This window comes from Gavia stellata, chromosome 8 (genome assembly GCF_030936135.1).
Source record: "Gavia stellata isolate bGavSte3 chromosome 8, bGavSte3.hap2, whole genome shotgun sequence".
NCBI classification, from domain to species: domain Eukaryota; kingdom Metazoa; phylum Chordata; class Aves; order Gaviiformes; family Gaviidae; genus Gavia; species Gavia stellata.
In genome coordinates, this window is record NC_082601.1 from 33,087,755 (window position 1) to 33,376,112 (window position 288,358).

The following is a 288,358-nucleotide window of genomic DNA, read 5'->3' on the forward strand; positions in this document are numbered from 1 at the left end:
TTGTAATCAATGAAATTACGCAATGCGGCACCAACTGTAGCAAGCAGTTACCTGTTCAACATCTGGAAGCCAGCAGCGGTTAGGATAGCACTGTTTTCGCCTACAGCAGGCAGGAGACAGCCGTCTGCTACCTCTGTCACACCGTTAGCAGCACCTTGCAGGGTGACACAGGAGAGCCTTCTTTCAATCCAAAATAAAATCCAATTTAACACACAGTTCTGCTGACCAGAAGCAAACCTTTTCCCCCATTCCCTGCCTGCTGTTTTTCCTTAGTATTCATCAAAGAATTGCCTTTTTTGCTTTTAATCTCATTTTTCATTACCTTTGTTGTGAACCTACCATAAAAAGGTGTTAATATGACTTAGAGAGTATCTAGGGTGAAATCCATCTGTGTACACAGGCCTGCTGGGCACCACATACACTCCACATTGAAGCGGTTAACCTCGGGTCATGTACGGTGAATGTATGTAATCTTTGGGGAAACTGAAAATTTAGGCAGCTGCATGCTGGCAGGACATCAGACAAAGTTTCTGGCACGAGTTAAACTGGCAGAGCACTGGACTGGTAGTTTGCTCAGTTTAAAATTATAGGAAATAAGAGTTTTGTGGTTTCTTATGTATTTTTAATCCTTTTAAAAGTAAAACAAAAAAGCTTCCTTCTGAAGCATTCGTAATGGTATCATTTGGTTGCTAAATGTAATCTCAGCGGTATTAATTGCAGATGTTTACTGAATTTCTGCAGTGGTAGCTGCAGAGGTTTATGGAGATGCTTGCAAGCACACTGTCTCTGGACTGTGAGAACTCCTCTTCACAAAAGGGGAATCTGCAGCAGCTTGTGTTTGAATAGCCTGTATAAACTCATTTCCCATAGCATAAAGCAAGTTAATTCTTTTCAGCAAATGAAAATTAGTTGTATTAGATTATACTAATAGTTATGTTTTTCTTGTTATTGTTTTTATATGGAGGGGTAATTTATTCATGTTAGCACTAATGGGAATTGAGTAGTAAGTTTGGTCTCCAGTCGCAAGATTACAGGCTTAGCTTTAATGCTAACCTTACAGTATTAATACTCAACCACCACTGCTGTTTCCCCTTCTTTCCTTCCTTTCCTCCCTGGGCAAGCAAATTGAACTCCAAGCAAAATTTCAGAATAGTTACTCAAACCTGGCTTCTTAAACTTTTTGCATTTTGGCTCAATTATGCGGTACAAAACAGAACTGCAGAAATGTTATGGGTTGACTAGCTCATCAGTTGCAAGTAAAAATCCTTTACAATTTTATTAACGTAACCACAGTGGCTGCTGTTGGACTAGTCTAACATTTTTGCCTAAGTATTTTACAATAAAAGAAGAGTTTAGGGGGTTGAATTTGAATTTGCTTGTTTGCTGGAAAAATAAATATCCATTAGGTAAATAGTAGGGGAAAAGAAGACTTGATTGCAAAGCCAGTAAGGCTAAAAGCCTTTTTACAACCCACTTTTTGTTAGCAGTATGCAAAATTATAAAGCTGACCCTATAAAACACACGGTTTTCACAGTATGTGTTGGTTTATGTTTTGCATCTCTCTCAAATAGACCACGAGCTTCATAGTGCTTCTGTTCAGTTTCAGATTGACTAGTTTCAGCACTAGACTACTACTATTTTAAATGTTCATTGCTATGAAAAGTTTTTTATTTAAAACATTTTTCTAAAATTATTCTACTGTAAAGAAAGGTATTGTTCAGGTTGAAACTTCATTTAGGGCTCTACTTCATAGGCTTTGCTCAGAGCTGTGTTATGCCATAGGTATTTTAAGGTAAACGCATGATTAATTTGAGAGTTCTATTTAATATCAGTGACACTATAATGTCCTCTTGGTCACTGCTTAGAAAGGCTCCTTCTGACTGTAGGTAGAAGGATGACAGTCAAGGACTCCTGGAATGGTTACAGTCCATTTTAGTATCTTTATGTATTCAAAATGCAATTAAAATATCTCCTCAGGACTATGTGAAATAATTACTTATACTCATTGATTAGCCCCCTTCTAAGTCAATAATTGGAATTTTGAACTTGTTTCTTTTATGTACCAAATGCAGTCAGATTACATTGCAGAACAATAATAATAAAAATTTAACTACAGCTGTATTCTTACACATCTCTTAAAGTTATGGTGAATGCAAAAGGGAGCTGAGCTATGTTTCTTTCAATCCTTCCTCCCTTTAAAAACTTCTGAATAATGAAAATTGTATTTTGTTTTGCAGTTGTTTCCTTTTTAGAACTTTCAGAAACTTCTAACTCAGCCCCTACTAGAAGAAACCTTGTCTACTTAGATGGCTTTTGCTAAGCACTCAGGAGGTACATTGTTCCACTAATTTAACGTAGTTTTGTGCTGACATCAATGTAATCAGCTTTTAAATGTATAGACCTACAAAACGCCACAGGTCTCTGGTCACCCTTATTCTGGGCTGCCTTCCAAAGGCCAGCCATCCTCTCCCTTTTAATTGCACTTAAGCCTACAATCACCCAGAGACAATTGCTGACCACCTACGCTGACGGTAGCTATAGCATCAGAGTGGGTTTGTTTATTTTTTCATCAAGAATTAAACTGGTCTCCTTTGCAACAAAAGCAGCTCCCTTCAGTCCAGAGAGTTGATAGGATCATAGTTACTCTGACATCTAGATTGTGAGTGGTTTAAGAAAAACAGTCATAGATGTTTTTTGGAAAACAGTTGATTAGGTATTGTTTCATTTTGGTTTGCAAAATTAATAACGAGGCAGGGGATTTTTCTTGCAGTGTTTTCTATGGCCAGAGTTTCTCAGCCCCCATGGGCTGCTTCAGGCTGTTGGCTGGAAGGGTGAGTGGCTCTTGCAGTGAGGCAGGTGAGTGCTGATTCAGAAATCACGGCAGCAGGCGATTTATTACCTTAGTGAGGACTGTGCCTTCCACAGATGGAGGTTTTGTCATACAGCGATTGAACTGGTTTCTTCCAGAAGCTCGTTCATATCTGCGTTGCATGTTAACTGCAATACAAGCAGCTCCTGACATACTCCATTGACTATTTGGCACCTCTCATTTTAAATGAGAATTACCATTTTTGTAGTTAGAAATACTCATCTAACAGTATAAATGAGGTCAATAACAGAAGATTTTGCTGAGACATCATCGTATTTGATTGCCATGCAGTCAGACGTTGGAGCTGAGTAATTTTAAAATGGATTACTGTATGAATAAGCAAATGAATTTCTGAAACCTCATAAATAGTGCTAAGGAAGGAATGTAATTGTAGGTGCTGTAATGGTAAGATATGGCAGTTCCACACAGCAGATAGAGCATATGAAATGCAATGATGGAATAGTGCTAGAGAGGAGACAAGACTGAAAGTGTAGGGACAGAAGGAGGACTACACTTTGCAAATAGCTATCAGGACAGTTAGATGTGCTGACCACTGGCTATACAAAAAGGGATACTTTTTGGTTGAGAATTAGACTATGATAATGTACCCAGGAAAAATGTCTATTCGTCCTGAAATACATTAGTGTTACTGCCACTGCAAGACATATTTTACCTAATTATTAAATTCTGAAAATCTAAAGTACACAATCAGAAAACTTACTTCTGTGTTGGTTTTTCTTGTTTCATTGGTCTTGGGTTTTTTTTTTTTTTTAATGTGGACTACTCTCAGGAGAATGAAGGCTTCTAAATAAAATAAGGGTGGTGTCTGGAAGTCCTCTTTACTCTTATTGTTTGCATAAACGATTACTGTGTTTATTACTAGCTGCATTTGGGAAGAGAAATAGTATCTGATAAGAAGTTAAATCACCACTACCGAAGGTGACTTTCATTTTAAATGTGATGGGCCAAATCCCTAACATTTAGGTATGTGAAAATGTAGATGTTTATTTTAGATGGTTGGGGTTTGTGTTAGGGTTGCATAAGAACCATGACTTTCCACAAAGAGTGTTTTGTCATTCTGGGATTGATAGGACATTTCTAACGCTTATTTAAGGTAATAAAAATAGTGCCAGTGATCTAGTTAGCTTTGGCCAAGCTGATGCGAGTCTTGACACCATTCACACTCTAATGACATGATCAGAAAAAATACTGTGTAAGAGGGTAGGAAGATTTCAGGATCTGGTTCTCTACCTAAAAGCTGACCTGGTTCTTTACCTAAAAGCCAAGACTATTGGATAAGTCAGTATAAGAGTCAAAAGAAGAATTCCTTGCAAGTTTTCTTCTTCAACATGGTAACTGAAGCGATAAGAGTTTTCTATAAACTTTAAGTCCTAAACTAGAAGACAACTAATATGTTGGACCGTAATGGTTCAGTAGTTCCATATAGCAGGACATTTTACTGCAATGAGTCTGCAACACTCAGGAGACTGATGTTTATTATCAGCATTGCAGGGAGGAAGAAGAATCATAATAATATTAAGCACGTAAATCATTTTAGGAGGATGCTTTTTCTTTGTACTCTGTTTTTCCTTGGAATGACATGGCCTTGAAGGCATCCATGAATCCTGATGAGCAAGGCTGCTTTTTGTATGAGTGACTGAACATTTGTACTTATAAGGGCTGGTACAGTATGGCAGGGGAAAACTTTAGAGAAGAACGAGGTAATGAGGGATGTGATGTGGAATACTGGTACCCCCAAGTCAGTCGATATTCTTGCCCTTGACAGGCTACAGTTTGGGTTATCCAGCATGTCTGAAAGCGCATATAGTTTTACAAGTTTTTGTAGTGGGGATGCAGGCATCCAGAATCTAACAGGTGTATAGGCGCATCTCCCTCATTTTTGACAATTACTTGATATAATTTTATACCAAGTTCTTTGTTTTTAAAGAATTTCAGGCACTGAGAATACAGAGTGCGTATTTATTTCTAAGCTTTAAGTAGAACACCTGGTGTATTTTTTAATCCTTTCCATACTTTTCAGTTAAGTGCTCACAAGACTGTATATCAAATACAATACCAAGTTTTTCTATCTTTCTACAAGCCAATTTAAGTTTCATCTGAATTTAGTATATGTCTTTCACAAAATCCTAAATGGGGAATATGTGCTTCAAGCATTAAGATGGTGTATGTCCTTTTCTCCATTTACATTGCATTACATTTCACTTTTTTTCTTTGAGGCAGGAAGAGCAGATATGAAATGTGTTGAGTGTGTTACAGGGGCACACAATGTGTTTCATTGTTGCCTGGCTTCAAGGAATGTACTATAATGTTTGACTGCTCACAGATTTGCATAATTATCTACTCAGTTGAATACAGGACTCTTGTATTGTATTTCCTGTTATTCAAAAACATTTGGGGAAAAGATTTTTCTGTGTATAATTTTATTTTCATACTGATCTCTATTTTGTTTAAGACCATGTTTCATCATGAAATCACTTAATTAAAATAAATCTTCTTACAAAATCCACTTTGGAAATCAACTCTTTTACTGTGCCTCTGAATATATTGTAACATCATTTTTTAAATTAGTAGCTCTTATCTCTAGATCATTCTGTGTCCTTTGCAGCATTTTAAAACCTTTAGAGAAACAAGATACTCTTTCTTTACATCACCTTTTCTAAGTGACTTCTGGTGGCCTATGGAGTCTGTTGTGTTACAAATCATAATTTTGGAAGCAGAGAAAGTAAGGATTCTGCAGCCATACACAACATAATTTGAACAAGAACTATGTATGAAACAAAGGCTATCACAAATGAAGCGAACAAAGCACCAGATAACTACAGTCAACACGTTGGAGAGGCCCAGGCTTCATGAAAGAGTCTCTGCTTTTGAATGGAGCATCAGAACTGGCAGTGACAGTGGCTATAACACAGAAAAGCACTGTATTTCTGCAGGGAAATATCTTCAGGGAAATATGTATTTTTCTGTCCTTAATAAAAGTTGGTGGCCCCCACAAAAGATTTCCTCCTACTTTTGTAACAGATTATACTAGTTCCAGTAAGAGATACCGGTCTTTATTTGCACTTAGGTGAGGGTCCTCCCCGCTGAGACACAGTCCAAGGAGACCTTTGCTCTACAATGGTTAAACGGCAAGTTGTCACTTCTCCTGTGCGTTACATAAACTCTCTGTAGAATCTAATATTGAAGTAATATTTCTATTATTACAAAAAATTTTCTAGAAAGTAATTTTGCATTATCTTGCTACTAGCAAAGATGGGATGCAAGCTAACCTAAAGCATTGAAGGGGAGCTGCTGTGGGAAGAAGAGGCTTTGAGACTCGAGCCCTTTCAGACTTGGTTCTCTGTCATAGTTCTCAATGTTAGACTCGTAAGACAGTTTGACCCAGATCACTGCTAAGTGATGCCATGTATTGAGCAATTGCTCCTTTTTCCCTCAGTATAAAGACTGGAGTTTGTATAAAGTTTGTGCCAGGTGACGCTGAGGCAATTCTGCTAAGCAGTGACTGGGTGAAATACAGAGACTATTTGCCCATTGCATTGAGAATTGCCTTTTGTTACTCACTTCCTTTGCACAAATGTGGTGGGGTTCTTGCCGAGATTTTGGCATGGGCAAAAAAAGTCAGATTTTTTTAAACCACCTGTATTAAATAAAAACACGGTCATTCTTTTTGGATGAGGTGGATATCTGTATTCAATGATCAGGTCATTTCCAAAACTGGCGGTTGCAGGTATGGCAGGAGATGGCATGCTGATTCTGACGGACCTACGGCAAAACGTAATTCTGTGCTTTGAGTATTTCATGGTTTAGGTTGGCATTTGGTATCAGAGAGGTTGCTTCAGCTAACAGTGCTCTTGTAGATGTTTGGGGCATGGGTAATCTCTAGAGGGCGGTGGGGTGCTGAGGTTTTTTTTGCTTATTTTATACCCACAGAGTGAGAGAAACAACAATCAGTGTCAGTAAGTACAGGAGCATCACTCCTAAGACAGGCAGCTTTACGCTATAATCTGAGATGCACTGAATCAGCACATTTTTCAGCTAGCCTACTCTGTGTGGTGTTCTGGCGTGCCAACTCCGTGCTCCTCTGCCAAGCAAACAGCTGTGGGTACTTTGCACAACAAGGATCGTCCACTTTGCAGGCGGATTTGCTCTTGCTTCTTGAAGGCTGCAGTAGCAGAGGCAACGTGTAGAAGGTGCGGATCTTTCCCCATGACTTTTGAACTGCAGGACACTGAAGATGCTCTGGTAAGGCTTCGTTTTGCATGCGTTGTCAGGTTACTTAAGCATGTACTGCCCTGTGGAATGGTGATGCAACAAAGAGACTTAACAGCTTGGTGGAATTACTCATTTGCCTTATGTTTCTTGAGGCGCTTTTTTGGTGCTACAGATCAGGGTCTTGCTTTGTTAATGTCTTGTCAAAGAAGTTACCACAAATGAGTTGGAGAAGAAGGCTCAGACATTCTCAGCTTCCATCTATGTGGCTCTTAATGTTGACTACTTGTCCCCCACTCTAGTGACGCAGTTATCTGCTGAGAAGGGTAGGTTGCTGTCTGTTCAGTCCAAACTACATCAACCCCGTGACAGGTTTGAGTTGAAATCAGCACTTCTTGAGGGAATTGAGCTTTTTCCACAAGGTTACCTTCCTAAAACACCTATGGGTCTGATCAATGTGAGCTGTACATCACAGCTTTGCCAAATGGATAACTGATCAAGAAAAAATAGTTCTTTTCATGAAAGCCTGTAAAGACTGTAAAAAGCCAGCTTTGTAATGGATAGATAATTAAGGAAAACAAGAGAAGAAATTATTGTTAAGAATGGGAATTATGAAGCTAACACCTTTGGGACAATTAAAAAATAGCAATTAATGACCAGGTGCATGCATTAGTAATAAGCATAGTTCCTGATCCTGTACTGTCGTGACCTTCAGCCTACCATTCCCCCTTCTCCACCCTTTGTTTGTCGTTCTCTGTGGTGGTGTATCTAAGTTCATTCCAAAGTCCTCAGGGTGGAGTCCTACCAATTATACCCTTCTCCAAGTGCCATACATGTTTCTATGGCATTATATAAACAGATAACCAAGACTACAATGTCATGAAGCATTTTTAGTATGTAGTTGGTTTTCAGAACTTAAAGGGAGAGCAGAGCAAATCCTGGCCTTGAAAAGGATCAGTGAAGACACACAAGCAGCTAAGGAGACAAACATAAGCACTGTCATTCACTTTTTGGCACCACGTGCTATAATAACCTAAAACATCTTAATTGCAGTTATCATTTAATTTTACCCCTGTGGATCACTCGGTATGTTCAGAATGCTGCTTGCTTTTCATACTGCACAAAGAACGCTTCTCAACAAAACCAATCTTTTCTACATGTTGTATTTTTATTTGGCAGATGTATTTGAAGTCATGTTATAATGAAGAAAGGGTAAGGTCTGGAACTCTGCAGAGATGGTGGAACTCTGGGGGACAGAGTAAAGATTTTGGACTTCTTTTTGTCAAAAATATCCACAGGTCAAAAAGCTGAAAATCTAGATGGAAGATCAAGTGAGCAGGAGTTAACACTTGAAAAGCAGCTCTTGTTCTTAGTAGATGTATCTTATTGAGCCAGCTGAATTGTATAACATATTCTGAAGTCTTCAAGAATACTTTCAGTTTTCGCAAACTGCGTATCTCATCTTCATTTATACTACTTTAACTAATCTTAATGTAAGCATTGCTGTGACAGCATGACTTAGGTACTGTACTTGCCACGCACATAGCAATTACCCATTTTACTGGCAGTGCCATGGCATAAACAAAATTAACCCAGTAACTAATGATGCACTGCTGAAATTTAAATTTGTAACTCTCAAATTCTTATGCTCCATTACTATTACTGCCTTTATGGCAAATCTATTATAAAACGGCTGTTTGCAAATTTCCAGGGCAGCTGGTTGGATTGCTTCACAGAGGAAATCAATTTGGCAAACAAATTGCAGCTATTTTAGAACTCTAATTTCAACTTATTTCTAGAGCATGCTTTAGGCTGTTTTACATCCTCAAAAAGGGTCTTTGAAACCACAAGTTATAGTCTTTCAACTTTTTTTTTTTTTTTTTCCTTTGGACTCATTAAAGCAAGATGCTCCGAAGACCCAGTTGCCACTTACATGCATGAAAAAAGGGATTGTCAAACAGGCTCTGTGAGAGATGTGTACTTGTATAAAAGTAATAGAAAGTAGGTTCTGTTCCCGTTTGAACATGCATATGCAAATGTCAGTCAGAGCTGGTATACCAATGTCCGTTTTTAACTGGACCTAGCCAGTAATATGGTCGCCTGAGACTTGGCAAGCTGTGTCATAAACGTAACATAAAAAGCCTAACTGTGCGCAGTCACTGCTGGTAAGCGCGCACAAGTTTTGTTATTGTGGTTGTGGATTTCTTTGTCAGATCCCCAGCTACGCTAGACCAGAAAAGAAAGAAGACGCTGCAGACTTGGCAGGTCTCCCCCGGCCTCCCCGGCACCAGCGGTGGGCGCGGATGGCTCTGGGCAGCACCCCGTGCACCCTGCGCTACCCCCGTGCCTTAACCTTTCCCCTTTCTTCTAGTACTCCTGGATGCAGCGTACACACCGATGAGCTTCATGACAGTGTTTAGGTTAAATACAGCCCTTTGACGAGGAGATCCTATCGGTGCACCTCGCCCAAAACGGCGGCTCTCCTCGCCCTGCACTCCGTGAGGCGGCCGAAACAAAATGACTCTCCCGCAGCTCCCCCGGACGCGTCCCCCACCGGCTCCCCACCAACCGGCCGGCCCTGCCCCGCCGGGCCCAGCACCCCGGGCGGGAGGGAGGCGGCCGGTCCGCCTCAGCGGGGCCGGGCAAGGCCGCGGCTCCCAGCACGGCGGGAGGAGGAGGAGGAGGAGGAGGAAGGGCAGGAGCGCGTCCCGGCCGCCTCGGCGGCGCCCCTTCGGCTCGCACGAAGGAGCCGGGCGAGGCGGCGGCTCGGGCAGCCGGCACCTGCCGCTCCCGCCCGCCTCAGCCGCCGCCGGCAGCGGCCCCGCGCCGCCCCCGCCCCACCCCGGCTGCCTTCGAGGGGCGAGGGCAGCCGGGCGGGGGCGCTCCCCGGTCGGAGGGCGCCCCAACCAATCGCTGGGCAGACGGCTCGCCCCGTTGGGCGCGGATTGGCTCCCTGCGGCCGAAGTGGGCGGGCCGGGCGGGCGCCGCCGGGGCAGCCACATCTGCCGGGCTGCGCTTTTCAAACGCCGGCTGTGCGGGCGCGGCGGTTGGCGGGTGCGCGGGCTGGCCTGCAGCGCGTGCGGGCCGTTGCGGCGACCGTTGGCCTGTGAGGGACTTCCTGGGAGTCCCGCGGAGAGAGGTGAGGGTGCCCGAGCTGGGGTTGCAGCTCCCGGCCTCAGCTGCCGCGGGTGAGGGCGGGCCGATCCGGTGGCGCGCTAGGTGGGCGGTGGGAGCGTCGTCCTGCCTCCCCTACCCGCTGTGGGAGCTCGCCGGTGCGAGTCTCCCGGCCCCGGACGGCGCTGGCGGCAGCACCCCGAGGCGCGGGGGTACCTGTGAGGAGAGGTGGGGCGTACCGCCCTGACGCCGGCGGCCCGTCTCGACCGAGTTTCAGCGCCCTCGGGAGCGGGCAGCCCCCGCGGGGCTCTCGTTGCGGTCGCACAGGGAGCAGGGCAGGGCGGAGGTGAAGGGAGAGCTTCGTTATCTTTCAGGCCTCTCCGGAGGGGAGCGCGGCCGCGGGGGGAAGGCCGGCCCGGGTATGGAGCGGGGGGATGAGAGCGCGGGATGCGGATGCGCTGGTGCCCCTCCTCGTTCGCTCGGGAAGGGGAGCCGGGGCTGACGGTGACTGCTCTTCTCCGCCTCGCAGTCGCTCGTGTGCCTCTAACGTTGCCTGAGCGTTGGCTGCGGAGTGGGTCAGGTCATGGCCGAAGGGCTGATGCTCGGCTGAGGGGAGGAGGTGTGCGGGGACAGCCGGCTTTTCCGCGAGGACGGCTCCCGGGGCTGGCGCTGAGCGGAGGGGGACGCTGCCGGCCGCGCAGGTCGCCGCGGGGCTCGCCGCTCCGCCGGCTCCGGCAGGGCGCTGGGTGCCTGCCGCCCGTCGCCACCGAGGGGGGTGCGGGCCCTGCAGCGTCGCGCAGTGTCCTGGTGCCGCTCGTCCGTGGTCCTTCTCTGCTGAAGCTGAACGTCTTCTTAGCCCGGAGCAGGGACTTGACTTTTCTTGGAAACAGTTAAATTAAGTGACTTTTTGCTCAGTTAAAGACGGTTTAGTGGGAAGTTTTCTCTTTAATGGGAAGCCTGCAAATTTCTGAGGTGCGTACTTCTAACGTCCGTTACTCGGGGCTTTTGGTGCAGCGTGTAACAACACAGGTATCGCTTTTAATTTTGGAAATAGTTCATGTATTAGAATTTGTGCCTTTTTCCATAGCTAATTGGATTTGAAATTGGATCTCATTGTCCTGAATAGATTATGTGCCTGTTTGTGGGTTTCCATCTGCTATGAATACATGGTTTTCTCTATTCTTGATGATGCCAAGCTAAAAAGAGATGTGGTTTCTTACCAGAGAAACAGTTAATCCAATATAAGACAGAAGTTCTCCTTAATAATAACAGCTCTGTAAGAATAATGATATAAAATGAAAGCTTACATAATAAATTTGGTAATAGTAAGCTCTTAATCAATTAGGTCAATTGTCTAATATAAATAAATCTTTTTGTGCTGAAGTACTGCAGTGACAAGATAACTTTAATTGTTAAACTGTATTTGGTGAGTACAGCTCTGAGGAGAGTCCTGTAAAATTTCAGACATCTGAATCAGTCTCTTAAACGATAAGCTATCATATAATTGAGGAAAAAGGAATGCATGTTTGTTACAAAGTGATTCGAAGACTTGTATGTAGATTGTATTGTGACACCTTGATAATTTTTAAAGAAGTTATTTCATGCTTATCAAATGCTACTTTGAAGATATTCTTAAACTGTGTAGTTGTGTGGGGTTTTTTTCCTGCTAAAGCATGAATCATTATTTAAATCTGAAATAGTTCCAATATGTATATCCATGTTCCCAGAACTGGTAATCTGAACAATGTTTGATGGGTACTGGATTATATTTGAATCATAACTAGTTTGACTGCTCCCCCAGAAGTTTCTGATAGTACACTTCTGTCATTCGAAAACTGAAAGTGTATTTTTGTAAGTTTGTTAACTGTATCTGAACTGTAATTTGCCTTGTGTGTTTGGTTTTTTTCCTTCACTAATAAAGGTAAGTCTACTCTTTAACTTAAAATAAACCATCAATTAAGACTTCTGTTATCCTTCGGTAACCTTTTTTCTGCTTTGCTTTTGCACTTCACGTGAAGAGATGCTTCAGGCCTATAAATGTGAATGCCAAATCCCAGTATTTTTACTGTTTTTTTTTTTTTTTTCAAACAGTAGTAGAAATAATGTGGGTGGGTGTATCTTAATAAACCAGTAGAACGACACATTATGAAGGTAATTTAATCAGGATTACTACATCATTTGGTTCTAAATGATCTAAACTTGCAAAGAGGATCTTGTCAGAAAGCAGCATGAACGGACAATTAATCTACCATTAAAATGAAACTTAGATGAGCTATGAGTGAGTTTAATAAGAAAGAAATGTGAATCTTCCCACTGGAAAAAGGCTTCCCCCCCCGCCCCGTGGTTAGCTATTCCTGCTGAGTTGCAGACAACAAACAGGAAGGAGTTTTGGTTAAGTCCCCCAGGGGTAAATTTAAGGGAATTGCTGGAACTTACCCAGAATCCAAAGAAGAGTTAAAGCTTATTTTCAAGAAAGCTAAAAAAAAAAAAAGTGCACATCATTAATAGTTAAGTAGTTATTAGCATTTTTACTAGAACTGAAGCTTATTCCTAATATTTTATGGATATGCTCCAGGGAGAAAAAAGACCCTTATCTCAAATGTTAAAATTATTAAAAAAAAAAAAAAAGTATTTCAATTAATTTTCTTAGCATGTCTTGATTAGTATTCCTTTCAGGTTTTATTTTTACAGTGCTTAAATGTGTTGTTTTCAGGTCACTACTGAACAAACAATGCTATTCTAGTGTGATAGACCTAAACTCTAATATTTGTATACTTTCCTGCACTGTAATTATAGGATTTCCAAAACTCTTAATTATTCTGCTTTAACAGGTGACTGGTAGCAGAGAGAGACGTGTTCCTGACTATGTCGAGGAGAAAGTTGGAGAATAAAAGCCTTTCTGGCTTGTTAGCCACATCTCTGCAGACACAAATCAAGACAGACAATTTCCACAGTTTTTATATGCTTGAATCGAAAGAGCTAGGAAGGTAAGGTTATTTCTGTTTGTTTTATTTTAGTAAGAGGAATTTTTGCTGCAACAGATTTCTTTATGCAATGATAGACCTTTTCTGGCAAACTTTTATGGTAGTAGATGGGGAATGAAGTATGCCTCTCCGCTTCCCCACTCCCTTCTTTGCAGTATCCAACGGGTTCTCTAGTGACCAGGAAAAGGTACAGTGAGGCAGAAGTTGCCAGCCTTTTCCATGTCAGAGAGATTTAGCCTGTTTTCATAGGCATGTAGATCTGGGATTATGTTCCTTTTCTTCCATTTCCCCTGTCTAGTCACACATCGCATTCCAGGTACATAAACTAAAGAAGAGATGACATAGGGTAATACTGCAAGACAAAGAATGGGGATTTTGAGTTGGTTGTTCCGGTTGTTTGGTTGAGTTTTTTGAAGTCCAGAAAACAAAGATCTTTTTCTCTCCCCCTCCCACCCTCAAGCAGTTAGTCTAAGTTTCTAACAACCTGCTGTTTCAGAGTAGTTTTGCAGCTCACTTCCTTTGTTCGTGTTTGCAACAGTAAAATAGGAAATAAAACAAAAGAAAAAAAAAAACCCTTGGTATTTATGATACTGTTTCAGACATCTGAGTTAATCCTTTTTTGAAATCACTGGGTTAATGCATACCTTGAAAATATTCAGGGAATTGGGTGTAAAGCCATGCAAACATAATGCCATGGTCATGTTTCCAAGCTCCTTGAATAGAAGTGGCATGGGTCAGTTTTACAGTTGTTGTGCCTTGCTGTGCTACATAGTGACCCTTTGCACCTGTAACTTGTTTTGTCAGCAAATATGCTCTTCTACATGTGATTTTGTAAGCTCTTTAGCCTTCATTGTTCTTTTGGGGTTGGTTTTTCTTCCTTGCGTGTGCTTAATCTGGTACACTTCTATAAAAAGTGCACCTTGCAGCCCATAACTTTCTTCTTTTCTTACCCGTTTGTCAGCTCTAGTTTTGAATTCTAGGCTCTACAGAAGCAGTTTATATGCACCATCCTCTATAACTCCAGTATTCTTAAAAAGCTGGATTTTCAGATTATACATACCTGTGAGATGATGTCTAAAGCAAACAAAAGTATAGATTTGCGTCGATTCTGAAATACAGTCTTTAATACTTTCTATACATACAAAACCAGGCATACCAAAGTAAGTGTCAAAATGCAAAGAAATAGAAGCCGGGTAGTATGTTTTCCAAACATATTTTTTACTTTTCTTGGCCTAACAGTGTGTGTATGCATTTTTTAAATGTTTTAAGTGTTTACAACACTTCGTAAGTGATGAAAAATCCACCTTTCTTCGTCGCTTCTCTAGAAGATTTAATATCCTTTACTTTTCACTTGCCATTTTCTTCTTCCTCTTCAGGTTACTTAGTAAATGGCTCTTTTGTTCTTCTGTGCTTGAGCTTCCCAAGACCCATTTCTTCCTCCCACACCCTTATCTTTTAGGTCCTTTGGTATTTAAGACACTGACTCACTAAACAGGCAGGTTCTGTTTAGTGGATTAAGTAGTTTTGTCCCCAGTGTGTGGATGGCTTGGCTTCTTTTGAAGTAGTTGAATTTCTGTGGTTTATAACTTGGGATATGAAAACTACTTGAAATCGGTTTTTATCCCGTAAAACGGGGCTGTAAAGTATGATGGTTAAGCAGTTGCTTTGCAGGCAACAAGGAGCAGGAACCACTTTGCTTGCTTCAGTGCAATACTTCAGATTTGACTTTTTTGTATTTCTGGGGAGATTCCACTGCTCTAAAACAATTTTGTGTCCTAATAATTTTGTCTTAATTGGCACACTACCAATACAGTATAAACAAGTGGAAATTCTTACGTCATATATCTGGAGATACTGCTGACCCTCAAAGCCATTATACCCTCAGCAACTAGAAGGAAGATGTGCAAAAACTATCAGGGAAGATCTTGCTGTTCTCATGAAACTCAACCAGTTCCCCTTTTTTAATTTTAGAGAAACTTTTGTGGTTGACACAGTGATGTGATGTTAAAACGAGAATGCAGGCTGTGGGGGAGTATCTTAAGCTTTGGTATATTACGAAATTCAGCTCAATAACTTCAAATGCTCTGCAATTTGGTTTAACAATTGGGAAAGGACTTGGCCATTTCAGGCTTACAAATAGTTGCTAAAATGAAGAGTGTGCATGTATTAGACTGTAAATAACTTTCACCTCTTAATTTAACTTCTGAGTTTTCTACTCTTACCTTTTTAAATGCAGTACTTTAAAAAAAAGGATAAAGAAATCCTGCAATTAATCGATGTTGAAGTAAATGATGACAGAGAAGTAGTTTTGTTGAATTTATTTCTAAATAAGTGATAGCAGTATGATTAAAGGTCAACTTCACATGTTTAATAATTTAGTCAGATTTGTACAAACTATTTAACATATGGTTATTTTCAAATGGAAATCTGATTTTTCATGAGATGCTTATACCTTTTTTTGATTAAATACTGGTCTAGATTTTTTCAAAAAGCCTCAGACATGCCTTTTTTTCTTCTTCTTTTTTTTTTTTTTTTTTAAAAGAGATGTTCCTTTTAGGCATTGGGTTTTTTGTACCAGAAGAAAGGTGAAGACTTCAGGGCAACATAGGCTTTTCTACTAAAGAAGCTAATTTAATTGAAAAAGTGCAGGTCAGCTCGCACTGAGCTTCTCTATCAAGTTTGTTCTTACTGTGCTGTGGTAACAAAAAACGTGCATGGAAGGGCATTGGATTTTGAAGACATAAGTGTAGATCTTGTTCTTTGTACATAGTTCTATAACTGGTTTTAAAACCTCACAGAATTTATTTTAGCCCTTCAAGTTGTTTTTTTTTAAATAACGTTTCTTGTTTTCATTTGAAAACATTTTGCAAGTATGCAACTAGGCATGTCTGGGAACGCAAAACTTGTGGTTATAAAACTTTGTTTTTTCAGGAGTTTATAACTTGGCTTAAAAAACTGCATTTTTCCCCTAATTTTTTAAAAGGTCAGCTTGGTGTTTTAACTACAGTATGTGGTTTTCTTTTAAAAACATTTCTTTGCCAAAATACATTTTTGTTTCCATACCTAAACAGTTGGCTAGGAAATAAAGCAGCACACTTCTGTCTAACTGTAGTTGAGAAAGAGAATGCTAAGTAGTGGGTGTCTTTCTGTTAAGAGGTTTTTAATCATTTTGCAGGTACCTGGGCATTTTCTCAGCAGCACTACAGGATTTCTGGAGGGAAATTCTCTTTATGACACTAAAATTTTCTGCACTGAACACCTTCCCTCCCCCCCGCCCCCCCCCCCCCCAGCATAAAAATATGCTTTATTTTCTGTGTTCGTTCTCTGCATTTCACAGGGATTTGCTTTGTTTATTGCTGTATCCTGTAAGTGCTATAATGTGGTTGAGTTTTTTTAATATAATATTGCCAACCTGATCAAAGACCTGAGCAGCCTGGTAGGATCTCATAGCTGGCCCTGCTTTAAGCAGGAGGTTTTGCTAGAGACCTCCAGAAGTCCCTTCCTACCCAAGTTATTCTATGATTCTGTGATCCTACAGTGAGAACGTCCATGTAACCTGATACTCTGATTTAATACTCAGCTAGTCTGTATAAAGGGAGTTGTACTGGGTCTCGCCAAAGCTTCATCTAGCTAGTATCCTTTCTCCTACAGTGGCTGAAAGTGAATGTTCAGGGAATAGTGTAAGAACAGGCCAAACTGGGCATTCCCCTGATAATTTTTTTTTTTTGTTTCCAGTTATTTGCATGCCTTTTTATTTCTAATGGCAATTTACATACTTTTTATGTCTTAGGTCTTAATGTTTTCCCTTTTATTTTTTAGAGGAAGATGTGCTGTAGTTAGAAAATGTATAGCTAAATCCACAGGCCAAGAGTATGCAGCTAAATTCTTAAAGAAAAGAAGAAGAGGTCAAGACTGCAAAGCAGAGATTCTTCATGAAATTGCTGTGCTTGAATTAATGAAATCTAATCCTCGCATAGTTAATCTCCATGAAGTCTATGAAACAGCAAATGAAATCATCTTAGTGTTGGAATAGTAAGTATGTCTTCATCAGATGTTCCATGTTTGTAGTTACAAATCTGTCAATATACTCGTTTTTTGCATGAGTTGCCTGAACACCCAGGAGAATTACAACAGTACACTATATACATTATGCTACTATTTCATTATGATATACTTTATAAGCTTCTAAGGACTTTTTTGGTATGATTTATTTTCATGTAAATGCAAGACTTGAATTAACTGCTGTTAATTTGAATCTTTGATTTTGTACATGTGGGGTTTTTTTACATCCACAGCTAATGAGTTATGCCAAACAATATGGAATAAGGCATAAAACAAAACACACGGAAACATATAGTAGTTCTGTACTCAAATTTGAAAAAAAAAAATGGACTGAAAGATTTTTTTGACAAAAAGCTATCAAAAAGAAAAAGATATTCTTCTTTCTTCTCACTGCATAACTCAGTTTTGTAGACAATTTCACTCAATTTCAAATTGAGATTATTTTTTGTGCCTTTGAATACTATCTCAGGAGGGTAATTTTGATTAAAACTTGCCTGTTTAATTTGAGTAGATTATTTCTTCTGCTAGTTGGATTTTTGTAAAAAAAGCTCTGATCAGTTTTCAGGTCAGGCTAACCTAATATAAAACCTAAATACAAACTCTAGGGTGTAATTTTTATTTTTTGTTTTCCTTAAAGAATCTTTAACGCAAGCTGACTGGAAAGAATATCCTTGAATCCCATAGAAAGTGCATGGTGCTTTAATGCATCTTAAATCATACAAAAAAAAAAAGTAGCCACTGATAGCAAGCACACAGATTTCAGAGAAGCTGAGCATGTCTGTGTTCTATGAACTTCAGTCACTGCTTGACATGCTTTGGTGAATGAAAACTTGCAATTCGTTTGCGAGTTCTGGGCTTCTAAATTTAGTGATTTTGTTGTTTTGAAACTGGCTTTTGGAGCTGTTTCCTCAAAAATTCCCATATCTTTTTAGATGCCCTTGTGGCTTCTCATAAGCTCTGAAAACAAGTTTAATTTGCAAGTTTAATTTTAATTATCTGTCATATTTGCTGTATGTGTAAATGTTTGTTTGGAATGTAAGGAACAAAAATGCAGTTTGTGAAATTAATTCAGAAAGTCTCGCTAGGTAGGATTTAAGTTTCATGTACAAAGTATTTGAAGAGCTGTTAATGGTGGTCTGCACACACCATGATAAATTCCTTCAGATTTTCCAAGGAATGTAGCTAGATGATGATAAAAAATGCTCTTTTTCCTGGAACTAGATGATCCCTAACATATTATTTGTTGTTCTGAGAAGGCTAAACTAATAAATAATGTAAAGACAAAGTCCAGATGGCAAGTTTTGAACTTCTTATCAAGAACAAACGCAAGTTCACGTAAAAGCCAGACAGATTTTTCCTGCTTCTGTTTCAGCTCAGCCAACTCTGTCTTGCTTATTAAAGCTCTGTAATGAAACAACTTCCTTATACTACATCGGTGTTAATGGTCTACTTTGTAGTAGCATTCAGAAGTTTTGCAGCAAGTGTTCTTAGTTCTGTTGGGATAAGCGGAGGGCTGATTACGCTTCTAAATTATGTCCTTCTGTAGCAGAATACACAGATTATTTTTTTTGTTTGTTTCTCATTATCAGAAGACTGAAGCAGTACTTTAAAGAATTGCAAGAGATGAGTCTCTTACTCATAAAATAGTTTATAAGCATTTCCCATTTAGCTGTATTTTTCCTCCTGCATGTGGTCCTCGCTGTTGGATTTCATTGGTGGAGTTCTTTGGAAGATGTAGTAGTAAGACTCAGTTTGTGTAAGCGCACATTTTCTAAATAAAGGAGAGAAATGGATGCTCGCTCTCTGCAAGGACTCCCAAATCCTTTTCAGTGGCGCTGGTCAGCTCTTTACTCATCTGGTTGTCCACCCATCCAGACCATAATGTAGTAACTTGGATACAAAGATACTGTGGGAGACAGTGTTGAAAACCTTGCTAAAGTTAAAGTAAATGATATCCACTGCTCTTCCCCTCATCTACGTTTTGTCGTAAAGGCAACTAGGGGAGGCATTAGTGATACTTCACTGATAGCTCCAGCAGGTTAGTGACAGTGTTCATCTATGTTGTCCGTTATCTAACTTTTTATATAGACTACTATTTTGCTAATGATGAAATTCAGGCTTACTGATCTGTAGTTTTGAGGTAGCCCTTTATCCTTAAGAGAGAGACACTTCAGGCAGTTAGAACAGGCTGAATAATGATTTCAAACCCAGCATGAAAGGAAACAGCTGACACTGTGGTAAAGTGTAGCAGTGTAACTAATAAACCACATACAACATGGTTATTTCCATGCTTCCTTTATGCTGTACCAATAGTAGGGTTTTCCGTAAGTAAACAACAGCCTTTTTTGAGGAAGACATATTTGAGACACTGTGTGAAAACTTGAAGCTTGTCAATCTCATCTTTGTTGTTAGTGTGGAAATGGTAGATTTCAAAGTGGCAGAGCTGAGTCCTTGTATTTCTGAATATTCTGTGTCTACTAGAGTTCTGGAAGATACTGCTCACTAACTGATTAGGCAACTGTATATTTAATCAGCAGCAACATCGCAGATTTTCTTCCTGATACCTCTCAGAGAAACATCTGATTTTTAGTCTTCCATCAGAATGGCAGGACCTAGGATGGCAAGTATGCAGTTTCCTCCCACTCCAGAAATAGTCTTCAGCAACTCTAGCTGTTCATCACATTGTAGTTCTTACATTTACACCACAGCCGCATCATGTAAAAAATGATGATTTTTGCACCCGATTCAGAGAATAGGAATACTGCTGGGTTTTCTTGCTTTGAATTATTTATGGAACTGGTCTAATGGAAGAAATTCTAGATTTGACTTGAGGAGAAATGCTGCTTCTGTTAAGGAATGATGATAGAACTCATCTCCTGAAGGCATCTTCACACTCGCTTACAGGAAAGCATGCTTGAGGGTACCAAAGCATTATGAGATTTTCGGCTACAAAGAGGCAGTTGGTGGCTGTGAGGAAAGAAAAAGCATCATCAGACTTTTTCTTCCTTTTCTAAGTGCTTATATGATGTGTCTTGGCATAAGTGTGTGTGTGGGGAAAAAAAAAAATAATAACAACAATATTCCCAGCCTCTCTGAGAATATGAATATATATTATTTAAATAGGTACTACATATAAAATTTTTCCTCACTTAAGGTTGAAAATTCAAACATAAAATGTAAGTGTTCTTGAATGTGTTGCAGTGCTGCTGGAGGAGAAATATTTGACTTGTGTGTCCCAGATCTGGATGACAGAATTGGTGAAAGGGATATTGTAAGACTTATAAGACAAATACTTGAAGGACTTCGCTACTTGCATGAAAACAATATTGTTCATCTTGATTTAAAGGTGAGGCTGCAGCAGTCTTTTTATTTTAGTACTTTGATTATCATAATATTAAACTGAAGATAAAGTCATTTGTTAAATACATAACAAAGATGAGGAGAAAAAGCAGTGTATGAGATTAAATAATTTTTAAAAATAAAATTTAGCAATAATTATTGCATAATAGAAACTGACACGTCATATAGTGCATTGGGTTTTTTTGCAGCTTGTATTTTATTAATTGAGAATTAAATCTTTTCTATTCTAGCCTCAAAATATTTTGCTGAGCAGCGTCAATCCTCTTGGTGATGTAAAAATTGTAGACTTTGGTATGTCTCGGAAGCTTGAGAATTCTAGTGAGCTGCGGCAGATCATGGGAACAACAGAGTATCTAGGTATGGAGGAGTTCCTTCACAATTTCTGATGTGTGGTTTTGAGAAAACAGAAACAGTTCAAGTAATGTGCTTATCAACTTATCAGTCATTACTGGAGGAAGAATGACAGGCCAAGGCAACATGTTTTGAGCTGTTCTTTTTTTTTTTTAGAGTAGGCAGCAAATATTTGCACCAAAAAAATCCGAAATGGTATCAATAAGTGCACCTCTAATTTCATGCTGTACCATTTGCTGTGACGCAGACTGTTAAATCAAGAAGAAATTTTGGCTGTTAAATTCTTCTGATTAGAGTTGAAATACAATATTAGCATGCACAAAGAAATATTCTTTGAATTAGGAATGCTGTTTAGTATGATGATTTAATGAGATTGAAATATTCCTCAGAAAGGGAAAGATTGCCATTAACACTTAACCCTCTGAGGGGCAGGTTTCCTTAATGATCTGACTACACTCAATTTTAAGAGCATTTCAATCTGTAGTGAATAACTTGTTATCTAGCATACGCTAACAGCCACCGATCCTAAAATTGGCTTGGTCATCTGGCTTTGCAGTGTTAACATGCCAAAGGCTTTATCCATTCCCCTTAAAAAGCTATATACTTGAAAACCTCTTAGAAGAATCTTTTATGTGCATGCATCTGATTAGAAAGTATCTTGGAACTTGGACAGAGTAGACTTTAGGCCATATAGTGCCATTTTAGTGTGGACCAGTTAAGCATTGGTGTGTCTAATCAAATGGAAATAACTTTTTCCCACCCTTGTGGCTTGAAAATAATAAACTTGATTGTTGAAATTGCATGGCTAGTCCCGTAATAATGGTTCGCAAAAAACTGCCAGAAATTTATTGTATGATTCAAGGCCACTTGAATAATATATCTATTAAAGTGTTTTTCTTCTCCCCATCTCTTTCTCTAGCTCCAGAAATCTTAAACTATGATCCTATTACCACAGCTACAGATATGTGGTAGGTTGTATACATTGACTCATTTTATTGAGGTAGGCATGACCACTTAACAATCTAGGGGCCAGATCCAGACTCTGATGCAGTTTTATCTGGCTTCCAAGGATACCATTCTGTTGGTGTGCTGACCAAAAGAGGGAGAGTTGGGAGGGGAAGGGGCCCTCAGGATATAATTTGGGGCTTACAGGAATTACTGTATATGGGTCTGTTGCACACCTAGTAGGGAATGCAGGTGGCTTCTGAGCATGTGGAGTATAGGTATTTGTTCTAAGGGAACAATAACAATGACTGGATAGCATACTTTAGGTATTAGCTACTCTTGGATGACACGCTTCAGGTATTAACTACTCTTGGACACTCTTCCCTCCCCACTGTTGTATCATTAAATAATTTTATTAGCTTTCTACTTTTTATCTTTAGAGCAATATCTGCAGAATGAGTCATAGAAAATGAGACATGTATCTTAAACTAATCCACAACTTTTAAGTATGCCTTTGTAGCCTATTAATTTCATCAGCTATGTTAATATAAAGGCTAGCTTTGGGATGTTTCCTTAAAAACATAAAATATTAATATGCTGTTCTTAAGCATCTAAGTAATTAAAATTCAGTTTTAGAAGTTGCTATGATCTAATTGCTCCTTTGAAATTCTCAACTCATAATAGTAATTAAATCTGTTCGTGGATTTTTTTTTTTAACCACTCTTATTTGCCTGCTTTTGTGGGAAGACATAAAAACAAACTATTGGCAGTCTACTCAGAATGACAAACACAGCAGCTGCCTGTTTCTGCACTGTAGTGAGTACGAAGGTTTGATCTATCGGATCACAAAACCATTTTTATTATGCATCAAGAAACTATCTAAGGCTTATAATAAATCACATGATGTGTGGTACTCACGTGCGTATTCTTAGGGAAAAACATCTCAGCAAGAGGATATCATAACACAAATGTCACTTGTACAGAAAGGTTGACTAAGTCTGCCTTTGATATTTCATCCGGAATTGTAGTGAAAGATGTTTTTTATTCACATGCAAATTAGAAAGTCTATCTTTTTGCAATTCTGTCATCCTGAATTACCATATGTTGAAGAATGGGCTATGTAAAAGTGATATATTTCCTTTTCCTAACAATCTCAATGGGAAGAAAGGGTATATTGGCAGTAAGCAATTACCGAAAATCCCTTCATTGAGATATATACATAGTTTTCCTTGTGTGTGCGTGTGCATACATGCTTGAATCACATAAAAGTGAGATGTCACATGATGTTTCTAATCCTTGAGTGTGGCATGCATCAGGAAGTTTGATCTGCAGCACAATAAGTATGGGGGGTATATTGTTTAGCTATCCTAGTAGGATTATACATTGTGTTCTTATCTTAGGAACATAGGTGTAATTTCATACATGCTGCTGACACAAGAATCTCCATTTGTGGGAGCGGATAATCAAGAAACTTACCTTAATATATCTCAAGTTAACGTGGATTATTCAGAAGAAACATTTTCATCAGTTTCACAGCCTGCCAAAGACTTCATTCAAAAACTTCTCATAAAAAATCCAGAGTAAGTAACAAACTCCTTATCTTTTATGTTTGTGGAGCACCTAGAAAAACTGAATGTTAATTTGGGAGCTTAATACCACTGATCTGATCAATCAGACATTTCACAATGCATTGCTATTATCAGCTAGATATTTAGAAGTGTAGATCTATGCTTTTCCATAATATATGAAAAGAATCTTTGGTTCACTGTCTGACTATTATTGTAGTCAGGCTTGTGCTTTGAGTTTTGTATTTTAAGTTTCTTTATATTTTTATTCAGAGGACAGATTATTAATAAATCTGATTAAATATATTCTAGAAAGGTCACATTCTTGTCTATAATTTAACCTTTTTTTGCACAATTTGGAGAAACAAAATGCAATCTTTTTGATGCAGTGCTTTCTTGTTTCCTTACTTTTATGTATCTTTCTGCTATAATAATTTTACATAACAACTTGGCAGTCTCGTGGCTGAGCATATATTCTTTGGAAATACATAGTGTTTTGCCATGGTCAGTCTCTTAAGATGTTCTCAATCAAAAGTACAAACTTCTTTTTGTTTGTAATGCACATTTCCATAACTTTGCATTCTTTGGGAGTTTAGACTCTAATCAAGGCCTTTCAAAGTAGCTGAACTTTGAGGAGTTAGTATTTGGGAGTGGGAGAATTACAGACATTAATTCTGTCTGCACTTGCTGTATAGCGTTAAATTTTTTTAAGTATCGCAGCAGCGAATGCAGGGGGGGAAAAAAAACAAACCCCCAAAAATAAACACCCTAAAAGGTATATATGCAGGAATATTAGTAAAGTCAGTTAGTCATGTTCTACTAGGCATGGTTGGGTATTATCAATTATAGTGCTACGTATTGTCATTTGTGGCGAGACAGCAGTCCCTGTTTTCAGAGAGCATGCAGCAAGCAGGAGTGACCCTGTTGTTTGGTTGTGAAAGAGGTTCTTTGCTAGGAGGGGACGATAGGAGATGATATCCATGAAGTGCCTACTTTGACAAAATAAAGACTCCATATAAACTCATGTCTGGACAGGGTCAAGGATGAACAGTCCTTTCTATTTTGGCATCTCATACAGATGGTTTGTCAATATCTGGAGTAACTCACAAAACCCATAGTATCACGAGGGGAGCAATTATGAAGAGCCTGCTTTGATAAATGTCAGCATGGACCTGTGGGATGTTTGACATTCTGTCACAGTTACTACTCTACTTGCTTTCTTGCTTCTGGGCATCTCAGAGTCTTCATTATGTCCTCAATAACCTTTTTTTTTTTTTTTCCCCCTCCTATTCCAATTCTTGATGACTATACCCTCTTGATTCTTCAGAGGAAAGATCTGTCCTCAGATAGTCAACTCTGTAAAGTTAGAGTTCTCCGACCAAAAAATATTCACATGTTCTGGTAGAGTTAAGGACAAGTAGTGGGCTCTATTGCATTTCCAGCAAGTTCTGTGGAACTTAACAATGGAGAACATGATGAAAACTGTAGTGGCACTATACTAGGTTATCCAAAGGAGCAGTTTTGTAAGTCTGTATTTTGCTTAGTAGTAACTACATTTTGGAATTTTTTACACTAGTTCATGACGAATTGCAAGAGTAAAACACTGCAAAATGTCAGATAAAGTTGATGACATGTTATTTGGCCCTCCTTGAAAACCTAATGACTCAATATTCATTAGCCTCCTTATTTACAATGGTCTGTATAAAATATAGGACTTCAAAAGCGTAAGCACGTGCGCATATATATACACACAATGTTGAAAATATTCGAAGGGACTGTGAATACTGTCTGAGCAATATATGTTTCTTGTTCTGATGAAAAGGTTACCAGTTCTGACTCTTGGCAGCCAGGGAAACTGTCAACTATAATTTAGATACATGTTGCCAATACTTAACTATTATAGGGTCTAATGTGTTTTTTAGCAGCAGTGGTAGTGGTGGGAAAAACAGCAATATTAACTCTTTAGTGTCAGTTCTGCTTAAGATTTCTTAGCATGTGTCAGCTATTTTAATTACATTTTTAGAATTTCTGAAATTAATTTAAGCAACTTTACCCTTTTTCTCTTTCAAAGGGAAAGACCCACAGCAGAGGCCTGTCTTTCTCATTTGTGGTTGCAGCAAGGGGAGTTCATACTCTTGTGTAGCCCTGAAGAAACTTGTTGCTCTTCTCTGATGCCAGGACATACAACAAAATGCTCAGAAGAGCGGAATATGAAATCCAGTTGTAACGGTACAGGTAGCAACAAGGAAGACAAAGAAAACATTCCAGAGGACAGCAGTACAGTCTCCAAACGTTTCCGTTTTGATGATTCATTGCAGTATCCCCAAGACTTCATGACGGACTTCATATGTTAATGTGTAATATAGACTTTTATAAAATTAATTTAGCATAATCTATTCCAGTGGTGAATATAAGATTGTGGCTTGCCAATTTATGCAGCATTGGCATACTGGAAATGCACTTTGATTCTTTTATGCTGGTGCTTCCTTTTCTATCCATTGCTGGCAATGGATTTAACTCCTGAGAAATTGGGGTTATTGCACCAATAAAATGAATTATTTTTTTAAGAAGATATAATTAAATATTTTTGCACTTTTCAAGTTTTAGTCCAAAAATGATGCCAGAGGAACAAACTAAAACCTGAAAATGAGTTTGTTTAAACTCAAGTGTTGCCAAACAGTGGTTGAATACTTGCATGCTTTTATGGCTAGCCCTAATAAGAAATTGATCTAGCAGGGAAGCTGAATCTAGCTGTCTTACTGGGCTTATTTGTGAACATTCTCATCGCTTTAAATGGAAGCTAAAGTTGGTATGTTTTGGGAATATGATACATCTGTTGGAGCCATCTGGAATACTGCTTTCTCTGTAGGATCATTAGTAGTTAAGGAAATGTTTCTGTCTTATAGATCTGGTCCACTTGGGGATTATAATGCATACTCAGTGTTTTTCCTGTGTTGGATCTCTGGACTGCTTGAATAGAAAACAGGTAGATTGTCAGTCCTTGTGCTAGTGGTCCTTTGCTTCTTATCAGTAAGTTATATTTGAAGAGGATAAGGGTCCCATGCTGATGTGAATATTTGATACACTTGTTAGTTTGCTTTCATAAAACCTCTGAAATAGTATTGTCTACCTGTATTGACCTATTCCTCATCTTAAAAAAAAAAAAAAAAAAAAATCCAACAAAACCCAAAACAAAAAAAACCCAAAACAGAAAGCCTCTTTTAGAGTTAAAAGTAGTAACTGAATAAACTGAAAATAACCATTTTTGCCAGTGAAGCTGCAATTAAAAGGTTTTCATTATGCCCCTCTAATGTAGAAGTGTAGTGCATCTTTCTGTCAATTATTGTTACCCATTAATAACTTAGCTTCATGCCCGCTCTGAGAAATGGACTGCAGTGTGTTAGTATTTAAAGACAAACTACCTAATAATTGTTCTAAGCCTTTAAATTTAGTTTGTATAGTGGGTTTGTTATTTTTTTAAGTTATATCCCTTCCATTTTCTGTTTCTAGGCTCTGAGGAAATAATGCCTGTGTCAAGTTTTGACTTAGAGCAAATACCAGTCATGCCTTAACAGCCTGAAACTAACACTGACAAGATAAAATCCTAATCGTAACACTGAGGCTGGAAGTCTTTTTGTGTAGGGAATGTATTAAAACTTCTATAAATATTTTGAAAGTAAATGGCACTTTAAAATACTTCTGGGATTTTCCAATCCTCAGAGCTTAGACTTAATCGTCTTTGATTTTGATTTGGTTTGTTTTGTATAATAAAATACCACAATCTGATAATCTTTTTCAAGCGTGCCTGTGGACTTGTCAATAGTTAAGCAGATTGAGGTTTTGGAACAAAATATGATTGAGAGGTGAACATAGTGGTAAAAGGTTGTATTTTATCTTTCTTGGCACAAGGAAGGAACAGGTTTTTTTACAAATAGATTTCAATATAAGGTATCACCATAATGCATGGGGGAATTCAGGACTGTTGTCTTATTTTGGGTGACACTCATGTTGACAAGTGAAAAGTCGACTGAGGTGTAAGGCATGTAAGACTACCTTTCAGCTTATGTTTGTCAGAAGTTTTCTGAGACTTAATCTCATGTGAAATGAAGTAACGGATATATATATTCAGCATGGATGAAGCTCAGATGCCTAGGTGTAAATGAACCACACTGAGTGTCTTCTATGTAATAATTTTCATGTAGCTTTTTTCAGTGATACTGATAATATATATAATTACAAAATGACTTTGCTGGAGGCAGTTGTTGGATTGTGTTCAGGTACCTTACACCCTTACTTTTCAAAGTTCTTGGCTTTTCCCAGTTGGAGTCTTATCTAACCTTTTGTTTTTTCCACCAGCATGGAGTCTAATTTGAACTGGATAAATTTAAAAATACAAACTATTTTATACATATTCAGAAGTTAAAATTCACTTAAGATAAAGAAGAAAATGTCAAAAAGCTGTAACGGATAAAGGTAGAAAAGAATGTTTATAAAATCGTTAAATTTTAAAATTCTGCAAAAATATTACTGAACTGAAATTGTAGCTGGGAAGCTTGTGGAAGTCTTCATACATTAGTATTCTGGTTTTAACATCTGGAAAATAAAGCTGAAAGCATATGCCAGCACTTTATGACAAAGTTGTTATTCCTTAAGATTTTTATCATGGTATCTGATGTTTACATTTCTTACTACTTTCGGAGCTAACTTATCTTTAAATTTAAATAAATGAAAATTGGCCTTATCCTAGGAACTTAAGTTTTGAAGACTTTATTTGTACTTTATGTAAACTTAAAATATACCTTGAATCAGATTTTGTTTGGATCAGTGTGTTTGATTTATTTAAAAATATTACTGTGCATGCATAACTTCAACTGAATGTAAATACATACATTGTAGACAACTGTTAGCCCGTCTTGCTTCCTGCCATATTACTGGGAATTACCAGGTGTAAATGAGTGATGAGTAACACTTTCAGATGACTGAAGTCATATTTCTATGCAGTTCATGACCTTTTTATATTTAAATAAATAAACTTTGCCTTTTTTCAAAACCTCTGTGTCTTCATTTCTTCACAGAATCAGAGAATGGTTGAGGTTGGAAGGGACCTCTGGAAGTCATGTTGTCCAACACCACTGCTCAGGCAGGGCTACCTAGACCTGGTTGGTCAGGACCATGTCCAGATGGCTTTTGGGTATCTCCAAGGAAGGAGACTCCACCTCTCCAGGCAACCTCTTCCAGTGCTCAATCATCCTCACAGTAAAATAAGTACTTCCTTATGTTCAGGCTGAACCTCCTGCATTTCAGTTTGTGCCCATTTCCTCTTGTCCTATCACTGGGTGGCACTGACAAGAGCCTGACTCTACCTTCTTTGCCCCCTCCCTTCAGATGTTTATATATGTTGATAAGATTCCCCCCTGAGCCTTTTCTTCTCTAGGCTGAACAGTCCCAGCTACCTCAGCTTTTCCTCACAGAGGAGGTGCTCCAGTCCATTCATCATCTTTGTGGCCCTTTGTTGGACTCGCAGGTATGTCTAAGTCTCTTATGTACGGAGAAGCACGGAATGGGACACAGTACTTCTGTGCTTAGTAGAAGGGAAGGATCACCTCCATCAGCCTGCTGGTGATACTTTGCCTAATGCAGCCCATGATACCATTAGCCGCCTTTATGGCAAGGGCACACTGCTGGCTCGTGTTCAACTTGATGTTCACCAGGACCCCAGCTCCTTTTCTGCAAAGGTGTTTTCCAGGCCCCAGCATATATCAGTGTATGGGACTGTTCCTCCACAGGTGCAGAGCTTTGCGTTTCTCCTTGTTGAACTTCATGCATGAGGTTCCTGTCAGCCCATTTCTCCAGCCTGCAAAGGTCCCTATGGATGGCAGTGTGACCCTCTGGTGTATCAGCCGCTCTGCCCAGTTTTGTATCATCTGCAGCCTTGCTGAGCCCCATCATCCAGATCATTAATGATGTTAAACAGGATTGGACCCAGTATTGACCCCTGGGGTACGCTGCTTATTACTGACCTCTAACTAGACTTTGTTCCACTGATCACCACCCCCTGGGCCTGGCCATTCAGTCTACCTCACTGTCTGCTTATCCAGCCCATACATCAACAGCTTGTCTATGAGGACCTTGTGGGAGACGGTGACAAAGGGTTTGCCTGAAGTCTACGTAGGCAATGTCCACTGCTCTCCCCTCATCTACCGGCCAGTCATTTCACCACAGAAGTTTATCAAGTTGCTCAAGCATGACTTCCCCTTGGTGAATCCATGCTGACTACTCCTGATGAATTGTGAACATACCAGCTAACTTACTGGAACTCTTTTATATGTGCTTCGTTTTTATACATAAAGAGTTTATATTCCTATATGTAATGGTCTAGTTATGTCTTGCAGTATTTACTGATGTGATAACCTTTTATGTTAAATTCTAATGGCAGTTGCTGAATGACCATGTAAGGAAACTTAAATAGAATGTTTTTTACACATACTAGCCTCCTAGAGCACTAATTGTACATTTGTTTCATTTTTCAAGTAGATGACTGAATTTTTAAAAAGTAACAATTTTTCTTTAGAAAAGGAATTGCACTCAAAAGAGATGATAACCCGTTGTGGCCTGGACAGTGTTTCCTACAAAGGCGCATTTCATTGAGGAAATGAAAGCTTTCTCATTGTTAGAAATGCACAAATGAGCTTTCTTTTTAGTGAAAGAAATAGTGTATTGATGTGCTTCGTTTGGTGTTGCTTGCAGCACTAAGTTCAGAAATTATCTGAATATTTAAATTTCCTGCATTGAAGTTTCTTACCAGGAATGCTGCCTTTTTTTTTCTTTTAAAATCTTTTTTAAGACATCTAGAAAACAAACTATTCTATTTAACACTAGTAGTACTTTGAGACAGCTTGAAATATGTCTTCTCAAAAGGCCTTCTAAGGAAGGAGGCATGTTAGAAAAATACATCGTTTAGATAATAGCTGACCACCTTACCAGGAGAGTTGTGCTTGTACTCTTGCCATGTAAGGTAAGTTATGCTTGGAAAAATATACTGTAAAACTGGGGCAAGATAAAAGCATGCAGTTGATGTGTGTTTGTTTCATCCTGTGCCTTAAGAACCTGGCATCTGACAGACTTGCTTGGCCCACTCTGCATTGGAGAAGTAAGCAAGATACAGAATGAGTCAGTGTGTAGAAAGTCTACCAAATTAACGGTAACATTACAAAGCTGGATTGCCGAGTCACCTACCAATGCATGAGAGTATAAGGAAATTTCTTAATTAAAAGCACGTACATGAATTATGTCAAAAAAATTCTTAGCTGGTTAGCCTGTGTAGCGTTAGCCCTAATACATAAGGGCTAGACTATTACATAAAGAATTCAAAGAATCAGTCATTTCATGTGACAGTGCTAGTTTTTGTAGCTTTACAACAAAACAGGAAGATAAAGGGTGACTTTTGACCCAGTAACAACTGTGACAAAACTGTTGCCTTGCAGTGAAATGAAGACTTCACCTTTGAGAAGAGCGTGAAGAGAGGCTTCCTGTGACACACATTTGCATCCAGAGTCAGTAAGTCAGCATACCTACACCAACCACACAGTATCCGTATTTCCTTTAGTGTTATGATATTCTTGATAGTAAAGAGAGACTCCTTTTTCTTTTTTAAACTGGCACTCTCATAGGTGCTCAAGCTCATTCCAGTGTTCTTTCGGAGTGGCTGTAAAGAAGAAATAGGCATACAAGTTCTGTCCTATAACTTGTTCAACAGATGAACCCAGATCTCTTTACTGTCTTTAGAAATCTTTTCTGTGTTCTGGTAGCTGTAGGATTGTGTTGTACATCTGTGCTCTTACTATGGGGGCTGTTCTAAAACAACTTGCAAAGCGATCTTTCCTTGATGGTCAGTAGTTCCATTGTGATCAGAGCAGAAGACTCATCTGTCTAAACACATGCTTCTTATAGCACAGCATGTTTCTGAGAATGATTTTACAAACTACGTAAATAACTATCACTCTTCTTTTAGGGAAAAAAATACTGTTTTAGTCCTGTCTTCAATTTGATTTTTCTGTATTAATTATTCCATACTCAAGAGATCTGTATAACAAGACCCAACTTAATAAAGATCAAAAAGTTTAAGAAAAAAAAAAAAATTTCAAATGGGGGAAATTTTCTAGTATTTCATAGGAATTACTTCTTACTTACAAAACCACTACTTATATTTGTGCTTCCATATGTCAGTCTACGTATGGCAAAAATAAGGTATACAAGAAAAACATATAGACCTGGTTTTGTCTTTAAAAAAATTTCTGAATTGAAAAATATATGCTTTTTTCCCCCACTGAAAGCTTGCCTAAAGTGTAATGTCTCACCATTCATGGTGAGTTGAAGTGTTAAATTCATTATCTTTTTGAAATAATTATCGTTGTCTAATTGCATTTTAAGTGCTGTTCAAAATTCAAGTCCTGCCTATGAACATAATAGAGTTTAAGTACCAACTCTTGATTAAAAACCATTAAACTTAAATTTTGATGACTAAAACTTTACAGAAATCATGATCAATTATCAATCGCTACCAATTTCCCCAGTATTAGAAGCCTCTATAAGAAAGCTTTGCTTGCTTCATTAAAGGTCTTAACAATGTAAGATCGATCACTTGTTTTATATACAACTATACTGAGTCTGTGAAGGGTAAATGTGAGAGAACTTAAAAATATATATACGCATATGTTTTTAATAAAAAAAATAAAGACAAAAGAGATTTTAGGCACAGTGGAGTACAAGAAAAGGTATTATGTGGGAATAAGTTTCAGTATGTACTCTTAGTGTTCAGTTGAGATTGCCGTAACTGCTGGAGTGATTTACGAATACAACTTTGAGGGATGAGTTGTAAGCATTTAAGAAGCTGTGATTTCATTGCATTCAAACATCTTGTTCCATTTTCATGCTAGTTAATATTTTTCACTCTGTCATCTGAAATCTCTGGGGAAATAAAAGCCCCTTCCTGAAATTATTTTTAAAGCAATATCCAAATCTGAGAATTTTGATTTTTGTACCCACGGGAGTTACTACATTTGTTGTACTTTCAGACATTATTTATTTGCTCTGATCAAAACATATGAAGCACACCAGTAAGTACTTTGGTTAAAAATTAAAGGATCACTTTTTTCACATTAAAACCAAAGTATCTGGTCATGGTACATAGTATTTTGGCTTAAGTTTTGTTACTTCCACAGAGTAAACCACATTATCTGCTGTTTAATACTTTTGCCTCTGTTTGAAGAGAGAAGGAAATGTATTTTTGATTACTGGCACTCCAGAATTTAACTAAGGCATCAAGGTGGAATAAAAACCCCATTGAATCTTTCAGAAAACGAAGACTTAGTGATAAAAATGTTACCTATGGCCTTTTCTCCTTCCTGTATTTAATTTTAATGCGTCACTGATCCTTTTTTTGTTGCACTGATACGCCAATCTTTGCTAAACTTCTTATTACATAACAATATATGAACTGTATGATACTGTATGCCTACGTTCTGTTGACTTTGGCTGGTAGTGATGGATTTTTTTTTTTAATAGTCTGCTCCATTTTTTTTAAATGTTTTTAGTACAGTTCTAAAGCAGATGCTGAGGAGTACTCACTTTATATTTGTGTGTACTCCCTTCTTCTCTTCATCCTTTCGCCATTTTATTCTTTTAATCTTATTTTTACCTCCGAAGTCAGATTTAGATTGTTTTGTTAGGTATGACTATGGGATTTCAGATGAAAGCGATATGTTAACCAAACACAAGAAAGCAAAAAACTGAGTTGTAAACCATTTTTTCTGCTGTGTCCTCCTGTGGCCTTGGAAAAGCTGATTAAAATCAGCTGGTATTGTGTTTATGTAAATAAATTGTGTTTAACTGGTCACTGCAGGAGAAGAATGAAATGTGGGGGAAAAGGGAAAAAGGATAAACAGCAACATAGAATAAACAGCAACATAGAAGTTCTTAGTTCTCTGTAAGAAGAAAGTTCTTCTGATAATACTATATACACAAGAATTGATTTTCTCTATAATGTTCCTAGTATTAGCAACCTAACTGTGTCTTTCCTCCTTTGAAGAGTACAAGCAGGTATGCTATGTCCAGATCCCTGATCAGATAATGAAAAAACAAAATGTCACTTTCTAGCAAAAGTCATCACAACACCCAACAGCGCTTGGCGATGTGCGCTGAACATGCTATAGCCTTCTGTAGATACAGTTTCTAACAGCTGAATGACTCAATATTAAAGAGAAATAGCAAGTATTTCCCTTTGCGTGTTTTCCAGCTAGACTGTTACATATTATTGCCAGTACCGCGTACAGCTTGTTTGAATCTCCCTAAGATATGTTGAGTATGAGGGTATTTCTCTTTTCAAAATCAAAACCAGGCTTTGGTACTGTTTTAGAAAATACACTGGGAATTCCAAGTGATGTTGAATTTTCTACAGCTGGCCAAAGCAAAAATACCCTACTGGTTCTTTGCCCGTGGTATTTTAACAAAGGGGCTTTTATATTTAAAACTGTATATATAGACTCTTATAATGCTTGATGTACAGTTCACAAGGTTGGCTACAGGCCTGAATCAGAGCTCATTTATAGGGATTTTCCAGCAGGCTAACTCCACTATAAACTGTAGTGCTACCTTTTATGTGTTGCTACTGTGAAAACATAACAAAACCTCGCATTTAAAATTTACAGACTACCTAACATGGCAACAGCTGTTTCAGATCCCATTGAAATCCAAACCTGGTCACAGCAAAGTGTTAGAAGTCATACCAACCATACCAGTATTTTATTTAGATTGGTCAATGTGTCAGATTCATAATGCAGGGAACACCCATTGACTACCAATGAAATGGAACGAGTTTTTTATTTTCTTGTATTCTTTAATTTACTGACTTGGGGGTGGGGGTGGCGGGTTGTTTAAATACTATGTCTATTGTGCACAAGATGGGCTGATGCATGATGTAGCACCTGAAAAATCTTTGGTTGCTGTTGTGGTTTAGACACCCCAGTTCAGCCGTTAGAGCTTATTAGGAATGATTTTGCAAGCACAGCGGAGTTCTTTTGCACCTTTAGTTGGAGCACACATGTCTTGCTGCTTTGCCTAAAGACAAGCAGCTGCATTCACTTATTGATAGACCTCAGTTAATTTAGAAAGTAAGAAGGAATGCCTGCCCAAACAGCAGTGCACAGTACATGCTACTCAAAGCAATTTTAACGATCCTCGTTTTCCTGAAATTGGCAGGCCTCAGAAGGGTATCGAGCATTTTCTGCTGCAAGACAATCTCGGTGAAATCACAGCAAAGCGAAAATTCGGCTTGCGGTAGCTGCAGAGATATTGCAATAGCTTAAGGACAACCCTCACAGGTGTAATCCATTCTCTGTTGTTTATCAGTGAGTAAATTGCAGGTCTTCAATCAGCAACACCCGAGCAGGTAGCCTTGCTGAAACTTCAGGGTACTGGGCCGAGCGCAGCCGAGGCTTTGTCCGCTGACTCGATGGCAGACGGCAGGCTCTTCCTTGGCTTCAAGTTCTGGACGTTTCTCCCTGCTCCTCCCCTGCCGCAGGTTCTGGGTTAGGCTTCCGCAAGACGGCAGGTTTTCTGCTGCTTGGATAACGCGTTACAAGTCGGAAGAATAACGACGCAGCCCTAATTAGCTAGACTATGTTTTGCTGTGGAAGGCCAGCAGCGTGCGGCGGGCGCTGCCCGCGCTCTCCCCCGGCCGAGCCGCCCTACGCGCCGCTCGCGCCTGGCCGTTGGGGTTCGCTGTGCGCGCGGCCGCGGCCAACGGTCGCGCTCGGCGCTGCTAGGTGACGGCGGCGTCCCAACACAGCGGCGCCGCCTCGCCCGCGCAGTTATGGGCACCGAGCAGGTACCGGGGGCTGAGGGGGCACAGCGGGAGCCGGCAGCCCCGGGGCCGAGCTCTGCCCGGCCGCCCTGCCTCCTTCAGCCCGGAGCCGACGGCATCTGCCTCGGCTCTGGCAGGCGGGGGCTGGGGGTTCCGTGGCGGCCCTCGCCTTGTCGGGGGCTGTGGGGCAGGACTGGGTGCGGGGGAGCAGCGGGCGGGCTGAGGAGAAGTGCGCGGGCAGCGCTGGCTGTTCTCGGGGCGGAGAGCAGAATGTTCGGGTGCACCTGGCTAGCGGAGGGGGGCTTGCTCTCATCTGAAAAGTGTTGTTTTTCTTTTAAACCTTAAATAACAAGCTTGAATTAAGCTTCTGAAGTTACGCTTTTTATCCCTGACGCTTAGTTAAATGCTTGCTCTCTGTAAGAGGAGACCTGGTGGGGCAGCCGTGTTTGTAGAGAAAGGCTTCAGCACACTGTCCCATTAGGTGCAGGCTGGTTGTGACTGAAAAATTAAACCGTGGTGTCTGTGCTGTGAACTCCTTAAATCAGGTTTTTAGAAGCAACGTAGTCCTTCTTGCAGCTGCCCAGATTTCCTTTAATTACTTTAGCAGTGCAAATTTAAACAGATGTTTTTGGTTTGGGCTGCTTGCCTGTAGTGCTTTCGGAGAGAGTAGCTCTCTTCTAAAGGTATCCCATTATAAACCACAGAAATGAATTTCAGTCTTTAGCTTGGTACAGAATGTTATGTCATAAGTCCTCTCCCCATGTTTGTTTGTTGTTATTTTTTTGTTGTTGTTTTTCAAACATAAAGCATGAAGACATTTTGATTAATTTAGCTTATTTCCAGAATTGCAGGAAGCTTAAATGCTGAGGACAAATGCTAATAGAAGCTTTTAGCTGTGAATGTGGTTTTAAATCACTGAGCATTAACCAATACTAATTTGTATTATTTCTCTGGTGGCTTGATTGGGTTGTAGTTGGTTAATGTAATTATAAGGAAGAGTCTGCCCTCTTCAATTGTGGTGTTCTCCTGTTAGTAAGTCAATCCTGTTCTTTTAGTCTCTTTTGGTTTTGATGTCCTCGTTCAGATTTGTTTTCCTCTAATGAGATGTGTGAGATATTTTAAGTGAAATCATTCAGTAACGTCCTTCAGTGAATGAAAAGATCACCAATTGTTCTTCGATTGTGTTTATTCTTGAGGGGCATATTAGAGGGTGTGAGTTGGCTGCTCATAACTATCTGCGATAGTCCTCGCTGTCCAGGACTCTCTTTTTAATAGATCTTATTGCCAGGAGTAAGTTTGCGGTATAATATTTTAAAATATTGGCACTGTCTTCAGTAGAACTAATTTCAGTGCTGAGTTTATCAGTACCAGCAGTTCAGAGGTATAAGTTGTGGTGCTGAATTCTATGTTTTTCAACAAAAGACAATCTAAACAAAACTGTGTAATGTTGTATATAAAAACAAGGTATAGTTTTAGTAATTTATGTAGCCCTATTACTTGTAAAAATACCCAGGTTTCTGTTATTTGTTCCTAACTGGGAATCTAAGAATTAAGACTGTGGACGTTGTCACTGAGAGAAATAGGTAATACTCTTCCAGGAATTCAAAACCATTTTCTCCTATACAAAAGACACTTTTTTCCCCATCCATTCCCTTCAGAGGGTAGTAGATAGCATTCACCATCTGCTTTAGAATCTGGACTAGAGAAACAATGAGCTTTATACTTCAGTCTCATTGCTCAAGACACGGAGAACAACAAGCATGTGTATACTCAAAGTTCAGAATCACCTAAGGTGACTTTGCCTGAGCCAGCTCCGGTGCAGCAGCTGTAAAGCTGTTGACAAACCAGAGTCCATCAGATCACTGTTGAGATGGTTAGGGGGCTGGAGCACTTGGTGTATGAGGAAGGTCTGAGGGAACTGTGTGTGTTTGGCTTGGAGAAGAGAAGGTGGCGGAGGTATGTAGTTACTGTCTTCCAGTGCCTGAACCATAGAGAGAAAGGTGTCAGATTCCTCTTGGTGCTGTGTGGCAGCAGGAGGAGAGGCAACACTCTCAAGTTGCAGGGAGGGAAATTCTGACTAGGCATAAGGATGACATTCTTCATGGTGAGATGATTAAGCAGGGGAGAAGGTTGCCTGGAGAGGCAGTGGCTTTAGAGAACTTCAGATCTCAAGTGGACAAGGCCCTGTGCAATCTGACCTAACTTTTTGTAGTTAGTACTGCTTTGAGAAGGAGAGCGGTTAATCAGAGGCCCTTTTCAGCCTAATTTTTTCTATGATTCTATCATAGTGTGTTCATATAGACCTGTGTCCAAACCAGTCCAAACTCTGTCCATAGGCTACACTGGATCCTATAGGCTTATTGGCTTGGTAAGCAGTAGTTTTATGATGCAGTGCAGATATGCTATTAGGAGATGTATTCATGCTAGCATCAGAAAAGACGGGTAGCTGTTACGCAGTCTGTGGTAAGAATCTTTTTGCAGCTGAATATGTTAGACTACAGAGAAATAAATGGCTTCATATTTTCCCAGTAGAGTTACAACTGCTCCAATCACCACGCAAAAAACAGGCTTGTCATGTAAATCTTTCTGTATTGGTTATAATACTGCTTTTTCCCTCATTTATGCTGAAATAAGTTCATCATCTGTGTCACTGCAGACTATGAAACTGGTATGGGTGTTAGAATTTCGAGGTGTGAAAAATCTTGCACGTGGACCATGCCTAACTGGAAGATAGACTGGCAAGAGCATTAAATGAGGGACTGAAAGAGATACGGGGTTATTGTGGCAAAGTCTTCAGTCACCTTTTCTGTGATTGCCAAAAAGCTGGATTAAAAATACCAAAATTGGCCTGCTTGGTGTTTAGAGTACTTTAAGTCACCAGGCATTTTGATCTCTGTTCAAGGGGAAACCAGATGTGTTTAGTCTCGTTTGGGGAGAGAGAGGGGAAGGATGGAACTTTTGTTCATTAAATGAGTAGTGCTGCTGATTTTGAAAGAAGATACTTAAAACGTTTTGTTGTATGACTCCCTCTTGCATCTAGTGGTAGTCAAGGAGTTTCTCCCCATCATGTTCAGGGGAACAACTTAAGAGAGCTGGGATGAGTTTGCTGTCCTTTCACGAGTTGGACCACGGATTAGTTTATGAAGAGATTGCTAACAACTGTTAATGTATGTCCATACATATTTTATCACTGTCTGTGCTGGTTTTGGCTGGGATAGAGTTAATTTTCTTCATAGTAGCTAGTAGGGGGCTGTGTTTTGGATTTGTGCTGGAAACAGTGTTGGTAATTCAGGGATGTTTTTGTTATTGCTGAGCAGTGTTTACACAGAGTCAAGGCCTTTTCTGCTTCTCACACCACCCTACCCCGCCTGCGAGTAGGCTGGGGGTGCACAAGAAGTTGGGAGGGGACACAGCCGGGACAGCTGACCCTGACTGACCAAAGGTATATTCCATACCGTATGATGTCATGCTCAGAGTATAAACTAGGGGGAAAGCTGGCTGGGGGACCACTGCTTGGGGACAGGCTGGGCATCGGTTGGAGGCTGGGCATCGGTTGGAGGGTGGTGAGCAATTGTTTTCATTTGCATCACTTGTCTGTCTTGGGTTTTATTTATCTCTTTTTTTTGTTATTTTCCCTTTAATTACAATTTCTTATTATTATTTAATTTCATTTCATTTATTAAACTGTTCTTATCTCAATCCATGTGACTTATCTCTTCCCAAGTGACTAGTGACAGGACTAGAGGAGATGGCCTCAAGTTGCGCCAGGGGAGGTTCAGGCTAGATATTAGGAAAAAGTTCTTTACTGAGAGAGTAGTGAAACATTGGAATAGGCTGCCCAGGGAGGTGGTAGAGTCACCCTCCCTGGAGGTATTCAAGGAGCGTGTGGATGTGGCATTGTGGGATGTAGCTTGATGGACATGGTGCTGTGTGGTGTTGGGTGGGTTGGTTTTTGGTGTGTTGTGCCTTGTTGTTGTTGTGTGGTGGTTGGCTTGCGTGGGTTGTTTGGTTTTTTTTTTTGGGTTTTTTTTTGTTTTTTTTTTTTTTTCAGGTTGGACTTGATGATCTTACAGGTCTTTTCCAACCGTAGTGATTCTGTGATTCTGTGATTCATGAGCTTTCTGACTTTTACTTTTCTGATTCTCTTCCCCATCCCACTGGGGGAGGGGGAGTGAGCGAGTGGCTGCGTGGTGCTTAGTTGCTGGCTGGGGTTAAACCATGACACTGTCAAATTCCTGTATTTTAAAGGAGGTTTTCTTTGGAGCCTGATTTGATTTTTGGCTCACTTGGGAATTGCTGGAGTTTATCCTTTGCTGCAAAATTAATTTAAATAGTTAAGTGCCTAAAACTTGCGTGAGTTCTACACCACAGCAACTGTATTGCAAATGATAGCCAACCCGACTTGTTTAAGGGTAGTTCGGGTATGTCTACACAAACTTTCTGTGCTTTGTGTCTTTCCTCCATTACAGCCTTTGCATAAGACACAAAGCAGAAGGAGGATGGCTGTAGCATAGATACGCAGTATTGCTGCAAGTGCAGCTGCATGGAAAGAGGTGGTGTGGGCAGTGCCGGGGTATTGGTGGTGGTGTGAAACAAGGAGAAATAGAAGAATAGCCAAAGGTAGTTGTGTTATAGCCAATTTTAAATAATTTTACAACTACATTGTCTTGTTTGTTTATAGGAAGGTGTTGTACCTTGCTAAAATGTGTTAGCTGGAGTCCTGGGCATAGTCAGAGAGTGCTTTTGGACAGACAGCTTTGATGTCTGATGCTAAGGGATCAGCGTTATGAAAAAGCAGAGAATACTGGACTTTCGTAAATGAAAGTTTATGGATTAGAAAAAAAGGACCATTTTGTGTTTTAAAAAATGTTGACTGAAGAATAAGAATCAAAATTGAATGATAGAATGATAAAATTGAATGATAGAATGAAATGATAGAATTCTCAATTCTTGGCGAAGTAAGGAGGGGGATCAGCAATACCACTACCATGGACTTCTGGAGGGCAGACTTCAGCCTGTTCAGGACACTGGTTGAGAGGGTCCCTTGGGAGATGGTCCTGAAGGGCAAAGGGGTCCAGGAAGGCTGGACGTTCTTCAAGAAGGAAATCTTAAAGGCGCAGGAGCAGGCAGTCCCCATGTGCTGTAAGAAGAGCCGGCGGGGAAGACGACTGGCCTGGCTGAACAAGGAGCTTTTGCTGAGACTCAGGAAATAAAGGAAAGTTTATCACCTTTGGAAGAAGGGGCAGGCAACTGAAGAAGAATACAGGGACCTCGTTAGGTCATGCAGAGAGGAAATTAGAAAGGCAAAAGCCATCTAGAGCTCAATCTGGCCACAGTCGTAAGGGATAACAAAAAATGCTTCTATAAATACATTAACAACCGAAAAAGAGCCAAGGAGAATCTCCATCCTTTACTGGATGCGGGGGGGGAACATTGTCACCAAGGATGAGGAGAAGGCTGAGGTACTTAATGCCTTCTTTGCCTCAGTCTTTAACAACCACACCAGGTATCCTCAGAGTATTCAACTCCCTGAGCTGGAAGACAAGGATGGAGAGCAAAATAAACTCCCTGTGATCAGGGAGGAAGCAGTTAACGACCTGCTATGCCACCTGGACACACACAAATCTATGGGGCCTGATGAAATCCATCCAAGGGTGCTGAGGGAGCTGGCGGAGGAGCTTGCCAAGCCACTCTCCATCATTTATCAACAGTCCCAGTTAACAGGGGAGATCCCGAACGACTGGAGGCTTGCCAGCGTGACGCCCATCTACAGGAAGGGCCGGAAGGAGGATCCGGGGAACTACAGGCCTATCAGCCTGACCTCCTGATTATGGAGAGGTTCATCCTGAGCGCGCTCACAGGGCATGTGCAGGACAACCAAGGGATCAGGCCCAGCCAGCACAGGTTCCTGAAAGGCAGGTCCTGCTTGACTAACCTGATCTCCTTCTATGACCAGGTGACCCGCCTAGCGGATGAGGGAAAGGCTGTCGACGTTGTCTACCTGGACTTCAGTAAAGCCTTCGACATTGTCTCCCATAGTATTCTCCTGGAGAAGCTGGCGAATCATGGCTTAGACAGACATACTCTTCACTGGGTAAAGAACTGGCTGGACGGCCGAGCCCAGAGAGTTTTGGTGAATGGAGCGAAATCCAGTTGGTGGCCGGTCCCAAGTGGAGTCCCCCAGGGCTCAATTTTGAGACCGGTCTTGTTTAATATCTTTATTGATGATCTGGATGAGGGGATCGCGTGCACCCTCAGCAAGGTTGCAGATGACACCAAGTTGGGTGGGAGTGTTGATCTCCTTGAGGGTCGGAAGGCTCTGCAGAGGGATCTGGACAGGCTGGATCGATGGGCCCAGGCCAATCGTTTGAGGTTGAACAAGGCCAAGTGCCAGGTTCTGCACTTTGGCCACAACAACCCCAGGCAATTCTGCAGGCTTGGAGATGAGTGGCTGGAAAGCTCCCCCACAGAAAAGGACCTGGGGATGTTGGTTGACAGCCAGCTGAATATGAGCCAGCAGTGTGCCCAGGTGGCCAAGAAGGCCAACAGCATCCTGGCCTGTATCAGAAATGGTGTGGCCAGCAGGAGTAGGGAGGTGATCGTGCCCCTGTACTCTGCGCTGGTGAGGTCTCACCTCGAATACTGTGTTCACTTTTAGGCCCCTCACTACAAGAAGGACATTGAGGTCCTGGAGCGTGTCCAGAGAAGGGCGATGAAGCTGGTGAGGGGTCTGGAGTGCAAGTCTTCTGAGGAGGGGCTGAGGGAACTGGGGTTGTTCAGTCTGGAGGAGAGGAGACTGAGGGGAGATCTTACCGCTCTTTACAGTTACCTGAAAGGGGTTTGCAGAGAGGTGGCTGTTGGCCTCTTCTCCCAAGTGACGAGTGACAGGACAAGAAGAAATGGCCTCAAGTTGCACCAGGGGAGGTTTAGGCTGGATATTAGGAAAAATTTCTTTACTGAGAGAGTGGTGAGACACTGGAATAAGCTGCCCAGGGAAGTGGTGGAGTCACCATCCCTGGAGGTGTTCAAGGAACACGTAGACGAGGCATTGTGGGACATGGTTTAGTGGGCGTGGTGGTGTTGGGTTGATGGTTGGACTTGATGATCTTACAGGTCTTTTCCAACCTTTGTGATTCTGTTGAAAAAATTGTTTATTTGCATTATTTCATGGTATCTTGTAATGCTTTAATGTATATCTTGGCAAAAAGGTAACATAAATGCTTCCCAGCCTAAAATTAATTTTTCAGAGCTGTGATGTTTCAAAGGCATTTGAGAAAGTTGAATACTACATGGAAACACTCTAGGAAGAATAGGGGAAGTGATATGAAATTGTATGTGTGAAAATTATTATATAAGAGATAAAAATGGAATTATAACTAGATTACAAGTTTAAGTATTCCTGGAACTCTAATATTGGTAGTAATATAAATGTCTAGTTGTGACTTTCCTGTTGTTTTTGTTTTTTTTTCAAGCCCAGTCCAAGTGGCAAAGGGAAGTTGGCAAAGAGAACAGTGAACTTACTACCAGAGTTGTCCCAGGTAGTTTTGTTGGCTTGTTTTAGTAAGGTTTCATTTTCAAATGTGTGTCACAGCATGGTTATGTAAAGACCATGGTTCTCATTCAAATACATGCTGAGGTGTATATTCTCTTGCTCTGCACTATGTATGTATATTATATCTGTATGTGGAGCATTTTTTATATTTCAATATTTGGAAAACATTGAAAGCGGAGTATTTGAACAAGTTTGAAAATATTTAAGTAAGGTATAAAAGTAGAGAGTTTACAAATATGACTTATAAATTTAACATGTTTATCTCTAATGGTCTGGATATTTAGAATTTGAGGGCAACATATAAGCAGTAGTTTTTTTGTATGACTTTTATGCTGCCTTATTCCTGCTGTATATTAGGCTACAATTTCTTTGATTTCCTATATGTAAGAAGTCTTGAAGTGTGTGTTAGTAGCACCTACAAGAAGTATAAAACTAAAATACAAAGTATTTATTCCAGGCAAGGTCTAAACCACTGTGGCAGCAGACTTGTCCTTCATTCCATCTAAGCAAAGAACAGAAAGATGATGAGTCAGATGAGTTTACTGTAAAAAATGAGTATTCACCTGGTAAGTTTAACATTTTTAGTACTACTAAAGGAAATCTCTCAGAAACATACACGAGTGATACATTTGAATTTTTTTTTTAATTTAATTTCAAAATGTGTTTTCTGCAAGGAGACTATTTGAAGGTGAGATGCAAGAGACACAAGGTACAGGATTCTAGAGATAGTGAAGCAGGTGCTGGACCATCAACTTCTACATTGCAGAGCAGCAGTCATCTGAAAAAAAGACATGAAGGTTTCAGAAGTACTCTTGTTGACATTATATTGTGAGTTTCCTTATCTTTGAATAATGTGTTTTTCCTTTTTGATAGATGAACCAAATTTTTAAATTAAATTATTTTAGAATTTTTAAGATGGCAAGTTGAAAGTATGTATATGAGCATGAACTATATCACCAATTTTAGAAGCTGAACCTTAGCAAGTAAAATACAAACTTGGTCACATGCTTCAGCATTCTTTTTGAAGCAGAACGTCTTGCACTCATTGTAAAGTTTTGCCAGTTCCCTTTTTTTGTTTTGTTTGTTCAAAACCCACGTGTAGGATGGCTATATATTACTTATTCCAGTAAAATATATCTGAAGAATGTGATGCATACTCTTAATTTGGTTTGTTTTTTTGTCTCAGACAGCAAGACCTTACTGAAGAACAGCTTTCAACCCTTGATGGAACCCAGCCTCCAAGAGCAGATTCTTCTACACCAATAGAGAAAGACATTTTGGTAGCTAAAGAGTGTTTTCTAGAATATTAAATGAAATACAATGCCAGTCATTTATTGTAAATATTGACAAGATGATTGACACAGTGAGAGGTGACTGACAGTGACATACTCTTCCTCTATTAGTTTTGCACAATATATTATTTATAGTGTTACTCTTGAGAATAGAGCATTAGGAAAGTATGGATGATTCAAAGAATTGCAGAGTGGAATAGTAACTGGAGGATAACCAATGTGAGGAAGTAATAAATGAATCTTTTCTACATTTGCTGAAGGTGAGAATAACTTGCAAGGAAGGGTGCACTGCTTTGTCTGAGCAGATAGAATCCATAAGACAGTTCTCTTTGGGTTACCCTCACCTAAGGGCTAGGATGTTCTTCATTCACATTCTCATTTAAGATACCTTGTATGACACAATTGTATACATAATTTTGTGATTTATCTATATTTAAAATAGATTAAGTTCATTTTGGGTTAAATTGATTGAAATAGATTCATGTGTTACTTCCTGATGTTAGTAATCTTCCAGTTGATACTCTATTCTGCATTTCTTTGAATATGGGCTGATATGTTTCTTCATCTTTGTTTCCTTTAATGCTCTGAGGTTTTGTTAATCAGATTTCACATGCCTGTATAAATGCTGGCATAGAAGCAGATGTACTTATTTGTGGTTATACATTCATATTCTGAGCAATGCATTGGCTGTATGTTGCATATCCACACAAAACTCTGCGGAATGCATGGCTTGCTTTTTGAATATATGGTCCAGCCCCAGGGCTAATGGATAATAATGTCAGCACTGCAATGATGGGATAGATGAGTATATGTATTGAAAATTTATTTAAGGAAAAGGTTGGTACTGGGACAGTGCAAAGGAGAGGCATCTCAGCGGAATTGTAGAATTGTAAAAGCAAAATAAAAGCCGGATTTTTATGACTTATGTCCATTCCTCAATGAAATTTTTGTTATCTAGCTCTTAACAGAGAAATGGAATGAGGCTTACACTGCTATACTCTGTTTTTCTATCTCAACAGCTTTTTATTGTTATTCTACCCACTAGTGTTTGGCAGGCTGATGAAAGTATTAACATCAGTTTTGGTGATGTATATGTAATTTACAACATAAATCAGTACTTAGTACTAATTACATTTATTTTTATTAAATAAGCCCATATGTCTAGCAAAACCTGTAGTAGCAATGACTATCTAGTACTGGACTTAACTGATACGTCTTATTCTTTTATCCTGCAGAAATACTACTATTACATTCGCCATGGAATTGATGCTGCAAATGTGGCCCCAATGGATGAGTCATGGCTAGACCACATCTTAGCTTTAATTCCACAACATCTGAAAGTACTTGATGAAAGTATACATACACTGACTGACGAAATAAAAGAAGTCTATCTTCTGAGTGTAAAAAAGGCTATAGGTAGATTTCTAGGAGTTTACTTGCATTTTCTCCTAAGTTGCTAATATTCGGAAGCATTCATTGTTGAGTGCTATTCACTGCTGAGAGCTACCATTGTGGAAGAGTTATATAAAAGTGCTCTCCTGCATGTTAGAGGTAGATTTTAATAAAAAGAATGCTCAGGTTTTCTTATCCTTGTAATGACCAAAGATAATATTATTCATTATTTTTGATCTTTCAACACTTTTAAAAAACATTACTTTATTTTATAAATCCCTATTTAGTAGTATAGCTTTCTCCTAAATCCCTTTTCATGTATATCTAGATAAAACACTTCATTGAAATGAGTTGTGCATTTGGATGTTTTGGTTGAGACATTGAGGTGCTGGAGCATGTCCAAAGAAGAGCAACAAAGCTGGTGAAGGGTCTGGAGCACAAGTCTTATGAGGAGCGGCTGAGGGAACTGGGGTTGTTTAGCCCGGAGAAGTGGAGGCTCAGGGGAAACCTTACCACTCTCTACAACTACCTGAAAGGAGGTTGTAGCGAGGTGGGTGTCTGTTTGTTTTCCCAAGTGACAAGTGATAGGATGAGAGGAAACAACCTCAGATTACACCAGGGGAGGTTTAGATTGGATATTAGAAAAAATTTCTTCACCGAAAGGTTTATCAAGGGTTGGAACAGGCTGCCCTGGAAAGTGGTTGAGTCACCATCCCTGGAGGTATTTAAAAGATGTGTAAATGTGGCGCTTAGGGACATGGTTTAGCAGTGGACTTGGTATTGTTAGATTTATGGTTGGACTTGATGATCTTAAGGGTCTTTTCCAACCTGAATGATTCAATGATTCTATTCCTTCAGTAAGCTTATTTTGGCTTTTGTTTTCTTTCTTTTTTTTTTTTCTATACTTTTTTCAGTTGACTTTGTTCTAAGAGACACCAGGGAAAAAGATGAAGACAAGAGGAAAGACTTTGTTCTACCTCATCGAGCAGAGTAAGAAAATACATTTATTCAAAAACACTGACTAGAGTGGGATAGAATAGCATGTATAAGAAACAGTCTTAATACTGGTAGTCAATGTCAGCCATAAATTAGACTTAGTTATTAGTTATGTAAATTCAAATAATGATTGTACAGCATCTTTGGAAAAACCTTGGAAAATATGTGTCTACCTTGAAATGTTGTTTGGAATTAGTTTTGTTTAGCTGTGCTTAACTGGTAAGAAGTCTCACAATTAGTCCCACAGCATTTGATATAGCAGGCCAAATGCTTATGTATAAACTGCATTGCAATCAATGGAACAATGTCACGTTCTGCACAGATTTCACTGAAGCTCTGTCTTATTTACAGATTGTGACAGTTTGGCTCAATACATACAGGTTTAAGAATGTCATAAATACAGACTGTTTTGTTTCTCAGAACAATTCAGCAACATGTAGTATAAACAGCGATAGATACCTAGCTTTTCTGGCTGAGTTTTCCAGTATGCAGCAACCTCCGTACTGGAGTGGATGGATGTGGCCTTTGTTCAGAGTAATGGACTATCTCTGTTCCATTCACACTTGCCTTAAAAAGTCTGCAGTCTACGGAAAGCAAGTGTAGTGCTGCTATCAGGATCATACATCTGGCCAGTGTGGATCAGCCTACCTAGTATCAAATTTCCCAGAATATACTTTAATTCTTCCTGAGATGTGAAAGTGAAGAGGTACCTCCTTCATAGTTACAGCCAAAAACTGATAAAATAAACTGCCTTGTAGAGGAATGAAATCTTACAAATGCTGCAGAAACAGAACATTTCCACTGGTATCAACCAGGCGCTGTATTGGGGGTAGCGTTACTGAGTGATTTTAAAAACAGAAAAGGTTTTGTTATGAATAATTTCTGGCCTGTGGTTTGAGGTAGCTGCTTTTAAATATCAAATGTAGGCATTAGAATATAGTAGAAGGGCGTGGCTGTGACAGATGCTACTTAAGCAATTTGCGTCTTAAAAAGAGAGACAATATGGGATGAATTTATTGTTATTATTGTATCCCCTGGGTAAGAGGCCACCCTACATCTGATTCTTTGTAGATCTTCTATATCTGTTAGGAACTGTGTAGGACCTCACAGTAGTTTGTATATAAGCTTATGTCACACGCTTACATGCAAATCCAAAAGTACAAAATTCTCCTAGTAGAAAAATCATTGGTAAAACAGTTTTATTCCATTAATGGTATTTGAAATACGAAACTTTCTTCTAAAGAAGAATGTAAGATAGATGTGGAAAAACTTGAAGCTTTTTAACTTCCTGTAGCTACTTTTTCTGTTTCCTATAGAATACAGATTCACTGAGAAATTGAGAAAAGTTTTATTTTATATCAGAAATCTTTTTTTTTGATAGGTGTTCATTATGAAAATGGGAACAAAAATATTACAAATATATGACAAATTTGTCAGGAGTGTTTTTGCTTTTCCCTTGCAACCTAAAAGTTGCAGTTTATACTTCTGAAGTTGCAATGCTTAATATTTTAATAGTAAAATTAGATTGCCTGTAGAAAATAATAATTTTTAAAGCAAAAAAGGCTATGAGTATGTTAAACCCCCCACTAAAATAGCTTAATGTTTTTAAAAATTTGAAAGCAGACAACTGAGTTTACAAAAAGGTTCTAAATTTGAGTTTTTACAGATTTGATGTGATGAGCATAAACACAGATACTATATATTGTAGCAAATTGCACATTAATTGACTTAAATACATTATATACGTATAATAATTTTATTACATGCTAAATATAAGGAACCACGAATAGGTTACAGATCTCTTAAGGTTTGGCCAATGTTTCTCTCATATTATTTCTTTTTTTTTGTACAGTGGTGAATATTGGAAGGCTTTTTTTCATATCTGAATAACGAGCAGAAATCTAGATTTATTTCCTGAATTCTGTGCTTTCTGGGATGCAAACAATTATCTTAAAGCAAACATATAAATATTTCAGTTCTTAGCACAGCTACATTCATCCTACTGTTTCTTGTTGGTTTTGTGGTTTTTTTTTTTTTTTTTTAGAATAGAAATAGTGCCAAAACCTTGGAACAAGTCTTTCTTGTCAGCATGCAGTTACCTGAAGGAAAATTTGCATGCAATAAATCCTTCAATGCTTGCTGTTCTGAACTTATGGGAGACCTCATTTAAGTAAGTGTTATCTATATCTCTTAGATTTCAGCAGCTCAATGATTTCAGAATCTATATAGGGAAATAATGGATGGTGAGATCTTCAGATTTCCAAGTTGCCCTATTGAATTTGGGACTGCTACAGTATGTACATCTGAACGCTGATCATGGATACGATGGCTTTGTTCAAAAGCCATTATCCCAAATATATTTGTCTGTGTTTGCTCTAACTTTATGCTTTGAAGAGTTTCTGCCAACTTTGCTTCTACAGAGGTCAAACTTTCTTATCTGTACTTCCCCAGAAATCACATGGAACGCTTTGCCATCTTCATTTCCTTTGGTATCTAGGCAGTTGTACGCAAGAAGCTACACGTGAAAGTTGAATAGTTTAGCCATTTTGTACTTGGTTTTCTTTAGAGCTTGGGTGAAATGCCATCTGGACCTGGCAATTTGTGATTTTGGTTTTTGGTTTGTTCTTTTTCTACAGCCTGTTCCACTGACACTTTGATTTGAGACACCATATTGCTTGTACAGAAAGGCTCCAGAATGGAGCTGCTATGATCTTCTCTAAGCCCTCTTTTTTTTTTTTTTTCCCCCTCTTCATTACCTTACAGACTGTGGCAAGCTTCCTGCCTCTGACATGTTTGAAAAATAATTTATTTTTGGATATGACTTCCCATTTTTAAATAGTCTTTCTTGGTTTTAGTATAGTTCCTTAATCTCTGTTTAAATTTTACACTTTTTTTTGGTCTTTCTCAGATCACGAATATTCAAAACAGTCTGTCTCCAAGAAGAGAAGGGTTGCTGTCTTGCCTAGCAGTGCATTTATGTTTTTTCCTCTTATCTGATTAACAAGGGAAAAAGGCATTAGATGGGTTATTTTCTGCTTCCCAGAGTAGACCAAACTGCTTGCTTATTTCTTGACTGGTGATACAAAAGAGAATGAACTGACTTGTCCAGACCAGGTGCAAGGAGTGGTGTTTTTTCTTAATTTTTGTTATCTCTGCTAAGTAGCAGACAAAATTCAGACAATGTCTTTTAGTTATATAAAAACTGAAAATTATTTTGAAGCTAGGTTTAGATGGTTATTTATTTATTTTTACATTGGTTTTAGAATATTTGTAAAAATCCATCCAGCCCTAGAAAAGAATGCTATTTAACGCATTCAGAATTTTTAATGTTTGATCCTATATAATGAGTAACATATACACAAACTGTGATTCAAAAATAGTTAATACGCTCAAATGTAGTAATTACTACTTCAATTTAAGACCATGCATACAGACAGTACTGCAGTGCTTGTATTTGGTTGTTCTTAAACAATAGAAGCTAATTTTTGAAATTAACATGATTTTTAAGTGTTTAGAATACATTCAAAAACCGTTTGTTTGAAACGTGAAATATGAAAAAAGTTGGAAACAAAAGAATAAAAACCAAGATACAGTGAATACGCATCTAAAATATTAATGTTATATTCTGTTTCAGAAATTTACGCCTTATTGATACAGAAATATTTCACGATAAACAAGAATCTGAGGAACTCTCATTTTTCCAGAATAAAGTCATGAAGGAAATTGGAAAATCCAAAGTGATTCTATCTAAGAAGTATGATCCAGTGTATCCATATGTTTTAAGTTACATGGGAATCTTTAACTTTTTGTTCAGCTGTTTTTGAAAATCTGAACTTTCTGGAGGCAGAAGGAATGATCCATTTTAATAATACATATTAAAGAAAGAGATGCAGTGTTATGAAATGCTTTGAGGCCTATGAATGAAAACTGCTGTGTAAATATTGAGCATGTTATCATGATTTGTGCGGTTTTCTTATTCTGAATTTTGGTGTGACATTTTGCTCACTTCTTAGAGTGATACTAACAATATACGTGTTTTGGTCAGTTATGACAAAAGCTTTTATTTTGTGGACACATTTGTGCTGGACAAATGAGAAAACAAAACGTTACTACTATCAATAATTTATTATATTTTAGAATATAAACTGTGTTATAAGTTATAGAATAAGACTTGCCCCATCCCTACTTCATACAAAGTAAATGTCTCATTGATAGGAAGATTAACCTAGTTTCACATCAGTAACAGGATCTCTGTAGCATATCTATTGATGGTTTTGGAATTTCAGTTTGTATATTCTCAGTTTTGTAGCTGTTTCTGAGAGCAGAGTCATCTGAAAAATGTTATATTAATGAGATTCGTTGACTTTAGAGATTATGACTAAGATTTTCAAAAGGAAAGTGTTTGTATACCATAATGTTTGTATATTCAGTCTGAGATATTTTAAAAGAAGAAAGGCAGTTTTCTTGGTAGTGCACTCAGTATGCTGCAGTTAAGTTTTCAAATAAAACATCAAAATTGCTAGGTCTTTTTTAGATATTTGTGGCCAAATTGTATTGTTTGTATGCATCTGATCTTTCTTTAACGAATAATGCTTGATTCCTGCAGTTATGTATTACTGCATTTTCACTATTTCAGGTTTTAATTAAATAAAACAACTGTCGAGACTACTATAGTCTCAAATACTTGGTTTTTCATGCTATTAACCTTGAAGTTTTTTATTTCCATACTTGTCTATGATTCTGCTATGTATTGCCTTTACCATTTTCAGATGTATTTCTTCCTGACCCTGAAGATACCTTTCTGCTCTTAACTGAAGGCTGCCCACTTTTGTACTTTCTTCCTTCCTATTTCCCAGCAACGCCAGAGCCAATTTCATTTTGGTTAAGGGCAACTGGGCAGAATTCCCTTTGGATTGCTTTCACATTTTAACATCTACTGAGGTTACAAGGATACACAACCTCTGGGACTGAAGTATGCTGCCTGTGAAGCCTTTCTGGCCTGAGAAATAGGAGACCAAAGCAAGATAGCAAAGTTGTCTGTCATAGTATCTTATATTTTAAATATGCTTCCACAAGAATAGATAACATTTTCAGAGACATGATTCCTTAGAATTTCAAGATACTACCATATGACCTACATAAGTTAAACTATAGTTTCCCAAGTATACTGCAGCATCTTTTGACTACATGTGATATAAGCATTTATAGCAATTAACTTAAAACCACAGGTGTTTTAATGCTAATCACTTGAAAAACTTAAAAATATTATATTCTTTTAAGGTGGTTTCCAGAAGTGCAGAAAATCTTTTACCAAGGTAATAAACGAAAACAAGTACCCAGCAATGCCAGCATCACTAAATTAGAGTCTTTCTTCGGCTGTGCTGCCACTTTAATGACTTGTCAACTGCAGCAGTTACTTTTACATTCAATTCAAGAGTTTACAGATTTAATTGTTCAACCTGCAGTAAGTAGACTTTCATGCGCACACTAGCAGCATTGTTTATCCATGTACATGCAATTTGTTTCCTGTTTATTTTGCTTCTTTTGAAAAAAATAATAGGAAAAAAAGTAAGAACTCTGATGGCAGGTGCTTTCTGGAACAAAAGGAATAATATTTTAGGAATGCATTATTTATTAAGTAGATTTAAAATAACTTTTGTAGTGTAAGAAGGGAAATATCAACATGTTTTAAATCTGGTATCTTCAAGAACACACTGCAGTCAGTTAGACATGCAGTAGAAAATCATTAATATAAAGCCTGTTTGCATCTTGCACTAGTGCTTTCTCTCCATAATACCCATCTGTGAAGGAGTCTTATCTTCTCTCTGCTATTAGTAGGTGTCTGCTACATGCCTTGGCAGAATAGCTCTTGGGGGGGGAAAAAAAAGTATGTAAAGAAAGAGTTTCTCTTTTGCACTCACATAATGTTTATTGTAGAGGTAAATATTTCCCCCGATATTTGGTGTCTTGGAGTGCAACTGGATCTTTGTTCAGCTTTTTGTTACTACAGCCTTGCCATCAAATATCCACAGAACTCTGGCTCCAGATAATATTGATGAAAAAACATGCAGAGGATGTAAGGAATCATGTTGTGGAAGCAGAGTATACATTTTCATTCCTACTCCCCTGTAATTGCTTTGTATACTTCTGAGTTAAGTGAATTTTGATGTCTACAGTACTGTTTTCTGTTATTATTAGTAATAGGTATGTATTTTCTAATCTTATCCTTCCTAATGGTGATCCTGTGCTACCTAGGAGTGATAAAATGCTTCCTCATGTTTCCTGATTAAATTTTAGCATAGTTAGAATATGTTAGCAGATGTGGGAAAGTTAAGAGATGTCTGATCCAGATTAAAGATATGATGAAAAATCAAATTATGCCACCAAGGACAAAAGGATATACAAATTTTCATACTGGAATACATGGGAATCCATACTGCAAATATAACTGTCATAACTCAGTTTAGTTTTTGTGGATCAGATTATTTTTAGCAAATGAAATTGGATGTAACACTTTTTTTTTAAGGTTAGTAGATTCATAGTGACTGCTCGAGATGATGAACACATGTACTGCTGTACACATAATAATTCATATATTGCTATACTTGTGAGGGCTACTACTGTAAAGCTACTCTGCCTCAGTCTGCGCTAACAACTTTGTAAGTTGGCTGCTGTATAGAGGATGCCTCTTGTGCCTGCTAAAAATAAGATTGTATTTCATCTTAATGAACATCAGTTTATATTAATTTTATCAGAGACATACTTCCTATTTGCACAAGTATTTTTGTTAGTATTATGGCATGTCATTTGCAATTGAAGTCCTGACAATTTAAAATCCATATGCTGGTGTAATTCTTAATGATCCTTTGACTTTTCTTGCGTGAGTTAGGTTAACTAATATTTTACTTTCCTTTTTTTTTTTTTTCTTGTGTTAGAAATCAGTCCAAGCCTGCAAACACCCAGGTTTCATCCTGCGGCTGATCCTTGAGAATGACAGTATTAAATTTGAACCTGACTTTAGTGACTATGAGGATATATTACTGAATGTTTATACTGTTATGATTCAAGCTGTCAGTGATATACCAAGAGTTGAGACCAAATTATTTTCCAAATGGGTAAGAAATTACAATCCTCATGGGTTTTGTTTTATCATTATATTGTTGCTACAATTAGTTCCTAGGTATTTTAATGAATAGCCCTATTGTCAGAACTCACATAGTAATATTCTAATACTCTTTCAGAATATTTGGAACACTTTGAAATCATCTTAATTTTATTAACAGAAGGCCCAATCGCTGTTCTCTAAACAAATAAAAAGCCAAGAATCGCCTAGTTTCCTCTGAGTTATTTTCTGCAGCTGTATATGTAAAATTAGGTTTGTAATCAGACTTCAATTAGAAAGATTTTAAAGTAACATTTAGTTGATTTTTCTATGCTGTTTATCTTCCATGACGTAACTGAGCTACAGACATAACTGTAATTTGAAAATGTGTTTGGTTTTTTGTGTGGTTTTTTCAAAGCCAAAAGGTGAGTCCTCATCAACTGTCTTGAAGCCTGTTATCTTAGATGAGATCTTGGATGAACATAAGAAAAGGATCAGAGAAGAAATTATCAAAGAAAGTGCTGCACCTGTGGAACATCTCAAGCTGTATAATAACTACAGCTTCCTGATAAAAAAACAAGCTGAACAAGATATTGATCAATTCCTGACAGAGGAACATACCTTTGAAGAAATGAAAAGGGAAATTATAAAGTACCAGAAACTTGCTAAGGAAATAAAATATACTTCTAGGAAGGTAAATTATAATAATATTCATAAAGAGATATGGATATCATTTTAATGATAATTTTGTACTAAGAATGTTGTCAGTCAAAGGTGATGATAATTAGCTGTGAGATAATTAAAGTGAAATAATTTTTTTTTTTTTTTCCGGAAAAAGAGAGAGCTTTTCAGGAGTTAGAATTTCTGGGGTGTAGTTGCCATACTTAAGTGAGACTTAGTTATTTTTGCTAGAAATTGTTTTGGGACTTCTGAAGGCATTCAGAGTATGCTCCTCTTAAATGTGAAGGCATAAGAGAAAGTGTGGGTCCAGCTACTTCCAAATTCTTTCCAAGCATCAAAGGCAGAGAGAGGATCCTTAACATGAACCACTTTTTTGTCCCTGTAAGGATATTCTGTGGTAAGAATCCTTTGTCCGTCCATTCTGAAAAAGAACTCAGAAGGCTAAAGTGGTTCTTCTTAAATTGTTTCTCTCCTAGCATTTGGTGCAAACCTCAGTTCTGCAGAAACTAGTACTTACAGGCCTGTCAGAGGGCTTCTGTGTGTGGAAGTCAAGCTCGCTTGCCCACTAGTCAATGAAAGCATTGGATTTGGAGACTCACTGGGAGGCAGAGACCCTTTTTAATCCTGAAGAATGTCACCTGTCTCTAACAGTAAAGCAAGATTACCACATTTCAGATGTATCTCAAACTCTGCAATTTCACCAGACAACATTCACTGCTACAGACAGTAGATACCCTTCCTTTTTGAGGAAGTAGGTTATTATTTGCCAAGGTGAAAAGCAATAGAAGTAAGATTTATACGAAGTTCAACGTGCAGATACAGAAGAACAGTTATTTGCGTCTATAGCTTTTTGTTTCCCTTCTTTGCTTGAAAGTTTTAAAAGCTTTTTATGATTTAACTAAATTCCTAGGTGAGATCCCTGACATTCTGCTTAAGACAGGTAGAGAAAATAGGTAAATCTATTCAATGTTCTGACAACTGTTATATTTGTATTGCAGTATCTCCATCTAGGGATGTTTGAATTACATTGTGATGAATTAATAAGTGCTTTGGTAAAGCGAGCAGATAATATTTGTGAAAAAGTTATTTCCAAATTGTTCAAAGATCATCAAGACATAAATGCGAGGTAACTCTCAAACTGAAAATGTGTATTGAAATGTACTTAATTTTGTTTCTGCTGTTGAATTTTTTTAATCCTTAAAGGATAAGTTGAATTAATTTTTCCTGTTATAAATATATGTGATTTGTCCAAGGATGATTAAAACAAACCACACATGACAAACTGGTTATTTTATGTATTTTTCAGACTATGTGATGGGTTTGAGAGAATATCAGAAAAAGCCCTTACTACTCCGTCTAATACAGGAACTAATGGAAATTAAGGTACTCTCTTCTTTTTTATGAGTCCAAGCAAGAAGTAGCTACCAATACTATTGCTCTGGCCTTAAGCAGTAGCATATGCAAGTTACTCTCTTTACAGGTATGATTCTGGCCTTGTTAAAGTCACTGGTGCTATATCTGTATTACAAAATAGAAAAGGACAGGTCTTCTTTGGCCATGAGGCTAAATGTCACAGCCTGGCTCTTACACATACAGCTAAACTCTTTTCCCCACCAAAACGTCATGGTTGCAACCAGATTGCTTATTTGGAACAGTCCTTTGTCTCTGCTGTCACTTGCCCTATACAGTGGTATTATTGGTGAGAATGCCAGTTGGCATGGACCAAAACCCTGCAGGGCAGCTGTCTCCAAAGTGGGCGCTGTGCAGCCCAGGGGGTGCACAAGATGATCCATTGGAGTACGTGAAGGAAACAGTATTTATTTTTTATCTAAAAAAAAGTTAGAAAGAAATTAAGCTTTACCAATATTTAATATACAGATTGACACTGATGCCCTCACTCAGTCTGTATGTCCAAGGGTCCTGGGTCGCATATGTACATGAGGCGTCCTGAAGAAAGAGTGGGTGTTCCACAGTGTGGAGGGATTCACAGTGACACCCTCACTTGTTCGCTTGCTTTCAGCGTATTACTATGTATTGCAGTTTGTGTGCCCAGTTAAGTAGATTTATGGATTATGTCACCTAGTTTTAACTAACCTAGCCCTCACAAAACGGGTAAGTGGCTTAAAAAGATTCCCTCAAAGGAACTGCAGATTGAAGATAATACTTACAATGAGAGCACAAGTGATCAACAAGAAAATGGCAGAGATGACAATTGTAATCCTAGTATGAGCTCTTCATTGTCCACATTATGAGGTAAAAATAATGATGGTCTAATGAGATTTGACAAGTTGGCCAAAAAAATTCAAGATTATCAGGAATACTATTAGAAATACGAATTTACATCCACTATCCTTAATGATGAACCTTGCCTGAAAATGTCTATTGTGCCTTGAGATACTAGTTAATGATAGTATGAAACCACCACACTTAACAAGACATGTGAAAACTAATAATCCAGATCATGAAGAGAAACCTCTACAGTTTTTTAGTGAAGTTTCAAGTCATGTGATGCTTAATCCAGTACTCTACAAAATGTAATGATCCATGCTTAGAAGACTCGGAAACCTCCTCTTCTTTAATAGTGAAAGAGAAAAAGCTACATACTACTGGGGAAACACTTGTTCTTCCTGCTATGGTAAAAATGGCTAAAATAATACATGAAAAACAGTATCGTGACAAACTAAAATGCATTTCCTTGTCAGCAAATACTGTTGGAAGGTGCATGGAAAACATTGTTGAAGATTTATAGAAAGACGTATTAGAACAAATTATGCAGTGTGGGAGATTTGCTATACAGCTGGAGGAAAGTACAGGTGTTTAACATATTTCAGTTTATGGTATTTGCTAGATTCTGTTTCAATAATGAAATAAATGAAGAACTACCTTTTTCTGAGCCACTGAAGAAAAGATGCATTAGGAAAAATACATTCTCAACAGTAAATTACTTTTTTAATAAAACCAACGCTGTGTGGAAAAACTGTTAAAGTGTAACCACTGATGGAGTGGCTTCTTTGACCAGAATAAAAAAGGGTTCTGGAGTAAGGTTACAGAGATCGCACCACACATGAAATTCATTCACTGCATCATTAGTAAACATGCTACGGCAGCAAAGACGTTGGAGCCAGAAGTGCATAAAGTTCTACAGGGTGTTATCAATGTGGTTAATTTTATAAAACAAGATCTTTAAATAGTAGAATCTTCATAATAGTTTGCATTGAGATGGGGTGTGACCATGAAAATCTTTTGTACTGTGCAGAGGTTTGCTGGTTATCTTGTGGCAAATTCCTTTAAAAGAGCTGTCAGACTTAAAGGTTATGCATTTTTCTTTTAACAAAAAGACAAGTGTTCCTAATTTTGCTGACCTTTTCTGTGATGACAAGTGGCTGTTAGTAGTATGCTACCTAGCAAATATTTTTGGTAAAATAATGACACTTAATCTGTCCTTCAAGGTAAAGTTGCCATCTTTAAGAATGAGTGAGAAATTAACTGCTTTTCAGAAGACAATCATGCTAAGGAGAGAGCATTTTGAAAACAGACATTTGGAAATGTTTCCATTGTTATATGATCTTGTTGCTGAAAACTGTGTGTGTCCCCCCTATAAAAGCTCTTGTATCTGTACACTTCAAAAACTTGGAAACAGAATTTTCGAACCTGTTTAAAAATCTTACAAAATATTTCAGTGGGTTTTTAAGGCATTTTGTTAAAAATGCAAAAATGCAAGACCTTCCAGTTAGTTTGCAAGAACAACTGAGTGACATCAGGGAAGATGGAAATTTACTAGATGAATTTCAACAAAAACCTTTGCAGAATCGGTGGATGGGATCATGATTTATTAAGTGCAGCCAATGATACAATTCTTCCATTTGCATCTATGTATCTTTGAGGGGTTCTTTTAAGCTATGACAGCCATTAAAATGAAGTATTGAAATAAACTGAACTTATAACCAGACCTCTGAATCTCAAAGTATTAAACCAAGATTAATGAAGCATATTCAATCACACTGCTCTTAATAAAAATATTAATAGTAATAATATTAGTGAAAGCAAAAAGGTTTCTGTAAAATTAATAAATAAAAATTATTTAAAATACTGTTTTTCATCTTCATGTAATCCTTTTTTAATTTCTTTTTTGTGCATGTTTTATTGTGTACATAATATGTTAGTGTAGTAGTATGTATGTATAATCTGTAAATAAATATATTGGGGGTGCATGCTCAAAAATTTCATACTAATATGGATGTGTGATCAAGAAAGTTTAGAGACCACTGCTGTAGGGGACCATGCTAGGAAGTAGTGTGGCTGGCTGGAACACTGGTTGAGCCTTTTATAGTAATATAGGTATTTAGTTAGTAATACAGGTATTATCTGGAAGTTTTGTCACTGATTTTCACGAAGCAAAGCATTTGTATATAATGGCTTGGAATACGTGCATGGTTTTATTTCTATCCCTATCTAGCTAGTGTAAGCAGATAACAAATAATTTCTGTAGTATGGGCAACATGCCAGAATTAAATTTAGACTGCGTGTCATGGCTTCTGAACAGATAGCATAGTCAAACAGTGAATACCTCTTGGCTCTACTGAATTAAATTCAAGCAATCAAATTAGATGTAGAAGACTCAATATCCATTCCCAATATCCTAAACTAATCAAAGAGTTGAAACCTGAGATGTAGGGAATTTTAATATGTATTTAATTCTTCACAAGAAAACTTTAAGAAGCACTCATTGGAAAGTTGTACGAGGTAATTTTGCCTTTATATCATTTGTTGAATGATAATTTAAAATTTAGCAGATGTAGTGTTTGCAGTTCAGTAACTGTAAAATCCCATCTCCTCACTTAAAATACCACTTCTGTAATCAAAACCCTGCTGTTGCTTTGATGTATTCAGGCTCCAGTTCAGCAAAACACTTACATTCATGCTTGAAATGTAAAGTATCTTAGTTTCTGGCTGTTCAGTAAAGTTCTGATGTATGTGCACAATATTAAATGTGTGGAATATAGGGGTGTGCTTAAAATAAATGGGTGCCTGAGTGGTTGGATGAATTTGGATCTGAGTGATATGAACTTTTGCTACAGTGAAGTTTAACATAGGCTATAACTAGAGTAATTTTTTCAAGTAACAAGTAAAATGTTTAGAAGTTGAACTATGTGCTGAGAATATGGTACCTTTAAAATGCATAGATGTTATGCTATAATTTTGTGTTGGAGAATAAACAAATTGCATGTTATTATGTGTAGCACATGATATTATACTAGCATCAAACCCCTTTTAATAGTTCTTCCATCTCATTGCTGAAAAGATGTATCGGTCTTTGTTTGGGGTATTCTTTTGATAGTCAAATATTCTCTAGATCCATAGCAATGAGTATATTCTGAAACATAGAAACTGCTGTTAAAAGAGCAGAAGCATAGATTTACTGGACAATTTATCCCTACCTAAAAATGTTTCCAGTGGTATCACATTGTATCATCATATTAAATTTTTCTGTTCTTCAACTGATGAATATCAAGTAATATTTACATATACTGGTATACTATTGATCTGTCCAACTGGCCAACATTCATTTTTACTAATACAGCTCTTTTCTAGTTAAGAGACTTTCAGAGTACTTTGTTATGGAGTATTGTTTAAACTGGGTCGTGTTGCTGTTCTGTTAGGAGTACCATACAGAAAGCTACATGTATCAAGGCAGTTTACTGCTAACTCTTGAAAACTGAAAGAACAATGTAATTTTTATTTTAATTACAATGAGTAGTACAGTGGCTGTCTATGTTCCTTATAGTCTTACCGCTAGAGAAGACCTAATCTTGCACTGGGCCATCCAGTGCTTCCCTTTCTGAAGTGTGTCCTTCTTTTCTCGTGTAGTTATTTTACTAATTTTTCCTTGGTAGCACCACGCTTTTTTTCCCAAACCTGCAACTCCTAAAACAGGCTGTCTGGATTGGCTTCCATCAGTCCAAACCTTTGTGCATACAGCTTCACCCACTCTTTTGAGATTTATTCAATAAAGTAGCTAGTAAGGCAGCTGTGTTAACAAGTTATATGCTGTAAAAATGGCTAATACCATGATATTCCAGATAAACACCTTTTCAGATCATGTATTTCTAATTTTATTTCATTTTCTTTGTAAAAAATAAGCTTTTAAACATAACTATTAACTACTTTATTCATTATTTTGGCATTAAATTATATAAAAAATGTCTTCCCTTTTAATTTCTATTCCCCAGGCCTGTATGCAGAAAGTGGAAATATGTGACATGTTTGAATTGGAGCAGAAATTAGTGGATGTTGTAAATCGTGTTGCTTTCCTGATAGAATGTGTCAGCTTTTCACCAGCAGACATTCAACTGAACAGTGATGTTTTTCAGTGGTATGCACGAATGCCAGGTATCTTTGAAGAGCACAGAAAGATAATTAAAGAAAAAACAGATCAATTTCAAGATGGTCTTAAGGTTGGTAATGACAATATTTTAAAAATCCTTGAGTTACTAATTTTGAATGGCATATAGGATATGAAATAATGGATGGAATAACCTCTTTTATTTTCCCATATACTTTAAAAAGAAGTTTGAAGTAGATGTTTTTATATTATTATTGATATTAACTAATTTTTGCCTGCTTTCCACTCATTTGCTTTTCACGCAAGGCACATCTCACATTTTGCACTCTGAAAGCTCTTTGGTTACAGAACTTCCAGTGATGTTGATGAAAGTTGTCTGCATGTGAAATAGTAAAATTCAGATCGATCCTTTAAAGACATGGATATGGCTTGATTTATGCACATGAGCAGTCCCTTTGGTGTCAATGGCAGTATATGAAATTTCTATGATAGCTCAAAAAAAATTTCTGCTTTAATTTTAAGTGTGATTTTGCTGTTAGAATAATGTCAAATGAGGTAGCTTTAGAACAAAAGTGCATCTTGATTCATGTTTGTTTTATTTGTTTTTATTTTTTTAATCTCATACTTTACATGTATTTTATCTCTGTTAGAATTTTTCATTATATTTACTAGGCTTTTACAGTATATTTTGTTATGTTATCTAAGTGATGGGGTCTCTCCACAAGGATTGCTAATTACTAGGCTGCTGATCTATTACAATTACTGCCTGTATAGCTGTCTGCTTTGTTTTTCTTGTGCTCCTTAGTCTCATCATCATTTTGTCTTAGATCATATATATTTTGAGATAGTGAGCTTCTATGTTTATGCAGTACATTTAAAGAAGTAGCTGGTAAGTGTTATTGTGTTATAAATAAATGTGCAGCATAGACTCTGTTATCTTGAAACGTGATTGCTTTGTGTAGCTTGACGCTTGGTTTCAGACATTGACCGCTATTGATACTCAGTGTGAAATATGTGTTGCGGAGTCGTATCTATGAGGACAAAGCTATCCTTAAACTGTGTGGCTTTAAGACAAGAGACAGCTCTGTCTTGTGAAACTGTTTAGCTTTTTTTGTCATTTGATTAATCCTATTATTCTATTTTATTTTGAAATATACTAAGAATTTGAATTTAGCTTTCTATTATTAGCCTGCTGACTATGTCCATCACAGAAAGCAGAAATTTCTATGTCCAACTATATCTTATGATATAGAACCCAAAGTCACATCTGTCAGTTAGCCCAATAAGTCACTGCAGGTAACGGTAAGATTCAGGGCAAATTCTGCAATTTCGGTGGAATAGATACTCATGTGCAAATATGTTGGATATCTTGGTTTTTCTGCAAGTATAAAGTGTCCTACTATAGCAAATCAGAATAGTTATTCTTTATAGTTTTCTTTTTTATATTTCTTTTTACAGGAATTTATTGTGATTTTTTTTTTTCAATTATTATATGCCTGCTTGATGTTTAATTAGATACGCTGTGAGCAATTTGTTGAGGAACTGAAAAGCTACTCAAAGCAGGTTGAAGAACTTCGCACATTTGGAGATATTCGGGAAGTCAACAGGTATTTGAAGAAAGCTCAAGCGTTAAATACGAAATTGGATCTTGCTGCTGCTAAGGTACAAATTATAGTCTAAACTAGTCTGATAGTATAAATTGTAAATCTTAATATTTGTGTTATCAGAATCAACGGTTTGCTTAGTAATGCAGTTACTGAGATGTGACAAAATAATTCTTAATTCAGCTATGAAATATTTTTACATTATTTGCAATTTAAACTGCAAATTTACTGAGCGCAGTAATTTGTTACTCTGTGGTCTTGAGTTAATATGGTAGCACTTTGCATAATGAAAGAGTGGATTAAGTTTATGTAGGTTTGCATAGAAATTATGCTTTTATGTTTTTGGAAGTGCAATCCCTGATGCTTATTATTCCCTCCTATCTGTAAAGACTCCACGGTAGTGCAAGTTACAGAGGAATGCCCAGGTACCGTTTTAAACCTCTAACTGTATTCCTCTATTGACTAGCATGAATGCTGAGCTGTTGCTGTTAAAAGATTGCTTTAACTGCAGCCGATGGCAGCAATTACATAGTAGACCAGTTTAGTAACTCAAAACTTAATTTGAAGCTTGTTGAAGATACCTGAAAACCTCCCTAATCCCTGTGGTAAGGACCTGGTATCACGGACAGCTTTGTTTGTATTTCAGACCTCTTTTATGTCTCAACAGATTGATCAGTTTAACTCAGAAGAAGAGTCCTTTGGATGGCCAGTATCTCAGTACCCTCAGCATAAAAACATCCAGAATACTCTTGCTCCGTATCTTCGTCTGTATGATATGACTGTTGAATTCAACAGAAAACACAAAGACTGGACAGAGGGATCATTTGCAGAAGTGAATCCAGACAAAGTAGAGGTAGATGTAGGAAACTACTGGCATGGACTGTATAAACTAGAAAAAGCCTTCCACAATTCTCCAAATGCATTAGCAATAACAAGACAGGTTAAATCAAAAGTAGAGGAATTCAGATGCCACGTTCCTCTAATCCAGGTGATTTGCAATCCTGGTTTGCAAGAAAGGCACTGGGAAGAGATGTCAAAAATTGCTGGTTTACTACTGTCTCCTTCTGAAGACTCAAATGTCTTGTCATATATTAATTTGCATCTTGAACCATTCCTAGAAAAGTTTGAGACCATCAGTGAAACAGCGAGCAAAGAACATTCACTTGAGAAAGCTTTATCGAAAATGATTTCTGAATGGGATCAAATGGAGTTCACTCTTCTTGCCTATAGAGAAACAGGAACCCATATTTTGTCATCTGTAGATGATATTCAGATGTTATTGGATGACCACATTGTCAAAACTCAGACTATGAGAGGATCTCCATTCATTAAGCATTATGAAAAGAGAATAAGGTAATTTTTTTTCTAATAGAAAGTCACCAAGTAATGTTACCAAGTAAGAAATCTTTTCTGCTTAATCAAAAGCATAGGGACTTCAAATGCTTTTGTTTATCCTCCTTAAGCGGTGAATTAATGTTATGTTAAAGGGCTAAAGCTTTTGTCCCATGTCAGCTACACGCTATTTAATCCTGTAAAGCTGATTTTTACTTTTAATTAACGATGTGGGAAGTGCTAATGCACTGGAAATGTTTCTAAACATTTTTAATGCTCTCTGGTACTTAAGGTACCAGATACATCATAACATTACCTTTGTTTCACTAGATAAAAGATATCTGAGGTATAGATGGAAAGGTTGTAGACTAAGAGAATATAGTCTAAACTTTCCACCTAAATTATGAAGCTACTTAATCTTTCAGCTCTTCAACAATTAAAAATACTAGGTTTTATGTAAGGGAGATGAAGAAAATGAAAACAAGACAAATTTCAGGGAAGTGATGAAAGATTATTTTTTATTTTTTTAAATTCCAAAACTTAGCATTGCATGTTAAAAATTCTGTACTTCCATCTTTGAGCATAGATTTTCATCTGATTTTGTCTCTTTCCTCAATAAATACTTTACTTGCTTCTTAAATACCCCAAACATAGACATATTGTGGAAAACCAAAAATAATTCATCTGAAGTTTGGCTATAATTATCTAGCTATATAGGTACCTCCGAACTCCCATTAATCTGCAAAAATGCTATTTCAGATTTCAGTGCATACTCAATAAATATGAATACATATACATACATGCATGTTCCAATAAGTACTAATTCTCTAATTACTACTGTACTATAGTATAAGAGTTCCTTCCTTATTAATGTAAAATGGGGGGTTTTGCCTATTTAAAAAGAGTAAGCACACCATGGTAACTTCATCAGAGTTTTTTGGTGACTGACAGCATTTGTAATAATACAAGGTATTACTATTACTTCAGTCTTTGAGATCTAGGCGATTACACAATGGTTACTTTCTCAGTAACCCAACAAAGCATGTAGAATTCTGGATTGCTGCCAGAGATTATTCCAAATTCCTCATCTTAATTTTTGTGTATTTTTGGTGAAAGCAAATTAACTGACCTGCCTAACTTTCCTCTTGGAAAGCTGCATTTTTCTCTACCTCTTGGTAGAAGCAAAATCACCAGAGATGAAGTACCAATACCTAAAAGATGAAAGAGGGACATTGGGTAGAGAAGATACACACAAGCAAAGCTGTCTGTTTAAAATCTGTGGCAGGTAAACAAGGATGGAAGACGTTAAGTATACTTTCACATGTATCATTTTACAGAACTCAGTGCAGCCCATGCACAAGTGTCCTGTTGAGAAAATTATTGCCATGGTTCATTAATACAATATATATTTTAACAGCATGCACTTTTTATAATAATTCTATCTGTACTGTCTAGTGGTGTGAGAGTTGTAAAAGATGATACTCACTGTTTTTATACAGGAAAGAAGAATATATGTACTTGTTATAGGATTGCAAATTGTTGGGTTTTTTTTCAAATTACTTATGTCAATGAATTAGGAATACCAATGACATTAGAGAACTTATAATATCACATCTGTCTGATATTGGTGAGATAGTAAGAAGTGTCAAATGGTGGTCTTAATTTTAAAACGATGCAGAAAAATTGAGGAGGCTTAGAAAAAATGATAGACTAAAGGATCTTGAAGTTTTGGCTATCAAAAGGAAAGTCTGCATAGCTATTGAATTATAATATTGAGTACCCATAGTGGTGTGCAGTAATATTGAAAGACTATCAGACAAATGTGTTCAACATCCACATTTGGAATTTGAAGTCAGAAGTAGAATGTGACTTAAACATTGGACTATTTACTACTTGAAGTCTTTTAATTAAGACCACATGTCTTTTTAGAACAATGTCTACATATTTTTGGTTTAGTAGTTTAGGTTACTTTCATGTCTGTCTTTTGCCATCTCAGCCTGTCTATCCTACCAAACAGTAAGAAATAGTAGTCTGGGTTTTGGTGTATGCTAGAAGCCAGATTACATACTCAGTTGAAGTGAATTTGTCCACAGATACTATCACATGCTAAAGTGTGTGCTACATTTATTCACTGATACTGTTAGTCTATTTATTGGATTAACCTAGTTCATTAAATCCTACAATCAACTTTACAGATGATCCAGTTGCAGAAATTAATGTGGACTCTGTTATGCAGGAAATCAGGCTAGGTGAATATGATATTCTGCTGAAATCTTAAAACTTATACCTGTTGCACTTGGTGCTGAATATGCAAATTGCCAAAACGATCTTAGTACTCTGCTGGAAATGTTTACTGAAAGCATCAATTAATGCATTTGAACTAATGCTGTTTTATAGGGAATGGGAAGGAAAGCTATTGTTGGTACAGGAGATCCTGGATGAATGGCTGAAGGTTCAGGCTACTTGGCTTTATTTGGAGCCAATTTTCAGTTCTGACATCATGGCTCAGATGCCTGAGGAAAGTAGGCGATTCAGTACTGTGGTTAAGACATGGAAAGACTTAATGAAATCAGTTTTTCAGGTAAGTACTGCTGTCTTATGAATACAGAGTGAATTTGTAGTATGTCCCCTCCAAAAAATTGCTTCTGGTAACACTGTTGCCAGTAATCTCTTTTCTGTTGTATCTTAGCCCCCTTTCTTAGATTCTTTTAAAAATTATTTTTCAGAACTGTTTCACATAAAATCATAGAAGCATTGATTGGGAAGGGGCCACTAGAGTTCAGTTAGTCTAACTTCTTTCTAAAAGCAGAACTTTTGCCATCACTACATCAGGTCAGCAATAGCTTTGTTTAGCCAAATTTCAGAAATCACCAAGGACTGAGATTTCTTGCAGATTACCTCCAGAGACTTCAGTGCTCTGGTACCTTCCTAATGAATATTTTTTTCCTAATTTCCAAGCTGAACCTCCCAAGCAAAGTTTTATACTTGTTGCCCAGCTGTCACTGCTGAGAAGTCAGCTCTGCTTTTTTCCAATTGCCCTTCATGTAGTTCCTTGCTACAGTTAAATTCTACTTTAATTTCTGCTTCACCAAGTGGAACAAGTCCAGCTCTCCCAACCTCTTCTCATAGCCTATGTGCCATTCTGGTGAGTAAAATTAAGCAGCATAAAAGACAAAGTAACATAGCAGTGATGATCATGGCACTGTAGGTCAATTGATGTGAATCAACGAAATATGACACCGATTATTCCTTTTGAAAAATGCTCTTTACTTGCATATTGAATGGTAGAGATGCCTCTGTAACTTTAAACTGTTTAGATATTTAACTTGCTTCAGAAGTAGTATTCTGATCTACTATAAATCAGTACATAAGGCAGTTGTCAGACACCATCACTGCACACGTCTGGCCGTTCAAAATGTTACAGTCTTGCCAATCTGCTTCTTATTTGACCCTTTCCGGAAGTTAGCACTGTTATTAGGAACAACTGATGAGATTATATGAATGCTCTTTGCTTCAGTAGTTAGATGTTCTCAGCCTTGGATCGGGTTAGATTGGCTACATTTGCCAGCCTAACGGGATGAAGAACACTCCTACAGTCTCTTCTGCTGACTCTGCTGAGAGGGCAATAGCTTCTAGCAAAGAGGCAGTACTAGTAAGGGAAGAGATGACATCTGAAACTGGCACAGCTGATTCTTCAGCAGTTACATGATCAATGTCTGAATGCATGCTCTACAAATTCTGTTCCTCAGGGAATAACCAGTTACCTAGTAATTCTGGTAATCCTATTATGTAATTCTGATGATTCTCATAATGATTAGAGAAAAGTGCATTCACTCTGAAAAAGTTCCCTAATATCAAGGACGTTTCGAATATGATGTTGCATTTTTAATATTTTTTTAACTGGGCTTACTAAACTGTTCAACAGACTTGAGAAGATTTATGATGTCCACTGTTTTCCAGGGTAGGGACATTAGGTTGTCATCTGAAGGAAAAAATTAGAAGCTTTGTTTTCATCTGTTGTATGCCTTTGCAGAACTTTCAGAGATCCATTATGTCATTAGGACAAATGCTAAAATCTTCACTCAGTCTAAAAGCTTTTTATCTGAGCTTTTTTCAGATTGCAGATATGGTCTTGATAAAATACACAAAATGCGTAGTATACAAAAAGAAGCATTTGCTTAATTTCCTGGCAGTTCAGCTTGATCATTTAAAAATAAAGTTACTTTTCATTTTTTTTATTACCTTTTTATTCTTTCTCCTTCCTTTTCTCTCCCTTCCTTTCTCCCTCTCTCTTTTTCTCCTTCTGTCTTACACTCCCCCTGCCTTCTTTCTCTGTTTTTCTTTCTTCCGATTTAGAAGAAAATCAGGAATTTATCCCATAGAGCTGTGAAATCAATAGTATTCATTTGGGGGAAGAAATTGGGTAAAAATAAAAAAGGGTAAGAATGTCAGAATTTTGCTGAGTATTGTATTTCTGAACATTGTGTGCTGAATTGTCTGTTTTGATAAAGTCTTCTAATTCAGATATCCAGTACTAATCAAATACAAAGTATTTTTTGATATATGTTATCACTGGAAGAAAAAAGAATCATCTTTTGTTTGTACAGGAGAGTGTAAATGCCAGATGAAGTTTAACAATTTAAAGTTGATTTTGGCTAAGCAAGTAGGCATTATTTTCCAGAAGATGGCACTCTGTTTCTGCAAATGCAATGTTTGAGTTTCATGGCTTAAAAGGATGCTCTTTCCCAGTCTAAATGAATGGTTTTTCTTAAAGCATAAAGCTAACTTGAGTCTGTTCATGCTTTTTTACGTTTATGTGCCATTATATTATAAAATTGCTGTGTATTATAAAATTCCTTTATTTGCTTAGCTTTTCATCACAAATTTGAATAATCATATATTATTCCTTCATTTTAAGTGTCTAATTTAAGCAATGCACATCAATGAGGGTTAAATTACTTAGTGGTTTAATTTTCATTTCCCATAACTTTTTTAAAAATCTAGGATTTGGAAGCTTTCCTGTCTTTGTGGGGAAGAAAGCAAAAAAAAAAAAGGCAAGAAAAAAAAATCCTAGGCTTCAACATGTGATATATGAAAAATTATATTTAGAAAATAGAGTTAGTGATGATCTTTTAACAAGATACACAAACTATTTTTATACACTTGATTTATAGTATTTTCTTGATACAGTTTTTTCCCCTAATTGACACTGAAAGTGTAACCGACAAAATAAGTTACACTGATGTTTTGAATGACTGAGAATAATGGCATTCCCTTTTTTCTTCATGTCTTAGCAGAACTGTAAGTAGGAAATTTATGTTGAAACATAAATTATTTTTTTCCTGACTTTTTCTCATATGAAAGAAAAAACAAGCAGGAAGAATCTTATTTATAAAACTGGCAACACAGCTTTGATTTGCTTTACCAGTTGCACTTACTCTATTTGCTGATGATAAATATGCTAAGAAAGGGAACAAAACCTCTTTCTGTTGACAACGTATAGTTATACAGTTGTTTGTGCATTAAAAACTGTTTTATAAAACCAATTATGAACTATGTTTGTATGCTGACAGCTTAATTGTCTGTGTATAGATGAAAAATATACGTAGTTACTGAGTTTGTTCTGGTTTGGTATGATACAAGAGGCAAGTAACAGGAGAAAAATGTATTTCACGTACAAAGGAACGCTATGATTATTGTATTAGGGAGGTGCACCCTCATGAAGATCAATTAGATAAATGTATGATTCTGGGGTCTTTTTCAGTAGATTGGAAGTATATGTGTAACATAAGCAGGGAATTGAATGAACGCTGAATGAACATTACAAATAATTTCAAAATGTTATGAGTTTTTTAACTGAAACGGAACTTGGAATTCATTATTAAATTCTCCAAACTGAAGCTGAACAGCAGTCAGGTTACTGGGTCAAATCTGCATTGTCATCCTGTGAGGGGTTCGTTTCTTACAGATACCTTTTGCACCTTCTGGGCTTTGCACAGCAGTCTAGCCTGTCTCTCCTCATCTGTCCCTTGCAACACGAGTCATCCATGCTTCTGCTCTGTGAGACTGTGTTGTTCTGCAAACCCCATCAGTGACTTTTCTGAGTGGGACATTCTGTATTTGTAATGCGCTCTGGTAAAACTGTTCCTAGTGGAAATAGTCTGGGTACATCTTTGATTTCTGCTATCCATTGTTGGAGTATTCTTTGTTGTTACTCTCAGCAGTTCTTACAAGACCTTAGCAGATTGACCGGTTTGAAATTCCCCCTACCAATCTCTTTGGTGTTTTTTACAGTTGGATATACCTGTGTCTTTTTTTTTTTTTTTATTTTAATCCTGAATATCTGTTCTATGCTGTGTGCTTACAAGTACAGACTCACTGGCCAGAGCAGAGGGTACCTAAGGGTTGACTAACATTTCTAGTTAGCTCTGTTTCCATCTCACCTGTGGTCATTCTGGCCCCATTCAAATTCTGGGGAAATACAGTCTGATTTAGGTGGCAAAGGAGAAGCTATGGCAGAAGCTGTGTTCACAGACTGGGAAATGGAGCAGGAGATTGGGATTTATCACTCTCCATTTCCTTGCCAGGACTTTGTCGTTATAGAGCATTATGTATTGCAACATGAGTGGGTTTGAATCAGTTCACGGTTAACAAGTCAGTCAATGTACTGGCACGGGACTGAACTAAAATAAATTCAGTCACAGATGAACCCAAGCCTATACTGGAACTGAGTAGAAACATTTGACTGGTTTGACTTCCTTAGTCATAAATCTGTATGATTTCCTACTTTGCAGTGTGTGTCTCATTTTGCTCCCCAAACCCCATACTTGGTGAGCAACAAGGAAAGATAATTTTTTTGCATTGAACTCCAATAGATGATTGCCACTTAAAATGTGTGACTGCATTGTTGTCATAAAAGTACACTTCTAAAAATCCATCAAAATATTTTAATTGTTCATGTTGCTTAATTACATAATCCAGTTGAATAGCCAGTGTAAATTGATGTTGCCCCAACAGAATGATGGGAGTTGTGCTGTTTGATGAATTGATCCTGTTTTGAAAATTATTTTAAAAATAATAGTCATGTTTTGAAAAATTTACGTTAATACCAACTGCCTGACTACTTTTCCAGTGAGCCCTGGCAATGAAGGTTAGTAAATTGTAACCCTGACAATGGTTTGAGTAAAGCAGAATTTGAAATAAAGATTCCTGCAGTGCTGTGTGGTGATTTACTTGAGAAGACATTAACATTTTTGTCTGGAATTAATTTCTTTTCCAGGACAAACATGTGCTGACAGTAGTAGTAATAGACAAAATGTTGGAAAAACTGAGGAAGTGCAATGAATTTCTGGAGCTAATTCTCAAGGGACTAAATGAATACCTAGAGAAGAAGCGCTTGTTTTTCCCCAGATTCTTTTTTTTATCTAATGATGAACTCCTTGAGATTCTTTCAGAGACCAAAGATCCTACTCGGTATGGTAATATTTAGTAGACATATTTGTGACTCACAGTGCACGCAGATAGTCTTGTCATATTGTTTCTCTAAGCCCAGAACTCTCTTTTTTCTCACTGACAGTTATGGCATTAAGTATCTACTTGGTTAGATTTAATGATAGGTGAATGCAGAGTGATACTTAATACGGGTAATTAAATTCAGTTCTGTTTTCTAAACTAGTAACCCTTCCATACACTGGTTTTCAGAAGAATCAGAAGTCCATATAGTAATTCATGGTGAAATTAACATACCTGATTTTTCCCAGTAGAAAATTGAATATCAGATGAAACCTGTATACTGCTGACTTGAGTTTTACCTTTTTAGGGGCAGCCCTAATTAAAGTATTTCAGAAGTTCTTTGCGGTGTTTTAACTCTCTCTGGGTTTTCTACTCCCCAACCTCATTCAGGATTAAACTGCAAAAAGTGTAACTGAGTATAAGTCCTTCTTAGAGTGAGTTAAATTGACTCTACGAAGATTCCTACAGAAGCGATATTGTTAAACAATATAGTCTTTGCTATAAGCAAAGAAACTGGGGTTTGATTCCCAATATGCAGATTTGATAGCGTGCAGTGAATGCAGTGCAAGGTCATGCAAAAATAAGAATGAAAATAAATAATAAAATGCCATCTCAGTCACAGAGAAATATTCTTAACAGTGCAGTGAACAGGGCAAGAGGTCTTTTGAGGAAAAAAATCTTAAAGGTTTGGGTTTTTTTTCATTTATTACAAGCTATTGTGTTAAGGTTTTAGTTGGTTGCTTTACTCAAATTCCTTAATGTTTACTATAGTTTGGTGGGAAGGTATAAATAATGGAATTTTATGTACTGTAGGTGGATTAGCAGTTAAAGAAAGAATACTCTTTCATCCTGACTAGTTTATATATTACAGAGACTATAAGTAATATTTTACATATTTAAACTGATTTTCCAAAAATACTATGGTAGGCATCTTGTAGGGGGTAGTATGCAAGAATTATTGTTGAGGATAAACTTTTTTAACAAACTTGAAAAGATCATTTAAGTAAATTGTTCAGAAATATTTTTTTTAAAAAAACTAGATCTTTGGTGGTATTGGCAAGAAAAAAATTGTCAGAAGCTGTTTAATACCAGTGTTGTTTTCTAGAGTACAACCTCACTTGAAAAAGTGTTTTGAAGGAATTGCAAGAGTGGAATTCACTGATGTATTAGATATTACACACATGAAAAGTAGTCAAGGAGAGACTGTGGAACTCATAGAGACAATCTCGACTTCAGAAGCTAGAGGTCAAGTTGAAAAATGGCTGGCTGAACTGGAGGCAGCTATGCTGAAGTCTGTCCATAAGGTAACAAGTCCTAACCTCGTATTTCCTAGGCTAATGTCATTCAGCATTGATTTCTTCAGTAAACATTAACATATACTGGAATCACTTTTTATTCTTTGCACCTAGCATGAATATTAAAACAATTAATTCAGTCTTTAAAGGTTATGTCTTTTTTTTAATTAGTTCTGGTGTCAATTTCTGCTTATAAAATTCTCTAAAATTCTTTAAAATTAAATAGTAGTCAAAAATGTTTGTGCCAAGGATTCTTTTGGCAGAGATTGTTCTACACAGATGTCATATTAAGGGACAAGATTAAACTGAAAGATTGCCATGGTGTTTTTTAATATTCCTCTTAATTATGACTACCTTAATCAAGACCCTTAACTCTTCTTTTCACATTGTATCATTCTAGTCTTTACAGTGTCTCATCATTGTGTTGTATATTTAACCATCTCCGTCATCTTCTTTTTTGTGCTCCTTTTCAATGTCAAGTGAGGTATTTAAATGTGCACACACTTTCCCTGACACTGTTTTACAGTACAACAGTTTAATTATTGTAGTGGCATATTAGTACGGAAGAAAGTGAATAACCTGATCTATTTGGTGCATATCGGACACGGACAAAAAGAGTTGCATGAATAAGAAATGGTTAAGCACCATTTGTCTGTTATTTAGCTTTGACTACAGAACTTTAATGATCTAAAACAGATAACACTTACATAGTTTTAATGTCAATACAGACACATTTTTCCCTCATAGGTGTATTTTTTTGAATTGATGCTATTGTGTGTATAGATTGTTAAAAGCAAAGAGCCTTGGAATTGCAAAACAGATGGAAGATTTTCACTCAGGTAGTTTACCCTGTTTGTCTGAGGAGCCATCTAAACTTACTGAGGAGTTTGTTGATAGTAAGACTTTATTCTTGCTTGGGTTTTGTTAATGGCAAGAAAATAAGCTGTTGATATAGACTGGAAGTTTTTTTCCAGTGCAAGTTTTGATGTCATTGGAATTATCCTTGAGTGGTGCTAGAACCAGGTTAATCATTCTATTATTAGAAAATACACTTGAATTTAGATATAAGTTTAAGTAATATGATCTGCAAAATTAAAAGCTCTGGATTTTTACTAGAATGAATAGATGAAAAAACTTTCAGTTTGGGATATTACTTCTAACTAAATTGTATTTGTACTCGTTTTCTAGTTTCATTATAGAGGAGGCTAGAAAATTTTAAGTATCAGATGGCAAGAATAATTTTAGAATGTGTTGTGAAATCAGTTCTCAGAAATTTTGTGTGATCACTTCGTTCATATCATGACATTTTGGGTTTTTTTGAGTTTTGTTCAGGGATTTGCTTGCAAGATATCAGCATTACAGAGTTGAATTTGAGGCTGAATCTAGACCATGATTTATTTTTTACTCTCAGTGATACAACCTACCCTAAATTAATTGTAAATCTGAACATTACCTGTTTTCACATGGAGCTATACTGTGCTTTTTCCTGTCTAGGTCATTGGGGATGCACTTGAAGCTTATCCAAAAACTCCACGTGTTGATTGGGTAAGAGAGTGGCCTGGACAAACAGTTCTTTGTGTATCCCAGACTTTCTGGACAATGCAAGTACAGATGTCTATTAGAAATGGCCAAATGGTAAGAATATTTTTAAATTTAAATTTATGTCAAATTGATATAATGCAGTAGTAAATCAGACCTTTGGTAATAACGTTTTTGGATGAATAGGCGTTCAATGTAGTAGTTAATCTTTTGAGTATCTACTTTAAAGGTCTTCCTGAAATGTGATCCTTGAAGACTTTGAAGTTAATATTTCCTTTTGGCTATAGGCACCAATGCTTCTGCACTATGTCAGAATGCATTCTATTTAGCTCAACAAGTAGATTACATGTTTCTGTGAAAGCAGCCCAGTGGTGTATTCAGGTGGTATAGACTAGCATAGCTTTTCTGTTTGTCTCTGGTTCAGAAGTCTAACTTACCTTCGTTAATGTTTAGTGCTCTTTATGAAGATGGGCTTGGACTAGCATTAGAAGTTATATACCATCCTCACCCTTGTCAAATAATGAATATATATGCCTGACTGGTACAGAATTTGTAATCTATTAGCTAATGCTAATGGGAATAAAGGTACTTAAGTAATTCAATTAAGATTCAGGATCTGCATTTTGTAGAACCTTTCTTCTGTTTATCACTAAGGCTTAATGCTCTCACCTGTTGTATTTGGAAGTGTTCCAGAATTGCCACCATCAGATGAGGCAACTAGATTTTCATTCTCTGGTGTTTGGACAGAAAGAAACATTAAGTTTTTTACAGTTACAAATGAAGTTACAACTTTGTGACATGACATTATACTCTCTTCATTCCTATTTTTTTGCAATGCCATGGTATCGATTGAAAGAACTTCTACAGTATAGTATTTTTGGATTCTCCCAGTCATATATAGCTGAGATGTACCACAAACACAAAGTTAAATCTACTCTTGAATCCATATGTGGAGCAGTATTTTAAGGTGGTATAACACTTTTTGCTTATTCACAAGTTGAAGCAATGGTTCCTGGTAATAATGACATTTTTGAGCAGCTGCACTTCTGACATGCAAGGAAAAGAAGCTTCTGAGTGTCTTGGAAGAGGGAATTAAAGGAAGAAGAGTACATTATCTGCTAATACAAGGTGTAAATCTTGCAACAGATCAGAAGATTTGAAAAAGATTTGAAAATATTTTCTTTTCCCAGTAATAAAGGAGATCCTCAGTTTCCTGGGGCAAGAAATAAGGCTACTACATACTCTGCACCATTTTTCCTCGACTGGTGAAAGACTTTCAGGAAGGAGAGACAGGAATTCTAATCTTAGAGATTTTAAATTAAAAAAAAAAAGCCAACCTCACCTTAATGAGTCTGTAGTTAATGTTGTTAGGGAATAAAAGAGGAAGTTAAGCAAGGGTTAAATTAATTTGCTTTTGAGAATGTTTGTTACAGAATTCTGAGCCTAGACAAAACCTCTTGTGCTGGTCTATATCAAGCCTTTTCTGTACGTGGGCATGCAGGGAAACCTGTCCTTCCTGTAGCTTTCATTCACATTCTGTTGTAGTAGGAATTCTGCTCATCTGGCTTCAGCCCAAGAATCTTCATTCTGCTGTGGAAAGGAGCTTGTATGTAGTGAAGCGGTGGAGAGACATTTGCATCTCCTGACAATCTGTCACCAATCTGGCAGCGAAAGTCTTACAGCCTTCAATATTCTTTCTCTTTTCCATTCCTATGTTGTATACTAAAGCATAAGAAACATGACAGACAATCAGTGACCACATGAGAGGCCGAAAGTACTGCATTCTGCCTGAAGCACTTCAGGGTTTTCTGCGACAGGATGCCAATATCATTTAAGTCACTCATTAATATTAAATATGTGTTCACACATACATGCGCATGCATACACACACATGCTCCCTTTCAAACATTTTTGAATTAATTGTTTCCAACAAATAACTGTTGTACATAAATCGAATTTCTTATTAAAACCAAATAAGGAACTAAGATGCTGTATAAACAAAGGCGTTTCATAAATTTTGAGAACATTGTCTTTTGGGCCATGTGCATTCTCAGTGAAATACAGTCATATTGTCAGAAGGGTAGCACCAAGGAATGTTACTGATATGGGAGTTGAGGACATATTCTGTGCCTCAACTGATGTCTCATGTTTGCTTGAGGAAAGCTTGGGAATAAGCAAGTGGGTTATTATCCCTGACTTGAGTGAGATATTTCAGATTATGTCCTGGTCAGAACTTCTATTGCAACACTGTAGGAATTGAATTGCTTTTGAACTCTGTATTTACTGCTTTATTCTCATAAAAAAAATAAGTCATACTAAGTAGGTGATTATCCAAACTTAATGTTTGGAAAATAAGTAGGTGAGAATGAGAGACCTCAAAGTCATCATAATCTGTTGAGGGTTACCAATGCCAGTGTGTTTTGGAGATGAAGAGCAGGCTAGCAGGGAGAAAAATCTAAAACAGGCCAAGATAAGTTTTTCTCCAGACAAATGGAAGCCATTCCTCTATAGAAACATGCTTTGGTATGAATGTATTACTAAGGTTTAATTCCCACTTTTGTATTTCAATTCAGTAAGGCACTTCATCACATCTAAGTACTGTCATGATACAAGTGCTTTCCTTAATTGGGCCTTTCCTGTTTACCAGCAACTTATTAGCATGAAAGAAACTATCAATTACTGTGTAAAAGAAATGATTAAGCTAACTGAACACAGACTATAACCAAAAGTCAATAAACTGAAAAATTGCAGAAAAATGCATTTTCTTGTTAACTTTTTTGAATTATAGATGTGTTATTGTTTCTAACTGTTGTAGGTGTTTTTCTAGTGTGATAGTGTCCTTTAACCATAGAAAGTGTATCGTATACGTATAAGTAGATCTTTAAAACCCGTGTGGCATTTTCGTTTTCTTAATGTGAAATATATAAAAAAATAAGGACTGTTTCCTGTCTTCCAGGAAGAAAGTAGTGTATGCTGTTTTGTTTCCAGATATGTATCATTGATGTTTCACGTATGGTCCTGTAAAAGCAGAAAAAAAAGAGCCCAAAACAAAACTGTATTGAACTACCATTGAATGAGGGACATTGTACTACTATTATAGTGAAAAAGAACTTTTTAATATGGAGGAAAAAAAAGTAATATAAGAAAAAATAATCGTGCCTTAGACTAGACATGCAACTTCTTAACTTTTAAAAATTTTTGCAGGCGCTAGAGGATTTCCTGGAACAGAATAATAGACAGATTGAGGACATTGTCACCTTGGTGCGAGGAAAGCTGTCTAAGCAGAATCGAGTGACTCTAGGAGCACTTGTTGTGCTTGATGTTCATGCTAGGGATGTTCTTGCATCTCTAGTAAGCAAGAAAGTCAAAGATGAGAGTGACTTTGAATGGTTAAGTCAGCTTAGGTACTACTGGGAGGTAAGTGATACCTCTCAATCCTATTAGAAGTTAATTTCTGTTCACAGCTTTTCAATTTCTCCTTGCTTGCTGACACAGAGAATGGTTACACTATTATGAGAATTTCTGCTGATAAGAGAATACCTATAACCAATCATTTTATGGATTGCTAACTAGAATGGCCAGTAGCCAGATGCAAACAGTTTTTAATTAAAATTACTTTTTTGATCACTGCTGAGTCTTAGTACATTTGCTGAATTTGTGGGGGGGTTACAGGCAAAATTTGCTCACTCAAAGACTGTATTTTGGTTTTCTGATTCTGCAGAGTAGAGAATGCTATAGGGATGACAATTTTCAGTTAGAGGTTTTAATCTGACTTACTGTCAATATTATTTTATTTGTGCATTACATTTGTTGTCAAAACAACAATGTTTATACTGGATAGTGGTAGAATACAATATTTTACATTCATCAGGACAAGACTTCCTGTAATACAGAAGACATTGCATGTGAAATTTAAAAAATTGTCTATGTAGGGATCATACATTGCTGTATCGGAGTCATCAGATTGACCATAACTACAGCTATTGTTCATGATTACTTTTGTTTACCTTTTAGAAAGTCTGTTTCTAAATAGCTACACAAGACAGTTTTCCTCTGCAATACGGTTAGTAGGATCTTTTTTAGATAACAATGTAAAAAATGATATTTTTGTGTCAATACTTTTAGTACCTATTAGTTGGCAATTTTTTTTTTTTGTTTGAGTCACATTGAAACTAGTGTCTCAGAGCAATCCGTAATCTACCATGTAATTGTTTCTAACAGCATCAGGCCTGTTTAGGAACTTGAGAAATAGTGTTGAGTTGTGTGTGTGTGGTTTTTAAACATTATTTATTTAATCTATAAAATTAATGCCTTATTTCTAAGGAAGGGCATCTACAAACAAAGATGATCAATGCCGGACTGAGGTATGGATATGAATATCTTGGCAATACCCCTAGGCTGGTTATTACTCCACTTACAGACAGATGCTACAGGTAAAACTGCAAGTTACTAAATGTACTGTATTAGCAAGAATTTATTTAGTTGAGATATTTTAATTAGTCCTGTGACTAGATGACTCCAGAATTGTATTTTTTATGTTCTAATAGGCATAATTAGAATAGGAATTAGTGGAATAGAATTGACCCTGTATTAATATTTTAATTTAAATTTGTGATAAAATTAATCTTTTGTGACACTATAATTAGTGATAAATTACAAGAGGATTTAGATTTAGAAAGTATAAAGTAAGCTATTCTCTACTGTGAACCTCTAGTAAACTTCATATATTACTACACATCTGTAAACTACAGCTGGCCAGAAGCAAGTAAGCTGTACCATCATAGGAAAATGCAGACATGAAACAAATTTTTTAAAGTTTCTGGTAAAAGTTAGAGCAACTGGAAAAGTAGCATAAAAAATCATGCAATTTATTTTTTTCTTTTTTTTTATTTTCAGAACCCTGTTTGGTGCACTGCAGCTACATCTTGGAGGTGCCCCTGAAGGTCCTGCTGGAACTGGAAAAACAGAAACTACAAAAGATTTAGCAAAGGCTGTAGCTAAACAATGTGTGGTTTTCAATTGTTCTGATGGATTGGATTACCTTGCATTAGGAAAATTTTTTAAGGTTTGGATAAATCTTGAGGATTATATTCCTAATTATATTAAAGCCCTTTAATTATTTTGGCACTTGAAGTAGTCTTAAGGTATTGTATACGTATCTTTCTCCGCTTCCAGGCCACTATATAATGCTAGTATTGTGCAGATAGGTCTTACTGTACGTAAGAATCCAACCGAGATACAAAATTTTTTTCTGTGCTTTGTAAATGAAATATACCATAATTATTTTATTTGCTTTAAATAGACAACATAAATGCCATTTCAATGAATAGATTTTTAATAGCTGATTGCAAATTTTAGGGGACTTAAGGTTTAATCTAAACTCTAAATAAGCTGGTAAGAGTCATCATATTATACAAATCAAGCATATAGTAATTTCAATTTTAGCCTGAGTAGACAGCTCTGTACTATGAAAATCTATCCTGAATGGACATCAGTGTCTTATATATAGCCCAGTGTCCTGGTTTGTACTGGAATGATAGAAAAATAGAGCAAGTATGCTTTCCACCCTGGCATTATTCTTACCTTCTGAGTCAGAGGTGGCATTGGAACAATGCAATTTGTCTTCAAAATTCAGCATGGTGGAAGTTCACCAAAATAAGCTAAATTAAGAGTTTTTATTTAGAATGCTGAAAGCAAACTTCAGAAGAATTAGGATTTTGGATTAGTTTGTACAGGTTTTTTGTCTTAAATTTTTTTTTTTTTTTAACAAGGAAACTTAGTTTTTAAATTTCTGTAATTGTTTTTGAAACAAATTCTGTCTGGAGTGATTTTGTTTAGAAGTTAGTGCTCTGGATCATGAATAGGAGTCCTTGCTTTGCATATTAAAACCTTTTCTTATTGCAGAATTGTTTTGATCAGTATGTCCAAAATAAGTAGTTACCTATTAATTAGTCATATGTCTGTCTCTTCTAGGGTTTGTTGTCTTGTGGGGCATGGGCTTGCTTTGATGAATTCAACAGGATTGATTTGGAAGTACTCTCTGTGGTTGCTCAGCAGATTTTTACTATCCAAAGAGGTAACCTGATATTTTAATTATATCTTTCACTTACAGATGACAAAGAATAAAGATGCAACAAAACCTGCCCAGCAATGACATTAGTTTTTATTTCTCCATAGGCATTAATTCAGGATCTGATTTAATAGTATTTGAAGGAACTGAACTGAAACTGAACCCTACATGTGCTGTCTTCATTACCATGAATCCTGGTTATGCTGGGCGTTCAGAGCTTCCTGATAATCTTAAGGTATTTAACACTTGTCATTTTATTACTTTTAATAGCTAATAGAGAAAGTAAATAAAGAAATCACTTTTCGTCAAATATAGAAATTGTTCAGAATATTTAATATTGGTTACCTTCAGTTTTTTATTACACTAGTGTAAAAATAATCTCTCAGAAGAAAAAGAAATTAAAAAGGATAATTAGACTGAAAAATAGGAATAAACTAGATTTTAAAACGTCAGGAAGTCGTTGTTTGATTCAAGCTCTGACTGTCAGGATAGAAAAAAGAAAGTTTAAAAAAAAGCCCTTCACATGTTTCTTGGCTAAGCACCTGAAAGTTCAGAAATTAAAAGGAACACTTTATAGTGTACAAGCAGTGAAGCATATCTTAATGTTGAATAAAGACGTGGGTTTTTTATTAATTTCTGTTTTTTCTGAAAAATTATTTGGTTTGATTTTGAAGGGACTTCTGGTGTTTTTAATGTAAGAGATTTCTATTCTGTTTAAGTTTATTATTGAGTAGTTGAGGTTGTTACAAGAGTGCTGCATCCTTTCTTACCCTTTAAATACATTTGTCCTGTGTCCATAGAAAGAAAAGGAAGTCTGAGTAAATATATTGATAAATTAATAAAAACACAGAAAAGTACAGTCTTTGTAAATATTTCCCAGAACTGTCTGGGAAGTTTACTCACTAACACATAGTATGAATACAAGATTCAAAAATACTACTTGTATAGATGAAAGAGGATAGTTTAAAAAGCTTTCTGGTAAAATATGAAAAGTAGTGAAAGTTTTGTCTGTTTGAAAGTATTCTGATGCTTGTTTGGTAGGACAGTGGTAAAATTGAAGCATAGGCTACGGCTAAACAATGCTAGTAGGAGTCTGACAGCATCAACTTATGCGTGGTAGTTGTACTGCACTCCCCTATTCCTTCTAGAGCCTGTGGTGTTTTATGTGGTTTTGCTCTTAATCTTGAATGAAGACCTACAGCCATGAATTGTCGCAATGGAAAATAAAGTATTTCTAAGTGTTTATGGAAAGCCATTAAGTATATCGTCGTCATAATCATGATAGTTAAATTTAATTGGCTGTCATTATATTAATGAAATAATGAAAAAATAGTATTTTATGTAATAATAGAAAAAAGTTGTGTATAATAATGGGGTATAATTTTTTTATGATGTGATTTTTCATATATATGTTTAATAGGCTCTCTTCAGAACAGTAGCTATGATGGTTCCTGATTATGCCATGATTGCAGAGATTGTTCTGTATTCTTGTGGTTTTGTTACTGCTCGACCTCTGTCTGTAAAGATTGTAGCTACCTATCGTCTGTGTTCAGAGCAGTTGTCTTCTCAGCACCATTATGATTATGGAATGAGAGCTGTGAAGTCAGTACTCACTGCTGCTGGCAACCTGAAGGTAAATGATTTTTTGAATTTTCTTTATCATCCAATAACTTAGTAATGTGTCTCTTTTGTAACAGAAGGTACACTATTCTGCCTAATGCCAAGTAGCTGTTTAAAATGTCATCCTGTGATACCTATGAAAATGAAAAGTGTATGTATTAGGGCATAAGCTGAGGAAAGTCAAGAAGGGATAAAGCTACTGGGCTATTCACCAAACCATTTGTCACTGAATGACATGCTTATTAAGTGTGCTGATTATCTTTCAAGAATTCTAGTTTAAACGCAAATTTACTGAGTTGTTTGGCATGTTGGCCACTGCTTTGCTCTGCTTTTCTTATCAGGTTCAGATGCCTTTGCCATAGTATGTGAACGCTTTCCAGTAACACACTGGCTAATATCTGCCACATGTGACTTCAATCACTCTTTTATCTTTAAGAAAAATGGTGTAGGATGTAGTACTTTGTTTTGGCTTGAGTTGTGGATGAATGAATACATTTTACTAAGAAACTAAGCTGTTGTTTTATTAATTCAGTTATTTTTCTTTAGGTAGACTAGTAAAATTTGTAGTTCTCTTCCATTCCAATTTTTTTTCAACCTATAATCCTACTATGACAAAAAAACCCTACAAAACCCCAAATCAATAACTAAGCTATGTATTGTGGCAAAAGAGGCACATACGTTTTTTAAAAAAAATTTTTATAACCTGGGAGAGAGATCTATATGCAAGCTTTTAGAATTTCAACTTTGCTGAAGGCAGAAGTTTTATGTCGAAGTATGGAAAATTATCCTTCTTAGGAAGAAAAGGAATACATCTTAGAAAGCAAAAAATCAATGGTTTAGGAAAAAATGTCGTATCAAATTTACAGTAACACCCGTAACTGGGCATAAACTAAAGTGAAAGAAAGTGTAGAAACCTGCTGCAAACATCTTGATATGAATGTGTAAACATACATCCAGAACATAGATGTTATCAGTGGACCTGAACCTACCAAAATAATGACATAGATGCACAACAGGAACTGTTTAGTAAACCAGGCATATTTAACATCTGTTTTTTAAAAATATAAAAATTAACTATCATTATTTTTCATATTTTCTAGCTGAAATACCCATTGGAAGATGAAGAAATTTTGCTCCTTAGATCCATTACAGATGTGAACCTGCCTAAATTCTTGTCTCATGACTTACCACTTTTTGAGGTAGAAAACATACAGATTTTTAATAATGTAAACAGCTCACTAAAAATACTAGTTTTTTAAAAAAAATATATAACAGGTTTATCAGAGATATGGACCAAAGACTTTTTTTAATCTAGCGTGTAATTATTTTAAAACTTAGTTTTAACTGTTCCTTCCTAGCAAATATAGTGAGCATTTGGGGTTTGATAGTTTAGACCAGTGAAAGTTTCTGCCAAATCTACCACTTGAAATGGTAACATACTATTTTTATATATCATGTATTCAAGATTTCAGACTACCTTATAAGTATTCTTGTGAAATAGGTAGGTACTACTTGTCTCCTTTATATAAAAGAAATTTGGATTTTCATTTAAAGCATGTGCAAAACAGTAAGTAGACTAAGCAGTCCACATTTGTTCTTGTCCTGAGTTGATCTCAGCATGGAACTGAGCTGGAGAAAATGCTCTGTGACGTGCTCCCCTGATTTACAGGATACACTAACACAGTCAGTCTGTGTCCTAATATGTGCCATTTGGATTGGACTTCTAATCTGTTACTGCAGGATACGCATGTTTAATATACATCTGATTGAACCAGACATGCCCAACACAAATGTGAGCTGTCAACTTCATTAGGAAAAGTTTGCAATCTTGTTTGGTAGCTGTGAGCTTTCTGTGTCCTGTTAGAAAAAGAAAGGATCTGGACTGGTGTATATAGATGTTTGGAAACTGTGAAAACATTTTCCTTCATGTGTACATTTTTAAACATTAGTAGAAAGATCTTACATGGAAAAAAATTATTTCTTCATATACAGCCATGGGAATTTGTGTGCAATTTAATCTCACAACATCAAAAACTCTCACAAGTTGTTTTGGATAGTAATAGGTATATTTTAGCAGTCATATTAGTTGCAATTATATTTTCAGTATGTAATACTTATTTTTGTGTGATTTTATAATGCAATAAAATGAGGTAATTACTATAAGAAAACATCCATGAAGGAATGCAAGTAATACAGAAGCTCTTTCCTTTAAGAATTCTAAGAAAAAGCCTTAGAAATCTGAAGCACAGAAAGGGTAATGACCTTGCCCGAAGTTACATGAAAACAATGAATTAGAAACTGAACATATGTCTCTGGACACTGTTACTCTAATCTAATTAAAATTCTGCCTAAATTACACACTTGTTCCTGAAAACAGGTCATGAGCATGAAGGACGATTTCATGATTTCATAAGTTGTGAAGTAGTGGAGATAAATCTAGAGAAGTTGTCTGGGAAAATTGAAGCATCTTCACTAGCTGTTTCTCGAAGTTTCAGTCTTTAAGAATGAGAATAGCAATGTTAACAATTTAGTGTACAGAAATTAACTCTAAGTATATTTATGAAGTAATAGTATACATTTTTCACTTTCATAGAATAACAAATATATGTTGCTTTAGAGATGAAATAGCCTTGCACATACTGGTATTTTCCTTGTTAGCATATCCCAAAACCAGGAAAAATTTTATAAGTTGAAGCTAGGAATTATCACAAACTTGTAACAGCAAAAGAAGGCTAAGGAACATAAGGCTAATAAATAGAATTAAAGTAGATTATTATGTCAGTACAGAACAGATGCATGTTAAAGGAAAAAACACTGACAAATGAACATGCTGCCACAATGTCATCTTAATTAGTTATCTATTGTGCGACAGATTTAAGAGTGAACAGTAAGTTAGGCCTAGAGTATGTGGGAATTGTAATAGCCTAATTCTGTTAGCTCTGGAATAAAGTAGCTTTGTTTGAAATTCTTATCAGATACAGAAAGAATTATAAAAAGATTTAAGTTCAGCAGTACTAATGTAATTTAAAATTTTAAATATGGTTTTAAGAATTATTTCCATTTTTATTATGAGAAATACTAATTTCTTCCCTCAATTTATAGATCATGCTTGAGAGAAATGGGGAAATGCCCATGTCCTCCCACATTAATTTTCATTTTGCTGGTTTTGCCTTGCTTGTTCAGGTCTCCAGTGTAGTCAGGTACATCTGGCTTGAGATACACAGTAACTCTTCTGTGTTTATGTAGGAGCGTGCAAATGATACGCGCTTTCTCTATTTTGTTTTGCTCAGAACTCTGATTCACTTTGTTTTAAATTATTTATAGTCTGTCCAGATTTTTGAATCTTGTTTTTTCATACTTAAAGATTTTCCTTTAATACTGTCCTGTAGTATATTGCATTGGGCCTATCATTAAAGTCTTTGGGCCCTACTAATGGGTTTGTTTATAAAATAGATCCTGCTCTGTTGTGGAGAAGACACTTTTGCCCAGCAGTACAACTTATGCTGTGATACTAAATGGTTTCTTTTAATATGGTATTCCTGCATGTCCCCATATTTATGTCATCCATTTCGTAAGAAGGAAATGATTACTAGATTATTTTTTTTCTCTCATTATCTAAGTTATAAAATCTAGTAGGCATAGAAAGACCATACTCTAGCACAGGTGTATAAATCTTTAATTCTTTAACAGAGAACATGGAGGAAAAAGTGCAGGAGATGAATGATCAATGGACATTTTACATCAAATGTGTTTCAGACAAGAAAAGCTGCTCACCTTGAACACAGCTTGATATTTCTACTTGGGAAAGATTATTATTTTCATTGGAAAAGCCCTGGTTTTGTCATAGTCAATTGTAAAACATGCCCCTGGTAGCACAGAATGTTAAACATATATTTTAATACACGTTAATAAAACAAACACTTTAAGGTCATGATGTGATATGCTCATTAACTTGTTAACAGTGGAAACTAACAGTGCTAAAAGAAAACCAAGGCACACAGTAGAAGGAAATCAACATACATAGTAACACAAAAAAATGTCAAAATAATGCGATTATAAGTTCACCAATAATTGCTGTCATTGTAATTTCTAAAGAGTATGTTTTATTTTGAATGTTTTTTCAGTAATCTTTGCTTTCCAAGTTGATACTGCAGTTCTGTCTAATTGAAATGATAGCCCAGAGATTCTTTTTCTCATTTGTTATGTCTTGAGTTTATTCTGTATCTTTCTTGTTTTCTTGTAAGCAAAACTGCAGGATCTTTGTTTTTAAATTTAGATTTCAGTTAACTATTTTTCAGTTATTAAGGAAAAAAGGAAAACGCTTTCTCTGCTTTCTAACCACAAGTTTTATAAACTAGTTTAATATAAGCTAATGTTTATCAGGAAAGAATATGCTTAAATAGTTAATCCCTTCTCTATTTGCACAGGTAAACATGAAAAAGATACATGAAATAAATATCAATAATAAATTACAAAGTCAGAATTTTGGCTCAGGCAAGGGTGACGTGAAATTCGTAATTATTTTATTTTAATCAAAATAGATATTAGTCTACCTAGTGTCAATAGAGGGTTGTGTGCATGAGTTTCAAACCAAATTACTGTGAAAATAAGTGTTCTTTCCAATTAATTGTTTGGATAGGGTATTACTTCTGATTTGTTTCCTGGTGTGAAGCTACCAAAACCAGACTACAATGACCTATTGGAAGCCATTAAAACAAACTGTGATGCTATGAATTTGCAAATGACCGATGTATTTACTATGAAGATCCTGCAGATATATGAGATGATGATTGTGCGTCATGGCTTTATGATAGTTGGAGAGCCTTTTGGGGGAAAAACATGTGCATATCGAGTTCTGGCAGGAGCATTGGGAGACATATGTGAGAAGGTATCTAAACTTTTTTATAAATCTTTCTGGTGAAAACTATTTTCAAACAAATTTTATAAACATATTTTTGTATTTATAGTGAATACAGAATTTACTTTAAGGAACTTAAAAGTATAAGGAAAAGCTCAAGAATTTGATTGAGAAGCTGTACTTCCAAACTTACATAAGATAGGATGACCCAGTTTTAAATATACATATTTCATACATTTTGTGCATTTCTACACATGGTGTTTTCTTTAAATTCTTTCATTGGATTGGACAAGGAATGAATTAGGTACTTGAAATTTTATGACAAACTGTTCCTTGTGAAAGCTTTCCAGATTTCCAACTTATTCCTGAGAGTACTGAACTCTTCTTTTAACAGAGATTATTCCATTTAGAGCTACACCAAACAATGGATCTGCTTCATAAACTTATACAAAGTTTTGAAGATTTTTCTGATAATAATATAATAAACCCATGCAAACCCAGAAACTAAATAGTCTCAAATTTTGATTATTTTTGAAACCAGAGTATTCAAACTTTTCAGACCTGTTCTGCTAAATAACTTCTTACCTGACATAGGTACAGTAGGTAATAATTGTTATCTGTGGAACATTTAAGTGGTTCAGTAGTATAGCTATACCAAATCTTGCTCCAATTCAAGCCATCAAAATATTATGTTTCATATGGGATCTCTGGAATTCTGCCACTTGGGCTGTGGAGGCTTTTGCAGAATAATCTAATCATAATTATTGTCTTTAGTATTCTGTGCTCTAAGCACCTCTAGATTCAGTCTAGTTTGATCTGCTAGGATGGAATGTAAACCCAGTACAAGGCACTTTTGTAGCTGTTTCTGAAATGAAGTGTTCAGGATTTGAGACTTGAGAGGTGACTGACCCACTCAATGAACTCCAGGCACCTCCAGAGAAAAATAATAATAGCCATGAAGCGTAAGTGATCTTCAGGACACTGAATTTCTTCAGGCTGGCTGACTGGAAACATGCAACCAACCACCTTAGCAAAGTTGTTGCTCCCCCCACCCCCCGCCAAAGAACTGGTATCAAAGTAATCCACACAATTTCATTTTGATTATGATAACAATTGCTCTTTTGGAAGATTTTTACCATCTTGAAGAAAATCTTCTCATTGTTCTGAACTGATTAGTGTTTAGTTCTAGGAACTCTAGCAGCTGTATTGGGACCATACCCAAATTTTATAACTGGGAGGCATTGTGATGAGTAAGATGAGAAGGACAGATTTGTGATGAATGAGGTGCTTTTTTTATAAACGTACTTGTTTCTCCTTTGAAATAGTATAATAAAAGTTCCTGCATTTTATATTTCACGAAGGGAATCAAAGAAAGATTACATGTATCTGTGGGAGGAAGGCAGGCAGAACAGGCATTAAATGATGCCAAACTCCTGATTTCTCAGTTCAAGTTCATAAACAATAGGTCTGCTTTTGGAAGGAAAGAGTTTTTTTTCTTAAATCAGGGTTACATGTTTCGTATATTCTAAGGCTATAGTAAGTAGGTGTTCAAATAGTGTTTGCAGTTTGTCACTTTTGCTTGTAATTTATTCCTGTAGAACAGTGTTTTTCAGCCACCTGATCTCTGATGTGTGCAGTATTAAATATCATATTTATTCACAAGGAGAGAGGAATCAGTCACAGTTTAATGAAAAAATAAAATCAGATATCTTTACATGGTTTAGGTAAAAAAACCCAAACAAACAAAAAAAACCCCAAGCCAACTTTGTAACATCATTTTGACATCAATCTCAGAAATTTACCAAGGCAGTCATACTTACTCCTTAAACATAGGAGAAATGGGATATAGAGATAGAGACGTGCCCTGTTGTAATCCCTGTAAGTGTAATAATAGCACTTGGGTCGCTTGATTGACTGCCTAATTTCCAGTTCACTAACATTAAAAAAAAAAGTCGTCCGTTTTCATTTATCGAGCTACTGTTCAGTAGTAAAATTAGACTTCTAACTACATATGATAAAGTTGGCATAATTGTCTTTAGACGCTTGTGAACCATCTTTCAAATGTAGTATGTGTAATGTCTTTCCTGCTGTAAACTGATGAAATTTTTATGAAGATTTAATAATATCTAACTCCAAAATTCAAAATAAAACAAATGGCATAATAAATTGCATGCTTGGTGTTAACAGATTTTATTAATTCTGTGTCTTCAGGGGTTGATGGAAGAAAACAAAGTTCAGATCACTGTTTTAAATCCCAAATCCATAACAATGGGTCAGCTATATGGACAATTTGATCCAGTGTCACATGAATGGTCAGATGGCATCCTAGCAGTGAGCTTCAGAGCATTTGCTTCATCCCCAGTAAGTGCTTAACAGGCTTAGAGCATTTTGGGAAATGACTTTCCAATTTATACATTTTAGATTTTAATTCCATGTTATTTGCACAACCATTGTAGCATTCATATGCTTAATCATTTGAATGCAGAAACTGCAGTTTGGCTTGACTGTAGTGTGCTCTATGCAAAGTACTTTTTCGATGCTGGTGAATTAAGATTTATGTTTCAGAAGTCCTTATGTGAAGATAAAAGTTTTTTTAGTTTGTTTGTGTACGTTATAAATAAATGAATATTTAATCTTTCTATCTTATTGTCATTTCTTCTTTTGTCTGATTATGGCCCATATCTGTACTGTTTATGTATATGGGCATTTTCATGTTTATTTTGGAAGAAACTGCTGTCTGAGTGTGGCTTATGGCTGACCTTCTTTTAAAGTCACTTGAAATATTTTCACTGAGTATCATAAAACATGTATCTACCTGACAGACGCTTTGCTTTTTGCTAGTGATTGCAGTATTGGACTCTTTGCCCCTATAAACTTAAATAAACAAATAGTATATTGAAGTTCATCAGTGTGAAGTTCACCATCTCCAATAATATTTGCAGAACTGCTTTGTATTTTCCTATAAGAAATATGATTAATACTTATGAGTATTTGCTTATATTGTAATAAAACAGACATATTACATTTAGATGTTACCATATTCCTTAAATTAGTCCTATTGACTTCCATGGTAAGTGTGCAGCAGGTATTACTGATGAGTAGTAACTTCTTGTATTAACAGTCTTACTCTGTCATAAGTCAAAGTATTTGAATATGTTGCAGTTTGACAGAAGCAATGTACTGCATTGCAAGTATAACTGAAAGAAACCAGTCAAAGATACTAACCTTTTATAGTTAACTGCAGTATACACTTTAAAGTTATAAAACTAAATTGTGAATATAGATTGTGATTTCAGAAACTCCAAGTATTTTCAATTATTTTTTGTGGAAAATAACTTTAGATCTAAAATATTTATTTTATAGTAAATGTAATAAAATAAATCGCAAATATTTGATTAAAAATATTTTCTGCAAACCAGACTCCAGATAGGAAATGGCTGGTCTTTGATGGACCAGTGGACGCAGTATGGATTGAAAATATGAATACTGTGCTTGACGATAATAAAAAGTTGTGCCTTATGAGTGGAGAGATCATCAAAATGTCACAGCAAATGAGCCTTATTTTTGAACCAATGGATTTAGAAGTTGCTTCTCCTGCTACTGTAAGTACCTGTCTTTGAAAGACTGATTACAAATGTCTTTCATTATTGTGATATGTATTCTAATTTTTAAAAAATAGACTTAACTGAGAATAGTAATTATAAGTTTGATATTACTTTGATATATGTTTAAAGAACATTGTAGCTTTGTTTTCTTGTTTAAATTTTTTATAATCTTACAATTTGATGTGAAAAATTACATATTTACATATGTAATGTAAATTACATATACAGAAGATCCTGTAACTGTTCAGAGTCTGGCCCTTGCAAGTGCCTGACAAGAAAAATAAAATCATTCATGTGCAAATCTTTCATTTCCCAGACAGATCCTGGTAAAACCAACAATCACTGCATTTCTGGCATCCGTCTATATCTATCACACCTATTTTTTCTAATGGCACCTCATGGAATGCAAAAATTTCCTCTTGAATATGAATAGAGGTTCAGATAATAATATAAACAGAACAAAATATCTGCATAGTCATACTGGGAAGGAATTTTTACTTACAAATTATAGAAAACTTAATTAAAAATTAAGTGTTAGGCACTCTAATAGTTAGTCAGTTTATTGTCTTTTGTGACCTTAATGTTGGGAACTAATTCTATTTAAGAAGACAATCTGTCTTTGACATTAGGTCTCCTGTTGGCTGAAGAAATTAAAGCAAGGTTTGAAACTTGTCTGTCTCAGGACTCACAGAACCCCACTGTACACTTTATACCAGCTTCTAATAATCGCAGAAGCTGTATGTCGTAACACTGAATGTTATTTTAGGTTCTTGTAGATAGGAAAAAAAACTTTGATGATCGCATTAGATAACATGCACCTGTTTTTTTTCTTCATTTTTAGGTTTCAAGGTGTGGCATGGTCTATATGGAGCCCCATATGTTAGGCTGGAGACCATTGATGATGTCTTGGCTAAATACAATGCATTCAGGAATTGGGTCTATGCATAAAGAATTTATAATAGGCCTGTTTGACAGAATGGTTCCGCTCTGCCTTGAGTTTATTAGGAAATACACAAAGGTAGGGTAAAGAACTTTCCTGAGAAACTAAGAGTGTATGAATTATTTTCACTTCCAAGTGCCAAAGGAATAGATTGTTTTATTTAGACCATATTAATTCATATTTATGATTTTTTAAAAATAACTGTTAAGATGAAGGCTGTGAGTGAGGTTTCTCTGTGTATTGTTCAACTTGCTTCTGAATGTATTTTAGACACTTTTATCCTACAGTATTTTTTAATCTTCACAGTCAGGAAAAAAACCCCCACCATCTAGCAGTCTTTTTTCAGTGAGTAAAACACACCTGTAACTGAAAGTATTTCTTCTTTCTTTTCAGGAACTTTCTCCTACTTCAGATACAAACTTAATTCAATCACTAATGAATCTGATGGACTGCATGATGGATGAATTTGCTGATGAAGCCAAAGTTAAAGCTATGAACGACCATAACATTTTCTCTTGGCTTGAGGTAGGCAGTTTGTTTAACATACAGAATAGCGAATTCCAAACCAGGCTTTAGTGAAAAGGACTTCACAAGCAATAAAACCTATATTTTGTCGTTAGAATACATAGTGTGTAATGTCCATTGAGGAAAATACTATTACCTTCTTTGTAACTGATACATAGTTGAGTCTGATGTGTTTGATCTCTTGATATAAATTTAATAAATGTTATAGTAACCAGCCAAAATTGTATATGATTCTCCAGTTTCTGGTATATCAGTTTATTACTAGTTAGATCAATGCAACCTGAAGATTACAATTCAAGGAAAGCCCTCTTAACAGACATAGCCATCACTTGTATGAGATAAGCCTTTGAATAATAGAAAGATAATCTAAATTGTTCTGGAATAAAAAGCAGTCTATGCTTGAACTTTCTCAAAATAACGGCTCTGCACTGAGCAGACCAGGCGTTTTGCTGCACAACAAAGGTGATCAGATGCTGATAGTTAACATAAATGGCGTTCTATTTTACTAGTAGCATGGTTCCATACTATATGTATAAAAACAAGTTGGTCCAGTGTAATTCTGTTGTGATTTGTGGCAAAGATTTCTTTGACTTCAATGAATAAGAACTTTGTAATACGCAGGTACTGAAGTTACATTTTGTTTTTCTCCAACTCTAGGGTATTTTTTTGTTTTCACTGATATGGTCTGTAGGAGCTAGCTGTAAGGAAGATGATCGACTGAAATTTGACAAAGTTATGCGAGAAATGCTTAATGGACCAATTAGTGAGGAGACAAAAGAACGATATAAATTGTTGAGCAGTACTGATCAACAGCCTTCAAGAGCTTTCATAGTCCCATTTCCAGCAGAAGGAACAATTTATGATTATCGGTTTGTCAAAAAGGTAAGGATTGCAAAATAAGATGTGGACTTCAATTTTGAAGTAATCTTTTATGAATGCTACAAGGTGTGTAATTGTTATCATGAATTTGTTTGTGCTTCCTGCTTCTTTTATCACTGAATAGGCCAAACATCCATCCTTGCAAGCTAGTGATGGTCTAGTGCTCTGGCTGGGACTTGCAGTACCAAAGCCTGTCTTTTGGCTACCAGAATAATTACCTCTTGTGGCAGAACAAGTTTGCAGAAAATCTCAACCAGTTATTTTTTTCTGTTATTTTTTTGTTCTTGATTTCTTGCAAGATTATTTTATTTTGGGTTTCAGCCCTTTTCATAGCTTGAGGAGGCACTTGATATACTTTGGCCATAGCTCTTTCATTACTGTAGTAGGCTACTTTCCATGCCTCCTCTTCTCTGGCTCTTCTTCCTGGGATTAAGATGTGAATTCATGATGCATCTGTCCAGGTGGAGAAAAAAAACTTCACACACTGGATCTAGTATGCTCCAGAGACTCCAAGATAAAATAAACGTACCTTTTTTTTTTTGTTTGTCATTCCTGCAAAGTCCTGTTGCAGTACAATGAGAATTACTTTTGTCTAGATTTCAGCTCATGCATGATTCTTGCGTCTTGCCAAGGAAAGTGGCTGAGATTTCAATCAGCAGTAAAGGCTTTATGTCTTCTGATTATAATCCATAAAAACATGTTCTTCCAGTAAAGGGGGTTTTGTGTTCAGAGGTGGAAATATGCCCCTTTAAGAAAGACTGAAGGAGAGAGCAATCTTTAGGAATTTCATATGACTTTTATCTCAAGATAGAAATTTTTTGGGATAGGATGGAACACAGAGTTGTTTCAATTTTTTACAATCTCCTTATATTAATTTACTGATGGAGAGTTTTGACATCTTTTAAGACTTCTCTACTTGGCTGATCTAAAAGAGAAAGCTTTGCTGTGGAGCTTCAGCACTAAAATTAGTCTGCCCTCAAATTCCATAGTTTGGAAGTATTTATCATGAATGAGAGTCTGTGAAAAGGCTGACCATGCTTTTTTAGTTTTAGTGATTAAATTTATACAGTAATTTCCTATTTTATTGCATATTTATATACTTTATATGATGTATATATAAATATATGTATTTTTTCATTACGTATATATAATATGTGTACAGATATAAAAGGTAGGATAAAATCCTTGCCTTTTAGTAGTTGCCTGCTTCAGGCACAGGTGTTGTATTTCTTTTTAAGTACTCTCAATTGAAAGCACTGCATTCTGAAACAAACCTATTAAATTATTTTTTAATCCTGTTAAAAATTGCTTGATAACCCCATCTGTTAAGTCATAGAACTTTGATATTTCCATTTCCATTGGTTCTATGCTGTTTTTTCTTATTTATTATAAACATATGACTTTCATATAAATTAAAATAGGGAGCAGGAATTTGGGAACCCTGGGTGGAAACACTCAAATCAGCTCCTCCAATACCTCAAGATATGATGTTTAATGAAATAATTGTACCAACTCTGGATACTGTTCGATACATGGCATTGATGGAAATGTTGACGGTGCATCAAAAACCTTCTATATTTGTGGGACCAACAGGAACTGGAAAAAGTACCTATATTACTGTAAGTACTTTTAATGCTGACATTAGACATAGTTATAAAAGGGGTAAGATGAGGAATAATATGATAACTTTTTTTTTTAAAAGGAAAATGAGACATGAATTGTTGGATATTATGAAATGAAATTATGGGCAACTAAAAATGCAGTTGCATAGCAAAAGGTGGTGGGTTTGGGGTTTTGGTTTTTTGATTCTCTTCACTTCCAGACTAAATTCTTAAGAAGCACCCAGATATCCACTGGAATAAGCTGCTAACAGAACACAAACAGAACTATTCAGTTTGGTTCCTGTGTTGATTTACTTTGCATTGTGATTATAGATATACTTCGGATAGTCCACACAGACACTGATGCACAAAAGACTAAACCGTTTAATAAGACATCCAGTCAAGGGTTGCTCAAAACAGCAAGAAAAGAAATGCATATGTCCTAGAGTTAGAAGCAGTAAAAATGTGTGCTGCTGTTATTGTGGAAAACTTTAGTAGATAACCTTTTCTAGTCAGATGCTACAAGGGAGAACAAGAATTTTGTCACTGAAAAAAATATGCAGGCAAAAAATTAATAGCAGTATTACCAAATAATTCTTTATAGAAAAAGACTATAGTGGGAAGGAGAATTGGCTAGTCAAGGTCTTCCCAGGCAGTTTTCTTCAGATATCCAGTTAGCTATATCTGGTCATTACAATGAAAAGCAGCTGCCCATTTCAAGACAAATAAATTTTAAATCAAGACAGTTGTGTGTCCTGTTTTATAGAATGCCAAATATTCTTTACCCGTCTTATCCTTGTCTTTAAGAGAAAATGAAAAAGCATAAATAATAATGATAATCTAATTTTACTTTAGCTTTTGGCAGTACACAATTTCTGTTATTTCTGAAACAAAATCTTGGCAAAATACTGATACTTGATCTAGTTTTAGGATTTTTAAGCTTGATATAATCTTCCTATAGAAAGGAAAAAAAGGATGTTTTTTTAAGTATATAAAGTTAATTGTTTCCTCGTGAGTCTTTAATTTTCTAAGAAGTAGCAATGTCAACAACTTTAATATTTAAAGAAGTTCTGTTATACATTGGTATCTCAAATCAGCCATCTTATCTAGACTAATATTATATTGAGTATTTCTGTATTAGACATACACAATACATTAAAAAGACTATTAAGGTAGTAAAATAGAGAGTTCAGAAGCTAATAAATTCTATCTTATACAATAATTTGACATCTCTTGTGCATTCATCATGATAAACTCTTGAATTGCTTGATCATACACTTTTTCCCCTCCTGTAGGATTCCAGTCTTACCACTATGGGTATTAGTCTATTTACTTTTTTTTTTTTTAAAGAAAAAAGACCATTTTATGTAGAACCTCTGCTCTACCTGCAGAGCTTCAAAAACTTGCAGTAAATTCAGGAAAACAGCAGCTTTGGGGATGGATTCTGTCCCTGTCAGTGACAGAAGTCCTCTATAACAGTAGACAAGTCACCTAAGTCAAACTTTTCACAGGCAATTATTGTGTTCCTCATTTTCTGGAGGGATGATTTGAATCCATGGGTTCTGATTTGCAGAAGTGCTGTTCTTAAAAAATCAAGTTTTTGTTATCTGAAGTTAGATATCTAACTGAATAATATTTTGCCCATTACCTTTCCATATCTTTGTACTAGTGTGTGCCATAGAAAAGCTTGTTAGAAAATTATCAATTTTGTCTGAATATTATTTGAATTCTGTTCAATAAATAAGATGAGCACTGAAGAGAAAACAAATCATTGACAGCTGTTTTAAGTTACCAGTATGCATTTTTATACTGAAAGAGGCAAGATATACTTCGTTCTGAGTGTGCCTAATGATAATCAAAACACAGGATAGTAAGTAATAAAAACATTAAATGTACGTAATGAAATAGTACAGCCAGATGCAATATATTTCTCGGAGCTTATGAAATTCTAATCAAAGGGAATAACAATCTTATAAAAAGCATTGTAACTTCAGGTATTAGAATAAGAGATCAAGATCAATGGTTTGGGGTTTTTTTATGTCTACAAATATTATTTTTTCTGTCTAAAGGGATAAGTCAGACTTTATAATTGAAAGCAGACTTTATTATCTTTTTGAAATAATTGAGTCATTGTTATTTTGGGGTAGGGTATTTACTTTTTTTCATCCTCAGTAACCAAGTGATGCTTTGTTCATTTTAATTTTGTCATGTGGTTATTAAAATAACAATATGGGTAATATAGAAAATTATTCTAATGGTCTAAATTAAAAATTTTAGATAAATTTTAATTCTTCAGACAGGTCTGACAGATACTATGGGTTAAATCCTGATACCATCAATCTTTTTGGGAGATTATTAAAGCCTGACAGGCAATGGAACTGTGCCAATAGAATATTCATGCTGTTGAGGTTCACTTACAGAAATTTCCAAATTCGGGATTTTTCACTGGGTTCCATCTAGATCTGTGGGAAAGTATACTTTTGAGGCAAAAAGGGCCTATGTGAGTGTGGAGAATATGGCAAAGCCATTATTGCACTTTTAGCTAATGAGATTCTCTAAGTAAATCAGAGAAGGAAGAAGCCGTTCCTCTGAGCAGCACAAAGTTGGTTTTATTTGTTCATTTTTCCTCCAGAGCATGTCTTCGGTAGCGAATTTTTCTTCTGTTGATTGCTCCAGTGCAATCAGCATGAAGCCTGTGTACACTCAATTGTTTTGCAGAGGGAGCAAAACTTGAAAGTTATGTAAGCAGATAAAATAAATTTGGCATCATGGTCTTGAATCTGTCATCTTTCCTTCCTTTTGTGTGATAAAAATTAACTGTGAAGTTACTGACTAAGGATTATTTCATTTAGCTTTGTTTTTAAGTTACTTTTCTGAAATAATTTTGAAGAAAATAAATATTGAGAAAATAAATATTAAGGCTGGAAGGAGATCTGTTCATACAAGATTGTTCCTGGATTATTCATGTCAGAAATATAATAAAGCATAAACAAAGCATTTATTTATAATGAAGACTATGACTAGTTTTTACTGCTCAGTTCATTTCTGGAGTGATAGTTAAGAATGTGATATTTCTTGGGAGTTCAGAACTGATCAAAAGGAATAAAATATGGCCATTGGGTCACATTGCTCTATAGTTTCCATGAGTTGTCATTGTTATATTTTTGTGCAGCAGCTCAGATTTTTTCTTTAAGGATAGAGATTAAACATTCTTTCTGCTGAAAAGACTGTATGGTCTGGAAAATCCCAACAGCTGTTGGCAGAGATTAGACTGGTCATTAGAGACATTACTTTATATGCAATAATGCTCTGTAGCAACTGCTGGAAGGATGGAAGGGTATCTTTCCACTGTGGTTTTACTCACATGTGGGTAAGAAATGAGTCCCATTCAGTCTTACTTGAAATGCTGACTTTGATCCAGATTTCCCCCAGAGGTTAAAATGCAGCTAATGTAAGGGACTTTGGAAGATAGTGAGCATTATAAAATACTATGAATCTTGGTGGTAAAGCTTATCTTTAGATATTCTTGCTATGCCCTTCAAAGGAAATATTCCTGGAAACTCTTCAAAACTAGGCATAAATATTTGGGCCTGTGTATACTTTTGCAAATTTGGGTGTGGATTAGTACAGGCAATATATATCAACTCTAATTAGTACTATGAAGTATTTTGTGTGCAAAATATTAACATGCTGAATTTAGATAATTAGATTTTTTTGAGAAAACATTAAAGTGTCTATATTGGAGGTAGAAATATTTCTCTTGACAAATTAAGTTTGTTTTGAATTATTCAAGAATATTGGTTTATCTGATGAGAGATTATTATTAGAGTTCTCTGATAGATAAATTACTACTTTATAATTTTAAACAAAATAAAAATGGTATAAAAATGTCTATCTGTTTGCTTGCTATTTGCTATAAAAATTGTTTATCTATGTATATAGTTTAACTTTCTCCTCTTCACAATCCTTCCAGAATTTTCTTTTAAATAATTTGAATAAAGAAGTCTACAAGCCACTGCTCATTAACTTTTCAGCACAAACTACAGCAGCTCAGACTCAGAATATTATAATGTCCAAGCTGGACAAAAGGAGAAGAGGAATTTTTGGACCTCCTCTTAGGAAAAGAATGGTAACTGATACATTTCTATATGTAAATAAGTGTTTAAATGCAAACAAATATGTAAATGCCTTATTTTCTCAACTGATTACAGCTGATATCAAGAAAGGATGCTCAACTTGAAATACAACTGTCAGAGTTCTAATTCTTCTAATTTAGATCCTCATGTTTCTCTTAATCTTTCTCCCTTCTCCCAGTAACATGCATCCTGTTTTAATCAACAGAAGAAAATGTGATATATGAATAACTGTGAACAGCACTGTCATACTTCCCCCTCCATATTTTGTGATACTATCCTTGAGATAAGAGCTCTGTATGGGTAAGCTTGTTGCTGACAGCATAGCTTTTTCTTGACAGTATTGTGGTTTCAGAGTTTTCTAGAAATCTCAGAGTGAGATCATGTGGGATTTGTCACTTGTTTCAAGGCCTGGATCTCGTATGTTGTGGAGAAATTACAGAAGCTTGTTCAGCTCTCAGATTATTACCTCTTGTTGCTCATCTACATGGGCATCAATGAAGTGGGAAGAGAGATGTGGAATATATCAAAAGGGATTACAGACCTCTGGGGGCAAAGGAAAAGGATATAGGAACCAAGGTGGTATTCTCCTTGATACTTTGGATAAAGGGAAAATACAAGGTAGGAGTGGATGTACACTGCCAGCCCAAGGGAAGTGATTACTCCTTTTTACTCAGTGCTTATTAAAATGGAATACTGTGTTAAGTTTTGGACCCTCCACTACAGGAAGAATTTTGATAATTCAAGCAGATTAAGTCACTAGTGGTGTACCCCAGGGGCTGAAACTGGGGCCAATACTGTTTAACCACTTCATTAAGGATGTGTATGCTGGGACAAAGTGCACACTCAGCAAGTTTGCAGATGATACAAAACTGGAAGGAGTGGCTGATAAACCAGATGGTTGGGCTGGAGGCAATACTTCTCTTCTACTCAGCACTGGTGAAGCCATATCTTGAGTGCTTTGGACAGTTCTGGGCTCCCCACTACAAGAAAGACATGGACTTACTGCAGTGAGTCCAGTGCAGGGCCACAAAGATGATTAAGGGACTGGAGCATCTTTCATATGAGGAGAGGCTGAGAGAGCTGGGACTGTTCAGCCTGGAGAAGATAAAGTGGCTCAGCAGGGATCTTATCAATGTGTATAAATACCTGATAAGAGAGGATGAAGAAAAAGGAGCAGACTGTTCTCTGTTGTGCCTACTGATAGGTCGAGAGGCAGTGGGCACAAATTGAAACACATGAGATTCCATTTGAACACAGGAAAACACTTTTTTATTGTGAAGTTGGTCAAACAATGGAACAAGTTGCCCACAGACATAGAGTCTCCATCCATGGAGATAATCAAAACCTGACTGAACATGGTCTTGGTCAGCCTGCTGTAGCTGACCTTGCTTAGGTAGGAGGGTTGGACTAGATGAATCTCAAGAGGTGTCTTCTAACATAAACAATTTTGTGAATCTGTGAGATTGAGCAGAGGGCCACCAATATCGCCAGGGGACTGGAGCACAAGCCCTGTGAGGATAAACAGAGGGAACTCAGCTTGTTCAACCCAGAGAATAAAAGGCTTTGGAAGGATCAAAAGCAGCTTCCCAGTACCTATGAAAAGTTAAGAAGATGAAGCCATGTTCTTCATCGGGGCGCACAACAGGAGAAAGAAAGCAAATGGTTGTAAATAGAAACAAAGGAGGTTCTGACTGGTATAAGGAAAAAGCAATTTGCTATGAGGGTAAGTAAGCAGAGGAACCCAACCCAGAGAGGCTATGGCATCTCTGTCTGTGAAGGTTTTCAAGACCTGACTTAGATAAAGTCGTGAGGAAGCTGGTATGAAATCAGCTTTGAGCATGAGATGGGACTAGATGAACTCCAAAGTTCCTTTCAACCTGGATAGTTCACTTGTTTTGGAAGCATTAAAGGAGATTTGAATCCTTTATGTTGTTATCACTGATGCCTGCCAAACCCTTCAAGATCAATGGAACTCTGAGTACTCAGAAGCTTGAGAAGGATATTAGAGTAGACTTCTTTTTTGTTTTTTTTTCCTGCAGTGATCAAATCGTTTTGCAATGAGACTGAAAAATGATATCTAAGGAGTTTCCATTATCTTTTTTTTTTTCAACCCAGATTAAGGAAAAATTTAGCTTTTAAGGAAAATTTAAAAATTATTATGTTTAAAATGCAGTGATAGATGTGTATGATTTAATACTGGTACTTTTACGGTGCCTATAGACTTTTTGTATTTGCAGCCTTGATTTTTTCTTATTTTCAGTATTTCCTAGCTATTATTTAATAAATGCTTGTTATCAAGAACAAAATGTGTTAATGTTAGAAATTACTTAAGGAAGAACCATTTAAAGTTAGTGTTTTAAGGTCCTCCCCTGCCTCCCCCTCCAAGCTATTTTTTTAAGATGTATTTTAGCCAGTCTTAAAAAATGTAAAGCTACTTTGAAGGGATAAATTTTATCTTGATCTGTATTAGTCAAAAACACTTCAAACCATTTCAGTATGTTGCCCAAACTGCAGTGCTAAATAAGATACAAGGACCATGATTTAACCTGTCTTTTTTTTGACCAAATTTTTACTTTGTATCAGTTAGAAAATTAGAAGAAAAGGCAGATAAAATGCATAAATGTGTTTCTAGAACTTGCATCAGGTTAGTTGTGTGAAGAAGTTTCCTCATCAGCAGTGGCCTATACTTTAGGAACAGCAGGACCAAGAAAGTTGTAATGTTTAATAGATGTAAAACCAAAACCACAGTCTGACTGAAGTTTGAGATTTTTGTGGGTCTTCTTGACTCCATCTTTTTTTCCAAGAAAAACCGTGTAAGTAGCACAGTAAGGTTTAAATAGCAAGTATTAGTTTACCATCTTTCATTAAATACACTCAGAAATAAGAAGAGAAGCACAGTTTTTTCTCTCCTCCGTTGGTATGTTTTGTAATGGCTTTAGAGTTGGCACAGTTACTTCTTAAGTTTGATTTTTAACTCAGCAGCAACTCCATTAAGAGCTTAGGGCCACTTTTCGAAAACATCTATTTATGTGTATTACTCCCACTAATTTTAATGAGAGTGAATTGATGCGCAGTGTTTCCAGAATCAAGTGAAATGGTGGCGTATATTCAGTAAAATAAATAAATGCAAAATCCTTTATGTTTTTCTTTTCAGGTTGTATTTGTAGATGATGTTAATATGCCAGCACGAGAGGTCTATGGTGCTCAACCACCTGTTGAATTACTACGGCAGTGGTTAGATCACTGGAATTGGTATGATCTTAAAGACTGCTCAATGATTAAACTTGTAGATGTTCAGATTGTATGTGCAATGGGACCACCAGGTAAGAGATGTGTCTTATATGCTTTTCCCTGGTTTTATGGTTTCCAAAGTCTGAATGCTTAATGATGCATAGTTTTACAATTTGGGTCTTTATGGCTAGGGATAGGACTCAAGGAACCTTTTCCTTGCAGGAAACATGAACAGCAGTCATAGTATAGTGGTTGAGTTGAGCAGCAGCAGAGACTACACAAACCTGCCAGGAAGAAATACTGCTTTTCAAAAAGACAAGAATATATCTACAAAGTATTTATGAAATCCCTTTGGTCTAATGAGACCCTCCATTGGCCTTCAGTCAATTTTATTATTCTTCAAAACTTTTCTAAATAGCACTAAGCTAATTCTTAAGCAGATAAACCTTACTTTATTTGGCCAAAAAAAAGAAGTAAAGCATATGATATAAAGAGGTCATTATATTTCTGATAACCTGCATTCACATTGACTATATGAGCTATTTAGTTAAAAAAATAGACTCTGGCGTTATTTTATCAGTTAAAATGAGGAATTAATGTTTCTTTGCTGTTGTGTTTGCTTTTAAAGAATCTATACAATCTATTTCCTTCACTGCAGCGGGAATCATGTAACAGAATTTCTTCTCACAGAATTGTTCACAGCCCTGTCTCTAACATACCACCTAAAAAGTTTGTCATAGCTGAACACATTTACAGTGTTCAATCAGGCTATGATTGGTGCTTTCCTTCTCTTTTCTGCTTCAGCCTCCCTGGACTTCCCTTCTTTCTTTTGTAGAGTTGCTTACACACTCAAACGCGCCAGTGAACCTTCTCCACTGATGCTACTTTTGTGTTTGGGACAGAGATGCATGCCCTTGGGATAGGGGTTCACTGCTGTTTCATCTATGTGGTCTCATCCACAGTTCAAATCACTCGATCTAAGTATGAGTCTGTGGAATAACTGCGGAGAAGGAAACTGTGAAAGAATTTTAAGATTTTACATCTTCATTTTTCCTAAAGCTTAGGTGAAGTTGTGACTTGTACTATGTTCTGGCATGACTTAATTGCACAGGTCTTTTTTTGGTTGGTTTTTTTGTTTGTTTGTTTGGTTGTTTTACATCAGAAATAGTCAAATCTCGGAGGAGCTTTTTCTGTAAAGCATCCCTTCATGCTACGTTCGTGTTCCAGGGTGTAGAAGTGACTTTTAACTGCTCTGAAATTGGGTTAAATTTTCCTTTCCCAGGAGAATTTTGTAGCCAATTTTGTTCCAGTGCTTTTCTGGTTGAATGGTGAAAAATGGATTGATCAAATGTACAGGTTACAGTCCTATTTGTGTCAAATATCACAACTTGGCTTCAGGCTGAAGAATTTATTTTAGTAGCTTTGTACAGAGAGCTACTTCCAGAAGTCACAAAATTATATTCTACTTTCCAGCCTGTGGTTTTTTTTTTGCATAAATAAATAAATGAAAATCTGAAATCTGTATGTGTATATAGTGCTATTGAAGCAAATACAAAGCTATTTAAAGAACATTTAAAGCTATTTTATTAAAGTCATGTTTAAAATTTATATTAGGAAAGGATTGTCTTTTGGATAAAATTCATATTTATGTCCCAATAGCTTGTGTAATTTAGCCATCAGTGCACAAGTAAACTTCAAGAAGCATTGTAAACTGCTGTGTCTGAGATATGACCTTAGTCGGGGTAGAAGGAAGTAGGATGAATAACTGGCCTATTTAGCATAAAACACTGAGATTCCTCAGCAGATACTAGTAATGCATGCACAGTTAAATATAGACAATCTCTAGTTCTGCTTGTAGTCTTGGGTGGCTGAATGTGAGACAGCTTTAGGCCAGGAGTCTTTTAGTTTCATTAGCGCAGGGTCATGCCTGAGCTACAAAGTCACGTGTTTTAAAAGACTTTACCATGCTAATTTAGTTGCCCTTTATGCTTCTGATGCTAGGGATGGTAGATTGCTCACTTTTCAGCTACTTTGTTCTGATTTGCTGCTATAAGAAGATTGAACACGCTGTGCAGCAGTTTAACCCTTAATTCCAAACAGAAGGAGCAAGTATCCAAAAAAGTCTGGTTTACGTCCCCTTATTTCCATACATAGCTTCATTGTCCAAATCACAATCTAGTCATAAAAACTACTAACTCTAGCACTGGGATAAAATCTAGATTGAATAAAGTATACAGCACTACTTGTAGAGGCTTCTTTCATTGGGATGCTTTGAAAATCAAGAACATGGGTTCGGAGTTTGTAATAAAAGTTTTCTTTTATAACAGAAGCATAGGTAAAATAGTGTCAAATCTATCCATCTATAACTTGGTGATTTCAATCTGTATTTTACAGACTGTTGGTTACAGAACAGATTGACACTGAACTGCATGTTGCTTTCATTAGGTTTATCACAAGGTGTGGTACTTTTCCATGTGAGCCTGCTAGCTGAATCAAAGATGAATATTAAAAAAAAATTGCTAGGCTTTTACTGTTTTATTTTAAATTTTTCTGTTGTAGTATTAATGCTTTCTAATATTTAGGCGGTGGTCGAAACCCAGTAACACCACGATTCTTGCGACACTTCAATACAGTTACTATTAATGAGTTTGATGATGAATCCATGTACACAATTTTTTCTAGAATCTTAGACTGGCATCTAACAGTATGGTAAGTACCTCTATTGGGAAAAATCAAAGTCAAAGTTTAAATTATGGTACTAGGAAGTCTCCAAGATATGTTTGTAGGACACTGCTCTTGAAAAGAAATTATAATATTTTATATCCTGTGCCTTTGGAGTTATTCATTACTCCACAGAAGTAGAGCTCATCTTAAAATACTCCAATGGTAAAGTTCTTGTTCTGAAGTCTCTAACAGAGGTTTAGATTAGCTGAGGCTCATTCAGTTAGTTGAGATATTTCTGTAATACAGTATTCTCTGATGTGTAATAAATAAGAATAGAATTTGGTTAGTCATTATTCAAATAATAGAACTGGAAACTGCTCTTAAATTTCCTGTGGTTTGAGAAGGCTGTCTCTTTCTTTGGCCTTTCACCACTGCATAACTTTAAATTCCATTGTTAGGAATGGACTTCCACTTCCATTGTCTATCCATTCTGACAGCTAAGCCCCCAAAGATGCTCATCTGTTTCCAGACTGAGTTTGTGATTTGACAGCTTCGGACCCTTTGAGGGAGAGAGGTCCCAGAAGACAGCAAGGGCTAGTTGATCTGACATCCCTGTTGCTGCTGTTAGTCATAAAAATGAGGGGGGAAAGGGTATAGTTAGCTGTGTAACATAGCCAAATTTGTCAGCGTGTTCCATGGTTACTAGATTTGATTTGAGGAGTTAATCTGTTAATCCAGTGAGTGAACTAAGATTTGTAAAACTGCCTGTGAGGAAGTATAATCACAGAACTTAAAAATTGGCACAAACTTGTAAGTAAATCAGTGTACATATACAATATTATTTATTAATTCACATGCTAGTATGATGGAATTATGAGAATCATTCTGTTCTTACCACCTTTTATAACTTGTCAGTTACAGCTTTCCATCACAGTATGTAGAACTGACTCCACAAATTATTAATGGAACCATGCATATGTATAAAGAAGCTATGAAGAACCTGCTTCCTACCCCAGCCAAATCTCACTATTTGTTCAATCTCCGTGACTTTTCACGTGTTATTCAAGGTGTTTGTCTGTCAAGGCCTGAAACAACAGAATCTGCAGGAATGATAAAACGTCTCTGGGTTCATGAGGTAAATCACCTAATACTAAGAAATTATATTTATTATAAACAAGAAAGACATGTGGATGTGTATTAATCTTTTTGTAATGCCATCTCCTATTGGCTTATAGCTGTGAATTGCTATCACACTCATGAGAAGGGATTTTGTATACTGTATGGGCAGAGGAAATCAGACTTTTCCAAAGTATGAATCATATCTTAGTAGACAAGCTGATTGTTGATACCTTCACTTTAATGTGATTATGTAGTCTCTGTTTGCTGCTTTGAATGCCTGCACAGTCCTTTCAATTTCTTCTCTCCTTCCTCCAATAAAACCAAGTCCACAGTGAGAAGAACAGCAAATAGTTCTGGGTCACTGGAAATTTTGAGTGATTTAAAGTTTGGTCCCTGCCTTTTTTTTTTTTTTTTAACTTCTGGTCTTCTTTTAGAAGAAATTCTTAAGCTTACTGTCTTCAGCAAATGCTTCCTCTCTTTCAGTCATAATAGGATAGACACACAGAAAGAGCTCAAGTGAAATATCCCTTTTAACAACAAGTGGAAAAAGACCCATATAGGTGATACCTGCTCTTTGTTTTTTTTCCTGGATTAAAAGAAAGCAAGGTCATTGATAATTGTTGCTTTTTAAATATTTAGCTATAGTTCATAGAATCAAATCAGCATAAAGTGACCATGGAAGAGATCCATCTAGTCCATCATCCTTCCCCAAAGCAGGACCACATAAAGAAAGGAACAACAGTAATTTTTCAAGTGTTTTTTTCCAAAAATTCTTACAATTCTCTAAGGATGAAGGATGTTTAGACTTCCAGGCAATCTATTCATGTTCTTTACTCTTTTTCATTAAAAACATTTTCTAATATCCAGATGCAGTCTTCTTTCTTGAAATACAAACCCATAACTTGTCCTATCTAGATGGTAGTGGAAAGACCAACATGTTCCCTTCCTCTTTGCAGCAGCCTTTTATGCATTTATGTAATAACATTTATAAATATATATGTGTATGTGTGTATATGTATTTCTGTATGAATTTTCACTTTAATTGAGAAGTAATATTACTGTACTCAACTGTTCAAATTAATTCTAAATACCTGTTTTGGTTTTTTTTCTATGTAGTGAGGTTTAAGATAGTTTATATTTTGAAGCCTTTTTCAGAATTCTATTTGTTTTATCTTGTTTAAAAGAAGTATAAATTCAAGAGCAGAAGCAACTATTAAAACAATTACATTTTTATTATACAGGTTCTTAGAGTGTATTATGATCGCTTGGTGGATAATCCTGACCGTGTTTGGCTTGTTGGATTTATCAAAGAAGTAGTGAAAAATGACTTACATGAAGACTTTCATGAACTTTTTCAGAATTTGGACTTCAACAATGATGGCAGAGTGGAAGATGATGACTTACGTAGCTTAATGTTTTGTGATTTTCATGACCCAAAAAGAGAGGACACTAAATACAGGGAGATTAGTGATGTGGATCAATTGAGATTAGTTGTAGAGAGTCACCTTGAAGAGTTTAATAACATGAGCAAAAAGCCAATGCAGCTTGTCTTGTTCCAATTTGCTATAGAACATATTTGTAGAATTTCACGTATTCTGAAACAGCCTCGCAGCCATGCCCTCCTTGTTGGTGTTGGAGGTAGTGGTCGACAATCTCTTACTCGATTAGCAGCCCATATGGCTGAATACAACCTCTTTCAGGTTGAAATAACTAAAAGTTATGGTATCAATGAGTGGCATAAAGACTTAAAAGTCATACTAAGAAAATCTACTGAAGGGGAAATGCAGGGAGTTTTCTTGTTCACAGATACACAGATTAAAAAGGAGTCATTCTTAGAAGACATTAACAACTTACTAAATGCAGGTGAAGTGCCAAACCTCTTTGCAGTAGATGAGAAACAAGAACTTTGTGAACAAATGCGTCAAGTAGATCGCCAACGGGACAGGACAAAACAGACAGATGGCAGTCCTATAGCTCTTTTTAACATGTTTGTTGATCGCTGTCGAGATCAGCTTCATATAGTACTGTCAATGAGTCCCATTGGAGATGCTTTCCGTAATCGCCTTCGTAAATTTCCAGCTCTTGTCAACTGCTGCACTCTAGACTGGTTTCAGGTAAAACCAAAACTTTTGTTGGGCTTGTTATTCTAATGGAAATGCAATAGAAATATGACTTCAGCCCTTTTTGTAGCCAGTAATTCTCTTTGGTCGAGCTAGCAGTGAAAAATATCTTGATTTTTCTTAGTGTCATGTTTTAAATTGTTTACACCATTAGAACTGTTCTGACTGTAATAAAAGCCAGTATAGGCTTTTCATCAAGAAAATAAATATCTGATTGTGGTATAAGAGTATAACTAAATGAACATAGTACTGTAGACATTACAGATTTAAATATGTAGTGTTTTCTTCTATTACCAGAACTACCTGAATCTAGGGTGCCAAAAAAGTTTGAAACTTAAATACCTGTCAAAAATACAGACCTCTTTTGATGCAGAACACCGGATTTTTCCCCACTACTCTGCAATAAAGCTATATTCTATCTGACTGTTATGTGCAAAAGACCTTAGAATATTTAAGATGTAGAATTTAATCATATAAAGAATCTGAGGAACTTAAATTTCATCAAGTTTTAAAATGTAGTACTCTATCTTTTAAAGGTTATTTTGAAGATGAAGAGCACAGACAGTTACACACACATATGGACATACTGAAAATGCAAAATTTCCCTTTCAGTAGCAGTATTTCTACTGGATGAAATAAGACAGTGGGCTTGAACTGAATCCCTAAGTAGTTCAGTTCTTTCCAGTTCTGTTATTGTCTTATTTGATGATCTTTTCATCATGAAGTCATTTCTCTGTGCCTCAGTAACTTTATCAATGAAATGGGGCAAAGATACTTTTTGAAAAATGTTTTGAGATTTATGAATGTGAAGTACTGAATAAGAGAAAGGTATTTATTCATTTGTTTTAGACGTGGCCTGAGGATGCATTAGAAGCTGTTGCCTCTCGCTTCTTGGAAGATGTCAAAATGTCAGAAGAAACTCGAAGTGGGTGTATTGATATGTGTAAAAGCTTTCATATGTCTGCTATTGCTTTATCTGACTTATACCATGCAGAGCTTCAAAGACGCAACTATGTTACACCTACTTCATACTTGGAATTGATCTCCACTTTTAAAAGTCTCCTCGAAAAGAAACGCACGTAAGGATTTACAATGTGACCTTTTCTAGAGGAACCGAAGTTCACCAAAAATATTACTTTCTATCTCTTATAGCTAACCTGAACAAAACAAGTGAATTGGTTTTAGTTAATTTAAACTGACAGAATGGTAGCCTGATAAAATGTACTCCTAGGACACATGCTTCCTTATTGGACAAGAGGTCTGACTTGATGCTCTCAAAATATACTTGCATTAGATCACTTCTAACAACCCTGGTGATGTTGCTGTATGTTGATTATGCATATTATGCTACCAGAGTAATTAATGCAGCCAGCTTCCAAGTTGCTAGGTGCCATTGGCTTGCTAGCAGGGTGCAGCTGTGCTGTGCCTGTGCAGAAGGGACCACTGTATGCATGTGCACATCTGTTCTATTGTCATGGCTGGTGGGGGAAAGTTCCTTTTTCTTTCCTCTCCTTCTCATTGATGAGACACTACCATAACAATTAAGACAAGTGCTTAATTTGATCAACAGGCTGTGTGAAACACTGCATGGAGCAAGAAATTCCAGGAATAAAGGAATACAGTTTTGAATGTAGTGATCCAGTGCCTTTGGAATTTCTTGATTCTGACTCTGTTGGCCGTCCTCAGAGCCATTCATGTTCTGCTGCTAAAATGATTTTCCCAATTATATTAATCCTATTTCAACCTCACCTCAACTAATAACCTTCCTGAGTGTATCCCCATCTCCTCCCTCTCCTTTTCTTGTCTGTTATTACTGTGCCATCTTGATTTTGTAGCTCCTGCCAACAAAGAGGCAGAAGCTTATCACTTACAGGTAAATAAGTGATTGTTCATGTATTTATCTATATCCCAGTCTCTGAGTATACATGATAGAATAGTTCAAGACTATGGCTCAAGTAATCCCAGCTATGTTTACTGTTTGTTGAGCAAATAAAACAAGATTGGCAGAGCATTTGATTATTCAGAGTAGTGAGAAATTTGGGGAATGGATCCCAGTGAATGAAGTGATCAACTACTGATAAAATACCTTTATAATAAAGTACTATTTATTTTCAGTAAGGTGATGAAAATGAAAAGAAGATACGAAGTTGGCTTGGAGAAACTGAACTCTGCTGCATCTCAAGTAGCCTTGATGCAGTCTGAGCTGGAGGCTCTGCAACCTCAGTTACGGGAAGCTAGCAAGCAGGTTGATGAGATGATGGTCATCATTCAAAAAGAATCTTTGGAAGTAGCTAAAACTGAGAAATGTGTGAAAGCTGATGAAGCAGTGGCAAATGAGCAGGCTATGGCTGCAAAAGCCATCAAAGATGAATGTGATGCTGACTTAGCACAAGCCATGCCTTGTTTAGAAAGTGCTCTGGCTGCCCTCGACACTCTCACGGCACAGGTATGGCTAACAATGCATGTTTACACACTGGAGAGGTATTCAGATGTACAAAAGCATGGAATATCTGCCTTTTCAGATTTTACATTATACTTATGCAGTTTTATAATTTAGAAACTTCTTGAAATCTTTCCATTTTAAAAAGCAAAATGTTACTCTGTCTTTATTTTCTAGTGAAAAAGCTGTAATGCTGAATTTTTATGGACTACATGATCAAATAGATTCCAGACATTTCAAAATTCATAGTTACAAAAATATTTTGTCTAATCTTTTTATATCCGGTCTTTCAGAGTCTAGAAATTGAGGTTGAAATTCTGTCTCCCCGTGTTAAGGGACCACTCTGTAAGAGTATGACAGTGGAGGCAACCACCTTTGGTTCTGTGGATATTCAGGTTTTCTTTGCGTGGATAATGATTTGTTCATGGCAGGATGAAAGGAAGTCTCCCAGATTGTAAGAGTGAGGATGAACTATGTGCTCCAGCTATTGTTGCTGAAAACAAGATTTTAAAAAACTTTCAAGGAAACCTTCTTAGATAGAAAGCAGATGGGTTTTTATCGACAGCTATTCCTTCATATCAAAAGTTTTAGATTCTGGCATCGTCAGATCATTGGCATGCTTTGTGAAAATAGTAGATGGCTACTTAGTCACTTCAAGGCAATTGCATTATACTTGTGAATAACAAGACAAGAACAAGGCTTGGAAGGCTAATGAAGTAATATTTCAGCTGCTGTCAATGCTTAGTGTATCCAAGCAGGGAGTATTATAATACAAGAGGAAACAAAAAAAGAGTAGGAAATTCCAAAGAAAAAAACAACCAAGAGTTCTTTTTTCTCAAAATATAGTCAAGTAGTATGATGAACACAAAAAAATCTGTGTGTAGGAGAGCTTAGAGTACCTGTACAGGACTCTTGTTTTTGAATCACTCTTCACCCTGGCCACCACTGATGGAAAGCAGAGCAGGTCACACATTGCAAATTGTGTCCATAAATCCAGGTACATAAATGTGCAGATTAAGTGCTTTGTTTGGAGAAACAAACCTATACATGATTCAGTACTGCTGAAATTAGTATCTACAGTCAAAAGGAACTGTGTACCTCATGTGGCTTGTTGTTCAGCAAGGATTAGAAAAAGTATAACAATTTTAAGTGTTATTTTGCTGTTGACATCTAAGTTTTATCGCAATACACATATGAAGACACTGAAATTTAGAACTAGGAAGGGACCTCTGGATGCCTTCTCTTCTACTTGTAATCTGTTCCACTTTACACATTTCTCATTAAGATTATTTTCCTGGTGTTTACCATTAGTCTTACTCATTACAACTTAATCTTGTTTTCCATCCTGCTCCCTGTGGACATGGTTCCTTCTCTTTTATGCAGTTAAAGACTACTCATTGATCTCACCACTTCCAGTTTTCTGTAAGCTAAGTGATCACTATTCTTTTAGTCCTTTCTGATAAATCAAATCAGCTTTTCTGGTTATTCTTTCTGGACTTTCTCTATACATTCACTTCAAGTGCATTGCCCGAAGTTGAATACAGTATTTCAGCTGTAGTTCTGCTGAATGCTGTGTAGAGGAGGATTATTGACACGTCTAATTTGCCATTCATGCTGACAGCTGTATAATTTCCTGAAAATCACTATTACATAATCATTGCTTTCTCTTTTTTTCTTTTTGTACTAGTTCTACTATACTTTTCCATTTCTGCAATTTATCAAGATAATTTTTTTTCTTGTTCTCTACTCAAATGTATTTGCATTTACTCTCAACTTTCTTTGGTTGGAAATCTAATATTCTCTTTTCCATCATTCATTCCAGTAATGGAACTGTTGCATAGGTCTGGACCTGTGCAACCTTGGTCAAATCTTTGCTGTGATTTGCCAGTGTTATCAATTGTGCTAGTCACCTTCTCACAGTTAACCTTTTAGAGACATCAGATGCAAAGAGCATTAACATTTTGACTCTCTATGTCATTTACTTGTATCTCACTCTTTTCACTAAGTACCTAGCCAGCACTTTTCTTGCTTTTCTTACTATTACTGTATAGAATTTTTCTTTTTATACTTCATATCGCTTCTAATTGCAGCTGAGTTTGAGTTTAGCCTTTAAAATAGTCTCCTACTCTGTTTACAACCCTTGGGTGTATTAAGTTAATTTGTATTTGTCCTTAATTTCGTTTCCTTGAATGGCTGGCTAACTTTGATTGTTCTTCCTCTCCAAGGATTTCCTTTCCTGGAGAGCCCATCAGCCAGTTTTCTGACTGCCTTATTGAAATTCCCTGGCTTTATTTACCTGCTTTTGTTTCCCTCTGCTGAACACTTGTGTGGCTGCAGTTTTTGGTTGGGTTTTTTTGTTTGTTTGTTTGGGGGTTTTTTAATTAAAAAAAGCACTTATAGCTCCAGGAACCGTAGTTCACAGTTTCAAGGAAATAATTGTCTTAACATTTCTCTGTTTTTGTGGCACAAATAAACATCCCCAGAACTCAAAGATACCTCTTTCTATCCCAATTGCCAAGGTTTTAGACCTCAGAGAAACCATGGGCAAGCTCTCAAAATCTAACATTAGTTGGCAAAATAAACATGAGAATTTAGAAATCCTTTAATTTATTGGAGTATGTATTCTCTGAGAAAAGCTCTTAGAATATTTGAATTTCCATGCAGAGTTATTCTTTGGGAAGAGAGATTATTCTCCATCAATCTTTAGTTTACAAACCTCTTGCTTAATTAATTCTACATATATGTGTAGAAGTCTTTCATTCTTTCATATTATTATTCTATATTTGCGGTTAAAACTTTGCTTATTCATTTCCTGCTATTTCTTAGAATTTCAGTACTTTTTACCCAATAGTTTTCTTCCTTTTAGCTGCCTCTTCCCTCATTCAGGTCACTCTGGGAGTTTAATAATTGACCATAATACTAATTGATTTATTTTCTGTACTTGAAGAGCATAGATCCTTACTTCTGGGTTGAAGAGCTTGTTATCTTAAATCTACTAATCCACTGCTGGCGTGATCCTGTAAGCTTGGAAGTATTGTGTTAGAGCTTGAACTGAAGGGTAGAGCATAACACTGGAACATCAGAACTCCATAACTGAGGTGCAATGCCCACTACTAAATTAGGAGCAGAAAAAGTACAACTATAAATGAATTACAGATAGGAATTGTTTTGTCTCCTCTAAACTGATTGTTGACTAGATTTCAGATATTTTTGTTTAGATGTCAGTGTTAGTTTAACCTGCATAGTACCTTAAAGAAAGGACTAGAAAGAATGGAAAAAAAGAAAATAAAAATGTTGCAAAAAAAGAGATATATATGTATGGACTTGTGCTATGAACTTGCGATCATAGTGTATTTAAAATTATCAAGTATGAGAATAGCAAATGTATATGGAAAAATATTAACTTGACATAAAAAGGGTTATTATTTCTATTGTAATGGAAGAATTAATCCACCTATGTTCAGAGCTTTAAAGGTGTTTTTTTAATTATTACTTTAAGGATATTACACTTGTAAAGTCCATGAAGAGTCCTCCTGCTGGTGTCAAGCTTGTAATGGAAGCTATATGCATCCTCAAAGGCATCAAAGCAGATAGGATTCCAGATCCAACAGGTTCTGGAAAAAAGATTGAGGATTTCTGGGGTCCTGCTAAGAGACTTCTGGGTGACATAAGATTTCTTCAGTCTCTTCATGAATATGACAAGGATAACATTCCCCCAGCTTACATGGCTATCATAAGAAAACAGTATCTTACAAATCCTGAGTTTGTACCAGACAAGATTCGAAATGCTTCCACGGCAGCAGAGGGTCTGTGCAAATGGGTCATAGCCATGGACTTTTATGATAAGTAAGTATGTATAAAAATAAAAAAAATATCAAAATTTGATTAAAAAGATCAGTTTATTTTAACACCAAAAGAGATGTAGAATTACTTCTTACTAGTGGGAAACTTGTGCAAACAAGCAGTCATAAAGATTAATTCATGTAAGATGCCTGATGTTAAGGTGTAGAGCCTGATTTTCAGTTCCGGATTTTTCTAAGGCAGCATGGGAGCAACAATCTGTTCAACTAGCAAATAAACTTACCTTCCTTTTAGAGTTTTGCACAAAATAGAGGTATTATTGAAATGTCTTTAGAAGTTTCTGACAGTCATATCAAGCCCGAAGGATATTTTTTGTTACACATTGTATTTGATGCACTGAAAAAGCATGCTTGTTTTTTATTTCCTAATTTGAAACATCTGGAACTCACATTTAACAGTAAATCAGCACTGGGTGACTAAGGTCAACTTGCAGTTTGGAGGTAGGTAGTGCATGCCTTCATTTGAGAGGATATTTTGTTACTTAACTAAAAGATTAGTAAATGTGTACTTGGTAGAGTTCTCAGTTTGTGAACAACTTTTAACATTACAAATACAAATTGTTAGAGAGAAACTTAACTAAAAAGGTGGACTAAAGGAGATCTGTAACTCACAGCAGTGTGAGAGGGGACTCATTAATTATGAGGCTAGTACTTGTGAAATACTGTTTCAGTTGAGCATAGGGACATTCTAGCATATTTTCTTGCTTGTTTTTGGAAAGATAAACAGTATGTTTTCAGTTATATGTTACTTCCAATATACTCCTCACAAAAATATCTGTGTAAAAGATTGAAATCCTCAAAACTGGAAAATAGATCCTTGGATGTGAAAAGCTGTTAATTTTTTCTTTTGTGTACACAGTTTGGCTGTACGTGTGTGTACAGTGTCTGTGAGTGTTACTTAATATGTATGATTGTGTGTTTCTTTCTAATGGCACAAATCATAATGGATTCTAAATCGTGATTAAATGGGACGCAGATTGGAGGCATAACCATTTTTGCGTTTAATCATTACCTGTTATTACAGAAAAATTTGCAGCAACTGCATAAATCAGTATCAGCACAGAAACAAGTGATGAAGTAAAACCCAATTGTCTTCAAATTATGAAACAGAATATTGCATGAGCTACTGAGTTGCTGAGGTTTCCCTTCATCTTTCCTATGTTCATTTTTTTAATAGTAACCCTGGAGTGAGGGTGTATCTTTCAGATGTTTAATTTATTCTTTGACTTACTTTAGAGTGACAAAAAATGTTGCACCCAAAAAGCTAAAGTTGAATCAAGCTGAAGGAAAATTAAAGATTGCTATGGATGGTCTAAGAAAGAAACAAGCAGACCTGAGGGAGGTTCAAGATAAATTGGCTGTACTCCAACAGACACTGGAATCCAAGAAACAGGAGAAGGCTGACTTGGAAAATCAGGTATATGATGCAAAAGATGAATTATTGTTCTACTGATATCCAGAAAAGTTATTTAAAATTCGCTTCTTTGTCAAATAGTATTTTTCCTTTTAACTGCCAGTATGTTGAACAAGTCATACTTTTAGATAACCATCTTTTTATTTTGGTGTAATGGTCTTGAAGTTATAAATGGACAAAGCATGGGGAATTAATACTTTAAAGCAATAGAAAATGTAGATATTATGAATTTACCAACTGATACCCCTCTCTTACATTCTCACTCATATCTGCTTTCTTGTGAGGAGATAAATTTTCAGTGATTGTAATAAGAGTTTGATTCATCCATTAACTTGCAAGTCAGTACATTTAAAGTTTTGAAAGTTTATTTATGCCTTCTGTGCTAATGCAATTTTGAGAATGTTTTTGGTAAACTCTGTTCCTGGCTGCTAAATAGCTGTTATGTGTGCAGAAATAGTCAACATTTAGAAGATGTTTTGGGTTTTTTTTTAAAGATTTGCAGTACATCAGCTTTTTTTACAAAAATAGTATCGGAATTTGAAATGGACTGTCTGTAGTTAAACTCAGCTCTTTGTGTGTTTCTTCTGCATCCTGATACAGTTTGCAAGTAGAAGGGAGGGATAAACTACACAAGTAATTTGTTACTGTGGTGTAAATTGGCTGCTATTGTTACCAGGAGAGAGGGGATTGTAACAGCAGCAAGAGTTGGCATCATTTTCCTCCTCTCCTGTGGCTGAAATGTGTCTCTACTAGATAGTAAAGAATTGTAACAGAGCTGGATTAAAGTCCTGTTAAATAATTTTTTTTTTTGTTAGATTATAAACATGCCTGGAAAGATGGCTTAGTTAAAAACCAACAACAGAAATGAAGATTATGTATTCACAAGGATGTTGTTTTTTCAGGAAAGAATATACTTACTTTCATGAGACAGTGATCTCTTTAAGGTGTTTTTGTTTATCTTATGACATGTAGATAATTTCCTTGACTATTAATATTTTCCATATCGCATACAGAGCTATTTTGAGTTGCATGTTTTATACTGGTCATCTTCCTTTATTTGAATGAAAATGTAACTGAATAGACTCTACTATGCTGGTACTGAGATTTGGTTTTGTTCTTTAAACATTTCCATTATAATAAGAAAGTGTTTTCTTTCTATTTGATGAAATTACTTAAGAAAACATCTGCACAGGAAAATAATCCTTGAATGCTTTTGATATTTGTAAAATGTCTTTAAAGTGATCATGTAATATAATCAGCAATTTTTTTTGTTCTGAGGTTGACTTATGCAGCAAAAAACTACAGCGAGCAGAACAATTGATTGGTGGCCTTGGGGGTGAGAAAACTCGCTGGCATGAGACTGCTTTGGAGATGGGAAGGCAGTACATCAATCTGACTGGAGATATACTTATATCATCAGGAATTGTAGCTTACCTAGGAGCCTTTACATCCAGCTATAGACAAGTAATATGTGCAGTGATTTTGTTTCCATGTTTTGTAATAATCTAAATTTTGTTAATTTTTGTTCTAAGATAAAGTTTACATTTTTAAATTATGTTTTAATAGAATTCATAAGTGGAACTGAAACTGTATTGTAGAATTTTGAGTTTTGTTTATAAGACTCTTGGGCAGAATTCTTCCTTCAGTCTACTGTAAAGTACTTATCACTGTGTAAAGCATGGAGTCCTTTGGTTGCTTTTCTCCTCTAAAGCAATTGCCATAACTTTATACCTCATGGCTCTGGTTACTCCTGTTCCATTCAATGGCTAAATTCTCCTTAACTTCAAAGAAAACAGAATTAGCTTCTATTTCAGCAGCAGCACAATTAAGCAAGTTCTGAAATGCAGTAATTCTGTACAAAAAGAGACAAAGATACAGTAGCTCAATAACATAGATTTGTGCCTGTAACTCTTAGTGACATAAACAGAAATTCTGAATACAAAAAGATTTTTGACATGGCAGTTGATTTTAGATATAATGCATTTTTGGATGGCAAAATTACCCTGACTTTGAAAGTTTTCAAGCACCAAAACCTGCCACTGAATTCAGGTGAAGAAATCAATATAAATTTCTTTTGAAAATCAGGTCCAGGATCTAAAAAATTGCTAAAAATTGAGAGAGAAAAAAAATCAATGTACCTCATTTGAACATACAATTTGGATATAATCCTTATTTCCACTTTTCCTTCAATGTACTTCCTTTGTCCATTTTTCTTTAGAAAATTTTGTACCATTCTTTCAAAGAATTATTTTCTTCATAATGTCCATGTCATGATGTTACTATTTTAAAACTTTATAGAGTGAGAGTTTATGGTGTGAGTATTTATAGCATAAATAAATAGTCAGCAGTTTTTACAATTCCAAATTACATAATTTTGAGAGAGTGTTTTCTTTTATGCTTATAACCTGCATTGTGTATAACATTGTGTCTGGGTAGGCAGGAGTAGTTTTGGTGAAACATCTTAAGGGGTGCTGAACTGTATTCCAGGCAAATGTAGATACAGGTGCAGATGATAGTCATAAAAGGCAGAGACATCTGCATGATTATTCACTAAAAATGAATACATAGTGGTTTAGTCTGAAAAATTTAGTGTAATTTCATTGTCTCTGACTGCATAGTTTCTTTCTCTGTGCAACAGTAGGTATGGATTCCTGGTTGCTTATTCTTGCTCTCATGATTGTGCAGACAAATATTACTTAGGTATCCCTTTCACAAATTTTTGGATACCATAATCACTTTTATATAGTTCTTCATTTCATCTGCTGCTATATGGGGTTTTTTCCCCTGCAGTTTTCATAAGAGAAAAAGTTATGATATCTTTTGGAATATCAACTTTGTTTTATGCAAAGTGATGAATCCTTCATTCACCACCTCTGTGAATGTCTCTAGCCCTTAGACCGTTTCCTTTAACACCGCATTTCTGAGTTTTGTTGCTTGAGGCTTTGCCAGCTAATTTTTAGTTTAGAATACTACAGCATATTTCTTTGACCTTATACATAGCTTTCATACAAGATTGTGCCTTTCATATGAACAAGCTATTTGTGTAAATTTTCCTTCTTTAGAAGCATTCTTCCTAGTGGAATACGCTTTTTGATTTACATATTTAAAGGTGTTTGTCTTCGTTATTATTATGCACCATACAAACGTGTATAGTTTACACAACTGTAGTGAGTTAGATGATACAGAGAATAGTGAAAAGCAACTCTAAAACTGTAGTGAGTTAGACGATATAGAGAATAGTGAAAAGCAACTCTAAATGATTGTTAAGTTTTTAAGTTTGGTTAAGTCCTGACAAGTACTCATTATGTGTGTCCTGTGTGTTAAATAATGAAGATTTCTAATTTTTTTGTTAGACTATGTGCATTTGTTCTACATGTATTTTATAGTATAGAAGACTACTGCTGAAATGGATAAATAAAATCATACCAAGGCTCTGATCAAATAAACTTATATTTCATACATAGAAATCATGTACAAAGGCATTTTTAGAGATATTTTTAGATATTTTATACAGAAGAATGAGTTTCTTACCATTTGAAGATATAGTGATTTTGTATGTAGCAACTGTTACAGGAAAGGAGTTGAAAAATACATTTTTTTAATAGTTTGAGCATTTTGTGAATAGACATAACTTCAGTTAATAATTGCTTTCATCTTATCTAGATGCAAACTAAAGAGTGGGCATTGCTATGTAAAACAAAACACATTCCTTGTTCTGATGATTTTTCCTTAACAAATACCCTGGGAGAACCGGTGCAAATCAGAGCTTGGAATATTGCTGGACTACCTTCTGACATGTTTTCTATTGATAATGGCATCATTATCTCGTAAGTAAAACAAAAATTACAGTGAATAATTTTCATTAAATAGCTTCTTACAACATGCTTTTCCGTTACTATTTTTAGGAAGTTTTCTACTGTATATCCAGTTTAACAACCAGAGTTATAAAATGATTGTAATGTTAAATTTTATAAGAAATACTAATAATACTTTTTAACTTTATAATGTAAAGTTTTTAAATCTGTGAATTCACTCCCTTGTTTTTTAACTCCTATGGGTTGCTGTAATGATACCTTCCCCCCCTTTTTTATTTTTCTTTTTTTTTTTTTTCCCCAAATGTGCTGCACACTGGATTCAGTTTAAGATGTCCTAAAATGCTTCAGGAATAGAATTTTGAATACTATTCTTGTAGTACAATCAGTAGATATGGAAGTAATTCTCTTTTAAAAAGCTAAAGCTCTTTAAAATTCAAGAAATATGCTGGCATCAGTTGCTACCAAGAGGATTATTTTACTAATCTTTCTATGATGGTCACACACTTTTTCCCTAAGATGGCATAGGAAATACTGTAGATAATGTCTTGATTACTTGTCTATAAACAGTTTCTGAGTTTATGTTGCCAACTGGTAGGAGATTTTAACATCCAGGCTTGTAACATATTCAGTGTGTAAAGCCCTGACATTTTGTAAGCTTTGGTTTGTACACTGATGAGCCAGATCTTTATTTTGCTAGGGCACAGTAACAAAAGAACAAAAAAAGGCCCATGTATATCTTCTACTGAAGGCAGTAAGGGAGGTACAAAAAGCTAGAATGGAGAGAATTTCTACTCTCCTTTCTTACAGAGGATAATCCCAACCATACACTCTTGCCAGTTTCTTCTTCTGTTTCTTGCCTTGTATTCTATGTACTGCTAAACCGCTTCAACCAGAAAAGGTGAGATAGGCCTTTCCTGCAATAACCTCTGATTTCAGAAAGGTGTGCTTTCACATCACTTCAGGCAGTTGGCAGTTAGATATGGGTCTTCCTCATCCATAAGATAGTTTTAGATATTTGATGAAAGGTGAAGAGGTGTATCTGTACTGACAATTTGGAGTGTGTTTTCTTTAGGGCCTCATTCCCCTAACTATCAATACTTCATACAGACTAGCCATTCCTAGGATCCCTCTGGAGCAGAATAACCTGGCATATTCCTAAACAAAGGCTGAGAGCTTTGTTTTTTGGGTTAGCGTAGGGACCTCTTTAGTAGGCATTATGAATGGGGTGCCACAAAGTCTTCTTTGCACCCAGTCCAGTCCTTAAAGAACTTTAAAAAAAAAAATTATTAAAAAGTGAATTCATAGCAGAGACTTGATTACATCTTTGGAGTGCTAGAATTAACTAAATACTGTTTAAAGCTTGGCAGTTGCAATTGTAGCTTCCTGTTGTAATGTGGTTAGTGTGACAATAGTCTTATCACAAGTTGAAGAAAGTTCTGATAAGGAAAGAATGATTTATTTTTCATTTTGAAATACCTGGGGGTTTTTTGTTTTAAATTTTCCCTTTTGTAATTATCTTAAGCTACATCCAAATAAAATACTTTAACTTTATCTAATGATACATTGTTTGATCTAAAACATTTTTGAAAATTCTGCATATTTGAAGATATTCTCATTCTTATTTGAAAAGTGAAACATTCTGAAATCTCAAAATTCCTCATAGAAAGAAAATATGGATCCCATGAACTCTAAATCTAATATAAATTGCTTTTCACTTTTAAGATGATTCTACATTCTTATGTAGTATTCTAATACGTGTACATCTCTGTCTCGCATCAATCACTAGAATTACGTTTGTCTGGGCAGAGTTCATCTGGTATATATCAATATCACAATCAGTGCAAACATCAGTGATTTGTATGACAACATGCAGCATGGGAACTGACCATGTTAATGTTTTAACATCTAGAAATATCTACAGCTCACTAGTGATTAGCTTTAGATTAATGTGCCTACTGATGACTGAGATGCGTACTGCACTGACAGTTTTGTTAAATACAGAGCTGGGTGCTTACAGTAGGCTAAGCTTTGTGACCTTGCATAAGCAGTTATGATTTTCATTTGGACTTGTGTTTGTTATGACTGTAAACAAAGAACTTTTCAGTTCTGTCCGTTATGCTTACCAATGCATTGCTACCGACTTCTAGCTCTTACGTTTTGTTCTTAGCTCAACTGAAGCTGAACTGACCGTGGAACAATGTTGCATTAACTGTTTTTCTGTTTGTGATTGCTACCCATTTACTTCACTTCTGTTGGTTCTCTTTTCTGTATAATGAATAAATAATTCTTATAATTCTTTTCCATAGCCAGGTTAATAGGTGTCAAGTCTGTGATAACATGTACCTAACATTTATACATCTTTTTTACAGGATACTACTGCAGAAACTTGCTAATATCAGTCTTTTATTTTTGCTACTGTTTACATGAAAATCCTTCTCACTGTTTGAGGAGTCTAAGGTTGTATAGCACTGGTGAATGAATACTTCTTTTACTGTAGAGTGAATGTTAGGTTTTCACGCATAACTGAAATTGTATATTATAGGACCAACTTTTGGAAGTATAGCTGTGTGGATAATACTTCAGCTTTGGCAACTGGATAGGTGACAGTGGAAAATGAAATCGATAAGACAAAAATAATGCACTAGCTAAAGAACCTCAACATACGTTCATTTGAGTCTAAAAATTGGCATTGATTGTACTTCTGGAAGCAAAACTGCTTATTGAAGTTAGAGGATATATGCTGGGATTATGAATGTATATGTAACTTTAAAAAGTAATTACTGTATTAATAATTCAATCACTCAGGCTAAACAGTTGACAAATGTTAATGAATTCAACATTTCTACAATACATCCTAATACTTCACTTTTATAAAGCTTTGATCAAAATTCTCTTTCAACTAATGGAAAGATGAGTAGCATTTTAAAACTAAATAATGATAGCTCTTAATTTCAAAATGTGAAGTAGAATCTACCTCAATTTGATGATACATATTGTGCCTGTAGTTATGAGTTTATGGCTAGATGAATTTTATATTAGGACCCCACGAACTATGTAAAATGCATCTCAAGCTTTTTATAACAACAAATTTTTTAAAAAAGCAGAATTAGAGAGCTATTCGAGGATAATTTGCAAACATTTGCATCCCATGTATAATCTCAGGCTACTGCCACACATGGTACATTTCTCTTCCAAAACTTTTGCTCCTAAACTTCTGCTATCTTGCTTCCACAATCTTCATTTTCAGTCCAAAGAACCTAAGGTGCTTGTGCTCCCTACCTCCATATATATTCCATCTTCTAAGGGATCACGTTTATTTGGGCACATTTTTCTGTGCAGAGATTCTGCAAGAAGAGATCCTAATCAGTCATGATTTCTGAGTACAGAATTATTTTTTCACTAATACACATACATGATAGTTAGGACTAATGCTACTGAGCTAAACATCAGTTTGCTCATAACTGCATCAAGAACACTTAATAAGTTTGTGCAAGTCAGAAAGCTGGCACTGAGGTGGGGAAATGTTGGCCTCCATTGCATCTTGGGAAGGACTGGTTCTTGATCTTGCTGAGCTGCCAGATCTGACATCGGTTGCAAAAAAATAAAAAACAGTCTCTGCTTTTTTCTTCTTTCCAAAGTTCCATAACTTCTTGTGAGTTACTATTCCCAAGCAACCAACTTCCCTTTCAGCTTTGTTTTCACTTTTTATATCTTACATAGTTTTGCTTATCTAGTCTCTCACAACTTAAAAAAAACCAAACCATTTTTCCGTAATCATAATCCAGAGTCACATAGCTGTGCTTCATAGAACTGCGCCCGAGTCACAGATAGCTGCACCCTTGGATTAAGTGTTACATGCGTGTTATTGTGTGTTATTATAGTTACACATGTATAAATAGGCCTTACAACTACACTTAGTCCTTAATAAAAAGTTGGTGAAATGGAGATTGTAATAGAGAATATAAAGAATTTTTCTCTCTCAAACTGTGCTTTACCTGTTTTAAAATTACCCTCTTGAAAGAAGATCAAAGTTTATAATGTGTTACACAGTTTTGCCTGCCAGCAATTTTGAAACTAATAAGCCTGCAAGAACTTAGATTACATTGAACTAAGTTTGTCTGAGCATTATCTTTTAGAACTTACATTGTATCTACAACTACTTGCTCTGTGCCTTTTTCTAATTCAAGACTTACTACTTTCTGTTGACAATTTATGGAAACCTTCCATAAAACATCACTTTTTCTAAGAAAAGGTATATTTGAAGATCAGACAAAAATGAGATTGTCTTTTACTTAACTGCATACATTTCATCTTAGTATTTTTAAGGAAAATAAGAATACAGATGCAGACAAATTTACATGGCAAGTTTTATTTGTGAATCAGAATTTTTCAAGAGAGAGGTTCAATTTAAAAATTATTAATGATAAATAATTTCCTGGTGTCACTGTGTTGAAGCTAACTTGTAGTAATCATAGAGGCCACAGAAGTAGTCTGAAAGATTTCTTTTTATGCTGAATGTGGAAAAAAAGGTATTGCTGTTTTTTTCTTCCATTAGTAGACTGTATTATATCTCCTAATAAACTGGGATCTGACTGGGCCCCTTGATCCAAATTTTTAGAACTATATTTATTTTGGAATTCTCAATTCTGCCTGCTTAGATAGTTTCTAATTTAGGTGATTATTGCTGTAATTGTAATCAACCATTAAAATGTGTCACTAGTCTTAGATATCTTGGTAATGTAACTACATGTGGTAGAGAACACTGTAAAAAATCTGTGAAGTCATTACTAAATCAGGCAAAAATAAAATCCAGAAGTTCTTTGTGTCCGTTGCTGCTTTAGGATTAGGGATTAAAAGGTAGATACCTTTGAATCTGCTTATGTATTTCCCTTTATACTAACTCTAAAATGTCTCTTTAGTGGAAATTTCCATTCGTTTTCACTTGAAAATGCTCACTTATGGATATGACTATCTTAAAGCTATTCAAAATTTCAAAACTTAGAGTGATCTTTTTATTTTGAAAGTGTATAAAAGTAAATGCAATTAAACTTTCTAGGAAGTAAGAAGTCTTATTCTAAGTCCTTTCTTTGAAAGAGGAAAATTATTTTTTTGTAAACAAAGAACTTTAAGATTCATCTATCTCCTGTTAAATTAATCAAGGATTATAACTGAGTATTATGTGCCTACTACAATTTCATACTGATGCGCTTCTCTTTTAATGACAAAAGGGAGCAAATTGCATTAAGAATTACTTTGAGGTAAATGTTTGAAGAGCTTATATTTCGATTTTGAAAGTTTCTATTTTTCCCTTCAGTAATGCAAGAAGATGGCCTCTGATGATAGATCCTCAGGGTCAAGCAAACAAATGGATAAAGAACATGGAAAAATCCAATAGTTTGCATATAATAAAACTCGGCGACCCTCAATTTGTTACAACACTGGAAAATTGCATTCAGTTTGGCAGTCCTGGTAGGTTAATGACTAATGAAAGTGTAAATTGCAGAAGAACCTGGAGGGGGCACAATTAGCTAAAAAATGAAACTCCAGTGAGTATCAAATGTTCTCATAGTTAAGGAAAACAGAAATTTTTTTCTTGTTTTGAATCAAATTAGTACTATAGTAATTCAAGTCCTCACCCCAGGTTATAAGATACTTCTTAGCACAATGTAATTATAATACTCAGTTTAATTTGTATCTTTTAATTGCTTTATGAGATTTGCCATTTCTTTGTTTTCATGTTACAGTAATTTTATTTCTAAAAAGTAATGTTGTTTTTATTTGGCTTTTCAAGAGTATAAATACCAGATTGCTAGGCTGTGATCATTAATGATTCTTGTATTCTCTGTAGTATCTTTATTGCATGTAGTCTTATTACCCTCAAATAGAAGAAAATTAATGAAATACATAGTTACAACTCCAGCTATTTTTCAATGGCTAACGATTACAAGTAAAGGAATGGATTGTTTATTCTCCATTATTTCTTTCTTGATTTTGACAATCTCATCTGCTTACGGTGAAAATTGAAGCACTTAGTTACCCAAAATGATTTCTGTGGCATTTAATTTGTTATTATTTCCCTTTTAAAAATGGTAGCTTTAAACTGCTGTTCTAAGCCATTGGCAGCAGTAATAATGATAGCATTTTAGTTGCTTTTTTGCAAATTGATACAATATTAAAAAGAAATTAAGGGTATGTTTCTTTGATTCATTTTTCAATCAGCTGAATACTCTAAGAAACATTAATGTTATCTCTAGATATTGCTCAATTGATATTTTTATTGTTTGCACACTGTAAATACACCTTAAACATATGTATTGTAAAGAACAGTCAATCAGTAATATAAATGCCAAGAAAGTCCTGCTAATTCTTATGTTATTTTGAAGTGTTACTGGAGAATATTGGAGAAGAACTTGATCCTGTCCTAGAGCCACTTTTGCTCAAACAGACATTTAAGCAGTCAGGGAGTATGTGCATTTGCCTTGGAGACTCCATTATCGAGTATGCTCCTGAATTCCGCTTTTATATTACAACTAAGCTGAGAAATCCACATTATCTTCCTGAAACATCTGTTAAGGTAAGAATTTTGAAAATCCTTGGCTAAAACCAGGGAAGAATTTTTCACATTTGTTTATTCCTCCTCCCCTGCCAACATGGGTGGGGGTTTACACTGCTGGAAGACTAGTATCGTGTTAGAAGTGATGACATTTCTCAAGTCTAATACTTGACCTTGCAATACTGTCATTCTTTCATACTGTTGGGAATTTAATTAATTAATTTTAACACCTTTCCCAGTCTGTATCTCCTGATGCTATTTAGTCACCTTTTATTATAAAAATATTTACTAGGACTCAATATAACATGTAAAACTCTACATTAGGCTTTCATATTCATGATTTTTATCTGTAGTATAGTTAGGAACAGGAGTCTGAGCAATTCCTTGCATTGTGCCTTGTTTTATAACAGATAGAAAATATATGAACAGATTTATATATTTGATAACTGTAGCTATTTTAATTTTTATCTGTTAGGACAAAAAAGGTAGTTTCCCGCTTCAAAGAATAAAGTCGGTGTTTTAGTCCTTTTGAAGTTGCTTGGGGGAGATATATTCCCCCTTTATTATTATTTTTGAAGAACTGTTTATAGGAAAGTATTGCAAAATTACACTTTGGATAAACATAGACTATACTGAAACACAAAACTTTGAAATCAAAACTTTTTAGACTATTACGATATTCAGTAAAATGGAACAGTAAGTTGTTTCAACAATGAAGGAGTACTGATGCAGGAAAAATGGACAAAAATTAGTGAAAGGGAATAACTTCTGTTCTCTTCAGTGCACATCAAATCATCTAGACATTGGTCTTTACCAAAGAAGGTAATTATCTGCATGTTCAGAAAAAAAATGAAATACAAAAGGAAGAGAACATCCAAAATATTTACTCTTAGAGTAAATAAAAGCTATATGAAGGTTATTTCCTAGGAAAAGTTTTTTATTTAACAGACAATTAAAATCTCCTAGTTCCCAACCAACAGTCAATACAGTTGTCTTTTTTTTTTTTTTTTTTTTTAACCCAGAATATGGAGTTTCTAAAGATGAATACTCTCTGGTTGGGTTCCATGCAGTCAGACATAAGTTGTTAATTGCTCTAACAAGGAGCGGTTGCTTCATGACGTGGTCGGGTATACTCCCAGCTGCACCACATGCTGCTGAGCTAGCTGACTAAGGTCGCTCGGGTACAGGGAGCAGGAGGCAGAAAAGTAATATCTAACTGTCTTGGTCTGAAGCTAATTGCAACATCCATTGGTGAATTTGTCCTGAGGATTATTCAGGAGTTAGCCAATGAAATGAGTCCATGGAAAATGGTTATTGATATTGTTATCATATTTCACAGAAGAAGATTGTACTAAATTCTGATGTGACTTACATAGTGAAGCCTACAAAAAGACATCGTTATGGATTTATATGTATTTATACTGCAAAGATATGTATTTGCAGTTATTAGCCATTTGGAGTAGCTTTTTTCTGTTTCTAATGTTATTAATTAAATGTAGTAAAAAACACTAAAAAAATGAGATAATTTTCAGCACTGCTGAGGGAAAGGTGACTTATTCATGTCCATAAAAAGTATCGTTCTGTCCCTCAGGGACCAAGGAGAAATGTGGATGGCAGTTTGCACTTAGACCTCAGAGGTTCCTATATCTGAACTAGCCAGCCTTTCAGAGCATGGCAGCTCTGACTGAGATCTAACTCATAACGCTGTTTGTAGCTAGTCTTTTACTTTGAAGAAGGGAAATGGAGCCTATAGAAGACTCTTGAAGTTTTGAAACCTTAGGTCCCTCTTATATTTCCCATTACTAAAATTGTTAAATAAGGTGAGGAAGAAATAGGCCATGATGCTTGTGAAGATCTTATTGATTCTTAGTGTCATATAGAACTGAACCTCCTTTCAAAATTCCGGTGTGATATGCTATCTGTGCTCCTAAATTTTTTTCAGATGAGGCTTACTGTAACGAAAGACTGATGTGTTTTAAGAAAGTTAAAATACCACCCCTCCTCACTTTACAAGCAAAAGTAATGAAAAAAAGCCTCAAATATTTGGACAACTTTCAGATATTATTAGCGGCAGAAGCAGATCAAGACAAATTAACTTCAGAAATATTCCATATTCTAACTGATCATTATGTTCAAGGTGAATGTTCTTTTGAAACACAAATCAGTGATATCTGTACCCACCAAAAAAGCCCAAAGAGAATCTGTAGTCACTACTACCTAGGTAATTAATTAAAACCAATACTTTCATCAGTCTTTATGATTGATAAGTAGATTATTTTCTTGGTTTTGAACTACATGCATCAAACTATTTTCTAGCCTTCTGCTGGTAATGTATTCCTTCCCTTTCCTATGTAAAATATTGTACATTTTTGCCACTTCTTCAGCAAGAGCATGTGGGTTTTTTCAGATCCATTATAAATATGTCATGGGCTGGGAATTCATTTAAACAATAATTATTTTTTTCCAGTCGCTTATTTTCTCATGAAAAAGAGAACGTGATGCTATCCTAATTCTAGGATACAAATATCCCTGTAATAATAACACCACAAATTGCATGTGAACAAGGCCATTAAAGAGAGAAAATGTATGTGGCAGATGCAATAATGTTTGTTCATGTTATATGGACCAATCACTTAAAGCACTGATATTCAAAGTTTCAGTGCAATTTTGAAGAATAGAATGAAATTCTATACATTCTTGTCACATCCCTTTCACGGTTAACTTTCTGGTTTAATCCTGGAGTTAGCTTTCCAACACATAATCTTAAACCCACAGCTGAAATGCATTTACTCTCAAAGTTTTGTTGAGCATATTACATGATATTATACAAACCTCATCTTGAAAATGAAGAAGCATTTTAATTGCATCTGGCCATTAATGTGCTATCTTTCAAAAACTATTTCTTCTAACAGGTAACGTTATTGAACTTCATGATAACTTCAGAAGGAATGCAGGATCAGCTTCTTGGAATTGTAGTTGCAAGAGAAAGGCCAGATCTTGAAGAAGAAAAACAAGCCCTCACCCTTCAAGGAGCTGAGAATAAAAGGTATCAAGATAACTTCCGTTGCTAGGGATAGAGGCAGATTGTATTTTAAGGAAATACAATTGTGGGAAATACTTTTTTTTTATTATTTTTTTTTATTTAACAGGAAATTCAAGACTGCTATTTTTGAGAGCCTAAACTTAGGCTTCAGTTTGTTTTTTAGGCTGATTTGGATGCATGCCCTTACTCATATTCCTACTGCTTGTGCCTTTCTTCTGCTGATACGGTTTCCTATTTCTGGGATTATTAGAAAATGTTAAAGAGCTGAATTGTGGCTTGTGTAATTGCAATACGTTAACTCTAGATCCTGTCTTCATGCATCCTTTCCATGGTGTTGGCATATGATTTGCTGTCCTCAAAAATTTTGATTAGATATTAGTGGTTGTGTTTAGAAATGTTTTCATTGTGTGCTAGATTTGCAGTGATTGTACATGGCAAAAGGGTATCTTTCCCCATAGGTCAAAGCATGAAATGTGCAGTATTCAAAATGGTTTGTCACTTCCTCCCTTTGCTGTCCATTTTTAGCCTGAAAGTGGCTAAATTTTTCAGAAATTTAAGGTAATGTTTAATAAGGAAAAAAGGTTTTGTTATGTAAGTTGCATACCATGAATAGAATCTACATATTGTCTTATATTATAGAAACTAACAGAAAACAGCTGTAATTTTCATATGTGAAAAATCTTGTATATTATTTTAGGCAGCTAAAAGAAATAGAAGACAAGATTTTAGAAGTACTTTCAGCCTCAGAAGGAAATATTTTGGAGGATGAAACTGCTATTAAGATATTGTCTTCTTCCAAAGTTCTGGCTAATGAGATTTCTGAAAAGCAAGCTGTAGCTGAAGAGACAGAAAAGAAGATTGATGCTACTCGTATGGGCTATCGTCCTATTGCTATACATTCGTCAGTCTTATTTTTTTCTATTGCTGATCTAGCCAACATTGAGCCAATGTACCAGTATTCACTCATGTGGTTTATTAACCTTTTCATCATGTCTATAGATAATTCAGAGCAATCGGAAGTTTTACAAACAAGGTAAGAGTGATAATTTGCCATTTGTAATTGGTGACGTATTCATAGTTACTCCCAAAATGCTACTGTCATTTCTCCAAGGTGTATTGTCTCAGGAATTGCATTTTGAAATACTTTTTGTACATATATATGTCAGGTTTTTTCTGGAAAATAATTTATTCATAGAAACAAAATGGTACAATATATTACAAATGCAACATATCCCACTATTTCTATTTAGTAATTGCTACCTTAGGTCATGAGTGAAATTACAGAGTATCAGTTAGATAAAAATGCTTGCTTTTATTTTATATTTCATTTCATGTAGTGACTCTGTAAGTCTTCAAGAAACAGACAAGAACACAACTGGTGAGAGAGAATGAAGTCTTGTGACTGGGGCTCTTGGCTGTAGAGTGTGCAAGGCAGTAATTAGTAACCCAACCATTTTTTTTTAATTCAGTTTGATTATTGGTTTATACTTAATGTGTCCCTGCCTTTTCCAGCTTGTTCATGAGAACAGGAGAAGCTGTGCAATCTTTAATGATCTGAATTTATTTTATGTGTGATGGACCTCATTATTATGATCACGTTAGGATTATTCAGAATATACCCTTGAAGTGAATTATCTACGCAGAGATTGTTTAAAAAAAGTTTTTCAGTGTTCTATCACATCAGTTACTAAATTCTACTTTAGTGGCTTTAGCTGATCTTTAAATCACAGAGCGTTACTTCTGTTACTTAGCTACTTGCCTGTTCATCAAATGAACAAAGGATGGGAGAGGAAAACTACTGTCCCAATTTGTATATAGAAATTTTTTCTAGTTAATACTGCAAATGGCAATTTCTGAATTATCCATTACTGTCCATATTTTGTATTTAAATACAAGTAAGTTGTAGTACTTGGTAAGGTAGTTCTTAGTGTGTAGTTTAATGTGTAGTGTTCAGTTTAGTAGCATACTGGTTATGAAGGTTATTTTTTCATTAGAATTTAGTCAAGGTCTGGGCTATGTAAGTCTAGCATAACTTTTATCAAAGATATTGCTACTAATCATTTAAGTCAGAGCTTAATATTTTGGTATCATATTTGTAACTACATTCAGTAGCCTATTACCAAGAAGAAGGCGATCTGTGTTCTATAAACCTAGCTCTTTGACTTTAAATCTTACTGTTTTATATCTCAAAAAAACCCTGTATGCCTGAATTAAAGTAAGCAATAAATAAAATAATCTCATTTTGATTCAGAACCTTTCTGTCAGCAGAAATGTAAAGATACAGGACCTGAATCCCAGCTGACAGTATGCATTCCCAGGGAATGATTGGTGTAAGCCCATTTTGCTAATTTTGCCCAGTGAAGGCAGAGGAAGACAGACTCACAGAAAATTCTCTGAATTAATAATTCACATAAGACTGTTTGTCTTGGGCTATCTTCACTAGTCAGACATTTTTTACTACTGCGCTGAGATTTTTTTTAATCATTCTTTTCTCACGCAAACCATGTTACTTCCATAACTTGAAAAAAGTTTACATTTTGTTCTGTGGCCATCTTTGTGTCAGTATTTTGTGTATAAATTGTATGTATATTCATTTAACTGATGAGGAATCACTAATTTTGAAAGGACTTAAAATGCTAATGAAAAACTAGGAGCATTTATATATTACAGTAGTATTATTTAAAATGGTCTAGTTCTTGTTAGCTGAATGGAACGAAACAAAAATAGATTGAAACACAAGACTGAAAAGGAGACACAGATCAATCAACAGAGCTTGCTCTCGATCTTGTGTCAAAACCTTTCTACTTTTCAATTATACTAGATCACACTTACGTTTCTGAATGATCACCATGTCTGAAGTGCAGGAATACCCTCCGAGTAACTCCCTGCCAAGGGATTGGTGACCTAGGTAGTTGGAAAAAAGCAATAGCACCTCTCCACCTCTTTGTTACAACCTTGAAAGAAGTATTTGAATTAATCGTGCAAATTCAGGTACTCTATTTCTAACCACCTGAATGGACTTTTCCTTAATTTGACTAGGTATGCAAGGTATTCAAACTTAAACCTTTACAAAATAATAGATGGCCTCCTTGCTTTGTAGTTAAAGGAAATTATTGATAATAAATCAGAGAGTTTTAAATATATTTGTATTATAGTGTATTAAGGAGAATAGTCTGTAGAATGGGAAACATATTTCAGATAACTTTTAATGATGGACTGTTTTGATTTTGGCCCTGGTATTTATATTTATTATGAATTTTAAAATTGCTGCTCTTTTCTACCCTTCCCAAAAGGGACCTCTCGCTTCCTCCGAAAATCATGTGTTACTAAGATGTAATTGCACTTACAATGGTTTTTTTATGTTATTTTGCTCACAGAATGGTACATGCATTTAATGATTGCTTTGGGGTAATTGACCAGAGAGGTTATTAGAACAAAGGAGATCTAAATGGTTTGTAATAGGTTTCCAGAGTGCGCAGTCTTTAGAGTGATATTAATGGAAGATTGTTCTTTTTCCAACATCTGTAGGTTGAAGATTCTCAAGGATCATTTTACTTACTCACTTTATGTCAATGTCTGTCGCTCCCTCTTTGAAAAGGATAAGCTGCTCTTCTCTTTTTGTCTAACTGTGAATCTCCTGAAATATGAAAGATTGGTCAGTAATTAAAAATAATTTGCAGCTTGATATGATATATATTAAACTGCATATACAAACTATCAGTAATAGGAACATACAGGATAAGAATAAAAATAAGTTTATATATAATTATATTACTTAAGCTTCAGTTTTGTGTTGTTTCATTTTTGTCTTAATAAGCAATTATAAGCATTTTACTGTAATGTATTCTGAGTTCTAAGAACATATCAAAATGAATTGTAATCACTGATTTAAGAAACTACTCATCTTTTTCACTTAACGTGCTAAATGAGTTTATTTTTGCATAGAATTCCTCAAAATCAAACACTTGTACCAAGTGAATTCTATTAATTTCTAGTAATTATTTACAAAATATTTCTTTACTAGGATTTTTTTAATTCATAATGAAATACACGCATTTTAACCATATCATCTGCAAAACAGTACTTATGGTTGCTTGGGGTTGTTTCAGTGTAATATGGAAACATTTAAAATTTTAGAAACTTTTGAAATTTTTATATTGGGGAATACAAAGAAGGGAATTCTTTCAAGAGCTGAGAGTAATAATCATGGAACACTGGTCTCCCATTCACAGGGACTTCAATTTACAAATTAAAGCCATCAAAGAAATTTTGAGATAGTGTTGAGAAAGGAATGAGACATGTAATAGGCTAATATTTCTTTTTCATACTTAGACTGGCATTATAGAAAGTGGTTGCAAAATGCATGGTTCCCTGAAATATTTCCAGTATTTGTTTTCCTTCAACATTTTGGGATTTGAGGAATGGGTCTAAAAATCTGATCAGTCAACATTGTTCATTCCCCAAGTTAGGAATGCAGATGAATCTTTAAATTGGCTCATAGCTTAGTTTTTTTGATTCCTTAAATTCATGTTTAACTGAAAACCAGACACTAAATACTTTGGAAATAAGCTTTTAGTAGTTGTATAGAAGCTTTTTCTACTAATGCAAGAATTCAGATAAATGTATTGATTTCCTACATAATGTACTAAAATCATTAGATTTTATTTATTTAGTCCTGAGAACAGTGTTTTTCATTGTAGATTAATGAGAATGAGTGGAAATTTCTGTTGACTGGAGGCATAAGTTTGGACAATCCCTTTTCTAATCCATGTACCTGGCTTCCTACAAAATCATGGGATGAAATTTGTCGACTAGAAGATTTGCCATGCTTCACAAACATTCGTAAGGATTTTACGCGACTGAAGGATGGATGGAAATTGGTATATGACAGCTTGGTATGTTAACATTCCTGATTGCTTGCATTCATAAGCTAATTAACACGTTGAAAATATTTATTCAGGGAAAATAAAGTCCTGTCATTTTACATGGTATATGTTCTTACATATATGAGTGTTAATATTTAAGCAAATGGTGTGTAGTAGTAGATTATTGCCAATTTTTCAGGTGGCTTCTGAATAGCAAGTCATGATTTGAATTGAATTTGGATGGGAAAAAAGGCAACAAAACCTGGAGTGGATAGTGAAATTTGCTAAACTTAAGGCAACCACTGTCCCTTGTCAGTCTATACATTTGTTTACCATGCTTTGAGGATGCCTTTTCATGCTATTATGTAGCATGCTGCTTTCCTGGATAAGTGAGTAAAACAAATTACTGCCATGTAGAGAAACTAGAATGGGATTTGGGAGACCTGCGTTCTACTCCCAATTCTGACAGTGACCTGATATATGCATGAATGAATGACTTTGCCTTTATCGAACTTCATCACTGTTTCCTTAAAATCTAAGCTCTTTAGATAAATTTTACTCCACATTTGTGCACTTGCTTCATCTTTAATCTTACTATTAAATCTTTTTTTTTATTTTATCATACTTCCCCCCTTCTGCTTCTTGATATGCAAAGTGCTCATCATACACATACCTCCTGAACAAATGATTAAAAAAATTATCCTTCTTTCCTACTTGCACCATATCTGACCATAACCACTTCCACAATAATACTGTCCATTTGTGCTAGTCCATTGAACTGCTTTTCTCACTGTTAAATTAAATTATGAAAATTTATCACCAATATTCAGTCAAATGACCCAGGACTTCTTACACCCATTTCAAAGAGATTAATTATTTGTGTTTTATTCATTGTAAATGTCAAGGATTTAGAAATCCTTTCTATATAACACATGGGTTTAAAGTATGCAGAGAGGAAATGAATGGATTCTTGGTTGGAAATGCTCATAAACGTACAATGAGAGACATTAAAGAAACTAAGCAGCTGCAGCTACTTCTGTTGTCCAGATTGCAGGTAACAGGCAAACAGAAGAGAGAAAGCTTTCCTTGGGCATTTACAAAAAGATACAGCAAGTTCAGGGCTTTAGTTCTTCTTTGGGAAATAGTCACTTGAAGAATGAACACAGAAATTACGGTCTTTGAAAAAGAGATTGAGGGAGGGGACTACTTTGTTATGCACTTTGAGATTATAGCTTTTTAAAGCAATGCCTAATATAAATGAGAGGTGCCGACTTTCAGAAGAAAGATTCAAGATGTGTGTGATACCTATGTGTGCATTCACACAGCCAAACTGAAATAAATATAAATTCTTTCACTGAAGTGGCATTCAATAAAATGATCTCTCTAGAATCAGGTCATCAGTTAACTGATAAAGAATCTAATAAACAGTAACACTGAAGCCAGCAACATTCAGTTATTGAACCTTGAGTGCTTGATCAAAAGGAATGTTGGTATCTATCACTGCCCTGACATAACAAGTAAAAGGTATAGCAACTCTTCTATGTGGAAACATTTTCATTACCTATCTAGATTTAATACTAGTTTTATTGAATGTGAATGCACTGGAATTTCCAGAAATGCTAGTTAATGGGTCTTGGGGAAGATTACTTTTTACGATAGCTGGTTTGGGTTTTTTTAATCACCAGTATAGTTTATCCCCAGTAATATGCAATCAGGTTTTTTTCCTGTCTTGTTAGTGATACACAAATTTAAATAAAGGGCAGTTTCATGCATGTATGTTAAAGAGAGAGGGCACAAAATCAGTGTTGCTTGAGCCACTGTCATCAGCAACCATACACTGAATATAGCTTATGAATGTTTTCCAAAGGAGTTTGAGATGCACTTTTCTCCTCCTACTGTTGTAGATCAGGTTGCTTCCAAAAGTAGAGGAGACCTGACTTCAACTCCCCAAATTAAAGGATTTCATGTATTTTATCTAAAGTTGTAATGCGTATCTTGGAGTAGGGACTGAAACTCAGTTCTCCTCAGGTGTACTGATGCAGCTCTTCTCATGGAGAAGTGAAGAGTTTTCTGCACAGTGGCACAAATCAATGGAGTCTTCAGTGCAACCTTCACTACTCAGTGTTTCCTAATTAATTCAGTTTTACAAAGCTTGCAAATTTTTAGCCAAACTCTTCAACAGCTGTTATAGATGCCATTCTGAGGTACCTGTTTTTCCCATATATTAACATAAACATAATCCAGCATTCTGGATTCCCATCTGAACTAAGTGCCTAGAAGTTGCGGAAGGAGGGAGCCAGGCTCCAGATCCTTAGCAGAACATGAGCTCCATCATGATTTGATTTGCTACATCAAAGGTGCTCAGAATGCAGTTTGTGCAGGTCTGTCTGCATACCTCTGTGCCCAACCCTCTACAGGCAAGCCTAAGAGGCTCACCAGCAGAGCTGTAATACCAGTTTCTAGAAAGGCATACCTGGCTGGCACTGTACTTCAGTCTACTAAGAAGTTAACATGCCACACAACTGCTGTTCCCAATCTGATAACTGCAATAACAACATAACAGCTGGATTATTCATAGGCCATTTACAAGCTAAGTTCTCTGGTGCATTGTTTGAGTTAATTTTCTTGTTTTCCTGCACTCATTTTCTCTATTCAGATGCAACCCAGCTCATAGTTATTATGTAATACTGTAATGTGATTGTCATTGATTATATGGTTATCATTGTAATATTGAAGACTGACACCACAATTCAGTTCTAATAGAAAAGAGGTGGAGGTAAAGTGCATTTTCAGGTTTCCTCCAGCTCATTCCTTCTCTATTTTCTAGAAGAACTTTGCGTTATTATCTTTTAAACACTTAAAAATTACTGTAACTTGTCTGCTAGAAGAGAAGCATCTTAGATAAACATATATTTAAAGTTTGTTTTGTTTTTTTAAAAAGCTTTAAGCATGTCAACCCCATTTCTGTAGATCAAGAAAAAATACATCATGGATTGATGGGTTAAGTTGTAAGATAATTTACTGTCATTATAGGTAATTCACAAATGCTTTAAAAGATGTTGAAATACATATGTTTTTAGGATCCCCAGCATGAGGATTTACCTGCAGAGTGGCAAGAAAAGTTGGGGGAGTTCCAAAGGATGCTTCTCATTCGCTGCCTGAGACCTGACAAAGTATGTGCAAAACTTTCACCTTATTTGAATAAGGTCTGTCCATCTTAGAAACCAAAAGTATTTGCAAGTATGCATTTCAACTGTGTTGTCTGCAGCCAATCTACAACAGTCTATCACAAAGGAAAATAGGAATTAATGAGATTTCAAAAAAACAGCAAGTTTGAAGTTGTAATGAAAAAAATTTTAAAGACAGAAGGTTAGGCTTTCAGCTTTTGCTAAGTTTCAGTGTACACACCAAAGTCCCCAGAGCTCTTCCTCCTTGACACTGTCTTACACACCTTGTGACTTCCCTTTTTCAGTATGCTTATGTAGCTTTTTTGATGGATATCACGATCTATAGTAAATTTTGCCTAATCTAGGAAGATAATTTAATGGCAAGCAGGAGTGTAAATACTGTAGGTGCTTAAAGGTGGCAATTATTGCAGACACAGAGATCCATTTTGTTCTATGGAAAGTGTTTTGAAGCAGAACTGTTCTGATTGAGTCTGTCTAGCTGTATGGCTTGAATGTGGCACAGATCACAATAGATGCTCACAGTTGTGAATCTTTATTCCAAAAAATTCAACCTACTAAAAACTGGAAAGTAAGTATTTGCTTAGACATTTTTCATATATTCACAGGTTAGTGGGACTACCATTAGTTCACACCTAGCCATAATGACAAAGTACATTGTGAAAGATAGGAGTTAGTATGTAACAGTCATGAGCTCTGTTCTAGAGAGGCTATGAAAAGAATTCTCTATGCTTCCTCACAGAACCGTTCAGCTTTGTATTACTACTCAGATAAAAATATGAATGTTTGTACCATATAAAGAAGAGAAACCTTTAGAGTCAGACTTTACACTTCACTTCCTCTGGATTTTTTTTTGACTGGCAGTATTGAGCTTTCAGAATGTTGGGTAGATGGATCAGCGTGGAGGGGCGCTGGCAGTGGTGGTGGTGTATACTGATGCTTGGAGACAAAGTTATCCACAAGGCGCTGCCTAGTTGCGGTGACTTCTTCTTCAAAAGAGTGTATTATGCTTCTGCCAGTTTTGCACTTAAAGCAAAGCAAAAGATAGAGACTTTCAATTGAGCAATTTAACTGTCTAGTTCAACTACGCTCAAAAACTTAAATCCTCAAAACCCCACTAATTCTAGCTTAGAAGTCTACTTTTGGCTATAGTCAGCAGGCTACTGTCTGAATGGTGCAGAGCAGTTTGGCAGATATTTCATATGCATTACTCCCATTTGAGTCAGAAACTCCTCCACCAGCCTTGCCTGTTGGGCTCAGTTCAGTGACCACTTTTGGTTATGTCTAGTGTACTTTTTCTTTTGAAGTAAATTGTGAACCTAGTGTTTCGGTGTATTTAAAACCACATCAGGGAGGGAGACTTCAGTTTGATTTTCTTTGTGTGAAGAGCCATGATCTTGCTTCTCAGGATGCATTAGGATATTGGTGCTTCAAGACAGCAGCATCCTCTGAATCAGCCCTAGTGTGTTACCCTCCAAGCTATTGGTGACAGTATTCTTGAGGGCAAAGTGTCCCCTGCTTAAAGCTGCTGCTTCAAGTTTTCTATATGCTGTATTTAAAAATAAAAAAAATAATATTTTGGCTGAGACCCCTTTTGTACCTTGGAACACTGCTCTAAATCATTTGCTGTTCAGGTTAGGTAACATAATCTTCTCACTCTGAGTCCACCTTTTAAGATACTAGACTGCTCCCACTGCAGCATGTGATCCTACTTTTACATATTTGAGTCTGTTGTATAGGGAACTTAAATACTTAACCCTGACAGTCACCAGATGCATTTTCAATATGAAGTATTATCAGCAAAGCAAAGACCTTCTTTGTGCAAACCCACCAGGAATTAAGATGCAGAACCTTTACTGTGCTTTATGAGGGAACTTGGTTCACTTGATTCTTGTTATCCATAGGATTAGGGGTCATACATCAAAGATCAGCTGATCTTGATCAACTAGTTGAAGGAGCTCAGTTTTGTGTGCTTGTGTATATGTCAACACTATGGCATGCATGAAATCCCAAGAAGTGGGGAGGAGTAAAACTAGATAACTGTAAAACATTTGAAGTGGGCGCTAAAGTTTGAAAGCTTAATTAGACTGATTTACATGTAAAACTAGACAATTTTGTCTTTTCACATGTGTTGTTCATCCCTCCTGAGAAAAGTAGAGCTGCTCACTGTGGAACTTCCTGGATAGATTGATTATTGCACCCAAGACAGTTCTTCTGCTGTAATGAGTTGTTGGAAAAGCATTTCTAAAGGCAAACAGTTTTCTTTCAAAAGCTAGACAGATAGGTGCAGATTTCTTAGCCAATAATGCATTTAAATAATTACTTCAGAATAAGTCATGTTCTAGCCCTAACACAATCACTCCTTGCTGATGCTTGGAAATCTTAGGGATGGAAGTTCCCTGTTTACATTCTAGCTTTGAATCTTAATTAAGATTATTTGGTTAACACTTACAAGGAAGGTTCTCAGCCGTTTCATCTCCAGCATGTAGTACTCCTCCATTGTCAGTTCATCAAAGTGCTTAGTAAGGGATAAAAAGCCACAGCTGTGACGTTTGGTGTGTTCCTCCCTGCAACATAAACCCAGAATAAGAACAGATACTAAAACCATGAAAGTTACATTCCAAGAGATGAAGAAATCTGAACAGACAGGTCTCTTCAGTACTTCTACTGTCTATCAGTAGAAAAAGCATCATACAGAAAATATATGAAATAGATTTTAGTGGATCTCAGATAAAAGCTAGTTGTGAGCCAAGATACAAGGGAAGATTTAGACTCAGTTTACAGTGTTGAGAGAAGCTATTTTCTACTTTGTTGAATCAAAAGCATTCTTTTTGGAGGCAAAATGAAAGAACTATGAAGAATTGCATGGGGTATAATTAATAAATTATGAACTATTTTAAGGTTACTGGGTAAGATAAACTTTCAGTAGGGCTTCAGTTTTGTGAACTGTTACAGAGAAATTGGTAATTTTATGCATAAGGGGATGTTGTCAAAGAAGTTTGGAGGAGTATTTCAATAACATTGTTACATCTGTGCTTACCATGGGTCATCATTTGGTTCCCAGCCCTCCAGTTCTATCAAGCAAAAGAAACATTTTGCCACATCTGGTTCATTTGCATTTGGACAGTGGACAAAGCCCGCCTTTGCCATCTGCAGGTGACAGTGTAGAAGTTTAGAACCTCACATAACACACTGCTCATGTTCACATCAGCAAACTGAGAGCTTGGAAATAATGCCTTTCCCCACAATGTCTATCAGCACAGATCAGGCTGAAAAAGAAATTTTAAGTGTGAGGACTACAAGCAGGTAAATAAGCAACTAGTAAAGGAACAGGCTACTAGCAGTGAACAGATTTCTGCATAGCTGTGGTGTCTGCAGGCTACCGGAGTAGCTTTGTTCTACCAGATAAATGTCTAGTAGATGCCATGCTACACTGGCATTTCAGTAGCAGTGCATGAGATCTGCCATAGCCAGGACTTTAAAGAATGTTTTCAGAGAAAAAGCATAGCATAAGACTATGGACATACAGAACCTTTAAATATAAATTATGTGAGCAAAACGCTACATCTTTAACTTTTATGTTTTCCTGTCACTTTAGAATCACACCTGGTCAGAACACTAAAAATTGAGTTTGTCCCAGTTATCAAACTTCACACCTTCTCAGATAACTCTTGAAATATGATTCATGTGAGATCCAGCCTGAAAGTTTCATGCATGTGCCAAAGTAGAAGTCGGGTGGATTTTTTTAACGCTCAAGTGAAAGCCTGCAGGGACATAGACATTAAGTTTTCTAAAATTTAAATAATTTCAGTTTCTGAATTTTAAGTAGTGGTCATTATGCTACTTCATCCTTCCTGCTGGATGTGTACTTGTTTCTTCTAATGTAGGCGTCTTTTTTATGAATGAAAATTTGCAATCAGAAAGACTACATAGTACAAGAAATTAACTTTCAAGTGACAAGAACAAACAAAACCCCAAGAAAAGTAACTATATCAAATTCTGTAGCTGGACTAGTGAACTTAACATGCAGGAGCCAGTCATCCTATTACAGTACTTCTGAAAAGGGAACAGAGGAAAGTTGGAGTATTCAACTCTTCATCTTCTCCAGGCTGAGTGGAAGCTCACAACTCTTCTGAAACATGCATATACTTAACAATGACTTCACATTCAAGGACAGTAAATAAAAAATAAGGTATAGTCAAAAATACCAATTTTTAGACTTACATTCTCCGGAGTGCACTTGCAGTTCTCTATAAAAGGCCAGTTTGAGAAGGTTTTTAAACGGTTCTCATATTCATACATATCCTTGAAATCACTCAAGAGCTTGGAAGCCAAACCAAGCTCTTTCAAGAGCCTCTCCATCTATAAAGCCTACAATTAGTGTAGCCCAGAGCCTCCCTCCTGCTCTCAAATTTAAGGCATTATACTAATTGGTGACACACTGCACCTGTAAAGCAAGGTAAGTTTCACAGTAAGTAAAAACACAGGTGAGTTTATGAGCAGGACAATCAAGAGAAATGAAGCTACTGGAACTTTTTTCCCCGTGTGTCACATTCTGTGTACTTGGTCATGCTATGTATTTATTAACTGAAAGCACCTATGCTAATGCAGTATGAAAACTATAAATTTTACAATTTAAATGTCAAAAATGTGAAAATGTTAAAAACTCTAGTTACGAATGCAGCAATTTTACATATAAAATTTTTAAAAATATTATACTGATTGTGACCAAAGTGATTGAATTAACATTGCTATTTGAAACCTTTAGCATTTCTTGAATTTCATGTTCAGAGATTAAAAGTTAGTATCACATTTGCAAATACTGTTGCATTTCTTTAAAGGGGAGGTGGTTATTGTAAAATATTCTAGAGTGTGTCCAGAGATAGAATGAATGGTGATATTTAAAAGAATTGTATCTGTAAGGGTTTACAGGATCAGAGTGTTAAGCTGTCATTTTATAAATTGCCTCTCATTTTGGTACAGAGCCCATCTAACTTCAGTAGGAAGATTAAACACCAGTGTGTACAAGACTGCTGTACACAGCAGTTTTCTAAGCCAAGATCTTCACACCTTTGAAAGGTGTTGCTTTCTGAGACTTGAAAATTTAAATCCTCTCTATAATACAGATGGAGTAAGTGCAGAAAAAAATCCAGCTTCCTATACCAGCACATTAGTCTGTCCAGATGTGGTGACAGAAATCAGATTAAGGATCATTTGCATAGGACTTCCAATTTCAACCCTCTTAGAGCATCTTTGAGCTTAGAGCCTGTTTTTTTACCTAGATTTACACATGCTAAATCATTGAGTCCTCTGGGATTATACTTGTATCTAATTTTATATGCAGGAATACTGTCCTTGAAATTTACATTAAAATGTTTAGAGTAGTATGTGTTAATGCTTACACAAAAATAGGACACTTTAATTCCATTTTTCTTTTTTTTTTTTTTTTTTAGATAATACCAATGGTGCAGGAATTTATCATTCATAACCTGGGCCGTCCATTTATTGAGCCACCTGCATTTGATTTGTCAAAAGCATTTTCTGATAGTCATTCTTGTGCACCACTGATATTTATACTTTCTCCTGGTGCTGACCCCATGGCAGCCCTTCTTAAGTTCGCTGATGATCAGGTATTTTAGTATCTCCAGACTTTTTTAATATAGTTGATGCTTGTGAGTGTGTATGTGTCTGTGTGCATGTGCATATGTTTGTATGAAGCAAGGAACTTTATTTAACCAGAAGTTGAAATGCCAAAGTAAGCTCAAAAACCTGTTTTTAACTGCCTAAAAACATGTTAAAATTCATCTCATGGTTCTCTTTAACACAAATCCACACAAGTGGATTATTTTTAGGAATGAATAATTTGTCTATTGTTTACAAGAAATTCTATGTTAAATATTTTTAGCATGTTTTATAATGTAGTGATGTCATGATCTATTTAACTAATTAGTTTGTGTAATCTCACATGAAAAATGGAACAAAACCGTAATGGTTTAAACGTTCATTGTAAGGAATCTTATCTGAAAATGCTATTTTTTTCTAATAAGCATTATGTGTCATATATTAATTAAAAAACACTTAGGATCTTGGGTGGCATCTACACCTCAAAATTCAAGTATGTTTTTTTGTTGGCTTTGACTGTCATTATTACGCCATTTAGAACAAAAAATTCCCAACAGCCTAAATCAGTTCTTATGTAGAAAAGTACTGTTACACTAGAAAGTTGCTGTTTTCTGGCAAGATGTATTTCTTGCATTTCCTGACTGTTATTCTATCAGAATTCTGTGCTGTTGAGAATGACAGACATACTTCAAGTCTCCAACCACCAAGCTGTGTATGTATCCTGCATTTTATACTAGGTTGTCTACATCCTTAAAGAGAATACTGTTTTCAGGAATATTTTGAAACTGTCAGAATTTTACACTTCCGGATTAAATGGATGTGTAGTTGGAGCTTTTCACTCAAAGATAGGTAAGAGGTTTTAGTCAGCTGGAATGACATGAAAAAAAGATTAAACTATATTTTAAAATATACTGTAGGTTAAATATTTCAAGAATACATATGGATGTGAACTCTCATACCAAAAGGTTTAGTGTATTTATGTAATATTATTCTTACTTACAATATGCTTTCTATATGCAGGGATATGGTGGTACAAAGCTTAGTTCTCTGTCACTTGGTCAAGGCCAAGGCCCGATAGCCATGAAAATGATACAGAAGGCAGTAAAGGAAGGAACATGGATAGTTCTGCAAAATTGCCATCTAGCAAGTTCATGGATGCCTATACTGGAAAGAGTCTGTGAGGTAAAAATAAGTATTATCATCTTCTTACAAATATTTTCGAAGGCATGTCTGATCCATATGGTCAACTGAAAAGGCAGCTTACCATACTTCACGATGGTTCCCATTACATAAGGGTAATCATCACATACTGACTCTCTTTCCTTCTGCCTACTGGAGTAGAACATGCTCACAAACATGGCGGGTCTGGCCCGTTCCTTGAATGGTAAATCCCAGCTGCTACAACAGTCTCTTCAGGCCAAGAGCTTTCATCATATGTCTATTGCTGAAGAAAAGCAGCGTGCTAAGGAATTTTACTCTTGAACAGCTATAGGTTTCCAAAGAGATACTAGTGTACGTTTCTTTCCCCTCCCCGCCCCCCCCCCCCCCCCAATAAACTTAACACATTTCTGATGTATACATATTATTACTATAGCCCTTCCCAGAACAGCTGTATGACAGTAAATGCAGTAAATGGGCAAAGTATACATTCCATTGCTCTTGTGGTACAGAGCCTGCACTTGGTTTTGTTCATATATTCCACAAACGTGCAGAGAGAAGACAAATTTTAGTTCAAAATACTGAAGTCTTGAATAAAAATACACCAACTGTAGAAGGGAAGTTGTCATTCATAACTGTGACTTTCACTATAATCACATATAAGCATTTAAGAAATTAAACTTTGGACTGGTATATTTTCCCACTGAAAAAAAAATGCTTTATTAATAACACTTGAGGTGTATATTAATCTGTTGTGTCTTCCAATTGCCTGGTTTTATATGTGTTTATTGTAGGAGCTAAACCCTGATACAACACATCCAGATTTCCGTATTTGGCTCACCAGTTACCCATCTGCTGCTTTCCCGGTGTCTGTACTTCAGAATGGAGTGAAGATGACTAATGAAGCACCAAAAGGTTTACGGGCCAATATAATTCGTTCGTACCTGATGGATCCAATATCTGATCCTGACTTTTTCAACAGCTGCAGAAAACCTGTTAGTAATGTTGTATTGTAATTTTGTCAATCAGTTAAAGCAGACCCTGATGACTGTGTATATATGCTCTGGGGGAAAAAAAACCCTCCCAAATTAAATAGTTGTCTTCCACTGCAATTAAACTGGTTTTGTTTACTAGCAATAGTGAAGTAAATTTAATTTTTATTTTATTGCTCTTTAATTGAGATTTTGTGGTATGGCATTAATAATACAGCTCTCCATAAAATAGTAAGACTGGGGGAAAATCTTAACCACTCTTTTCGTAATTAGATGTCTGTTTGCAAGCATTTTTTACATTATTTTTCTATAATTAATATAGTTCTTCTAAATCAGGTCATATACTTTGCTAACTGGTCTCAATTGAAAAACAACACAAAAGTTCCTACTTGATGTTTACTTAAAGGCTTGAAATCTAAATATTTTGTAATACAATGGTGTAAAAAAAATCATAGGTACATGGTCTCATACACATAACTGTATGTGTTATGTATATTAATTACATATATATTGATATATGGCTTTAAAAATGAAATTGCTTTGAGGGTTCATATGGGTTTGACAGTATTTAGAACTGATGCTTATGACAGTTTGATGACTTCCTACTGAAGGCCTTTGTATGTCAAGAAAAAGCTACCCCTGACTGATAAACAGTATGTTACCGGAGCAGGAGATGCTGCGTTTTGAGTGACTCAAAGACAGCACGGCTGTGCAGGACATGAGAAAAAAATGAAATGGTTTAAACTGGCTATGAATTATTAATGGTGTTGCATTTGGTTTTAAGGCTGAGTTCAAGACATTGCTGTATGGCCTCTGCTTCTTCCACGCGCTGGTGCAAGAAAGGCGGAATTTTGGGCCGTTGGGTTGGAACATTCCGTACGAATTCAATGAGACTGACCTGCGTATCAGCGTGCAGCAGCTGCACATCTTCCTCGACCAGTATGAGGTATGGCAACCTCTCACAGTGGTCACCTGCCCTTGCTTGCGCTTTCTAGGACTATTAGTCCCACTAATGTGGGAAACTTTCAAATTACAATTTAGAAGTTCTGCCATGCAAAATAGAGCAGTGTTTGTTCCATATAGTTGCTTTATTCATTGGAATCTTGCTCTATCTCTAGGCAGGAGCTGTGGATTCAGCTCTTGGCGATGTTACTGCAAGCTGTAAAATACCGTACTAAAACACTTAATTGCTAACTAACTGATTTACTCAATGATAGGGATAATACTAGACCCTGGACTGTTGCAGATTAATAACAACCTCGATCTATTTGTGTAAATTTGGCAGATGACATTTCGTTCTCTGTTTGTAGAGCTAGGCCGTGTTTCATAGAAGTCTCTCTGCAATTTGCTAGCAATACATGACAATTCCTTGTGTTCCAGCTTCCTAAGCAACCCACTATAGCTAGAATCTGTTAAAGTTATAGATGGGGACAGGAAGGGGATGTTATTCTCAAACCACTGTCAGCCTGAAATGTTTTTGGTTATCAATGTGGTTAATAGGTAAATTGTGACTCAGCATGAGAAAGCAACTTCATGAAGGTGTGTGTTTCTCTTCCTGCAGGAGAGTGAAGGGAGAGGTCAGAGGGAGACCCTTTGTATGACCAAAGCTTATGAGCAAATGTAGTACCTAGTAGGGAGAGAAGCATTTTTTTTTCCCTGATAGTAACTTGTACATAGTAAACAGATTTCTTGGTACTTCTTTTGACTGCTTTGCTTTATCCCAGTTCTCAGTGTATCATCCACTCTTGCCCTGACTTCCTGCAAATAACTTTTCTCTTATCACTCATAATTTGCTCCTCTTATGCACCTAACAGGAGTCCAGCTTCTCCCACCCTCAAGACTTTAAACATGTTTGATTTTCTAAAAAAAAAAAAAAACACCCCAAAATTTTTAAGAACACCTATAGCCCTGTGACAGCATACATTTCTTCTGGAAGTATGTATAGCCAAACAGGTAGAGATAATTTAAGAAAAGCTTTTCATAAACCTGTAACTCAGGGAGTTCCAGCTGCATTACTGTGGAAATTTTTGGTGCCATTATTCTTCAAAAGAAGCAATGCTGGGTGACCTGATGGATGATTATTAGAGTATTTGAAGATCAGGAGATCAATGGTACAAGCATGAACTGGCAGAAGTAAATAACAGCTTTTAAACTTTCCAGTGAGAATCCTGGATGACTTCCAAATAAATTACAATTATGCCAATATGGCTGTCCAGAGAAGTGCTAGGCAGCAGTTCAGATTGTTGTCTTGCCTTTTTTTTTTTCAGGAGGTGCCATATGATGCTCTTCGCTATTTGACTGGAGAATGCAATTATGGTGGCAGAGTCACTGATGACTGGGATCGGCGTACGCTCCGTAGTGTTCTAAAGATGTTCTTTTCCTCAGAAATCATTACAAATGTAGATTATAAATTTGATCCAAGTGGCCTCTACTTTGCTCCTCCAGAAGGAGATGTAAGTACCCCAGAACAACGGAACTACCAACAGCTTATTTTTTAAAAAATAGATCTTTACTTACATTGATATGTGCCTCAGTGCTTACTGCTGTCACTGCTCACTTTTGTGGCTTAATCTCACATTCTATTAGGGCTTGTTTCAGTGACTTCTAAGAAACGGAAATGATGTTAAAAAACGACCCCAATTAATACCAACTAAATTGACTTTGCTCTATGTGAGTCAGCACACTTACGGGACAATAAGGGAGAAACCCAGCCTGCTGAAGTTAAAAACATTGTAAAATAGGCATACGAGAATTAGTTGATCATATCTGCTGCAGGTAGAAAGGACATAGTAATCAGCTTAATTTATCACACAGGAGTTATGTTACACATCAGCAAAATTCCTTCAGACACTTGGCAAGCAGGGGGCCCAGAAAGGGGCTGCAGCCCCTTGCACTAAGTATCTTATTTTGTAAGAGAATTTCCAACAGCCATCAAAAATTTTGTCAGAAATTATTTAAGGAATGGCAATCCTGATTTCAGGGGAAAAGGATGGACCAAAGGAATCTGTTAAGACACAGCCAGCTCCTGTATTTCCTTTTCTATCTGTATTCATTACACTAGGAAAGGTTGTAGTGGCTCTGAGACACAGCTTGCAGCCTGTCATGGGCTGTTGGGCTGTTTCTGCATCGCCTTTTAAGTCTATTCTTTTTTCAGTACCAAAGCTACATTGAATATACAAAGACGCTTCCACTGAATCCTTCCCCAGAGATATTTGGAATGAATGCAAACGCTGATATTACCAAGGATCAGTCAGAAACGCAACTGTTATTTGATAACATTCTTCTTACACAGGTATGCAAAGAGTAAAAGTCACACACCATCTTACTGTAACTTTTGGCTCTATTTCCATGAGTATGTTCAGATTTTTTTTCATTTTTTACTGTACCTTATTGTGTTATATCTCCATTCTGGTGAAATTCCTGTTCCACCTAAAAATGTTTTAAGGCTTTTTTGGTTTTGTATTTTTCCTGACTGTCTTCCTAAGGAAATGTAGCTTCTGTGATCGTACAGTTTGCTTATGTTCTTCTACTCCCCCCGACTTTTAACAATTTTCAACTTCTTGGCCAGTTTCAGTCCTGTTCGTAAGCCAGGTACAATCTAGGGATTCTATAGTTCCTGTAAGCTTCATGAAGAAAATGAGCAAGAGGGACATGGAGGGACAGTGAGCAAGAACTTGGCACTGCTCTGTGCTGTCTGGCAGCACCTGGCCAGCCATTGGTACATCAGAGATGGGGGGAGAAAGATTGGTTTACAGTGGAAGCAAGATTTCAGGAAAAAAAAGAGAGAGGAGGACACAAATCTGTAGGAAACTAGATGTTGCCAGTTCTAAGCTAGTAACTTATTGCAATAATACAGGGAATTCTGAAACACATTTCAATCCCAGGGGAAGAGGGTTGGAACTGTAATGATCTTTTAAACAATGCCTTTGTATCAGCTCTATTTTCCTGCATTTTAACTACTCGCTCTCCTTAAGTCCTCTTTTTCTCAAAATAAATCCAAATTTTTGGCTCTCTCTAGTCTCAAGCATCTGGTAGTGGTGCAAAATCCACCGATGAAGTTGTTAGTGAAGTCACAGGTGACATCCTGAGCAAACTTCCTCCAAATTTTGACATTGAAGCAGCAATGAGAAGATATCCAACCACTTATACTCAAAGCATGAATACTGTGCTCGTCCAAGAGATGGGACGCTTTAACAAGTTACTGCAGACGATACAGGACTCCTGTGTTAACATCCAGAAAGCAATAAAGGTGAGCTGAAGATAACCTCTAAAGGCATATACCTAGAAGCTAGACTCAGTCTGTGAGCTACTAATGCAAGTACCTTAGAGAACCGATGCTGAAGTCAGATTCAGGTTGGTCAGTCAAACGCTTTAAAGAATCCGGATTCCAAACTGATTTATTGATCTGTATCTTAAAACTGATAGGAGTACAATGGAATATAAAAGTACTATTGTGCCTACTCTAGAGAGACCAAAACAAAGTTTTTAACTATAGATTTGCTACCAAATAAGAGAAGCAGTAACTAGGTCCACATCTGTTTTTCTGCCTCGATGGCATGAAAGACTGAAGCCCCTCACACAATTTCTTACAGATGAAAGCAGATCTCCTCAACACCTCAAAGAGCAAATTACTGCCAGTGAGGATTCCAGTTAAGATATCACAGTCTGAAGTCAATGTTTGTTTCTCAGTAGGAATCAAAAGCTACAGCTGTGCAAAATACAGAAAAAGAGCAGGAAAACATTAGTTTGGGTAATTTTTATTTATCCTATTATTGCTTAAGGCTGAGGAGGCATTTAAAACAAAAACCACACCAAGCAAAAATCCCACAGACACCACTCCTCTCTCCCTGTTAAAGCCAAACTACAAGCTGAAAAGTCTGCCACTTTAGACTAAGGCACTTGCAGCAATGTCACAGAGTTTTGATGAAACTTTAAATAATAATAAAAAAGAGCATTTATGGTTAGTAAAACTCCGAGTGCTCTGGGAAGACCGTGTTTCTGAGGAGGGATGGCAAGGGAAAATTTTCCAGTATGGGCAGTTTTCTCTAAAAGAGGCTACGGACCTTTTCCCTGACCAATCTAGTGACTAACTACTGGATCAGCTAGAAGACCACAGTAACTTTTTATGAAACCCATTGTGTCCATTATTCTTGTTTTCAGTGTTGCTCCTGTCTGACTTAGCTAGAAGTTTGTAACATCGGTGGCAGAGAGCGCTGTGTTTATTTTTAATTGTTAAAGTAAGCCTGTTAGGCAAAATATTTTGACATCTTCCTTTCCAAAATTTCTTTTAGGGACTAGTAGTAATGTCTGCTGAACTGGAAGAAGTGGTAAACAGCATTCTGAATGGCAAAATTCCAGGACTATGGATGAGTAAGTCTTACCCAAGCCTCAAGCCTCTGGGCAGCTACATGACTGACTTTCTTAATAGACTGAAGTTCTTACAGGTGAGCACACCCCATTTATGCAGATTTGTTCAATGCCACTTACTATTTTTGTCTATTGATGTCAGGTGACATCTCCACAAATGAATACACACACACACACTAATTACTTGCACAGAATAACTGACAGGTAAAATTCAGTTCATTTGTGCATCTGTTTCATATAGCTGTTTGCTCATCACAGCATCTAATGAAGCACTACATTTTGCCACACACCCAACACCTCACAAAGCAAGTTGCAGTACATCAGTAATACTATATGACAGAATTGGCCTTCTGAAGTGAATTTGCTAAGGGCCTCTTAAACTGCATATAGATTTGGTGGTGGTAATGAAGTTAATTAAAATAGAACTTAGGAAAATACTGTTGAGTTTCTTTTCCAGCAAGCAAACTTAAATTAGTAAAAGATTTTAGCACAAAAATCTTATGTTAAAGTCAAATACCAAGCTTTCAGAAGAGTGCTGGAGAAGGAAGCTGGATGAGTTAGGGAGACTCAATGGGGTTCCTTCACCTGTAAGAGTGCAGATTCCCAAAACTGACTTTAAATGAGTAATATCTACAGTCTCAGCACCATTCTGTGGCTTAGTAATCTCAATCAACTGAAGAAAACCAATCTCATAGCAGGTTGCCTACTCCATACCTATTGTAAGAACAGGTCCCAAGATAGATAAAAGACATAGGAACAAAAATCATAATTTAAAAAAAAAAATCAAAAGCAGCATCCAGTTTCAGGTCTAGAAGGATATTAATAAAAACTGCATTTCCAGAGAACCTCTATTTTATGTTTTTGGACACATACCACCCAGTCAACACATCTCAATAACTTCTACTTTCATCTGTAGCAAGCCTGACAGCAGTATGTGTAAAGAACAAAACTGCCATTTCCTGAACAGAATCCAGGACAGAAATTAAACTTGTACAATCAGAAAACTGCCAATAGATATGAGGATGATATATTATTTCTTGGGAGGAAAACTACTTACTAGTAGAGACAACTAGTTTAGTTGTCTTCATTGTAATTCTCTGCAGTGGGTAATTGTAGCAAAATTTTTTCAGACATTATTCAAAACTGATGTTTGCAACAATGAGAAAAAGGTCTTCTTGCATGCAGGAAGTATTCACCATTGCAACAGACCTCACATATGTTACAACCGAATCCAATTAACTTTGGCATTTTTAAAAATCATTTTTATAGAGGCCTCCACTACGTAACCTATTAAAAAAAAAAACCAACCCCAAAAAACCCAACCAAACAAACACCACCACCAGCCCCCCCACCCCCCCCAATCAACGGAAGTTTAATTAGGCCACGTATCCTCTTCATGAGGACATCATCCCTCCTCATCTTCAACTTGCTCTACACACTTACAACATGTGACTTTGGCCCTGGAAGGGAAATATGACCCTTTCAAAGAGAAAACAGCCTGCAAAAAAAAAAAAGTCATTTGCACAGAGAAACAAAGGTGAATGCTGAACAGCCTTCAATAACGAGGGAGAGGAGAATTGAACACTTATTTGATGCACTTACAAGGATGATGCATGTTTAACAGACTTATTCAGACTAAGTCATTCACATAAGCTAAGTATTTCCAGGCAACAGTATAAGGGTTCTTTCGTGTGTGCGTTTTTTTTTTTTTAAAAAAAACAGAAGCTAGTGACATTTTGAACAAAAAGACAGGGCAGCCATCCAAAGTTCCGCTGCTTTCTGAAAAGAAAGACAATCCTGGATTCACAAAGGGAGAAATTACTTCTGCTGTTATTCTAGAAGATGCATGCTTTCCTAAATACTTAAAAAAAAAAAAAAAGTAATTTTTTTTCATTTTTCCTCTTTTGCTGCTGCAGCTGTGGTACGAAAATGGAACTCCACCAGTTTTCTGGATTTCGGGATTCTTCTTCACTCAAGCGTTCTTAACAGGTGCCCAGCAGAACTATGCCAGAAAATACACCATTCCAATAGACCTTCTAGAATTTGACTATGAAGTGCTGGAAGATAAGGAATATGAAATTGCTCCTGAAGATGGTAAGTAAATGCATGACACAATTATCTGCCTTTGCTGATGTATTCACGAAGTTAACATTAATTTGCAGACTCAGAGTTATGCAATTAAGTTAATGAATTCAGCTGCAAAACATACAACTGCACTGTTCCCCATGAGATGCACAAGAAGTGAAGAGGCAAAATACTATTTAAGTCCTTAAGAACTGCTGAGATTAGTTGACCTCCTGGATTAGCATGCAGATATAAAGTAACACCAACAGAGGACACTCCTTACCCCAAACTTCCCACAGCAGATCAAACTTCCAAGTGGTATCTAGCTTGCCTTTTTTTTTCCCCCTTTATTTCACTCCATTAGCATATATGTCTGAAGACACGTATTTTCCTAAGCCAAGGAAAACCAAACATTCAGTAGAGAAGTTGGGTGTGCTACTTTAACTATCCCTAGAAAAATCTCTTATGGATATGATCATAATGTGCAATAGTGGACTGCTCTAAGGGGGAAAAGGCCCTACTTTTTATCAAACCACTTTATTATATATTACTTACCTTAGGTTCCAGTTGCAGATATGTTTCTTAGCTTGCCCTTCCTCAGAAAAAAGGACAGATTAAACTGAACTGTACTTAACACTCTTTTTAATACTCTTCTGAGGGTCAGTTTGACTGGAAGTTGTGTAAAAAGAAGGGCTTGCAGGTTGCCTGGGAGAGCCACATCCAGTCAGTTTCAAGTTATCTTCTGTTGTGGCAAGTTATTTTTTTGTTTTAGAAGTTACAGTTTTCAGTCTACAGAGCAAGAAGGTGCAAGTCTAATGAAAAACAAATGTTGCTGTAATTTATTGTTTTCTTCTGGAGAGCTGATGGAATGACAACTGTCATTCTATCATGATATTATGACATGTCGAAATAAAGATATTTATGTTTTTTAAACATTTAAAGATTTTTTTTTTTTACTACTTTACTCCTTTAATGAATCACTTTAGAGAGGTATAAGCAAGTTGCAATTTGAAGCATAAGCAATGAAACAATGTGAAGACTAACTAGTGAAAGACTGTTTATATGATCAAATCTCCAAGTTTGGAAACATTAAAGCTGACAATATGTAGTACATACAGAAAACTTTATAATAATGACAACTTTAAAAATATTGTCCTGTACTTTGGAATAATTTTTAACCTCAGTCACTCAAAAAGGCTGGATACACTATGATATCACTAGACATTGTAACTTCATAAATCTTTATGGAATTGTAATTATAATACATTGTAATACAGTATAAGACTGGGTTATACTCAAAGTTATTTGATCATCAAATGGAAAACACAAAATTGACAAAAAATCCCACACCATCAACTGACAGTTAGCAGAGTGCGTTGCACTAGCTGCTGCTCTCAGCAAGACGACATTTTCAGGTTCTGCTTAATATGGTGTCTTTTCCAACTGATTCAGGGGTCTACATTCAGGGATTGTTCTTGGATGGAGCACGCTGGAACAGGCAAACTAAGAAGCTAGGAGAATCTCATCCAAAAATCCTCTATGATACAGTACCTGTGGTCAGTATACTTCCTTTAGTATCATTTAATAGTATTATATACCAACAAATACTGTAGAATTAATACTCTTAAGTTCTAGAACTGAAGGAAGTAACAGGGTAATTCTTTAAAAACAATAATTGAATTGAAATGTTTTGTGTTGAAATAGAAGTTAAGTGTCTGAGAGGAGCTGAGAATCCTCTGCTAATAATGACAGTGACAGGAAGTTTGGTGTTGCATATTTTGGGAGAGGAAGCAATCTGCTAAGAAAGATGAAACAAGAACCAGGTTTTCAGGGCTATCTGTTAAAAAGCAAACAAAACAAGAAAACCAACAATGTCAAAATACTTTGGCCAAGCCAAGACTGTTTCCCTACTTTTTTTTTTTTAACTGAGATGAAAATGATTCTTTTATTCTTTACTGCAGATATGGCTAAAGCCATGTAGGAGAGCAGACATTCCACAGCGACCAAGTTACCTGGCCCCAGTGTACAAGACCAGCGAGAGAAGAGGGATCCTGTCAACTACAGGCCATTCCACCAACTTTGTCATTGCAATGACTCTCCCTTCAGACAAACCGCAAGAACACTGGATCAGACGGGGTGTGGCGTTATTATGTCAGCTTAACTCATAAACCTGTCACAATTTATAGAGGTAGGTGCATTTTCCAGATCACTTATAAGGGATGCATGTCAGTCCTGAAATGCCATGTAAAAAGAGAAATTAAAATGAGTTTCTTTACAACGTTGCATTTGTGCCTTTCGTGAGATTTGAAACAAAATACTAAAATACAAAGCTGCACAATAAAACCTTATAAAAGCAAACAAAAATATCTGCTCATTGAATAATTTTATTTTCTGAAGGCTCCTTATTTATAAGGAGCATACATAAAATGAACACAACACTGTTGACAATGAACAAAACAGCATTTTATCATTTCCAGCTTTATAAAATTTTTAAAAAATGATTTAGTTATAACAAAAAGACTGATAGCTCAGCAAGTTATCTGATAGGACCATAATCACATTTTAAACCATAGACTCAGTTGTTAATGGGAGGGGAAAGAAAAAATAATTAAAAAAAAAAAAAATCACACTGCATCTAGCAACTACAATATTTTCTAAGCATAATCACATGGATTGAGTGCAATGTGATCTACATCAAAATTCATATGGGATGTCACACAGTGACAGCATTGTAATATACAATTAACATTTATGCCCTCCAACAAATACAAGTTACATGAGAGATTGGATTCAAGCAGAATGGAATGTTGAAGCCAAGTAGAAATGTAGTGGAATTCAGATTGTCTGTAACATGACTCAAAAGCATACATTAGAATCATTTGGAATTCAATACTGGTGGAAACATATAGAAGAAGTCACAGCTGTTACACTGCTCTTCATAACTTGTAATAAATACTAGAAAATAAAAGGAAACAACACATACTTAATGAAAAATACAGTACCTACCTTCAAGGACCATGTTTTTCCCTTTTCTGAAGATGGTCTTGGAAGGAAGTTAACTATTTTCCTAGAGAGGCAGTGTATTAAGCTATAACCATATTCCAACTAATACAAAAGTAAATATACTACCTGAAATATAGAAATCTTCATTTGAAAAGAATTAAAAGAAATAAACTTTAAAAAATGATTTGACAAAATATCAGTTCAACCACATAATGACCCCCTTAATTCTATCGAGTATAACAGAAAAAGAAAACTAAGGGTCAGTTTAACACATAAGAAACATAGGTTGTTTAAACTTAGATCCTCAGAAGGTATCCAGTGAGTTAAGTCTCTTTGAAAATGGTACTGAGTGACCTAACATGGGCATTATGAAAAAAGTCACCCACGATCTTTACACTGCAGAAATTCAGTAATCCAAAGCTAACAACAGTGTGTTTGCTAATTAGGGTCCAACAGTAAACGTGTTAAAGAAGAAAAAAGAAAACCTGAGTTCAGAGCATCAAATGGCTGCATGCCCGAACTCTGGGCTTTTGGCTTCTTCACTGAAGAAACTGTGCCCTTCTTTGAAATGGACCCTTAATACTGTTTCTTGATACTGCATTAGGAAGAAATACTGGCAAGAACCAACCGACATCTTTCTTTAAAATACATGAGCTGCTCTCAGTAAAAACTCAATTGACCAATGAAACTTCAAAAAATAAAGGGCCACAGGAAACATACATGAACTTGAAATGGAATGAAGATACCAACTGGCTCTCATTAAAGGCGTTAGGATCAGTCTTTTTAGCAGCTACACTGGCACCAAGCAGACCGAAACAAAACTTACGGCACATAGTCAAAATACAGCTTTTACCTGGCATACACATAAAAGAAGACAAACCATGTGTTTTAAAAAAGGCTACCACCATGCTTAGGACTGGTACTACAGAATCAACTTGCACTCCTCACAAACTCACAATTTTTTAAGGAGATGGCTACAAGAAGAACTAATTCATGTCTGGCAATATAAGCATATCTGCACAATCCAATATAGGACAGCTGATCCCAGCAAGTTAAGGCCCAAATTTTCAATCTATGCTTCCAAATTACACATACCACGAATCTATCAGATCTGCTTTTTAATAATCTAGTTTAAATACCAAAATTGTAAAAAAATATCATAGAAATGAACTCATTTATTTTGTAAGTAGAAATCTTCTTACATACCCTCTACTGCCAGAAATGGCTGGTGCTACAATGTCTGATACCCAGGCATTGTAGAAATAGATTTTGATCTGATATTACAGTATTGTAAATAACCTACCAGTACTACATACACAGAGCATACTTTAACCTTTGTGCCCAGGTTCAGTAACTAGCATCTTGCACTTTGGATTGTTTTAACACGACGAGGAGAAAACATTCCAAAATAATTGATAAAAAAATGGGGACATTCCCATATGGATTCTCTGTTAAGAGTTTGCACAAATTCACAGCCACAATTCTTCAGTAGTTTATGCTGCAAGTGGCACACAATGTATGTTTAGCATCTGTAAAAAAGAACCAGAAATAGCTCAATAACTCCAACATAAGGGATTTCCCCAAGCTAACACTAATGCTACTGCATTTTGCATTTTCCTACTAATATCAAGGAACAAACATCAAATAAATCTTAGTCAAGAAAACATCATCAAACTGATCCTTGAAAGAACATAGCACTTTGCAGCGTATATTGCAACAGCCTGCCTTCTTACACATGAAGTTTATAATGATGGAGTGCAGCTTAATGCATACTCTAAGAATTTAAACAGTATTTAGTTTTGGGTTTCTTTTTTTAAAATTTAAACAGCACAGTGGTTTCCAGTCACATGCTGTTGTAAGATTTAATACTTCAAGTCACCACTATACAGAAGAATCAGCACAGAATGAATATATATGTACACACACACATGCACATATATAAATATGCGCATGCACATCTATATATATCTATATATCTATCTCTCTATATATATCTATACATATATATAGATATATATACGTGCTACTTAAGACTCATGTGGCACTAAAAGCTTACTCAGGTTTCTTGCAGAGGTATGAATTTCAGCTGTAACATTTTCTGGGTTCTGTTCAAATGTACTAATGAAATGGTATTTTCCCAAATGAGTAGATCATTCACTGTACATTTTTTTTTCTTAAGCCAGCAGTGCTTCTTATATACACTGAACTTGGCATTTATTTCTCATATTTAGTATTTCCTAATTGTCAATCAATCACTTGAGTTTAGAAGATGCATTGGGTAATCTCATCTGATTTGAGTTAGGAAAAAAGCAGAAGTTAATCTACAGAGAAATGAATATACTGTACTTGTGTAAGTAGTGCAAGCCACTGCTTTTCCTCTGAGCAATGTGCATACAGTGAAACAGTGCAGACTCAAAGCCATACAGTAACATTGTTGTAACCACAGTGATTACCAGAATTAGGTCAAAACTGGATGTCAAGCACAATTTTATCTTCATAGAGGGCAATCACCAGCATGATGGCAAATCCAAGAAGCAGGCCTAGATTCTGAAGAATGAACTGCCCCACAGGACAATAACCATGCTCTTCATTATCTCCATCTCCATGAAGCATTTCAGGAAGCTAAAAGGAAAAACAATTTAGAAAGTTATTTCACCTCTATTCCATTTGTATATGGACAAGTTTACAAGATGATATTGTCAAGAATAAACACTCCAGTTAAAACATCAGTTATAAAAACAATACACTACGACAGCTAAAACTCTACCTAACCACTATATTTGATTGATAAAAACATGATCACATCATGTATTTACAAAACAAACTAAAAACGCCTTTCCTTTTGACTTTTCTTAAGCTTTTACTGGATCATACATCTACTTGAACTTTAGGTTCCTCAAGATAAGGACCAGCCCAGCATTCTTCGAGTTCTGCTCTTTTGAGTTCTTTTATGCAATTAAAATTAAGTCATGCTCAAATAAACACAATAAAAAGCTTTGACTGTTGCTACAGTGATTACACTGCTATAAATATACCCTTTATAATGACTTTGCTGATTGACTTAGCCATTCATTTGTCATGTTACATACTTACACATATTCACATACGTTTTCCCTTTTAAATATGGGAATAAAAGCTACAAGTAATTCAAGAGAAATTCTATGTGAAGCTATAAAAAATTCTGAAAGCTCTGGCTATTCCTTACATTCCTCACCTATGAAGAAAAGTTAGGTAGTACTGACAAAAGCAACAAATAAATAGTAGTGGACTTGGAAGATGTAAAAATAAATCTTACGAAGTGTCTTACAAAGCCACCCATAACAGAAGAGAAATAACTTAACTTAAAATGTTTTACAAAGAAAGAAATTAATTCAAGAAAGCATGAGGTAAATGAAGGAATTCCTTCAAGACACAATTAGTACAGAAAAACATAATATAGAACAAAATGGAAACTTCAGGTAGTACACAGCATGAGTTTCTATTTATTGCTCTTCATTAGACAGGCTAGAATAGTTTTGGTTATTCCGAGTACCTGAATACTGCACAACAGGCAATGGCAAATTATCAGAGCATCAAATCTGCTAATAAACCAATTATATTACCCATCTGGCCTTGCATTACTGTATTTCAAAAAGATTCATAAAGCTGACAATTAATTTGACCCACTGAGTATTTAGATATAAAAAATATACTGGTGTGAAAAATGTTTATCACCTATACAATAGACCAGGCAGCTTAACAGCAAGCACTACACCAAATTACAAAGTACTGTTAAGTCATTAACAATAAATGAAGTAATCAATCACAGACTTTACACTACTGAAGATTACTATATAGCTCTCATGTTGGCAGGAAAGATTTGTTGCAGAATTATTTTCTTTTTAATAAATCAGAGTTGTATTCACCAAGTAATACAAAACCTAATCAGAGAATTGTGCTTGAATTGCTGCTGCCAATTCTCACCTTCATGTTTTTTTTGAATGGAAGATCTACATATAATTCAAGTTTTGTCATCAACTTCTACAGAGGCATAATATTGCTGCTCCAAATCTAAAAATGCTCTTAAGAATAATCAAAGAATATTCTGACATCTGTTTCAAAACCTAGGAAGAGCACAGTGGTCTGTCTCTGTAACTTCCAAGATTTCCACTCATGGACATGAAAAGGGAGAGTATGATGAGTAGAAGCAGAAGTCTTAGCTATGGATAGTGACAGCTGTCATATATTCCCAAAACCGTGGAACTCAACAGACAGTAAAAGATCCCTTTGAGATGATAGCTAGAAAAAAAAGGTTATTTAGCAGTAACCAGTACTACGGGCACACTCCCCATCACTGTCTTCAAAATACTTATTTATTTTTTACTGTTGCCATATCTGAAGAGGCATGCTCATGCTCCTCTTTCTTGTACTCAGAGCCTGAGTATGCAGGCAGAGCAGGCCAGTGCCGCCACTTTGCTCTCCCTCAGCTGCAGAATCACAGTGTAGAAAGGGTCCTGGAAAGACTCTGAGGGGGAAGAAGGAAGGTGGAAGGAGGCTGTGCACTGCAAGAACTTGTTACTGGCAAAAACCCCTCCTTCCATCTTTGAGATATAGTCCACACATACATTAGCACTGTAGGAACCTCTTGCATATTCACATTTACCTGGAGGCAAATCTCCTTGAAGTACCTCATTTGAATAGGTACTGGCCAACTGCTCTACACAGTACTGCTTCAACTCTGAGGTCTCTGCAATGGTGCAGTAGCTAAAGGAGGTATACACAGAACTTCGGATAGCAGCTTGGCAGGTGTGAAGAAGAAATTTTTCAGAGAAGCCACAGATGTTTTTTGAGATCTGGTGCAACATGCTCTGGATGAAAAAAATGCTTCACCTTAGCATTACTATAATAGGGTTTAACACTGCTGGTTATCTACTTTGACAGCATGTCCAAAGATCACTAAAGTTTTTGCTCTATTAGCTGTTGATGTGACCAATTTCAGGAACCATATAAAGAGTCTGGTCCTGTCAACAGAAAAAAAAGTAATATCCTCTTGAAGTTGAAAGCTTACAGTTTCAGCCCTAGAGATATAAGAAATGAAAAATATAACAGATGATAAATTTATTTTCCAGTAAGATATGATTCGGGTTGGACTAGGAAAGAATATAGGAAAATTCAATGTACCCGTTCAAACCAAAACAGCAGTGGATAGGGGACGTTATGATTGTTCTTCTGACAGTTACCACCAAATGAAATGTCATGAGAAGCATGGAAAGCCTGAAGGATTTAGAAAGGCCTGAGTTTAGGTTCTACTGGAGAAGAGTATCCTTACCATTAGAAAACACGTAATTAGACAAACTTCAGGACAATCGGATGCAAAAATACCAAAAGGTCCATTCTCAATGGGCTGATGTAAGGAATGGATAGAAAACTGCACCTATGTGAACCTCTGTCAAGCTAGGGAGCGATCAAAATCTTACTAAGTGCCAGATAACAAGAAGATAACGTCTTTGAGAGGGAGGCAGACTTTAGAAACATCAAGACAAAAATACGATGCAGTTTCAAGTGTGTCTTGCAGAACCTTTCCTGCTTTTGTTTAGTCAGACCATTGGGCTTTGACTTTGGTTGCTACTATGATGACTGAGGAAAAGGACATGGAATAAAAGAATGAAAATACTGCTTTCCTTTATACATAATGTCTTCAGTCAAAATAAGTACAGGAAATAAATATCCACAGGACTTATAAGCAAGTGATATTTCAGTAATTATAGGCTACTGTAGAACATCTGAAACTGCATGAAGAATCACTCTCAACTACACAGATACTCTATTTAGCAAGCCCTGAAAAGGACTTATTTACCTTATAATAGATATAATAGAGTACATTTACAAATTAAAGAAGTTCTCCATAATGAACTGAAATATTCCACGGTGTGGTTGCCAATGCTTGGCTTCCATGAGGCCTCATCATAAAGACCTAATGGCAAGCAGAACTGAATGTGATAAAGGTCACAGGAGCAGCCTCTACCACTGTGTCCTGCCTTGACCTGTGCTCAAGCCCCCATTTGATGACTACTAATGGGACTAACATGGGATCTTCAGAACCAAAGCTGAGTTTGAGAAAGTTCTCAGACATGGAGGATGCCACCTAGAAGCAAGCTGGAAGCCCCACTGACACTAAGTTTCTTAATGTGGCAGTAGTGCTGAACACAGAACTAACTGCAGAGGTAAATTTGCTAGAGGGCAGAACGGCCAAGATGATAGCTTCTGCCGATACCAGGAAATTCAGCAGAAGCTGAACCCTTGCTTTCAGTAGTCTTCACTAATGCTTCCATGATACCACTGAGGCTGAGAAACTAGACTCAGAGGCCACGGGTAGGAACTGACAACTATGGCCACATCAGCAAAGGGGAGAAGGATCTTTGTAATGTCAGCTGCTTTAGTTAGCACTGGGGAAATAATACGATCAGCCCACACCAGAGCAGACATCTGACAGCCTCATAGACAGTGATCTGACAAAGATGTGATGCTGTTTCAATGAGAATTGCTGAAAGCCAAAGTCTGTGCCTGTGGCTTAAAGCAACTGACAGATGCCTGCCTGCTTTGACAAGTTGGCCAGTGAGAGTCAAACATCACACATTTCATTCCTGCAGCAGTTAACTTCTGAGGAAGCTGCTAAAAAATGTGGTTTGAAAACAGGATAGTCAGCACAAATGTACACAGGAGAGCAGAACTAACAGTGTAGGTTAACAGAGCTACCAGATATGGCAACGAAATCTCTGAAGACATTTAGAAAGTTGAAGAAAATGCATGGTTTAAAATACTTCAGAGCAGTAAAATATTCCATTTTACACACAACTGAAAACTGAAACAGGTTGGTCCTCATTCCAGTAAACCCAACCCTCTACAGAGATGCCATGAGGCTAAACAAAATCTATACCGGAACATCACTCAAAGCCAGAACTTCAGTTACATTTAAGTATTTTTCTATAAGCAGTATGTAGCCACACCAGGCGATCCAAACAGCAATCTACTGACAATAGGTAGAAGGCTACTTAGTCTACTTGAGGAGAAGAGTATCAGCTGTGAGGAAACATGCCTCTGGTTTAGATGTCTGTATTAGGAAAGTGTAGTTTGTGAATGAAGCAATGGAAAACCAGGGAGCAATTCCACAAAAAGCTGTCTGAACCTTTGTGGATTAAAGCTTTAACTAGGTTGGAGTTTCTACTTTAATTGGTTAATAATTTAATACAATATGAGATCTGTCCTTAAAATCCAGGGAAGTGATGCATCTTTTTCTCTGTATATTAAAGCAGAAAGAGCATTACAAAATACCCCCAAAATGAAAATTGATCTCATCATCATTGGGCTTGAGAAAGACAAGAAGGGAGAAAATTGGCTTATTTACATGCAGCTCTGAAGCTGCTTAGGAGAGAAATCAGGATTGAATATGGACTGATACCATGTGCACAAATGTATTACTGCCTGAAGGATCTGGATCTACAGTGTACACACACTAAATACAATGCACCTATAGATAAGTCCTTGAAGCAGCAGCATTTTTGCACCAGATAACCAGAGAATCATCCTATTTTTATTAGTGGGAAGTGTGAGTGTCTCTCCCAGCCCCCCTGTAGTTTTTGTATTTTAACAAGAGTCACTGGCAGACTTCGGTAACAGAAACCTAAACAGGTAAGCAAGTATAAAACTCCACCACATTCTCAAAGTATTCGCAACATTTAAAAAAGTCATAGAACAGAAACAGCCATCTACTGTCTACAGATATTTTATGTGTTATAACAAAGAAGTTCTGTCATAGGTGCCATTTCAAGTCCTAGGTTTTATGCACGGAATGCAAAAATGACACGGAATCGTAACAATCTTACCATGTCAACCAATGCCACATAGAGGAACATGCCTGCCGTGATTGCAAAGATCCACAAGGTGATGTTATTAGCATACTGTCCCACCGCTGTGCCTATCAGCATGCCTATGTAAGCCATCATGGCAGACAGGAGGTTGTACACAATAGCTTGCTTTACTGTCATACCTGCTTTAAGCAGCACAGCAAAGTCACCTAAAACGGAGACAGAACACAGGGGTTTAGTATCAGTGCTTCTCAGGAGAGTAAGTAGATAAATTACCCTACATTTACTATCTCACCAATCCAAGGCATTGCCAAAGTAAAAATGCTGCTACAGAGGCTCAAAGAAAGACTCGGCAACAGAGTATGACAACTCCTATAAGAACTGTATTTATGTGCAGCAATCCCTTGATTAAAGTATGTTTTAAAGGTGCCTGTTCATGATGCTGATTGTCAGAAAGGTACTAATGGTTAAAGGTAAGTGGAGGAGTGTAGATCTGGTCCTTCCACAGAGAATACATCTGTGCATACAGACTTGTCTTTACTTCACAGAAGTTCTTCATGGCACGTAAAAACAGAAGCTTAGTTTTAATCAATACCTGTGAAAATTCCTCTCAGCTATATACACCTCATTCTGCAAATTCAAGAGGAGGATAACGAGGCATTAGTTCCCACAGAAGGCGACAATGAATTTGAGAAATACAGCACTAGGAAAAGGAAGAGTTGCATTCAGAAGGAATGACTTCACAACCACACCACACTGCATCAGTTTGCTGGTTTAAGACATAGCAGGTTAACCTGTTCTATTTTGAATTCAGGACAGCTCTGCTAAAATTGCTGATGGAGGTCAATGTTCTATAAAGATCTAAATTTTCAAGTTGTAATCAGCTCTGATAGTTTTACTCCCTTCAAACTGAACTCTTGAGAATAAGAGGAGTGATATGCAGTCATGAGGGTAATTAATATAATATTCTCATGTCAGATATGCTAGAAATTAATTGCTCAATCTAGAATCAAAACAAAAAAATATGTACAGTAAACTACTCACTTTTTATACAAGGTTAATTTAATCATGTTAACCTAGCAAGTTATAAGCAGACCAATATATATTGCAATCCTTTATATACTGCAGCAGCTTCACTTAACTAACGATTGTATAGCACCATTGTCAAACCATGAACATCTGCTCTATTATTTCCCATCTGTGCCCATTACTTACCTTATACCTTATACTTAGTATCTGCCTATATAAAATGCTTCCACTCATCACCTCTAAAGGTTTTTGAAGTTTTACCTTCTCTTAATCATTCAGAGCTAGCAGCTCATCAAGTAAGCAAGCTGTGAGTACACAGTTTAATCTAGCAAAATTTCACACTATTGGCAAAAAAGACGACTCCTCCTCTCTCTAGCTGCTCTTTTATAAGTCTCAGGGTGCACTAAAATTTCATGTGGTGTGCCTTACGGCTCACAGGAAAACAACAGGTTTCATCATGGTTAGCTAACCCCAAGAAGAAATGCTTCGATCAGGGGGAAGAATCAATGGCACAGGCAACAATGCCTACAGGCTTTACCCTAAACAATCATCCACACCTACGGGACTCAGCAACAATTGGTACAAAGCACCTTCTGAAGATCTACACAAAGAATTTTACATACGTAAACTTATGCTTACTTATGTAACTTAACTTTGCATAAGATAATGCCACACAGAGTAGTCTGAAACTCTCTCTATAAAATGCAGAGGTATAACACCAAAATGTAAACTGTATGCCCAAGAACATTTTTAAAACATGTTCAAAAAGCTTACAGAACTGCTGTAACTAGATACCTGCCAAAATAATCCTGTATCAATATTCTCATCGTGTGCTCTGAAGCAATATTGCTCCGTTACTCTCTGGTAACCCTTGCAGCATCTGCATTGCATTATGCTTATCAGGATGAGTATCACAACAGCTTTTAGATACATATTTTGTGTAGATGAAGAGACTGAACACATTGAGTTTATGTAATTAGTTACCTAATTCATGGGGAAGCTCATGACAAAATACTGCTATAGATGTACTAATTCCTCCTGTCAGTCCAGCACTAAAAGCTGCTCCTAGGGGAAAAAAAAAAAAAAAGAAGATTCAAACAATATTTTACTATTTTCAAGTCAGAAAATTTAACCAACAGACTTTCCAGAGATGGCACCCTTCTGTTAGAATGTACGCTTTAATATTTTTTCATTATGTCTGTGTCCTGTATGTATATAAACTGAAAATACTGGAAGTATCCTGGATGTGCATTACCACTGCATACTTTATTACTCTGTTTATCTGAAAGACAAATCCTGGGAGAGGAGAACACAACTGAGCAAAAGAGACACATAAAGACAACAAGCTAATAAATAGCACCTCTTTTACATTTTTAGGAACTCTCAAGTACATCAAGACAGTTAAGAATGCACATGAGCAACAGTCTAGCTCTCTCATGTCCAGGTTGGAAATCCAAACTAATATTTAACCCATAACCTCTCTATTTCCTTTATGCTTATTTGTAGAGCATGTATCAGCAACATTAATAAGCCAGACATGGCAAATAATAAGGAGAAAAACACTGGCATAAACCTCTATCAGTAACTTTTATACAAGCTGATTTAATTCAATCAACTTGAAGTTCATGCCTTAAATAATTCTGCGATGAGAAAACTGGTATTTAATATCTGTACTGTAGCAGAGAAAGGCACAAGAAGAGCCTGCAGCAAGCAGTCAAAACAGGCAAAATAAAGTAGAAAGAGAAGACACAACATGAAGACAGAGAGGAAATTTAACTTTCCTCTGGATTCCTCATAACTTGATATATTAAAAAGATGAACATGCTTTTCTAAAATCTACATTTTACCAAAGAATCAGCTGTTTGGGCTTGACATAGGAATATTTAGAATTGGAGTTTCAATACAGTGAAGTTCTCAACAGATGGCGTAGTGATCCTTTTTGGCTTTAGAAGCCACTGTCTAAATGCCTTACCTGTTTAACGTGAAAATGAAGCAAAAAGTTAATTTTTATGGAGTTTAGTTTCTTTAGAAATTGTTTGGAGAACGTGGAGAAACTGTAGTAGATTCCATTGTTAACTCCAGACCCTAGTAAGTAGCTTATTCCCCATCCTTCAAAATGGGTATGTTCCTTTTGCTAGTAGTTCAGAACCCTGTGTACTCTTAGTAGCTACCTTAATAAACAATTAGAAGTATGCTCTTCAGTACTCTCACCATCATTTTGACTTGAATGACATATATTCAAATTAATGTGTTTTACAGTTCAAATCACATTTAGAGGTTTGTGTGAACCAAAGCTGATTTAATAAATCTAATAAAATCTGTTTGGTACTTCAATTTCTTGTACATTTGGCTAGAAATAAATCTATACAGACTGTAAGCCAAAACAATACTTTGCTCAAACAAAAATTAAATCATTCTAAGTAGTACTTTTTTTAATTATTATTTTGGTAACGTGACTCATAGTACATTTATTATTTACAAGTACTGTATAATTCTATGTATTATTATTAATAGAAATAGTATTATTATTATAAGTAAACATCATTATAAATAAGACTGAAAGGAACGTCTTTATTATTCAAAGGCAAATATTAAGACCCAAACAACAAATGTGCACTACATGTGCTCCATAATTCATACGGAGATTAGTCTGCACCTATCTTTATTTGGCAGACATTGCTACTGTCACTACTATCAATACAGTAATCTTGGCAGAAATAGCCACAGAATATTAACAAAGGGAAGACTATTACAATTGACGGCCTTTTAATTTCTGCTCTGAAGGAGATTAAACAATGCCAGTAACCACAGGAGCTAACTGGAAGCCTTACCTGTGATCACCAATAAGTCAATTATTACCAAAGTTGCTAAAGGTAAGAAGAAACTGTTGAGAAATACTCAGTGCTTTTGCTTACCGATTGCTAAGCCATCACTAAAGTTGTGAATGCCATCTCCCATAATTACCATCCAAGCAATATTAGCTATCCCAGTATCTTTCAGGTCTTTTCCAGAATGACAGTGGCCATGGGAATGATGGGAATGTTTGTGATGCCAGTGGTGACTGTGTTTTCTAGCTATCATTTTATCTTCGCCATGGCTGTCATACTCTGAATCATGAAGATCATGCCCTTGAGCAGCATGTGAGACATCATTGTGAGAATGATGCATATTGTTGTCCTCTTCTACAGACAAGAAGTTTTTGGGAGGGGATTCCAGCTGGCCATCTAAATCAGTTAGTTCAGTTTCATTGAGTCGATCTTCAGATAAAACTGAGTCGTCTGCTCCTATATTGAAGCCAGTTGGGAGAGACACTGCATTAGTTCTTATTTAAAATATCACCGGCAACTACTGCATCACTGAGCTAAGAATTTAACTGCTTTGCGAAAGCAAAAAAAGTATTTTAACACATACCAGTCTAGTAACTTTGTTGTCAACATTCAGCTAAAAAATGTATTTCTCACTGCCCCATTTTTATGCTAATTTGCATGTACAGCATATAGAAGTCTCTACTACAAGGCAACAGCACTTGTATCCATAGCACACAAAGTCAGTTTTAGCCCAGTCTAGGCTTGTATCTGTAATTTTGCTACTGATGAAGTTCATGGTTCAACACTGGAAAAGGAAGGTTGCCAGAATGATAATAATGTTTTATATGCTGTAGATGGAATCTACAGCTCAGGAAACCTTAACTGGCTACTCTCTATACATGCCCATACAGGTCACAACTTAGCCTTCACTGAAGCATACCAGGATCTGCCACTTAACTTTAAATAGTTTCTGTATTGCATGCATCTTTGTGTCAGACACTTGTGTCATACAGTAAGCTCCTTCAATGTAGATCATTACCCTGTTAGCAATCAAAGCCATTTTTACAAAGAAATGCAAAGTGAAAACATTGCAGAAGGCATACATGCATGAATTTTAAGACTCCTAATATTTCTGAAGTATTAATAAATAAATGAAACTGGCAATCTATGCTCCAGAAAACAAAACCAGTTGTGGAAAAAAAGCAGTTCTGGACAATGAAGTTATTAGCTCACAATAATTCAACAAAAACATTTCAGAGTCAAAAATAAGCAAACAGCGGAATTAAAAACCCAGGCACAGAATAGCTAAGTAGCAGACAAAGAGTTTTAGATAAACAGGCTCTTAAACATCATTTGGAGGCTGTTTAAAAAGAAATGGAATGGCCATTCAGGTCAGTGGTAGTGGTACTGCAGTTCAAAATTCAAATTCAGCACACAGGCTTCCAGCACCTGTAGTACAAATGATTTACTGATCAGAAGAGTGCACTTTCAGAGGACCAGTGTTATAAAACCAGTATGTACTCCATGTTATTAGAAGCAAAATTCCTGATTGCCCGTTAAAAGAAAATGAAGACATTTCAAATATATGTACCACCATCCCCACAGCTGAAAGTCTTTATATGTTCTATGTCAATGTCCCAAATCCCATTTTAAGTTGTTTGAGTGGAGGAGGCTACAGTTTTAAGTCTCCCTTCTACAAACCATTCAAATTAACAAAATTGCATTTGTACAAATACAACCTGTGGATTCTTCATCATCAAAGTAATTTAGCAGCCATGCAGGCAATGGAAAGGGAAGTTTATGAAGCAAAGCCCTTCCCCTTCCCTCATCCCTTCAAGAAGGGTGATATGACATTCCTTCTGGGTACATACTGCATGAGCATTCAGACTGTCATGAATTGACAGTATGTGAAAGTTGTTTTGGATACTTGAGGAATATTCAGGATACTTGGTTGTATTTATGAAAAGAAATTAATTTTGTTTAGCCTTCTCAGCCAAACTATAATTGGTCAGAGGCTGGAATCTTCAAAGTGTATCAGATAGTCCGTTTCAGGGTGTGTGTGGGGGGGGTGGGTGTGTGTGTGTGTGTGTGTGTGTGTGTGTTCATTTTTGATCTAATTTTTGCCAGGGCTGAGCTAGTCAGGCACAAGCTTAACCAAGAAACACCCCCCAAAACAAACAAATAAAAAAAACACCAAAGAACCACAGCCACCCAAAACCTGACTGCTTCAGAAGTCTGAGAACCATTTGTATGGTGTATTAGGAAGTGTTCAGAGTGCTCACAGATCTAAGGAACACAAAATAAAGATTTAATAGGGAAAGCCTATTAAGTTTTATTAACAATGATTTGCATAATAGCAGCAAAACCGTACAAGAGGTTACATGCTACATGCCATAGGTTACATGCCATTACTTTGAATCTCGTAATCAGAGAAAATTCTGAAAATAAATGCCTACCTGCAAGGGGTTTGAGCTGAAGCCAGTCAGCATCTGGTCTATTATTTAATTTGTGATCGGAAAGTTTCCTTCCAATTGGTGATTCTTCAGTCTGTTTTTTCTTGCACCATTTCTGCTTACTCTGCAACAGGAAACAGATAACATCTGGTTTGTAAAGGGACATGGATGGAAAGAAAAGAAATTGAAATGTTGTCAAAAAATCTCTTCAAAATAGACTAAGTTACTCTTTCTTAATATGCCTAACAGTAGTATGTGACTACAGAATATTAATCTTTGTGAGGCTCAGCGATGATATCTATCCCAGTGGAAATTCTTAGCTACCTACCACAGAATCTCACTCACTCACAAACACACATGCACACACAGACAATATTTCACTTCAGTAACAGAGTTCGTTATGACAAGGATTGCTCTAACAGCCCAGAAACACATGTATGTTGAGTTATGATATTTGCTTATTTTGTTCAAGAAAGCAAGCATGCAGCAAGAACAGCTCCTCTATTTTGTTCAACTTAAAATTAAAAGTTTTATACTCCTATAACTTCCTTGTATTTTCCTTGTATTAGAGAAAAGCTTTCTACTTTCCCATCTGCAGCCCATAGAACAACAGATCACAGATTTGCCAAAGCAGCCTAGGGGATTTAATTATTTAGTTAATCTCAACGAATATATGCTCAATTTGACAGCTTTTATTTCTTTATCAGAAGATCTAAAAAATGCCTCCTCCAACACAGAAAATCTTTTGCTGCCTGTCCAGCTGAGGCAGCAAGTCTGACGTGAAACAAAGAACTTTAAACTTTTCCATACTCATTTTGAGAGAAGCAGTTATAGTTTCACCAAAGTAATTTTCTCCTCAAAGTCGAATGATGGAGACAAAAGTTAAAAGTGTATTTACAATGACTGTTGAAAGCATATGGCTTTTGGTGGCTTGAAATTCCTACCCACTGTCACACTTCCCCCGAGATACTCGCTCTCCTTTTATACCACCATCATGAGTACGGCATGCTCCCAGCCCTAAAAATCCAGTAATTTTCAGGGAAACAAGTTAAAATTTGATTGGCAATTTATAGAAAGCAGGAGGTCTGCAAATTTTGGCATTTTCTCATGTGGAAAAACTAAATACCTCTGTTACACTGGCATCGTTAGCTAATAGTATACAGTTAAATTTCTTGTAAACTGTCTGACAATTGTCTGGCTCTACTACCAGTTCTTTCCTACATACTGCCTTTCATATCTTTGCAAAGAGATCACGGTGCTTTAGAGAAAGAGCTTTAATCTCTTTTACTTACGATCCACCTCCAAATATATCTGGCCAAAAAGCTGCAACCTCCCCCATCAGATTTCTACTTTGTCTTCCCAGATTACCTTGTTAAGAAAAGCAACCTCTTTTAGAAAAGGGTTTCCTCACATAAAAATCAAACAGAATACAGATTAGCAGCACTTGTTCATGTTCACAGAATAATGAGTCATCACACAGAGAATTCCTCAACACTCGGAAGATAAGTTCAGGTAACATATTTTAAAATAGCATTCAATTTTAGTGCATACCTTTTGTTTATTGTAATGCTTGTACATTCTTATACAATGTTCAATGATGAACAAAACATAAATGCCTCCAAGTGCCACAAGACCTTTCAGCACTGGATCATTTTCTTCTAGAAAGCCTTCAGTCCGTACTCCATGTCCGTGGGCATGTCGATGAGAACGCTTGTGTTCATGAACATGACCTTGGCCATGGTGGTGACTGTGGTTGTGGCCTCCATGTGACTATTAGGAGAGAAAATAATAACACAGCATGACCTGGTGCAATCAGGAGACTGAAACGGCTCCGAGCTCAGATAACAAAACAGGTAACCTTGCCGGAAAAGTAGCATAAAAAGACTTTAAAAGTTGGGTTGTGGGTTGGGTTTTTTGTTTTATATAAACACATTTTACCATAGAAATTTTTCAGTAGACTATTCATCATCGTAATCAATAAAAAAATATTTCTCTGGGAGATTTTTAGGGGCGGACGGGGAAATAATCTAGCATCAGCTTTTTTCTGTCACAGTGCTAAAGATAATGAGACTAACACTCAGAAATGTCACAAGGAATTACCATTCCTACACTCCCATTAGCAACCAAACCTCATGATTTTTTTTAACTATTACAGTCAAATACAGCCTTAATTCTGATCTGAAATATAAACTTTAAAAAAACCCCACAGATGACCAAAAATGTGTATTAAAATTTACACAAAGAAAACATGTAAACAATAGTCTTTTCGCTAAAAGAATTACGTTAACAAAATTTCAGAAAACACTTCCCCTTCTAAGAATTACAGTATACCATCACAAATTAAAATTGCTTACTTTCCCAGGAACTTGGACAATTTCTTGATTCAGTAAGTTAGAGGTTACTTTCTCCCAAAAAGCTAGTAACCAGGAAGGTTAATCCCCCTGAAATACTTTTAGGTGGTACTGATACAAAAGTATCAGTAGACAAGAGACAGTAATACTGCTGAATTTAAAATACTCATTAGTGTTTTAAAGGTCTCATTAGGTGTTTTAAAATACTGTGACAGAAGTTAAACGACTTTTTTCCTTTTTTTTTTTTAAGAAACATACATTTCCTTTCTTTTTGTTAACAGTCAATCTACATCTACATCAGTGAACATTTATTTATTGATACTTGTCAAACAACTCTTTGAAAATTCTATATACAGTTACAATTAAGAATAAAAGGTAAGGAAACAATACTTACATGTGGCAACAGATGGAGTAGTGCATCTCCACTCATTGTTCCTACAGCCAGAGCTACCAAGAAAGTTAGAAGAAATTTGAAGCACCATTGGTTAATGATGGGAATCAAGATCACACCTAGCAAGGAAAGCAGGCTAATGACGGTGATAGAGATGATACCACAAAACCAGGCTGTGGGAAGAAATGAATACAGAAAGGTTATCAGAACAATACTTGTAAAACTTCTAAGACTGATTAATGACTTTCAACTATCTCTTAAGAAGGTGACTTTCCTTTAACTTGTGTGATTGTTCATTCAAAAGGTGCTGAAAAATATGAAGGCAGTACTGAAGTCCACAGCAAAAAATACACAGGCTTATTCACAGTACAGTACAATATAGTGAAAGACATCAGAAGACAATCAGCTAAAAAAAACCCCAGCAATTCTTCCTGATTGTAAGTTCCAGGCTTAGCTCTGTAGCCCTTAATGAAACACAAAAAGCAAAAGATTTCCTGTTGGAACAAAAACATCTCCACTACTTAACTTACTAGGGCTCTACAAGCACTAATTCATATTTGTTTTTAACGTTATTCTGATGCAAAATTTAGCTGGAATCAATATTTCTCCTCCTTTGTTAGGAGTAACGTGTTCCGTTAGGCACCATTCTCTTCACCTGGTGCTTTGAAACATGCATTTTTATTTATGACAACCTTTGACAGAAGAACTGTAAAATCAAATCCTATAATCAGAGTGTGAAGAGCTGAAAGCAACTTTCTACCAACAAAAAGCAGCATCTATTTTTTTCTGAGAACCTCTATTGTTGTCATTAGAAGAAAAAGTGATAATGGGATATGATAACTCAACATCATCCTGTTAATTGGGGAAAATGTGCAAATTTCTATATGACATGGAAAAGGAGGAATTACACAAGAAACATCCTATAAGCAAAGAAGCATGGCTCTTGCAGTCAACATCTCACCGTGATAAAGTATTTTTTCTTCTACTTTTTCAAGTCATCAGTAAGGCTAAGAATTAAACAGTTGGGTTTTTTCTCCTCTCTCTCTCTCTGCTTCTCTATCACTTATCTTGTTTCTTCCCATTACAGAAACTTCAAAGAACAGACAGTAAAACCTGTTTAATTCCAACAATACAGTTCAAAAGGTTCAGTCCTGAAGACAGGAATAGTTGGTGCTCCTTTTTACAAATGTTAACTGTTTGGGCTGAGATCTTTCATGACATGATTTCCTCAATCTGAACTTTTTTCTTCTTTCTTTATATAAGGTTTTAGCCTAAATTCATCAGGTTTTTCCAGGTTTTTTCCTAGCTTCTTTCTTAATCAAAAATGTCTACACAGTTTGCCAACTTCAATGAAAGTTAACAACTCCTGACTTAAAATCATTAGCATCTCCATACTTTGGTGCATGATCTGACTTTCCTTACATCTATGACAGTCCACTCATTTTTGATCAAATGGGGGAAAACATCCTGGGAAATGGGGGGATGGGAGAGAGAGGAGGGATAAGTATGTTGTGGCTGCTCAATGAATTTTATAATTTACCAGTCAAATGTCCCAATAATTCTATCTGTACCAAAAATGCCACAGGTCAGATTTGACAAGACTTTGCCACTAGAATTGTGGCTAATGCTGGCCTGGTCTGGTTCAACACCAAAACTTACAACATCTGCTGTTTTAAATTTTATTTTGAGACATTCATTCTTATGAAGTCTGTAGCTGTCATTCCACAACAGTGCAGAAAAGGAAACAGTCCAATTCAAATGGAACGGGTACAAGAGCACATCCACCAGGAGAAACTGATTGGAAAAAGCTTTAGAAAGTACGCAGCGTACACTGAAATGCATATTGATACCGAGAGGAAACCAGAGAGCTGGTGAAAAGACAAAGACTGCCATCAGACGAGGAACTAAAAACCAGAAGTTGGAAAATGGGAATACAAAAGTAGGTCTAGAGTGGAAGCAGGACCCTGCCTACCAAAATACTGCCACTACACAGCCTTGATTCATCCCTGGAGCACTTCAATCATGTACTCTGGATTAACAGGCTCTGCTGAAAGAAACAGCATACATGGACTTGTAATTCAATCCTGAATCATGCATGCATACACAAGTAGCCCAAATAAAAATTACACAGCCATTTGGCAGGACATTGGATCTCCAATCTGGACACAGACATTATGATGTTAAGTGCCAGGTTAAATGACCAACAGCCTTACATGGAGGAAAATGGAAAGGAGATTATGTAAACTGGCTTAAGTTTCATGTATCATAGCATAGATTTGGCAAACGCATCTCTGAAGGGCTTACATACTCTTATGAATGATACAGTATCTAAACATGGCACCATGATTAAGATGAGGCACATGAGAATTAGAATACGGAATCTGTGCACCTCTCAGATCCTGGTCATCAGCTACTGTTTAAACTCTTAAAAAATGGTATGGAACCAAAATTATCAGCAAAAGGTTGCTGTCAAGTCAAAGATAAAAAATATATCATATACAAAAGCTGTGCATGACCCCACAGTTACATATATGTACAAACATTCCTCATATAAAAAGAACTACCGAGGAAGACATGACAAAATTCCAACACAAAATTTTATTGACGTATTTCATTCAACTGTAGTGTTCAAAACACTAAAATATCATGTAAGTGGATCTATTATGCAATATTATGAACACTGCACGAGCTCTTGAGTTATGAAAGATCTCAGTGTATAACATTCCCAGGAATACTGTATAAAGCTTGGTCCAGGAGGTGAAGTTATTACGCACTGGCTTATAAAATATTTCTGTGGAAGAAACCAAGAGGCAGATGACTGAACAATTTCTTCAGTAAGGCACCTCTGTTCAAAACAGTGGGCAGCAAACAGAAGACAGCTGCTCGCACCAGATTTGGACAGCTATCTGTAAATTAAAACAGACTAAAAGGGTAGTAGACTCCTTGGAAGGCTGAGAACAGTTAGCTATCTACAAGCTTCAACAAGAAAGCAAGCTAAGAGAAAGGCTCCACTGAAGCAAAGCCTTCCTGGGTTCAGGGAATGGTAAGCCCCAGGGAACACTGACATCTGCACAGGCAGATCTACAAGATATATCTGATCTGAAATACTTTTAAATCAACAGCTCTAACAGATCTTTAACATCTTTAAAAAAATCGCTCACTGTTTACTTGTATCACCTCTATTAGCTTGATTCACAGTAGGGTGTACCTTTCCCTTCAAGTTACATTGTTTAGGAGCCCTCAGTGATACCAATGCCACCTCTTCCAATAGGTACACTGTGAAAGCTCAGTTGTATGTATAAGCCCCTGAAAATCCTCTATTACAAGATGTTACAGAACTATCTGCAAATTACAGGAAGAAAACCCAACATAGCTTCATAAGTTTTTGGCCATCAGTTAATTAAATTACTTTTCTTTAGAAAACTGCACTATCATAACTAATGGAAACCTTACAGGTTAGTCTCAGTGAACAGAAGCAGCACTGGTCTGTTAAGTTTTTTTTTTAAAGCTTTAATTAAAACTAAAGAAAACCACAGAAAGCTAGTGTTTAAAAATGTCTGGCATCCTCCTAACTTTAGCAAATATTTCTATCTAAAAATGTTTACATTAGCTCGGGTAGGCACACATTTTCATTTTAGTAGACTCCTACAAAACTTGCAGGTTAAGTTACTCTACGACTGACATTTGTCCTACACCTCCCACAACCCCCATATACCAGTTAAGTTTCGTTATTTTGTGATTCACTTCTGTATTTACGAAGGGAAAATGATTATTACATCAACTGAAGTCTCACTGTAGTTAAGACAACAGTATACAGGAAATTGTTATGAAGAGTGATTTATCATTATCTAATCAAGTTGACCTGTTGTAGAGGTTATTGTTTGTTTTCAGAGCCAAATCAATAAGTTAAAAACCAATTTTTTACAATTAATTGGCAAATGTGTTATTTATACTCAAGATATCAGATGCCATGAAACATGTTAAATGTTCACAATAAGCTTCACTAATTTTGCAAATTAAGTCTCTTAAAATGTTAAAGGTCTTCAGCTGCGTTATTTATCAACTCCCTTACTCATTACAGAGAGAGAAAATGCATTCTTTTAAAAAGAAGCACTCATGTATAGAAATTTTCTAATTAAACTGGTTCAAAGCATGTGAAACATGACAGTTTCATACATGGTTTCGACTTCTTAATTGGCAGAAAATGCTTAAAGCTACTCTCCAAATCCTCTTGGTAATAAGGCAGGGTCAACTTACTACAATGAGACTATCCCACAAAAAATTTGCTACCATATAAAACACACATTATATTTGGTTTTCAGCAATCTTTGAACAGTTAACGAGATAGTAGCTGTGTCACTCTAGGAGATTTATGTATAACAAGTTAATTATTTTAATGACTCCAGCATTGATAAGAAAGATTACCACCAATGCATTCTTTTCAACAGTTATTAACATGTATGAGAACATAGTTACTTCAAGTTTTATTTCTAACGATGCTAATAAGCACCTACGTACTAATCAATGTTCACATTTACCAGTATTTTTATTTTCAAAACATGGACACTGTACCCAAGAGTTTTTAGATTTTTAGTATTTCACCACAGCTACACATCTGTCAACAGTTCCATTATAATATATGAAAGATAGCAGTAATAAACATATATTTTAAAAGTATACTCAGTTATGAAATCACAACAATGGACGCTGCCCTTAAAGTAACTGTTTAACAACAGTAAAAATATTTTTAGCTTGGAACTATGGTAAGAAGAAAAAAAAAAGTCTACTGATTTTTACTTAAGGCACACCAAAAAAATTTAAAACTGCCCATAGAGGATTTTGATTGAATACTTCTCATATGCTTAAGAAAGTAGTATAGAACAATTGACATTGGAAGTCAGAAAAGGGAACTGTTGTCAGAAATGGCAATTTAAATGCTCTTGTATCTTAAGTGTTTATGTTTCTTAAGTTCACAAAAAATTCTGGATGTCAATTCCACAAATTTGTATCACTGCTAGAATATAAAAATGGTAACACCTGAAATCGTATTTTCCAGTGAATTAACTGTGATGAACGTGCTGCTCTCTATTCCTGAATGAATACATCCAGGTCAAATTTATTAAGAAAATTTGTGCCAAAGTAACACTGCAACTTTCCAACTTTAAGATAAACATATGGACCACCTCAGTCACACTAAGAGAAAAAGATGTAACATATTTTAAATGATAGAAATAATCCAAACTGTGGGTGGACTTGCTCATCCCTAGAGGTCCTTCTGTCTCCAAAGATTCTGTATCTTGCTTGTGTTCCCACTACAAAAGTCCAGCATCTAAAGACATGTGGGAAGAATCCAGGCCAAAATGCCTGGTCCGTAGGCCCAGTGATAGGATGTGAGGCCTCAATGATAGAAGACAAAACAAGAAATAAAAATAAACAAACATAAGATAAGAAGTGAAAATAATGGAAAAGGATAAAAAGGTACAAGAAAGAAAGGTATGCCTCCCTGAGCCACGGTTACTTAGGAGAAGCTATTATACCATCAAACAGGATGCTATGTCTCCTGACTTAAAGCAGCATGCTGTCTCAAACTTCTTCTAGTAAATATGTTAAATTTCAACCATTCCTTTACTCTACAGTCAATGCTAAGTTGTATGACATTTCAAACTTTGAAGTTAATATTTACAACGCAAAATAATTTTGAAGGCTTTAGATATTACACACCTACCTGATGCACCTGTTTTATCTTTATTCTCAATTGATGCATTTTTACTTTTCATAAAATCTTCAAGCTCATCGTAACGTACAATACAAAGCCTTCTCTCAATCTGGTATAGCAAAGCAGGACACATGTATATGAACAACTCAGGAGATATTGGAGAGCTGGTTTCCAGACCATAGTACCGTAGCAGTTGGGTAACATTTAAGCACTGCAAGCAAATTGTACAAACAAATTAAATATGACAGCAACTACTTCATTAAAAAACTACAGTTATGGAAAATTTAACATATGATTTGAGAACCCAAACAGAAAGTAGAAACTCTGGCCCATAACATTCCACCAGCACTAAAACATGTCTAAGCTGATCTAAGTTGTTTATGAGGGGAAAGAAACAGTAAAAATACCTGCACTACAAACTCAGTCTCCAAACACATACATAATTTTTGATAAATGTCAATGAAAATGAGTTTCCATATTCTTTACCATTACACAGTACAAGCAACGAAGAAAGACCAACAGGAAAGGAATGGAAGAACATAAATCCAAAATAGGTTTTCTAACACTTCTCTCTACCTACCAACCTGCTGTGTTTGGAGTTTCATTTTTTTAATTCCGTTTAAAACCTCACAGTCAGCACTCACTCCATCTTTTCCTATCCTGACTTCTAGTTTAAAACTATGATATCAAAATGTCCTGCTTCTATAGTTAACTGTAAGGGGGAAGGGAAAGTACATTTATGGTCCTGGCAGAAATAATGGATGCTGAAGGGAGAAATGGAAGAGCTTACACTGAGCACAGCGCTACAGAAGCTACATCTACATTGCTTCAAAATCTCTTAGGACAAAGAAATTAGAAGCATGCTGAAAAGATGCAGCTGTTTCTTTTAGGAAAGAGCCTCTGTGTAGTTTCCAAAAATGTTAATGATCTTTGATTTAGAAAGAAGTCCAAAAAAGGTATGTGTGTGGGAAGTATTCATGAAAGGCAATACTTCATTGGGAAAGGAAAAAACCCCACCTGTTAGCAGGGTATCTCAGAAAGCTTTAAGCATCTCCTTTATACAGATAAAGAGGCAAGAAGATCTCTGAGAAAAGATGGGCGATGGGCAGACAGAAATGAAAACCCATAAAGTAAACTCAAAACTGTGGCAGTGACCTTCAGCGTTTTTGCTCTGCTACCTGTATTACGCAACGGTTGCAAACATGTGGGTATGCACCTTCAATTATTATGTAACAACAGTGAAAGTGAACTTACTGGTTCTCCATTTCATACTCACCTCTTCACGATCACGTTCATCTCCATTATGATCCTTATGACTACGCGTTGAAAAAATAGCATGTTTTCTTACACTAATCTGCTTATGAGGTGCTTCTCGTTTGCTGGTATGATGGTGTCCATCCTCATTACCTAAACTGGAATCTTGATGTCCATGACTAGTAGAACGATCGCTACTGTGTTCATGATGGTGTACATGCAAGTGAGATGCATCATGTACATGATCATGTTTATGAACACGATTGTGCTCATACTGATCACCTGGATCATGATCTGGAGCATAATCCCGTGTAGCATCTCCTGAAGTCTCACTGATCTTCTTTTGCTTCTTCTTCTGTTTCCGTTGTTTTCTTTCTGGCTGATCTTGAGTTGTGTTTGTCTCTGTTGAAGGTTCATGGTTCTGTTCTCCATGTTCACTATGACTAACCGAATCATTATGAGAATGATGTGTACCATTATGGTCATGATGATGGAGATGAGGGTGGTGATGATGGTGATGGCGACTCTGGTCATGAATGTGTTTGCCATCATCTTTTACTGATGGCACTACTGTGTCTCTCTCAGAGTCACATTTATGGTTTCTCTTTGCAGCCATACCAGTCATGGTTTGGTTTTCTGAATCAGAGTGGCTATGCAGATGGTTACGAGAATGAGAATGCTTTCCTTCCTGTACTTCTAAAGCATATAAGTGAGAAACATGATCATGGCCGATATCATCATGATTTATCATCACTACTTTCACCTCTCCTAAACCAAGGCTTATTAACAGTTTTTCCAGGCCAAAAAAAGATAATCTTCCATTTTCACCATACCGATCAAAAATCTTTTCAATGTAGTATTTTTGTTCATTTTCAGCTTCCAGTGTTGAAAATTTACTTGGCATAGATTCTGTTCCTCCATTCTGGAAGTAGGACGCATTTGAGATCTGATAGTCATTATGGTAGTGTACACGTCCCTCTTTAGGACCATGGTCATGTCCATCTTCATGGCAATGATTGCACTGATGAAAGATAAATGTCAGCAAACAAATGATGCAAAATTTTGTGTGCATGTGTACCTTCATCTCTGTTTCCTACAAGAAACACAAGGGGAAGCACTTAGGTGTAAAAGCAATCTCAACATTTGTACTACATGAGTATCACTCTGGTACTTTTTGTACCAGTACAACTAAATGACTCACAAATCTTTTTAGATATTGGCATGAACAGAATAGCAATTGCAGTATTTTAACTGCAGAAATTGTAGTAATGTGCTTTTCTTATCCAACAGTAAGACAGGCTCTGTGTATTTTAGAGATGCAGTCTTACATACCACACTTACAGGAGGCAGTTACAAGAAAAAGATGAGCATTTACAGTCAGTCATAACACAATATTTTTTCTGTATATTTTCAGAGGCATCTATGCTTACGATAAGCTATAATACTGCAAATCTTTTTAAAACACAAGTTACAAAAGAACAAAAATTATTTAAAAACAATACTATCTGTATTTTCTCATTTATGGGCATGACAAGCAGACAATACAGTTGAAAACCACACGTCATTTGTTCTCTTATGTGCTTCTAAAGTACCTCCACTGAACACACACGTTGCACAGTCCCCTATTTTGATTGGTAATTAGTGATTTAAAAATAAGTTGTCATTAACCAACTTCAATGTATTGCTTAAATTTTACTATTTTTAGTACTTTTTACTTACATGAGTTTCCTGATTTCAAAGAACTACGTGGACGTTAATTTAAAAATAAAGTTGTATGGAAAATGTCTGTTTATGCAACTCAAAAAATACTGTTAATGCTGACACACTCTAGCTCAAAGTCATCTAGACAATGTGGTTTTCAATTTAGCATTAAATGTAAGAAACCTTCTATTCAACATCAGGTAATGAAGAGGACACAGCAGAAGTCTATCTTGTGTTCAGAATTGAAAACAATTCACTATTTTACAAAATATGACAGCTTTATTTTGTTTACATCTGCTAGCAAAACCATACATAAAACTGGAATAATTATTATAAAAGAAACTTTTAAGAAAAAAAATCCAAGTTCATGTAAAAATGTTATCAAACTAGAAAGCTAAAGATAAGCCAAAAACTGTACTTTATGACTTCCATTTTCTAGAGACTTATTTTGTGTAGAGAATAACCTCTAAAATTTATGTTAAAAAAAAAAAAAAGAATCATTTAAACACTACCAGGGTTTTCTAGCAACACTTAATTTGTCCTGTTTGGTACCAAGCCAAATACAATGTGTAACATTTACAACAGTTCTGCTAGACACATTTAGCAGATAATCAAGCCCTCTGATCAGCAAAGGAGCAGACAACAGAAAGCAGCACAGAGCTTCCCAATCAATCTGAACAGCTGAATGACTATTTTGAACAGTTTAACAGAGTTGACTAAAATAGACAAAAGAACCAAGTACAGAAGTAGGGCTTTTACACATAACTAGTTAAAGGTAGAACATGACTGGAGAAGGAAATGAGAGCTGAGAGAAACGATAAGGACAGAGCTCCATCCACCACCCTGCTTTCTGTATACTCAGGTGCTACCAAAACACTACAGCAAATGCAAGGATGTAAAGTAATAGGAAAACAAGTCAAGTATGCTTTCATCTCTTTTTACAGCAGTTTTAGCTCCTCATACGCACCTTGACTAGAGCTGTGACTGCCCTACATTCACAAAGATGTAAGTGACATGGTCAACGCATCCTAAAATGCTACTGACTTTCAGACAAGAAATAGTAAATTTAGTTGTCCTTCTCAGGCCCACCCCAGCTGCTAACTAAAACGTGCTTCGTGAAATCAGTCAGGAAAGTGCTTTGCAGCAAACCACAAACATTTAAAGTCCATTTTAATTTCCTAAAATATTAGCTTGCTGTTTTGCACTTAAGCACTTCCAACCACATTATTGCACCAAAAAAAAAAGTTTCTTGGAAGCTCCTATACTTGCAACAGGTTGACAGAGAAAAGGAGTCAGAGGCAATAAAAAAGGAAAGGGCTACCTGTTAAAGACTTTATATAGCAAATAAATGAGTTAACACAGAAGACTGGGGAAAACGTTTTTCCTGTTAACCTCTACCAATACAAAAGATGAAAATTCACTTTTCACTGGAGCTTCAAACGCTTGCAAGATTAAAAAAAAGCACAACTCTCTTTTGCAATACCGGCCCAGTTACAGATGTAAGATCAGAAGAATATCTGTCAAATGAAGGCATCTGCATCAAAATTAATTCCAGGGACATCAGATAGGTCAGTGGATAATCATTGTATACTATTGTTTTATTTTTATACACAACTGTTCAAACACCAGTCTTGAATGACCACGGTTTGTCTCCAGTTCAATCACCTACATTCCAGTTACTGATTTAAGGGCTGTAACAACCTTTTCAGGTAATTTAGTATGATAAGTTCATCCCCAAGATTTACTGAGATATTAATTTCATATAGTTTTTTTCACTCACAGACTGTATGTAAGGCATCCTTAATGTTCTTATAAACACATCACTGGGATTAGCACCGACACCTTAAAAGCGTATCAAAGCACTTTGCAGAAGCTTTTTCCATTCTCCTTTGAGGAAACAGGTAAGTACAAGTACAGAGTTGTTACTGGTGGAGTAGAAAGAAACAGGTTGCAAATCTCTATCTAAGAGTCACTGGACTGAGTCAGCTCTCAGATTGTATGATTGTCTGGAAACTTATACCTTAACCTTTAAATAAAGAACATACGCTCTTTCTCACACAGGCTGAGAACCTGGGCTCTGTGACTGGAAGCAGAAACATTCTGGCAGTAAGTAAAGGTACTGGATTCATGACTACAGCTGGTGACAGATCACATTTCTATAGGAATATGCTGATTTTCATCAACTGAGGATTTACAACGTTGAATGTTACTTAAAGGGAAGAGCAGGTTCAGGATCTGGAATAAGCAGTTAAGGTACATGCAAGACAAATGAAAGCCCTGGGAGAAAGACAAACTTATATATGCTTGCATAGAAGATGGCAACAGCAGGTAAGTACATGCAGTATACTGTAATGCTCTAGCAAATTGTTCAGTATCTTTTGAACGTCAGTATCTCGGTACTGAAAACAGCATCTCAAGTTTAAGTAAAATTCAGTTACTCAAAGGATACTACTTTTGTAGGTAAGACACATTTTCTCCCCCTTTGCCACATAATGGTAATATAACCAGAACAAGCAAAGTAAAATTATTCTAATTTAAACAAGCATGATCCAGACTAAAATATCTCTACCAGGAAATTCATGACTAAAGCATGATCATAATCCTTTTCACAACCTCATGATCTTTTTCATGTGACTGTCTCATACAATACTACTAATACATTACTTTGAAACTTCAGTCATGCATCCCTAATTGTGGTGTTTAGCTTTGAATGGTACCTTTTCTCCATGCCCTAATGGTTAAAATCGCTTGTAACCTATGATCATGATTCATTGCTGAAATACAAGAGCTGAGGATTATCAGACCAACTTCAAAATCAATTAGATGTCTCACTATTTTCAATTAAAATAGTAATAACCCTAGCACAGTATTTTTTATCTTCTATTATATAATCTTCCATATGTTCTATTGTAATTCTTGTTACAGAACAAAGACGCTTACAAAACAAACCTACCCATCATAAAGTCTCAAACAACGTAACTATTAAGAGTTGATTATTTATTTGTTTCTTTTTAAACAAGCTTCATTATTCTCTAAGCAATTATAAACAGCTGTGATCTTTAACCTGTCAAGCAGTACTCATATGTGTAAAATACCAGAAAGCAGAAGTCCAAATTCTATACATTTCAGTTGCACAGAATTGTATATAGCTGATCTCAAGATAAGAACATTAAAACTCCTGAATCCCTTCAAAAGAATATGGAAGGGCAGCCTGAGGACAAGGCTACACCAGAGTTGAAAAAGATTCTGCCTATTATTGCTGTCAGCCTTTGCTTTATTTTATTCACTCATTTGATTCCCGGCTGCCTCCCCTCTTTCCCTCCATAGCTTATTGATGGTCTGGCACCCAAAGGGAGAGACACCAGGGAAAACATCTCCTAGCTATGTGTTGGGTAAGAAACTACAACACCCGTAGGCCAGAGCTGGAAATAACAGCACCTACTACGTTTCATTGAACTGCAAACAAGACAAAGACAAGTCTTTCAGGACGCACTCATGCAGTGGGACAGCCCCACCCTAAGTCAAGCTGCAAAGTTAGAACAAATGTGTAAATTTACAGTGGATAAGATAAGTAGTTCTACCACTCCAACTGACATTTCAGATAACAGGCACAATGCTCCCAAATGCATCCCCTCCCCTCCTCATTCATCAGTGCAAGCAAATCATTCATACTAAATGCAGTACTGATTGCACATCTATATACAAGGTTTTTAAATCAGAGGCTTGAGGTCAAAGTCCCCAAGCTGTACATCAGCAAAGAGTTATCTTTTCTGTACAGAAAACTCACAATATCGCTATGCTATCACTGTCTGCTTATGGTGTTTCAACTATTAAACTAAATGCACCTCTGATGAAATTTGGGTTGTTCATGTTTTTTGGGTTTTTTTACAGCCTTTTTCATTCAATTTCCCTTGGATACCTGGAACTTCTCCACAGTGCTTACTATTTCAACTATTCTTCTTTATAGCACTTGATTTTTGAGAAGACTTCATTTAAAGCCTGGAATATGAACATGATTTTGGGGGACATTTTTGTTTATTTATCACCAACTGCTTCACTGAAATTAGAAAACTAGTTTGATAGTTAGGCTGTACTTAAAACAAGAAACTGATTCAAATAATGTAGTCATACAAAATTCAAACTCAATTGAAGTCACAGCCATTATTTTAGTGTTCGCAACCCACACATTATGTCATTTTTTGTTAGCGTACAACACTGACTAGAATATTTTAAGTGCCCAACTTTCCTCCCCTCACCCTTTTTCCTGTCTGCTCCCAACAATTTTAATAACCTGAAATATTTGTAACATAAATGCACTGGATTTCTCCCCTTCCCATGCTCCTTCCCAAGTAATTTTAGTTTCTCTCCCTTTTTGTTCAACTTTCTTCCCTTGCTTTCTTTGAAGAATGTTCTGCCCTTTTTTTTTCTATTTACAGAAGACATCTTCGAAAAATGTCTTTGACTCCTCTAAGTAGTTACTCAGCTTGAATGACACAATGACTAAAGTACCTTAGCAAGACTTCATGGGCAACCAGAAGTTTCACACCAAACAAAAATACCAAACACACGCTTCAGTGAAGAAGAACTGAGAAAGACAAAAAATGTTAAAAATAAAGACAAAGCAACATTCTTACCAAATTAAGATATTCTCTCTGTTCAGCACTGAAAAGTTAAGCACTTACATCATTCATTTCTATTATGAACTGCTCAGAGTAATAGCTCTATGAGAAATGGCAATTTTTTTTTTAAAGAGAAGAGGTAAGTATTTCTTGAAATAAAGCTACTGACTACCTAAAGACAGTTTTTCTTACAATTCCTGAAAATTAAAATTCTTTCTTATATTGCAGGTATTTACTCCAACGTACGTGCAGGAGAGATGTACAGCAGCCCCCCACCACTTCCACTCCAGCAACTGTGCAATTCTTCATACTAATACTCAGTTCAAAAAAAGGCTGAAATCTGAAAATCCAAATGAACTTACTCATTAATTCCTACATTTCAAGTTTTTAACAAATGCCAGAATATGAAGTCCTATTAATCTAGCACACATTTTTAAGATAAATGATTTTTTAAAAAATTAATGTGAAATTAATATATTGCTGTTACTGAAAGACACTTTTAAGAAAGCCATAAAAACATTTAATTAAATAATAATCTCATTTTCTTTTATCAGTCTTAAGCTGACATTAGCTTCTGGATATACAAATAGGAAAACATGCTACAGATCTAAAAAGTTACAATTAACAATTTCTAACTTTAGTTCTCACCCATCTCCTGTATTTTCTTCCCTCTTCAATTTCAGTGAAACAGGTTTGTGGATTTAAGTAAAACTCATTCATTTGAAAACCTACAGCCCAGTAGGAGGGGCACTTTGTAAGAACAGAGCATTAACTAATTGATCCAAGCCATATTTGCTAAGTTAAAACCAGATAAGACTTAAATAGTACAGAAAGCATTTATGCATAACTGAACACACCATGAAAACTTTTCAAAAATCTGAAATATGAAGTATCTGAAATGCCAAATCCCCAGCATACTAGAAAATGATCCTAAATTAATACGGCAGAAATCTACTAGCTCAGTTATCCAGAAAGGCGCATTTATTTTATTTTGAACAGAAAAAACCTGGACAGCCTTCTTCAAAAGGACAGTTATTTGTATGAAATTGCCGAGTAGAGGATCCTTCTCCGAGCTCAAAAGAATATAAAACCACCGAAACAGTTGGAAGGTCTGTAAGTATTAGTTCTGCTTACCAAGAATTAATTTTCAGTCTTTCATCTATAAACTGTATGTAGTGCATAAAACATCTATTAATGCACAAAATTTATAACAGAGCTGGTTTAATTTTGTGCCACTATTTCACTGTTCAATTAGGTCCTATTAAGATACCAGTGCTTGTAAGAATGAAATACTTGAAAAGATGAACCAGTTACACCTGCATTTTAATATTTTATTTTTCTACTGAAAGCAAGCAAATGTTTTTGTTAGAACTAGGGCTGAAGTTCAACAAATATTTTAAGATGGTGTTGCATTTAAAGCAGTGGTCCTGCCCTCCCCCACTGCTTCATTCACTCATTCCCATTCCCAGAAAACCATTTTTGTCTACCAGCACATTTGTTTGCTGATCTGTTCACTACGCAGCTGTACAACTAGATTCTGCTGAAAAATAGCCTAGAAAAAGAAAAAAAGATTATTTTCAAGACAGATTACTTTTCCTATCTGGTTCACTGTGCAGCTGCACAAACACCACAGTCCACACCAAAAAAGCAATCTTGCTTTTGGTGGTAACACCAGCTGACAGATTTGGTTGATCTGCAACCTAACAAGAGTATTTAGGCTATAGCACAAATAAAACAACCAGCCACCTCAAAATGTACTCAAATAACACTGAAAAAACAGCAGTGGACAAATTTCCTATTGAAAGCCATTTGAGAATAATTTCTCCAACCTTCCCTTCCACACAGAATATAATAATGTTTGCAATAAAGTGTTAAAACCAGTTGCAGGATTTTTATTCTTAGTATAACTTAAATCACTATACCTATTGCATCCTGGTGCTATGTTAAAATACTTGCAGTATGTTACAAGGCATTAAAGGCATGTCTTTGATCTGTGTTTAATTCCCACACTATTACAATAAAAAACCCTCTATCCCACCTACAATCCAAAAAGGAATTATGCATGTCTACTATTAAGCTGATGACTCCTCTCACTTTAAAAAAAAAAAAAAAAAAATTTACAAAAGCTATCAAATATAAAAGTCCACTGAAAAGTGGGACTAAGACATGTTTCTTTTACATGTGCTATGCCAAATCAGTGCCTCGTGGTTTATGATTATTAAAGTCCATTTCTAGAATTTAAAGGTTGCAAATTTTTTACTTGACAACATATACCATTGATTCAAATCTGTATTTTTCAATAGATTTAATTAATGAACCACCATCACAGACTTTTATAAGGCCCTCTGTCAACATGCCATTCAAATTCTTTTTAGCAAATTCATTCTGTCAGAGAACAAACCAAATGAACTACTACTTCTACTACTAGAGAGAACTTCTACTACTACAATGCCTTAGGCAAGAAAACAGCCTTCTTTTCCTATGGGTGTAAAGGAAATTTGGGAGACAACAGGCAACTACTGGAACCACTCACATCTTGAGCTCGTGGATTCCCAAAACTGTCTTTGTTCAATAATTGTGGGAGACAAAAAAGTGTTTGTAAAGACATCTCGGCAGATTCAGAAGTAGCACTTAACCAGTCTGATGTGTGACAGAAAATAGTACATATTTCAACAGGCAGATCCACCAAGAAAATGCCCAGCTGAACCAAATTGTGTAATTTCCATCACATTCCAAATCAGACCTCAATAGAAGTCATAGCATTGCTTAGCTCTCATTTATTTTAGCCAAGATTATTGTGAAGATCTACATGGCTACTCATCACAGGTTTGTGTGATGATCGAGGCAACCACTCAAACTGATACAAGTACTGGTTGGCTTCAAACATCACTCACCATGAACTACTAACCTTTCTTAACAAGGTATTAAAGCAACTTTGAAGGGACACAACTTTGAAGCAAATTAATTAAAATGCAGTATTTAATACCCAGTATTAATCTTCCTGCAAGATTAGAGACAGAAAAGGGGAAAGGAAGCAGAATCCTTAGAGCCTTAATCTAAAATGCAAGCAGAGATATCTTCTTAGCCAATCAAATTAAAAATACTGATGGGCTAAACCTGAAATCTTAAAAATACCATTATGTATATGTACTTCCCTGTGCCACCACCTTGCAAGTGCAGGCACATTCCAATAGCAACACAGACAAGCAAGGACAGATACTATGGAAAGTGAGACTGCATTACCAGTTTTTCTAAAACTAAATCACAATTAGAGATATGTAACCTAGGCTATGTTGTGTAGCATTATAATTTCATCAAGTATCAGTTCCTGGCTTTTACAGTAACTATAATTTGGTACATTCTTCTTCTAGTACCTCTCCTGAAATATGGATGCTCCTGTATCATTTTCCTTGAGCGTCACCATGTCTTCTTCCTTTCATGGTAAATTTGATTCAATACTATTGTGGTCACCATCCTTCTCAGTGGGATCACTAGGACATTAATGTTTCCTATGTCACTCCTTGGATCACTGACATCTTTCATCTTCATTGATTATTGTTTTCCCTTGCTATTGGGGGTTTCTTCATTTTACATTATTCTATTACTTCTCAAGGCTCTATGTAATTTCTATAACCTATTTCTGTAAAGAAAGAACACTTTTTATCAGAAACCCACTACTTTGATACACCCTCCCAATTACCCGAAACCTGTCAATTTTAGTTAATGAGCAAGTGAACCAACTTCTTGTGGTTTTTCCAGTATTAAAATCTGAAATTGCTCCTACTGTCATACTATGGTACAAGAAACACAAAAAAAAAAAAAAAAAAGAAAGGGAGCTACTTGCTGTCTCTAACCTTTAACACAAGTGATCAGTAAGTGTATCTTGAAACAAATCCACTATTTTGGAAGAACAAGACCATCCTGATGAATCAAGAGGCACATTCTGCAAAGGGTGGTGTAAAATATTTGTAGTTTGTCTTCTGGATGAACAGAAATAGTTTGGCAGCCTTCCACTGAAATTATGGGTTATCAAATTTCTCTGAGAAAGATGTTTTATGCTCTTTGCCACCGACAGCTGAAAGCAAATGAAAACTGGACTTTATCTCTAAAATCAAAGGGTTAATAGTCATAGAATCATAGAATGGCTTGGGTTGGAAGGGACCTTAAAGATCATCTAGCTCCAAACCCCATGCCTGGGCACGGACAACTTCCCTTGTAAACATCCCTCTCCAGCTTTCTTGTAGGAGAGGGCCTTTTTAGTAGTTGGTTGTGACCATTATTTCACAGGTTCAACTTCAAAAATATTTAAGATTCACAGAATGTAAGCATGAGTTCCTGTAACAAACACTTTATTATTCCATGGATAGTGAAGTCAACATTTGCTGTCAAAAATACCGTCCCTCCTTCCCTCTCCTTTTGGTAGTGTAATTGACAGTACATCACCCCCTTCCAGAGTCTGCTGAGCACATCACAGTCATATTACAAAATACTTGACTGTGATCATATTAAAGCTATCCAAAATAAATGCATTATGGTGATCAGGGTTGCACATCTTTTCTACAAAATCAAGCCAATTAATACTACTGTGTTTCAAATTACGTGTTTAACTAATTAATAGACTATGATACAGACTTGTGGTAGAAGAGGGCTTAAACCACCAGGGTAAACTGACAGAAATCTACCAAACTGATACACATCAGCAAAATTAAAATCTACTGGAAGAACCGGTTAAGAATCAAGACAGTTACAGCCCATCTACACCTCCAAACATATTTTATTTTTAACATCTAAAATAGCTCAGTGTAAAATATCATTAAACATAAACAGTATGAGTTTAATCCTGAGAACAGACAAACTTTTGATTCCAGTCAACCACAGCTGAAGATACCTAAACATTTGTGTGCTGTTAAAAAAGTCTGAGGCTTTACTTTTCTTATTTCTAGATGCACAACAGTTTCTTGTGAATCCTCTGATCCTCTTTATAGTCATTTAAGTTTTTATGGTATCTAGCCACTGGAATAACATGCTATCTCCCAGCAGGCCACCGCATTGCCAGGTTAAGAAGCTGAAATACTTCAATAAATACGTTGGCTATTTGGCACTCAAACCTGTATTTGGCTAATGTTATACCACAGTCCCTGATGAGAAAAGTGTTCAACACAGGGGGAAATCTCATAACCTGATACCTGAATAATAAAGGCTGAAGTACCTTTTTTTAGAAATTTGGCAAGGCTAACAATATATCTTATCTTTGGCCAACAAAACTGTATCCTCAAAGCAAAGCACAACAAATAAGCAAAAATACTAAAAAATATTTTCCTGCCTGATAAACTTAAGTTCACTCTTTATAAATTTCTGATTAAACTACATGTACTTTCTAGCATTCAGCTTTAACCTTCATAAGGTAAATCTAACGTTTAAAAAGTATATTACTGGTAATAGGACTGTGAGGGAGTTATCTGTGAGACTGTGAGGTAATTAAGTATCATGCTTTGATTATTGCCAAGAAAAGTAAAACCAAAGCAAACCATAACTGCATGTACAGAACAGAAAACAGCAGAGCACACAAGGTATCATTTCAGTATTTCACTATTATTCAATCATTGCTTGGAACTACTACATGACATATTTGATAAGATATGGGCAAAAATTCAGAAAAAAAAAAGTATTTTTTCATAGTGAAAATACATTCCTTTTATTTGAAGAACAATATACTCCTCTCAATGTTTCACTTTGAGAATATTTTGTTTATAAAATGTAATTAATCCTTCACCTTTCATGTCCACATTCTGAATTTATTGTTAACAATTAAGCTATGATGAGAGAAAATTCCAGTAAATTAGTTTGTAGAACATCTCAGAATTTCCCCTAAAGTGACAATTTTCCTTTTTCAATTTTATTACTATTTTAAGAACTCAACAACGGTACATTGTCTTATTCCAAAACACCGTTTTGATTTGTCCATAGTCCAATTAACAAAATCCCCATTAAAATATTAAATTCATACATTTTTAAGAGGTTCTTGGATTAAACTATACTGCAGTAAAACTATGAGAGGTGTTCCTATGCATCAAAGGCTAAAAAGTACCATAATAATAACTCTTTCATTAGACAAATGGAGACACTTAGCACTGACAGAACGGCAGTTTCTATGGGGAATGCAAGACAAAGTATGGTCTTCAAAGAGAGTGAAAGTATTTTTACATCACCTAGCATAACTGTTTACTGCAAATAATTTGAACCACAAAGTCTGATACAAAGAAAACAGAAGTGAGTAACAGTAATTTGCTATAGTTACTGCATTCTTATTAAAGCATCTCATCTTAATCCATTAAGAGTCAGCATAAAACCCTCACAGCCCTCTCCCTACTATTGAACTTACATAGTTAGCAAAAGCCAGCATGAGAATTTTTGCCCAGAGCCACTAAAAATGAACTTCTGCTGAGACTCTGTTACTGCTTACTCTGCAAGATGCAGATACATAAGTTTAGACAACACACTTTACAAAACTCAATCTCTTACCTGTAGTACAAAGGCAGTAACTGTGTTAAAAAAAAAAGTTTTAGCATGGGAGGCAATTTAGGCTGTTTTCCTTTGACAACATGCAAACAAAATGAAAGTCCAGAATACATTATAAGTATTAAGAAATTAGCTATGGGCATATTACAATAAAAAGCTAAATTTTTTATATACATCCTGCTGCAACTACTGTGTATTTACTGAATATATGGTACAAGTCTTGAGAGCAACTGGACAATTCAAGCACTGTTAATAGAATACAATGCCTCTGCTAGACAATTGCCTCAATATGCAGTTCAGAACAGGAATGATGGAAAGTCTATCCTGTTTACGTATTTTATCAGATATCAAATAAACAGGAATATTTTACTTTTAGCATAAAAATGTCACAATAAATGATACGGTTTGCATTTCATGGACTGAGAGTACTTATCAAGGTAGTGGAGCCCTAATGAAAAGAGGTCTTTCTTTACAGGAATGGATTACAGAATTTGCATAGAGCTTTGAGAAGTAATATCAGTTAATCAGTTAAAACATAGTGTACGATATTCCACTTGACAGTAAAGAAGCTCTTCTGGACTGCTCTCTATATGATATGAACGAAGTAGTACCCACAGTGGCAAAATAAGACTTAGTCAGACTTAGATGCATACCTGATCACTATTCCCCCTTATAGGAAAGACTCAGTTGTGGTGTTATTAGTTATTTTGCAAGGTGAGTTAAACTCAACTTTCAGTTGTACAAATGACATATAGTTACTATCACAAACAACCTTAGAACCAGTCATCCTAGGATACAGTGCTACTCAGTCCCACTTAAAATGCAAATCAGTATTAATAAAGAGATAAATTGCTAAAAAAAATTCCACATCAATAATCACATTGAGTAACACCTATTCGAGAAGGCTACCTTAGAGATCACATATATTTTTCCTTTGTTTTGCTTTGATACTCCAAGTATGGTTGCACGCTATCATCAGCAATTAGCTCGGTTAAAAGAGGAACTATTTATAGATATCCAACCACCAGCTATAAATCAATTATCCTTTACAGTTATCCTTCAGAATTCAAGGTATTATTTTTGTCCATTAATAATCATCATACTGCAGTAATAAAAATGCAGCTGTAATAAAAATGCACAAAGATCAGTTTATGAATGTGGTACAAGTCAGGTAATCTTGAGATATCTATCTTTACATATAAACTGTATGACAGCACCTATCTGGAATTCACATTTTACTATAGTAGTCTTTACTAGGAGCTGTGATTGGAAACTATTTCTAAAGCCTTTATAACCTACATGCAGAAACACTGCACAAAGTTTCTGTTGCGGAGTATAATTTTATGCAATCCTGCAATCTTGCATAAAACTTCCTTCGTACATTCTTAATCCGAAGAGCTTTTTATCTCATGCATGCATTTTATCTTACAAAAAGACTAACCACAGGAATACTTTTACAGGACTTCATTTGATTAATGAGTTTCAGACATGATCATAGCTATTCATTAACTTCCACTATTATGCAGACTTTATCTCAATTCTAGATCGATTTAGCTACCTAGTATCAATGACTTCGAAAGTGTCTTTGTCACTTAAGCACCGAATTGAAAGCTTACAGAATACAATTTTCTGTACCTCTTAACAGTTCAGAAGCTGTAGAGCTCTAACTCCTCTCTAGTTAATACTCCACATTTTGTACATACTTGATACTTAAATACTGAGATGATGTGACTGTCAACACAGAAAAAAATAGAAGGAGGTTTCTACAGCAAACTTCATCATAAGACCACAGATACATTCCTCCTGAGTGAAAACAAGGTTTCTCTTAGGACTGGTCTTAAAAAAAAACCACCAACAAAAAAAAACCACCAAACCCAAAACAAAACAAAAAACAAACAAAACAAAAAACATACAAAACCCCCAAAAAACAAACCTGGAGATTAATTTTACTAATTTTCACTGCCTGAAATTTTTAATAAACACAAGCACACTGATCCACAGCTTGCTAGGTTCATTTTGCTGAGGTTCAAGGTCTGTTCAGGAATATTTCTTACTCTGTTCATGTTGTTCACAGAGCAGCAATAACAGACAAATATACCTACATTCAGGCTCTCCAATAGACAATGCAGTATAAATTCTATAATAGGCCCATCTGTTTTAGTAGCAGTCTAATTCTGCATTAGTAAAACCAGCAGATGTTCTTCACTCTCATCCTACTGCTTTGGAAAGCAGCAAGCAATAGAAAAGGTGATAGCCAGATGAGAATGAAGCTCCTAGGTCATCAAAAGCTGAGAGAGAAAAGACAACAGCTGAGTCATTCCTCCTCTGCAGCAACAGACAAAGAAGTCACAAAATGGAAAGAGAAGATGAGGCAGCACAACGTGATACCTAGAAGATGAAAACATTTCCAGTGTAATGAACCGTGTCCCTGAGCATGGGTACAACACCGTACATATAATTTCAGCGTCCCTTCTTCTCATAAGCTTTTGAGACGAACATCAGGAAACCATCATCTTCCCAGTCTTTCATGCTAGCTTCCAGCTTTTTGGGTATTAAAACCTGTAGAGGGTTTGGATTATCACAAAAGGTAACAAAACACAAGTGACTTCAAACAATTATAACTTTTCTACTCAGATTTCTATTACATCAAAAAAACTGGAGAAATGACACTGATGCAATTAGCACAGAAAATATTATGAATAGGTGGACTGATGCAGTGCATACTTTTCTTTCCTTTAGATTACAATGTAAGCAGGACATGGCTTCCAGCTTTTCAATCAGTTCTTTAAACTTCAAAAAAATCTAGTTTTATTAGCTTTGCCTAATTGGTACACACTTCCTTAGCAGACTTTATTAGGTATATTTCAAATAATATCTCAGTTGCAATTTAAGAATGACCTAAAAACAATCTAAATTCTTTCTGCATCGGGTGTTACTTCAGGCCTTTATCAGCAAGCTAAAATTACTATTTCTCGTTTAAGATAACTTCAGTAGCCCACCCCCAAAGATGAATACTTTTCATATAATAAAATTGTTTTAAATAATTGCTCTCTAAATTAAGTTGGACTCCCACGGAAAAACAGAAAGTTATACTGATTTTCTTCACATTAGAACAGAAATTGCTTCCTGAAAGGCATAAATTCTTAGTATTCACAGAACTCTCCCTGCACCTAAAGCTCAAGTCTGTGAAAAGCATACCTACACAAGGAACAGAAGAACTGTGACTAAACTCTCCTTCTTTGAAACTTCTACTGACATTTTTAAATGTGTTAAGAAAAAAGCCACGATACGTTCATTTGACAATTCTGAAAACATGCTATAAAATAGCAAACATTCTGACAGTTGCTAAGTCAAACTGTGAAGAAAATGGAATGAGATTTTCTCGTTCTGGTATCGTTTTCATTGTTGACACATGCAGTTATGCCTGTCCATCCCTGATTCCGTAGAACAGTTTGTAAAGATGCCATGATTTTTGCACTAAGGTTCACCACAGTTAAGGACCGAATCTTATTGTACAGGAAAACTTTCATGGAATGGAGCTTAGCTTTTAAGTAGTTTGTGTACTTCTAATTCAGTAGTTCCATCTGATGAAAACACTGTTTCCAAATCCAGACTGATTTATCTTATCACTGATTTACCAAGTGCCCATCATACGTTCAAAATAAACTTCCACTTCTGTAAAAACTGTGACAGAGACAGGAATAACAAAGTCATCACAATAGGCACAATCCTGATCAAATGACGTCAAAACCGGACAGCCAAAGCAAACAAGTCCAAACATACTTCCTTTGGGTCTATACACACCCAAGCTTCAAGTCCATGTGATCTGGACACTACTTACAAGTTTATTCCCACTCAAATCAGCCATTGCTTTGCAGAAAATGTATTATGAATAGAAGTATCTAAACTACAGTTGCTTGACTTACCTAGTGAAGACCACAAAGGAAATCTATGCCAGGTTGGATATATTCATTTTTCCATGAGTATACATTTATCTTATTTGTGTTAAGTCAAACTACACAAAAAGTACCTATCTTACTAAGGTTTCCTATCGAATATTCAAAAGGAATGGTTTATTAACATATAAGGCCCAAGCACCATATGCACTCAATATCCTGCTGACTTTTCACAGTATAACTCTAGAAGATGGATATTGTTACAGTGTCACATAAATCTTCGTTTGAGATCACTAACTAAAAAGGAATATTTCCAAGCACTGTAGCAGATGAAGGTCAGCAGCAGGATCTGTGCTTTTTCATGAGAAGCAAATTTTCTGGAACATGCCTGAATTACCCCGATGATCCAATTTCACTAGATTTTTTTTTTTTTGTAATGCAAGAAACAAACACCCAGACAGCTAAGCCTGTGAGCATATTTATGCCATTTTAAACCACAACTTTTTTATAATTGCACATTTTATGACTGTTTGGATACATACTCCAAACTTAGCACCTGTTTTTTATTTAAGCCAACCTGGAAAGCACAAAGACCTACATGAAAGCAAGGAATATTAATTAAAACAAACCTCATTGTTTTGGAGAATTTTTTTACGCAGGCAGAATCTTCTTTCATGGTGCCTATTCCAGACAGACAATTGGGTATGATCCTTCTACATCCACCTTCTGTGGACACTAAGGCACACTCCCATATGGAACTGCCACCATTAATCTCATAAAACATACACAATTAACTCACAGTCTATATACAGGCCCTATTCTCTTTTAGAAATAGACTGCATGGCTGCATACTTTTTTCCTCAAATGTATCTAAGTGTTGAAAGCAGTTTAAAAAGAAGCGCTGCAGGACATCACCACAAATTCTATTTTAACAGTTGTTTTAGAACAAAAAATCGTTAGGAAAGTCTATAGTCACGCTGGTCTCGATGTTCTTGGGAACCACAGAACTTTTTCATGTTTTCTCCTTATATAATCATACCAGAGTATTAGCCTAAGAAGTAACCATTAATAAGTCTAATTCTTGCTTTGGAGTTGAGTAGCATGCCTCACCAGTCCACACAGAATACCTATTCCCCTACGCATCTAACAGAAAGCACATTCTTAAGTGAAAGAAAATCCAAGTGCTTTCTCTGTTAAAACAGAATTTTTAAAACCTAACAGGATACCTGTTTTGAACAGAAAGAGTTTTCTATTTTTATGTCATTGTTATCTCTTATTACTACCCAAAGGGACACCAGAACATACCCGTTGGAACCCCCCCAGGGAATTATTTTGCTAACTAGATGGCAATTGCTTCCAGATTTCTGCAAACTAACCAGGCCTTCCAGTGTGCATTTCTCAATGCTGCATCAGGCTTCACATGTTACAGGTTCCCCCAGTATTACAGTACAACATCCCATCTTAATAAAAAAAAAAAGGTGATTGTTACTTGAAGACCTATAGTGTTTGGAGTGCTAGAAACCAGGATTATTTCTAACTCAGGCAACTCTTGCTCAGAGGCAAGAGTTTAAGAGCTAGCAAGTATGAACGCTTCTACAGAAGCCCCCCAAAAAAGACAATGATAACTAAAGATTTTAAAAGAGTGATTTTATTCCAAAGTTTCAACGTTAAGGATGTGTTTCCAAAGGATGCAGCGTAAGTAGTAGAAATAGTTGAGAACAGTGAATCAATTCCTTTCACTCATGATTTCTGGTACAGTGTACTACAACCAGTGACAAAATCTCCTGACCCTTTCTTACCTTTTTTTACGTGCCGGTTACAGCCTAAGTGCGATTTCTGCAGTTGCTAACGCTAACTAGGGACTTCAAGCCAAGCAAGACTTAATTGCGTGGCATGTTCATCCATTATCACCACACTGCCCCCGAACAAACATGGCAAAGTACTACGTGAGTCCTTCACAGACACACCACCGAAGCTCACCCCCCCGCACGCGACTCTCTGCAGCACCCTGTGCGAAACGGAAAGGGACAGCACCTTCTACCTACGCTCGGGGCCTCCACGGGGCCGCGCAGAGACGGCTCCGCAGGGACGGGGCACTCCCAAACCGCACTCAGAACAGGAAGGGTGCGAGAGGAAAGTGGAAGAGCTGACGCGAAGGAGCGCTACGTGCAAACCGAACCCGGGAGGCGACAGAAGCCCCCCCGGACAGAGCCCAGCCTGCAGCGGGCCGCCCGCCCGCCGCCCCGGCCACGCGCGCCCGCAGGTCGCAGCGGGAGCCCGCGGCGCCCCCCGCCAACCGCCGCATCCTGCCGCCCCCTCTTTTCTCTCTCCGCCCAGAGCGGCCAGGGCAGCTACAGCCCCGTAGCCGCCGCCGCCACATCCCACTCCCCTCGTTAAAGGGGGGGGGGGGGGGGGGTGGGCGGATTTACCTGCCGCATGCTCGACTCGAGGAGGAAGAAAGGGGGTGGGGGGATGCGCCAGGGCCGCGGCGGCGCCTCGCGCTCCGCTGCCTCAGAGGGAGAGGCCGGGCACGGCCCTCCCCCGAACCGCCGCCCCCCCAGACCCCCGTCGGCCTCCCTCGCCCACCCGCACAGCCCCAGGCCCCGCGGCGGGTCTCGCCGCCGCCGCCACGTGATGAGGCGGCCGCGCCGCCGTGTCCCCCGCGTGCCGCTCCGCATCCCGGGGAAGGTGGTGTCCGTTACTGCCGATCGTCACCGGTTCCTTCACCCCGTCCGCAACCCCTGCCCCCCCCCTCCCGCCGCCAGCTCGGGGCTGGCCGCCACCCTCACCGCAGCGCCGGCCGGTTGTGGGGGAGGGAATGTAAACAAATGGGGTTTTATAGCTACCTCACTCGAGTGCCGTGTGCATCTCCCTCTCCGCTCGGTACCAAACCGCCGCGGCGCCTCCTCCTCCTCCTCCTGCAGCTCCTGCCGCCGCCGCCGCTACGCTATTCACCAACCACGGCTACGCCAAGCCCCGGCGCGCTCTCCACGCTCACCCCTACGCACCATGCGGATCGGACTACACACGCGTCCCCGCAGCCCGCTTTACCCAATGCGGAGCCATTTCCTCCCCTCCCCCCTCCCCCCTCCTGCTGCTTCACTCCCCCCTCTCCTGCTCCACCACGGACTACGAAAATGGCGTAGCGCCTGTCTGCTCCCCCCCCCCGCCCCTCCCCGCGGCGGCTTGCGCTCATCACTCAAGCGATCGGGGCCGGGAGGCGGCCGCGGGGCAGCAGAGCGGCGGACCCCGGGCTTCGGGCGGCACCGGCGGTAGCTGTGCCGCCCGCGCCGTCTGCTCTGGCGAGCGCTCGCGCCAAGGGCTGCCGCGATGTCGGCTGTCGCACAGCGGCCGCGGGGGCCGGGCGAGGCCCCGGCCCAGAGCCTTGCGGCCCCCCGGGCGGGAGGCCGTGGGGGGAAGAGGAGCCGCCGCCCGTGCCCCGGCGCCGTGGGTCGCTCGGGCGGAGGGCGGCCTGGGCCGCTGCCCCGGCGGCGCACAGCCGTCCGCGCGGCGCAGAGCAGGGCCTGCCGCAGGCCTCGGGGCCGGGCCTGCGCTGCCCCCTCTGCAGGCGCGGATCTGCCGGGCCTCCCGCTGGCATGGGGAGAAGGGGTCTGTCGGGAATAAAGGGACATTTCATGGAGAGAGCTTGGCTTTCGTACCGAGATACCTTTCCGAGAACGAGATGCGTATTTATTTAACTCTAGAAAATCCTGTCAGGCTTGCTCATGAAATAAAAGCAAAACCTGTTTATCTAGATGACAAACATGCCCCCTTTTCGAGGTGGAGCCCCTCATCACGATACATTCGATTCCTAGACAACAGCTACGGAACTAAAAAAAAAAAAAACAACAACTTAGGTTAAGTTAAACCCCTTACTACTACAACAGTGAGGAGCAGTAGACATCTTGGTTTATAATGCAAGTCCTACCATACGTAAGAGTCCTTCACATCAAATACTATTTTAAAATAAACCTGCTTATTTTGTAATGGTTATTTATAGAAAGTATGTTCAAAGGCTGAAGCGCAGTTGTAGGAACATTTCAAAGAAGTTTTAGGCCGTTTCATTTTTGTGTGAGTAATTTACATAAAATTTTCACCACCTTTTCTTCCAAAAACAACTTACTTTTCCATAGCAGGCTTCAATCTAGAAGCAAACCAACCTCCCCACTATTTGTTTACAAGGCATACATTTTTCTTTTAGACTCTATTATTACTGGATTGAACTAATTCACCTAATCCTTTCTAAACTTGTCCCTTTGTTAAACCAGATGATTCATACCAGCTCTACCTTAAATCTGGCCTGGCAGAGCCAGAATCCAATCCTAGCCCTAGTCCTATCTCAATCCAAGCCTTACCCCACCGTTATCTACCCTGATAGCCTCCCAAAGCTATTATGTGAATTTTTTCTTGGTGACGTATCCCTAGAAAACAAAACCAGTTTAAAATACAAAAAATGTAAAGGATTAATAGTGTCTGTTTAGAACCCAAAAGAAGGTATCTGTAAGACTCCAAAAAAACATGTAAGCACAAAACTGAAGTCACAGTGCAAAAGAAAACCAGAGTAAACTTTTCTAGAAAAGATGAATATTCATTATAATGCAGATAATGTGACAAACTGATAAAGAGAAAAACACGTAGACCTATCAAACAGTTCTGGACCTAAGCCCACATCAGCTTTGTCTGTTATGCTACACCAATCTTTTGGTATGTGATGCTGAATCTTTACTGAACTTCTCCAGTTACTCCTTTTTTTTTTTGCCATCATTTTCATGTCTCAGATTTTCTAATTTCAAATGTCCTCCAACACCTTTTTCTCTCTTTAGTATTTATTTTGAGGCAAAAAAAGGCAAAAAAAATAACACCTACATCCCCTCTCTCATTCTTTTCCAAATATCTTACCGAATCAATCATTAGAATACAAACCACACTCGTCCAAAAATTTGACAACCTCTGCTCAGGTCAAGTTTTAGGGACTGTTAAAGTGATTATGAGGTTCTATACCAAACTGTTGCACCAGATCATTTGTACAGTGTTTTGAATGATTTCTGCCTCACAGCAGGTCCTTTATCTCTCAGAATTTCTGTACGGCAAATAAAATACAGATCTGTTTCTGACCTTGGTCCTTAGACAACTACCACAATACCCACTGTTGATCACTAGATGGGAGTGATTTGTGTTGCTGTTTGGTCTAGAAAGAAATCCACTGAGTGCAAAGAATGTAAAAAATGCAAAATTTTGTATCTTCTTCCTTCAGGGTTTATTCTGAGTGAATTGTACATGGTAATACAATAGAGCATATGGGGTTTATTCACTTTTCTGAGTAAAATTCAAATGATGTAAAATCTTATAAAAAAACCAAAATCAAGAACTCCAGTAAGAGCACTACAATGGATGAATTGAAATTAAGATGTTTAATACAGAAAGGTCGTTTAAAGTTTCAGGCTTGATTGATTTTGTCCTAGTTTTACTGTATTTCGAAAACTTAGAAAATTTAGGTAGGTGGGTAAGGAAGCTTTTCTGAAGGCATCTTTGCCTTATTGTGGAGGTACTGATGCTACACAGCTATTTTCCAGAGATTCACCCAAACAAGGTATACCAATACAAAAAAAAAATCTCAGTGGCTTCTCTATGCAGGAGAGGTCCTCCTTTCCAGCTGTTACACGCTGTAACATGTATCTGTGTATTTTAAAGCCAGAAGGGACCATTAGTAGGCCTGCCAGCACTATGAGGTAGAGCATCCTTTCCTGTTAAGAAATGAGTCTCATTTTGAGTTAGACTATAACCTTCCCAGTTAGTCTGCTGATGGCTTTCTCTTGATCCATTGAAAAGCTTGTTTGTATCTAGAATATTTTCCCTATAGCTGTACATTGTATCTTGCAGTTAGGTTACTTCTCCATAGTTTTAACCATATATTTTAGTACAAGAACTGCCTACACATCAATACTTAAGAAAGTACAAGTTCCGATACCTCGGCTTCAGAAACCCAGAACAAAAACTGTTAAATCAGGCATTACTATGAAAAGCATGCAGCTGAGAAGTACGCTTCCCTGTAAAGCATGTGGAACAACTTTCTGTGCTGCAGGGAAACTGGAACAAGAGAGCAGGGTAGCCAGCACTGCAAGAGTGCTGATAGCTCGAGATAGTACAAACACGCACAACAAATCCAGATTGAGCTTTCAAGCTTCAAACAGAATGATATGTTACTATACATTTAGAACAGAACTGCCTTTTCTTTTTTCCCCTTCTCCTCTCACAGGGCACTTACTTTTCGAGTAGCACTGCACGGTACACGCTCATACATAGGGCTGCAGGAAGGGAATACATCCTATCAAGTAACAGAGAAGGGCTTGAGGTATAATGCTGCAAAAGCAAATTGTGGCTTCTAGCAGGGCTTGTCTCAAGATGGGGCCCTGCCTAGAGGCATATCTCCAGCTCCAGTGCAGTGCTATGACCTCTTTCCAGTACCCCTGGACCTGATGCATTTGGTCAGCAGACCGTTGTTTAGGTCAGTTAGCTGTACTGGCACAGAAGATGATAAAGGAAGAGACAGGATATAGTGTCGTGCTTCAGTTGTGAGATGCAGGCCTAAAGAGAAGACGTCTGAGATTGGACAGTTTGCAGATCTCATACGCTGATTCCTCTTCCTGTCCTCCCTTGTAACAACCCAATTGCATGTGAGGGATAGAAGGTTGACATACATACATATACACAAAAGTAGTTTGCTTAGAAGCAAGTTTTTCCTTGTTATTAATTTATCCCCTAAAGCACAAGTCTCTGGCATATTCAACTTTTTTTGGTTGAATAACTCAACTTAATTTTCTTACTTTTGCAATATTGATGTCTCAAGAAAAAAGCCAAGATAATGGCTTGAAACATCAACATCCTCCTTTATTTGAAATCATCTTGCCCAAAGATTTAATCAGAATTTATGGCAGTTTGAATGCCAACATAGCTGGGTTTGTGGTGTATATGTTACATGTATATTTTCTTTCCTGTTCTTTAAAACATAAAAAAATTTTCTAGCTTCTGTCCTTGCCTTTCATTCATTCTAAGAGCCTGAATCAAAGTCAGAAATGCCATTTCTTATTTGACAGTGGCCAACAAGTATTGTTCAGCTTGCTAAAGAGATGAATGGAGATTGCAAGTGGCAGAATTAACCTTGAGGACGTAGAGAATGGCTAACAGGGCACAGCTATTGTTGACACCGACTTGCCAAGCAGAGAGATTTTCCCAAATTCCTTAGGACTGAAAGAGCTTTACTACAGGAGGCTTCGCTCAGAAGTGCACTAACAAGAGCTGCTGAAGTGAAATATCAGGAAATCATATAGATGACATTTTCTTCCCTCATTACATAATTTCCTAATCAGGACCTCAAAATATGACCTGTTGACAGTTGTCTCTTCTGCTTTGAATTTACCGATGTACTTACTATATAACCATATGTGGTTAGTTGTATCGTACAGATTTACTTGTACCTTCATTAGTTGGTATAGTGGTTTGATATGTACTCATTCCCAAGCTATATAAGAGGGCACTGAGATCAGGTGCTGAAGCAGCAAAAACTTTGCTTATGGCAAGGTCTAAGTGAAGGTGTTTAAGCATCAGGGTGAGCTTAAGCATCACTACAAGCAAGTAGTGATTCTGTGATTAAAGCTTATGCTTGGAAAGAGGCAGTGATATCCTCTGGGGCATTTCACTGCCTCAGGACTACTTGGCTTGTTTGCAATGAATTTAAAACCCAAGTTTATTTAACTCCAAGGCCATATATAAAAATCGTATTTTTAGTAAAGACTAGCAGGAATGTGAAAAAAGCATATATAAGCTGAGTGATCTTGTTTAAGCCTTTGCTCGGCAGATTTGTTTAGTTAGTTCTAATTGGTTTCAACTGTATAAATTCCAATGATAATTCAAAGTAGAGCTGGTTAGTTTTGCACCAACTAGAAAGTATAATTTGAAAGTTTCTTTACTCATAAGATAGGACAAAAAGGGAAATCCATCTGAGCTTTTTTGGGGTTTAGGGGTTTTTTGTTTGTTTGGGGTTTTGTTTGTTTTTTTTTTTTCCTTTTTAAAAACAATTTTTGCCCTTCTCTTACAACGACATGTACATACTCCCCTGTTCAGACACTATTATGTAGAAGCATGGGCACATGTGTAGGTTTTGAAGCAAAAGCGTTGATGACAATGACACAGTCTGCATAATTTTAAATATGGTACTAGTGTAAATATTGACAGGAAATGAGTTTAAAAAGAAGCTCACGATTTTTTTAAAACTTCCGAAAACAAGATACAGGTTTTTAAGATCTTTGTTTCAGAACTTTTTGAGTTGGTCTCTGTGGGAAAGGGCTAGGCTTTTTGGGTTTGTTTTTAAACACAAGCTGACCTTTTAGTGAAAAAATTAAAACCTTTTTCATTAGCTCTAGACTTAAGGTTACCTAAACATCAAAGGACATAAGCAAAAGGATGTGATGCTGCAGTAAGTATTTGTTTCACACAAAGCTTTTTTCCTACAATATGGAAAAAAGCCAGTATGACTCGTAGACCTTTGGTTAATTTTGCAAAGCTAGCAAACACTAGTATAGCTTATCCACAGGAAAACTCTTGCTGGGCAAACTTTACTTTATCAAATGAGTCTCCCTTTGTTTTGGTTTGTTTTTTTTTTTTAAACACAATTTGCCAGTTTACTGTCTAAAGCAGCCAGAAGCCTTTTCATTGGATCTGAGGCACATGGGATTTGCTGGTAGCAGGCCTGGGATAAGATTCAAAATGGAAGATATTAGAACGCAAGAACAGTGTGTCACAGCCTCCTTCCTCTCTTGCAGACTCAAGTTTATTTATTTTTCTCCCTTCCTTCCTGCCTGCTGAAAACACCTGTATGCACTGGTCACAGAAAGATCTCATCTTCATACCAAAGGATATGACCCAGACTGTATGCTGTATTGTACGATTTGTAACATGCATAGTTTATACTGCTCTGTCAGCCTTTGACTTCTTATAACAAGGAAGCAGAACATAAGTTTTGGATTAATTGACATATCTCATAGGGTTATGAGATTTTTTTTTTTTTTTTTTTCAGGACAACACAGTAAAAATGTCATGGGGGGGGGAAAGGCCAGTCAGCTGCTTCCTTCAGCACATGACTAGGGTGAGATTTCTGAGCACAACGAACTTATGGTCATATCCATAGAAGAGCTCTGTATCAATAAATATGGGATATTCTCTGCTGGAGCCAGGCAGGGTTCAAAACATTAAACAAAGCTGTGTTAGCTGGCTGGGTGGGGTAAACTGAAAATTCCTCTAAAAGTTTACACTTACGAAAGCAAACTGGATCGATTCCAAAATTGACCCACCTGACCAAAGAAGAAATATTGACTTTAATGTAATCTCTTTACATGCTGAGGAATTTGTTTTACGCCCTCTTCTCAAACAGAATGGAAAAATTTAATGCTACTGTCCCTGACATTATTTGAAAGAATCAATGAGCAGATTAAAGTAAGAAAATGAAGGTCAGTATCTTTTATGTCAGTCCCTGCCAATTTTTAGCCACTACTTTGGTGATTGGCAGTTTTTATATATGACCTAGACTTAGCCAAGTAATACAAGCTTAGCTCTTTTAAAGCTGGATTTTAGTAGGCAGCTGGGGTGAAGTTCCCCATTTCTTTCACTTCCGTTGCACATGGAAGTGGAAATGACAAATTTTAAACTCCTGCAATTCCTCCATTATCGGCAGGCAGACTCAGAAAGCCAAGACATCCTTAAGTTACTGGCTACTTGTTTTGAATACTTCAGGAGAGACTGATCGTCTATGAAATTTCAGCAGTGGAAAGGAGAACCAATATGAGCTATTGTGGACATGCTTCAGTAACTTAAGCTTGAATGTTGTACAGGCAAGGATGTTGTACAGCCTCATCCCTTCTTTATCACAGATCCAAAGCCTCAAAGGGACACCTACAGAGAAGACAGGAGACAAGAACATGCACTGGCAGGGAAAACAAAGATACTCTTTGCAGAAATAAAGCAAATTATGGAACAAGTGGGTTTATTTTGTTTGGTTTTCTTTAAATCAACTGTACCAGTAGCAAAATCTAAAATAAACAGAAAGGCTCTCAAAATCAAAATTATTGATGACTGGCCCACAGTTTAGGGAAAGAGTTAGCTTAAGCTTGGCTGTGTTTATCCTTCCATGCCTGATAATTACATAAATGGGAATTAGAGGGAGCAGTAGGATGCTGGCCTTCAGGGTGCCATCAACGTTAAAAGTACATGACCTTGTCTTTGAAATGTTGGTGTGTACTAAAGTTGTTGGGGTTTTTGCCCCATAATTTACATTTTTGTATTTGTTCTACCTGTATTCCATGATGTAAAAGCATGTTAAACCCCCCCCCCCTTTCTATAGAAAATAAATAAGGAGGCACCAGGAGGAGTATGAATAACATTAGGAAAACACCCCCATTTCCAAATCTTTAAGTACGACCATTTGACAATATTACTAGGTGCTGCACCTTTATTTTCCGTGTTGCTGTCCCAAAATGCTTTGCACAGTTGGATGGTAATTGCAGTTTTAATGACACAAGTAGGAGTGTGAATTTAAGCATAAACAGCTACGAAGAAGAGAGTAAACTTCAGCTGATACACAAAAAGATGAAGCATAGGGGCACATAGAATAAGGTCTAAACGACAAGAAATGTGAAAATCGGAGATGAATACTAGTGAAATTACATGGAGAGACAGGCCATGTGGATGTCGCACAGCTAGAAGCTGGGAAGAGAGGCAGAGAAATGGGGAGGCCTGTTTCATTGCTATTTTTCAGCTACATGACTTAGGAACTTCACTTGATGCCTGCTGCTGTCAACCAGTAGTAACTCCACTGAGAGAAAGCTATAGCAGCAAAAGGATAGAGTAACACAGTGATGAATAAATCCCATTGTCGTTTAGAAAAGGAAGAGAAGTTTTGAAGCATTTCCTCAAGCGAGCATGGGACTAGCGAGACTGCTTGTGGAAGAGGGGATGTGGTCATGCGTCTTTGCTGACATGTCAGGTGATGTATTTGTCATATATTAAAGCATTAAGAGAGCTCTGAGAAGACTCAAGGGTGGGAATGCCAGTAAACACGCAGAGAGAAAATAAACCCATTTCTGTAATGGGTGGGTTGGACTAACATTGCTGAGATAGCTAGTGTAGTGTCAAACTCAGGGGAAGCAAACCAGTCTGAGACAAACTTAATGCCAGTCGTGTCAACACTGAAATTGGGAAGAAAAAAAAAAAAAGTAGTTATGCTTGAAAATGCTTGATTCCACTCACACTATTTACATCTTTCCACCCCTCTCAGATAACCTTCCCTTCTCTTATCCCATACCTCTCACTTTATAAATGTAACTAAAAATTCATTCCCATATACACAGAAAGGGTAAACTTAGATGAGCCTCTATGATAGCTCTAGCAAAATTCTTGTGGACTTCTCCAAGAAACATACAAGTTTGAGTTCATGCCTTTTGTTGGTAAAGCACTGCAAAAATAAAATCAAGAACAGCTTTTGCTGTTCAACGTAACAGGTTAACATTATGGAATCCATACCAAAATGCTCCACAAGCATACAGTGATGTAATTCAAGGCTGAAAATTAATTGAAAAAGAAAACAAATACTATTGCCTTTTGGATAGATGGGAGCAAAATTCAAGGGCTTGGGAGTGAACTGATATTTATTTTTTCATTTAATCATGGTGCCATCTCTCAATAAATGTGTCTGCTTGTGGAGCTGCTTCCAACAGGTGGCTTTCTCTAAACATATGAAGAGTGTATCTGTATAACTTCTAAATAGTTTCTCAGTATAAGTTACTGCTGAGGTTTCCTAGCTATTTCTTAGGAAAAAAAACCACCCATGAAGGTGCTTCACCCTGTTCATATATTAAGGGTTTTGGCTATCAGACCACCGATGTAGTTACCTAAACCTAGTACCTTAACACAGTTGTTTGAATCATAGCCTTACTTTGAACAGTACTTCAGAGAATCATCTTTCTCTATTTTTTTCAGATAGCTTAGTATGAGTCTTTGTAACTGGGTAAATACTGTAATTTCATTCACATTTTCAGAACAGCTTTTCTATTAATTAAATGTTAAATATATGAGAGACAAATCCACTGCATTAATTGCAAGTGAAATCTGAAGTTTGAAAGCCTGTCATCTATCAAATTTCCAGTTCACTAAAATTCTGAGAATAAGTTTCTGAAGCACAACATAATATCCTTTTCATTATATATATATTGATTTCCCAAAGAAGGAAATTGTACACAGGAGCTTCAAGACATTGTTTCTTAAAACTAAATAGAAGCTAAAACTAGAGTCAATACTTACTAATAATTTGCAAGGAAGCTTGGAATAAGAATATTTTAGGCAAGCCAGTTACTTGAAAAGAGACTGTTTGCAGCTCCCCAGCTCACATGTACCTGGGCTGGCTGTTTGCCAAATTCCCATGTGAAGCAGAGGCCAGATTCTGGGAAATTCTCATCCCAAAACCTGCTCACAGAGTTTTACTTCGGTTTATCTCAAATGACCAAAAAGTACTTAGTTTGGTTAGTGTGATTCTGGGATAACATTATTTATGTTACAGGGTGTGTCAAATTCATAGCATAAGAATGACAAGAATTCATTGCTATTTTTCCAAGGGACCTTCGGTTTTAATGTAATCTACACTTCCTACCCTAAAATAAAGGTATACAAATTTTGGCCCCATTATCTCAGAAGATACTAACAGTATCACAGCTATCACTAATTAGACAAAACCAGACTTGGTTATGCAGCTTCTAAAGAGCAGTGAATCAGAAAATGAACTGCCAGCCATGACGCATCTGAAACTACTGCATGCACCCCCTTCCTGAGAGCAGCACGCACACATTGCAGAACAGATCAGTCCACTTACACGATGCTGAGTGCCAGCTTCACCATTCAGGACAGCAGTGCCCGATTCTTGTCATTTTGCTCTTTCTCCTCTTCCTCATTTACAGGAGGGAGAGACTGCATGGCCTATAGTCACTTCCCTCAACAGGAATAATTGCGATCTATGCAGTTTCTTTTCTAAACTACTGTGTTTTTAAGGAACTGTTTGAACAGGGGTTTTTTTGTTTATTATTATATTGAAATTGAACCTTGAACTAGTAAAACCAATATTATGGTAGTGCTCTAGTTCTAAAACCAGAGCTGCTGTTTTTACAGGAGGATACTTCAAGTTGCTGCACAAAACTTTTAACTGTTAAGCACGGAGATGTGTGCAGTGTACAAGCTCCAGTTACTGCGAACAGCAAAGCAGCAGAAGGCTATTTTTCAGAAGTTATTGCTGAGAATTTTAATTGTAATCCAAAACCTTAATGCAGGGAAAAGTGATTTTTGCAGGGGAGGGTGGGGTAGATCAAAATTACTGCAACTTTTTCCCTTTTTTTTTTTTAATGCCTCTTGTGTTGCAAGATGGCTGCGACATAGCACAGAAACAGCATTCATCTCAAAAGTCAATGATCTCCTGAGGGCAAAAGACAGAGTGTCAGTATTCATGCTAATATAACCTGATCAGCAGTCGTTCAGAAAGCTGACTGAGGAGGAAATAACAAGACTTCAAGAATTTGGCAGAGGCAGATGGAATTGCCCCAAAACATCTCTGTCTATTCATTGCACTCAGAACAGTTCTATCTTCCTCAGGTATCACACAGCTTTCTGTGTTGCTACGGCTCATGTTCAAGCCCTTTGGCTGGAACCACCAGCAAGGTCACCCGGCCATTTTGGGTTATAATGCCATCTAAATAAAGACAACTCACAACCCTGCTTCTCTTATCCTCAGGAAGTCTGCTTTCCTAAAGTCTGACAGATATAGTTAAAATAGCTTGGCCACAGAAGCCTTTTCGGAGATGATTCAGTCTTCATAAAGCAGTATTCTTCAAGATTTTCAAGAATCTCAGCAAAAGGAGCCCACCTTCTTTTTCCCAACATAACTCAAATTTATGGTCTCATCTGCATAGAGGCCCCAAAGAGACAGACATTCTGGTTTCCAGTTGTAGGAAACCAGGCCACAATTCTGTTCCTTCTGAGGACAGCATTGTCATGTCTTTTTCTGACAGTGAATACTTCAACAGAGCCTTATCTGTTGAATTTCTAGCTGTTGAAGCAGCTGGAAAACATTTGTCAACATAAATAACTTGTCCACTCTTTAGGCAGAGCAGAGAAGAGCAGCATACTACTGCTGTGTTCAATAATCTGTGCTGGGGTGGGGCTTATGGGTAGATGAAATTGGACTTTTTTGTGCAGTCTATGACACCAAAATATCTTAGTGTAATAGAAGAGTAGGAGAGATGATTGACAGCAGGCTCCTGGTTGTGTGTGTGCATTTTGTTTTGTTTTTCCCAAAACCAGTCTCTCTGTCTAATGATGCCAGAAAAAATATGCATTGGTTGTCTGTGCTGGGGGTGAGGTGTGTGCAAGATAGGGACAGTCACGTTCTCAACAGACCACTGCCTTGAAACCACTACAAATCCAAACATACTCAATATGGGAAATGCTCTAAAATAGATTTCCCCCTCTGAAGTCGTCTTCCCTCTTTGACTCTTTCTTCTCTCCTCCAATTCCTCCTACTGCTACCAAAGCAGCTCCAGAAAAGTCATGTCAGTATTAGGACATTACCAAAGTTTATTTTTGAAGGTCAGGAAATACAGTACTTAAACTAGTGCTGATGGTTCCTCTGTGGCAGCATTTGCCAAGGTGGAATTGTAACTGAATAGTGACAAGTACAGAGGAATCAATAAGAAAAACAAATCTGTTGCTGATAAGGACTCAAATGTAAAACTTAAGCTACCTATCTCCAGTGCCCGGTCACTCTTCTCACTGCAGGCCTTTGAAGTCTCTCACCACTGCCTGTTACTGCATAGCATCTCTCACAGCCAGCCACGCCTTGGTTATGTAAAGGACTTACAATATATATGTATTCTGTTCCTGAGATACTGATGAGGAATAATCTTCCTAGAATTAAGCTTTAAAACAGTTTTTCTTCAATATCATACAGGAAGAGGCAGCTTGAGAACATTTTCCTATTTGATGCTTACATAGTGACACACGCTGGAATGGCCTTTCACGGCATCGCTGAAGTTAATGCCCTAATAAAAACAGCTTCTCCTCAATGTACTTTGTTTGCTTTAGCCTGACTTTATTTCCAGAGGATTAAAACTTAGCAATAATATTTGTATGGTCTTGAAACTCTCTTCTGTTTCCAGAAAAAAAGCACGCTGTTACTATAAGTTCAGAGAGGAGGCAAAAAGTGTTTTCCTTTAGTTTCAGTTTGTCATGTTCTAGGAGGAGCAAAACCATACACCAGAAACCTCCCACGAAAAAGCTGACTGCTAGAGCTTTTTTAGAGAACTTATTTCAACACTGATCTTTAAAAAAGGCATTAAAAAAAATAATGTTGCACATAATTTTGAGATACCTATAGCAATACTACTTTGTTGAGATGTTTGAAGCTAGGATTTAATACAGTTTAGTTTTAAGTACTGCAAAGCATCCACAAACTACAAAGCAGGAATGATTACTGAAGTGCTTAAAACACAAGCAAGCCATATGCAAGTAACACAATTTTCTTCTTTACCCATACACTTGAAACATAGATATTATCTTTGGCAGAAAGACGCTTTCCATCTGACAAATCTGTAAGCCGTTGGAAAAATTGACACTGATATTCAGTAGGGAACAGTGAGGCCTGTGGAGACAATAGGATGCAAGACTTTCCTCCCTCCGCCCCCCATTGTGCTTGGGGCTGGTGGAGTTCCAAGAGAATGTGGAAAAAAGATTATTTATTTTCTATTATCCTGAAGCAATCATTTCCAGTAGTCACCTAGTGAACCTAAAGGAAGTGTGCTTGGTTTGATTTTTTCCCTGAAAATGATGATAAAACAAGTTTATAAAGCAACATGGTACTTACCCTTAATCAGTGTCCAATTCAGGAGTTTAAAACATACTGCTGGCTTTACGCAGGCAAGTATTTATCACGACTCAGTTGCTTAGTAGCTCCCTTCAAATCAATGGGAATGTAAATGTGCTATGAGTGAGGCACATGCTTTAGGGTCTTGCTGAATCATGTCCTTTGCATGTCACAATCATTACTGAAAAATGTGGTTGTGACCATACACCAAATTAGGAGAAGAGCATTTGTTACGGAAGGTAGAACGTGGCAGGACATGAAGCTGGTGTGTGCATGAATGGGGGGGGGCGGTGGTGGTGGTGGTGGGGATGTTTCCTGCCTTGAGACTACCAAGTATTTAGATCTTTCCCAGATTTTGCCTAGATGTCCTAGATGCTAGACCAGGCATTTTGAAAGCCACATTACTTCTTTAGGTACATTGCATACACATTTAAAAAAAAATAAAGGAAAAACCTTGATATCTGCCAGGTATGTGACACCATAACAACCACCGTAACATAACAAATCTACTTTTTTATTAAATGCTTCATACCCACTGAATTCAGTATGAATCAAGATGACATTGTTTCTTTCTCTATTTGATACTAACATTTAGGCCTCTCTAGTATGCAGAGAAGTATATGTATACTGCTCCCAAATATTATGTGGCTCTACGAGAAAAGCAGTATACCAAACAGCTGATGCAAAATCTACTAAAATTAATATGCTCACTTCAATAAACTGGATTAAAATTCAAAGTTAGTTTTGTTCCTCAAATTTCAGTTTCAAGAGTTTTGTTTAATGACAATGGAAGAGAAAATTATAAAAGATAAAACCAGTATCTACAATTAAGCAGTAATGCACAGCTGTCATTAAATTGCATGGCTTGGTTTCTTTCTCACAGAGGTCTTTGCACATGAAGAAAGGCTCCCTTCCCTCTCACCCCTTCAAGAAAATTGTTTTAGCTTTTAGTTTCTTTGAGCCATCATGGAAAACTTGATTATATTTCATTGTAAGCAGCAAGGTGTTTCATTGCTTTCAACTGCCAGAAGTTGTAGAGAAGTATGCAGTATACATACTCCAGAAATTATGCACTGTCTCCCTTAAAATACAATACCTCTTTGCTTTGCCTTTGTTTGCTCATGTTCATATTATTAGCCTATAATTAAGCCCAGTTTACTCATAATGACAATTCTGCATAAAGAAAAACCTTTCTATTTCTGTGCTGAGGGGATTTAGTTAAAACATTAAATTTAAGAGCAAGTTCTTCTTGTTTTGCCACTTTGTAGAAATTTTTCCTTTGCTGCTTTGGGGCCCACTGCTGTAGATAAGCTGTAGGAAAAGTCTAACTGGAATCGGCAAGGTTAGCAGGTGAATGAAGCTGCTACCATACATATTGTCAAGAAGGCAAGAGCTGGGGCTCCAAACACATTGAGCCACATGTACTAGCCTATTGTCTACAAATAAATTAAGCACAGGCCCCTTCCCCAGAAAGTTCAAGGTAAAATAAACAAACTACCACTATAAGTAACAAGTTACATAAAAGAGAATAAATAATATGGACTAAATACAGAGAGAGATTGTGATATGTCCAAAACCATGGGTACTTATATTTTTGCAGAAGATTATTTTCTTATCATTACTCTGTGTTTATGTTAACAATTTGCTAAATTTCAGATCCACCAAAATGTCTTGCTTCTAGATTTATAGGAAGCAAAACCTACGTTTAGAGCTGCTGACTGGCACCATATAAACTTACGACAAATTGTATTCGTAACACATGTAACTCCAGCTCCAGCGCTGTAGCCCTGGAATTGGAGTAATGCCTATTACCAGAAAAGGCACTTTGTTTCATGAACAAAACACTACTTAGAAACTCAAATGTAATACCTTTTTTCTTTTTTTCCTCCCTAAGACACACAAAGCCTGAACCAGCAATGAGTTCTCTGAGATTTCATGAGAATGTGCCGAAAGGAATAGCAGCACTCTGTTCATTCCTCTTTGCAAGACTAAACACAACGTTGTTTAGCCAGTTCTTTTGGTCATCTTTCCCTCCTTATTTTTAAGATTAAAAGTATTAGATAACTATTTAGTTTTCAGCTACTCAGTTTTCTTGCTTGAACTAGCAGTGCAGCACACTAGACAGAAACCATTGATACTGGTTTCATAGAATTCCTGAGACATAACAGTAGACTTAAAGCTGGACTGTAGAATATTTGAAGTTGCCTCACATTTGACTGACTATACCATTTTAGCCTGGCCTTTGCAAGTTTTTACTGGAATCTTTAAAACATATTTTTAGATCAAGTTACGCAGCATAGAAAGTCAAGTCATGACCATTTACAGAAGACCAAAACACCTAGACCATGATACCCAAAGACTCTGCTGACACCAAGAATCAAAGCCTAGTACCACTTTTCTAGCCACAGTGCATGATGTTATGATATTAGCTAAATCCAAAACCTGATGCTCCCTTGAATTTGGGTAAAAAAAGAACTTGGTCTAACTGTTGTTAACAATATGCTTAATGTCTTCAAGGCAGTTTATAATAATTCTGATAGGAAAACCTATTAATCTGGACAAATACCTTTTCCCTATCTAAGTTATCACTATTCCAGCAATGTCTGAAGACTTACAAGAATGTCCTATTATCTTTATCTCAAACTAGCACAGCTCCTCTTCCGGGGATCAGATCTCTCCGCTTACTCACAGTCAAAATGGATTCTGATTCTGTTTCACTAATGCTTAGATATGCCCAAATCTAAAACCACTTAATGCAGAGATGGGATCAGGGTAAATGGTCTTGCAGAAGAATGGAGCAAGCACCTTGTAATTAAGGAAATAAAATATTTTAATGAGTTCAGAGGTGGAAGTTTACTAGATTAAGGCAGCACAGCAGGAATAGAAAACTACCTGTGCCCTGAGGATGGCTTTCTAGCTGAAGCACAGGAAGACGTGTTCAGAGAGCAGTTAGCTCAGCCAAACCTAATTAGGTACACAGCATTCAGCTTCCTAATAGACTCTATCTCCATTGATTGACACTTCTCATATGATCAAGTTTTTTATTAGAAGGTTGGGGTTTTACCAGATAGATTAATGATCAATAAGCTGAAAATAAATGATAGCCTCTCAATTTATCTGGTATAAATCTGAAAAATACATGCATTTAACTCTGTATTGTCAAGCATAAATTACCACACTCATTCCAGAGCAGGGTATCTGTTATGGGAACAACTGGTTTGTTTTGGGATTCCTCTCACGTTAACTAAAATTAATGATGGCATTTTCTTGTATTTCCTTACTTAGAACATTTATTCATACATTCAACTCTAAGCTACATGCCAAAGAGACTTTGCAAATTTAAAATTGCAACATTTAAAAAAAGTACCCCCGCCAAAGTACCCTTTAAGTATTTTAATTACTTTAGAAGAAATATAAGACCACTACCTATAGCATTCCCCAAAATATGCAAAAGTAGACTATAATAATAATAATTGCTTTTTTTCCTGTTTCAGTGTCCTGTGAATTCTTTGGGATTGTTTCCATTTACTTATGGGGGACAATTTAATGTTTTCAAACATAGTAAGTCATTATTAAGCCAAATCACTATTTCTTCTATTTATTCTTGAACTATTCGGTAAGGAGATATTTTATTTATTTAGCATGGAAAAAGACACACAAAGTTTGCTTTTATTATGGTCATCACAACAGGCTGTTAAAGGTCTGAGTTTTTCAGCTTGAATTTTTGGACACAGAGTGAAATACAGGAAGACAAAAAAGCCTTTCAGGCAGTAAAGCTGTGTTTTTAATTCCAGCAGTGATCTATCTTTCTCTGTTAAAGAGAAGATGCTGGTTGTTGTATTTTTAGACTAGCTTAATTCCACTATCTGCATGAGATTTCTTCTTGCAATAACACGAGTAGTGCTTCACTGTAGAGGATTGACACCCCAGCTATGCTAAGCCAAGGTGCTTTCTTCTTTTGTATGAGAGAGGAAGGTCTAAGGTTAAGCCCATAATTACGCCAAAGAGATATGGATCGAGTAGCATTAGGTCTGACATTCCCCTACAGTAAGAGGGGAAATGGACTTAGAGCATCAGTGCAGGGAATACCTGCAACATCCTTCATTTGAGGCGTCAGTTACAGATTTGCTTCTCTTGAGCTACAAGTTTTACCTTCTGTTCCTCCTTTTGGCTACTGAAGACTTTTATTCAGGTGCAGATTTACTGAAGGTGGTGTGTGAAAGTGGGCTAATTTACCTCTCCCATTAGTCCTGCCTCTTGCTGTTTTCCCCCAGAGCTAGCAACCAGTGATAAGAAATTGGAGAATGGTATGGGATTGCCTACCAATAGAGATAATAGTGAACCAATTGTTGAGGAGATGGTAAGCATTCTTTATCCAGATGGAATTATAATAATGATTCTTCTTGGCCAAGACGAGACAGATACAGTTATAAAAAGCCAATAGTTTTGAAATACTGCTAATCTAATTGCTCATGAGACCAATTTGGTTATAACGGTAGGTACGCATTTGAAAATCATAATAGAAGAAAGGCACAAAGTGAACAACTAATGCTCTTAACCAGATGCACTGCCTTGCCCTCACTTCTTTCCTGAGAGAATTGAAGAGGTAACAGTCTACCTACCAGCTACTCCGCATCTGAACTGGAATTGAGGTCTTAGTAACTGGAGACACTGCTCTACAGAAAGACTTGGGGGGGGGGGGGGTGTGGGGGGTGTGTGTTAACTACAAACCTATATTTGAACTGCATCCTGAAATAGATCTGAAGACTGAACGGCAGGAATCCTCAATTTGAAAAAATACAATTAAGGTGTACAGCACATCTTGCTTGCTTCACAGAAGGTTTTTAAACATAGTTCAAGATTGTCTCAGGTTAATTAAAACCAAAGGGTCAGAATCAGTTTCAGACAAAATTAAAGAGGTAGAAAATGCACATGATTATATGTTCACTGCTTTAATAGAAGAAAATAAAAGGTTTAACCTGAAGAGAGGCAAAATGGAAACTAATCTGGAACAGAGGAGTGGCACTTGAGTCAGGTGCCTGAAGGAATTGGCGGTGTCAAAAAGCTTTCTGCTCCCACCTCCCCCTTCGCAAAAATGGATGGCAGATATGCTGAAGCAGTATTTTAGGGAAAATCCAGAAGGTATTGCTGAGCTGGAAGAATGCTTGAAAGGAAGTGTCTTAGAACATTAAAGTAGCTCATTTGACACACTTAACCAATTTTTGAAGTGACACAGGTTATAAGAAATTCTTTTATCTTCAGCTTTGGCAATTTTCTTACTATACAATAATGTCGCTGAAGCTCTTGGAATGTAGTTTAGCTATTTGTCATTCATACGTCCCTCTTCCCAATATTCAGGCTCTGACTAGATTAAGATTCCTGCTCCTAGATTTCTCTCAATGTTGTACCTCTGGGAAAAAGTTTAAGAAATTGCTTTAGCAATACAGAATTACCTCAGCAATGGCAACTTTCTAACATTCTTAATATCCATGCATTACATACATGGAGATCCCCTGCAAGATCTACCAATGTGAGATGATCAGGCCAGTGATACTTTTATGCTTTCCAGGAGAGTCTTCTCCTCCTAGACAGAACCTTGTTTGAGAGAACAAACAACTTCAGTGCATTGGTCCTGTTCTCAGTGACATACTTCAGAGCCCCTTCTCATGTGCAGTTATTGCAGATACGTGCAATAGCACAAGCTCTTTCACCCATGATTAGCTTTTATCTGGAAATTTGTGGCATCCATTGAGCAGGCATCCTATTGCAGCTTACATGCAGGAAGTTTGATGTTCCCTACATGTGTCACATTTATTGTGTGACAAAGCAAAGGGTGCCCTTGCAATACTGGCCTCACAGACAGTATGACAGAGTTTCCATAGAGGCCACTTCTCCCCAGACAAGAAGAGGAGGATACAGTGATTAAAATCTTCCTCTTAAAGTCAGCTTTGGGCAGACAGGCCCTTGAACCTGCATAAAACATCAAAGATGTTATCTTTTCACCCTAATTGGAATGGAAAACTAAGCCTTAACTAACAGGAACATAAAGAAAAAGTATTTTCTAGAGCTCTCTTCCAATGGTATCTAGATGATCTTGGTTTGGACAATGAACATTAACTTGACATTTGAATTTAATATTAACTGTGTTATAAATTATGACATAAAAAAGAACAGGACATTGTAGTTTCTGATGCTACTGCAGCCCTATGCAGAGGCAGTAAAAATGACTTAAAACCAGTGATGAGAAAGGAGAGGCAAAAACTAGAAGCTATTTAATATATCTACCTTCAAATTTCAAAAAAATTACTATCTTTGATTTTTAGTAGATTTCCTGTATGGACCTAAAAGTGCACTTAGTGCTTCAAAGTTAGACAAACTGAATTAGTATTATCATTTCTACTGGTCTGAGGAACAAGACTTGTAAATGAATGCAAATAATTAAAGTACGCCAGCAAGAATTAAGACAAGCATTGTAATACCTAGGCTTGGAGGTTGGAATTAGAAGCACAAGAAAATCCCAGTAAGTTACATACCAGGACAGATGCACAACTGGAAACACAATATAGAATTTCCGACAGTGAGTTCCACTTTGTCTCCTTGCCAATAAAGCCTAATTTTCTTTAGAAGAAAGGAGCATAACTCATACCTATTACTTTAAAATAATTTAATAGCCAGTACTTCTTTAACTCAGCTGCACCTGGAATGACATATTAGTGTCTAAGCAGAAGCTTAATAGAATGAGTTAGAGAGAATAATGATGAGAATGATAAGAATAGACCAAATGATGGGAGGGGCGGGGGAAGATGATCAGAAATACTAAAGAAAAAAAAAAAGTCTGTTGGACCAAGTAAGAAATCATAAAGGCAATGGATATTCTGGAATAAAAAGATGAGAGTGTAAACTGGATGAATAGGAACAGATTTTAAAAATGCAAATATGATGTAAAAAGGGAACTGAAAGAGAGCAGCAAAAGCAATTAGAGAAAAAGTCATGAGGAAGTTTTAAACAAGTGCAGTGACCTTAAAAGAACAAGTTTGATAGAGTGAAAGACTAAATAGTACTTGAAACCTTAAGAAGACATTTTAACAGGTGAGACACTATTTAAAATGTATCAAGATCAATTTTGATTAGGATTTGAGTTTGTACAGTTCCAGTTCAGGAAAAGAAAAAACACCCTAAACCCCTCTTTTATTATGACTTTGCTCCTGAATCCCCTGAAAGTTGCCAAAAGACATAACTCTCAGTGAGTATTGTTGATTAATCCATACCTTTGGTATTGTAGGTAGAATTGCTACAGTATTAGTTACCAGTTTTGATTAGGAGCCTGTATATTCATCATATGGAAGTAAACGTGTAAAAAGATTTACACAGGAACAATCTTAACAAGGTGATAACACTTTCGAAAGCCTCTATATCACCTAGGACTAGACTCTCACAAATAATATACGTGGTGAATGTTTCAATGACTAAGTCAGTGTATCCTCTCCCTAAAATACAACCCATGTTCCTATACATTGTGGAGTACCATTCATAGCAACTGACACACCGAGCAGAAAGCTGCCAAAATCCAGTGATAGGAAACTTTAAGTATTACTAATTGCACAGGCCCCACTGTCTTAATGTATACCAAGGACCTTCTTGGTGAATGCTGCCAATCCAAAAATGTTTCTTTGACCCACAGCTCTGAATTGTCATCTCTACAGTAGTCCATGCACCTTAATGGAAGTACAGTTGGCTGTCCTTTGGATATCTTAGGGTGATATTGGAGGGGGCTGGGGAGGGCACATTATGAAAATGGTCCAGCATCCCAGTTTAAAGTTTATCATGCCTGTAAAGGCACCTTGATATTAGTTAGGTGTCTTGAACTCATTAAAATCCAGGTTATTTAAGAACAAGTAGCAAGATTGTTTATACAAAGTCCAAAATAGATAGCTAAATTACATGCAAAGCATTTACAGACATAGGACAGAAATGAGAGGGAACCATACAAAATGTACTTATCGCAAGACCAGAAGTTTCTCCTACTTCCCTTCTATCCAGCCAATATGCTGTTAGATTCTTAACACAGATGTTCAGAGATTCAGTCCTTTTGCATAGCTTATATCCTGAGGGATACAGGGAGCCCAGGTTTGGGAATCCTTCCTTTTTTGTACTACTAACACCCTTCTTGGGAAGTTATTAAGATTCAAGGCTTCCTCTTCGCTTCACCCTGCTGAGAAGAATTTCTTAATATTCATTCGGTTGCAGGTAACTTCAGAATTCCTCCCTCCCTGCCACTGGGCACCCCTTTATGCTTTCAAAATGATCATTTCCCTTAGGCCTATCCGGGAGCAATTATCACCTGCCTAGACAGTAAACAGATTATGCTAATGGTGCTCCAGAACCCTAAAGTTTTAGGGTGTTTTGCATCACAGCAGGTTTTCTTGTCAAGCAATTCAAGACCCAGGCTGATGCTTTTTTCCACACAGCTATTCATGCAACCTGATATTTTACGTGCATACGTAACCTGCCAGTCTTATTTGATGTAATTGTGTAACTCAGTTTACTTGCAGTTTATCCAAGATCAGATCTTCTCCGAGATCAAGCAGAGCAACATTTTGTAATGCGTTTGAGAAGACCACTGCTTCTGCACCCCAAACCATTTCCCTCCAAAAATTGTTTTTGGGGGACACCATGACCTTGTCACTCCTAGATTTGGTATCTAACCTGAGGTGGCTAACCTGAGGCGGCACCCCTAACCCTTGCTTGGCTTTAGTTACTGATGATCCATCACTGGCAAATTATATTTTCAATTATATAACACATTTCTTAATCTAAACCCCCCCACTTTTAAGTGTTTTAACACACTAGATAACATTCATTGCCTGATAAGAGTATAATACATTTACCATAACCCTTTTAAAATGCAGGCATTTGGTGAATCCTTTTGGAAAGCTAAGTTATCTTCTGCTCTACCACTTCCACATTACTATTCATTTGTTTAATGTCTAAAACAATTCTAAAGAACAGTTCAAGAGGAAACAATGTAATCTATTTGTTTCTTTTTGAGCTGCTTCTGAGTATATGCCATTAACACTCTATACACGAATGGTAGGAAAACAGTTATGATATGTCATTAAACACTGATGATGATCACACTAACAGCACATTTCTCTCATTCATTACTGCTTAACACACCTGATTCAGCTATATTCTTCACTTACTCCATATGTGTCTACTCTTTCTTTTTCTGATCATCCAGCAGGTCTTTACTGATCAAACTGCCTATTTTACGAAGTAAATGATACACACTGCTAGCCTAGCTACAAGCTATTTATCAAGCTGCTGAGTGCATTTAGTGTGCAACCGCCTTCACCATGTGTAGAGCTTTTAACACCCAACCCTCCTATGTGATGGAGTTGCAAAACTTGCAACACTTCTGAATTAATACAAGATGTGGTCCAATATGTCATTATTACATCTGATACCATGGTTCCCACTTGTGAACCAACTTCCTGGGCATGTATTTTATGCCCACAACGAATTTTAATCTAAAAATATAATCCTAAATTTCCAGGTCTAGTGCTTCTGTTCACAAGTTGAAGGAATACCTCTCTCTCTTTGCTCCCCCTGATGTTTCATGAACAGTCTGTGGGACAGGAAAAGCTAATTGACTTCCTGTAACTCCTGGTTTAATAAAGTAATCAAATTCTGCCCCCAGGTTTACACCTACAGATGTAGAATTAGGGAGATGAGAGCAGACTCAAATTCTTGCTCTGCAACTTTCTTAACAATTCTGTAGAAGTTTGTTATGTTTCACCATTTCAGTGTCTGGTAACATACTGTCTGCTCAGCTAGGATAACAGAAATAAATCAAATATCCTATTATACTTACTGGCTATCCTGGAGATGACTGGACTCTGTCTTCACAGGGGGAGAAAAGGGACTAGAGATTTTACTCTAATATATGTAAACCATTCCCTAAGCCGCTTATCCACAGCAGTGTCACAGAAGACTTACTGGGGTAACGTTTTATGGACAAGGAGGTCCAAAACACATGGAGGATGTTTATCAAATGAGACTGCTACCAGGAACTGACCATGAAACAGGGCACTTCTGGGAAAATGCTTGTCATGAAAACTACGTAAAATTCCTGCCTCTCTGCCTGCCTAGCAGCTTTGTGGATTCCCTTGAGATGATTTACAAACAAAAGACACCAAAGTGTGCAAAGGACATGGTTATGTAATTGTGAAGTAATTTCTGCGCTACAGAAATAAGATTATGGTAGTAGTAAATTATTTCCTTTTTTTTCTTGCATCAGACAATAGAACATCAAATATCAAAGAATTAAGAGAGTTAACTTTTTTCCCAGTGCTTTTACGTCAGTTTTGATAGGAAGTAATTACAGGTAGTTTGTTCAGACATGATACTAATATTCTTTGTGTTTCTGCTGGAAAAACTGCACATTTAACTGAACAGAATTAGTATGATAACTAAAGTTTATCAGCTGTACATATCTAAGATATCAAATATATGTCAAATATCTGTCTGTCTTAATAAGTTGCTTCAACATTGCAAGCTACATTTAGACACATGCATTTCCCTGTGTCAAACATGCACATTATTCAAACCAGGGCAACTGATCTGTAGATTAGAGTTATTTGTACAGGTAAGTGAAACTAATTAAACTCTCCCCATTACAAAACCATATTTGAATGCTAAATATTTAATTGTTCAACTGGGATAGAGTTATATACTTACTTGAAAAGCGACATGGTTGGGAACTAAAGTCAGGCTATTCTGTGCCACATTTTAAGTCTGTTTACAGATGCTCCTAATCTAGTTTTAAGTTGTTTTCACCATCAAACTCCCATTATCCCCAGAAGCCTTTACCAGTTAAGCACCAAGAAGCACTTTCTTCACACCAGACATAAACAATCCCCCCCACCTCTACACCTGTCAAAGTAGCTGCAGCCGGTGCAAAGTGATGCACCCACTGGGCAGCGTGTCAGGCTGGAGGAACAGCAGCTGGGGTTAGCAAAAGGGGACAGACTCTGTTAGTCAGAAGAGAGACACATAGGAAAGGAGGTTCCTCCATCCAGGAAGGTCTCAGTACTATGTGTGAGAGACTTGCCTATCCAAGTCCTTCTGGCAGCATCAGTGGGCTTTGGAGTTGTTTAATCATATTATTATAGAGTCAAATAATAGTAGCATTTGATTCCCCCTAGTTGGATAAAATGCTAGAAATCTGATGCAACTCTTTTGGGAAGGGTTATTACATATCTATTAGGCAAAGATTAAAGATCAGCATTAATTATCAAGACCTAATTTAGATAATCACATTTACCTTTCATTTTTGCACTAATTCATTCTCCATATAATTTAATGTTTTGCTGTGAACATCTTACATTATTACAGGAAATTACATTATGTATGGTAAGATTTTTAAATTATGTGAAAAATTAACGTGAGCATACCTACATACAGAATAGTTTAGTACTCTGAGAAGAAAAAAAAACCAAACCAAAACAATCTTTATGCTTACAGAGCAGTTAGCGGGACTGCTCAAAGATTTTTCTCTCAAGTGGACTCCTAGGACAGAAAACAATAACAAGTAGCTCACTAGAAACTCACATTTAAATATGAACTCCCTTCTAGGTGCTGGACTTCTATTACAGGGTAAGGCTGATACAGCTCAGGCTTGTAAACCTGCAAGTTTTCTATCTAAATAACTCCCAAAGCTCTTTTTAGAAAAGGGTCAAACTTTTTCTTTCTTGCACACACACACAAAAAAAAGTGGGTTTTCCAGTTTCTAGGTCCCTCAAGTTTGGAAGGAGAAGAATGTTCCAATTGCAATTATTCTGTCAAACTCACAGGACTTCAACACAATCTAATTGCAAAAATTGACTAATTGAACTGAGAAATAGTTAAGGGATAGAAATTCAAGTATCTGCTATAAAAGAAAAGTAATTTTATTTCTAGGTGATGCAATAACCAGAAAGAATAAAATTGCTAGATGCAGGAGACTTAAATTTATGTACATCCCCTGAGGTAATGAGTGACACACATTTTAATGCAGATAAATGTAAAACAACAAGATAGGACCAATGAATAGATATTTGCTGATAAGAAAGAAACAAGAGATGTGAGTGCAAGGGAAATAAAAATAGACACATCTTCTGTTCACGATACACCTAAAATGGCCAAAGCGATGAGGGAGAACATCACTATTAATGAGGGTGGATTATAGCAAAGAAATGCCCGAAGTTGCCTCTTACATAAGAAACAGCAGTAGTGGCCCAATTTTATACTTTTTTAGATCTCCTCTGAATACAACTGTTTTTTCTAAGTACAACACAAAACAGACTTAAGATGTAAATATTTTTCAAAACACTTAGGAAGAAAAAGAGCAGCTGTGCAAGGAACCCTTTACATCAACATCAAAACTGTTACTTACGGCCTGAATTCTGGAGACACATAGTACTTGACTTTTACTGTAGTGCCAGTCATTTCAATGCCTCGATTTACTTCTGTTGAATCTTTCCCTTCCTTGTTGTCATTCAGTTGCCCTGATAATTCACCTTGCATTTGCCAGGTGACAGAAGTTCCATAGAAGTTGTTTAACAAAACCTCACATACCCTAAAACTACAGCCCTAGAAGCCATTTTTTAGCTGTCTGAAGGATGGCCAGAAAATCTCCAGTTTCACCATTCCCCCCCTGCCCCCCCCCAATATGAAATAACAAAAGTAATAGTTAGTTTTCATGAAGGTCAGTTTTGGAACATTTAGAATTGGACATGCAACATGTCACGAAAAGAATAAAAACCCCACACCCCCAAACAGAGCTATCCATTAACTTCCTTATTTGAAAGCAAACTTTGGCATAATAATTTCGGATTTTTGTAGGAAGCAAGGGCAGTGATGGCTGAAAGAGACCTGCAATTAATAACTCGAGATGCGTCCCATGGGTAAGGAGCAGGAGGACATATGCTACTTTTTTTCCAAAGGGAATGAATCAGCAGGAACACAGCATATATCTTGTAAAAATCAGTAGGACAGGCCCTACCAGAACAAAGAAGGATGGAGAAAATTACCTCACAAAAGCACTAGCAATTTGCCTTAGTTTTAGAATGGTGAAAACTACAGATTAGAGCGCCTAGAGCTTGACCTTACATTTTCTTCGGAAAGACTTAAAGAATCCCCAAGCCCTAAACACCAAAATACACATGCAAAAAACCAACCCAAAACCCCACAGCATATTTGACTGTAGAAAATGGAATGCTTTTTGGTGTGCATGAATTAAAAAAAAAAATAAAAAAAAGGTTGAATTGCTTTTCTATGCAAGTCACTGTTTCGGATTGCCAGAATTAGCTGGTTAATCATGTGATTATATGATCCGGGACAAGATCTTAAATATAGCTATGATGGCATTTAAACTTTCACTCTTCAGATGCAGTTTGAGCCATTCAGCTTTCATTAACTTGAACAGGATCATGATCTTTAAATACGGTAGTAACTGCCTTGTTTTCCACCAATTCCCATGAGCTCTGTGCTTGCTACAGGGATGGCTTAGCTGGTGACAGCTTTCATATTTATAAACCCAAGTGTTCCTTCTACTTCCACCATTCTTCGCTCTTCTCTTCTGCGCTTCCTTTGAAAAGAAGCGGGTGTCACTTTACATTCATTCCCTTTTTGGCCTTCACCAACACTTCTGGCTAGAGGTACTTGAAGTAGGTTGTGTACTTGATTCAGTCTGGCTGAACTGCATCCTCCATGACTGAGCCTCTCAGGTACAGGTTGCAGTAAGCCTGATGGGTGTACTGTGCACATGCAAAGTCATCTGCCTACTGGAAATCTGTTAGACCGTGTACGGGATTTACTACACACAAGCTGCACAGCACATTTATAGCACATTGCTGTACAACTGATCTGTCTTACTGTGCTGGTCAGTATAAAGTTGCTCTGGTACTAAACTCATCTTCCTCTGGATACGTGGGGACCCAGCGGCCTGCACTACTGGCATCCAGTAGGTCACTGCTCAAAAGCAGTAGAGTTAAAAGGGCCAGAGTATTACAAATGCTGTGCACACACACAAAACCACCCTGTCAGCTCTTTTATTGTCAGTAGCTCACATGGGAGGGGTTGTCTGCCCGTGCTCCCGTCTAGATCATGATCTCTCTTGTTCAGAAGGCCATGGACCTCTCTGCCCCTTCCCTCCACCCCTCTGCTCTGCCATTCTGGGTTCTTCACCAGAATTGTTCTCCTCAGTGAAATCCTAGTTTATGCGCAAGCTGGTTTTTTTTTTTTTACCCCCCTGGAGTTTGAGCAAATTTTTTCAAGGGACCCTTGTTCCCACCTCCCCTCTCCTCAATCCTGGTAGCAGGCAGCAGTTGTATGTTCATACCAGTAAGTATTTAGATTTATTTGTTTTCACATTCTACAGCTTCTTACATATGGTCTCAGTTTTTAGATATGACTTCTGCGAGGTACACACAAGTACTTCCAAGCTTATTTATAGAATGCTAAATACTCAACTAAAAACAATGGCCTCCTGTTTATCATTTGCTGATTTTATACTCGCAATAGGAATTCTGGGACCCAAGTTTGACAAGCATTATTTAATACAGGCAGTATCAAACTGGGCTGAGAACAAGTATTCACCGTATTTTAACCATACTGTCTCTTACTACCATGGAACATACTTTCTCAAAGAACAGAGGGTTATCATCTGTTTTGTAGAATGTATTTAAAAACCATAATGGTCTTTGGTTATCAATAAAAACTAAACAGCCTCTTAGATTTTATAGATTAAGTAGTTAAGTATAGTCTAAGCAAAATGGGAGAACCAGCAGCAGACAGCATCATTAAACTTAGTCTGTGTCATTATTAAACCAATGCCTGTGCCTGCTTTTGAGATATCAACTAATGGCTTGATCTTGGAATCAAGATCAAAGTTCTTATTATATATGGTCATTAACAATTTAATGTCTTTTTCTGACCTTTTTTTTTTCTTTCAAGATGGGGCGTGTTACTGTTTGTGGCGTTCTTCCTGCCAAAATCCAGTTTGGGCTGTTGAACACTCCCTATCCAGCACAATCTTGTTTTGTTACCGCCTATTTTATTGGAAAGAACATCATGCTGCAGGGTATGCATTTGATAGTTAATACACTTATTATCAAGTACACCTTTTGCAATACCTCTGCATTTTACAACCAGGAAGCCCAAAATTGTAAGTGTTCCCTGTTTTGCCACTGGGACGCTGAACAGCAGAAGTACTGAGGTTCAGTAACATCCCAAGCTGTTAGAACCATCTCCCACCAAGGTGACTAACAGTGGCCCATATTAATCACCTAAATTAAGAACACAGTGGCCTTAACTCACCTACACAGTGTGATTAAAATCTAGACTATATTCTGAGGACAAAGTCATGTCCACGAAGCCTATACCTACAGCTGCCTCACTGAGCAGTGTTGCATCCGAGTTTGGCTAATTAGCATCAAAGGAAGGGAACAAAGTAATTCATTGCATATAGTGGAGTCAAAGCAGAGTTGTGATGCCCAGAAGCAGCAACAGCACCATGCTGAAATCTGGGGCTTCAGTAGATTCTCAAGGAGAGGAGGATGCCATATCCACCTCCTCTCATCCAGCAGCTCTCTGGTTTGAGCTGGTAGTCAGTAACTGTCCCTGTAAAAGTTAATTTTTTTTGACAGAGAAAGCTGCTCGCATGCAAGGTTATTGATGGTTTGGAGGAAATGAGGTTTCTGAATTGTGTAGGTGTTACTGCTGATATCTTTTGCCTCCCTTTCCAAACCAGACGCATATTTCCCCGCAGTAATGCAAAGCCTAGTTCACTCCTATGCAGAAAGCAGCAGCATTAGCATCAAAAGATCATGGTAACAGCATATTTGGAACTTAGGCTTTTGTGAGCAAAGAAACAGCTCACATGAACGTGGCAATGTTTGTTTTCCTGTTCGGCATTCCCCCCCAAGCATTACAGTCATTTACCTAAATTACCAGTGAGCAGCTAAAGAGTAATGGTAGATAATAAAACGTTTGGTAACCAAGGATGCATCTTTCTGCTTTACTCAGAAGTTGGAGGGCATTCAGCATCATCCAGTTCCTGGTGAGTTTGGAAGTCAACAGGAACCCAGGAGCTGAGCTTAGCCTTCCTTTTGGCAAGAAAACTACCACCTGGTGAACCACTTTGAAAGGCTGCAAGAAGTAATCTGGTTTTCAACCAGGTTGTGAAGCCCTTTGTTCTCACAAAGAATAAGCTAGAGATAGTTTGCCTAAGGACGACATAGGGTGCAAGATAAAAGGAAGCGACAGTGCTCGTGGTGCAATGCCCAGCTCCGCATGCTTCCGGTACAGTTCCCAGCCAGGTTCTCAGGTATTGAAAAATGATTTGTTTGAAGGTCATCCATTCTTCTGTGCTTAAATAGAGTTTCTGGTGAAGTGTTAGTCATTCACAGAAGAATTAAACCATCAGAGACAGTTTTCATGCCAAGAGAACACAATATGGTTACACTGGGCCCAAGGCCAAAGAGAAAGTAATTTGTGAAGCCTAGTTAAAAAGCTTGTATAGTTTAAGGATGGAAGATGGCCTAGAAAATTCTTTAAATCAACACCCACAGATATATACAGTTTAAGCATTACATATTTGTTTGCAGGCTCTTTAATCAGCTGAATTAAAAAGCAGTCACTGCAAACTGCGTACATTCATAAGAAGTTTACGGAGGCCACTGATGTAGTGGCATTGTATGTTACTTTATCTTGTCCTTCTCTGCAGGAATATTCTCTTGACAGCATTTCCAACTTTTGAGTTAGGAAAAGGGACCAGTCTATGAAAGAGAGATTCAGGACAACGCAATCAAAGATCCTAAATCAGGAAAAGCCTCCTGTTTAAGATGCGGCAGTGTGATGATTAAGGACTTGTCTACATTATATACTGCAATGAAGTGCAAAGATCCTGAAGACAGTACCAGAACTGAAGGCAGCGTAGCTGGGCAAACGTGGCTCTGTAGGACTGGAACTGGTAGCTGCTAATCATTGCTTTTGGTTGTGACTGGATGTAGGGGACAGAGAGGATGGTGCAGGTAATCAATTTTAATTGTGGCTACTCTGGTTAACAATTAGGAAGAGAGAGGTGATTCCTGGTAAAACTGAAAATACCTTCCAGTGGAGAAGACATTTCCTTCCCTTCACATAGAAACCTTCCCCCCCCGCCCCCAGCTGTTTCTCCAAATTTACAACTGTCATCTTTATTTTATGGAATATGTCCTTTCTTATATTAAGCCTGGGTGCCTGTCAATAGGAAGGTCATACCTGTCATGCTGCTAAGAGACAGCTGGAGCTAGAACAGTGTCATGCTCACAGAGAGGCAGTTTCAGAGGTAGTGGAAGAGCCCTGTTGGAGCACAGGAATTTTTGCTGACAATTCTACTGAGATGCCACTTCTTTAGGCTCTCAATCTCCTTCTAGCATGTTCCAAATAGAAAGAAGATAGAAACAGCACAAGTGCTAGCTCTGCTGCAGACTGGATGGAGCTCTAGCAAGCTTGAAGGGAGTATGTCTGCAGTTTCCAAAGTTATCCTATGCTTTTGGGAAAGGCAGTTTTGGAAAAAGCTTCAAAGAAAAAGAATCCATCAAGCTTTTAAATCTATTGATGCGTTTATATGTTTTAGACTTTCTCTGCTACAAATAGACTAGAAACATTTTGATGAAAGCAGTCTAGTCCCACAGCTGGGCTCCTGATTAGTCTTTGCTATTCTTTTTAGCTCCTAAGTTGAAAAGATAAACAGTCTTTGCTGCATGGGCTTCCAAAGCCCCATGTACCTTTCGTGCTCAGTGTGTCCAAGAGCACAGGTTTTGGTTTATAAGCAAGAAACAAAAAATGAAGGAAAGCCAGGAAGTCATCAGTCTAGGAAAAAAAGTAAAAGTTTAACTTTGGCTCCTCCCTGATTAAAGGGTAATGCAGCAGTTTGGCTAGAAAGACTGCTTCCCTCCCAAGCCCTGAGGTAAGCAAGTATTGTAAATGCTTTGAAGGAGTAGCAGCAGAAAAAAGGCAGAAAATTGCTATTAGCATGGAGTTATTTGAGGTGGGCCCAAACAAAATCTAAGCAACTCTTCAGCTATGAGGTGTGTTAATCTTAGCTATGGATCGGAGCTCTGCAGCTCATGACCATTGTTAACTGAGAATTTTATGTAATATTTTTAAACATAAAAACTGATTTAATATAGCATATGTATGTGTTTGCAAGACAGCAAACAAGCATGTGATAGCCACACACAAACATGCACACATACATTTGATTTCTTTTGATACAGGAAGCTTTACCATTCAAAACAGTTGCCCCAAATGATGGGTTTGAAGACAAGTGCTCTATATAGAACTGGGTACCATTTACCATGTGGGAAGTCACCTGTGAGGTAGATCAAGCTACAGATCTGAAGATACAGAGGTATTAAGTTCACTGTCTACATCAATGATTATTGAATTTTATTACAAATGGTAATGATCCTATCAATTGAGAACAGATGTGAGGGAGGACAGAGGTTACAGCATGGTAAGGCAGTATTGATGAAGGACATGTGGATAATGAAGACAATGCTCATCCTCTCCCTCCTCCTCTCTCCTCATCATTTTGCAGATGAGGTCACTGTGTGCAGGAAATGCAAGTTTATCTCATGCAGTCAAAAAGGTAGGAAAATTACTGCTCCCACCACTCTGCTACATTTTCTGAGCCACTGAAGGATCTGTTGTAGAAGAGAAGCCAACTCTGTCTAGAGCCACATCCAAACGTTGGCTGCTGCAGTCTAGCTGTAGTTGTTACTACTATTCACAAAGAGCTATATGAAAAAAAAAAAGATTGCTCTATCACTTTATTTCCACCAGGAATATGCTGTTCTAAGGGATCTCTTGCTATATTATTTTTATGAAGAAAAACCTGTGGCATTACCAATATTTCTACAGAGAGCTGGAGTTTAAGCACTACTTCTCCAGAATGAAGACAGCAAAATCTTCATGACAAAAGTTTTAACAGCTGCATGTAAGGAGGGTGTACAAGGAACTAAAATGGGGCTGTATGCTAGTGTAGATGGGAAAGAATAGGAAGAGTCTTTTATTTTTATTTGACAACAAATCATGTTTCAGACTCATATTGGCCTTTATTGGCATATGAAATGGAAGAGCGTGTGTGTGGGAGAGGGTTGAAATGGAGTGGAATATCGCCCTTTCATTTCCCCAAATAAAAATACCCCTACTATTATGATGGCAGCATATCATATTTCAGGCCTGAGCAGGACCTATAGCAGGAAAGAGTTTAAGAGTTTTTACATTCTTTTGATCATAAGTGGGAAAACTACAAGCTTTTAGTGATGTTGAACTGAAAGAAAGTGAAATAAGAACACAGAAATAGCTTCACTAATATTCAAAGGTTGTCATATGTGCCAGCGTCATCTTGATTTAACTATAATAGATTAGCAGGATCATTAAAACAAAACAAACAAAAACCAACTCAAAGCTTCCAAACAACAACCCCAAAACTACAAAGAATAAATCTATTTTCAATGAAGAATCTAGAAGAAACTGTGAGTAGCTATATTGCCAGCTTTACACAACATATAATTATCAAATGACAAATATATGAACTCATTTGGGGGAAACTAGTAGGAGAGCAAAGGATGGAATACTTTGAATTATGATGCTAAAAGAGTCCCAGATAACTATAGGTCCATATAAAGCTACTGGAAATATACAGCTAATTAAAGGCCATAAATGAAACTGAGATCAAGCCAGCAGCACTAAGGAAAAAAAACCAGAAAACCAAACCCCAAAAAACTTTACCATAGAGTAACTGAGAATGAGATCCCCTCTCCAGCAGGATAAGTTATGAGGTGGGAGGCACCAACACCACAGTCACTAGCAGTTAAAATACACAGTAACTTCCAAAACAGAGGCTAGATAAAGAACACAAAGGAAACCTTCCCCCCCTCCCCAATTCTTTAGTGAATTAATGACATGAATGAGGTGTTCAAACACTGACTAACCATGGTTATCCATTCTCTGCAGGACACACTGCAGTACCAATGATAACTCACCCCCTGACTGCCAAGCTGAGCACTGGCTGCAAGTTTCTCATACGGCAAAAAACCTCCACACTAAACCAAAAAGACCCAAACCTCAGCAGGCCTAGACAAAAGTATGGTACAGCGTGAGAAGAAGTGTGCCTGTACGATTGCTCCCTGCCAAGTTCACTATAGCTACAGGCTTGGGGATGAGTGGCTGGAAAGTTCCCCCGCGGAAAAGGACCTGGGGGTGTTGATCGACAGCCGGCTGAATATGAGCCAGCAGTGTGCCCAGGTGGCCAAGAAGGCCAACGGCATCCTGGCCTGTATCAGAAATGGTGTGGCCAGCAGGAGCAGGGAGGTGATCATGCCTCTGTACTCGGCTCTGGTGAGGCCGCACCTCGAATACTGTGTTCAGTTTTGGGCCCCTCACTACAAGAAGGACATAGAGGTGCTGGAGCGTGTCCAGAGAAGGGCGACGAAGCTGGTGAGGGGTCTGGAACACAAGTCTTATGAGGAGCGGCTGAGGGAGCTGGGGTTGTTTAGCCTGGAGAAGAGGAGGCTGAGGGGAGACCTTATCGCTCTCTACAACTACCTGAAAGGGGGTTGCAGAGAGGTGGGTGTTGGTCTCTTCTCCCAAGTGACTAGTGACAGGACTGGAGGAAATGGCCTCAAGTTGCGCCAGGGAAGGTTCAGGCTAGATATTAGGAAAAAGTTCTTTACTGAGAGAGTAGTGAAACATTGGAATAGGCTGCCCAGGGAGGTGGTAGAGTCACCCTCCCTGGAGGTATTCAAGGAGCGTGTGGATGTGGCATTGTGGGATGTAGCTTGATGGACATGGTGCTGTGTGGTGTTGGGTGGGTTGTGGCTTGTTGTTGTTGTTGTGTGGTGTGGGTTTTGTGGTTTTTCTTTTTGTGGGTTTTTTTTTTTTTTTTGGTGGTGTTTCCCCCCCCCCCCCCAGGTTGGACTCGATGATCTTACAGGTCTTTTCCAACCGTACTGATTCTGTGATTCTGTGAGAAGAGCTGAATTATGCTTACTTGCATGGAGAAGGGCCATAGGCTGGTGGTGCACATGTCCTTCTGGCTCTTTTCCAGAGGTTGCAGCAGATGGGGGGATGGGGGAGAAGAGGAACATCAAGGTGGCAGGAAGGTGCAACACTGAGAATAACTAGATTGTTGAGATCTATTTTAAACACCAGAGCTTTCTGTCATGGCAGTTACAGCCACAGTAAAGTCAAATGTGTCTTTAAATGAAACAGCTGGAAAACAACACATTGGGCTCAGCCTTTTGTGCAAGTCCATTTTGTTTCCACTAGAATTCTGTAGGCATTGGGCACCTGCGCTTCATTGGACTCTGAAAAATCTCAGCCTTAAATTTTTGCTTTAGAAGAGAGATTTTTTTCCAGGTTATTGAGAATAAAGTTAAGTGGATTTGAGAGAGAAACTCTTGAGAAAATCAACACCGATTATGTTGCTTTGGTAGTAAGAGATCAAACAAGTCATTACCAGATTAAACATACTTTTCATTCTTTGGAAGCTTTGCTAGATCACATGGCTCAGGTAGTTAATTTAAAAAATAGCCCCTTTGAGTTTCCCACTTTGTTGTATAGATACAAGCAATTCTAAATACAGTTGGGCATTATGCTTTTGTAAGCTATTGGATCTCTTAAGTTTTCTCAGTAAAACATTACCTGTGAAACAGAAAAACAAACCAAACATTATGGGGCATTTTAATACTTACAACAACAACAACAAGCACATGGAACCCAAACAACACCTCCAATCCAGCACTATTTAAGTTTGCAAATTCAGTTCTTTGAATTAAATTTTTCTGCCTGACATTTCAAATTACTTTTACTTTTCAGCCCATATCCATGAAGTATTGCTACTCAAAAACCATACCAACAGTATTTATATATAATAGATAAAGAAAGAAAAGCACAAAAAGGAAAAGCAAGCTCTGGTTACCAATGCCATTTCCAGCATACAGACTGGTTTCAAGAACAAAGGTATGATTAAGTTGACTTATTCCTACAGAGGTTCTAAATACAGCCAGCATGTTTGGCTTAATTAATGATTAGCGCAGCTGGGAATATGGACAGAAAGACTGAAGGAATGGTAATGGCATTGGCACTAGACATGACTAAATGGCAAAACAGGATGTGATACCTTTTTTGTTGTTGTTATTTCTGTGCTTTAAGTCCTTTGGAATCAAAAAGCTAGAAGGTACTTTTAAATTTATTTCTTTCCAAGTTCATACCTTGTTAACCCTAAAGTCATAAACTAACACATCACCTGCTAAAATTCTTTATCATCTAGAAGATGACAAATTCTTTATAAGTTCAATATAATAATTGCCCTTACTTTTATAATATCATGGCAACACCAGGGAGATGGGCTCAGAATTCAGTTTAAAAACAATGTTAGATACCTGCCAACACAATCAAGAACCCATCTTGATGATCTGTTCCAACTGGAGTTAGTTGTTTGTACGCTTGTCACATACGGTTAGTGACGAATGCATTTTAAACTGCTGACAGTGGAATTCTGGGGAATTTCTTTTTCTTCATACAGCCTTTATTAACCTCAGTTAATGTTCTAAAGAAGTAACACAATTCAGTTTCATTTTAATATATAATCTGTTCCAGCAATCTGTTAAATCATATGTTTACATTTTATGTAAAGGCCCAATTACTAAAGTTTATTCACTTTTTTCAGTGCAAGTCTAACAAGAATTACCGCTGATAATAGCTCATGATACTGATAAAATACAATACAGTTAGGCTTCACACCAGAGTAAGATCAATCTGCTGTTACTGAAGACCTACAATATTTATTGCAACTTTACTGTGAAAATTCCTGTTTATTAGATCTTTTAACTTGTAGATCAGCAGCTTATTTCTCCGCATTTCTGCGTGCTTACCATTAGGTCAGTAATAAAGCATTCGCAGAAACCGGTTAATGCTTTGGAATGCTTACAGGGATGCAACGCTGTCACATAACAATGCACATACACACAGAGGATTAAACGCAGTAATACAGGCTTGCAAGAAGTTCTGCTCTATGGCAGAGGCAGTCAGTCCCTGCAGGATCAGCAGAAGGCATTTTACTTGCACACACAGACTTACATAGCTTTATGTATGAGGTACTCCAGTGAAATAAAAAAAGATGACGATTTATGTGCATAAAATAAGCATACTGGAGGTCTCAAAGGCTATGGACTCAAGTTTTTAACCCATCTGTTCCCCAGCTAAGCATGTTGGATCTTCGCTACCCAGTCCCTTGCACACTCCATTCCTTTAAAGGCCCCAAATTTGTCACATGGAGTGTAAAACGGTATGTTCCTTGTTCACTAGAAAGAGAAGCAGTGACATGAACTTCACCTAGTTAAGAGGTTTCAGCTTAAAAGTTGACTTTCAGTTATCACTGTACACATCTTCTGATACTGAAATTCATACCATATCTCTGGAAGCTTCAGAGCTCACTCTTGGGCATGCTGCCACAATATTTGTCTTGTGTTTTATTCAAAAGACCACCAGTATTTATTTCCCTGATGCTCCAAGACTTCCTGCTCTCTTTTGAGTTTTATATTGAAGAGGCAATAAAATGATTTGCTGTCTGTTCAGCTTCCTTGATACTATCAGTGTTTCTACATTGAAGTGGATTGCTTCCAAAGACACAGTATATTTTTTTCATGAAAGCTCTGTCTAAAGCTGCATTACCTCACTACAGGGACAGATAAAGAGTGTCCACATGGACTATTACTGTGATTCATTTGGCAGGCAGCTATTTGTAAAGTATTGTAATTTTATTGTGTGCTGAAACCACAGTTCAGCCAGTCTGTGAACAAAGACTTGCTTTCACTTATTTCAGATTTTCAACTAGCAGCCTACTCTCCAACAGATTATTATTTAAGGTTTGATTATCCTTAATCTTAGTATTGCAAAGGTTTTACAGTCTTGCTTTGTGTTGGGCATAGTATTTAGAAAACAGGGGTCTGACCTCAGCTAGCTTGTCTAGATGCTATAAATGATAAATAAATGATTTAAATGATATAAAAATGCATCAGTGGAGAGGAGCTGGTTCTACTGTCAGTTACGTTGAGACTGAATCAAAAGCGAATTGAACGTGCCCGTGTTCAGATCAGGCCACTATCTAGTGCTGAATATTTTGCTTTGGACCAAGCAGAACTAATGTGAGATAGAATAGTCTGCATGTGCATTGTTTTGGGTTTTTTTAAAACATGTTTGAGATCCCACCATGTTAGTATTTCTCAGCTGCAAGATCAAAAGAAGATCAGGTCATGAGAAAACTGATACTAAGGAAATTTGACTAATCATTTGTGACCACAGAGGAATTTCACTGGGAAGGGGAGAGAGGGCAAGCAAAACCAGAAGCAAACTGACTGAGGAGGGTGGAAAATGAGGGAATGATCCAAGTTTTCACATATGCCAACCCTTCCCTTCTGACTGCTCCATTTTTTGTAGTTGTTTCAGGCTCTGATTAAAGCTTTTGCTTCTTCGGTGAGGCACTGATAAGATTTCTTTCACTGGTGTGTTTACTCATTTAGATTCTCTAATATCAACCTAGAGCACTGCCCTTCCCATCATCAGGACACTTGCAAGTGTGCTCTCTCCTTTACCTGTCTCGTGTTTTGTTTTCCATCCTTCACTTGACCATCAACTGCCACCCCTTAAGAACTTAATTATCTTTCTGTTACAGAAGTCTGTTTTCTCTCTGAACCATAACTATGTTACTACATCTTCTGCAAGCTTCATGTCACTAGATCACCACTAGCTGAAGTAGTAGCAAGTCTCAAAACACCTGTAGGTCAAGGACATCAAATACTTCTCCCATGTCCATTTCCATTACTTCACTGGAGCAGAGAGAACCCCAAGAGCTTTTAGGTAATTTCCTGCTCTGCATGAGATTCCTGGAGTGCTGCTTGTATGCCGAGATTTCTGTACTCTCTTTTGTACTGGCCTAATTTTGTCTTCATTCTCCATGATCCCTTATTTGTTTTCCTAAAACTTGTGAATTGGAAGGTTTTTTACTCCAGCCCCTAATTTCCTTACACCAATTTTAAGCCGAACATCTGTGGCTCAGTTGTAATGTTAATAAATATTTGAATACAGCACATAGAGATAGTGTACTGCTAGAGAGTAACAAATGTAGCTGCACTCAGTTCTTATAAATAAACATCTCTTCCACATCTCCTTTCCTCCTCACTGCATCATCTGATACGGTATATAATCGCTCAAAGCTTTGGCCCCCTACAGAGAAACTGGCAAGAGAAAGGGACACCAACTGCTCCATCTACCAAGCTTCCCTCTAGCCCAAAGCTGTGTACAGTCCCACAGGGGATCTTTACTGTAAGCACATTTTGTGCTGCAAAATGTGTGCTAGTTTACATCCTGTTTTCATTTCTGCAGATGAAAGTTTACTTCCTAAACAATAATGGTTACTTTTCGTCATCTCTTGATTAAACAGGCTATATAAGAAGCCATGCTCTTTGAGCAACACATTATAACTGGAGGCTTGAAATCTACACAAGGCACATTGACCCTCCTGAGTCTTAGTAACTGTTACTATGCACAGCATAGTTATGCAGAGCAGTAGTATTACCTTTGGAAAGTTTATTAGGAAAAATCCAGTTGTTTATTGATTTACCTACAGAGAAAAATATAGCCAGCTCATTACTTCCAGTTGACTTCCTAGTCTTTGCCTCCTATCACTTCTAAAACATGAAGAGATTATACCTTACTAATGCCAAGCTGTTCACTATCTCCACTATCTTTGCACCATTTGACGTAGGCATTTCCAACAACACCAATCAATAGCAATTTCAGAGTATCTGGTACTCCATCTTACCTTCTTTCACCTTTATATTCAGCTCAGGCATTTGATGAATTCTGTATCCTGGAGATGAATAGCTTCCTTTACTAATGCAAGAATTTTGCTATTTTTAATCTTTTCAGCATATTCTTGACTGGACTTGTAGAGCTGAGGACTTGCTTTTTCCTTGTTCTTCATTTAAACCCACAAAAACATGGAGGCTGGGAGGATAATTGCTTATTTTCAGCCAGCAGCAACTATAAGGTTATGCACTTGTCAGTGAAAATCTAGTTTGACCTACAAACATTTTGTTATTGATGATGAACCAGAATAAAGGAACCTATGTTGGCTTTCAACTCTGAAACTGAATTCAAGCTTAACACTTAAAAGAACACCTTATTATTACTATTGTATGAGATTAATCACATCCGATGTGAACTTACAGAGAAACAGATACAGTGTTTTACAATGTTTTCCAATATGTACTAATCACTCTTCAAAAGCATCCTGCACTTCAGATGTTAAGATTTAAACCCTCCAAGAATCAAATCTCATTTGCCTTTCTCACTTAACTAGTCTCATGACAGGTAAGTGAACACAACAGATAAAGCATAATCTAAACTGATTAATGGCAAAGCTTGTAACATTAACACGTATTAATATGGTTGCTCATCACTCCTTTCTCACAAGATGTATTTACAATTGCTTATAATTATGCAAGATTTCAGCCATTTGGGCTTAAATATTCCATGCCCAGTGCATGGATGAGTTTGCTTTTTTTTTTTTTTTTAGTCTGTGTGTGTGTGTGGAAAGCTCTGTCAATTCTAGCAATTTACCAAGAATTATGGTAACATTTTTTTCTATGCCTCATGCAGCAGACTACGTGTATGAAACAGAATGAGAGGAACACGTTGTCAGGGAGAGATCCTGTGCTGTTCCAAGAAAAAAAAACAATCCATCCAATTTTGGCCAAGTTATAAGCTTTTGATAGAAGCTCATAAATACCACTTGGACACCCCTGCCCCAGCATCTTAGTATCTGACAGTGGTATAGGTTTATGCTTGCTGATTATGCCCAGGTTCCTTATAGTTCCTAGCACTGATCAGGTCTATTCATAGTTCTTCAGACTAGAAAGCGTATCCCTAACTCAAGAGGCAAAGATGGACATTCCTATTGAAGCTAACACTGGACCAGGGCAGGCACTGAAGGCAGGAGCACCTGTCAGTTTTTCCCTAAACTCTCAAAGATTGTCTTTCTATGGACATTCAGGAAGAGGAGGAAAAAGATTTTCAGTTTTAAGGCAAAAGGACAGAAAGTATTTTGAAGAGAAATCAAATAAAATGAAAGTCAAGGAAGGGTCTGCAAGAATAGATAAGCTATTTGATGGTGAACAAGCTAGCCCTTGTACTAGATAGATGCCATTGCAAAATTGCGTAGGAAACAAGTCTGCAAACTCCCCTACTCCTTTTTTTTGTGTGTGTGGAAAATCATACTTCCCTGATGTTAATGAATTAAAAATATGAGTGACCTCTATAGTCAGCAAGATGAATGCAAACTGTATATACCTTCCAACCCCAGCCCTCCTTCTAGCTCTGCAGGCTAACAAAGAGAGAACAGCACAATGGGTTGTACAGATTTTTATTTTCTAAATCTTACCCTAATCTCAGCAATATGCAACTGAACGCCTACATTTAAAATTACACACACATTAGCCAATTCAATCCATCCTATCCCAAGCCAGTATTTTAACTGTGGACCTCATAGCACCTTGCAGCTTATTGTCCTTACCTAGCACCTCTATTACAGTCTATTTTCTGATGATTGGCTTTCCACAGCTTCTCCACTACAACTCACCGAAGTCATTGTAGGGCTGTCACTTCAGTTATCATTTCCATATTGCTTTAAAATGGCAGCAGTAGAAATAAACCTGGCTCTTCATTTACTGTCCTCCTCCTGCCCCCTAGCAAACCCCATTGAATGGGGTGAATCTGTGGAGTTCACTTCATCACAGGATCCCAGTTTTAAATCAAGAATTCAGGTGGAGGAGAGCAGTGGGATTCCAAGATATATGCACATTATGAGCACAACTAGTGGTGAATTTGAAGTGGGATGTTATTCACTCTAGCTCTTACATACTAGCAATCCACAGCGTATATATACAAGTTCATTCATTGCCTTCCATGTGGAAAATAATAGCTTTTTTCCCCGCCTTGAAAAACCTGCTCTCAATAGTGGCAGATGATATGACAAGGGACAGTGGTCACAAATTGCAGATTGGGAGATTAAAACTGGATATTAGGAAAAGCTTCACAAGGAGGGTAGTTGCGCAGCACTAGAACAAGTTATCCAAAGAGACTGCAGAATCTCTACGCCTGGGGAGATCTGAAGGACTTGTGTACACAAAGCCATGGCTGATTGGACCCAGTGTTGATGACAAGATGATCTCCAGAGGTCCATGCCAATCTACATTACTGTGATTGCACTGCTCTCAACGGTTGGTGTACTTGTTACCTATATAGCCAGATTCCTTATACGGAAACTCTCTCAACCCCTCCTTCCAGCCCATGTCCCTGTGATGTCTCATCACAGAGTTGGAGTTGAGAGAAAGCAAAGGCCTAGTCTTTTCAAAAATGACTGAGTTGCTGCCCACTCCTGAAGCAGCTATCTTTCCTGTCGCACCTGTAGCGGATACCCACCATCATCGTAGGTTTGCTAGTACAGCATCCACGGTGCTGGCCTTCTTCCTTGAGGGACACCCCAACCCCCACCCCCCACTCCCAATAATCATGCCTTTTGGGCAGCAGGCAAAAGCCCAGACTATGTCTCAGTCACCTAGGTAGGAGGCAAGACAAGGCTGCCTGAATGGCACTACTTAGTCAAAGTAGGTTGCTGCATTGTTTTTTTTCTTGGCTATATCGAACCTTGTTTTGTTATTCAGCTGGTTTAGCCATTGTTTGAATACTATTAATTGCTCTTGGCTGTACAGGGCTTATGTTCTAAATCTCTATTTTTTCCTGTAATGTGATGGCCTTATCAGTAAAGGTGCTTCCCTGTGGAACAGCTATATTTACTTAATTTTGGATTCAGTCTTTAGTCTTACAGTGACAGCTAGGCCCTCAAAAGTAGCTTGTAAACAGGTACATGAAAAGGCATAAAGGACTCCAAGGGCTTACGAGAACAGGAAATGGGCATACAAGTGTAGCACAGATAGGATCCCTAAGGAGATAAAGATAAGAGGTAACTACAGAGACCAACTATTTAAAACGAACAGGATGATGATAATAGGTAACATGAAGATAGGGGAAAGAGTTTTGGGGAACAACATAGCTAAGCTTTGTTTGGGTTACATGTATTAAGTAGGAAAGCGGTGGGGCAGACAGACTGTAAGAAAGCAGGGTCCATTGCTTCATACAGGAAGAGAAAATTGGGATTTCTGCTTTGTTAAATAGTAGCAGAACAGTTAGGAGGAGAGAACAGCTCTTTCCCCAGCAGAGCAAGTATGTTTCTTGCTTTTTGTAGAGAAGGCTTGTCTCCAGCTAGGAATTCCCCTTAGTGACAGTCCCGAATCCTCCCAACTTCAAAATGTCAATTGGGGCATTTACAGCATTGGCAGGGTACATTAAACCAGCTTTTTGTAACAGCTCACTAAAATTACTTCATCAGCAGCACAGAACAGTTCTGTTAGAAAAACAGAAGCCGTACTCTTACCCTCAGACCCACACCCTTAGCTTCTCCTACTCTACTTCCCTGTGGTTCTTGTGCCACACCATGCTTATTGGGAGAAGATCCTGCAGCTCGTCTCAAATCCTACCAGGATCAGTCAGGCAACACCTAACATATCTGTGGGCAACTCCTCTAGCACTAGCTATAGGAATTCTCTTCCCTGCTCATACAAAGGCTTACATAAAACTTTGGTGAACTTCATTATCTTTAAAAACTCTCCCATCAAGTTTGGTTGAAAGTGGCCAAAATCTCCAAAGTTGTCAGGGGGAAACGAGACACTATAATCCTATAACCCTTAGTTATTTTAGGTCCCTAACTTTGCATTCTAATGAAGCTTGTAAAAGCTGTAGCAGAGATTATGTTCCTTCTACACACCTGTTAGAAATACTGAAAGTATTCGGCAAATTGTTAAGTTTCCTCTCAGTCTCTTTGATTTCCCCATACAAGAACTTGAAAGAATGTCTCATGACAGGAAATCCAAAAACATTTGCTACCTTCTCTGCAAAAGCCATTTTTACCTGGCTTCCTTTTACACTTCTGCTAACACTCTGCTAAGCTTGCTTTGAACTTTCATTATTAAGAAACTTTCCAGTAACAACAGTGTATTGTTCAAACATTTTTCCTTAACTCCCACTCATTTCCCTGAAGAAAAAACCCAACCCAAAAAACAAGTAACCCTTCCAATCCCTCATGAAGTCAGAATATACGCCTAGACAGATGGGAAGGAGAAATGTTAGGGCTGGTTTGTACTTATGTTGAAGGCACAGCTATATTTTTAAAGCAACCTGTATCATCAAAATCTTTGTTTGCTTCAAGGAATTTGGTGGTTTAAATACCCTTTGTTTTATATGTTGTCACCTAAACATACAGTTCATCCTGGGTCTCAGCAAAGAATGACATCAAGCAGAGAGAAGTGCTTTTTCAGAGCTGTTGTCTGGCCACCCAGCCTTGGCATTTTGCACTGGTCATTGGCCAGTCTATCCGTGGGCTTCTACATGCTCTTGGTCATCTTGACCCTTTAGAAAAGCCCACTTGAGGCTGATGCAATTTGGTTCATGAAGATTTGCAGCATTCACACTTCATGCTTCAGCATAGTCTCAGGCGGAGTTCTGGGATTTCACCAAAGAAGGGGAGGAAGCCTAAGTGCACCCGAAATGAAGGCTGAAAAGACTTATTTCAGCAGCAAACATGGAAGAGATGAGGTTGTTTCCTGAGTGGCTGCCCTTGTCTTTAACCATTGCCGAAGAAGCACAACTTAGAGCTGAAAGGCAGAGACTGCAGCATCTGCTGCTTGTCATGGAGACAGTCTGATGTGCTCCAATCCAGTTCATCTGTGGTCACAGCTGAGCTGTTTGATTGCTGTGCTGCCAGACCAGGGCACAAACAGCTGGCACACATTGCAGTCGTGGGGCAGTGATTCGTAGCTGAGGCTGGAACCTGACTGCACATGAGTGATCCTCAACCCTTGGTTTATGTGTCTCTGGTGAGAGGTGCTGCGTCCCATGTGCCAGGCATTCATGTGCAGCCAGGCTCCAATCCAACTACTCACTCTAGCTAGCAGTGAGCAGTTCAGAGGCTTGTCAGAAGGAATGTTTTAAAAAGCTTTTCACTCATTCATGCATGCATGCACACTTGTGTCCTCAGTATCAGAGCTCAGCATGGTGCAGAGTCTGTTAGTGGACCTAGGAACTATTGAGTCCCACAGTTTAGCCTGGTTTTAAACAAGCTAGGCAAGTCATGCAGCAGTGCTAGGAAGTTCATGCCTGGCCCGGATATGCAAGTAGTTACTGTCCTATGTCATCCAACACTTTGAACATGGTCCTGTAGCTGGTTTATTCTGGCTTACATAATTAAAAATATGCAACATATTAAGATGGTGCAGAGCAAGAAAAACCAAAAAATTCTTGTGGTCTTTCTCTATTGTTTTCCAGTGAGTTTCTCCCATTTTGTAGCATGAAAAAAACCAGTCAGTACAGTGCTTTAGCTATGCATCATGATATGGCTCATCAAATGTTCCCAGCATTGTAGGTGCTGTGTGGCTATCTATGTCCACTAAAAGCAAAGTCACTTTGATTAAGTGTGAATAGTCATATGCTGTATACTCACTGTTCACTCAACATTTGCTGTAGGCAATTTAATTCATCTGTACAATTCCTGGCACCAATTTCAAAGACTTGTCACCTGAGGCATGTCTATCAAACCTTTTCAAATGGAGAAAAATATTTTAAAGGAAAAAAAAAATCAGGTAGTTTTCAGGAAGATATTATAAAAACATACATGTAAAAACAGTAGACCACTCATACAAGATCTTTAGTTTGACCTATCAAATGGTTTACCTGTGCTTCAGAATACTTGGAAAACAGTATAAACTATATTGTTTATAAATATTCTGTTCTACTTTCTTTCAAATTCCTCATTGCCAATGAAAGTTTTCTCAAACTGACAGAAAGCCACATCTGAGAGGTTGTTTTGTTTTGCCATGCCTAAGACCTTGAGATTAATTGCTTAATGCTTGGTATGGGCAAAAGTAAACTACAGAAACCTGGCAACAACATTTGAGTCACTAATGCTCTTTTTCAAGCTATGTATTACTGCCAAGTAGCCCCCAAATTAGCACAGATTAAAAAGAAATCATAAATCAAAGCTAACATGTAGGGAAGTACACTGACATTTCTGTTTGCATAATGGATCAAAACTAGAGCAGCTCCAGCTGAACTGTGCTGAAGCTTACTGTGAATGAGCAACGCTCATCAATGGAAATGTCCAAGGAAGACAGACAATGGCAGTACCAAAGAGTCTGTGAGATTAAAGTTACTAGCATGGTGTGGCTCTGATCTTGTAAAACACACAAGCTACTTCATGTACATGGAATTTTATGGTTTAGCTGAAAGCCAAAGTGGGTAAAGCAATTCTCTAGCAAGTTTGCAGGGTTAGACTTTTACACTGATAAAGAGAAAGGGTTGTAGCAGCTTTATAGAAGAAGTGCCTAAGTAAAGGAGGGAAGGAATCCATAGTTTTTAACCCAAATTGAAATACTGTCTGAGTATGACGGAAGTTTTTACAGAGAACACAATTAGTTTTTCTCAGTTTTCCTTGTCCTTTCATTGCAATGAACCAAGCTGCATTTGAAGTCAATTATAACAGTACAGTAATCCCTGTTCCCTAAATGAGGTTACCAACCTAAGCCATATTTTATTTCTGGTTTACTGTGAGTTTAATGTGCACAGCCAGAATCCACACTTTGGATTTGCTTATTTTTAGTCCTTGTGGCACTGTTTTCCTCTCTCCTTAACAGTTACCCAGGAGACAGCTGCCTATTGTTTTCTTTTGAAGAAAACCCAAAACTATACAGTGCTATATGAAACTATGCCTCCTCATGCTGCGTAGTCCATGCCTGACAACACCCATTTTAGGCTTGCTCTTCAAACATGCTGTTTCCATGCAAAATGGGTTTGCCTCCCTCCAATATCCCCAAATATTTCCTGCCCTCTTTCCTCAGGTTTTGATGCTAGGAACTTGTATAATCCCAGCCATCCACTGATTTCTTACAGATTTCCGTTTGCCTTACAGAGGCAGCTGCCCAGTCAGCAGTAGCATCAACACCAGGCATCGCTCTGTTCTAGCAGCCTGTCCTGATTTTATGCACCTTCCTGATGATGCCTCACTACTGTGAGACCTGTTTTAGCAGCAGGATTTTTTCCTTTAGCCATTTAAAATTCTCTTAGTTAAAAAGCACTGCTATATTCCATCTTGTTTTCTTAAGGATTAAACAGGGTACAGAAGTTCAACAGAAGATACACTGTGCCTGCCCGGTAACTATGCTGCCACTTCCTGATCTTCAAGACTCCTACTAGTGCAATATTGCTGTGATTGTAGCCAGCTGCTCAACTAGGCAAGAGCAACCTCATTATAGGAAGCATCCAGATTATCTTCCACTATCACGGAAAGTTATTCCCTCCCCTGAAGGCCTTACAGCACAAGGAGTGCAAAACACACAATGCTCAGATTTCCCAAGCCTGCTGCCTTTCCTGCCTCAAAGTGTAGACTGACTCAAGTTGATGATTTCTAGATTCATATTTTTTTCTGCATGACTTCTTGGCATTTTAGGTCATGACACTACTTTCACTTGCAGGGATTTTGTTTGCCTGAAGAGAGTTTCCTGATGTCTGCTATCAGCAGTCTTTCAGCAGTTACCCCATCATGCACTGCTTTGTTCCAGGGTGGGCTTACCTCTGTACTCACCAACACACTGCACTTATCTGAGACAGATCATTTAAGTGCCAGCCATTCACATTACAGAATGTATATTCCCTATAGTACATATCCTGGTGTGAGGTCTCCTATAGTGTTTCTGAGCTTGCTTGCTCAGTTTGGTGAGTTACTTATTCTGTCTGATCTGGAGAAGGGTCACAGCAATACAATGACCAACAAGATACACACAGTGCCCCCAGCGCCAAGTCAAGACAGAGGATCTCCACCAGAAGCTTTTGAAGGAAGTGAAGGATTTTGGCAGACTTCCACTGTCCAGTCCTATGACAAGAACCGTTTCACACAGTAACCTGACTTTAAGCACAAATAGCCTTTTAAAGAGGCTTTGTTGAAGTGTAAAATCCTCAGAACGTTTTGGTAGAGACAGGTAGCTAGTGATTTTAGTTATGATTAACTCCAACTCCATTCTCCATTAGCAGCACTGAGTCTTAAATGCAAATATTACAGAAAATAAGCTGAGAAGAAGTGAGATCTATGTGCTTCTCAGTCAGGTGCTAGGACCACCACAATTGTCAGGTAGGCAAAGATGTGAATAAAAAAATAAAAATCCCACAACAGACAATGCCTAGACAGACATTAGACAACCTGGTGAGTATGAAATATTCCTGACCCATACATACCCTGGAATCTGACCAGCAGATTTGCCTGATTAATGAAGACCTATACAAATCAACAGAAAACCTGTACACAAACTGCTGTTATCCGTCAGGTGGCAAAACATGGACAACGTAGGAAAAAATAGAAGAATCGGACTCCACATTCTTCTATTTCTGGGAGACATCTTGTGAGGTATTACAGATAAATCCACCACAGCTAGCAACATAGCTTTAAATATCTAAGGAGAATGCTGCCTGGTTCATCTGGCCAGTGTTCAGTGCTTGCTCACAGAGATAAACAAGGTGACCACCTCAACTATTACAACTTGCACACCTTATTTTAGGGACAAAGCATGTCTGATATAGCGTTAAATTGCTCTAAGGCACAACTTCCTGTTCCTCCTTTCAAACAAAGGAGAACATCCATCTCAGATCTAGTCTCGGGGAACAGGGGAGAGGGAAACTTCCAAACTGCCTTTGATAATATTTTTTCTCTTCTGTTTGTTGTTTCAAATGCTCATTTTGCTTTCCGGATCAAAGCTAAACAGACTCACAATGAGCCGAAAGGTACAACAAATATGAAGTGTAAGCCATAGTGGATGTTACAACCTGCATAATCACCCAGTGAAACTAACACCATACATTTTTTATACACTCATAGATTTTGAGGATGTTGTTTGTATGAAGTTATGCTATTATTCAATCACACTATGAACAAATCCATCAGCATTGGATAGGATACTTCACATATTAAAAGTTCTTAATCAAGAGCTATTTTAACTTTTCTTGATGCTCAGATCCTACAAGAGAAATCTGACCTTGATCTTCTGTTTACAGAACAAACCCATTGCATTAAATATACAACAAAGAACAGTACAGATCCCATAGAAGTCATTGACCTGAACTAGTCAAGCATTTAGTCTTCTCCTGGATTTCTGAAAGGAGAATTGTGGTACTTGCACACAGCTGTTAAAAGGATAACGATGCTGAAGAAATTAAATGACCTACACATGATGCCTCCAGCTGTTGTATAGTTTTCTTGCAGCATGCTTTAAAAGGCCATTGTCTGCATCCACTTTTTTCCAAGATGCAGGGAAATACCTTCCTTTGAGACTGTGCCAATCTAAGTTGCAGAGTTAGTCATAGACCATAAAGGCTTAAAATTTTGAAGAACTCCAAGATGACAGCACCGAGCTCATGTTTGGGTGGGAATTGTGGCCCTGGCTGTTTCAAGTCTAAGGACAACCTACAGCCTGACTCAGTTCCTACATAGTGTTGTAAAACATTTCCAAGAGTCTCCCTCTTAATCATTTAGCAAGAAGTGCTTCTTACCCCAGACTTATGGGACATAACTGGATAGCACAAGAGAGTTACGCCAACTGACAGTGCTTAATGAGGGCAGGGCTCCAGCTTTTCATCATGAAAAAGCTTTTAAATAACACATCCCCTTCTGCTGCAACTGGCAGGCTGAGCCTGAAATGTATCTTCCCCACCCCTCCCTCTGCAGCAGTCAGTATGTAACATTACAGAGAAAATAGAGCAACTTCAAAGAGGGGTTTTTTGTGGGTTTTTTTTTTTTTTTGATTTAAATTAAGACACCAACTATTGCAGCTGTTTTAACAGTAACCATCAGGAACCAAAACCAACAAAGGCTTTTAAGGTCATTTTACATTTTATGCTTGCTGGAGATGTGCAATAGGGAATCTCTACGGGAGACAAAGTTTGCAGGGATTTAGATGACCCATTTCCCTTATCTAATGAATTCAGGCAGAACTGCAAACTTTCTAAGGTTTTAAACTGACAAACACCGAGAGTGTCAACATGAAATTGAAAGACAGATCATGCTTGGAACACGGTGACTCTTTAAGTCAGTTTGGGAAACCAAGATTTACATCTTTTAAATTACTGAAGTATAGAGGAGCATCTTTAAGATGTAGGTATTTCAAACCTCTGTCTTTGGCGGAGACTACAGCAGAGGGACTCAGTAGGTCTTCTTTACTTAAGCAGATGCTGCTTTGGACCTTGGGGAAATTGCCTGACAAACAGAACAGCACACAGGTAGCTTGCCTTAATCAGCTCCTTTACATCTCTCTTTGTCGGTGAAGTTACTGCTAACAAGCTGTAAAGAGGACAGGACCAGATTCTTTACAAAGGTGCCCAGTGACAGAACAATGGGCACAAATTAAAAAAATAGGAAATTAACTCTGAACAGAAGAGAACACACTTTTTTTTTTTTTTTTTTTGAATGTGTGTATGTGGTCAAACAGTGGAACAGGTTGTCCAGCGAGGTTGTGGAGTTTCCATCTGTGGAGATACTCAAAAGCCATCCAGACACAGTCCAACCTGCTCTATCTGACCTTGCTTGTGCACCACTGAAGCTAGAATGTAGATCCCCCGCACCAGGCTGCAATGGGTGGAATTGTGCTTATTTACATTACTTGAAAAATGGTTCCTTACACTGAAATAATGTTTTTTTTGGGTGGAACTTTCAGAAGGTTCAGAATATTTTCACATCTATACACATTAGTGGTGTAGATGTCCCAAAGTGTTGTCTTAAAGAATGTTTGATCAATACCCCGATTAAACAGACCTCCCATGGAGTGTTATCCAAAACTTGTTAGGAGATCTTCAAGGCTGTTTCAAGGTCTGGTAATTTGCCTCAATTCTATTCCTAACTGAGATGGCATAGTCAGGCTTTTCTGGAGCAGTATTGGCATGACTGGAAAGCTCTGACTGCCACTACAGGTTGACTATTACAACACAGAACAGCAGCAGCTGGCAAAGTGGCCTTTTCTAAAATCACCCAAACCAAGCTCTGTCAAAATTAACATGCAGCCTTTATTTATTGTAGCAAGAATAAGGAGCCATTTCCTACTTCAATAAGGTGGGTTTCCTCTGACTTTCCTGGGGCTTCAGTGTATCTGTGTGTATTACTCTTGCAAGCAACACAGAACAGATCATTCTTACATTTGCTAGATAAAGATGTTACGGACTGTAAGTACACCTTTAGGAAGTCTTGAGTTCAACATACATTTTAGAATTCACATCTGGTATGGGGACTCAAGTAAAGCATGTAATCCCACTTACAGCTCTAGACCTATCTGTCAGCAGTACTGTTCTTACCCATCTGCAAAGAGACAGCAAAGTAAATTCTTGACTTTCTAGTGTCAAGAGGGAGAGGATGGAAGTGATACGGGAAATGGACAGAGAAACAGAGAGAGGCTCATTACAGAGGGAGAAATAATACATCAAGTTAGTCTCTTTTCAAGAAATGCAGCCTGTAAGTGCAGCTATACACCTATGCATCTTAACAGCCCATCAATATACTGTGACACTATGCTTACACTGTCTCAGAACTGTTTCCATTGTTTTGCTTCATCAGATACACAACAAATTGGAAAACCTTGAAGAAGTAAAGCACTGAGTAAAGCCCAGGATCTATTACTTCAGATTTTCCTTTCTCCTCCTAAAGCAAATATTGGGGAAAAAAGTTGAACTCATACCTCATAGTGCTGGATGTGCCATACATTTTATGTGACTACATGAAGAAGCTAGGCCAGAAGTAAGTTTTTGGAACAGGATGCCCAAGGAAAATCAATATCCCAGTAACAGATAGTATCAAGAAAGATTTCTCAAGATTACCTTATTGTTCAGATAAAAGTACATGCCTTTTAACTATATGTACTTAAAGATACACTTTTGAACAACATGATAATTCAAAGTTTTCACTGTACTGTAAACTTCATTTGCAGGAGATGCAAATGAAGGAGCAAAAGCTATTAGAAATAGTTGCAATAACAACAAGCACTAAGATTTTCAAGACATCCCTTTTCCTATTAGAGTCAAAATGACAGTTTATAAAGAACCCAAACAAACCCAAACAACCACCCACCCCACCCCCCCCGGTCCAAAACCTTCGCACCACAAAAAACTAACTTTCTGAGACAGAAACAGAAGCCAGATGCTCCTGGAGCCTATCCATTGTTTCTGGAGGTGGGTCAACAGGACATTGCCTTAGTTCTGTTTCCAGTTAGCTGATATTTTTAGGCTATTCTCACCTCTTGCCTAGTATTTGCTGAAAAGAACTTGCAGTTGCAGAAACAGCTTATTATTTAAGTCTCCCAAAGCCCCTCAAACCCTGACGTTGAGTTCTGTTCTATACAGTCATTTTGAGTTTATTACAAACCATCTTTTATGGTTTATATATAACTACATTAATAATATATAGCAAACAAATAAAAGAATTCTTTATATGTTCTGCTTATATCTAATAGTTTTCCACTTGACTCAAGGACCAGTCCTTAAATAACACCTGCTTGTGCATAGGAATAAGACTTCTACAAAACACAGACAAAGCAAGGGCCCAAACCCATCACTACAGCTGTGTACAGTTTCTATTACTGTGGGTAGTCCCATTACACTACTGGTGAGGTCTGGCACAACTAAGCCTTCCAAAACAAAGGCAGACAATGAATCAAACAAAGTAGAAAAGATCCTAACAGGCTTAAAATTTTAACAGCAAAAAACAAATCATTGTCTTCAAACTGCACCTCACACAGTCATGCAGCACATAGCCCATGCTCAGTCTCTAGCACGCTGCAGAAGAGCTCAGCATAACCTCTTCCTCAGCCATTGCTCAAAAAAAAGAAGAGGAATGCAAACACACTTACCTGAATATCCGTGGGCTACATAGATACTAGCACAGGCTGGATCCCCTTTATACGGCAGGCCTTCCAGTGCTCCCTATTCCCAATGTTCAAGTAAAAAAGAACTGTTTATGCTACTGCACTGATAAAAATCACCTCAGAGGGGCCCAGAGCTGCCCTCATAGCTCATAAATTATATAGCTTTACTCTGCTTGGCACAGGCTTGAACCCTGTTATAATTTAGGTTAAAAGACAATGCAAAGTTTCTGCCTTTTCAGAGCCCTTCGGCAGTTTTGCTGCTGAAACACAGGGTCTGGTCAGGCCTCTACAGGTGTTCTTAATTAGGAGAGAATCCACGTAAGGTACTAGCTTTAAAGATATATGCCTTTTAAGCACAAGCCTTCAAAACTCAGCCATATCATACTGTCATCTTCACTGAGTTATGCTTACAAAGAGCACAGATAAAATAGTGCTTAATCAGAACTGCTGTTTCCCTTTGCAAGTAAAAGATCATGAAATAGCTATCCTGCAGTACAAAAGCATTGAGTTATCTCATCCTAGTGTGAGTGCCTAGTTGATTCACCCTCCTGCCTTTGACTTGCTTTAACATTTAGATTTAAAAAGTACTTCTGTCCTTAGAGGCAAGAGTAGTGTATAAAAAACAGCACAGACGCTTCTTGGAGAATTTGATTATCTTTGGGAACAAATCAGCTGGCCTCTTACATTTTCAAGAGAAGACTGAATGACTTTAAAAGTAAAGTCTTCAGAGAGACAGTGTGAAATCATGCACAGAAATAAATATACAGCTGTGGCCTGGATGATCATTAATGGCGTGTAGCCTGTGAGGATGTTTGGAAATAACATTCTTCATTTTGAAAGAGTCAGAGGAAAAAAAGACACAAGCAATTAAGCCGCACAGTGCCATGAAATATATTAGATCCTTTCTTAATGCTGGATAAAATGAGACAGGCTTACAAAAGTCTTGTCACTGACATACTCCAAAGGGTTCTTCAGGGCAAGTGACCTGTCTTTCCAGGCACCAAACTTCCAGTGCAGTCTAGCAAGGAATGTACCACATGAAGCTACTAGCAGGACTGAGACTGTAGAGATTTGTCTTGTCAAAGGTTATAAAATGCTGTCAGTGGAGCATTCTCCTGTTCCCTGAATTATGAATAGCAGAGCTGTTCTGTGGCTGAGCTGTTTGGACCTTCACTTTTGTTTGTCAAAGGAGGGAGGATCATTTATAGCCTGTGGAAGTTCCCTGCCAGGTTCTCTGCAGTGAGACTGTGCTCCTGGAGGTTCCTGCCTTGAACCACTCTGAAGCCATTGTGTGGTTTCAGGACTCTTCAGATCACTAAGTCCAGAACATAAACTTCAGAAAGATTTACGGCTTGAAGGGGACAGGGCATGATTCCACCTGTGCAAAAGCAGTGTAAGGTTGGTATAAATGGCTCTAGGGCTATGCTACTGTATTTGGGGTGCCATTTTAGTACCTAGAGCATCCCTGAAAGTTGAGGGATAACATAAAGCTGCCTTTGTCCTCCCTAAGTATTGGACTGTGCCATCTAAATTACAATTTTGGGATGCACAAAGGAAGAGGGAATATTCATGCTGCTCCATTTGAACCTAATGTAGATGTTATTCTGAACCATGTCCTGTAATAGACCCCACCCTCCGCCAGCATTTATAGACAGCCTAAGAACGCTAGCCTCTGCATTTGGGCTTCTCATCAAGATGTCTGAAGTATGTGAGTAACTTTATAGAATCAACACCTGAGCTGTGAGAAAATTTGGATTACCTGATAAAAGGACCTGATGAAAAGGACCTGGGAGTGCTGGTTGACAGCCAGGTGAATATGAGCCAGCAGTGTGCCCAGGTGGCCAAGAAGGCCAACAGCATCCTGGCCTGTATCAGAAATAGTGTGGCCAGCAGGAGTAGGGAAGTGATTGTGCCCCTGTACTCAGCACTGGTGAGGTCACACCTCGAAGACTATGTTCAGTTTTGGGCCCCTCACTACAAGAAGGACATTGAGGTGCTGGAGCGTGTCCAGAGAAGGGCAGTGAAGCTGGTGAGAGGTCTGGAGCACAAGTCTTATGAGGAGCGGCTGAGGAACTGGGGTCGTTCAGTCTGGAGAAGAGGAGGCTGAGGGGAGACCTCATCGCTCTCTACAACTACCTGAAAGGGGGTTGCAGAGACATGGGTGTTGGTCTCTTCTCCCAAGTGACGAGTGACAGGACAAGAAGAAATGGCTTCAAGTTGCACCAGGGGAGGTTTAGACTGGATATTAGGAAAAATTTCTTCACTGAAAGTGTTGTCAGGCATTGGAACAGGCTGCCCAGGGAGGTGGTGGAGTCACCATCCCTAGAAATATTTAAAAGATGTGTAGATGTGGTGGTTAGGGATATGGTTTAGTGGTGGACTTAGCAGTGTTAGGTTAATGGTTGGAATTGATGATCTTAAAGGTCTTTGCCAACATAAATGATTCTATGATTCTATAAAGTCCCAAAATACAGTTATGCAATTTCTCTAGCATAGATCAGCAGACCTAAATATGAAGTGCAAGCATAGAGGAAGTCTTCCCAGAGATAATCTCTGGGTTAGATTTTGATCTGATTGATCTTATGCTAATATAATTTTCAGATTAATTTAAGAAGAGTGGTTTTAATGTCTCAGTATTCCCACACATACTTGGCTGTTTTCAGATCTATGCAGACTACGTTTTCATTGATTACAGGGACCAAACACGAGTCTGCATATCCTTGATACTAGATGTACAGCAGCTGTTTTTCAGGACCTCAACTCCACATTGCTGTAACAGCAGCCTGAACTGAAGCTGCTCAGAACTGTCATCTGCCCTGCAGCACATGATGCCAAGTTCTTCTCCAGGAAGGGATATTTTCTATTCCTGATACTGGCCAGTGGATGTTGTAAAGGAGACTATATGGAATATATAATGAGCAGCATGCCCATCAAATTATGCTGAAATAGATGGATTTTTAGCAACAGGTACTCAAGCTTTCGTATAGGATGCATTTGACCATGAGTATACAGTCACGATGTGGGTTCAAGGGAGGTTTGGGTCTGAGGATGAACTGGTGCATATCCCAGCTGGTGTCCCATACATGTCAGTACTATAACATAATAATATTTTGATTCAGTAGGTGTTTTTTCTGAGGGCTTCTAAATTGTTGCTGAACCTTCTTCACCATCTTTTATTGCAGAAGCCTTCAGTGTTCCCAGCCTCCAGTTTATACCCAATAGGGTATAAATATTGATTTTGTAAGGAAACACTGTGGGAAAAGGATTGTTGGGAGACACTGATTTTGAACTTCACATTTGTGCCATTTCCTCCTAACCTGATATAAAAAATAATCAATCAAATTCTGCATTCAGTTAGATTCTGGTAAGTGGAACTTTTCTGGCTTTATACAGATGTAAGCACAGAACTGAGTTCAAAGCATTGCCATGCAAAATTAAATGATATTTGGTTATATTAGTTCAGTTGCTTCAACTTGCCCGTTGGCACCTCATTCAGAGGAGAACAAATAAGATACCGTCGTGGTTTAACCCTAGGCGGCAACTAAGCACCACACAGCGGCTCACTCACTCCTGCCGTGGCAGGATGCGGGAGAGAATCGGAAGAGTAAAAGTGAGAAAACTCATGGGTTGAGATAAAGACAGTTTAATAGGTAAAGACATGCATGCAAGCAAAGCAAATTAAGGAAGTCATGCACTATTTCCCATCGGCAGGCAGGTGTTCAGCCATCTCCAGGAAAGCAGGGCTCCATCATGTGTAACGGTTACTTGGGAAGACAAATGCCATCACTCCAAACATCCCCCCCTTTCTTCTTCCCCCAGCTTTATATGCTGAGCATGATATCGTATGGTATGGAATATCCCTTTGGTCTGTTGGGGTCAGCTGTCCCATCTGTGTCCCCTCCCAACTTCTTGTGCACCCCCAGCCTACTTGGTGGTGGGGTGGTGTGAGGAGCAGAAAAGACCTTGACTCTGTGTAAGCACTGCTCAGCAGCAATAATAAAAACATCTCTATATTATCAACACTATTTGCAGCACAAATCCAAAACACAGCCCCATACTAGCTACTATGAAGAAAATTAACTCTATGCTAGCTAAAACCAGCACAGATACCTACTACAGCCTTCATGAATATTTCTAGGTGGAGGAGATCTGAGGAGGGTCAGGAGAGGAGATGACTAGATAGGTACAATGGATATAGTGTTCCAGTCCACCTTCAGGGCTACTCTGAGCCTTGCACAGTTCTGAGAAGATGGTAGGATTACTTTCCACATCTACAATGTCTTTTCATCATCAGCTTTCCAAATCTGCAATTACTCTTGTGGCAGTTGTATAACTCTCATCTGTCCCATCCCAATTATGAAGAAATCATTTTTCCATCGTACACAAAGTAAAAGACCGGTTAAGCTAAACTTCTAAAAAAGTGATTGCATTCATCACTGAATTCTGACTGTTCAGAGTATGAAAAAAAGCAGTATTGAGTACGACAGTTACAAAAATGTAAAATCACTGTTTCGTACCTTATTTGGCCTTAAACTGATCTGTCTTCTGAAAAGTCAGTTCTTAGTGCAAAGACGTTATAAATGCCATTCTGGCAGGTCCTGATTTACTCTCTGCATTATATAATTCTAACAACACTGTCCTTTACGACTTACAAGAAATCCAATTTTTTAAAAAGTCATCATATGAGAATCAACCCTAATGAGCAGCACACAAGTGTCTCACCAGAGAGAACGAATGCCTAAATTATGCACAGAGGACAATAGTGAACAAAACCTTTCTATCTCCACTGAATTCTGAGGTGCCCTGAATGGACTTGCTGGCTTAGTGTTGGTCAGCGTCACCAGCTGAATTAGGAACCTACATTTGGTAGTGGGACTGCTTCCCGCTATCTCTTCTAGAAGTGTATTTTTAGTTCTGGATGTCTAGAAAGTCCTTGGCATCACCTCAACATCTAGTGCCAAATTGCCATTAATTTCCGAAAAGTTCTAATATGAGAGGCAATTATAGAAAATAAGATTCTTGGCTGAGAGAAACTGATGTTATCATTAAAAAAAAGATCTGGCAAAGCAGCAGTGGTAATGATATGAAAAGTAAATAAGCACAGGAGATAATAGAAAGATGCTGAGTTGGGCAGGAAATTATTTCTAATAAGAACTAAGTCTCTCTTATAATTCATTCCACCAAAATGGATGCATTTAAATTGCTGTTTAGGTGCCCTTATTCACTGCTGTTTACAGCATATTAGTTTAAAAGCAGAGTTCATTTAATTCTGGCTAGGTCAGTAATTGCACTAATGAACAAGGTGTACCGTCAGCCACTTGCTTTAAGATGAATAAATGCTTGTTTACAAAATAAAATGGCTTTCTTTTTGTAATTTTATAGAGACATAGAAAAATGCTGATCCTGTGCAGGCTCAAGTGAAAAGTTAGATGCCATGGAAGTTTAAATTAGAGACAAGACAGTTTCTCATGCACTATAAAATCTGTGATTGCCATAAACCAAGACCCTGCTTATTATCCATGCACTTTAATTCTCAGCAATAAAAGTTACAGAAGAAGCAAATTAATTATTATTTTATTAACTATTTAATTGTGGTGTTATAAATAATTTAGAGTGTTTCCTTTTTCCCACTGGTAAATTCTTGATACAGAAAAGTTACTTTAGTACCAATTATTTATAAATAGTTTTGATTAGAGCCTTCACATTGTCAATGAGTGTTTCTACCTTGAATTACTGTACAATGAATAATAATGAATTTATTCCTGCAGTGAGAATGTCACATTTGTAAACAATTATTTAATTCACTACAAAATAGATGAGGAAGCTGGCTAGGAGTGTAACAGTTCAGCTTTGTAAAACGGTTGCCTCGCTCTTCTTGTCTTCCCAAATAGGGGAATGGCTGTTTGATTTTTCTGTTTTTTTAAAACTGAATATCTTCAGGATCTTTTGTAATTCAATTCAAAGTTAAAGAATTTTTCTTTAAATCTGCTAGCTTATAATATCATACAATCCATTTTCATCCAGTCTCAAAGGGCCTGATTCAAAGCTTTGACACTAATGCCAATCAGTTTCTTCATTATTTCATAATAAATCACAGCATGATCAGTGAGTTCTGTGAGACACTTCTGTGTCTTCTGCATCCTCTGTAGAGAGCATGCTGGAAGCCAGTTCGACGTATAACTTGGGGCATGACATGACTAGTTAATGCAGAGGACAAAACCACATAAATGAAACTTAACTGATGTATGAAAAAGGTGGGAGTGGATTTAGAAGTGGTGTAGTTTTGTAAAAGAACTTCCATTTAATGGCAGTGATGCCAATGTGCTTACTGGCTAACTTGAACACTGGCAGAGTATCTAACATGGCTGCCTCTCGAAAGTAGAATAGGGAATGAGAGAAAGGCCTTCCAAAACTGTTCTGTCAGATTTCTCGCTGATGAAATGGTACGTATATCTCTGAAAAAGTATGCTATATTTATAATTGTAATAAAGGTTCTTTCAGTGTTTTAAAAAAGAAGAAAAATGTTCTTTAATTTAGGGCTTTGTCCAGTAACGCAGATCATCTCTGTTCTGTTTTTAGCAGTGACGCATACTTTAAAGTTTGCACTAGCAAACCAGCAAATTATTTATTACCTGTGTCAATCTCCCAGCTGTAAAATATGTTCAGTAATGCAGGCAAAGCAGCAAAATGCCACATTATCAGTGTCTATTTTCTGATGATGATGGAAAGAAACAGGAAGAGAAATGAATTGTGATATGCAAGTAAAAAATGAAAGAAAGTAAGTAGCTGGGGTCAGTAAAGTGGAAAAGGACAAGCAATTGGAGAAAAGGATATGAAGGAAAAGAAATATGAAGCAAAAAGGAACAAGAAGCAGGTAGGGAACAACCTGGTAAAGAAAGTAATTTGATACGGATACTAATTTACAGTAAAAGTATGACGTCTCATTAAATACACAACTATAATGCAAAGGAATACTCTCACAAAACTTGTTTTGGCCAGATACCTATGTTACTGAGTCCCATAAAACTCAGTTAAGTTATACCTCCATTTCGAGGTCAGAAGGGCTCACCTAGTCTGACTTCTATTCAATATGCAGTGCATTTCACCCAGCTTTCACTGTACTGAGCACAGTAACCGTACAGAAGGAAATACCTGGCATTTTTTAAAAATCTGTTTTAACAATCTACATTTTCCCCATATTCTCCGCACCCTCTTGGAATATCCAAACCTTCAATTTATTGAAGGCACTAAGTATAGGCTCTTCTTTTATATGGGCAGAGATCAGTCAATGAGTTCTTAGAAGAGCTGCCAAGAACTGAACTGTCTTTGAGAATGACTTGCTGCAGTTTTCATTTTAAGCTCAAAACCTTTGTAGATGTTATTTTCCTCATTTAACACAAGCGTTCAGCGATAACCTGTGAATCTAATTACAATGTATTACTCAGAGGTTTTCAGTTTTCTTAATTTCTTTATAACCAACAAAAACGTTCCCTTAAGAATGTGAAATACCTTTTAATTTATGAATTCATTTGAAGAGATGCCATCATTCCACTTACTACCCATGTGTTAAATTAGTACTTTTCAATTCATAGACTTCACCAATGAGCCTCAAGGACTTTTTTCCTTCCCTACACTTAATAGGACTTCCTACCTTTCTTTCTGTCCTAAATAGAAAAGTGAAGTCATTGCCAGTGTTTAGGCTCTAGGCAGTTTTTGGCCTCAAGTTTTTTTTCTCACAGTTCTTTCCTCCCCCCGCTGAAGATGCAGTGATTATACCTGTGATCTGCCGACATGTCAGTGCCTGTGCATGTAGGAACCTCTCCTTGTCAGTAAGGCTCTGCCTGGGCGCTAAGTACAGGAGCGTTGATTACAATGTGAGTTGATATTGAACTCGGTACCATAGGGCTGTGTTTCTTCTCCTGCATAACCATCTGAAACAAAGGCTGTCCCATCATCCATGGATTTTTATCATTATTTAATCCCCAGACTTCTTAAAGTCCAAAGAATAGAATTCAGCAGCAGCTAACAGTACTGTATCCTCAGTTTACTTTGGCACATAGAGCCAAGTTTCGAGGTTTGAAAATGAGCCGCCTTCCCTCGAGTTTGCTTCCTGTTCAGTAAATGTTGCTTTTACTCCTTTTGTTACTTCAGCAACAGAAGCCAGGGTAGTTTTTTTCTTATAGTCTGCTTGGAAAAATCTTATGAAATTGCCCCTACAAAATTAATTTATTTTGGTTAAAATTATACAAGCCAATGAATTACTTGTCACCAGACATTCAAGTTTTGACATGTTTGCATTTACACCAGTGGCTATGATATTATGACTTATCATATTATAGGCCAGCTGGAGTTAAAAGTATGTTTTATTAATTGAATCCTACTCCAGTTTAGTGGATCATAATAAAAGGGAAAAATCCTCGTAGGCATCTAGAAGTACAAATATATAACTCTTCTGCTTATGTTCCACTGAGGATGCTGAAGAACATTCTGATCTAAAAAGATCAAATAGGAGGCTACAAATCATGCAAATTGACTAGGTTTTTATTAATAAAATCTTACAAGGTAAGAGGGGATCCAAACGCTCCACTGACTTCCAAGGGGCATGCATTAAGTGTTTAACAGATATTCCATTCAGAGCCTTTTCCTGTGTAAAAATGACTCTTTTGTTTGTGAAATTTTTCAACTATTAGGTGAATCTTTATAATCTGCACTCTCTAGTGCCTGAAACCTGTGTTGGGACTTGCATTCATTCTCATACCCAAAATGATGTAATGAGAAAACAGCTAATGTGCTTAGTCCATTAAGAAACTAACATGGGAAGTCTTGGAACACATATTTTTGTAATTAGCATGTTTGCTGACAAAAGCTATTTGTGTGTTGATGGCAAGCTGCATCCTTATTATATTTTATATACAGTTGAGACTACATATAAGTACCTTTAGAGCTGAAACATGTCTGATACCAAGCAACTTCCCTATCCTTTGGAAAATGCCTAAAGGGCATGACTGAAGAGAAATTGCTTGGGTATGGATACCAACCTTCAAGGTTAAATCTCAACTACAAGAATAATTTATACCATCTTTTACGAGACTGTGTTGTGTGCCATTGCTTCTGTTGCAGAGTAATATGATGGAGCGCAATGCTGCTGCTGAAGTTGAGATACCCCTTAAGTGTCTACTGTATCCATTAGGCTCTGAAAATTGCAAATCGCTGACTACATGAATTACTCTGGAACAGTTTAGCATGTGCGTGGAGTTTTTGCGATCAAAAAGCTCTGTCAATTCCACATTAGAAAGTAATTTTCCATATGGCTTACTGGGAATTTAGGCACATAAACAGATACTCAGTAGTGATATTTAATGCAGTTTATTGAACAGGTTTACAGATTAGGGACATAATTTTCAGAGCTTTGTCAGTGTCTGTGTGAACATACTGATTATGTGCCTGCGAATTTGACTTTTCCCCTTGTATTTTATTTTCCTTTGTTCTCCATTTTGATGATAAAAGGTAAATGCAAAGGTAGGATTGTGCTGATGCAGTGGAAACATACTTCAGTGTAGTTTATAGACAGAACCTCTGCAAGAAACAATGTTTATGTGATCATCTTGTCTTGCTGCAGATGTTTTAGATTAAGCTTCTTGCTACACAGTCTGCACAAAATACATAAGCAGATGCTATAAGTTGCATGGAAAATTGATATGGAATAGAAGCTGATGTGAAATTAAAATGAGCAATTTAAGTGCAGACACAGCAATATCTAGTTGTTTGCACTTAAGTGTTTATGAGCAGAATAGTAACTGAACACAAGAAGGACCTGCTCCATAACCAGGTCCGCTGGGTGCCCTGAGTAGATAAATAGCAACATATGGGGTACGGATTCATTTGTACCCTACTCTCAACAGTTTTGAAACATCTTTCTTTTGATAGAAGGAGAACAACAAACACAGAAAGTATATGATAGTGTGCAAATCTGTCACAGCCAAGGAATAAACAGCCATAGTCTCATCTGTTGTGTGCCTCCTCCAAAAGGAGTTCAAAGTCCTCAAGGAAGCACAGGCTGTCAGCACAGAGCACAATAAGGAGTGGCTTTGTCCTGCAGTAAGAGGGAGACCTTATAACTACTATAACCAGTGTTCTCACCACACTTACTATCCAAGTAATACCTTTCTCCAGGAGGAGAAATGTCCTTCTTTACTGCAAAGACTTTGTGGACCACAGCTGCGCTTAATGTCATATTGTATCAATATACCTATCCACTATATAAAAGAACAGCTCTAGCTGCCCATGGATTCTCCAGTTTATTGATATGCCTCTCAGAAAGGTTCCTGAATGGGTGCTATCTCAACCCCTCTTCTTCCACAGCCCTGGTATAAAAGAATAGGGCTATATTATCTGTGAGATCTGAGTCCGTGCTCCACAGGGTGCTGGAGCAACCTGGCAGGACAGAATGCTTCTGATCCACTTGACACCTCCTGACTTCAGTGCTCAGTCAGGAAGGCTTATCCAACTGACAAGGCACAGTACCAGTGTTGGTGCCATGACTTCTGGGGAACCGCCTGTCACGTCACATCTGGTGTTTCTGTCTGGTTTTTGGCATCCAGAATGTGGCCTTCAATAATTACTCAACTCTGGTTTGGAAATGTGTTTTTTTCTCCCCCAGAAGCAGATTTCCTGTTTCCTTGTCCCAAACCTGCTTTTCTTTGTTTCTGTTTTTTGGGGGGTTTTTAGTGCTTTTAAGTAAAATTTGGCACTTGAAGTTCATCTTTTTTAATAATTGGCAATATTTCTCTGGTTAATGAAGGTCGTGGCTAAGGTTCCAAGATTAGGTATTGTTAAGAGCTGCTGTACCAAGTTCCTCATAAATCTTTCCCATAAATCACCCAGCAGATTTATCTTCTAATGTTTGTCATGCTAACATGATTTCAATTCAGAAAGAAAGACAAATGTTATTAGGGCTCAATGAAGCAAATGCAGGAAAGGATCATTTAACATGACACTGATAAAACTGGCAGTAGATTACATGAAATTTCTTTTCTGAATTATGCAAATGTCTTAAGTTTCTGTATTTATGACATTTTCTTTTGAATCATAGACTTTGATGTGTTAATTTTATGGGTAAACAGATTTTTGTTGTTTTTTCCAACTTACTGTAAGATTCCTCAAAAGAGAAATACTTTTTTGTGTATAAATTTTGCAGCCTGATTATGAACTAACAGTATTTTTACATATAGCTCTTAATAACAGAGAGAATTTTGAAGAGATCTGAACATTAAAGACAAAATATACCACAGCAACTGAATAATACTGTGGTAATTTGTAAAGCTTGATGTAAGCACAAACTAATAATGGGGTCTTCACCTCAGATTCATAATATGGGCAGAGAGTCTTGGTAACATAGCTTCTTCATTTCAGTGACTAATATCATGCAATCTCATTAGTGACTAGTCTCATCCAAAACAGGTCCATTCTTTGATGTCAGTGGATACTGGATCAGACTTTAAGGGAAATGCATACCTTATATTATAAAAGCCTGAGGTTCCTTTTTAATTTTTATATGAATACCTCAATGACCAACATTATGAATTCCTTTTAGTGGTTGGGGGGGGGGAGGGGCAGGGGGAGGAGTAACAAATTAAAGTGTAACTAGTGGGGGAAAAGGATTTCCATCGTATGAAACATTTCAAGGTTTCTACATCCCTTTTGGATACGAACTAGTGTGAAAAGTTAAGATTTGGATTTTCTGTGTCTGAAATGCAATTCTGAAAATGCTCTCAAGCTTGAAATAACTCACTGAAGAAACTGTAATGCCTTTTTTACTTGGACTCTGTTTTAACAGAAAGTATATTTCAACTTTTTATTTTACTCTACTAAATCCTAGGAATTGGTCTGTATCAAAAAGAGATGTAAGTATAGACTTGGAATAGTACTTTATAGTTTTTCATATGATAGATCTGGCTTTATCAGTAGCAACTAGTGCTATCACATTCTCGTTAAGCTGACACAGAGAAACATAAAGACACTCCTCACAACAGCAAGAAGTTATTTTGGTGTTTGTGAAATATCTCATCCTGGATTCAATTTTTTAGAGGAGCCATACAACAGGCAATTGACCCTGCTCCTTCCCTTCATCAGACATGACATCTAATCTCCCATGAAGCAGCCTGAAAAAGGGTGTGCACATTATGGGGCAGGATGCAGATGCTGCTCTTTCATGGAAAGATTTATGCTGACAGAGTTCACTTAGATACCTTTGACGAAAAGCAGCTGGAAAAACAAGGCCTATGGATGAATTCTTGAATTTCTTCCAGAGACAAAGTGACCCAGACTGATAATCTGTACATTCCTACAGTGGCAGGAAAATGCATACATATGTCCCAGCAGTAATTCCCTCTGCCAGCTTTACGTATTTTTTCCTTATATTCAGACTCATAGGTGATACTGTTAAACAGGCACAAAACTCTGATCTTTCCCAGAGTCTAAAGATTTCCAACTGTAAATCCCAGGAATGCTGCAAAAGTTATTAAATACTGTACTGAAGGGGTTCTGCAAATCAAATGATTTTGAGGCTCTACTTCAATGAATTTTCAAGCTGTTATCTTCCCTCCTTATTTTCACATTACCCTTTTTAACTGTCCTTCTGATTGCCTGCAAAAATTCAAATTCAGAACAGGTATATTCAGTCTCATCCAGCCTTAGTTGTTCCCCTATAAATATCTATACATAGTATTAATCACTAAATTGAACTTGCAAACATTTAAAAAATGGTTTCGTTCTCTCTTTGAAACCATTTCATTCACAGTTCCATTTCATTCATTAAAAGCATTGAAGCATCTCAGGATACCTGCATCTTTTTTTTTTCCTCAGCCCCCAGCTGACACACTAAATCTTATGCTCTCTTCTCTCACTTTTTCCTGCTCTGTGGAGCAGTCAGGCTGAGGATCCTCTGGAGCCCTCTGGGATTTAAGGAAGGTGGTGTGAGGAAGAAGCTGCAGAAGAACACATGTGCAATCAGCAGGAGGGAAGATTGTTTTGGGAACAGAATAATTAATTGCTGGATGTTGTGGGTGTGTGGAAAATTAGGTCACACTCATTTTTCAGACTATTTTAAGACCAGATAACTACTCACAAACCAGTAGTGCAATAAGGCCAGAGAGTTTTGATGGGGCTTTTAGAAAAGTCATAGGCATCTGAACAAGTGGGAGAGCTCACAGGATGTGTGAGCTCAAGAAGGAGGAGCTCATCACAGGAGGCACTCAACAAGGTTTTTGCTGGATATCGTACCATACAAGCACTTTGTGCATTTTCTGATTAATCATAAAATCTCATTCAGCTGACTTCCAAAGCCAACTGAGTCAGGCAGTATCTTTTGCTCCTTAAACCACAAGCAGAGCCTCTCCCTGTCCTTCTCCAATGGAAATTCTTCTCCAGGAAATGTTGTCTGATGTAAATCATGCCAAGGTGCTACCAGGTTGACTCGCTTGCTAGACTTTTAGTATTTCTCTGGATTTGACTTGTTCCTTATAGTGGCAATTAACTTGGTTATGTAAAACATCTGTCCTGCTTTTTATCATTGAAATGTAGAAATATGACCACTACTGTATCTTACTGGATTATTTTTGCCTTTTTTCTCCCCCCCCCCCCCTTTCTTAATGCTGTCTTGACAGCCAGTCAATTTTCTTTACCTCACTCAAAAAGGCAGGAGCACATGAAAGAACTCCAGGGACAGCAAAGAGAGGTATTTTTAGTGTAAGGGAGACACAAAAAAGAATTGGTTTATTTCATTTGAGATCCATGAATGTCCTTAGCTTTGAGGCAGGCTGATGTCATGTCTGCTACATTCAGGACAGACACTTCAAAGTGCAGAGACATTCTACAGCACTTCAAGGAATCTCCCCATCTGCAATTAATGCTGCAGAAGAAACACTCAAACACAAGCAGCACAGCATTGCAGAAAATACAGGTGGGATGTTTAACAAACCTTCCAGATTTATGAAGTAGGGGAATTATATTAACAGTGTGGAGTATTTGTTTTAACAGAATCATTCACTGAGGTAAGAGAAGCAGAACTTGCTCTATAAGTTTGTAATTGTTGAAATTAATAACTGTAGCTCATCACTCTCTGCAGTACTATACCAATTTGCTGTGCTCTTTTATCTCAATTACTTTCTCTGTGTGTCTTGTATTTCTCTATTAAACTTCAGTAATTGTAACACTATGGTAATAACATTGACATACTGAGTATTATATGATGGGCTATTTTACATTATTCTGACTGCCTTATTTATATTATAATTATTAGTGTCTATATAAATGTGATTCATTGAACTAATAAGGTTTTCAGACAACTGCCATAGCTCATTGATTTTTTTCTCTTATGCAGGAATTTACCTTGCACTGTTAGTTGGATTTCCCTTCACTTTTAATGCTCGCATTTTTAGAATAAAGGCCTTCCACTGTAGCCACATAGTAATGATACTTAATACCTCATTCTATCTTGATTCCATTAAGCTGACAAAGCAAATGGGAAGTACCAAAGTTACATTTTCTCAACTGATATGTTCTTTTGTTCAAAAGTACTTCTTCCAAAAGCACCCATCTCACTCATCCCTGCCGAAGTGATGACCAAAACATGTTTTTTTTGAGGTTAAGCAGTTAGTACTCTGAAATCTCATGTAGATTTTGTGTGGTTCATTAGCCATGCAGTTCTCCTCTGAGAGGAGTTTGGGTAATGCCTTCTGAATGGCACAGTTGCTTAAGCCTTTCTATATCTGCAGAGTTGAATGAGTTCGTGTCTCATGCACTGTTTACCCTATCTGTCCTGTGGGGACCTTAGCCTGCAATCAGTTCTACCACAATTTGAAAGTCATTTAAGAATGTGGTAAATGAAGATGAGACATAATCCAGAAAAAGGCACTACTGATTATAACCTCATCTTGTTTGGGTCTTCTGCATGTAGTGGCATTGTAACAGATCCGTCAAACTACATCTAGCACACCACTAGCTTATAGCATAAAAAATATACACATAGTAGATCTCATGGTAATAAGAAGATTGAGATAAGTAACGGAAAACATTTATTTCAAAGAAATAAGTAACTACAGAATGTAAAAATCAGCTTACTCTATTTATGGTTCCCCTCCTGTGCCCTGCTCTAAGCCAACTCAGTTGTCAGCCATTTCATAGGAGGAGATCAAGACTTCTCTCTGGTGGAATGGGTTTGTTTCCAGTTGCTTTGCTTTCCAAACAACTATGATAAGAGGGATTTCACTCCATCTCTCTTGTTATTTCTGAGCATTTGTTGACAGTAAGCTGGGTACCGCACTGTGTGTTGGAATAATAGTGTGTTATACTTTGTTTTGGCCCTTTGTTCTTGGCATGTATTGATTTCCTTTTTCCTAAGGTGACCTTCATACTCTGCCTGTGTTGAACATGAATAGTATTTATTTCAAGCTCCTTTCTTAGGTGCTTAGCTAAGTCCTGCTGATGCTACAAGAAATTACAGAAGAACCACAATATCAGGAGACCCCAAATTGCAAGTTGGACACTTGACACTTGTCTCTGACACACAGGTCAAAGATTCCAGTGCTGCGATTCCAAGCTGCGGTAAAACACACTTTCAAAGTTTTTAGTTTTCCAGTGTCTGACTTAGATTTCAGATATTGATTCCAGCTGCTGGAAACAATCATAAACAGTAACACCACCATCTGGTGGGTAACACCTCTGTAAAATATTTATCTTTCTGTAGTCACAAGTATTTTTATGAGACAAAGGACTACATAACATGAGTGAGGAATAGAATCTAGAACCATCAAAGGTCTGTGTTACATTTTTGCCCTTTTGCAGGTGTGATATTTTGTCATTAGTGGGACAAATTCCCTGCTCTGTTTATTGATGCAATTCAGGTGTAAGTACACTCCTTATTGCTGCTTCTAACTAACCATGTGGGTAGAACGCATAGAGATGATGATCTTTGCACAGACAGTGGCTGTTAAACTTTACTTTAGCAGAGCTTATGTCCTGCTATAGTAATACCTAGATGCACAGCCTTATTATTAATGCAGACAGTTCTGAAAGTAGGAGCAAACAGTAAGAAAAATGACAATTATTTTGCAGACCAGGGAATAACTGCGGTATACCTACCTGATTTATCTCTGTTTCTTTTCTGTCCACAGAACATTAATGCAGTGCTTTGAGTATCTTCTCAGTGGAAAGAAAATGGACAAAATAAGAACTTAGTCAAAGAGCAGCCATGTGGAACTGGGATCTAGGTCTGGAACACTAATTATACTCTAGGCTTAGATAATGGATAAAAGGTTAAAATCTAAATTAAATTCAAAGTAATACAGACCCTCTTTTTAAGGCTTTGATTAAAAAATTTGTGTTGGTGGCTATGTAAGGATTATATAGCCACTCACAGACCACATTGGAAAGGAATGGGAAACAATATAGCACCTCAAATGTTCCTCTAGGTAGGAGACTGTCACAGAACTTCAGTTAAATCAAAGAAGAGAACCAAAATTTGACTCCTTTTTGTAGTGGCCCAAAGGGATATTAGGTACAGCTATCACCTGTGTTAATGTTACTACCAGCAGAATCTCAAAAGGTTTGGAGAAGTATTTGAAAGTTCAGTAACCATGGAGCTGGTAAAAAACACTAGAGGATATTAATGAGATTTCCAGTGCTTCTTGCTAACATCTGGTCAGAAAATAGGTAAGATTCTGATGGAAATGCTCTCTATTTCTGGGTCTGTTGGTCCTTGAAAAAGAAGCTGTAAATTACTCAGTAGTTCAACTCAAAGTTTCTTCTAATTTTCCCAGCTGATACAAACACAGTGGAATAAATTTATCCCTCTTGCAACTGAAGAGATTTGTTGTACTATGTAAACTGTCGTGAAGCTCTCCAGCCGAGAATAAATAAACCAAATCTGTAAAAAAGCTAATGCTCCCCAAGGATCTCATTTCCCAAAATTTAAATATCCATTTATGAGTGAAGAGACTTTCTGTCATCACAGAAGTAAAACTACTCTCCTGTTTTCAAAGTGCTATGTAGTTACTGTGCAGTCCACCCATGAGTAAATATTAGACTTTTGCACCTAAACCTTCCATTTCTGGTGTCCTAAAAGCTGCTGCTTTCATAGCTTCTCCATTACTGTCTACCCTGAGCTATGAATCAAGAAAGGTGCACATTCTAGTTCTTCACAAGTTCAGATAAGGAAATCAATTTTACTTCATGAAAGACAAAACTATTGGACTGGAAGATTAATGAACAATTCCAGTCGCTTTACAGCAGCAGAGTCTCAGTGATTGATCCCAAACCAGACAAAAGCCTTGTACTGCATCACAAAGCTGGGATTCTTTACAAAGAGAAAGGGAGACCGACATGTAATTTGTGAATGTCACAAAATTGCTACACAGTTCAATATAGCTAGCAGTTTACGCAGGGAAGTCCCAGAAATAGAAACAACCAGTCTCTAGTGAACTGGAGGATAAAAGCAGGAATGCTTGTCCAGTGCAATGATGTTACTCGCTTTTCTTCCTTAGTCTTCCATAAGCACTAAATCAAGCCCTAAAACAACATTTCCCACATTTCAGCAAGAGAATTAGGTAGATTCTGTGATTACATCTGACAACTATTTTTGTCTAGAGTATTTTTCTATGAAGATAAACTGTAATTATCTGCATAATTTAAAATACATTGACAATGTAATTATATTGTGGACATTTTTGCACTGTTGATATTGTCCTTCTGAACAAAGTGATCTTTCAGGATGGTTCATTTGAATGGCTATTTTAAATTAAAAAAAAAAGTCAAAGAAATGGATGCAAAACAATAATGTAAATAAACATTTTAAATTAATGCTATTGGGTTGCCAGCTTCATGTTTAAAAATGTACATTAAAGCCAGACCATCAGAGCAATGCAATTAAGATATGACTTGCAGATATAGCATCTATAAATAACATTTTAGAAAAAAAACCCTAAAGAATAACCTTTAATTTGCACTAGAAGCAAGCCCTAGTTGTTGTTTGCTAGTGCTAATTTGGTTTGTTAGTGTTTACTTGAGTCTGAAGTATTCAGATCCAAATCCTAAATTCCCCACAATTGAGAGTGTTGCTTTGTTCTTATGCTTTTTATGTATTTGCAACATCAGTCAGTTTTTCTTTGAAGGTTCCTCCTGTTAGACTCATATTTTGAAGACAGTTTCACCCTCTTTCACCTTCTTGTGAATCTCACAGGCAAAATTTGTGGCATCGTCTTGAGATACCAGCAAATGTTTAGTTCATCTAGTACAGGATGCACTGAAAAACTTTAATTTGTGTAAGAGAATGTGTCTGAGAACTCCATTCTCATGTAAAAAAGATGGTATCGTTTATTATGGGCGTATCATACCTTTAACTCATAACTTTCATTTGGGTTCCTATGAAAAATAAGTTGATTCTATTGTTTCTGTGCATTAGTGTATCATGGGTCACTTTTCTTTTTAGTGCTAAAAAGGCTGCAGGGACTATTGCTAATATTTCCTGCTACCATATTGGTGCTATGGTATCTCCTCACTTTCCATGTTTTTGCTTTCACAGGGGGAAAACATACTGTGAATTCTGGGACAGGTGCAAGAGACCACATGTCAAAATCCTTTTGCTTAGAACATGAGTGACCATATAGATCAGATCAGAGATTTAAGTGGTTTAAAGACCATTCATCACATAGAGAGCCATTGCTCTAATGTTGCCGTAGCTTGAATAAGTGAGAAGATGGCCAGGGAAGAGAGAAAAGAGAAAGGGAGTGTGGTTGGTCTGACTCAAGTACACCTAAGACTAAACCAGAACAGGTCTGGTACCTGGAAGGACACCTTAAGCCATGTTTTGCCTGGAGCATGCCTAGTATCTGCCTGACAGCTGAGGAATCAGATACAATCTAGAAAGCCACGCCTGGCTTCCTACAAGTGCCCAGTATGCTTGAGGTTCAATTTACCACAAACCATTTCTTAGCTTTAATGGCTTTAAGTAGCAACGTGTTTAAAATCTCAGTGGGCTATATGGTTTCAAAACCAAAATGCTAGAGGAAAAAGAGAACTTGGGAGGGTTCTCATTCTACTCCTGTGTTTGTTGCTGGGTCTGAGCAATTTCAGGGCACAGGTCTATAATCTCACTGATGCTTTGCTGAAGTTAAAAGGGTTACTATTTCAAGGATTGCTTACTTGTTGAAGGTTGCTTGTTGAACATAATCACCGACACATAGAAAAAAAAAAAATCATTCATTCCGTAAGAAAGCACCATTACCCATTTGAAGTTAAATATTATAGAAACTGGACTTTCTATATAGAATGTCTGGCTATGTATGAAAAATTACAAAGAATAAGAATTATTTTTAGGGTCAAACTGGTATGTGTGAGCAGTGAATTGATAATGGGCTTTTAGTCTGTCATCTCACATGAAATGTCTGAGGCTAGCTTTCTTGCTGTCGGCACATAGTTACTACACCTAGCAACTATTTCTGTCAGGACATCATATGGTAATGAATGCCATGAAAGTTGACCTAAAGCAGTGGTGACAGAGACTCTAGAATGGAGAAGTTAAAAAGGATAGAAAGCAGAAAAGATAATTTAAAAATGGCTTACAAAGATCAATTTAATACTCATTCAGCTAACTTCTGCCTTCACTATGAAACTTGGATTTTACAGGAAGATATGATTTGACCTCATTTTAGAACAAAGAGGAACATATTTTAGCAGATGTTAAGTTAACTTGATCTTCAGCTAATAACCGTATGGTGCTGAACAGCAGGAGGTATATCCAATGTCAGCAGAGCTCATTGAAGGTGGTGTAATCCTAGTTGTATACAGCACATTATGTAGAATATAAAGTACCTAAGCATTTTTCAGTATTGATTTCAATACCATGGTAATTAAGAACAGGTGCATATAAATTAGAGAGACACTCTAATTGTTACTAATGAACTCCGTTACAATAAGAACTTTACATAATTAAATGCATAATTAAACATTAATGACCAAGATCATTACTGGCAATTTTATTCCACTTACACATGATTTTGGCCTTAGGTGAAGCCTAATGTTTTAGTAAAGCTGTCATTCATTCCGCTGCTCCTTTGTTTGCTTTACAACCACATCATATTCTAGCCTTGAAAAGTCTTCTGGATATTGATTTCTAATATGGATTTAAAGGAACACTGCTTCCAAATTCAATCCTGCTTCTAGCATTAACAACATAGGTAGCAACCTAATAAATTATACCTGATATTATGATGAACCAGGAAATCTTGTGGTCCAATATCTCTACAAAGCATTCTGCAGGAAATCCAGCCAACCGTGTATGTATGCATGTTTTAATGTTTTAAAATGCACTTTGATTTTCTCTAGCTACTTTACAGTCACACGACATTTTTCAGCTATCCTTTTAAATGACTATTGTTACTGCAGTCAACGTCCTGCACCCTTTTCCTTTCCATGTCAGCCACTGAGGAAGACAATGATGAAACAGCTGCTTTTCCAAGGCTGCAGTCTTATCCTTCAAGCTCAAGCCTAGCCTAGCCTTTGGTTATTATAGCCTTGATACAGGATACTTTGGGAGTAAGCTGCGCAAGACTTCGACAGGAGGCTGCACTAGAGCTGGCCCAGCAATCACTGAAATTGGGCCAAACAGCAGAAAAGACCTTTAACCTGCTTGTGTGTTATAATACCGGTCCAATCAAAGGAGAAAGAAAACTCACGTTTCACTTGAACATCTGTAGTTATATTTATGTAGCTGAGGGGGTTGGTGGCACAGTAACATTTCTACTTCTTCACTGATTCAAAATCCTTGCTCTGAGAAATGCCAATTACACAGTGAAAAGCAAGCAATATTCCTAGAACTGTGTTTGTCCAAGCTTTGTGATAGAGAGTTGCCTTCAATGGCTGCATTTCCAAGGAGTTATTTACAGTGTACTACCTGCTAAAATTCAATAATATCTTTTAAAAAGATCCCATTGTTTGTCCTTTACTTGTTTTCTACAATTGTTTAGGATATGAAAAGGTTGGGTTTAAAATACTAAAGCTTATTTCCTCTATAACCAGTATGAAAATTAGTAATAGAAGAATCTCCAAAGGTTTGGAGATAAACGATCTAAAGCTCAATGGGTGTGGAGTGGGTAAAATGGGACAGGACATTCACCAGATTTCCAGTACGTCTTCCTATAATGTGATCAGAATATGGTCCTTCTTACCAGATTCTTACTTAACTATTTGTGCTACGGCTTAAAAAGAAGCTTATCCAAACATAGTGGATCACATCTACTCCTCTTGTAGTGCTGCATTAACTGTCTTCTCTGTTTCAGAATAAATCAGTCAAAATTTGTTGATTTTTTTTGTGTTCTTACATGATCTCCACTTATTTCCCAAAATGCAAATACACTTTTTCTTCATTGTATGGCATTTCTACTGTGGCTTTTCTCTCATTTTCAGTGTCCATACAATACTTCCTATCTGTTCTGAGTTTCATAATTTGCAAAAAACACAGCCAGAATTGCAAAAGAACCTTACAAGATTAAATGACTTGGCAAATAAAATGGCAGGTGAAATTGAATATAAATAAATTAAATAAACTATGCACAGCAATCGTGCATGAACTGATGAATTCCAAGCTGAACATTATGACGCAGAAATCTTGGTGTCACAACAGTTGTATGAAAAAGTCAACTTAGTGCTCAGTAACAGTCAGAAAGGCAAACTGAATGAAGGTACTTTTCTAGTGCCTGCATCTCAAAAAAGAGAACTCTAGAAGTGGAAAACATTTGCTAAAACTACGCTAATCTCAAAATGCCCCAAACTGCAAATGACTGCAGGCTGGGAAATATTGGTTGTACATATACATACACTCTACCTATTCCTCCATTCTTCCCTTGGCATCACAGACGGAAGAGAAATCACCTTTGGTATGACCTAGTACAGCCACGCTACATTGCTATTTTCACAGAATCACAGAATCACTAAGGTTGGAAAAGACCTGTAAGATCATCAAGTCCAACCATCAACCAACCAACAAACACCACCATGCCCATTAAACCATGTCCCACCATGCCTCGTCCACACGTTCCTTGAACACCTCCAGGGATGGTGACTCCACCACTTCCCTGAGCAGTTTATTCCAGTGTCTCACCACTCTCTCAGTAAAGAAATTTTTCCTAATATCGAGTCTAAACCTCCCCTGGCACAACTTGATGCCGTTTCCTCTTGTCCTGTCATTCATCACTTGGGAGAAGAGGCCAACACCCACCTCTCTGCAACCTCCTTTCAGGTAATTGTAGAGAGCGATGAGGTCTCCCCTCAGCCTCCTCTTCTCCAGGCTGAACAACCCCAGCTCCCTCAGCCGCTCCTCATAAGACTTTTCAGCAATATATATAGAGAGGATATTTGTGTATGGGGAATGTAAAGATTAGTGATAAAACTATGGCTGAAATGCTTCCTTAATTACTAACACAATGGGGTTTTCTGTGTCTGTAAGCAATGCTTACCTTGGTCTTGCTCTGGCTTCAGCATGGCTGAACTGTGTGTGCAACCAGGACCAATATACTCGCTGCTATTCCTTCCTAGGAGAGAATTTGAAAATTGTCAGAGACCTTCCATTCCTTAAGATAGCTAACATATATAGACTGCAGAATGAAGAAAGCAAATTGAAGTTTTGATCTCTGTTTGGCTTGCTGTGGACCAGATGACCCTTCAATTTTTGTTTTTACAATACTAATGTGGTCTCATGCTTACACCATAGAGAATGACTATTTGTTCATGACCATTTTCTATATAACAGATATCATTTATATATAATATACCAAAAGTCTATTAAACACAAAAACATAGGCAATCCCTTCAGGAAGTTCCTAAGGAAAAGACTGTAGGAAATTGGGAAGGAACATCAAGGAAATTGTCCCTGTATGCTTAGCCAATTTCAATGCTCTTTGTTTAGACATCTGCCACTACTGTTGTCAGAGACTTTTGGTCCATCCTGTCTGAGTTCAATCTCATGAGTCTCTGATCACAGAATCTGTGTTTGTATAATAACAGTGTCAAGCAGCACTTGCACAGTCTTTTATGAACCCCAATAACATAAGATACTATTTTCAGATAAAAACATTGATGTATAATAATAATTTAGATAATAACTATAAACACCCCAGTTCTATTTCAGCATCTTAATTAACTAAATATTCTTCAGAAGAAGAAAGAGATTGGGATCCTGCTCTTTCTGAGTGCATGCAAAACATCCTCATTTCAGCGGGTGGTTTGAGTAGGCAAAGAATGCGGAGCTAGCTTAGGAAATAGGTGGGGAGAGCCCATCTGTGAGGGAGTGGTCAGCTCAATCTCCAGGCACATCCAATGCTCAGCAGCTGGTGCCAACACAGGCACCAGTCAGTGCCAGCTTCACTGATGGTTTCTGATTAGGCAGCCCACGCCCATTGGGATAGATCAGACCCTGGAATTGGATTGTGTATTCTGCAGGGAACCAGGGCACAGAATAGGGCGGGAAGTTGATAGCAGAGAGTTGGCAGCTCTGGCTGCCGAATGAGTGGGTTGATATAACTGGAGCTGTCTCAAGGCAAATGGCTTCATTTCTAGCTATAATGAATTGCAATAATCAAGCCTAAAAGTCATGTGTGTGCATCGCTGTTGCCAAATTAGAGTCTGATAAGAAAGGACAATCTTCTGGTGCTCTGCAGAAAGAAGGTGACATTTTAGCAGCCACCACTGTGAATATTTAGATGCAGCAAAAAAGGTCTCCAGACAGCACATTTCTTACGTGAACAGAGGCCCTATACCTCTGGTATAGTGACTTTAACTGTGTTTATGTTAATTTTCTACCTCCAGCTCTCTTCTTCTGTTCAAATTCAGTCATATTCTTCGATGGGGCTCTAACAGATTTCAGTTTGCCAATGGTGATACTCTTTCCTTGTGCTTTGTTCTTGTCGCTACATTGCTGCTCTTTACAGAGCACCATTTCCAACAACAGCTTCATACAGGTGAATTAGAGAAAGGAAAAGAACTGAACCTCTCTGCACTTATTTTGTGAAGGGCTGAGGGGAACAGCTGGCTTTCCCAGTGTTTTCTGCTCAAAGAGGAAAGATTTGAGCTACCTGTATTTTTCTCTAACTGACGGAAGTCTGAGGTTCATCTGCTGGTGAATAGCGTTAGATACTAGACTCATCAAAATCAGAATGATGCTGTACTTGTTATCACTGGAAAATTGAGTTAAAAACCAATGTTGACTTTTGGTGTGTCTTGAAAGCCTATACACACAAAAAACAAAGTTAAAGGAATATTAGATTGATATGCTTGTAAAAAGCAACAAGAAGAAGATGTGCTGCAGTAGGGTGCCTCTTCCCTTATATAAAATCCCCAAACTTTAGTTTTATTCTGGAAAAAAATCATTCCAAAAGAATTTTCCACCAGCAATCCCACTTTAGAGCTTCTTGTGCCTCTAGCAGATGTAGATTAAAGTTTTATCCAAAAGGAAATTAAAATAAAAAGCAATTGCCTAGCAATTTTGACTTAGAGAAGAAAAACAGCTACATGTTTTAAACAAAAAAGTATATACCACAGGGAATTTACTGGGGAAAACTACATTTTAAACTTAAGGAGGAAAAACCACCTTCAACAATGTCATACGTATCAGAATGTATGTATATCTTCCAAGTCAAATCTGCCTAATCTCCTAATAAAAAATATTTTAGTATTATCAGCAAAGGGAAAGATTACTTTAATACAGACAATAAAGACAGTGTATTCTCATCATGCCTTATCCACCACAAAACTATTAGCTCTGATAATGGAATTTTTAATGTTGATCATTACATAATAAAACCATATCTAGATTTGCAATTTGCTGGGGTTCTGTAACACAAAAAATCTTGTAAAAACTATTGATTTATGCAAATTTTCTGTATCTCTGAAGGTCATGTTTCTCTCTGATATTCAGTACTACTCATGTGCTTAGTGATCACACTTGAGTGCTCTTGGATGCCTGCATAGTTCAGTGGCATGAAATAAAAGTAAGTAATACCCTAGGTAAAAAACCTTTACTTTTTCATGCTTTTGTGCGTGACTAAATTCTGATTTTAGTTATATTGAGGTAATCTCATTTAGCTGTCTAAAAGAAATGTATGCTAATTCTGAGCTCAGGCATTGTTCAAGTAAAATGAACTGCAAGTTTGTTAGTTATTCTCTGACTCATTAGAAGCAGTACTTTCATGTACTGAATCTGAAGAAATATTTTAGACACATTGAACTTTATTTAAGAAATAATGTAATTCAATGACAAGGGCACCACATCTATTACTATTATTATTAATTACAGTCATAGAAATAAGCAGATGTGGAAAAACTCAGTGTCTGGAGCAATTATGCTTTGTAATTTCTGGGATTTTTGTATTTGTAAATTTGTCTTGCCCAGGAAAGCCACTTGGAATTAAAAAGGGAAAGCAGGTGATATTACGATGAAAATATTGGTGTGATTAATTACCATTCATGGTTAGCCAGATAAACTGCCATTGGCACTCAGAAAGACACACACACACACAATATAAAAATAGCAGCCCTTTTTGCTGCATTGTTTCTAAAAGTTTGTAAGAAAAAATTGTTTCTAAAACTCTTCAGAAGCTGAGTTTTCTCATTTTAGACACTAAAAGTGTCCTGAGAAACAAAGTTTATTATTATTCTGGCAAGTGTTAGGAGTGCCAGTCATACTTGCAAATGATTAGATTAGATGAACAGAAGATTTTGTGTTATACCATAACTCTGTGGAAATGCTTTTTAACTCAATTATGAATTATTGTGAAACTAATCTCAGACAAGCTAAAGCACTGCTGAAAACCGCTTTATTTAACAGCATTATGGCACCATTCAGGAAAGCAATGAAGTAAGTATTGAAATTAACATTGTTTTTATGCTTTTACAATACAAGCAAAAAATATAAACACCTGCTGGAAATTAACGCAGAGCAAAACATGATTTTTGCTGAACAGAGCAGAACTTGGGCCTGTACCGCAATAAGTAAGCTTTCACCTGGAGGAAGACTTCCTCTTTTGTGAGTGTGAGGGTCAAACACTTTATTTAGTCTCAATGGATAAAATGCTTTATGTCAAATGTGCTGGTACTAAAATCTGAGCTGCTCCCCCATTCACAGACAATGTTATCATCTCAGCATCAGTGATACACAGCCACTTACAGCACTTCTCAGCCTCCCCCCTCAACTTTACTGGAATATGAGGTAGCAACAGCAAGCACTCAAGAGTTTGAAAATATCAGAGATTGGCTTGCTTTTTAGTATATACTTATTTTCTAGGAAATGTATGTCTGCTCCTGCATCCACTGGGCTTTATTTGTAAATTTTCATCTGAGGCACATAAATGATTTATCCCTGGCAGTACCAATCTGAAATGCTAATCCTGGTAAATTAAAAGATCTTTCCACCCTGAAGAAGAACAATGCCTTTCATAGTGACAGTTAAACACATATGTATGAGTGCAGCCTTGTTCAGAGAGATGGAAAGAGGATCACCTCTTCTTCCTCTCATTCTGTGTATCACATCATGCCTCACTTTCAGTCTGTCACCTTCTGAATCATTACCTATATGTTTTCTTCACTGTTCTTCATCAGTTCTGGGCTGTGCCATTCATGATGCATTGGGGTAATTTGATCTGAAACATGGCTTATGTCATGTCTGACTTTCACTTTTTTTTTTTTTTTTTTTAAATTAAACCTCCCCTCCCCCCGATTTCTTTTAATGGCCACTTTTTGGACACTTTCCCAGTGGGTTGCAGCTCTCTTTTCATCCAGAGGCAGTCTAAACATGGCAATCACCGCTAGCCTGTGGTGGACTGTAGGTTGAGTTACCTCAATTCTCCTCTTTGCAAGGCAAGAAAAGGGCATGGCAAGACTCTCCACCCATTAGCATTGCTGTGAACATAATACCATCCTCTGTATCAATCACACAATTAACCAAGCACTTCCCTTGGTTCAGAGCCATGTCTAAACCATGCTAGTTCTTCCTATATTGTTCCTCTGAGGCATTGTCCCTCCATTGTACCTATCTGCTCCCTCTTGCTATTTAATTTGAAAGCTCCTTGAGACCAGGAACTGCCTTTTGGATCTGCATTACTTCAACCTGGGTCAATGACAAAATTGTTATTTTCTATCTCCATTTCCACGTTCAACATTGGCTTCAAAGGGAGGAGTACTTGTCTTCCTTTGATTTGCTTACACCATTTCTCTGAATGGAACTGAGACAGAATAGCAGCTCCAAGTCCTGTTAGATTCTGGGTAGACTGCTTTAGGTAAATAAGGTTCCTTTTAAAAAAATTGCAGACTAATACAATAACTAGATCAGTTTGTGTTGTTGAACACCAGATTGACAGCATTTTTACAGACTCTCCTACCTTTCAGGCAGCCATAGAAACCTGAAAATTATTTTAGAGCTAGAAGGTATTTTAGACAGACAATGAAGAAAAAATGTTGAGCTGACAGACAAATAGCAAGATTCTGCCAGATATTATGGCTGTTTGCATGGCTAGCTGTTCGAGAAGTAGAAAAATGAGTCTGTCAGTTTTGTTACTGACAACTGCGTAATTCACTTCCTAAGGAAACTCAATTAGAGGCATAGCTATGGATGTGGAAAGGCCTAAAGCTAGATTTCGGTCTGTAAAAGGATTAGAACCTGATAATTGTATAATGGAGAGTAAGCAGCTACTTCTGTTATCTTAGGAGTAGCAAGTGGTACTTGGTAAAGCAGTTATTCAATGTTAATCATGGACTACCTTTGCGACAGAGCACTGCTTTCCATGAGTCATCCAACCAGAGCACAAATGTTGTTAAATATTTGTCATGAGTTTAAGAAATATATGCTGCTTGTCACTGGTTAATTTAAATCCAGGCTCTGCTGTATAACTGGAATAATCTGCTGTATCTTCTTTTCATAGCCTGCTTTTTAAGAGAAACCTACTATTTCTTTTCATAGCTCTCTGGCAGAATTCTGCAGTGTGTTACATCAACAGAACGGAGCTGTATTTCCTATCTTGAGCTGTATTTCCTACAAGGCCAAGTCTTTTGTGTCACAGTGAAATTCAGACTGGCCCAAGAATTTTTCCAGGATTCCTGCTCAGTTAACCTTTAGGAAAGGAAAAATGGCAACTTGCCTCTATTTTCTGTGAGTAAGTCTTGCATAGTTGCCCCAGTGTTGATGAGAAGTAAACTGCACTGCCACGTATTCTCTAAGTAGATAATGGTGATTTTACTTCAGTGTTAATGTGCAGTGTGTCCAGGCATATGAGAAGGCAAGAGACAAAGAACAGAGAAAAATCTGGAGGGAGCAGAAGCAATAGATCTCAAGGTCCTGCAGGAGCACAGGGAAGCTGGTCAAGAACTTGGGTGGACAAGGACCAGGAACAGAGAAGGGCAGCTAGACTGGCAGGGAAGGCAGGCTTGAAATGGGGATGGAACAGATGAGTTTACAGCTGCTACAACATTTCAGTTCCCACTGCCTTGAATTGAAACTGGATTTCAATTATGGGGAAACAGAGAGAAAATTACATTTCTATTGCCACTTTTTTCCACAAGTCGCTTTGTTACTTACGAGTCGATTGCCATTTTTTTGAGGTGTAGGTCTAAAATCACACCAAGAGCAAGCCACCCACTAAGCTAACATATGCAAGAATAGTGGAAATTCCATACTTAGGGTAAATGGAAACATTTTTTACACAGCTTTAATTGTTGGCTGCTTGAGATTGCTTAGGGGCTTAAGACACTAGATTAAAACCCAAAGGAATACAGCTGTGGGAAGAGAACAGTAAAGATCTGTTACATGCAAATATATCACACCTCTGCTCTGTTTCACTGGCTATTATTTCCATATGTGTGTGCATATAGCAACTATAAGAACTATATATTATAGGCAAAACAATTCTAAAAATGTCCTTTCATTCATGTTTTGTTAACTTGAACTGAGCATTGCACCTCTTCCTGTTTACATGATCAGAGAGAGGTTCACATGTTGGAAGGAAGTTCCCTCTTAGAGGTCACAAAAGCCAAATTATTCTAGCACACTAGAAAACAGAAATATTTCTTATTTCAGCTGTGAAGAACAAAGAGAAGACATTTGAAAAATAAATTTAACAGAATCCCAGTTGATCAGGATTTACTGCAGGTCTGTACAGGGTTTTAAATAATTTTTGAGGAAAAATTAATTTTGAAAGCCACAACTTGTAACTCCAAGAACTGAATACAATAGATTGATTATTCAAACCCAGCTCAGTCAGAGAAGCAATTTGATCACAGGACAGAACTGTAAAATTGGATTTTTTAATTCAAATTTAAAGAAAGGCTCTCAATATCAACAGCACTGGGTACCATTACAGACATGTGATTAATATTTACTTAAAAATATCATCCATTTTTCTTGCAGATTTGAGATTGATCCACTAAGGATAGGACACACCAAGAATAGGACAGTTCAGTCTCTGCTGTGAGATTTAGATCTGGGTCTAAAGTAAGACTAGATGTATTTAGACCTGAGTTTTTATGTTGTTCTTTACAGAAAAAGCATTCAGTTGACAAGCTGTGATTTAAATGCCCCAGATTTTGATGACACTTATATTCAGACAAGTTTCTGCATGACATGAATATTTCAGGACTATAGGAGCTGAGTAAACTCAGACATATGTCTATATGCAACATGCAAAAAACTCCTCAAAATATTTGAAAGTTGCATCAGTTCATTAGCTTAAAAAGAATCTTGTAATCTTGAGTTCTGTCCACAGAATTTCATCATTGGTTTAGTCAGGAAAAGTTAAGGATCCACTTAGGGAGGACAGCACCAGATGTCAAAATATTAGTGAATCAGAAGTACAAAATATAGCTTATTTTTTATATGTTCTTAATATTTTTTATTTCTGCAATACCTTCAGAAAACTCAGTTACTCTCTTACTTGCTGTTCAAGAAATAATGCAATGTTAAAATGTCTGTGTCACACAATGCATTGAAATGACTGTATCTTATTTTTACCCTGAATTGAAATGTAAGACAGTCTTGCTAAAATATACAGTACTTAAAATAGCCACCTCAACATTTTGCAGAACGCTATCATATGAAAAATATTGATATTCTGTTTCTCTTCAATTGGAATTAAAAAAACAAACCCCAAATTTCAGTTCATTCTCTCTAATGCCAAAAATGCCTTGTGAAAGGCACTCTTTGCAGAAGGAAGATAGAATTTGTAATTCTTACAGGAAACCCATGTAATCTTTTCAACCCTATATCCAAGAAGACAGTGTAAGGATGGCAGAAGAAACACGACCCAGATTCTGAATGATGACAGAACATACAGACAAAAAGACTTGCTCTCCCTTTACTACCTCCACTGATCCTGTACTCCCGGTTACCTCCCACTCAGTAGTCCGAGTGCTTTGCCAGCTCTTCATCAGACTTCCTTAAGGCCAGTTGGCAACTGTTATTATCATGTCTATATAAATAAGTTTTGTTGTTCCTTCTAAACAACTCTACTAAGATCAGGGCTCCATATCCTATTTGACCTCCAAAATGTGGCAGGGATGTTTTTAATTCTTCTTGTTTCACCAAGCTGCCTTCCCACAGTATCCCTGTCATAAATTAGTAACTCGAAATCATCATAGCCTCAGGGTTTTACTCACTGATCAAGTATTAGACAACAGACCCTCCATATCAGACCCCTTATCTGACTGCTGTCTAAATACAGTACATAAATTGAAGCATTACGTCTTCTCTGCCACTCACAGTGAAGAGAAATGCATTGAACTGGCAGTGGGAGCACAATAACACTATTTCTCCAAACACTGAACCAGAGCAACAAAACTTCTGCCTATCTCCTAGACTTAACACCTTACATAAAGACTAAAAATCACCAATTAAAAAAAAAAATCACAACATAAAGCTGTTTTAAAATGCCAGTGCTAATGCCTTAGCTATATTTCTACGTTATGGACTGAAATAAGGAATAAGAAAACTTGAACAAAATGTTAATTTTAATAACTACAAATTCTGGGCTAAGTAGTTATTTCTGAATTATAAGGAATGAATATGTACAATCCAAAACAATAGTGAGCAGATTGATCAAAACCCAAGAGAATTAATGACAACTCCAGAATTAGTGACAAGTGGAGACCTATTGACGGTTGTTTTCATTAAAAGTACATTGAATACAAAAATGCCTTTACCACTGTCCTGAAGGCCCCCTCTATCTTTCCCTCTTCAAAAAAGACATTAGTGCTGCTGTTTCTAGGTAGATTTCAAAACATGTTACAAAAACATGTAAGCTCCTTTTCTCCCTATATGTTAAGTAAAATAGAGTGCTTTCACATCTAACAACGGGTTTAAATACACAAAAAGTGCACACAATAACAGAAGTGTTTATGATACTAATAGTAATAAAACAACTACCTTTGTAGGTCAGACAATGAATGTATAATGCACTGTGTTGAAATTCAATTAAAATAGTGGCTTCACAAATTTTTCATTGATTTTAATTTTAAAAGAAAATCACTGCAAATTTTGCTCCTGTATTAAAATTATTAGTCTGATGACAACATGACGTAATTTACTGCCTTTAAAGGAATACATAAAAATTCTCCAAGATTAATTTGGAAAAAATGAGATTGATAGTATCAGCTTCAATTCCATATAATTTTTTCCTTTTCATATTGTTGGAAACCATTATGCATACTACTGTGCCTTGTTTTGTATATTTTGCAACTCTCTTAGAGAAGCTACATTTCCATGATGGTTGAAGAGATTCCTGTGAGAGTATATTTCTTAACTGTCTCTCTTGGGTGCTATACAGGGTAACTAACTTCTAGATCCGCCAATGAAAGGTGGTCTAATAAGACATATTACAGACTACTACTGTTAATAGACAACGAGAATTGACTCTAAAGTTGAGTGAGACAGAATTCTATTAGAAGAGAAAAAATAGCATACATCTTTGCTTCAATGGAATGTATGTATGGACAGTGGCACATGATAAATGTCTAAATTACATTTTACTGTGTATTCTCCTGCAATGATATTTACCAGGGAGTAGCTAACTGTTACGAATTCACACCACAGTTTACCCCATGCTATTCTGCTCTTACGTCCTAGCACAAAACACTTTGAAAACATAGGTGATATAGAAGATACTGAGAAAAATCTATATGTGTGCACAGGACAGATCTTTGTTCCCTTACTTTACTGCATCTTGATTCACAGGATTCTTGTGTGCATACGTTCAAAGCTAATTGCCTCTTCAAATACTTATCTGAATTATAGGGTTCATGATTGTTCTGAGCAAGACATTTGCCAAATAAGTAGCACATAAATTGAGAACTGATCTTAGGGGAAATAATATGTAAGAGGAGTACTGCTGGTAGAAGACAGTTTAAAATATTCATAAGGCTATTGAAGAAGGCTAAGCAAAAATTTCATGAGGATGAAGAGAAGTGTTTATTGGAGGAAGAACCTGTTACTGTTAAGCCAGCAGCTAGAGCGAATAACATACCAGCTGCTCCCATTAAAGAACACACTTTATATATCTTGTTTCAAAAGAGTCTGCAAGTTTTTCATATTCTCTAAAGGATTTTTGTCTCTATGTGGGTGTGCCTGAGTGAAACCAGCAAGCAGTTTAGTGGATTGTCATTCTGTGTGCAAGACAAGTATAAGGCTGGAATAACAGATTAATGCAGGACATGGAAAAGCCTCCAACACAGACTTGCTCAGGTCACTCTCAAATCTCCACCTGCACAATACCCACTTGAGGAAAAGGAAAATAAAAAGAATAACTAAGCTAGATTTTGCTGACAAGTGCAGATTTGAACTGTGCATGCCTCTATTTTCAACAACATAGCGAGGAGTATTTTTGTGAAAGTGTAGAGTGGGAAGAGGGCTTTTGAAGTACAGAAGTAGCAGATGGAAGAAGCAGATTAAGATAGCAATGATGGAGTAGTTATTGGTAGCATAGAGCAACAAATCTCCCCAGTTTGGATGGCATGAGGCAGCGTGAGCCCAGTGGCAGCAGAAGCTGGGAGGAGAACAGTGGGTAGCAACTGCCTTGGAGCTTGAGAGGTATTTGGAAAAAGAAGCACCAGGAGTCACAGTCACGCAGCCAAGTGCATCAGAAAGGACTAGTTGCTGTTAAAGAACCTCACCTACATCTGGTCAGCTGCTACAATGATAGGCCCTGTTACAGCCATCAGAAAAGAAAAACTGCAGCTGCGCAGTGGCTAGAACGATGCAGAGCTGCACACGTAAATCAGAATGAGAACAAAGAGCAGTGCTGCTGAATCAGTAGGGATGTTTCCTCTCCCATGGCTTTCGTGTCTGTGCCGAGCTTTGCAGAACAGCTTTGCGGACAGCTCTCTCCAGCTTTTCAGGCTCTCAGCATTCCCTGTCCTGAAAGATGCTGCCTATTAAAAAGCTTTTAAATTCTGATTTCAGAGGTGCTCAGCCCTTGAAACTCCAATCAGTCTCAAAGGGAATTGCAAATAAATCTTCCTAAAATTGTATTTATATGAAAAGAATTCAATTATCTTTCAATTGCTAAGCTGAGATTGCTTATTTTTCATTGCAGACTGACAGATTCTCTTTTATTTTTTGCCATTAAGAATTTATCACAATAATGTTATTGTTTTACCTTCAAATTAGAAAAAAAGTCATGAAATAACAAACAAAATACCCACTTCCTTCCTCCTCTCCTGTGTTTCTTGGAAGTAATTTGTTTAGTTTTTCTTTCTGTTTGTTTTATTTTCATCTTTGTGAATTCAAAGTTTCAAGTATACAATAAGAAATCCTAGTCCTGCAGTTTCCTTGCAGGCAATTTAATTTATCTGCCATGTACGCTATCAGAAGGTTAAATCTTTGTCATCAAAGCTGTGAATTCTATGTGAGCAAATTATGAGTAGCTACTAGAAGCTTTTGCATTTTAGAGCATATAATCTCCAGAGACTATGATCAGAAGATCTGGATGCAGGATGGAGATTCTATTTCCCATGCTGACACAGATTGTTCTAGCTCTTCAGATAAAAAATGTTGTGCAGGAGGAAAGCACTATTTGTAACAATCATGAGAATTAGAAATAAGCTATATTAATAGTTTCCCATCTGTTGAGAGGGAAAGTCAGAAGTATGGTTAACTGAGATGGTTTCCACTTTGCTACTACATAAAGTTAAAATTTAAAGGATATATCCCTGAATAAACTCTCAGTTAAACGTCAAAACATATTCCTGCTTCAAAGCAGAGTTTCATATGTGTGTAAAGGGTCCTTCTTAGCCTCTCTGCATGCCTTCTCTTTAGTATTAAAAAGTAAACACAAGCAATACAACTTTAAAATCACTATGTGAACCGGAGTCACCTGTGAATCCCAGAAGTCCTTCAAATGAACAGTTTGTCAAAATCCTCACAAAGGTAGGGATTAAAACCGCTGAACTTAAGGTATTAGAGACAATACACATATTTGTCAGGTCACTGTGTCTGTAACAGAGTTCGCTTGAATGTGCCAAACAGCCTCTGTGCTGGCCAACTGTATTGCTTTGCTTTCTGCATTGAAACATTCCTTTGGCACACAGGGCTCCAAACACTGCAGTGGCAGAAGGCTCAGAGTTATGACACAAATAGCGTTGATACCTTTTACACAACTATTTTACTCTATCAAGGATGAGTACAAATGGAAGGGGGCAAAGGAAGAAAATCTGAAACTGTAACAACAATTCTGAATAAAGCAGGGTTTCTCTTGCAACATCATGTTTCTTCTCTAATTACTCTCTAATTAATTAGTATTAGAGGAAATGACTATGAAGTGCCAGTTCTGAAAGAAAAAGAGAATGGGTACTGGCTTCATTTTTCCTTTGAAAATACATTTATTATTCATTTCTTGTAGCCGTTTTTAGATTATTGAATGAAAAAAGGTCAATAACCTTTGGTTTGAGGTAAACCAGAGAACTGTCACTTTTTCCCTCCTCTCCCACTTCACCTCACAACATTGCCTTTAATACCTACTTATCCTTATTATTTACCTCCTGCAGATTTATAAAAAAAAGTATATGGCTTACCATACATTGAGACATGGCCTACTAGAATTGGTAGGCATTGGTTCATAACAGAATGGTCCAGCTAATCTGCCAGGCCATTAATAGGTCCATAAACCCAACAGCACAGGAATGACAGTCTCTTTGGAAATCACGGGTAGAGATTTGAAGTCAAATGCAAATGCGTGATGGTATAGCACAGATGATGGTGCATTAGGGAGTGGAAAAGTTTTACCAGAGTACAGAAAATTGTTAAAGAATCCTATTCTACAAAACGCTTTTAATCACTGCCCTAACTTGTAACCTGACATGCAACATACCTCTGCAGGTTTTTCATGTTTTCTTGTTCTAGGGAAGGCAGATAGACAAATACCAAGTGAATTCCAGGTTGACATCAATCCATTCAGGGCTCATGGTTGAGCTACAGGTCAATGGGAATTTTCTTTGTCTTTTTAGCATTGGAAGTATCAAAAACTATGACTCTTCTGGAAAAGGGAAAGACCAAAGATTCAGTCAGCTAATGAGAACATAAACTGCTGAGCTCAAAATGTCAGTACAAGCACTTGGTCTGAAATACGGGGTCCTAATCACTGGAACTGATGTATAAGAAGAGAACCATTTCACATCTGACAAAGTAAAATGTAATTATTATAGAAGTGGTGATAGGGCAGGTAAATGACTTGCCCCAAATTTAAAAAGTCAAACCTAGTTAATTATATCTCAGCTAATAAAACCAGCAGTGATAAGACTGCCCCCTTCCATTTGTACTCATCCTTGATAGAGTAAAACAGCTGTGTAAAAGGTATCAACGCTATTTGTATGATAACTCTGAGCCTTCTGCCACTGCAGTGTTTGGAGCCCTGTGTGCCAAAGGAATGTTTCACTGATTGCTGAAAAATTAATAAAGTCTTTAATGAACTTTCTGGCAAATTACATAAATCAGAGCTAACTTAATAAAAGCCCAGAAGATTTTTAGTAGTGATTAGATTTTTCAATTGCTGAAAGATAAAGAAAATAACTCTACTAAAATCCTCTCTTCTCTAATGAAAGACATTAAAGCAGTGGAAACAGTCCCAATGAATGATAGGTTCAACAGCGAAATCACTAAATAAGCTTAGAATTTTATTTTTAAATGGTCATTTGCAGAGCTGACCAGAGAGTGTTTTGAAAACCCTGCATATCAAACAACAAAGTCAATGTTTCTTTTTTTGATGAATATGAGGAAAGATCTGTGCATGCTGTGTAGACACACACATATAAAACAACACATTTCACACAGTGAAGGCTTTTGCTGGACTTGCAGTAAGTGAGAAGCAGACTTTGTAGAATTGTTTCAATAATTATTTTAAAAATACCCAAACCCCAAAGAGGAACAAAAGGCAAACTTAGTTTTCAACAGAGACAAGTCAGGTTCCAAGCACTTTAATAAGATCAGGGTTCCTCACAGCACTACTGTGAGATAACTTTGCATTAAATGTCCAAGTGTTTGGATGTAGACATATTTGTAAATAGGCAAAAATTTCAACAGGGAGATTTAGGAATAGGTACAGACAGCACTTGGGGCCTGATTTCCATTACACGTCAATATGTGTAGAAACTTAGTTTTCCTTCTTGCCCCTGAGACTGTACTTGCAATTAAACCATCAAGAATCATATGCTGAAAAGTTATTTCAGATTCAGAAAAGAGCTTAGACCTCCTGCAGGTTTTTCTAATTTATGTTACTTATCAGGGACTAGTAAGGGAGATGGGGAGAAGAAGAAAAAAGATTGTGCCCTGTCTCCTAAACCATGCCGAGAAGCCTTGAGCCAAATTAGTCACATGAGAATCACAGGCAAAATCATTAAAAAGGCTGGTTTATTTCTGAATTTATCAAACTGGTGAAAAGAAATAGTCCTCCCTCATTTTCAGAGTTGCAGAGTTGTATCAGAAATAATATTCTAAACAACTATGTCTGAGCCTACAAGTGGAGAAATCCATTACAGGAGTTAAGGAGTTCACCATGAAAGGGTGAATGAAGACAAGGTTTTGTGGCTTGCTTCTAGCAAGATGGCTCTGAAGAACTTTAAGACCATCATATAATTTGTAAATGCAATGATCTTCTCTTACTGTTTTATAAAAACACTCCTCCCCCTCCAATAAATTTTGCCACTCTATACCCTCCACAGCACCTGTAGTCACATCACAGCATCAGAGACGCCCCTTAAGCCTTCCATATTTCCAATAGCAACCCAGCAAACCTGTGCTCTGGCTGCCTGAAAAGCCAGTACATTGCAGATAGGCATAATGAAAACTTATTGAGTGAATCCACTCCTTGTGGTTTGCTGGTGGTTGAATTCACCAAGCAAAAGTCAAACAAAATATTTTCCCAGAGTACTACGATCAGTTAATGAAAGCATCGTATAAGAGTTGCCAGCTTAATACTTTCTAACCAATGATATCCTGCATTTTCCCTTTTTTTTAGCTTGGTTTCAATTTCTCCTTTGAATCGCAAAGCAGTATTTTGGGAAATTTCCTATTTCAATCCCAAATTAGAGCATGAAGCCTTGCCCCAAACTAATCCTCAGTACTTTAACATGACCTTATAAAAAAAAGACTTGTCCAGACACTGACAACCATGAAGACTGTTTAACAAAAATAGATAGGTGGGTGTTTAGATGTTGAATTTTATCTTAAACATTGACAAATCATCCAGTACCCACACTAACAAGCAAGGAGATCTCTTGAACACTAGGCATTTTGTGACATGAGATTATACAGGAGTTACCATTCTGTTCAGTAAGCGTGGCACACTGATACAGCCAGAGCAATAAAATGCAGCAGAGTAATAAAGAAAAAAATTGTTTTAATAACACCTCCTCAGCAGGACAGCTGGCC

At 37.2% G+C, this 288,358-nt stretch overlaps 4 protein-coding genes across 4 annotated transcripts; 2 read left to right on the forward strand and 2 right to left on the reverse strand.

The window, feature by feature from the left end:
- Nucleotides 1-13,072: 13,072 nt before the first annotated feature.
- On the forward strand, nucleotides 13,073-25,851 carry STK17B (serine/threonine kinase 17b). The gene is made up of 7 exons (XM_059820540.1): nucleotides 13,073-13,200; nucleotides 17,017-17,229; nucleotides 20,461-20,605; nucleotides 20,850-20,976; nucleotides 21,890-21,938; nucleotides 23,316-23,495; nucleotides 25,552-25,851. The coding sequence occupies exons 1-7, from the start codon at nucleotides 13,079-13,081 to the stop codon at nucleotides 25,832-25,834; spliced, it is 1,119 nt and encodes a 372-aa protein (XP_059676523.1). The 5' UTR covers nucleotides 13,073-13,078; the 3' UTR covers nucleotides 25,835-25,851.
- A 9,498-nt stretch (nucleotides 25,852-35,349) lies between these two features.
- Nucleotides 35,350-153,894, forward strand: DNAH7 (dynein axonemal heavy chain 7). The gene is given in 65 exon segments (XM_059820665.1): nucleotides 35,350-35,364; nucleotides 42,813-42,878; nucleotides 43,350-43,458; nucleotides 43,567-43,720; nucleotides 44,079-44,172; nucleotides 45,420-45,600; nucleotides 46,491-46,566; nucleotides 48,617-48,742; nucleotides 50,207-50,326; nucleotides 51,853-52,036; nucleotides 53,508-53,687; nucleotides 54,093-54,368; nucleotides 55,354-55,481; nucleotides 55,662-55,715; nucleotides 55,717-55,738; nucleotides 60,586-60,810; nucleotides 62,214-62,360; nucleotides 62,970-63,655; nucleotides 66,032-66,215; nucleotides 70,914-71,107; nucleotides 72,252-72,450; nucleotides 73,936-74,076; nucleotides 77,185-77,397; nucleotides 78,304-78,413; nucleotides 78,877-79,045; nucleotides 79,954-80,056; nucleotides 80,158-80,285; nucleotides 81,471-81,683; nucleotides 82,771-82,869; nucleotides 86,310-86,558; nucleotides 88,740-88,889; nucleotides 89,948-90,130; nucleotides 90,975-91,151; nucleotides 91,467-91,598; nucleotides 92,256-92,480; nucleotides 93,899-94,096; nucleotides 98,052-98,207; nucleotides 101,369-101,537; nucleotides 104,028-104,154; nucleotides 105,025-105,244; nucleotides 106,470-107,342; nucleotides 108,198-108,427; nucleotides 109,464-109,794; nucleotides 113,288-113,634; nucleotides 114,885-115,065; nucleotides 116,341-116,526; nucleotides 118,726-118,889; nucleotides 124,192-124,346; nucleotides 125,261-125,451; nucleotides 128,343-128,476; nucleotides 129,171-129,506; nucleotides 132,002-132,128; nucleotides 133,174-133,368; nucleotides 136,419-136,511; nucleotides 141,977-142,153; nucleotides 143,166-143,327; nucleotides 144,098-144,298; nucleotides 145,080-145,241; nucleotides 146,563-146,748; nucleotides 147,450-147,587; nucleotides 148,314-148,544; nucleotides 149,587-149,739; nucleotides 151,579-151,756; nucleotides 153,179-153,282; nucleotides 153,688-153,894. Coding segments are annotated over 65 exon segments (12,024 nt in total).
- LOC104252066 (baculoviral IAP repeat-containing protein 5.1) lies at nucleotides 137,342-140,885 on the reverse strand. The gene is given in 5 exon segments (XM_009822319.2): nucleotides 137,342-137,389; nucleotides 137,391-137,549; nucleotides 138,976-139,090; nucleotides 139,564-139,673; nucleotides 140,748-140,885. Coding segments are annotated over 5 exon segments (570 nt in total).
- A 3,277-nt stretch (nucleotides 153,895-157,171) lies between the features above and the next one.
- Nucleotides 157,172-198,187, reverse strand: SLC39A10 (solute carrier family 39 member 10). The gene is made up of 10 exons (XM_059820484.1): nucleotides 198,156-198,187; nucleotides 178,597-179,667; nucleotides 177,330-177,531; nucleotides 171,608-171,777; nucleotides 170,414-170,632; nucleotides 168,866-168,986; nucleotides 166,518-166,886; nucleotides 164,587-164,667; nucleotides 162,592-162,782; nucleotides 157,172-157,351 (listed from the first exon to the last, which is right to left on the reverse strand). Exons 2-10 carry the CDS (start codon nucleotides 179,656-179,658, stop codon nucleotides 157,193-157,195), a joined length of 2,574 nt encoding a protein of 857 aa, XP_059676467.1. The 5' UTR covers nucleotides 179,659-179,667; nucleotides 198,156-198,187; the 3' UTR covers nucleotides 157,172-157,192.
- Between the last annotated feature and the right edge of the window lie 90,171 nt (nucleotides 198,188-288,358).

Coding starts and splice junctions, on each gene's coding strand:
- STK17B (XM_059820540.1), top strand. CDS start 13,079: ATGTCGAGGAGAAAGTTGGAGAATAAAAGCCTTTCTGGCTTGTTAGCC. Junction 13,201..17,016: donor GAATCGAAAGAGCTAGGAAG/GTAAGGTTATTT, acceptor TTTATTTTTTAG/AGGAAGATGTGCTGTAGTTA. Junction 21,939..23,315: donor ACCACAGCTACAGATATGTG/GTAGGTTGTATA, acceptor TTCTTATCTTAG/GAACATAGGTGTAATTTCAT.
- SLC39A10 (XM_059820484.1), bottom strand. CDS start 179,658: ATGAAGGTACACATGCACACAAAATTTTGCATCATTTGTTTGCTGACA. Junction 170,633..171,607: donor TACTCCATCTGTTGCCACAT/GTAAGTATTGTT, acceptor CTCTCCTAATAG/TCACATGGAGGCCACAACCA. Junction 168,987..170,413: donor AGCATTACAATAAACAAAAG/GTATGCACTAAA, acceptor TTCCTGTTGCAG/AGTAAGCAGAAATGGTGCAA.